The following is a 288,358-nucleotide window of genomic DNA, read 5'->3' as shown; positions in this document are numbered from 1 at the left end:
TGCAATGGAGATCGGCTTTTTAATAAATGGCGCCGGGGCAATTGAGTATACAAATGAGGAAGGAACCAAAAAGCTGGATCTGTACTTCATCTCATACACAGAAATTGGTTCAGAGTTGATTATAAGCCAAAATATAAAAAGTAAGACTATAAAACTTTTAGAAGAATCTAAGGTAGTATCTTCATGAGCTTGGGAGATGGAGTGTGGTGGTGATAAGGAACTTCAGGGAGCTGGCAGGGTTCAATTTCTTAATCTAGGAGATAGCTCTATGGTTGTGCACTTTATAATTAATCTTTAAGCTATAGATGTATGCTTTCTGTCATTTTTTTATGTATGATCTCTCTTTTCTTTCACTTTTCCTAGAGTGTCCATTTTTTTCTATATTCCTTTCCAGCACATCCCACAGCCAGGCCACTTAGAGGACAAATCCTATGTTTAATGGGAAAAATAAATCAAATATAATAAATATTTAAATATGCCAAAATACAAATATTTTATTTTATGCTATGAAATGCCTTAGACCATCTCATTGTGATCTTTCTACAGATTCATTGTTCGCCCTGCAGCACAGAACATATATAAAGGAGCCTGCAAAGGTGTGACTCAGAGTGGGTTGCTCCGTGGCTTGCAGGTGCACCAAGAGGCACGCAGCTGTTTGTCATAACATCCCGTACACTTCAGCATCAACTGCAAAAACCTTAATTTCTAAGTCTTTGGAAACTAATATGGGCAGTGGCATGACTTGATAGCAGACTGAACACCAAAAAGCTTAGTACCTATCCCCTCCCATCTCAAGGCTGAGCTCAGTGTAGTACCTCCAAAATCTGGAGATCAACCAGGATGGTTTCCGGTATGGAGAGAAGATGAAGACAAAGAATAGGGTGAGGGAGCTCTAGTCGGAAGATGGTACAGGAGGACTTCTATTTTTCATTTGTAAATATTTGTAGGATCTGCATACTACAAGTTGTTATTCCGACATTCATTATTATTACTACTTTCATTAAGTGGGCCACAGACAAGTGTTATGCTCTAGGGCACATGTATTGGGACATAGGGTTGTCCTGAATGACCAAGCTGAGCGCCCTGGGCCTCGGCGAGGCTGGCATGGGCACACATGTGAGACTATCCTTCTGGAATGTCAGTTATCTCCCAGGGAAGCACATACAGAAAGTCTATCCTAACTTTAAGAAATTATTTCTTGGAATATTTGTGATGACAAAGTTTTGTGCTATGACTAAACCAGGCCTACCTTCAAGTGTGCTTCAACCTACTAAGGATCAATCTGTCGTGCTTCAATATCTGCAGTGGTGGATTAGAAATCTGAAAGAAAAGTGGACAATCCTGGTGAAAAGCAATTGGAGAATCAGACTCCATTGGAGCTTAGCCACAGTGCTGATTCTGAGAGGGTCAAATAAAGCTGAACCGCTATGGGCTCCCCTGGAGAACTTTCTCTTGCCCAGATCCTCCACTAGGTCATGTGTGAAAATGAAGGACAAATAATGCATTGTAGAGGCTTTCAATTCTACAATGTCACCATTTATACAGAAAAAGAGATAAAGCTATGCCAATGCACTTGTTTTTCTCTTTAGAATTGCCAAGCTAATCTCCCTAAAACATCTTTTGGATCAAGTCACTCTCCAGGTCAAGGTTTTACAGAGGCTCTTCTTACCAAATGAAGGCAAAGTCATTCTTCCTCACTTTCAAAGCCTTGAAGAAGAGGTCTCTGTCCTGCCTTTTTTATTTTGCACTATTCCCAGACAGAAGCAACACAGAAAATTTTATTGAAAACCTACTGTGTACAAAAGACTGTTTGATATTTACATATGTATTTTTATTCAATTGCTGTCATTTTTAAAGATGTATAAATACAGAGGAATGTTCAGAGAGCCACAGAACCAGCAAGAAAAAGCCAGGATTATAGAACCCAAGTATGCTTCAGTCCAAATCTCAGGCTCCTTTACTTATTTATATCTCATAGCTTATGAGCCATACTTTAAAAAGATATATCTATATCTATATCTATATCTATATCTATATCTATATCTATATCTATATCTATATCTATATCTATATCTATATCTATATCTATCATCTATCTATATCTATATATCTACATATATAGATATATATATAGAGAGAGGTAGTAATGAGTGATTGCAGCTCATTACAATATATTCAAGAAATACATTATTGTGTAGGGAAACATGTGAAAGTCCCCATTCACCCACACCTAACTCTCAAATGCCTCCCACGTGCAAACACTGCTAACAATTTGGTACGAATCTTTCTCATTTTGTTTTAGCATTTATAAATATGTATGCACAAATACACCTGGGTGTGTTTTTTTGCATAAATGAAAAACATTTTTTCCAAACTTACTTCTTTTACCTAATATCTTTTCATAATGATATTTCCCTGAAGCGTATATAAATCTATCCCAATATTTACAACAGCTGTATAGTAGTATTTTATAGTTTGAATGTTTAATCTTTATTTTGCCCCTGAGGGGCATTGAGGATTTCCAAATAAGCATCTTTGCAAACACGTGTGAATCCTTTAGGATAGATAATCAGACATAAAGTGCTGGCTAAAAGCAGGTCTGTTTTCTGTTATCACCAGCGGTGTATGCTCTACTAGTTTATCTGACGTCTAATTCCACCTCGCTGATTGTTAGTGAAGTTGATTCTCTTCTTAACTTTTTGGTTTTGTGAATTGCTTATTGATGTGGCTCATTTGAGAGGGGTCCCATCCCTTCATTTTGTTACAGATTTGTAAGCCTTCCCTTCATATTATGGATGCTATTCTTTGCTATGTGGATTCTAAATATCTTCTCTTAAGTTGTCTCCCATCTCTTTACATTATTTATGATGGCTTTGCCAAGTGACTTTAAACTGGTAATGGTAAAGTTGTAATGAATTAAATTTAAATAAGTTCAAATTTGCATGTGCTCAGGTTTATTAATCTTTTTTCTTTATAGCATATAGTTTTATTTCTTGCTTAGGAAAAAAATCCTCCTGCTCTCATCTTGACCACTACCTTTAGGCAGGGTAATTATATAAAAATTCTTTATTTTTCCCCTAACATTATATGTCATTTAGGATTTATGTTTATGGATAAGAGTGCAGGATACTTTATTTTTTTCCCCCAAAAAGTAACAGTTCCAGAGGCTCTATTTCTAGGAATGGCACACTGCATAATTTAGATTAACCTTTCTACTGAAAATAACTAAAAAGCTAAAGGAAAATGTAAAAAAAAAAAAAAAAAAAAGTCTTAAAAGCACCAAACAACTAATGAATGGAGAGGAATATAACTTCCAAACTAACAGAAGAGGGAAAATGGAGTGATAAAACAACATGTAAACCAGCGGACAGGATTTTTCCAATAAAACTTTATTTACAAAAATAGGCAGGCAGCCTAGGAGCCTGCCAGCCCAGGACTGAGGCCTTGCTTCAGAGGGGCACCGACGGGCTGCTGCGGGTCCTGCGCGGGTGGGTGCCCAGCAGCGTGGCCTTAGGGGAGCCCCGGCCCGGCCGGGCGCTGTCTCGGGCGGTGCAACCCCGCAATTGCACTCTACTCTGCCTCCCCTGTTTGGGAGACAGTTAATGTTCCTTAATAAGTTCACTCTTCTGACTACACTAGACAGAGTAAATTCTGGTATTTGAAACTTAAAGTTGGATTTATACACCCTCCTCCTTACATCAGCGATTTTCAGCCGATGTGCCACGAGAGTTGTCTAAACACGCAATACCTGACTGCTTGTCAGGGGCGCTGACCTCTTCTCCCTTAGGCTGTCAAATAAAAAAATGACAACAGCCAACACAACAACAGCCATCTGGTGTGAATGAATCAAAATTAGACCTATTTTCTGTCAGATCAGCAAAACTTACATTTTTTGGTGTGCTGCAGAATTTTAGTAATTAGTTTATGTGTGCCATGAGATGAAAAGGTTGAAAATCGCTGCCTTACATGATTGTACCTCCTCTAAATGTTGTTCTTGTACTAATATAAATTAACTGTATCATTAAAATTGTTTTCCGCCATCCTACACAATGTACTCATTCTCTCACCTGCCTCCCATCACTCAGTCTTGGAGGAATTTTAGACAGTGAGCATTTATTCTCTTGGGCTGTTGCTCAAGCACCTTGCAACTTTGACTCTTGTAGAGTGCATTGGTCAGCCTCCGCCTTCCATGTACCGCTTCACTCATTCACCTGTCTGTGACACTGCAGGTGTTTTCCCTCACCTTGAAAGGCCCGCTTGTATGCAAAACTGAGCTCAAATGTCACCGCCTCCATGAAGCCAACTCTGACTTCCCTAGCCTTCATCAATCTATCTGTGCTCTGGGTTCTCAACATGGATAATATTACACTAATTGCTTCTGAATTAACTTACTTGTTTAAAGTAGTTAATACAATAACAAGATCTAACACTTACCAAACCCTTACTATGGCCAGGACACTTCAAAGTATTCATTCATTTAACCTCGTAACTCCCTGAGGTAGGTGCCACTTTTCTTATTCTAGTTTCACAGATGAGATCACCTAGGCACAGTACAGAGAAAGAAACTTGTCCATGGTTTTACATCTAGTAAGCAGCACAATCAGGGTTTGAATTCTGAGACCCTGGCTCCAGAGCCTTGGCTTTACTCTCTATACTATCTCACCTGCTGTGTGTTTGTTTCGTCTCCCCTATTAAATTGTGAATGTTTCTGCTTTACTCTAGGAGCCTAGTAAGGGTGCTGGACCAGGATGGATATAATTTGGTTCTTGCAGATTAATTATGTCACCATGTGATGGCCGTGTAGTCACCATGATATGATATCAGTCAAAGTTACTCTGATCCACCTGACTCCCCCAAGACTAAGCAAGGAAAATAGCCACTGTCCTCCTGGGAAATGTAGCCATTGTCAGCAGTGGCCCTTGGTCCCAGGTAAAAGACACACCTCACTTTTGACAAGTCCACATTCTAACCAATTAGTGGTCTTTGGTGGAGAAGTGAGCATAAGGTCACAATACTCATTGGGTTACTTTATTTGTTCTCATTTTCAAAAGGCCAAAACTATGAGTGGCTTAAAAGCAGAGAATATAATACTCATTTTTTTCTCTTTCAACTTGCCACTCTCTGGCACAAAAATAACACATAGAAACTATTCAGAAAATATTGATAGAATTGAAAATAATCTCACTTTACCTCATTGACAACAAAAAGATGGCTGGTAGATGGCTTGAAGAACTAGCTAAAGGCCATGTGTGGCAGGAGACAGCCGAGAGCCAGAGGGGTTTGATTCCTGGGACCGATGAATGTAACGAGATTTACCTCTAAGCAAACAAATGTAGACAGAGGGACTTCTGTCAGGAAACATGATCACTCTCGTTTGAAGCGTGCAAGGTTTTTGACACTTCATGAATCATAAATACTACAGACAAAAGACCAAATCTTCCCTGACCCACCTGGGAAATGATTCAATCCTTTGTTGCCACTTATTACTAGACTGCATTCATTTGCGTGTGTGTGTGTGTGTGTGTGTGTGTGTGTGTGTGTGTGTGTGCCCGGCCGAAGGGAGTGAAGAGGTGATTGGGAAAAGGAGTATTCTAGGGAAGAGTGGAAAGGTGGAGATACCCTTTAGATATTGTCTTGTTTCTTTCTAAACAGACTTTTAAATTTCTAAATTGGCCCCTAATTTGTAAATATTTTATTTTTAAGCCACCATGATGCCTTCCCTTTAATTTCTTTCTATGTTAGAGGAAAAAGTTTGCATTTTCTAGGGACATTTTTATTCCTTTGTCTAGACTTTTTTTTGTAGCCACTGATTTCTTATTGCTTTCCCTGGGGTTTTAGAAGGGAAGGGACATGGGTGATAATAGCATGGAGCTAATATTGACACATCTTGTCTTGGGGATGGAAGAAGCCTCATAATACTCAGCTATCAAGGCCAAGTGCAGACCTCAAGAAGAGGGATTCTTCCAGGCTGCAAAACTAGAAGCCTCAAGGGTGTGATACTGAGCATGGGCTTGTACTAAATACAATTTTGTAATTATCTCCCAACCAGTGAAAAAAATCCACCCCTTGTCCAGTCTGAAGGGAGACCTTGAGAAGAAGCACAAGCTACCTCACAAAGGCCCAGATGTAAGCACGCACGCCAATCAGCCTGACGTCCCTGTCATCCATAGGGGCGAAATGTTTGCATTGTTTTCAAGATGGAAAATTGCTGTTAATCTTGTGCCCTGAGGGGGAGGAGAAACAGGAAGCCGCTGGGAACATAAAATAACATGCTGAACTTTGAAATTAAAACAGGAAAATTCATTCCCTGACTTGCCCTCTGAAAGCAGCTTTCACAGTCCCTTGAAGAAAACAAAAGGAACCTGTTTGTGAAAGGCGACTGTACCGCATACGTTTGCTCACAATGTGTGCTGTAACCTGGAGGTCAGGCTTCAAACAGGCGCCCTCAAGTAAGAGGGTCTGGTTTAAAAAGAAGTTTCAAATACCACTTCTTGCTTTTCCTTTTCTTCCATGTTCCTTGTGTTCTTTCAGTCCAAGAACTGTAGCAATGTCTAATAACATCTCATAAATGTCCCCATAAGTAGGAAATGTTGCCTTAACTCACACCATGTCTGTCAGTTCCAGGGGTTTCTCAAACCTTTCCCAACAGCACAGTGGTGCAAAGAGCCCTGGAGTCTAAGACTTAGCATCCATTTTAGCTCAGGGACTAATTATGAGCAAGTCAGATAATCCTTCTGCTCTATGGCTTCATTTTTATTTTTATTTTAAAGAGGGGGGTGGACTTCACAGAAAATATAAAGTCCCTTTAAAATCATCTGATTCCAAAGTTCAAGCTTATTTGTGCTTAAATTATACAACCTTCACTAAAATATAAACCATAAATGCATGGTCTTGGTCTGTTTTGCTCACTACTGTGTTCCCAGAACCTAAAACAGTTCCTGACCCTCAATAACTATTTGTTGAATGAGCAATGAATGAACAAATAAATAGAAGGCAGTGGTTCATTAAGAGCTGTGAAAAAGACAAGTACCATATGATTTCACTTATTTGTGGAATCTAATGAACAAATAAAATATCAAGCAACACAGAGACAGATCCATAGACAGAGAGCAGGCTGACAGTCGTCAGGGGTCAGGTTTGGAGGTCTGGAGGGGTGGAGGAATTGAGAATAAAGAGGAAAAATCTTATGGCCATGAACAACAGTATGGGGGTTACTGGGGGGAAGGAGAAGAAAGAAGAGGGAGGGGAGGGGGGATAAATGGTGAAGGAAGGAGACTTGACTTGAGGTGGTGAACACACAATGCCGTGTACAGAGGATGTGTTGTGTAATTGTACACCTGAAACCTGTATAATTTTGTTAACCAGCGTCACCCCAATAAATTCAGTCAAAAGGGGGGAGGAGAAAAGAACTGTGACCCAAAAAGGATTATAATGTGGAACTTGGGAGCAAGGAGGATTCAGCCTCCCTTGTCTCAAAGAGAAGAGCCCAATGGGAATTGAGAAGTTAAGACAAGATTGAGCCCAGAAGAAGGGTCCCTTCTCCAGCCTCTGCAAATTATGTGTTGGTGCTATGGAGCCACAGTGGAGAAATAAGTAAACAGTCCAAGGTGGGTAAGAAAGATAACCTTAATTTCAGGGGTCAGATTCAAGTATCAGCATGTGGATTGACATGAATAAATATGGAAAACCACAGATAAAAAAGAAAGATTGATCCAACCTACCTAAGTATGAAAGTAAAAAGACTCCAGGGTCAAAATGACTATAGATATAACTAAGAAAGTAATATGTGCTGCTACTATTAAGGTAAATCAGAATGTGCTACTCTTCCTATGGTACTTAACATAAAATCCAAATCCCCTCTCCTAAGAGCCTCACAAGAGGTGACTTCTGCCTCCTTCCCCACTCTCACTTTTACGCACAGGCTTAAGCCATATTGGGCATTTTCTGGTTTTCTTGGGCACAAAACTTGTTTCCACCTTAGGGCCTTTGCATTAACTGTGCCCTCCCCTGGGAGTGCTCTTCTTTCTGGCTCTGTGTGGCTGGATGCTTCCTTCTCCTTAGTCAAGCCTCAGCTTCTCCCTGGCATTGTCAGCCCCATAAGAACAGACTGCTTTATGCTTGGGCTTATCATACAGGAAATGCTCAACAGTATTTGTTGAAAGAATGAATTATGGATTTCTTACTACTCATCTTGAAGAACTGTGATATTTACCTCCTATAACAACCCCCCAGGGCCCCATTTTGTAAATGGAAAAGTAAAGACAAGGCCTGTAAAAGGCGGCATACAGGCCGAGGTGGATTGTGTGCTGTGTGAGGATAATTTGTTGGGAGAGTCATTTAGTGGTTCTACCTGCCTTTTCCCATCTCCCACTCTGCCAAGCGGGTTGTCAGGCTTTGCATTTCCTTGTCTCAGGGATTTCTGCTGGGTTGTTTGAGGGCAGTGGCTTTTCCTGTATTTGTATATGTTTCCTGTATTTCTTTCAGTTGAAGAGCTGATTAGTGTCCTGACGGACGGGGTAAGGGAGGAGGGGAATGCCTTTGAAAGGAACCCGTCTGAAAAGGAAAATTCCAGCAGAATAAGGATGAGACCTGGAGCTATGGAGAAGCACGTCCAGTTCATCACAATGACTTAGTAGATGGCAAGTTTCCACAGGGACATGGTCCCAAGGATGACTCAGAACAGAAGGCCATGGCTTTTCTGTGCCAACACAGTTTCACCTCCCAGGCAGGTTACTGGGACAAATAGTTGAGTAGTAAGATTACTTAAGTTTAGTCTATAATGATGTCAGATTACTTACGTTTAGGCTATAATGATGTCAGTGTGCCCATGATGAACAGAGTTAAGAAAGCCCAGTCCTATAACACTAGGCTGTGTCTCTCCTCCTTGAGGTTACAAAAATCAAGCAAAAATGAAAACAATTCATTTTCCTCAACAACAAAAAAATCAGAAATTTGTTTAAGTATTTGTTAACATATCTACTAGGAATCTAGTTATATTACTCAGGGGAAAACGTACACCTGCTCCAGGACTGAAGGAGGAGAGCTGGAGAAGTGAGGCACCCTGCAGGGCAGGCAGGCAGAGCCTCTCACAGAGAGCACTGAAGGACAGACGGGGGTGCAGTTTTAAACAGAAGGGTCATTTGGTCTTCTTAGCTGCTGGTTCACAGGTGCCAAGCTAAAGATAAAGCATTCCCACTTCCAAACTCCTGAAGGAGTTGGCATGAGTCAGTCAGTGACCTGTCAAGGGTTCAGCCACCCGGGGAGTGCTAGTATTTTAGTGAGGTTCACTAGGCAACTGATGGGTTCTGCTGTAATTGTTTACCTTCCCTTGGCATCTAAGGACAGGCACTGGTCTGGGGAGCCATCCCCTTCCTCTCAGTCGCCACAGCCTGCACAGAAGTGGCCATGTTGTCCTCACCCAGGATTGTATGAAAGGCTTCTACTCACATCACTAGCCCTCCGAGGAGAAGGCAACCAACCTCCTTCACTAAGTGGTGGGGAAACAGGATTCTGACAATGTTTAACTGGTGAAACTGCTTAGGTGAAACCCCATCTAGGGTAACATGAGAGCAGTAAGTGTTTGAGCAAGATTTATGAGGTGGCACATTCCTGAGCAGGCAACGTTGCCTGCAGTCCAGTTATCAGTGCACTTAGAGCTACAGCTTGCCTCAATCACTCAATCCATGAAACTGGAATTTCTATAAAATGGTATTTTCCTGTTCTTCAGGAATCCTGATAAATCCCGAACTTTCTCACCAACATGAAAAAACAAAGAGGTAAACACACTCTCACTCTCCCATTGCTGGGTTAATTGTCTACCCTCCCACTGAGCACTTCTCTAGACACCCCCTGCTTGATCTCCCCCAGCTTGCTGAGCTCCAGACAGCCCTGCCTCTCAGGGGGACACCCATCTAAAGACTTCCTCAACCAAGCTGGATACCCAGCCCACCGAGCATTAGATTGAGGTACAAGTGAGTACATGAGACTGCCCGCCCAATAAGCCTGACTCCTCTGGCTTCTTCAAGGAGCCCTACGGAAAGGCAGATACATAAAATAGTAACCCCTGCCCCTGCCCCAGCATTCTCTATTTCCCTTACTAAATGCTTTCTTTTACCCCACAGCATTCACCACCATCTGAGTTATTATATATTTATTCGATTACTTTGTGGCCCCTCCACTAGAAATGGAAGCTCTAAAACCGTGGTGACTATGTATATTCTTTCTGCGATTTGTTGTTATTATTATTATTATTTTGCAATACTCAGTGCCTAGAACAGTCCCCAGTACATAATACAAACTCAATAAATATCTGCGCTTTCCCCTGAGAGAAACCTCCAAGTGGATGTTTTGAAGACACATTGAATGGAATCCAGCCCCAAACTGGTCTTTGCTCTCTTCCAAAAGGGTCCCCTCTACCAGCACCCATCTTTCTCTTAGTGGCACTAGCATTTCTATTTCCCTACTTAAACACTGTTAAGTCACTTGACTCTCCTTTACCTTCATTGCTAGTATCCATTCTACCATATCTAAGAGGTGCTCATTGTGGACTTCTTTCACACTGTCTCTCCCTTCCCATACTCCTCAATCCAAGAACCTGGGATTCTACCTCAGTTTCCTGGGTGGTTCCATAGCCTGCAGTCTGTGTCCACCTCATTCCTACTAAGGCCACTACCAGCTGACCCTTCCTCATCTATTTCTCCATTTTCATTTATGCAACAAATATTTATTGAGTTTGTACTATGTGCTAGGTACTGTTCTAGGCACTGAGTATTGCAAAATAATAATAATAATAATAATAACAACAAATTGCAAAAAGAATATGCATAGTCACCACGGTTTTAGAGCTTCCATTTCTAGTGGAGGGGCCACAAAGTAATCGAATAAATATATAGTAAATCAGATGGTGGCGAATGCTGTAGGGGTAAAAGAAAGCATTTAGTAAGGGAAATAGAGAATGCTGGGGCAGGGGCAGGGGTTACTATTTTATGTTGGGTGGGGAAGGAAAGACCTTCTGAGAAGGTGACATTTTAACAGAGACCTGATGGAAATGAATGAGTGAGTGCATAAGTCATGGGGCCACCTGGGATAAGAACAGTCTGTGCAGAGAGAAGAACACAGTAGCAAAGTCCTAAGGCAGAAGCAGACTCAGGCTTGGTGTGTTCAAGGAGCAGCGTGGAGGCCAATAGGGCTGGAGCAGAGGGCGCATGGAGAGGAGTAGGCAATGACAGACAGGGAGCAGAGCAGGCAAGGCCAGAGGGTGTAGGGACTTGTAGGCTATTGTAAGGACCTTAGTTTTTATTTTGCGTGAAACTCAGAGCCACTGGGGGAGTTTGAGCAGAGGTCTCATTTGATTTTTAAAAGGATTACTCTAGCTACTTTATTGAAAATAAGGGTGAAATGGTGAAATGAGGGAGCCCAGTTAGGAAGCCATTACATTAATCCTGGTTGAGAGACGGTGGTGGCTTGAACTAAGGCTTAGTGGCAGGGGTCTTAAGAAGTAGTTGGGCCCAGCCAGGAGTGGCTCAGCAGTTGAGCATCAACCTAGGATCCAGGAGATCGTGGTTCAATTTCTGGTCAGGGCACATGACCGGGTTGCGGGCTCACCCTCCAGTAGGGGGCGTGCAGGAGGCAGAAGATCAATGAGTCTCTCATCATTGATGTTTCTCTCTCTCTCTTCCTCTCTCTGAAATCAATACAGACATATTTTTAAAAAAAGTAATTGGATTCTGGAAATATCTTAAAGGTAGAGAGAATAGGATTTGCTGATGAATGTGGGGTGTGAGGGAAAGCAGACTCTGGGATCTTTCTCCAAAGCAGTTAGAAGACTGGAGTATCCATTTATTGAGATGGGGAAGACTCAGAAAGGAGAAAGTTGGTGTGTTGGAGGGTGGGGTTATAAATCTGGAGGTTAGTTTTGGACATGTCAAGTTTGAGATGCATTTTAGGTGCCCATGTGGCAATGTCGAGTACATATTTGGATATGTGAATGTGAAGGTCTGGAGGAGAGGCGGAGTCTGGAGATACACATTTGAGAGGTATCAGCTTGTTGATGGCATTGATGGGATCAGATGAGATCACCAAAGGAGGGGCTGTTGGCAGCGTCATAAAGGGTGTGCAGTGGCACTGGGGATTTCTCACAGTCTATAGAGAACAAAAGTTTTCTGCTCCTTATGCTTCTCCCCAAGCCCAGCTTGACCCTGGCTGTTCAAAAATTAAGTCTTCCCTTTTGTGAATCCTCTACACTGGTGATTACTTTTATCTTCCTCTCACTGAGCCCCAGGAACACCTGGCCCAATTTTTAATTCTAAACCTTAAATGTTACCCCTCTTAAAAAGCTTGGTTCAAATCCCACCATCACTTGTTCATTCACTCCCGAAATATTTTTGTAAATCCACAGTGTTGGGTGCCAAAGATACGGCAATAACAAAGACAACCACTTTACAGAAAGCCTTTTCTGACCCTCTGCCTAACTGCCCTTTTCCTGATCTTCTGTAGTAAACAAACCCAGAAGTTTTAATTGGCAGTGACTCCTTGGTAGACACTGGGGCAAAACTGGAACAAGAGATGGTCACAGTCTACTGCAGAAGCAGCAAGTCAACATGAGATTTAAAAAAAAAGAAAAAAGAAAAAAAAAGTACCTCATTATAGCAGAGGAATGCACTGTGGTAAGCCAAATAATGCCTTATCAGCACCAAAGATGTCCATATCTTAATGCCCAGAAGGTATGAATATGTTAGTTTCCATGGCAAAAGGGGAATTAAGGTTGCAGTAAAATTAAGGTTGCTGATCAGCTTACCTTAAGGTGGGAAGATTACCCTAAGCAACCCAGGAATGCCCGATGTAATCACAAGGGAACTTAAAAGTGGAAGAGAAAGCAGAAGAGTCAGAGAAAGATATGTGATGATGGAAGTTTTGTTGTTGGCTTTGAAAATGGAGAAAGGGAACCACAAACCACAGAATGTAGGTGACCTCTAGAAGCTGAAGAAGGCAGGGAAATGGATTCTCCTCTGGAGCCTCAGAAAGGAATGCAGCCTGTCATGTGCCCATTCTTTGATTTTATCCCCATGAGACCCACGTTGAATTTTTTAACTAAAGAACTGTAAAATAATACATTTGTGTTGTTTTGAAGACTAAGTCTGTGGTAATCTGTTATGGCAGTAACAGAAAACAAATATTGCACTCTAAGGTTATTTAACTCTTTCAAAGAAGTATTTCCCCCAACACAAATTGCCAATTTCCAAAGATCAGAGACAATGAAAATATCTTTTAAAATTCCCTCTTTTAATGCTCATATTAATTAGGGTTCTTCTGGTTGCTGGAAACAGAAAACTTAGCAAATTTTTTCTTAAGCTGGAAAACTGGCTCGATCGATCAGTTCTGAAGGAGATCCTGCTTCAGGCACAGCAGAAACAAGGTGCTCAAGTGATTTTGATGTTATCAGAAACCCATTTTACCTCTGTGGTTTCATTTCTGCCTATTTTATTCTCAGATAGGCTGTTCTTAAACGGTGGCAAAGGTGTCCACACCAAGGGTGTACCATAGTCCCGCCACTGGGCTTGGTCATGTGCCCGTCCCTGGAGAGTAGCACCCCCTACCCCCAAGGTGTGGAATGAGCATGAGCAGAGTCTACAGTGGCCTCCCTTTCTTTGTAAAGCCAGGGCAGGGAGTATTGCCAGAAGCAGGACATTGGGGAAATAAATGAACTTTAAGTCAGATAGGTTCAAATTCCATATCCGTCCTTTACTAACTGGGTGTCTATTGGCAAATCTTATAACCTTTCTGAGCTTCAGGTCTCATATGCAAAGGTATGTAATAGTGTCTGTTTCATTGAGAAGTTCTCAAACCAGATCATCTGTGTAAAACTGCCTGGTACTGGCCCTGGCATGGGCAGGGTACTCAGGGTACTTACCATCTAGTGAAGGTGATTGTCCTGCAGCCAGGCAGCCTCCTGCAGAACACCTCTACCCTTGGCTCATATTTCACTAATCTCCAGAAAGCCTTTCTGGTCTCTACCTTATGCCAATTTGAGTCTACCAGTTCCTCGGGGGAGTTCTTGGCCATCTCAGAATCCTTCATGCTTCTCTAGCTGAAAGGGAATGCTCTTCAGTTACTTATTTAGAAATAGTGAACCCCTGTGCTCCTGCAAGAGCTATATATCCCTTGTAAGCCATCCCTGCTTAGCCTTAATCTGCAGTGGGAGGAAAATGCAAGAGCTAATGGGCACACAGAGCTGCTTTCATTTTCCCCACAACCTAAAGCATCGCACTGCCATCAGGAGAGGAGCTGCTACTTGGACTTAAAAGTGGAGCAGTCAAAACCCAGAAGGCCCACAGAATTTGCTAAATATTCAGTAAATCAATAGCAAAGCTAGGAGTGGATATTTAGAAGTAAATGGAACCAAATTAAATGGAACTAAATAGTTCCAAAGTTCTCAAATTAAGGAAAAAAAATCTATCTGGCACTGTACCCAGAGCTATCCTGTTCATTATCTCACATCTTACCTCACTTTCACTACCCACCTCAAGAGCTAAAACAGGACTGGCAGAGCCCTGCCCAGAATTCCAACAGTGCTAGATCCCTTCCATGAGAGCTCAATACAGAGACAGGGAAGCCTGGCTGGGCGTGGCTCAGCGGTTGAGCATCGATGTAGGATCCAGGAGATTGCAGTCCGATTCCCGGTCTGAGCACATGCCTGGGTTGCGGGCTCCATCCCCAGTGAGGGGCATGCGGGAGGCAGCCGATCAATGACTCCCTCATCATTGATGTTTCTATCTCTCTCCCTCTCCCTTCCTCTCTCTGAAATCAATAAGGAGATATATATATACACACATGCACATAGATAGATGATGATAGATGATAGATAGATAGATGATAGATGATAGATAGATAGATAGATAGATGATAGATAGATAGATAGATAGATAGATAGATAGATAGATAGATAGACAGATAGAGATAGATAGATAGATAGATAGATAGATAGATAGATAGATAGATAGATAGATGATAGATAGATAGATAGATAGATAGATGATAGATAGATAGATAGATAGATAGATAGATAGATAGATAGATAGATAGATAGAGATAGATAGATAGATAGATAGATAGATAGATAGATAGATAGATAGATAGATAGATGATAGATAGATGATAGATAGATATAGATAATTTTTTAAAAAAACAGAAAGACAAGGAAGAGGTAGAGAGAGTTTCTCTAAGTGGTAAAGACCCATTGGCCCATTACCTTGTTTCCTACATTCTTTTAGGCCTGACCTTATTTTACATACTGGTGAAGGCACCTCAGCTCCAGACCTCAACCTTTCCTGGTAGGTAAGTATTATAATACCTTTCGAGTCTTGATGGAGAGAGTTTTCCCCATCCCCCACATGCAGCCAGAAGATAGAAAAACTTGTAAAAATTGCAGTCTACTAGAAACCAAGTGGAAAATCACATTGCAGTCCTGTTTCCAAGCCAATAAAGATGAACAATCCAATAGTGGTGAGGGGAGGGGAGAGGAAGAGAGGAGACAGTTTGAGAGAGAATGAATAGAGAGGAAGAGAAAAGAAAACCCTAAAGCTATCTTCAAATGTCAGGGGACAAAATAAAATTAAGTTGCCCAGATGCACAGAATGAAAACATCAAGCCATTCCCCTAAATCTTTAAGCATAAATAATAGGCTCCATATTAGCCTACCCAAACAAGGCACAAATCCCATTGGCAGGTCTATTAAAAGAAAAAAATTTCTGCAAACATCATTAACTCACCCTAAACCTGCTTCCAAAGGAAAGTGTCAAGTAATGAAACGATATCAATAGGAAGATGTGGGTCACAAACAAGGGAATGCTGTCGAGCAAATGACATCCTTGGGATCCGCAAAGCTTTAAGGTTAGACAGTGAAAATGGCTTGTATTTGCTCTTACGGAGACAAATACTCAGCTTGCTGACTGTGCCAGTCTTCATTTTCTGCATCTTCCTCCTGAGGCAGCGGCAGGATTTGCCATGCCATATTTTGCATACTTAGCTTCACATTAGACAGCAATACGATGAATCCTGGGGGGTGGGGGGATGATAGCAGTCTAAACATTTAAAGTAAAAAATCGAAGTAAAGTATTGCCATGCTGACCTTCCATCAGAAACAGATTTATGTTCAGACTGGTTGATAGTTTGTCAGGGAAGGTCAGAGCCTCACCTCTTTATGAGCCAATGGAGATTTTAATGGCAGCTTTTAACACTACTAACCCCATCTCCCTGGGGGGCATTCTTTCCTATGGGATTTGCAAATACCAGTCTCCTAATATTTTTCCTCAGACCTCTTTGGACATACATCTCCTATGGAGTGACTCTTGTCTTATTTTTTTTAAATATATTTTTATTGACTTTAGAGAGAGGAAGGGAGAGGGAGAGAGAGATAGAAACATCAATGATGAGAGAGAGTCATTGATCGGCTGGGGATCAAGCCCCTATTAGGCATGTGCCCTGACCGGGATAAACACCAGGGGTATAATGCTCTGCAAGTGTAGTAGTGACCTCTAATTCCTATGTGGTGGGTTTAGGAGGGAAGAGTTCAGGTTGAAGTAGTGATTTAGTCTGCATCACAATCACCTACAGAGATTGGAGTTTCTAATTCAGTAAGTGTGGGTTACAGCCTGATTGTTTGCATTGCTAACAGTTTCCCAAATGATGTTAATGATGCTAGTCTAGGGCCCAAACTTTGAAAATCACTGATATTAATGGCTGCTAATTTTAACAGCACATTAGAATGATCTGAAGTGCTTTTAAAAAATACTGATGCTGGCCCATCTGGGCGTGGCTCAGCAGTTGAGCATTGACCTAGGATCCAGGAGATCATGGTCTGATTCCCAGTCAGGGCACATGCCTGAGTTGTGGGCTTGATCTTCAGTTGGGGGTGTGCAGAAGGCAGCCGATCAGTGACTCTCTCATCATTGATGTTTACATCTCTCTCTCCCTCTCCCTTCCTCTCTCAGAAATCAATAAAGGTATATTAAAAAAAAAAAATACTGATGCTGGAGTATTACATCAGACCAATAAAATCAGAATTCCTTGGAACAGGACCAGCCGTATATATTTTTTTAAAGTGTCACCAAGAAAGCAAGATTGAGAACAACTGTTTTAGATAAAGCCCTGGAGAAAGCAAGCAGAGGAATGAGGGGGAGGTAGAAAGAGTAGTATGTGGACATCAGTGAACACTGTCTCTAGATATGTGAGAAGGTGTATAGTGGAACCAAAGTATGGTACATTATGATTATATGGTCCAAGTCCCTCTATAAAAGGTGGACCAGAGAAGGGGAGTGACGTGTCTAAGATTTCACAGCAGACCAATAGCTGATTTAGACTTCACCCTAAGTTATCATGATTCCCAGGTCAGTGATCCCCCCAATCAACTTAAATTTCAGCTCCGATGATCTTCAAAACACTTAAGAGGAAGTCATCCTAAGAAACAGGCAATAAACAGACATGAGAATACAATGTGATAAATTTCATGCTATGGGAACAGGAACAACACAGTTAGTTATTTAGCTCCATATAGTAGGGTGGTGAGGAAGTTTGATTTGAGAAGAGTTAGTCTGTAGGTAGGGGAACATATAAAGTGCTGTTGAAACAGTTCAGGGGAAATATATGAAGAATATATCTTAGGGTAGAGGTCTAGGGATCAGGAAGGAACAATGGATTTGAAAGACTTTGGGTTGGGAATTGAATAACCCAATAGCTTGGAGACTGATTTGAAATGGTATATGAGAAAGGACGGTGGGTCAAGGATGATGCCCGTCACTCACTGGACTGAGCAATGCGGAACAACTGCAATGGGAACATTGAAGGAAAAGCATGTGTGGAGAAGATGGGTTTAATCTGAAGAACACTGAGTATTGAAGGGTCTGTAGATTTCCAAGTGGAGAAGTCTAGTACATGTTGGACAAGAGAAAAATTTGTCCACAATTCCCACTCAGAGTGAAAGAGTTAGAATCACAAGAATAGCTGATAAAAACCAGCAGGCAATGCAACCGAGGAAAATTGGGGGGATGCCAACATTTCAGGGGAAGGCAGAGCAAGAAGGGCCAATTAAATGACGATAATGGAGACAGAGCACTAATGTGTGAGTCATCATTCCTCTACATCACTTTTCCTCCACTCCTCACCCATGCTTTAAGAAGAAACCTGTATTTGGCCCCTCATTTCTTGCTTCTTCCCCTTTCCAAAATAGTAAGGAAAGTGAGAGGCAAGTAGGTCTATACAGTAAAGATGTGGATGGAAACGGGGTGGGGAAGAAAAAAAAAAGTCTCACATCTGGAGCTCCAGAAAAGAATTTTGGAGATCATGGTGTGAGAGTCCAGAGCCAGCTGTGAACTTTAAGAAAACTTGTGGGTGTTATAGGAAGAGTCTTTGATACGTGTGAAATAATTGGATTTTTTTTTTATTCTTTTATGGATATATGGCTAGATTGTTTTTAGGTGTTGCTCTGGACATCTTTTAAAAAGTCCCTGTGTATAGACTGAGTAACATGACATGACAGATTTATCAGGATTATAAGAAGAAATCATCAGAAGAAAGTAATGCCACAGAAAGGCCCACAACATAGAGCGCTGCTGAGAAGTCAGGTAACCACGGTCAACTTTTGCAGATGTAGTTTTGGAAGAAAGGAGTCAGAAGAAGTCAATGGACAAAGAATGGATGGAGGTAAACAAGTGGGACAGTGAGTTCTGTTTACTCTGACAAAAAGCTTGGCTGATAAAGGAAAGAAGTAGGAGTAGCTAATGGGAAATAAGAGACTATTTGAAGTGAGACATCAGTTTATGCATGCACAAAGTCATTGATCCAAGCAAGTGTGTTCAGTTCAAACACTTTGATTCTCTCTTGCTCCTGAGTCAAATGCCAGCTTCTCGTCTCCGATAACGGGATCTCTGCACCACGTACCTCATTGCTGTTGGTCAGCTGCACATTATTCTCACAAAATGCTAAAGGAGGAGCCACAAAGAAGAAAAAATCTGGCTCTTATCCAAGACTATTTGGGAGAGGACTTTCCATGCTTCCCTGTGTGTTTTCTAGAACTGTTTTTTCATTTTTTTCTTTTTAGAGTAGAAAGTTCTCTTATAAAACATTGTTACCAAAAATGTTAAAAATGAAATCAATTCTCTTTTCATTAAAACATTTTAAGTAATGTATATATTTCAACAGTAAATGTGGTGTCACGGCGCAGGCTAGCCTTTGTGCACACTGGAAGTGAAATCTCCCCGGCTTACTCTGAATGAGGCAGTAGCTTCGTTAGAGAGGAAGATTTACTTAGAAGAAAAGTTAAACCCATGACTATCTACACAGTCTTGCTTGCAAATTCAGAACTCCCTTCTTTGGTGATTTCCAGTCGAGATCAGCTTGCCTGTGTGAGGAAGGTGACAAAATATCTCTAAGTTATTGAAATAGAGTTGGTATTCTGCCATTAAACATCCATTTCTTGGGGTTTGATATTGCCCTGCTTGAAGATGCCAGACCAGAGCTACACAAAATTAATCTGTAGAACAGCAACACAGGCAACATCTGCAAGACAGGGAATACGTCAGAAATACTAATTTTCCTACCTCACTCTGATCTACTGAATTGGAACTGCTGGGGAGGAGGGCCCCCAAATAAGTGTTTTTACAAACCCTCCGTGTGATTCTTGTGTCTGCTGAAGTGTGGGAAGCACTGCTGCAGGTTCCTGGAAAGGAACCCTACCTTATCCATCTGTGGGTCAGATATCTTCCTTTACCCCTTCAGATCCATTCTCCTGAATGCTCACACTCCTGTGTTTAAGAAGCTGATCTGTATTGATAATATCAGCAGTATCCTGTGGGGTTTGATTGATAGAAATCACCAGGAGATGGATGTGAGTGGTGAGTTGGAGGTGTTTATTTTTTCCCAATGCCCTTCCTACAAATCAAGGGCTGACAGCTTTCTTTAACTAAAGGTCACAGCTTCCACCAGTTGGCTCTCTCCATACAGCTGTCCCTGACTCAGTTTCCCTCCTCTCAGCTCTTCTTGTGTAGTGGTGGAAATGAATTCTCCACCACTTCTGTTAATAGTCCTTCCAAATTGCACTATCTCTTATCCTTTCCTTGTGATTTAATCCCACCCAACTGATATTATGTAAATAGCCACTCTATGGTACGCTCTTCAAATTACCCAACTTAATTTAGTTCCTTTATTACCCAACAATTCATTTCCTTTCAGGACCCTGACTGACAAAATTCACATATTCCCAATGCCTAACATACTGGTTAATAAAATTTATAGGGGGAATAAATGAAGGAAAAAGTATATATGGAAAGGAGTAACCCTCTCCAAGAGCATTAGTCGTTAGTAGCTTAGTGACTATAGTGTTTTTTAAATTTCCACCCAATAACCTAATTTGAAAATGGGATATGGATTTTAACAGGTATGACGTCCAGAGCACGGGATTTTGGATGCACTAGCTGGAATACAACTCTCATTCATTAAGTGGGAGGTGATTGATCCCAATCAAGGACCATCAAAATTCACTGCCCTGGCCTTTTTGAGTTTGAAAATGAAAATGGGTGAACACAGTCACAAAGGAGGAAAAGACACAGTAGACAACTCAAAAACGACTAATAAAGCTCCAGGAATTAGCAAGGCTATTTGGTGGGAGAAGAGTACCTCACAGCCAAAAATTAAATTCTGCTCTTTTAGGCAGTAAAGGATACCCAACGGTCTCATGCTTAAGATGTGGCAATACTAAGGACAAAGCTCTAGTACTTGGAAAGGTGCCATGTCTGTATTATGACTCAGTAGACATTTAAAGAATGGCTATTTTCTTTTATCACAGAAGAGATCTACAAATATCAATGTCCCATGTTTTAATAGAACCATTATTCTTGTTAACTGATCTATAGTGCACTTCATGGCCTCCACCAGCACTAGAAATCTCTGTGACTATGCATCAAAAGAACTTGGGAGACTGCGGTTTGGGACCTGGTACACAACCACACCCCACACTCCATTACCTTATTATTTTATTTCCCCCAGCTCAAGCTTCCAGGGCCACGGGTAAGTACTTAATCACTGTGTAAACAAGCACAACTAGATGGACAATGGACATTGTTTGTTTAGAGTTATGATATCCTGGCTGGTTTTTTTTTTTAATATCCTTGGTATTTTTAAAATTCTTTTTCTAAGAAGAGCTGAGTTTACCAGTCAGCTTATCAAAACAGGCAATCCTGCAAAGTTTTATTTCAAGTTTCCATCTGCAGCAGGCCTGCTTCTTTCATCACCTCTTTCACCCAAAGTTCCTTCAACATAACTTGATTGAACTCTTCAAATTTCTATTCTGGCTCACCACGTGTCAAATCTTGCTAAGCAAATGGAGAAACAACACTCAACACATCTCTTTCTGTCAACAACAACATCTGTGTTTGAGCCATTAAAGGCTAGAACCTGAATTTCACCCCACTGTTTATTGTCATATCAAACTCTGCAAGGAATGCATACCAGAACTTTCCCTTATCATTATGAGTTGAGGTATGCAAGGGCTCAGCCTGTGCCCTTACGTTTAGCATCTCGTGCCTTGATTGCTCATTAAAATAACTAATCTCCAACTAATTCTTCAACCACAGGATGACTATCTTGACTGAGAGAATGCCAATTTAGCTACCCTGCCAGACAGTATACCTTCTATGAAAGACAGGGAAACTGTAGTCACCAGTATGAATTGTCATGTAATTAAATCATTTTAACTTCAGAATAGTAGTCTCCATATCTACCTAAGTTTTTGTACTTCAGTCCCTTCAAAAATTATTTCTACTTTAGAGCACTGAATGCCAGTAGAGTCTAAGTTCTCAAAGCAGAAAAGAGTTACTAAAGCCAAAATATATTGTGCCCAAGAAATGATACCCAGTCTAGAAAGATATGAAAATGTTTGGGTAGCTAGTAATTTGCAATATTTTAAAACCCATTTGAATAAATTAGGAATGAGGGAACCAGCCTCTCGACCTAATAAACTTGGTAGAACAGTTGTTTTATACAGGGTTGGGCAAAAGTAGGTTTACAGTCTTTTATATGGAAAATAATGCAATAATTAATAAATAATAATACAAGAAATAACTGTATTTTGCATACTCACAACTGTAAACTTATTTTTGCCACATCTTGTATACATTTGAGAGTAAGTGACCAGCTTTTATAAATTCAGTGGGAAAGAAAGATTGGCCACAGTTGGCTACATGTGCAGGTGTCATCTTCCCTCGCTCACTTTCCACCATGTGCTCACCATAAGATGCATCACGTGTCATTCATCTCCGCTGGAGATCCCATGGTCACTTCAAACTCAGCAAGTCGAAGCCGGACCCGACGACTCCTCCCGGCATATTATCCTCCTTCTCTTGACTTTGTCATCACGGTGACAAAGTCACCCAGATGCGCAAAGCTAAACTGAGTAACATTCCCATCTTTAACCAATCGCCATGTCCTCTTTCCTCCTCTTTCTAGGATATTTATCAAATTTTTCCTTTTTTATTCTCTACTGCCAATGTCTTCATTTTGTTCCTCAAAATTTCTTACCTGAATAAGTGAAATAATTTCTAATTAATCTTTCTGACTCCAGACTATTTAACTTTCAATTCATTGTCCGTAGGTCAAAGTGGTTTTCTGAAAACACAAATATGGTCCTTGGCTTAAATATCTTTTAGTAGCTCCTTATACCTTTAAGTGATTTTTTAAAAGTTCAAACCCCATATTATGGCATACAAACTGCTTTATAATATGACCCAGCCTGTACTTCAGCCTGATTTCTTGCCACTTTTCATCTCTTATTCACACTCAAACTGGAGCAAATGACTTGTAGTTTCCTCAGCAAGGCCTGGTTTCTCCAGCCTTCACACACTGGCTTGGATCTCAGCCAGAACATTGTGACCTCCATTAGACTGGCAATATCTGGAGACATTTTTTATTGTCAGGACTTAGAGGGTGCTGTTGACATGTACAAGGCAGCCTCTCACAACAAAGAATTTTTTAGCCCAAAATGCCAATAGTTCTAGGGTTCAGAAACCCTACCCTGGTCTCTCTTCTTCCCTTGTGTGGCATAGCCTACTAAGTATACATCCTTCATCTTTCTTTTACTAATCAAACCTCCCAAGTTTTAGCTGGGCACACAGTCCCCCAGCTTCCGCTGCAGCCAAGTGGAGGCATGTATGCAGTGCAGAGATGACATAAGAGGCTTCAGACTGATGTCCTTAGAAAAGCCTGTTTGCAGGTTGACCCTTGGCTGGCATCTGGGAACTCAGATTCCAGGGTAAGAGTAGATCACCATGCCTAAACTATATAAAAATGCAAAGTTGATGATGAACATCTGCTTTCTTTCTGGGAGTCTGGAAGTTTGGTATATTCTCAGGTAGAAAAGAACAGCATGGCCAGCCCCAACAAAAGCCCTGGGTACTGAGTCTCTAATGAGCTTCCTTGGCAAACAGCATTTCATACATGTTGTCACAATTTGTTGCTGGAAAAACTAAGCACATCCTGTGTGATTCAACTGGGAAAGTACTCTTGGAAGCTTGCAGTTGGTTTCCTCTGTACTTTGCCCCATGTGCCTTTGCCCTTTGATGATTTTTCTTTGTATCCTTGTCTTGCAATAAATCTTGGCCAAAATACGACTATATGTTGATTCCTGTGAGTAGTACATCTAGTGAATCAATAAAACTGGGAGAGGTCTGGGGACTCCAGACAAAACATGTAACAAAGTTGTGGCCAGTGAGAAGTAAACAGAAGTCAGCTCCTGGGTCACCTCCTTTAAACAATTGTTTGGTTCTTCTTCCTCTTTTCCTTCTTCCTGGATGCCGGGTTGTGGGCGTGGTACTTACCAGCCAGCTTCAACCAAGTGGAGGAGGACCATTCCCTAGAGCAGAGGTTGGCAATTTTTTTTCTGTAAAGAGGTTATATGGCCTCCATTGAAACGACTCATCTCTGCCATTGTAGCACTAAAACAGCCATAGACAATACATAAATAAATGTGCATAGCTGTGTGCCAATAAAACTTTATTTACAAAAAGAGAAGGTGGGCCAGATTTTGCCTGAGGGTCATAGTTTGCCAATCTCTGCCCTGGAGGACAGAGGTGAGAAGGTGCAGAGAGGCAGTTCTCCATGGTTTTAACTTTTCTGCTCATCTGGTAAGCAGAGACACTGATCAGCTTTGTTCCAGATGCTTTTCTTTCCAGGGATGTCAGTGTAGCAAACAGCCTTAGAAGATGGAGATAGTCTCCCTCCAAAGGGCAAATTTGTTAACTATCCAAGATAATAAAGACAATGTATTCCTCTGGGACAAAAGTCAGACTGACTTACTGCCAATTATGGAAGATTTTGTTTCCTAAGCATGGGGTTCCTCCCACGGCCAGTGCAGGCGTCTCCTGCCCCTCTAGTGTACTTTATGAAGTTTGGGACTCAGGCAACTAGAGCAAAAGCTGACACTCTATCTGCTGCTATTACCATGAGTTAACACAGTTCTTTGTCTCTGACCCAGGATTCTCATGTCTGTTTCCATAAAACTGTGGCATGCTAAATTGATACTTTACAAGTAAGATAAAATCGCAGGTCCTTCATGGTCCTTGACACAGGAACTTAGGACCCTAAATAATCTAACGGGGCAGAGCTTCCTCCATCCCAGTACTACCTTCCCATGATGGAAGAAAAAAATTAATTTGTAATTTGTTTGAGGCACTGGAGATCAATTTAGCCTATAACTTAATACTCCTAGGCTAATTCTTAATGATCCGGTAACTTCCAAGTTAGAGGACGTCTTCTATGATGTAATCCAACCACCCACACACTATCCATAGTCCCTTCCTAAGTGTTTCCATTTCATTCCATGTATATATCTATCACAACAACTATTTTCCTGAATTGCTGTTTTTCCCCTTCATTATAAGCTCTTGAGAGGAAGGGCCATTTATACCCATATCTTTGATACCTATCACACTGCCTACTATGTAGCAGGACTAAAAACAAATTTGTTGATGTGGTTAATCAAGCACACTTTGCTTCTTATGCTCTTTATTATTCATTCCATGGCAGTCAAATGAATGAACGCAGCATCACTACCTAGTCAGAACTCTACCCTGTAGCATCCCCCTAAGGCCCTCCTACCTTTAGGCCACATCTCAGAAAGAAGTTCACTTTAGGGGTACGCATGTCTCACTTTATGGATCCACATGTATTAGTGCAATAACATAAGATTTAATGCAATAGAACAAAATATACAGTAAAAACATGTTTATATCTCATTCCTAGAATTAGGTCCAGAATTTTAAAATTTTGCCCAATGGACTTTGTGTTAATTTATCACACACATTATCATATTCCCTCCTCTGTGAAAATAACAACACAAGAAATGTCCCAATAATTCAGTTGCTGTCATTTTCAGGAGGATGTTCTAATGTAGCTAAGGGACAGTGACGCACAATGGGACTTGTCATGCTTGTGAGGGACCAAACTAATCACTTTAGGGCAGGAATATCAGGCTCTTGTACACACTCCAATGCCTGCTCCACTGCACACACTCAGTGCTCTCTACAGTGGAATTCCAAACACCTTCCCATCAACCCTCTTCTGTTTCTGAAAACAGCCCTATGGGGCATGCGGAAGCTATAGTTTATTTACATGATTCCTCTTTCTTTCCCCATAACCATGCCTGAGTATTCATCCTCTAGTGGATTCACCCAAAAATTGTGTGAAATAAAGTCTTAATCATAACTGGGAGCCACCAGGTACAGCTCAGAACTTGTCTTTAAGGCAGGCTGTCCAAGTGCAAAGGTTTAGGTGTACTCTCTTCAGGATATCTTTTTGTGTGTGTGTGTGTGACCAACTAGATTGTTCTCTAGAGTTCATATTAAGCACATCTCTACTCCCATGAAGCATTTTCTGGTTATGAATGTTCACATGGTTCCCATTATGGCACCTGACTTTAACAAGGAGGTGGCATTGACCCCTTGGCAGGTCCCTGAGGGAATCAACAGGACCAGCCTGTTTTTGGCCTCAGTATCTCCTGAGGCTGCCAGTATACCTCCTTTGGATGTCAATTATTGACTGCTTATTGCCCCTTAGTTTGAAATAGAACAGTTAATAAAGGGACACCAAGACTTTCTGAAACCCAAGGTGTATAAATGTTTATGTATTGGTTCTTATATGATTTGTCCATTCATAAAGTAGGAAAAGAAAATGTAATATGAAAGTGGTATATCAGGGACTGGGCAAACCCAGCAGTGGAAATGGATCTAATTACAAATATACAATTATCTAGAACAATAACATAAAATTGTTGGCTGAAAGAAAATAGTGATATTGAAGGAGCATGTAGTGTTTTGGTCAAAGTTTATGAGAATCAGGAGTGTCCCCCTTAGACCCAAAGGCAGAAGTAAATAGGTAATTACAGATTACCTGAATTTGTATCAGATAAAAATCAAATTCCTTATCTCACACCATACAAAAAGGTAATACAAGTCCTGCCGGGTGTGGCTCAGCGGTTGAGCGTCGACCTAGGATCCAGGCGATCGGGGTTCGATTCCAGGTCAGGGCACATGCCCAGGTTGCAGGCTAGGCAGCTGATCAATGACTCTCTCATCGTTGATGTTTCTATCTCTCTCTCCCTCTCCTTTCCTCTCTCTGAAATCAATGAAGATATATTTTTTAAAAAACAACAAAAAAACAAAAAGGTAATACAAGACGATGAGACAACACAGTAAGTAAACCTAATCTGAACTGTTGTCCTATGCTTTATTTAGTTCACTATTTCTACCTATCTAAATAAGTTCGGATAATTCTTCTTGCTTAAAAGTTCTTTATTATCCACCCACCATTCAGTTTCTACCCATCCTACAAAGCCTACCATAAAATTTCTCCTCTCAAGCACCCATTGTTCTCCCTTTAAGGATCCATTTTCAGGAAACGTGTCTGCCACTCACAATACAGGTCTTCATGACACGCTTCCTTGTATTACTCAGTGTTCCTTTATACAAATTAGTTTTACCCTCTCATCTCGGGGATAAACTTCCTGAGATCAGAAGCCTTCACTAAAGCAGTTAGATTAGCACATTTATATTGCAGGTACTTACTCAATAAATTCTTGTTGATTAGTGGGCTTTTAAACATTGTAAAAGTGAAGAAAAACAAAAATTATGAGCACCTTGATACAATGAACATGAATGGCATGGAAACCAATTTTATGGTAGCTGAGGTCTTTCAAAGAGCTTCAGTGCTTTCATCTCAAGAAGTTCCCAGGATGCCAGGCCTGCAGTTGGAGATCCCAGGGAAAAGAGCACCATGGCTCTTCCCTTCCCTGAGTTCTGAACTCCAGTATAAAGTCATATTCAAATGCCCCACATGCACTGTCCAGAAAGAAAAACCCCAGTTTGTACTATTGGACAAGTTAGAAGTCTGGCCCCAGACTTCAACAGATGTCTTCAGTAACCCAAGCATGGGTAGGACATCCTGTAGCAGTTCTTGGATCCCAGCTCAAGGCCATGTAGGGTGAGCTACGTGGGGCCTGAGAAAAACCAAATGCTTGGGAAAGAAGTAACAGGCGATACTGGAAATACTGTACGGTCTAGACTGAATGCTTCAGTGGTCTTAAGATAAACAAAGTAGGCCAAGGGTGAAATGTGTGAGCTCAGGCAGCTTTCCCCAGGAGAGTTCCAGCTCCTATCTCCAGGAAACAGCTAAGGCTCGTTTATGCGACCACAGGCAAACTTGGCATGCACTTTACTCGTTTTCTTTCAGCCTGATGGGTGTACTTAATTTTAGAGGATGGCACATTCCCATTACAAGCATTTCCCCAGATCCCAGGGCCTAATATTAGGACATATGGAAAGGAACTCTCACAGGTGTTTCCTTCTTGCAGAAGATGCTAAGGTACTAGCTGTTTGCTCTCCTCAAATGTTACCAGGGGCAGGTCACTGCTGATGGTCAGCACATTGACCATGGATGGCTTTTCAAAGGTTGAGGGAGGACTGGCTGGGTATAGAAGAGGCCTGACTTAGTGCTTTAGGTGTCTTGTCCAGATGGTGTCAGAACATTACCCTTCACACAGACATGAGCCGTCATCAGCACAAACCTCTCATTTGACAGACTAGGAAAACAATGCACCAAAACTAGTGCTTGCAAAATTGTCTCTCAATACTACTCCCTTCCCATCAAATTATGAAGATCTATCTGGGGTCTGATATTGTCAGAACAAGGGCGCTGTCCAGCTGGGCTCGCTGACCTGTGTGTAAGACGTTGCCAGAGCATTGTCTCAGCATTCCCAGGGCAAATTCCTGAGCTGGCTCTGTCTCCAGTCATCCTGTTTCTGACCCTCACTTTGATCCTTTGGCTCCTGTTCAATTCAGCTCCTCCAGCCTGATGAACTTTTTGATTTATGATTCTTTTGGGTTGACTTAACTGGATTTTTAATTAACTTTCTTCCTCCGATAGCTCCATACAAGCCCTGCTGGCTCCCTTCCAGAATCCCCTCCCACGCTTGCAGACTCTTCTCCAGAGCAGCCCAGGTTGGAGATGAACTAACTCCGCCGTCCCACCCTCCACATGACTTTGCCTAGGAAGCTATAGAAAGCAGCTCTGCAAAAACAGACGTATAATCAAATTGTATTAGAAAGCCAGAGTCTTAATACTTAAAAGACCCAAATTTTCCATCGATAGAGTACCATAATTTCAGTCTATCAGTCAAAATAATGTTGAAACCACCAAGCTTAAGGCCCATAGGTGGTAAGTATCAATGAAGGCACCTACAATTGACCTCAATGGGCAAGTACACTTTTAAATCCTTGGGGGGGAAATATCCATGCTTGAGATCCCCGGCTTACAAACAGAATTCAAAATTAAGCTGGTAATCTAGTAACACAGAGGCAGCATGTAGAAGTAATAAAATAAAAAAAGAAGAAATGCAAGTCTTCGAATGAAAATCAGGGAGAAGTATACTTTAAGTCAATGCTCTGAGCACTACTAATGCAATGCCTTTCAGATGTTCTGATTCTGTCGCAGCCTTATTAAAATACCTGAGTCTGCATTCCCAAGATAAATTGAAATTTTCATGCCTCTCAGCCCTAATATGAGAAGTTAAGAACTGTAAGTAATAATGTTTTTCTTTGTTTTGTTTATATATGTATTTATTTATTTGCCCAGCATTGCCTCTGTGATGTTTTAGTCTGCTCAGTGGAGAATCAAGCATCTTATAATATCCTGCCTTTGAACTTGTGGTTCCACTGTGCCTTCTGCCCAGAAAAATTTCCCGTTTCATCTCTTTGTCCAAATCCAACGACCCTTTGAAGGACAGATCATGCTTTACCCCTTCCTTGAAGCTTTCTATGACTGTACCAGCCAACTATATTTTATTTTGTTTTGTTTTACCTTTTGAACTCATATATATATATATATATATATATATATATATATATATATATATATATATATATGGTTCATTATCCTTCCCGTTCTAGCATTGCTTATTTAAACCAAATACAAAAGTTGATGAAAATTTACCTAGGGATACAGATTAACATATAGTATTGTTTTCTGTCAAAATATAGGTCCTTAGTTAGTAATTTGTATCTGTTATTTGAATAGTACCTTAGTTCTAAGATTAAAAATGGTTTCCTTTTAAAATGAGTTGCAAACTGGCGGCTCCTGGACCATATTCAACACAAGAAGGTATTTCTGTCTTTTATTTTGATTTTGCTTTTGTTTTTGCCGTCCAGAATATTGGATTGCCCAGTGTTTTAAAGTCAAATTATTATATATTCAATATTTTAAAATTGGGAGATTTCACCAAAAATACATATCTCTAACTTTTCAACTATCTGAATATTGGGCAGTGCTGGGCCCTCCTGATCATTTGCAGAGAGAGCACTCAATTTAGATAGGGTCAGCACTCGGGGTTGCTCTAGTCCTTATGTCACTCATGTTTCTAGAGCGCTTTGTGCCCGTCACCTTCCAATCATTTCACTTCATTCATTTGCCTTGTCTGTCCTGCCTCCATAAGCACTTGAGTTGGCAAAGTCCCTCTTCCCCAAATTGTTTTGACTACAGTTTGGCTCTTTTCAAATTTTAGTAGCAATTTTTAAACTTCCTCTTATCTTCACTTTAGGTGTCAGAATTCTTCTACTTAGCTCACTGGCTGTTGAGAGTCTTCAGTACTTCAAAGAAACTTAATTTCAAAAGCTCTTAACTTTGTACTTTGAAATAATCTATCTTCTTAACTCTTAATTATTGAAACACTTCTAATGCACTGTTCTCCCTCTGCCTCTTTTTTTGAAGAGAAACTGACTTCTGATCCACAATACCTGCTCCATAAGTTGGTTTGGCATTAGTTAGAAAGAGGAGGATGGTAGCATCACCCCTGCCCATGTCCCTAAACTGTAGAGAGTGGCTGATTTTTCAATTAAAAGTAAGAGACATTTTCCACAAATTTGACAGTCATGCTGGCATTCCACATTATAGGAAGTCAGCTCTAAAAACAAGAATTGATACCTACTTAGACCATACAATTGTCGTGATCTTCCCTTAGAATTGGGCCCAGGGAACCAATCTGGCACTCATGGAAATGGCCTGGAGACTGGCTGTGCAGCTCAGCAAATTCTCTCCCTGATCCGGTCTGTAAATATGTAGTCAAATCTCCTGACACTCTGAGCTAATGGAGTTCAGCTACTAGAAGGTCTTTGGAGGGCAATCAGGTGCTATTAAAAATATGCTAATAGCAGCTTCTGATCTAGCAGCAGGACCCCAGGATTTGGGGTTGGCATGGCAACTGCCAGCAGATAGTTCTGGCAGAATAGGAATAACGGAAAGAATTAGAATGAGCTGCTTAAAAGCCAGTGTTAATGAAAGAAGTGGAGCACAATTGAGGATCAGAGAGAATGTTTGGTGCCCTCAGCAGTGAAAACAAAAACACACACACAAAACCCAAAACCTGAAAGTGAAATTAATGCCTTTCATTCTTTGGTGGCAATAGAAGGAAAGCCAGCCACTGGGGAAAATGTAGCATTTAGCCTGATGGTTTCAGAGAGGACCTATGACTCTGTTGAAATTTGTGTGTTTCATGTGTGGATGACAGAAGTGTCATATGTGTATGTGTCTCCTCGCCAAGGCTGAAAGAAAAGGTCTGACAGAGAACAGCTTTTAGCAATCTACTATATCAAAGGCAGTGCAGATGGCTGTTTTTGCTCTTAGCTTAACTGAATGTCAAAGGAAAAAAAATGGGTTCCCTCGCAAGCACATATCCAACATGCAGAAAGAGGGTGAAATTGGGGCTTGTACCCAGGTGCATATCAATTACTCGGCCAACCTACTGCATGTTTAAATGTGTGTGCACATGTATGCATTCCTGGATTTTAGGCATGGCCGGCACTCTTCCACCTCTTTGCCTGAAGATGGAAGTTCCATAGTAATTCAGCCTCTGCCTCTGTGGGCCTGAGACCACGCAGAACAAGATTCTTCGTTGGTTTTTTTTTTCCATTGCCAAGAGTAAACAACATTGGAAATGATTTCTCATGGTGGGGATGGACAAAAAGCATGCTACATTCACTGTCTTTATTAGTCTTGCTAGCTCATGTGGCTGAGGGGGATGACATAGAATAAAATAATGTGAAAGGGAACTATCTGAGACAGGCAGTGATGGGAACGACTCCAGGGAAACAGAGGTACTATATCTGCAGCCCGCACAGAGACTCTCGCATGCTGAAGATGAAAATAAAGTCAGCAATGCAGAAAGTTGGCATGCACATCTCTGGGGTTAGAGGAAAAAGGAAACAGGGAGTAAGACAGACCATGAATTAAGTGAGTTTGGGAATGTAGAGAGGACACTGGGAAAATCCCTGAACACTCAAAGAACAATCTGTGTGCTGAAGAGTAGGTGCAGAGCAGAGAAGGAATTCAACCGCTCAGAGAGATATATTTCAACCCACATAGTCCTCAGCCTCACCTGAAACCCCTACTTTGGGAAAAAGTTTTAAAGTCATTTGAAAAATACACTTTTAAAATGACTTAGGCATAACTTCCTTTCCTTAGTCACTTCCTTCCTTCTCTTTGGTAACAATAGTCCCTTAAAGAAAAACCAGGGGAGAAAAGCTGGTGGAAATGCACATGATTAGAAACAATTGCCATTGTCCTGGACATGTTCCATCAAGCAGGGACTCACAGGTGTCCTGGTGCTGAGAGCATGGACCTACCTATGGCTTCATAAAAATAACGTCTGTGGAAGTAAGGTATTATAGGAACGGGCTGAAGTTTGTGTCATTTGGAGAGCCCCATTTAAGGAAAAAAAAAAATTATAATACAAAATTGCTAGGCCCCTCCAAGAGCCTCAGAAAGGGCCTGGGCAAGTGAGGGACCATGTCAGGTAATACTCACGATCTGCCGTATGTTAGATATCAACATCTGTGGGGGACAGGGGAGCACCTTTCCAATAGGCTTCCTTAGGCAAGGAAAACCAGGTTTATTTATTATTTTTTATTTAAGCAGGCATCCAACACATAGCCTGGGTTTAAAACACTGAATTGTTGTCTGCTCATTAGACTAAGTTCTTTGCATCCTGTACTGCAGTTAGCACTTCCTAAGGAAATGGGCTGAAATTCCAAGATAATATCACTAAGTAGCCAATGTGACAGGAATATTTCCAGGGGCAAAGGACTGTAGTATTTCACTTAAAACAAGACACAATCTCCTGGTCTTGCAGCAGATCTGGCGGTGATACATGTGGTTTAAAAATGATAGAAGTCAGAAGGTTCATCTAGAATCCTTCTAGGTGCCCCAAACAGGCAGGTCATTGCTTACATGATAAGTACAAATTAAATCAGAACTATCATAGATAGCCCGGCCGGGCGTGGCTCAGCAGTTGAGCATTGACCTAGGATCCAGGAGATCCGGGTTCGATTCCCGGTCAGGGCACATGCCCGAGTTGTAGGCTCGATCCCCAGTCGGGGGTGTGCAGGAGGCAGCCGATCAATGACTCTCTCATCATTGATGTTTCTATCTTTCTCTCTCTCCCTCTCCCTTCCTCTCTGAAATCAATAAAGATATATTAAAAAAAAACACAAAACTATCATAGATAGTGTGGGACTCCTAAAGAATGATATGACTTAGAAAATAGAGCACTAAGGGTTATAATAGGAGTCTTTTGTTTCAAATCACAGAAACAACTGTGATTAAGCTCCACAGGAATTTAAGTAGGCCCATGTCCTTACTGTTATTATCAGAGATGTTTTCTTTTGGGGGCCCCTCTGAGGGTCTTCCTTTTCTCTGAGGTTGCTGGTGTCAGGCAGGAAGGATGTGAATGAATGAATAAGGACTTTCTTCTGCAAGGCTGCCCTCTTGTGGGAATCTCATTAATTATCTTGCAAGGGAAGGGGCCGTATACAGTACACCCCCTTATGGAGTGTGTATGTGGGGGGGATACTTTCCAAACCCCCAGTGGATGCCTAAAAGTGTGGATAGTACCAAACCCTGTATACACCACGTTTTATCCTGTACATACATACCTACGATGAGTTTAATTTATATGCTAGGCACAGTAAGAGATGAACAACAATAACTAATAATAAAACAGAATAAATATAACAACATACTGTAATAAAAGTTGTAAATGTGGTCTCTCTCTCAGAATATCCTATTGTACTGTACTCACCTTCCTTCTGGTGACGATAGGAGATAACACAATGGCTGCTAAATGACTGATGTGTGGGCAGCATGTACAGTGTGAATATGCTGGAGATTTCATCATGCTACTCAGAACACTGCAATTTAAAACTTATAAATTGCTTATTTCTGGAACTTTGCATTTGATATTTTTGGAACATGGTTATCCGAGCGTAATGGAAACCACGGAAAGCACAACCCATGAATAAGGGAAAACTACTGTACCCATCCTGCTGCCTTACACAGGAACATTGGGAGGATTTACAGTGTTTCCTTTAAGCCTTAACCATCAGGTCTCCTCTAGAAATGATCTCTCCTCTCTCGTCTCACTGTGGTTACGCTGGTGTGTTTCTCGAGTCTATTAGATCAGTTCCCTGTCAAGCAAAGTGAGTGCCCTGAACCCAAACTGCTTGCACCCTACTTGGACATTCTGAACTATCCCAAATGCACAGAATTAATCTGTTGTTTACTTGCCTCTTTCCTTGCCTTCACCCTTCATTCCCTCAAAGTCTCTCAACTCACTTTTGTCTCCTTCAGGTCCCATCCTCAAAGTCTGGGGAGGGCCACTCTCCTACTACATGGAGTTGCTTGGTGTGTCTCCTAAGCTCCTGTTACAGCTCTTATTGGGCTCTATTTTGATCCCCCAAGGCAGAAATTCTGTCTGTTTCTACCTATTTTGTTCCTAGCTGTGACACCAGTGCCCAGCCTGTTGTCTGTCACTTAACAGGTGTTAAATAGGTGTTGGGTGATGAATAAATGAGTGAGTGGCACCAGACACCATTCTGACACTACACACACTTGTTAGCCACTAATGCATACACATTAGGCTCAATTCCTAGGCAGACTTTGATTACCGCCAATATATTTACAGAGTAAAAATTACCAGTATCAACTATGTGTCAAACACAGAACTCAGCACAGTAAAGAAGGAATTAATGGAGAAATTAAGGAGAAGTAGGATGGTAAGCAGGGAAGGATGGTGTTTTCAATGCCAAAGGAGGAGACTTTCACCCAGGAGAGGATTGACCAAATAAAAGCTTAACCTACTGACAGCAAAATGCTCAAAGGCTTTACCGGTTAGGTAGTCATGGTTAGAAACATTCTCACAAGAAATTCCACTTAAATGGTGAAAATGGCTAGCTTGCAATGCTATTTTAATCACATTTCAAGGTTTCCATGAAGAGTAAGGAAGCAGTAGGTACTTTTATGTCTATTGCAAGAAAGGTCCCCAAGCCATTGTTAGTTTTTCATTAAATCCTGGCCTTCATGTAGCCTCAGCGAAAGGTTCCGATTTGCCCAGCCCTCTGGTCAGACCCTGGTGGAGCTTCACATCCCCAGATCTCCCTGCCTCCTTTGAACATGTCTCATCTAGCTTCTTTGGCTTCTCACTGGGCTCAAGGAACAATCCAAAATTGTGAGCATGCACTTTGGAGAAAGTAATTGCTGCGAATGACTAAAGAAGGTCTCCTAGCCTTAAAGTGTTGTTACCATGAGCTCTAAAACCTGCAAATCATATGATAATTATTCCTGAAGTGCCTTGGCAGCCCTTAAGTATAATTATCATGTAATCTGTAAGGCATGTAATGTTTTCAAAACAAGCATGGATGAAAAAGAAAGCTAATGAGCTCCTCCTTTTTTTATTAACACAACCCTGTTCTGAGGTCAAAGGGACCAAGATAGGGGCAGCAACAGGTCATGTCCAAGAGCGCCTCCTTCTGGTGGGAGGTGGGTCACTTAGTAATCCATCCTGACAGCCTTGTTTACCTGTTGGCTCTGAACCTCAATTCTGTGCCTTCGTGTTTTGTTTTTCTCAGACACTGCAGATGACTCCTGCATTTCTTACATGAAATATTCAAGAGAGTCCTAAGGGTTTAAACATGAACTCAGAGCGAATTAACTTTGTCAGCTATAGTGGATAGAGGCTTTCCAGTTTGCTTAGACTGCCATGTAGAAAGGGAGAAATAAGGATTCATAGGTCCATAAAGCCTGTAGGGTCTGTTCCTCACCCATGAGGAGGATTTCACCAGTCGTCCTGGAAAACGCAATGATGATTACCTATCTCCTCTGGAGTCATCAGTGCCCTGGTGTGAAATGGGGTGACTATGTTTAAGAAACAAACCTCAACACAATTTTACAGCTCAGGGCAGGAGGCCAAGAAAGGCTAATCATGTGGCTATTTGGGGAGATATTAAGTGAAAGATAATATTGAAAACAGCAGCATATCTCCATCAGAAGAGTGTATTTATCTGCAGTAGGAACCAGTGGCTTATCTCTGTTGGATGGCAGTGAAAGCATTGGATTGTGAGGGCCTACAGGACAGAGGCTGTGCATTAGTCCTCTTAGTGTTACAGGACACAAGTTCTGGCACACAGAGTGACCTCAGCGGTGACCGAGTGAATATGACCCATACAGAAATCTGGACTGTTTCCAGAGCTCTTGGTTTGTAGCAAATTGAGACAGTGGACATGAGAAAGACACAAGAACAGAGTTTGCTGGTGCACAGGCTACAGCCACTGTCCCCATGTGATATAAAATGTACTCGTGCGCTCACACTCCCCCCACACCCCCACCCCAACTCTGGGCGACTCCACCCCAGCCAGGGCAGGAAGATCCCTCTCTTCAAACCTCTATCCCCTGGTCAGTTGGTCAACCCTCCAGGACAGAGCAGAAAGATTCAACACAGAACAGTACTTGGTCTCACACCGGAGAGAAAATGTCAACAGAAGATTATTTTTATAAAAAAAATTTGTTTGTTTTTTAGTTTATTTCATAGACCTATTTAAAGAACATTAGGGAAATATGAAAAAGTAGAAAGTGTAAAAGTTATCCAGAATTACTGCAGCCTATCTTTTAAAAATATTTTTTAGCATATTTCTTTCTTATCTTTTTCTAAGCAGTGCTTACTTATTTTTTCTGTAATTGTAGGCATATAGCACATATCATTTGTATTTTACTTTAACTAAAGTCATAATTGTTTCCCAATGATGTTATTATACACTCTTCATAAATATGTTTAATGGCCATAGGATGACAGGGTCATAATTTATGTACCCATTGCTATATGGTGACAATATGATATTATTTCCAATTTTTCACCATTCGGCAATAGTGCTATAAGAAATGTCCTTATGCATATAGCATTTTCTTTCTTTAAACTTATTTTCTTAGGGAAAAATTTTACAACCATAGGTTAGGCAAAGAGTTCTTTAAAATGACACCAAAATAGGATCTAGGACCTATAAAGAAAAAAAGATAATTTGGACCTCATCAAATTAAAAACTTTTGCTCTGCTTAAGAAATTGCCAAGAAAATGAAAGGACAAGCTACAAACTTGGAGAAAATATTTGTAAATTACATATCTAATGAATGGCATGTATCCAGAATATATTTTTTAAAAACTCAAAACTCAATAAAAAACAAACAACCCAATTAAAAAGGGGCAAAGGACTTGAACAAAATCTTTACCAAAGAGGATACAAGGATGGCAAATAAACACATGAAAAGATGCTCAACACCATTAGCCATTAGATAAATGTAAATACGAAACCACAATCAGATGTCGCTACACAACTATCAGAATGGCTAAAATTAAAAATACTGACAATACCAAGTGCTAATGAGGAACTGGAACTCTCATATATTGCTGGTAGGAATGCAAAAAGATACAGCTGCTCTGGAAAAGAGTTTTGCATAATGTTAAACATAGTTTTACCGCTGACCCAGAAATCCTGCTCTGGGTATTTGCTCTAAAGAAATGAAATTTATGTTCACACGAAAGCCTGTACACATGTATTTATAGTAAATTTGTTTGTAATAGCTAATAACTGGAAATTACCCAATTTCCTTCAATGAGCAAAGACATAAACTGTGGTGCATCCATACAATGGAATATTACTAAGTAATAAAAAGGAACAAACTATTGATACACTCAACCACTTGGATAAATTTTAAAAACATGCTGAGTAAGAAAAACCAGCAAAGCGTTATAAATTGTATTATTTGACATTCTCAAAAAGGCAAAATTATAGTGTTAGAAACCAGATCAGTAGTTGTCAGGGGAGGGGAGTTTGACTGTAAAAGGAGTTTTTTGGGTAATGGGACAGTACAGTTTATTGATTGTGGTGGCTGCAAAAATTTATACATGTGTTAAATCTCATGGAATTCTACTTTAAATGAAAAAAGTCAAATTTACTATTTGATCACTTTTGGAAATTAAGTTAAACTTGAAAATAGAATTATTTTTTTAGGAAAAAACCACCAAAAGTTGAATAAATGAGACAAACAGTCAATCATATGATAAAAGAGACATGAGGAGCTTCTTTAACTCTTCAGCTCAACCTTTGGAAACTAAGATGAGATGAGACTTGCCCAAAGTCATTGGCAAGCCTGGACTAAGAAGGCAAAGTTATACCCACCTGCTTCAGTGCTGCTTCCATAAGTACCCAAGTCTCTTCAACTGAAAGATGTGCTATGTGCAGAGTTATGGAGTCATTTTCTTCCCATTAATCCAGTCCAGAGAGGGTATGGTTGGGACAGGGAGCAGAGGAGAATTGTGTCACTGCCCCTTGGGAAATCAGCCTCATTCTGAAGAAGATCTTGTTTTAATCAGTCTGTGACCATGTGTTATCTTGACCAGTGAGCAAACAGCCATATCTTTGCAGGATTATGGATCCCAGCCCCGTGTCAGAAATAAAAACAGTTTAGAAAGGTGGTCCTTGGTTGGCTGATGAAAGCTCTAAACTTTTTTGTTTCAGGAAAAACTAACAAATTGCAACAAAGAGTAAGAACTGAAAACCTCATAAAATTACATGATCATTCCCCAAAATGAAGATGACAGAAGCAATTTGGTCTTTCATATCGGTAAGTCATTATTGGTTATATGAAATTTATGCACTTATATGTGGAGATTCTTAAGGGAATTTCCCCCTCCATGGATGTGCTATTTCATGATTGTTAAATGTTCCATTCAAGACTGAAGAGAATGTTTAATACATTTTTCTATCTTTTTTTAGGATGATAAATAATTATAAAAGATATGATGGAAAGTTTTAATTCAACCAGCGTCTATATTCACAAATGTTTGTCTCATTTTTCCATAGTTTCTCTAGCTTTTTTTATAGTCTGAAAGTCACTGAAAACCTCAGGGTAATAAAACAACATAGGTATGTTAGTAAATAAAGCAATCGCAATCCTAAGTTGACTGAGAAATCAATTTGTCAGTATATTACCAACTTCTTGCATTTTGCAATAATGGATCATATACACTGAAAAAGTAGAAATCTTAATAAAAAAAATATTATGCGTTTATTAGTTTGTAAACTAGCTCCATACACAGAGGGCAAATAGACACTGAAGAAAGAGACAGACTACTCCAGATTGGTGGGCAGCAGATTCAATAAGCAAGGAACTACGAAGCTTGACTTGGGCGGCCTCACGATGAATACATCTCTGCACTCGCCTGCCAGAATCTTAAAGTTTATATAGAGGCCTTAACTGGATCCAGTCATGTATACCATCCAGATGGTCTCAACAACACATTGCTCTCTCAAGGCTGAGTCCTTGAAAACAGCTCCAGCTGTGGGAATGGTGGGCAGAGTGTACATTCCAAGGACAGGGGAGGAGGGAAGGAGCCTTTTTGATTGTTCCGGGGCCAGCTCGAGGGTAAAGCAGCAGTCACATCCTCTCAATGACCTCCTCCAACAATACCTAATTTGAATTTGTGTCCAAAATCTCTTCTATGACACTAACAATCAAAAAAGGCTAAAATAAGCTTTGTCATACATTGGAATATTGAAAATGTATTTTATTTTTTCCAAATCTATTTGATTTTATTCAAATACGAGTTGAAGATACAGATTTTTAAAGCTATAAGGAACTTTAAAGATCCCTTATTATGGATCGTGGTGATTGTGGCAGAAGGAGCACCACAGCTGCTTGGTGCAGAACTGGTGTCTGCTGGAAGTCAGTGCCTCCCTTCTCTCTCTCTGCTCTTGAGTGGTTCTCCTCACCACCCCTCTAAAAGCATAGTTTCCCTGCCTGGTTGGGGGAGCTTGGGATCCATCAGATAGACCTCTGATAATACTTCCTGCAAACAAACAGAATATATGCTCGTTAAATTTTCAAAGCACTGTGTTTTGGGTGGTAAGTGATCTCCAATTTGTTCATTTTACTCTTTATTGCGTATATTTAGAGTTACAGAAAATCTCTAAGAGAATAGACAGGAACTGTTTTGTCGCCTGCTACCCTCTGGATATGCCTATATTATTACCTCAATATTCGGCTGGGGAAGTAAAAATGTGATAATTACTCAACTGCAAAATTAACCCAGGGAAGCATTTCAGGAGAGACTATTAGAGTTATTGTAGGGAAAGGTTTTCCTGCGAAGTCGAGGGATTGGTGTTGAAAGACAACAATGACGATCGAGTTGTGCATATCTCAAACTCGACTGCACTTGGCTCATGAGTGGGGTCTGCTTGTACGAATGCCAGCTGGCAGCTGGCAATACGCATTCAATGAATGAATAAATGATACTCTTGCCCCACAAAATGTTGTCTATGTCTACAAAAATTTTAAGAAGCATTAAGATGGTGTTTCAGCTCAATATGATGAAGAATTTTGTTTAAAATGGAAGAGAAAAATTAAAAAGAAAAAGAATGGGCTATCTTTAAGAATATTTATTATCCTAATCTGTGTTTCAGGAGGGCCAGAAAAATCACTACTAAGGAACCCAGTGGAGGGCATAAATACAGGATGGGCAAAAGCAGTTACAGTTGTTTGTCTGGAAAATAATACAATAATTAATAAATAATACAGGAATAAATTCTGTGTTTTGCATACTCACAACTTTGTAAACCTACTTTTGCCCTATATAGGAAGGAAATGTAGATGAATACACTTATGATTCCTTCCTACTTTAACATTCAATGATTCTGGGATAAATATTTTGCCCCATATTTAAAATTGTTCAGTGTTATCTTATGCATATTTTTCTTTCTTCAATTTCTGTTTTTCTTAAATCAAAAGATTTGGTTAAAAGATTGATAAAAATTGATGTACTTATAGCTATATGAATATATTCTATCTGTATCTATATCTCTATAAGGTACAAACATAGGTACCCAAGATAGGACATATATTCATATATTTCTATGTATGAAATAATTTTTAAAATTCTGACACCTCATTTATGTAATTTATTTGGGTATCAGCTCGTTTCTTTTATCTATCATGAAATTAATAGTCAAGAGCCAAGGAGTGATGTCTGGTAATTAAGATCAGCAAAATGCCCTAGTCAACTATTTCTATTCCATTACTCCTAAAAGGGATTGGTTATTTGGTGAATCATCTACAACTTGGCAATAATTCTATACACCATTGAAACTGATGAAAATATACAGTTATAAGCCTCAAGTGAGAGTTCATATTTGAATTTTTTCTCACATTAACCTCTCTCTTAAGGAAATAATAATATAATAAATGTTTGTAAGGAATTTATAGTTTTCAAAGAAATTTCACATATTTATTAGATATAGTGCTTTTCACACCTTATTATAGCCTAACAACAATCCTGCTATTATTCTCCAATTATAGATAAGAACACAGGTTCAGAGCAGTTGAGTGACTTGCCCAAAGTTACCCAAATAGTGGGTTATTGAGTTGAGACTGGAAGCCCAGGTTTCCAATTCCTGATTCTATATTCCTTTCCATTATACTAGTAATTGTTAAATGGTCTCAGTAGCTTCTTCAAAGAGGTAATTGAGTTAATAATGGGGTTCTTTGATTTCTCCTTGAATGCTCTTCATTGTAAAATGTAGAAATGTGATAAATATAAGTACTAGAAAATAGGTCCTGCAGAGACAGATTGCTTTATAGAATTTTTCAAAGACCCCTTAAAAAGTAGAACAATGGCATTTAACTTTATAATAAACATCATTGGGAAGCATTTAAATGCTCACAAGTTCTGCTACTATATAATGAAATGACAAACCAAACTGTGGCATATTCCCAAGTAGGCATATAACATGACAGGATCTATATGACTCCAAAAATAACTGGTTTTATTTTTAAATTGCATATTGTAGAGTCTAATTATTTAATTAATCTTTCCATTCTTTGGTCACGTTTTTGACATAGTAGAAGTAAGGCCTCTATCTAAAGAATCATAAATACTCAAATGAAAACTGATGAATTCAGCCCAGTATATCTGAGTTTTCTTACATGAATCTTGCTAGTCTTTTTTTTATATTTGACTTTAGGATCTTCTCTTTGATCTTAAGCTTCTTGAGCATTGAAACTATATCTAGATTATATTTTTGTCCAACATGATGTAAGGAACACATGAGTGGTCTAATGTGTACTGAATTGCATAAAACATAAAACAGATGAGCTCCCACAATATCCTACTCTATGGCCCTTGGTAATTTTCCATAGCTGTTGAAGTTTCTCAACAAAATGAGAACCATGCCTTTCAACATGGATGACCACTGCTTCTTTCCTAAAATCATCCTCATCCCATGTCTTGGGGAAACTTCCCCCTGGTTTCCAGCTCTCTCTCTTGCTTTGCCTTTCCTTTTAATATTGGTGCTTCCCAGGACCCTCTTTTCTATTTCCTCCTGTTCCTTTTCCACATTATCCCCAGGTATTTCATATACGAATAATCCCCAAAGTTATATCTGCAGGTCATAACTTTTAATTGAGTTCTAGACCTATAGATCTAGCTGCCCACTGGAGAGCTTCACATCTCCACTTGACTATTATGCAAACACCTCCTACTGAATTTATTCTTTCTCTCCAACTGGCCCCTTTTATTATATCCACCATTCACTTAGTCTTCCAAGCCAGAAACCCTGGAGTCCTTGACTTCCTCTGCCCCTTATTTCCCACCTCCTGTGAGCCACCATGTCCAGGTGAATCTGTCTCCTTAATATTTCCTTATACTGGTCTCTTTTCTCCAATCCCATTACACAGCTTCTATAGAGGCTCCTATAATTTCTCTTAAATGGTCTGGCCTCCTAACCCATTCTCAATTCTATAGCCTGAGTCCTCATGATAAAATGAAAATGTGATCAGGTTTCTCCTGGCTTAAATTGTACCTCATTGACTCTCCCTTGACCTCAGGATAAAATCCAGCTTCTCAGCAGAAATTTACAGGCCTTCCATGGCCTGATGCTTTCTCCCTCTAGCTTCCTCCCTTATGCCTCAGTGCAAGCCATATTAACCTACTTCCCCCTCACCTCCTACATATGCTACCCTATGTTTATATGCCATTGTAGGTGTCTCATACTTTCAGGCCAGAAATGAAGGAAGGAGTTGGGGAGTCCATACCTGCGCTCTAGCAGATGGAACAAGATATCCAAGGACAATATGGGTAGTGGCAGTTACCTAGAGGAGAGGAAAGCAGGCCAGGGCTTAGAGACCATAAGAAATGGGAGTGGGATTTGGAAGTTGGAATATTTTTGTGAGCTTCTCCAAGAAGAGTAAAGTCAAGGGGAATTTCCAGAGAAGACAGAGGAAATGCCATTACTCACAGCCAACTTGAGAGTGAAGGGAACCATGAATCCTTCTTGATTTCCTGATTCCCATAGTTCTCCATTAGGCATTGGATAGTAACATTTCACTGATCTTTTCATGCCTTCTTCTTTCCTAATTTATAACAAAATGAATACTAGCTAGTATTTACTAAGTATTTAATATGTACCAACTGTTTTTCTCAATGTTTTACATAATGTCTTATTTAATTCTCACATCAACCTTAAGAGGCAGGTGGCCTTATTCCCATTTTATAAATGAGGGCACTGATGAACATGGTCAAATGACCTGAAATAACTTTCCAAGCTTGCACAGCTAGGAGGAGGAATAATTTGCTTACATATCTGTCTAGAATCAGATTTAAAGAAAATTGACATCCCCTAACCAGCCTAGCTCTCTTATCTGTGGGTAAGGACTTTGTTTTCATGGAAGATTTTTTCTTTATTATGAAACAATTATATTATGATTGATATTAAATGTATTCTATTTTGTCAGATTATCTTTGTTAGATTATTATTTTTTTTCCTTTGCAGCAGATACACAAGTTGAGAAATGGTTAATAGTGGCAGTTTGAACTATCTTAACTGAATTAAATTTAATGCAAAGCTAATTCAATCAATTGATTCAATGACCTTGTAGAGACATGACCTTTTTCATGAGAGAACTAGAAATACAATTTATTCATGACTTTTTTCCAAACATCTGTGTGTATAAACAAACATCTTAAACACGAAGGACATCTAAAGATATGAGCGACCATGAACCAGACTTAGTATACTGCATTAGCGGCCATGCTTTACTGGCATCCGAGTTCAATGTCACACCAAGTTAATAATATGTCAGCTGCACAAGCACAGAGGGGATTTTAGCATCTAAATGCACACCCTTTTTTCTTTTATCTATGTCAATGATATTTAGGAGGGAATATTTTTAAAACCAGCACCAATAGCAAGCCTCTCACAAACATTACGCCAGAGTCTCAAAGTTAAAAAGCACTGAAAAACCATCTTAGACATCACAGGAGGCCATCCATCTTCTCCTATATATTTCTCAGAGAACTGATTTTCAACTTAGCATACGTATTACCCCAATCTCCATGTGAACAAATCAGATAATTATATTTAAAATACACTATAATTAAGAGAAATGAGGCAGTGGAGTAAAGGAGAGACATGAAGGAGAGATATCTGCAAAACAGAGGTCCATATTTTAAGAAATAGGGTGTATTTCAAAAGACCCCATTCTCTTTGTATGTAGAAATAATTCTTATGTTTCAGCCAGAGCACAATAAATTTGGATGCACTTTATCATTAGACTTGTTCATAATGTTATTTCACTGTCATCTGGTGGTCTGGACATAATCAACTTTCTGAGAATTAGTAACCAAGAATTTTTAGAAACACATTAACTCTTTCCTGTGAATGAGATCCATTTGCTAACCTACTGGTACTATGTACAAAATGCTACTCTATTGATGAACAGGAACTGTTGTTTCACAATTGCTTAAATTAAGTTTCAAGAGTAGAATGAAGTCCTTGCCTGATGTAAAAACAACAACTATATAATATTCCATATTTTTTATGTGTGTGAGCCAATTAAAACCCAAAGTAATAATAGTTAGGCTGTGTCTGGTCAACAACACAGTAAGAAGAAAGAACATTGGCATACCATTTTTCAGTCATCTGGATAGCTAAATAGGATTACTGCTAAGAGCAGGCTAGAAATTGTCTGGTGGGTATAATCAAACCAGACACTAGTTCTGGATAATTCAGGCCAAAAGAATGATGTTTCCTCTTACTAGAGAGTCATTTGAAAGGGGAATTTAAAATCAATGTAAACCGTGTCTTTAAAGCTTCCCATTACTGCAGGAAGACAAAGTCTCAGCTTACACAGAATCACTGATGGAACTGAGGGGCATTTTTTTAGCTGATTGGAAATTGTGTACCATTTTGTTACTCAAATTCCTTTTCCAGAAGCCACCATCAGAGCACCCATGAAGGTTCTTCTTTGGTTTTACCATTCATGAGTGTTGCTAATAGAGAAAGTGGAAAACTTACTGCCTAAATTTAGAATTTGGCTAAAAATTATCCAGTCTTTGAACTAGGCTCAAACTGAGCAGTAGTGTATCACATTAGAATTCTAGTCACTTAACCTAAGGGCCCATGCAAAATATTCAAATTAACCAAAAACAAAACAAATGAACGAATAAAACAAGTTGTATGTGGTGAATGGATGGGGCAAAAATCAGTGCACTGATCAGTGCACCAGTTTAATAGAAAGGTCAAATCAGTGAAAATAGCCAGAATAGCCTGTGTGAGTAGGTAAGATTTAGTTTGGTTTAACAACTATTTATTCTGCATTCCAAACCATGTAATCATCCTTGTACTAACTGATAGAAGAAGACACCAGGCGTACCTCAGAGGTATTGAGGGTTCCGTTCTAGACCACTGCAATGAAGGAAATATCACAATAAGGCAAGTCATATGAAGTTTTTGGTTTCCCGATGCATAGGAAAGTTATGTAGCCCGGCCGGGCTTGGCTCAGTGGTTGAGCGTCGACCTGGGATCCAGGTGATCAGGGTTCGGTTCCTGGTCAGGGCACATGCCCGGTTGTGGGCTTGATCAATGACTCTCTCATCATTGATGTTTCTGCCTCTCTCTCTCCCCCTCCTTTCCTCTCTCTGAAATCAATAAAGATATATTCTTAAAAAAAAAAAAAGTTATGTTTACACTATGTTGGAATACAGTGATAGACTGTATAGACAACTGTAATATGTAGCCTATTAAGTGTGCATTAGCATTAAAATATGCATACCTTAATTTAAAAATACTTTATTGCTAAAAATGCTGACCATCATCTGAGCCTTCAGTGAACCATAATCTTTTTGCTGGTGAGAGTCCTGCCTTGATGTTAATGACTACTGACAGATCACAAATCACCATAACAAATATAATAATAATGAAAAAGTCTGAAATATTGCAAGAATTACCAAACTGTGACACAGAAACATGAAGTGGGCAAATGCTGTTGAAAATGTGACAAATGTCCTGATTTTCTTTCCTCCATCCCCATTTTTTTTTTTTTATTCCAACATGGATAGAAATTCTGATTCTTGTTCATACATCAAGGAAAATAGCTCCCCTGTTTCCTGTCTCTGTAGGAGGGTGGAATCATACTTCCACGGTCCCAATTAACAAACACGGTGGCCTAATCACAGAGAAAAACATTTACAGGCTAAGGAATAACTCGGTGTGCTGGACACATCCCATTGATTAACCTCCTCTTAATGTCCACCCGTTCTTTTTCACTAGCTCATCTCAGTCTTAAAATCCTCCTGCTCTTTGTTTCAGTGGAGCTGAGGCCAGATTCAGTTCTGGTTTCTCACCCCTACTGCAACAGCCTTGAATAAAGTCTGCCTTGCCTGTTTAACTTTGGTGCACTTTTGCTCCTCCAATAGAAAGTTAACAAGCAAAGAGAAGGGAAACCTTTCCAGAAAACACAGCATTGGTGAAGACCTGGAAGCATCATATTCTACTATGTATTGGGGGATATTTACCTATTTTTGCTACATATGTGAGGCTACAATCCTCTCTGCCTAACTCCACCTTGAGTGCCCTTGTGTCAAAGAGCTTTCTACCTCCACCCCACCAGCAATGCCAACTCGCACTTAGGTGCACTTCTGAGAATCCCACCCATTGTCTTCCACTCTCTCCCCCCAGCCTGGAGGAATCTTATCTAAGACCTACATCCTCAGACCCCTCTTACTACTACTATTTTCTTCTCTTTCATACATACAATCTCCTAGGTGACTAGGCTTGAATACAAACCACCCTGACACAGTCCTCACCTGAGGAAAGGAGGTAAACTTGGCTGTCTGAATAAAGGATAAAAGAAATAGAAAATTTAGGAAGAAAACATAAATTAACAACAACAAAATTTAGCAGACCAAGTCTAACCTCCTCTGTAAAGCAGTCCTGAGTCCCAAGCTGATTTGGAAGCAATCCCAAAACCCCACCCGCCCAGCTCCTGGGGCCTCTGTTCTGGGGCACTCGCACATTGAGTCCAAAGTGCAGAATTCTCTTCAGGCTCTTTCTCTTTAGATTTGTGACAGGAACTCTCCAGTGTCCACTAAAGTATTTTTTATCTTCCTGAAGAAAAATCCTAAGAGGTCTTCTAGTGTATGCCCACCATTTTATAGAAGGAAACTAAGTTCTAGACTTAGCTGTGACTATAAGCACAAACCCAAATGCATGAGGCTGTTCAATTACACAAATGACCAGTGGCTGTCATCTTGGGGAGCCTGTATTCAAAAACTTTAAATACAGGAGACAACCCTGTGTTTGAATCCTGAATATTTAGGACCCAAGGATATAGAGACTAAGACTATTTTGTATTAGCCAATTAGAACACTGACCCGTAGGTAGATAGGCCTTCCCTTGAGCTTACACAGGCTGCTCAGATGAGTCTCTGGTAACATTCCCAGTATTAAATTTCTCTTCTGCCTCCTTCTTGCTGCTGGATGTCCAGGCACCCTATCATGTCAGAAAACAGCACTGCTCTTACCTACAGAACAGTTAGCCAGAGGGAGATTGGAGTTAAAGAATCTCTCCCCTATTGTTAGGTAGCAATAAGGTGGAAAAATGATGATTCCACACATCCAGAGTGCACATGTTAGACAAGCAGGGCCCCTTACAGAACATGAGTTTTGCCAGCTTCTGGGCTGTGCGTGCAGCCAAGCTAAAGAGCTCTCCCAAATACTATCTCCTCTGACCAAGGATCCTGGGCTTTAAGAGAAAATTTTCTGACTCTTAGTTCCGTTTCTCCCCTTCCTCCCCACTGGAGGATGGAGAAGTTAGAAATTACACAAGTAAATGTGGAATATGGAGCATAGCTTAAAATTATGAGTTTCTTGAAGTTGATAAAATCATAGCTAGTGTTTTATCGCCATCTAGTGGCCTACATTGGGCTTTGCAATTGGAAATTTAATTTTCTCTCAAATATTAGCTCTAACTTTGCTGTCTAAATACTCTTATAGTCAGATAATATATGAGAAATCTTAGATTAACTTAAAAAACTAAATATGAGAAAGTCAAATATAGGGGTCGTTTCCATTTCCAATTGTTTGTTGCTAGTACATTGATCTTACATCTTTCAATCTTGTTAAATTTAGTTATTAACTCTACTTTATAGGTATATAGGTTCCATATGATTTTCTATATAAATGATTATGTCATCTGTGAGTAAAAACAGTTTTACTTTTTCATTTCTAATACAGATGTCTTTTATTTCTTTTTCTGGCCTGGTTGGACTAGCTAAAACCTCCAGAGCAATGTTGACTAGAAGTGGTGGGCGTAGACATCCTTGCCTGTTTCCTCATGGTAGGGAAATAATTTTGTCTTTCATCATTAAGTATGACGTTAGTGGTACAGTTTTTATAGTGGCCCTTTATCAGGTTGAGGATGATCCTTCTATTCCTAGTTTGCTGAGTGTTTTTATCAGGATCAGATGTTGGGTATTTGAAAAATGCTTTTTCTTTATCTATTGAGTGATCATATTGTTTTCCTGTTAACATGGTGAGTTACATTCAGAATGTTTAACTGCATTCCTGAAATAAACCCCACTTGGTCATGATGTATGGTCATTTTAATATAGTGTTAGATTTGATCTGTTAAAATTTGGTAAGAATTGTTGTCTCTGTGTTCAGGAGAGAGCTCATTCTGTACTTTCCTCACAGTACCTTTTTCTGGTTTTAGTATCTTGGTAATGTTGGCCTCATAGAATGAGCTGGGAAGTCCTTCATTTTCTGAAAGAGTTTGCCGAAATTATATTTTTTCTTCTTCAACGTTGGTAGGATTCACCAGTGAAGAAATCTGCAAATAGTTTTCTTTGTGGAAAGGTTTAAAACTCCAAATTAAATGTTTTTAATAGATATAAGGCTCTTTAGTTTATCTATTTCTTCTTGAACAAGCCTGGTAGGTTTGAATCTTTTAAGAAACTTTAAAAATGTCTTCTTTCTTAAGGTGGAAGCTGATGTCATTGACTCGAGATCTTTCTTCTCTTTTTTAATATAGATATTCATAGCAAAAACACTCCCTGTAATTACTGCTGTAGCTGTATTCCATAAATTTTCATATGCTATGTTTTAATTATTATTCAGTTAAAATTTTTCCTAATTTCCCTTTGACTTATTTTTTGACCCATGGGTTACATAAACATATGTAATTTAATTTCCAAATATTTGGGCTTTGTCCAGATAACTTCCTGTTATTGATTCTTAATTTAATTCCATTGTGGTCAGAGAACATACTTTGTATGTCCTTTGTTACTCTATCTTGATTGCAAACAGAAATTCAATCTCATATTTCTGGACTTGTAGCTTGTTTTTAATTTTTGTGCTATGAAAAACAATTCTTGGATGAAGATGAACTTGGAATCTTTGCACCCATTCTTTGGTATTTTCTTAAATAAATTCTCAGAAGCAAAATTTTTTGAGTCGAAGGGTATTTACTTCCTTTTATAGAATTTGTACATACTGCTAGGTGGGTTGTTTCATGCTTTCTTTATATTCAATAAGGTGCAAATACTTCCTTCCGATCAATAACTTTTTTTCTATCACATGTTCTTAATGACTGCATAATATTTTATTGATACACCAAATTATATTTAACAGTCCTCTATTGTTGGACATTTCTGCTCTTTCTAATCTGGGACAAGTTTCTACAATGCTTTAACACATCACATTGTGGACCATTAGTATATGGAAGAGGACCGGCCTCATAAAAGCAGTGATTTAGGAAAATTAGTCAGGAACTGGTAGAGAGGGCAGATTTAGGCTGAGAAGGACTGGAAGTAGGAAATCTGTTCCATACTATTAGGATTTTAATATAAATATTACAAACATAAGGCTGAGGTGGAGACAGAGGATGGAGACGTCAGATGGGTGAAAGAAATATTAAAACAAAATAATCTATCACACTTAATAAATGATTTAGTGGCAGTTAACATCAATTTCTATCTTTAAAGTGGTGGCATTTTTAGACAATATTGTGTCTTCACATTTATCCTTAAAATATCTATTGCCTTAGCATTTGTTCTCACTTGTTAAGCAGTGTTTTCTATTCAATAAGCATTTCTTCATAGATTATGAAAATATGGGGGAGATGTTTTTAAATCAATTACATTTAAGGAAAAATGGGATTCATATAACTTTAAGCAACTTTATAAGGAATTCTCTTAGTTTTGAAATGTTTTACCCCTTTGAATTATATCCTTACCATATAAAGAAATAGTGCACTTGAGAACTATTTCTAGTTTTATTATACATTTATTGTTTTCTTGCAGTGTTTAAAAGCAAAACCCATTTGATCACTTGACCTAGAGGAATGGGAAGTACACTATTAATTTCTTTATTGCTCACCTAATGTAAAAAAGCAATATTATGATCATCTAAACATGCTTGAATAAAACCCAGTTTCCATTCATTTTGTGGTCTTCAGGAATTGTCTAGTAGGTCACACAAGAGCCAAGAAGCACTAACTTTAAATGTATCAATTTATGAATTATTTCTCTCACACTTTAAATCCCATCTGCAACTTTGATGGTCTTAAGCTATTTAAACACTTTTATGTTCGTGTATATAATATTGGTCATGACTTCCCATCCAAATTCAACCTAAAGATTTAAAACTGCTATAAACTTCTCCCCTACTGTCTCAACACTCATTAAGTCTCTGAAGTGAAGACACTGAAGGCGTGTTGTGAATTTCTGTTTAGTGCTGCATTGGTAGTCAAAAATTCTCTTGATAAAGTACAATCATTTTTCAGGCAAATTAAGTATCATTCTGTTTTCAATCTTTTGATTAAATACTACTGTCTCGGTACCTTGGGAAATTTACTCAAATCATCTAAGCAGTGGTGTGTTGAAGTAGAAGCCAACTTGTGAGAGCCAATTGTTAAATTTTCAGTTTTTCCTACACGTTGTTGAGCCTTTGAGACATAATACAGCCACGGTAGGAGTATTTACCACAAACGATGATAAATGTTACAAATAGGGGCATTTTTTTTCCCCCTCAGAGAAAACTGGTTTACCAGCTCACTACTGTCTCTAAGCCTTAGGTTCTTCGACCATAAAATAAGAGAAATAATTCCAACCTGTCTTGGACACATTTAGTTTCAATAAACACAATCTCTTTGCTAGTTTAACTAGAAAAGGGGTTTTCTAGACAGTCCTAAGTGCCTACAGAATTGCAGCGGAGACTGAGAAAAATAGGTTATAGTTCGAGCTCTCAAAAACAAATGTGAGGTTCACACCACAAAACTGGGCCACCAAGCCACCTTCTATGTTCAGGAAGATGTCTCCCCACTTGGGAAGCTGCAATGGTTACCCATTCTGAAACTACTTTGCCTGTACCATGATCAGGAAAGCCTCCCTGACCAAGAAGCCACTGTAGGCAAACCAGAAATCTCCACACTGCCTCTCCCTGCCTCTTGCCTCTGGATATTTCAAAGAAGTATTTAATTGGCAGAAACTAATTCACAACCAGAACTGTAGCTGCAGGAGAAGCTTGGAAATACAGTCTTTATTTGGAGTGGTCCTGTTCCAGATAAAAAATCAGGGATTCCATTGCCATAGATTTTTTTAAAAAGGGTGAGACAGGTATTGGAAGACATCTAGCAATCTGCCATAGACCACCCATTTCCATTCCTGAGATCTGTGAGTGCCTCTTTTTTCAGAGAACAATTCATACCCTACCTTAGAGGTATGACCTCAAAGTCCCATCCAGAGACTAACCCAGCTCAAGCACCAAAACATCTGAGTTACATAAAGTCCGCTCCATCAGGTCCAGATGTGAGTACCTGTGTGCAGGTAATCCAGGAAGTGACAGATAAGTTATTCCCCTCTGCCCGACTCACACACACACACACACACACACACACACACACACACAGAGAGAGAGAGAGAGAGAGAGAGAACTTCAATGATGGAGTAGGAACAGCGTAACTGTAATAAAGAGTTCCCTTCAGAAATAATATTGTGCTGGGCAGGAATTTCAGAGACCTCTGTCCTGGCAATAGACTACTATAATTTTCTGGGTTAGCCCATATAACAGTCTCCGGTTCCTCTTTCAACTCCATGACTGCTGTTTTTGTTTTCTTGGAAGTCCTTCCTTGGCCATTAGCCTCGTTGACCACATCTGAATTGGGTATAGATCAGATTAAGGGTGCTGCCCTGCCCTTCTTAGAGCTGCAAAACTTTAAAATCCTGTTTTTTGCTGGTATAAGTTTGGGTACTTAAATTTGCACTGTGCTCAGTCAGGTTTTGGCAGGCCAGATTTATGGTGTCCCCGGTAAAGAATTTCCTCATAAATTTAAGTTTTTCAAGGCTTCCCTCTGGTCATTTTCAGTGTGAGAACTATATCCAAAGAACTCATCTAGACATTTTATATATATATTTAAGTCTGAATATCTGGTTTTAATTATTAGCTGCTATGCTCTTGACAGCCTCTTTTCAACCTAATGGTGGTGTTCACTAGTTGAATTACATCCCCTCAAAAAATATGTTTGAGCCCGGCCAGGCATGGCTCAGCGGTTGAGCATCAACCTAGGATCCAGGCGATCAGGGTTTGATTCCCGGTGAGGGCACATGCCCAGGTTGCAGGCTAGGCAGCTAATCAATGGCTCTCATTATTGATGTTTCTATCGCTCTCTCCCTCTCCTTTCCTCTCTCTGAAACCAATAAAGATATATTTTATACATATATATATGTTTGAAAGATGGTGGCAGACTGAGTGGAAGCTACACTGACACTATCCAGAGACTAAATTGGAATTACAACTAAAATACAGAAAAAACATCCTGAATAATCAACTGAAGAGCAGCTGGGGAGCACCCTCATAATCAAGGAGGAAAAGTGGAGACCACATAGAGACTGGTAGAAAATGCAGAGGCATGAGAGGGTTGACTGGGCTCTCACAAGCAACAACTGAAGGTCCAGAGGGATATCTTAGCTGTGGGGGTTCCCACTGACGATTCTGGGGGCCTAAACCCCAAGCTGGGCTCTCCGGGCAAGAGCACCAGAACTAAGAAAGGTGCCCATATAACATCTGGCTGTGAAAAGCATCAGGGTTTCTGTCTGCGAGGGAAAGATGGATGGAAATGCAGGCACCCTCTTAAAGAGCCAATGCACAAAGTTTTGTGTGCAGCCACTCACCTTGGGCTCCAGCAGAGAGAGGGCAAAGGGAACTAGAGCTGTGTGAAGGGAGTCCAGGGTTGTGGGCTCTGGAGATAGAGTTCAGAGAGCACCCCTCTGGATTCCTATACCGAGTTGTTCCCTCACACTGTAGAGAACATCTTTCTCAGGCAGACATTTTGCTGCTTTTGCCTGGGGGGAGGGGGGGGGACTAATTGCTCCACCCTGCTGGAAAACCTCTCACCCTACCCAGAGGAGTTTCTACATCCTGAGGCTCATTAAGAGAATCAGATTAATCAGCCTGCAGGCAGAGAGAAACTTCAGAGAGCTTTGAGTCTCCCTGATCTGCTTCTGGACCCCGGCCTTGGAAAAGCAGACTTTGGTGTGCATCTTGGTCCTGTCCAAGTGCACCCAGCCTCAGCAGAGGGGACCTCAAGCTGTGGGTTGTTAATAGCTCCAAACAGGATACTCAGGGTCAGTCACAAACTGCATCTACCATTGGCCTGCACCACAGGTGCTTCAAAAAGACTGAGAGTTCTAGCAGATCTACCTAATACATAGAAACAAACCCAAACAGGCAGCCAAAATGGGAGACCAAAAAACAAGTCCCAAATGAAAGAACAAGAAAATCTCCAGAAAAAGAGCTAAATGAAATGGAGATAACATTCCATCAGATATAGAGTTTAGAATACTGATTGCAAGGATGCTCAACAGTATGAAAAAAGATATGGAAACTATGAAGGAAATTAAGAATGACATAGCAGAAATAAAGAATACATTGGAAGGAATAAACAGAAGATTAGAGGAAGCTGAGGATCAGATCAGTGAATTAGAAAATCACTCAATCAGCGATCCAAAAAGAAAAAACAATTAAAAAACAGGAGGACAGTCTAAAGGAGCCATGGGACAACATGAAATGTAACAATATTCGCATCATAGGAGTGCCAGAGGAAGTCGAAGTAAGCAAGGGATAGAGAATTTGTTTGAAGAAATAATGGCAGAAAACTTCCCTAACCTGGTGAAGGAAAAAGTCACACAAGTTCAGGAGGCACAGAGAGTCCCGAGCAAGAAGAATCCAAAGAGGCCCATGCCCAGACACATCACAATTAAAATGCCAAGAACTCAAGACAAAGAGAGAATCTTAAAGGCAGCAAGAGAAAAGCAACTTGTTACCTACAAAGGAGCTCCCATAAGGCTGTCAGCGGACTTCTCATGAGAAATTCTACTGGCCAGAAGGGAATAGTATGAAGTATTCAAGGTAATGCAAAACAAAGATCTGAAACCAAGAATACTCTATCCAGCAAGACTATCATTCAAGATAGATGGTGAAATAAAGAGCTTCCCAGACAAAAAAAAAAAAAGGCTAAAGGAGTTTATTACCACCAAACCAGCATTGCAGGAAATGTTACACAGACTGCTGTAATTGGAAATAGAAATAGAAGCATTGTAAGAAATGTTAAAGGGACTGAGGAAATAGAGAGAGAAATAGAGAGAGAAATAATAAGAGGAAATAGAGAGAGAAAATAGGCATAAAGAATTAAAATGGCGCCCAGCAGGGCGTGGCTCAGCAGTTGAGCGTCAACCTAGGATCCAAGGTGATCAGGGTTCAATTCCCGGTCAGGGCACATGCCCAGGTTGTGGGCTCAATCAATGACTCTCTCATCATTGATGTTTCTATCTCTTTCTCCCTCTCCTTTCCTCTCTCTGAAATCAATAAAGACATATTAAAAAAAAAAAAAAAAAATCCCTCCTGGCTCAAAAAAAAAAAAAGTCAACTCTTAAAAAAAAAAAAAAAGAATTAAAATGGCAATAAATAAGGACCTATCAATAATAACCTTAAGGACTTTAAGGGACAGATTAACAGCAATACAGTCATAGTTGTGGACTTTAACACCCCACTGACTTCACTGGATAGATCTTCCAGACAAAAAGTCAACACAGAAACAGTAACTAAATGGCACACCAGATCAGATAGGTTTAATTGATATTTACAGAACATTTGACCCCAAATCTGCAGAATATACATTCCTCTCAAGTGCATATGGATCATTCTCAAAGATAGGCTGCATGTTAGGACACAAAACCAGTCTCTACAAGTTCGAGAAGATTGAAATCATATCAAGCATTTCAGATCACGAGGGCATGAAATTAGAAATCAACTATAGTAAAAACACTCAAAAACATTCAAACACATGGAGGCTAAATAACATGTTATTAAACAATGAATGGGTTAGCAATAGGATCAAGAAAGAAATCAAAAACCTCCTGGAATCAAATGAAAATGAACACACAACAACCCAAAATTTATGGGACACAGAGAAAGCAATCCTAAGAGTAAAGTTCATAGCACTGCAGACCTACCTCAAAAAGCAAGAAAAATTTTTAGTAAACTATCTAACCCTATAACTTAAAGAATTAGAAAGCTCCCCTGTGAAGCCATCTGGACCAGAGCTTTCGTTTGCTGGGAGGGTTTTTTTCCTGCTTTGATTTCATCAGTTGTTATTAGCCTATTCAGGTTTTCTGATTCTTCCTGATTCAGTTTTACATGATCTCACTCATATGTGGAATCTAATCAACAAAATAGACTGAGGAACAAAATAGATTCAGAGACATAGAAACATGCAACAGACTGATGAATCTCAGTGGGAAGGCTAGGGGGAGTGGGTAAGGAGAGATTAATCTAAGAATTTATATGCATATATGCATAACCTATGAACACAGACAATAGTGTGGTAAAGACCTTGGGTGGGGGAGGGTGGCATATGTGGGGTGGATCAATGGGGAAACAGGGGGGATATCTGTAATACTTTCAACAATAAAGAGCCTTAGATTCTCCTCACACAGCTCCAGTCCACTCTGCTTTCCCTCTGCTGGAGCCCAAGGTGAGCAGCTGCAGAAAAACTTTGTGCATTGGCTCTTTAAGAAGGTACCTGCATTTCCAGCCATCTCTCCCTGGCAGACAGCAACCTGGCTGCTTTTCACAGCCAGATGTTATATAGGCACCTTTCTCAGTTCTGGTGCTCTTGGCCGGGAAGCCAAGCCTGGGGTTTAGGCTCCAGAGTACTCAGTGGAAATCCCCCACAGCTGAGACATCCCTCTGGACCTTCAGCTACTGCCTGTGAGAGCTCAACCAACCCTCTCATGCTTCTGCACTTCCTACCAGTCTCTATGTGGTCTCCACTTTTCCTCCTTGGTAACGAGGGTGCTCCCCAGCTTGTCTTCAGTTGATTATTCAGGATGTTTTTTTCTGTATTTTAGTTGTAATTCCAGTTTAGTCTCTGGAGAGTGTCAGTGTAGCTTCCACTCAGTTAGCTGCTATCTTTAATCTCCTTTACAGGGGTAATTAATTTAAAATGAGGTCATTTGCATGAGCCCTAGTCCAATACGACTAGTGTCCTTATAAGAAGGGGAAATTAGAACATAGGCATGCACAGAGGGAGAATATCCTGTGCAGATGAAGGCAGAGATCTGGTGATGCATCCACAAGCCAAGGAATGCAAAGGTTGCCAACAAACCACCAGATTCTCCCTCACAGGTCTCAGAAGAAACCAACCCTGCCAACTCCTTGATCCTGAATTTCTAGTCTCTACAACTGTAAGACAATACATTTCTGTTTAAACCACCCAGTTTGTGGTATTTTGTTACACCAGCTCTATCACACCCTAAAATAAGGGTCTTCAATGGTAGGGCAACACCCTTAATCTGATCTATGGTGCTGGCTCAATTCTCATTGTCTAGTCCAGAATGCTTTGGAAAGGTACTTATAAATAGTTGGGGCCACCGAGCTCCTTTAGAGCAAACTCTTAACACTACTTCAGTGCGGAGGTACAGACACATTGAATTTTTCAACACCGAGAGGCACAAAATTATTAGACTCACAAATATTTTAAATTCTTTGCAACAGGTTGAAATTCTCTGCAACCATTTTAGATTTCCTTTCCTTGGCAGAGATACATTCTCTTCATTTCTCTTTGCAAATAGAGTAGATCTAGATTTAGTTCATCTTTCTCTTGCAAATCTTTGCTGAAAGTTGCAGAAGCAACCAATCTACACCATCTAAACTTTGCCAATGACTTAACCTATACCTACAGGCTTGATCAGAATGTAATCTCTCTTCCAAGTTATTTTAGACAACCATTTATCAACTGCTTTGTCACTGAATACAAGGGTCTCCAGTTTTCCATACTGCAATACCTGTCCTCATCACCTGCAGTTTGAACTGTCAAGTCAAGGAAACTATACATGCATATCCTTTAGGGCAGCACCCCACTGCTAAATTTTATATTGGTCAGAGTTCACTTGCAGAGAACAGAATCCATTTTAGCTAGCTTCATCAGAAAGGGATTTAGTACAGGTTTTGTTATGGCTTAGAGAATCAGTCGGAGGACTGAGGGATAATGAAGGAATCCTTTGAGAACAGTTCAACAGAGCGCGGCCACCAAATGCTGATGTTCCTCTAGCTACTGGGAAACTACCCAGATCATAAAGCAATCTTGAACTAAGGCGGGGGATTGGGAAACAGAAACCTGTGGTACAATTACAGAAGCAACAAAAGCATGACCTTTACCTTGCAAATCTCTTACAAGTACATCTGATTAGCAGGATCCAAGTCAATTCAGAGCTCTAACTATCTGTCTGTGGGGAATACGTCTGTTATTCTGGACTATGATGTGACTAGCTAAAAATTGGGGTTCTATTTCTGTGAGAGAAAAAGGGGGAAGGAGATACAGAACAACAAGTAGTTAGATTGTGAAGGTAAATATATTTGGATTATTCCTGACATAGAGCAGGACCTTAATTGGCACATTTATGGAAACATAATATAAATTTCCTAATTTAAGGGAGAAAATAGGAAATCAGAAATATAAGATCAGGCTTGTAAAAGGCAAACTATATCACAATCACTTTGTGCTTTTGCTTATTCAAGTACAATACAGTGTTCTCTGAGCTGGAATAATTATAAATGCAACCTTCTGATTAACAAAGTTCATTCTCTGGAGGTGTAATTGACTTTAAAAATTAAAGGTCCTGATCTAACTGAATTCTCTTACATTTTGTTCTCATTCAAGTGGTTTTTCCTCCCATATCCTCTGATACCCATGATCCAAGGAAATAAGGGCTCTCAGATGTGTAATCAAATCTGATTTTATCTCATTACACTTTTCAGTCTTAGACCTAGATTTGTAAAGTGTGCTTTAGAGCAGAGGTCACAGTGTGTGCAGTTTCTTACTCATGACATTATAATGTGAAAGCAGCCATTGACAGTCCATAGACTGATGAGTGTGCCTATATTCCAAAAAAACTTCAATTACAGAAAAGGTGGGGGACCCAATTTGGAATGTGAGTTATCATTTGCCAACCCTTGTTCTATTTTATTTTATTTTTTAAAAAATATATCTTTACTGATTTCAGAGAGAGGCAGGGAGAGGGAGATAGAAACATCAATGATGAGAGAGTCATCACTGATTGGCTGCCTCCTGCGCACCCCCTGATGGGGATCAAGTCCACAACTTGGGCATGTGGCCTGACCAGGAATCAGACTGGGAATCGAACCTCGATTTCCTGGATCCTAGGTCGATGCTCAACTGCTGAGTCATGCCCGGCCAGGCATGCCAACCCTTGTTTTAGATAATTTCATGAAATAAATTAAAAAAACAAACAAATCCTTTGTCAGAGGTACCTTGCTGATCACTGAAGATGTGGGCTCTAGATGGCCTATTCTCTTTTCTTTGCGTGTGTAGAGTCCTTTCTTTCACACAGTACACTCAAGCTAACTTCTGGTGTTTGAGACACTTTGCAGTCATGTACCACTGTTCTGAATATTTGTGAACCTAAACACAACATGAAATTTCCTTAAGTTCAATAACCATCCTCATAATGGAGACAGCAAGTTGCTACCAATTGTGCTCAGCCATACCTGAAGCAACATATGTGTTCTGTCAACCTAGACTGTGAGCTGGACTCACTTACAGGTTCCTGATATCCTTTACATACCATGAGTACCTGTGAGCTAGCATGGCCTCCCACACAGGACAGAAATTCTATTGCCCCTGACAGAGCATTAGCTTTACACTGAAAGGGACAATACCATAAAGACCAAGAGCACAGGGTTCACATCTGACCTCTGCCATTCATTAGCTTTGTGGTCTTAGGATAATTACCTAACCTTTCTATGCTTCAGTTTGCTAGTATGCAGGATGGGGGATCATGGTAATACTTACTTAGAGCAGTGCCTGGACTATATCACACATTCCATAGGTGCTATCTACAATGGAGAATTTGGTATAAGCTATTTATATCATTTATGATGATTATAATTTTGTTAATTGACATCCATTTTCATCTGAATATTTTGATATATGTACAATAGGTAAAAGTTGAGTTTTGTTTGCTTGTTTTAATTATGGTCTCCTAACATGAATATTTTGTATACATTGGTACAACATGTTTTACTAAAACATGTCTTAAATCGTCTTAAAAATGTATATATTTTTAAATGAATGAGCATAAGCTTTAAACAGTAGGGCAGACAGCACAAAAGAGTAAAGCACAAGAAGCAAATAACAGAAACAAATACCATGGGCAATTCAGTACTATACCCACTGATTCTTAGCAGTTGTCTGTTTCTCTGGCCTCTCTCCTCACACAAATCTTCTGTCCCTGTCTTTTCTGGGTGTTCTTACACACTAGTCAGACTGGTCTTGATGAGCTAGGCGGCACAGTCCAGGGAGGCTTGTTAGAAGTCACTTTCCTATACTCGCACCCCTGAAGATTCTGATTTAGTAGTTTTAGAATAGGGCTTGAAATCTTTATTTTTAAAATGCCTCCCATGATGCAGATGAATGGGAGATTTGGGGACCTTCGCTCCACACCCTCTCTCCTGTTCTCAGTCAAGTTTTCCTCCCTAACTCCCACTACCATTGTCTGTGTGCGCATGCGGTGCCAAAAGCTGTGCCAGCCTCTGCAGCCACAGTCTTGAATAATTATAACAACCCTGCAAAGGAGATATTCTTAATCAAGTACTACAGGTAAGGAAACTAAGGTTCAGTTATGCTTAATAAGTTATGCAAACCCTTCTAACTCTTGCGTTGGCAAGAGCATGTAGCTAATACCTTAGTTGATATTAGTTCATTAGTTTAAGCGTGTAAAAAAACCTCCTTGAGGGATGGGTCAAGCATTGTACTTCTGTGAGTCAGGGGTCAATTACAAGGAACAAAAACCCATTTAAGACATGAAGGTTTACTGAAATGATATAGGAGAATTTCATGGAACCCGAATGTAGAAAATACAATTTGGCCTTAAGGAAACTCATTTAAACACAGCCTTGGGTGTTTGTGATATTTGTAACAACAACAAAATTACATAATTTTTATATATGTATTCTCCTGACATATGCATAAATGGCCTCACCCAGTAAGTTGCTCAGGCTAGGTACAGAAGCTGCCTAGGAATGCAGGAACTCCCCCTCTCTCCCAGTAGCCAAAGCTGAAAATTTTCAGGTCCTCCTTCCTTAGAGTTAAGTCTAGGGCATCCTTTCTCAACACCCCACGCTTTCCTTGGCTCCAGGACCAATGCTGGATAAAACAAATGAAGAAACTGTGGCAAGGGAAAGGGGGCCCTCTACTTCGTAAAGTCTCTTTCATCCTAAATGAGAAAAAAAATCAACTCAAATTGACTTTAAAAAAAGAGAAGAAACTTATTGGGTTATATAAATAAAAGGTTCAGAATTAAACTCTGGAATTAGCTGGAGGTCACTTTATCAACTGTCCCAGCTTCAAAAGTTTTCCCACAGCAAGTATTTCATATATATTTGCTGAATTAAATTAAGGCTATGAATTTTCCTGAGTCAAATTCTCTAAGTATTAAATTAGTCATATTCCCTGTTTTTGATACATAGGGGTTTTATTTTAAACTTATTTTTATTAATGTTAATATCTATTGATATTTTAAATATTTTAATTAATATTTTTCAGTACATAATATTTGATTTTCTTTTTGATCAAAGAGTTTGGGGACAGATTTTTTTTGTTTCCAAGTAGTTGGGGGATGTTCGTGCATGCCTGTTTTTAATATGCTTTTATTTCTAGATTTATTGCCTCCTGGTGAGAAATTGTGGATATTATTTCTGTGCTTTGAAATGTTTTTCTTCTGTTTTGCTTGGAAATTCTCTTTTTTTTTTAAATTTTTAAATTTTATTTTTGTTTAAAATATTACAGATGTCAGCAAGAGGAAGACAAACAACCCAATTAAGAAATGGGCAAAGGACTTGAATAGACACTTCTCCAAAGAAGACATAAAGATGGCCAAGAGACACATGAGGAAATGCTCAACATCACTAATCATCAGAGAGATGCAAATTAAAACCACACCTGTCAGAATGGCTGCCATCAACAAATCAACAAACGACAGGTACTGGTGAGGGTGTGGACAAAGGGGAGCCCTAGTACACTGCTGGGGGGAATGCAGACTGGGCAACCACTATGGAAAACAGTATGGAGGTTCCTCAAAAAATTAAAAATGGAGCTGCCTTTTGACCCAGTGATTCCACTCTTAGGAATGTATCCTAAGTATCCTGAAACATTAATCAGCATAGCAGCACAGTTTACAATAGCTAAGATCTGGAAACAGCCCAAGTGCCCATCAGGAGATGAGTGGATAAAAAAGCTGTGGGACATTTACACCATGGAATACTACGCAGCTGTAAAGAAGACTCTCCTACCCTTTGGGGCAGTATGGATAGACCTGGAGAAAATTATGCTAAGGAAATTCTTTTTTTAGATTTCTTAATATATTCAGTCTGATTACAGTGAGAGCTTGTTAGGGAAGCTGTTTGTTTCTTTAGGGTGATTTTCCATACAGCTGGTCAAATACATTACATGTCTATTTATACTTGAACTCTAGGTGAAAGGTTATTTTCTCATATTCAAATTATTGTCTGTTGTCTTATACACTACAGTTACCCCATGAGTATAATAATAAATAGTGCAAACCTCATGGGGTTGTTTTCAGGATTAAATGAGTCAATATGTGTAAAATGCTCAGCACTGTGCCTGGTCCATAGTAAGCCCTCATTAAAAGCTCCAGATGAGCCCTAGCCATTTTTGCTCAGTGGTTAGAGCATCAGCCCGCAGACTGAAGGGTTCTGGTGTTCGATTCCAGCTAAGGGGACATACCTCAGTTGCAGGCTCAATCTCTGGCCCTGTCAGAAGCAACCCATCAATGTGTCTCTCTCACATCGATGTTTCTCTCTCTGTTTCTGTCTCTCTCTCCCCCCCTCTTTCACTCTCTCTGAAAAGCAATGGAAAAAATACCCTCGGGTGAGGATTAAAAATAAATAAAAAAAATATTATATTAAAAAAAAAAAAAGCTCCAGATGATATATATTTTTTCTGATCTGAGGTTTTGCTTTTAGTATTCCAGTTTGATATACATAGGGTGGTTCTTAATTAACTCAACTTGTAACCAAGAAAAACATGACAACGGATGAAAAACAAAAAGCAAAGAAACAAAAACCACCCTACTGGACACAAGTGTGATGTAATGACCTTATGCAGCACCCCCTTACACAAAAAGAAAAGCCATTAATTTTGTCTGAAACACACGTTCTACTGGGTTCTGTGAAAAAATATGCAGAACTGCTGAGCAATGTTCTCACATCTGAATCCTAATAATAAGAGATACTAATTTTCCACTTTTCTGAAAAGAGTATAGAACTATTCTTCTCCTCCATTAAACGGTATAAACCTTCTGGGCTGGGATTAGGCCTTTTATTTCTTGTCCCCACTGCTGTGTACATGTGTCTGACAGAGAGCTGTGAAATGCATTGAGTTTTGTGGGGGTTAAGAGCCCCAGTTGTATTATTTATTTATTTTTAAATTTATCTTTATTGTTGTATTACAGGTGTCCCATTTTTCCCCCCATTGGCCCCCTCCACCTCGCTCCCACCCCCTCCCCAGGCCTTCACCCCATTATTTTCTGTGCCTATGGGTTATGCATATATGCATATAATTCTTTGGTTAATCCTTCCCACCTCCCCCAAGCCCCTTCTCTCTTCCCTCTGAGATATGACGGTCTGTTGGCTGCGTCAATGTCTCTGGGTCTATTCTGTTTCTCAGATTCTTTTGTTTATTAGATTCTTCTCAAAGATGACCCTTCAACATTTCCTGTAATACTGGTTTGGTGGTAATGAACTCCTTTAGCTTTTTCCTTTCTGTGAAGCTCTTTATCTGACCTTCAGTTCTAAATGACCTTTCTAAACCTTTAGGGAGCACCCATTTGCCTGTAAGCTGATGCCTCAACAGAAACTTTGCAGGCCAGCAGGGAGAGGTAAGAAAAATATTCAAAGTGATGAAAAGCAAGAACCTACAACCAAGATTGCTCTACCCAGCTAAGCTATCATTTAGAACTGAAGGTCAGATAAAGAGCTTCGTAGATAAGAAAAAGCTAAAGGGCTTCATCGCCTCCAAACCAGTATTATGAGCCCCAGTTATAGAATCCAGCGGAGTTGGATCAGGTTCCTGTCCGGCTACTCAAAAACGACTCTACCTAAGGTAACTCGCTAGTTATTATTGGCCAATTTTTGTGGTCCTCGTTTGCACATAAACGAGTAATACTTTGAGACGGTTGTGGGAAGGTGCTTTGTATAAAGTTTTACACACTTTATATTTCATTGAATCCACTTAACAGCCCCCCCAAGGTAGGTGTGTCTTACATGTGAGATGATGATGGAAAAGTAATCACCAAACAAATTAGTATTCCTTTTATAGATAAACACCGAGGTCAGATTTTTTAAAAATCTGCCAATAAAAGCTAGCAAGTGGTGTGTGGTGATTCTTTTCGTGATGCTAATTTTAAAATTTATAAAGTATTATTTATTCTCATGGCAAGTCTGTCCATAATGACTAATAATGGAGCACCGCATTCCTTTCTACTCTTGGTTTTCAGACTACATATGCTAGTAAGTATAATCTGCAAACATTTATTTTTAGAATTCAGATCCGTCAAATATTCTGTCAGATGGGTGACTTCACAGCCACGGGATGAAAAGTTACCTTCGAATAGATGAAAACCTGGACACTTTGCGAGGCTGCTCAAGCCCCCGGCCACTTCCCTTCCCTAGTTTCGAGGTAGCTTGTCCTCTAATCTCCCTGACCTGAAGCAAAGATCCTCACGGCGGCTGGGCCCGTTCGTTCGCGCTCCCTCGGCGCGCCCGGGCCGCGGCCCCCGCGCCGGCGCCTCGCCCTCTTAGACTTTCGGTCCTGGGGCGCCGCACAGCCGCGCGGGACGGGATCTTAAAGGCGGAGGCGAGCTGAGGCCCGCCCATCCCTGCCTGCCCCCGTTCCCGCCCTCTTCGCGTTTGTATTTCTCGCAGCTGCAGCTGGCCCGACGACGCCACGCCGGCGCCAAACCCGCAGGAAACCCCACAACCGCCGGGAACCCCGGCCGCCGCCCGCCTCCTCACACCACCGCGGAATCGGTCCATTTCCCGGCGACCAATCAGCACTCCGCACGCCGCCGGCCAGCTAATCCGAGCAGCCCGCGGCGCTCCGCCCAACTTCTGCTTCCCAGACCTCGGGGCACGGGGTTCGAGCCGGGGCGTGGCTGGGGGTTCGGCCCACCTTCCCCCCCCCACGACGAGCTTCGCGCCTTCCAATTGGCTGCGACCTGCAGTGGCTTGACGCCTATTGGCTGCCGCCGCCCGCGGCCTCGAGGGGCGGGGAAGCTTAGAGAGCTTTAACGCGTCTAGGTGGCGAGAGCCGGGCGTCTGGTACCGGCCTGAGGCTTCTGAGCCCGGGACCCCTCCTCGCTCCTTCTCAGGTAGCCGTGAGTCAGTGCGCGGGGCGGCGGGGCGGCGGGGCGGCGGGGCGGCGGGGAGGGCGGGGCGGCGGGGAGGGCGGGCGGCCGGTGGCCATCCCCGGCGCCCAGCCCCGGCGCCCAGCCCGGTGCGTTTTCCCGGAGCCTTGCGGGGGGTGGCGTGAGGGAGGCGGCGGTGGAGGGCGGGGACGACGCCCCCCGGTGCCGGGGCGGGTGTGGACCTCGCGGGCGAGAGGGGAAGGGGAAGGGGAGCCCCAGGGAGGGAGGGGACGCTCCGGAAGTAACCCGGGGCTTGCACCCGGGCTCTCCGCGCTGCTCAGCGGCTTAAGGATTTGGACACCGATTGGGCCTCAGTTTCTTTATCTGTTAAATGGGGAAGGGGCGGTAATGCGCTGGCTTGTAGGGCGGTGCTGGAGAGTCCCTGAGGCCTCGGCCTGTGAAAGGCGCCGCGCTTCTTGGCTTTGAGCAGACGCACAGACAGCACGCGCCCGTCCCCGCCCAGTGAGCGCTAGGACGATGTTGATGATGAGACAACTTCTTCCAGCGCTCACTGTACGTGTCGTCCAAGTTCGCTGCTAAGTGTATAAATTCATGTAATTCCTCGATAATTGACTGTTACTGCTATCCTGAATTTACCATTAAGAAAGATTACCTGAGCTATTTTGGGTTCAAAAGACAGGACGAAATATGACAAATTCAATATGTCAGATTTTTTTTTTTAAAGAGTAGATTTAAAGATATATATATGTTTTTATTTATTTTTTAGAGAAAGAGGAAGGTAGAGGGGGAGAAGGGCGAGAATCATCAGTAGATCGATCCGTGGCCTCCCTTAAGTACCCCCACCGGGGATTGAACCCGAAACCTCTGCACGTGCCCTGACCGGGAAGCAAACAGGTGTGACCCTTTGGTGCCTGGGCGGACGTGCAGCCCACTGGACCACACTGGCCAAGGCTGATGTCAGATTTTTTAACGTAAAGTGTCTTCTAGCCAGTGATCAGCGTTCAGCGTTTTACAAAATAGACCTTTAGCCCCTGAAGGCGGAAGCCTTGGGTTGGATGGAATTCTGGCTCCATCACTGACTAGCTCTATGATCTTGGACAAGTGACCTAACTTCCCTAATTGCTCCTTTCCCTTTCTGTAAAATATTGATAATTATAGGGTCCACTCTTAAGGTTCTTTATGAGGATTAAATGAAAAAAGACAACAACAATATAAAGTGGCCAGAAAATGGATCACATAGTAAATGATCAAAAAATGTTAACTATTACTATTTTAAATAAAGGATTAGAGAATTAGGAGCTTGAATTAACTTGGACGTAAACTTAAAGTTGTGGTATAATTAGAATTTAATATGGCTTTAAGTGTGGTAAAAAGTCTCAGCATTGTTGTAAAGCTTATACTTAAAGCAGCCAAAGTGAGCACTAAAACAGGAACATTAGCCACATTGCAGAAGTAGGCTTCCCTGTTGCATACCTGCTACGGCCACTCTCAAAAATGAGAAACTCTGTACTTGACTGAGTTGGAAAAGCTGAATTACCAATTCATGATTGTTTGGAAATAATGCATATCCTGAAATTTTTATGTTAGGAAGAAAATATAATGTACAGAGCCTTGGTTAGCACAGCATCTTGGGGGTAAATCTATGGCATGTTAAATTGAAGCTATTCACATAAATGAGACTCATATCTATTGGTTAATAGAACGTCGATTTTGATAAGAGCTTCTTTGACAAGTGAATTCAGACTTAATCAGACTACATAAGTAAATACAGATTTTTATGGCATTCATTTTTTTTAGAGGTTGAGATGTTTATTATGTTCTAATAAAATGCAACCTGTGACCATTTCACAGTGACATATATTTGTCAAAAATTGGGGTTGTATTGATCAAAGATTATGGTGATTATAGAAAAATTTTAACTGGGAAAGGCTGCCCACTCTGATGCGCCCCCTCCCCCATCTATACCAGTGATCACTTCAAAAACATGGATATAGAAAACATGAACAAAAAGGGTAAAGTAAGGAAAAAATGAAGATGGGCTCTACTCAGCACTGTGGAATAAAACTGTCAAGAGCATATAATCTTTTATATGGAGCTGTTAGATTCTGATAAGGTTAAGTGGTACTTGTTCTCTCTGAAATGTAAGTGGTAGAGTTGGAGAGTTTCCTGATATAAGGTCAAGAAAGGGAAAAAAAGAATTAGTAAGAAGGAGTTCAGAATGGTATTTAAAACATTTTCCTGACATTCTCTGCAGATGGAGATTGCAGTAGGGCATATGGTATGCTTTCCTTTCAAGTAACATGAATTCCCTGTAATATTAGGAGAACGCCAAGACCTTGATTACCCCATTACTGCCCCTCCTTGGTTCTGGAATATATTTCCAGAGATCCTCTGTCATGCCTACCCACACACAGATAGTTTAGACAGTAACCATTATTCTCTTTTGGACTTACTCTTGATGAACAAAAATTCATGCAAGAATTCACTCTCTGGTTAAATAGTTCATTGGCTAAAAGAGAGCTCTCCAAGTTTATAGTCTGTTCTCTCCCTTTCCTACCTCCTACTCCACCACCCTTAAAGTGGCTCATTAACAGTTTTTAATGTTTTAGTTTTTGTTATCGTTGCAGTAAAAGTTTACTTGAAGGGTGTAATAATGGAAGTTTTAGTCATTCAGAAGCTCAAGGATGATTAGTATAAACGGGCCTGCCTCAGATATCTTGAGGTCTCCCATAAGTGAGGCTAGTAGCTCACTGTCCACCCGTTTTTTTCTGTTTTATTTGCTGGGTTCCTGCTGCATACTAAACTTCACATTTTCTGTCCCAAAAGATTTACAGTGAAATGGGAGATGACAAGTGAATAATCATATTACAGAGTTACTGTGAGAAAACATTGGAGGGGAGCTAACCTAATCTTTAGGGGAATCCAGGAAAGAAAAGTAGAAATTAGGCAGTGAAGCTTGGCCAGTTCACAGAAGAGCCCATAAGCCACATTAAGGAGTTTGGACTTTACTCTGATCAGTAGGAATGAATGATTACTAAGGTAAGCACCATAAAAATTCAGGTCCTCATCTTTATAGGTAGTTTTTATTGTTTACATTTTGTGTCCTGGATTTGTACAGAGATAATGTTGTTTATATAATAGTCACTTTCCATTTCATCTTTGATTTCTATCAAATATTTTATAAAAACTTACCTTACCTGTCAACCACAGGAACCTGGCAGGCAACCTTTGGGTTTAAAGAATTTTGTTTCATTATAATGATCCCAGTAATAGATAAATGAAATTTATTTTACAAGTCCTCTCTCAGAACTTATGCTTGTTTATAACGTATTCTTGAATAAAGTCATTGTACTAGCTATCAGGTTGGCAATCTCTTGTGTGGAAATGGGATATATTCCTGACTGACAGACTTTTTGAATGAGCTCATTCACTTTTTTTAGTCTGTGAGTAGGATCTGTACTTGTTAATACACTTGGCACCACTTGCATAGATCCTAAATTTTCTATTATTGAATTTTCTATATATACTTTTCCAAGTTTCTGAAGGGATATGCCACCCCAAAATATGCCACTTGGGATAAGATTATTTTGAGCTGAAGACAATTAATCAGCGGCAAATGAAAAAAAGAGCTCTTTTTCCTCCCACTATCTGCCTAAAAGTAGGACATAAATTTCCCTTTGTGAAGGTCTTCTCTGTCCCCTCTGCTATACCAGAAGGCGGACAACTCTTGTCACTGGAGACAGAAAGTTGGCATCAAGATGGGCTGCATAAACTTTACTAAAATAACCCTGTCTTCTGTTATTTTTTTCCATATAATTACTTCCCATAATTTATCATCCCTAGAAGCCCAAACCCTTTTTCTCTGTCTTGTCACTTCTCCACAAATTGTGACCCTTTGTTAAAATGCTGTATAAGCCCCTGAGTCTAACTACTTTGGGTCTCTACTTCTTTTTTTTTCTTGCAATATTGATTAAACTTTGGGGTAAATAGAATATTTTTAGCCCGGCCGGGTGTGGCTCAGCAGTTGAGCGTCGACCTGGGATCCAGGCGATCGGGGTTTGATTCCCGGTCAGGGCACATGCCCGGGTTGCGGGCTCGATTAATGACTCTCTCATCATTGATGTTTCTGTCTCTCTCTCTCCCTCTCCTTTCCTTTCTCTGAAAGCAATAAAGATATAAAATAAAAATAAATAAAAATTTTAAAAAAGAAAAAGAATATTTTAGTGATTATCTCATGTGATATTGTTACACTTTCAATATTTTCTTTCTATGAGTGTTAGGATACTTTTTTTTTAAACATTACATTTTAATTTTTAGTTAGAAATTTTATTTCAAACTTAAATAAAGTTGCCAGAATAGAGGAAAGAACTCTTGCTTTTCTTTCCACCAGATTTACCAACTGTTAACCTTTGCCCCATTGCTTTCTCTAATCTATAGTCCTTATTTCAAATCTTGCTACTTGTCCCAATAATATCCTCCGTAACAGTTTTTATTCTGGTCTGAGATCCCAAACAGGATCATGCGTTGCATTGTTTTCATGTCTCTCTCTCTTTTTAAAATTTTTATTGTTGACAGTATTACAGATGTTCCCCATTTTACCCTCTTTTGCCCCCTCCACCCAGCCCCCACTCCTCTCCAGGCCTTTACCACACTTCTTTTTTACGAAGGTCTCTGTGCAGAAAAAATTTAAATGTTAACATCAAATAAGATGTGTGTACCTTTTCTCCTGTTAACTTATCTTTTGTCAGTTTAATTCACACATTCTGGAGACAGAACCTTAAGAGTAGAGAAAAAGTTTTTTTCCTCCCCTACAGTTCTAAATTATTTCAGAGTTTATAGTTTTTAATGACATGTTTGTTCTGTGTTGTGCTATTTAAATATTGACTACAACATTGATTTATTTCTCTCGACCTTTAGCTTTTTGATCAGTGGTTTTCAACCCTGGCTGGATAACAGAATGATCAGTGAGTCTTTTTCAAGGACCTAGATTTCTAGGGCCTACCCCAGAACAGACCCACTGAATCACACTGTCTAGCAGTGGGCCCTGAAATCTAACATCTAAAAACAGTGTCAAAGACAACTTGAGGCAGGCAGAAGTTAAAGTGGTAACAGCAAATCTTACTCAAGAACTATTGCAATCAGAAAAAGAAACCTCAGTATAGAACTGTGCTTCCTTCTGACTACAACAAGGATAAGAGATTTTATAGCCAAAGAGCAGGGTAGGTGTCCCTGGATGGAAAATTACTAAGAGGAAACATTAGGGGTAAGAGGGGCTCTGGCTAAATCAACTTGATAGGATTCTTGCTGAAGGCAGGCCAGAGTGGTAAGATTGAGGGTGGGATGAGGACTTTTTGAGGGTGGCAAATTTTTACTAAACTGACCTAGGAAGATTCTTGCTAAAACTGAACCGGGGGGGTTAAGGGCAAGCCAGGGAGCTAGGCCTAGTCAAAAAGCGGACTCAGAGGAGACTAAGGAGGGAGTCTTTGTCAACAGCAGCAGCTACTTCAAAATATAACAAAGGTGATCCTGATGTCTGCATCCTTTGAAGCAAACACACTTCCAACAAAGATAGGGGCCTGATGTGTTCCAGGCAGTGTTCTTGGTGGTGGGGATGTGGTGGTGAATGAAAGGGCCCCTGCTGTTAGTTGGGGCTGTGATGGTCAGAGTAGAATACAGTATACCAATAAATGAACAATCAAATTTCAGATAGTGATAAGCACTATGAAGAAAACAAAAGAAGGCTATAATAGTGACTTCATAGAAGACTATATAAGGACGGGGTGCAAACCAGAAAATTGTTATTACAGGTTGTTGTTGGTCATGCTCAGGTTTGGGATCTAGTAATCCAGGCAGAGAAATAGCAGATCCAAAGCCCAAAGTCAGTGACAAGCTTGGCCTATTTGAGGAACAGGAAGGAAAGCTGGTAGGACACGACCATTGTAGGTAAATGGGATGAGGGGGGTATGGATAAGGAATCTCTTAATTCCTATTAAGGGTGATTTCAAGGTTTGGACTTAGAGCAGCTGGCTCAGTTACCCTTTTAATAGCAAATTGTTAGGAAAGACTAAGGCAGATTGAGGGAAGCAAGAGATGTCCATTAGGCATGAAGCTCTAAGTAGGCTTCTGGATCTGGGACTGAGGAGTGGTGTCTTTCCCTGGGTCTTTCCACATGCCATCTTCAGGATAGCTAGATTTTTGCATGCTTGCATGTTGATCAAAGGCTCCCAAAGCAACCATTCTAAAAGAAACCTGCATTTTAAAAAATGTATTTTTATTGTTGAGGGTATTACAGATGCCCCCATTTTCCCTCTCTTTGCCCCGCTCCTCCTGGCTCTCACCCCACCCCTTGCCTTCACTACAGAAGCTGCATGGACTGTTCTAACCTAGCTTGGGAACTTGTGCAGTCACAGACTTGATGGGAAGTGTGTCAAAGAGTTTGCAGCAGTGTTTTAAAACCATCACATTACGGAATCCCTTATGTTAAGTTTGTTATCTTCAGGATTAATAATCATTTCCCTTTAAAAATAATGGTGAATAGTACCTTGTCTTTGGGATTATTAATGATATAGTACTTTTCTACTCTATATAATTAATATTGTTACCTTAAAATTATGAAGCATCTATTGATGCTGTACTTGGTGGTTCTAAAAGTCTTCATAGTACCTCCTTCCTTACACAGGTACCTAACTGAATCTTGTAACACTTCATCAAAAACAATATGATATTGAAAACAGTGGAGCTCTTAAAAAATTTGAAATTGGTTGAAGTTCTGTAGCCCTACCTTTAATGGATATAAGTAAAAAGAGGTTTCCAGTTCTGGTTCTCATTTGTTTGCTAGAATAAGTCTAAATCTGTTGTATAGTAAAATAGAAATTTCCAGTGGCTAATATTAAAGGAATTTTTAAAGAGCTTATGACTTGTGTATTATTTTTGTATTTTGGAAACAGTTTTTTTTTTTCCCCTTAAGTGATCTGGAATTTTATAATTTATTCCTTTTTATTAGACTCTATTAGAAAGGGAAAACAGGATGAGTGATTTTAATAACTTAAAATGTGTGATTCTTGTCCCTGAATATGTGTTACTCACCTTAGGAGCATTTAGGAAAAAAACCTATGCCCATTTCCTACTCTCAAAGATTCTGACTAGTTGATTTAGGGTGGGGTTCAGGTATAGGTATCTTTTATAACTCCCCAGGTGATTCTATTATGAAGCTACATTTAAAACCCACAGCCCTACTGCATCAAATTGTGCTGTTTGCTGATGCTGATCTTGGTCTCTGTAACAGGGAAAAAATAAAAAATGGAAGGCCTGCCTGATGCTGCTGCTTTTGCAACTAAACTTAAAAACACTCTCATCCAGTACCATAGCACTGAAGATGATAAGTGGCGTGTTGCAAAGAAAACGGTAAATGAATTTAATTACTTATTTGGGGTGTATCTTCTGTCTAATGAATTGGTTAATGACTTTCAGATGGATGTGCTGGATAGATAATTTTGCTAATAAAGTGGGTGGTTTAACAGGTTATAGAGGAACATAGTAATCCTGCACTGCTTTCATTAGTTCTTTAGATGTTGAACATGAGAATAGACTCATGGCAACAAGAGCCTAAAGAATAGCTCTTAAGTCAACAAATAAAATGTATCATTGTCAATTTTAGGAAGTATAATAATTGATAGTTTGGAATAATTTCAGATATTTCAACAAACCTGTGAGGGTGGCCAGTTAGTATTCTTTTTTTACCAGTATGACTCGCCCAATCTATCTCATGGCCAAGTGTTGACAGAGCCAACCTAGAACCCAGGACTCTTCTGGTTAAGTGCTTTAGCTATTCTGATATTCAGAATTTCTTGGGAAATAATCAGAAAAAAATGTAGGGACTAATTCAAGGTAGCTCTGTTGTAATAGATGTGAATTGTTTAATATTTAAAAAGATATGAGCAAGTTCAGAATGAAATATTTAGCATTTCTAACATCTTAGTCTGAATGTGTCAGTGAATACGATTGGAATAAGGGAAATGGTAATGGCCAATGAGATGGTGCCATCACTGAGTCTTCAGTGTCTGGGTCACATTAAGCTACTGAAAAATCTCTTTTGGAGGTCTATGATTTAAGTAAAATGTGAAGAACTTTAGGATAAAGAAGAAATTCAAATGTGGATCATTTATAAATTTTATGCATCTCTGAATATTTACTTAAGTTTTAATGCAAAGTCTAAATTATCAGTTTTATATCCAGAGTTCCTCTTGGGCAGTTATCACCATATACTGTTTTTTTTTTCTAGAGAGATGTCACAATTTGGAGAAAACCTTCAGAAGAATTTAATGGATATCTGTAAGTAAATTCTCAGTTTTGTGTAGCTCTTAAGACATTGCTAAACGTTTTATACACACATACACACGCACATTAATGATCACCAAATGATCATTGCCAATAAAATTAGGCCGTTGCTTTTAAGATTTAAACTTTCTGAAAAGCAAATCACCTTATAAAGTCAAAGCCTATGTTCATATCCCTTGTGCACTTGAGTTGGTAGTGAGGGGATCATAAATAATATTGTCAAGTGACTGATAAGATCTTAATTTCTTAGCATCATCTGTAAGATTATTCTAATACTCGTCTACGTTTGCTCAGTGCTGTAGCATACTTTATGCTATAAATCATCAGAAAGATAGTAGTTAAATACTTTGTCTCTACCATCACAGCATTGCTTATAATATTAAAAATTATAAACAACTTGAACAATCAGCAGCTGAAGAATTATTAAGTCATGGAAATATGTGATATTTTACAGTTTTTAAAAAGCACATTTTAAAACATTATTTAAAAACATCAGAAAATGCTCCCCATATAATCTAAAGAGAATAAAGCAAGTATTCAGCTGTGTGTAGCACAGTCGTGAGTTGACTATATATTTTTACATATTGAAATGTTTTTATTTAATGCTAAATGTTTACCTCTAGGTGGTGATTTTATAGGTGCTTTTTATTTCCACTTCTTGGTACTTGCATGTAGTTGAACATGAATTATCCCTTTAACTAGAAAAAAAAAAAGAAGCATTGCTTTCCAAAGCCAGTAGGGATAATTGCCTTGTGTAATTGGGGTGGAATGTTCACATCCTTGGGACTCAGCCCTTTTTCAAATGGAACCGGGGTCTGGCCCTACTTACTATATACAGAATATTCTGAAGTGTAATACTGGAGATAGTGTTTCCAGAAAGATGAGTCATACAGTATTTATGATGAGGACAGGGAAACTGGAGTGGATTAAGCATTGTAAGCAAGGGTGGAAAGTTAATCCTTTAGATCAGTAATTCCCAATGGGGGTTGAAAAGTGTAAAAAGCGATAAGGGAGCATTATGCTTGGTGATCTGAAAGGACTTCATACAGGAGCCAATATTTAAACTGAGTCTAAAAGGAAGAATTGGTATTTTTTAGGGAATAGGGGACCGATTCATATTCCAGGCAGAGGGAATTGCATCTACTACATAAACGCAGATGGGAAACACTTCAAGAAGTTTGTTTAGGGGGGTAGAAGTGTTTGTATACCTGGAACATAAAGTATGAGGGTGGTGAGAACATATGTGTGTAGGAGTTTTGAACGATAAACTAAGGAATTCAGTAATTGCACTTACTCTCTGTTCAACCCCCACCCCCACATCTCTGGTCCTCAAAGGATTTTAAATTTACTCTAATAGCATTGTGAAATGAGCATGCAGAGTTCAGAGAAGAGGTTTTACCCTGGGAGTCCATGGCTAGCTTCTTGAGGTTCCCCTAAAACTTTGTATACAAAGTTTTGTATCGCCCGGCCGGGCGTGGCTCAGCGGTTGAGCATCGAACTAGGATCTGGGAGATCGGGGTTCGATTCCCGGTCAGGGCACATGCCCGGGTTGTGGGCTAGGCAGCGATCAATGACTCTCCCATCATTGATGTTTCTCACTCTCTCTCTCTCCCTCTCCTTTCCTCTCTCTGAAATCAATAAAGACATATTTAAAAAATAAGTTTTGTATCAATGTGTATATTCCTGGGAAGACATTTGTGGTTTTTTTCAGATTTTTAAAGAGATGTGATCAAAAGAGCTAGAGACTAAATCAATGTCGAGTTGGACACAGAGTGCACAAACTAAAGACAAAACATGGGAGTTGAAAAGGGCAAATGAACATGAAAGAGATTTAGTGATGGTGATGGTAGATGATAATGATAGTGATGACAGCATTTATTGAGAAACATATTGTTCTAAGCACTTTACATGTAGGAAATCATCTTGTTAAGATATGGTGACTTCTTGCCTGGCCGGGCGTGGATCGGCGGTTGAGCATCGATCCAGGAGATCATGGTTCGATTCCCGGTCAGGGCGCGTGCCCGGGTTGCAGGCTCATCCCCAGTCGGGGGCGTGCAGGAGTCAGCAGATCAGTGACTCTCTCATCATTGATGTTTCTATCTCTCTGTCTCCCTCTGCCTCTCCCTTCCTCTCTCTCAAATCAGTAAACATATATTAAAAGTAAAAAATATATATAAAAGAATTTAAAAAAAAACCTTTAAAAAAAAAAGACATGGTGATGACTTAATTCTGACTGTTGGAATGAAAAAGTCAAAGTTGAATCCCAGATTTCTGATTTGGCTGACTAGATTGATTTGTGTTACCCTCAGCCCCCTTCCTTCACTCCAAGTTAGAGAGCACAGGAGGGAAGAACAGATTTAGGATGGGGGAGATACTATGTTAGAACTTGAAATCTGTAAAGTGATAAAACAGCTTCAGATGTTTTAAAAAAACAAAAAACACCCCCCAAAGTGTTGCTGATAGAGTTAAAGTCAGCCTGTCTCTCATTTCTTCTCTTGTCTTTTCTCCCCAGAGGTAAATGTTATCTTGGAGGCTGTGTGTGTTATTTCTGTTTCATACTTTGGCCACATGTGTGTATGTGTTTCCTTTAGTAACTTGCTTTTAATTTTATCCATTTAATATTTTGTTTTCAGGATTTAGCCAGATAGATCTATTCTTTCACTTCTATATATATATACCACAATGTGTTTATCTGTTTGCAAATTTGCCTACTGATAACTCTTTAGGTTGTTGTCAATTCTTCCCTATAAAATACAATGCTATAGTAAACTTCTCCGATGTCGCCTGCACACGTGTGATTTCCTTTGGGGATGGGCCTGGGTCTTAGGGATATGCGTCATTCAACTTTACTAGACAGTGTCCAATTGCTGAGGTGGTGGTAGCAGTTTGAGAGTTCTCATTCACTTCCACTCAGTATCTCTTATTAAGTTTCTAATTTCTGCCAATCTCAGGGATATGAGATGGTATCTTGTTAGTATTTAGTTGATTATGAGTGTTGAGCATCTTTCTAAATTTATCATCATTTCCGGTCAGTCATAACATGTCCTTTGCCCATCTTTTCTTTGGATTGTCTATCTTTTTTTCATTGGTTTATAGGAGTTAATTATACATCCTGTATAATAATTATATATCTGTTTATATGTGTTGCACATATCTTCTAACAGTATATGAGCTAGTTTTTAAAGAAATTACTTATTTTGTTATTTGTGGTTTGCAAGTTTTAAATTTTAACCACCTTGTATTTGTGTTTTTGTGTATTTAAAAAATCCCCCTGTATCCTGAGGTCACAAAGATGGTCACTTGTATATTTTTTGCAGAGTTTAGTAGTTTTTGCATTTTACCTAGCGGTCTTGACTCTATCTAGAATTAATTGTTTTCAGTGATGTGAAGTAGAGATTTAGCTTTTATTTTCTCCATTAGTATAACTAGTGAATCCAAGCATTATTTACGGAATAATATGTCTTTCCCACCAATATGTAATACCGCCTTTCAAATATGTTGTTTCAATATTATTCATGAATCAATCCTGGGTGTTCTATTCCTAGGTGACCTGTTTTTCTGTTCCTAATAAAACATTTTTAAAAGTCAGGGTAACAATATGTATATATTAATAACATGTTAGAGCATAACTGAGAAAAGAGTAGCATGTGAAACAAATGGAATCATTACGTGTTCTGCAGACTGTTTTTGGCCATGTCATATCATGACGGTACTTGACTGTGTTCATGATAACATAGGCTTCAGATCTCTTATGAGAATTGAGGACAAAGAGTACATATTGATAAAATAATTGATAGAACTTAATTTATCAGAAAAGTTGTTGGGATTTACTCCCTTTGATAAATCTTCATTAAATCTACTCTTTTTAAAGTTAGTTCTAAACTACTAGGGCATGCTGAAATTTTTCATTCTAACAGTATTTGACTTTAATATTTTTTTCTCCAGTTTCAAAGCCCAAGGTGTTATAGATGACAGTGTCAATGGTATAATGGACCATATATGCCCAGGTCCCTGTCGCTTGGATTGGGACAGCTTAATGACTTCTTTGGACATTTTGAAGCAATTTGAAGAGGTATTTGTTTAGAAATGTTACTTCAGATTGTGTGTGTGTGTGTGTGAGAGAGAGAGAGAGAAAGAGAGAGAGAGAGAGTGCCCATGTAGGTATGGGCATGTACACACTGCATTCATTGCTTTGAGAATAAATAGTTGTGGCAAAGATCTCACAGGGGAATCCTTGCTGCCTTTTAAAAAGCTTGAGTTAAACACCTATGGTCTACTACCTACTTCCAAATTGAAGATCGTACAGATACAAAGTGACTGTATTGAATTAGAGATTAGATACAGGGTAACATCTCTCTATATTTTGATTATATATCTTTTTCATGTATATATAGCAGCGAGATTTAGAACAGAGATCTGAACCTGTCAGAATCACTGTAAGAATTATTACTACTAATTATAATACATTTTAAATGAGTAATAGTTTCTTACTGAAGATGAGCTTATGATATATGAGTCTGTGTATGTGTTCCTATAGTAGTAACACTTGTTACCTTTTCTCCTTAGAATTGCTGTGTGATGCGTTACACTACTGCTGGTCAGCTTTGGAATATCATTTCTCCAAGAGAGTTTGTAGATTTCTCCTACACTGTGGACTATAAAGAAGGGCTTTTATCCTGTGGTAATGATTTCAAAACCTTATACTGTCTTTCAATTTGTTTTAAATATTTGAATTTTCTAGGCTGGATGTTTCTTTCTATGCAAGATATATTTTCGTAATTATTTTATAATCACTAGGCTTTGTTGCAAATACTGAGCCCTAGGAACTAAAATAATAATATCAAGAAGGGTTCTGAAATCTTTCTAAGTTTTTAATTTATAGTTGCGTGGTATCCTCCAGGTCACAGCTAACAAACATGGGTCACATGACTGCCTCTAAGAAGCAGATCCAGTAAATGAAAAACAGCTTCTTAATCATATATGTAGAAAAATAGACTTGGTATGTATTAGAATATTTTCCTTCCCTGAGTTGTATAATATTCTTCTTTTCAAAATTAAAAATACTGCTTTTAGAAGGCTCCTGCTTTCTAAGATATAGGTAAGTTAATAAATTTTCTGTATATACTTGTGGCAAAGATCGTTATAGTTATAGTTAACCACCTACTTGTTTATTCTTAACCAGCTAGTACCAAAGTTGGATATGGGAATGCCTTTGGGGACTGGTGGTACCATAGGTGTGATAATTGGCACCTTGAGGCCTGGATGCAACATCCAAGATTCTTAGTGTCCAAGGAGTTACCAAGATGACATGATTTCATCCATTCTGAAGGGATTAGAACTTTCCCCATTACCTATCTAGCCCCCTGTCAGAATTCTACTTGGTAATTATTATTTTTTCATTCTTTCATGGTCACTCTTAGGGCTGAATTTTCATCTACAGGGATAACAAGAAAAATGTTCAAACAAGAATCTAACAATACTTTTTAGTGAGCATTTTAGACTTATGTCAGTTATTACTATTAATGGTGTTATGTTAAAATTGCCTTGTAGGTGTAAGTCTTGACTGGAGTGAAAAGAGAGCAGACTTTGTTCGTGGATATAACCATCCCTGCGGTTGGTTTTGTGTCCCACTTAAAGACAATGCCAACCAGAGTCTTTTGACAGGCTATATTCAGACGGACCTGCGTGGGATGATTCCTCAGTCTGCAGTGGATACAGCCATGGCAAGCACTTTAATCAACTTCTATGGTGATTTACGAAAAGCCTTACAGAAGGCATAATACATTCAAACTTGTAGTACTGTGGTCCTCTGAATCAACTCCTCCTCTTAGCTCCATGGCCTGTAAAAATCATCACCCTTTCCTCTCTTTATAGCCTGTAGAAATTTGAGATATTTTGGGGTTATTCTGTTCCTAAAGTAAATAGCTGTCTAAGAGAGGGCATTGTAGTTTCCTGAAATAATTATTTGCACATTGTTTGGTATGGTAGTGTGTCTAGGAATGGAGAGTATGACAGAAATCCCTCAGGAAGTAGATAACAGTTCTTTGAGCCAAACTCTTAAGAAAATGAATAGTGCCTCAGTATGGATTTCTTGGCTGCTTGGAAGTTAGAGAGAGCACAAGCTTCATGCTCTTAGGTTAAAATCATCTATTTTAGAGCTTTATGAAAATTTTGTAAAAGTTTTGATTTTTTTTTTTTTTGATGTTAAATATTAGTACTTTACTTTTGCTATGCTCTGTGAGTTTGCCAGTCTCTCTCTAATCTTATAGACATTAACTTCATTATGAATTGACTTGCACTTTAAGTATTGAAAAGATCAGAAATAGGAAAAGGATCAATATGATAGTAAGTATAGGTTCAAATCAAATGCAATTCAATTTTGATACCTAGATAGCATTATTTTGTGGATATCTTTAAAAATATAATTGTATCTTTATGTGCATTTATTTTGGTAATCTGAAAACATTTATGCATGAATAAAACAGTACAAAAACTGCCAACTGTGTGCTGGGGGCACCACATTGATTGGCCAGTAGTCCGAGTTGTGTAAAGTGGCTGGTGGTACCTGTATTTAGCAACAAAAAATCATCTCTCCAGAAGGTCAAATGCAATGAATGTTCTATACATGTTTCAGTTTTAAAAGTATCACTCAACTCATAAAGTATTACTAATTACTTCATAAACATTCACAATTGTGATGTAACTTTTGTCTGGAACTATAACAAATGCATTCAGAGATTTATTCAAATGCTAGATGAGTCATTTTGTAACTACAGTGGACTATAATAGGTCCCCTGATTCTGCGGCTGCCTTATGGGAACATTCCTACACGATTTTAACATTCCAGGTGACTCGTTAACATTCCAGATGGCTCTTTAACATTCCAGATGAATTTGGTGTTTAAACTGTTTACCTGGTTTACTTTTAAAATGAGAACCTGAGGTAACTCAATGTGTCCAGGCAAAGTTTTGTATGCATCTGTTTCTGTTCACGTACACGTTTGGAAATCTGGTTCATTGTTCAATGTGAGTTCTTTCTGTGTTATTTCTACTATTTCATTTCTTTTTTTTCTTTTCTTTTCTTGGTTAATATGGGGTAAAGTGAGCTCTGGAAATGCATGTCAGATAGGCCACAAAAAGCACAAGAGCATATAGTGGTTCAAGGGCATGAAGATTTGATCTGTGTTTTACTTTGTTGTGTTTTCCCAAGAGAACATAAGTCATAGTTCCTCAGACACATTTTGATAAAGTGGAAAAAGTTGAGCTGGTTTTCATCTTTATTTTTGTATTTTTGCTGTTAGCAATGATGTTCAAGATAAATAAAAGGTTGCAGCACTACAGTATCCATGGTGAATAATCTCACAGTTTTTAGATTGAAAGTAATTTGTTTCAAGATTTGACAGAAATAATGCATAAGTGATCCTATTTCCCCAACTTGAAATTTATTAATGTTTTTTCTAAACTGACTGTAACTTTGAGTTGCTGGGTTTTTTCTTCTACTTTTTTTCTTCTTGTAATAGGAAAAGAAAACTCAGCAGTTTAGTTTTCAGTTTCCCATGGAAATTGTTAAATGTTAATTTTGACTATGTATTTTTTTTTATTTGGTTTTATTAGTGTAGAGTAGGGAGTTTATGTTCCAGATTCTAAGATGGTGAAATACTAACTGATACTCAATTACCAGGTACCCAGATTGGGTAAAGGGTTTGCAACAATACTGTGCGTAAGGGCTACAATTGCCTGACCTGGGTGCGCCTACATGCAGATGAACTGACCATGCTCAGTTCCTTTAATGTTCCCTTTGTCGTATTCAACTTATACCTCCAGTTAGTGATTACACAATCCACTGTTTACTGTGGGCCCACTGCAGATAGAAAGATACTCATGGGAAAATTTTCATTGTAATATTGAGTTATATGGGTTGAAAAATTGTATTTGAATTACCTGAAGTTTATATGCAGTTTCTAAATGGCATTTTAGATCTGCTGGGCTCTAGCTGTGTACTTAAAAACAAACAGCTTTACTGAGGTATAATTTACATGCTATGCAATTTACCGGTTGTAGGTATACAGTCCAGTGATTGTTTAATACATTTATAGTTGTGTAGCCATCACCACAGCCCAGTTTTAGAATATTTTCATCTCCCCAAAAGACTCCTTTGCCTGTCTGCAGACTCATACCTAACCAAAGTGTAGCACAGTTGTCGGTATACAGAAGGTGATGAAAGAGAGTAGAGTAGGGTTTTTCTGTTTGTTTTTAAGAGTAGAACTGTATTTTAATCTAAGCTCAGGAACCTTGTGTTAATGTATTAAAATGTATCTCAAGTACCATAATGATACAAAAATTTAATATGTGAGTTGGAACTAATGAGTCTGCTGTTTCTATAGCAGTGCTGTAGAATAGAAAAATAATATGAAACCATATGTCCTTTTGTTTTCCAGCAGCAACATTAAAATAAAAATAAACAGCTGGAGTTTAATTTTAATAATAGAGCTCATTTAATAGACCCAAAATGTTACCATTTCAACATGTAATCAATATTAGAAATCACTAAGATATTTTCTAATCTTTTATGCTAATTCTTTGAAATCTGGTATGTGCTTTACTAATTTGAACTAGCCACATTTTAAGTGCTCATTACCCACATGAGGCCAGTGGCCTGTACTGAATAGCACAGTTCTGTAGTCTATGTATTAATTTGTCATTCTGTAATATGAAGTAGAGAATTTCATGGAATTACTCTTAAATACAAAATCTTTGATTTTCGGAGCCTTCAGCACTTGCTAAATGGGGAATTCTGAACATTAGAAATGAATCACTTAGTAGTTGTCAATAAAACAAAAATTGTAGCTTCCGAAAATTTCCTTTAAAGATTACTTTTCATAAGGCAGTTAATGAAAGAATATAATCTGCATTGTTGTTATGTAGTTGATTGTTTTCTCTAGCTTATAGCTAGTTTGTATTAGAAACATGGATGCAGGAAGACTACTTGGCATAGTACTGTTTTCAGTACATGGTACCTGTTTTTTTAAGGAAATTAATTTCATACAAGAAAAAATAATTGATCATAAATGATACTTTTGCATGAAATATTAGTTCTCTTGATAACTCTTTATCAACTCTTAAAGTTTGACACAATAAACAGCAAAAATAATTATGAGAATTTAGTGTTCTGCAGTTATGTATAATAGAAACTTCTAGAGTACTAAAGAGATTGTAAATGTTAAAAATCTCATTTCACTGTTCATTGAAGTTGAATATATTTGAAATTATAGATTTTTATGTCTGATATCATCTCCCAGTAATAAAAAAAAAAAGCTTTTGGGTATGAGTTATTCCCTTTGATATAAAGTTTTACCTGTTTACTCAAGAACACACTAGCATCCTTAAAGTATGTTGTTAAAGTCCAGTGTCTTTTAATTTAGTGGGTGCTGTAGCTATCCCAACCCTCTGGATAACTGAACAGAACCCAGGGAAGGTTAGGGAATTGACCAGACTTCCATTAGAACTTGTGCTGTATAATTGTCTGACATATCTCCCCTGCCTTTCTTATTCAGCTTCTAAAGGTAGGGGGTGATGGAGTCTGAGCATAGAAGAAAAATTAAATTAATCTCAGAGAACAGGAAATTGGAATTATAATTTCCTCATTACTTTGTTGTTTCTAAAGATTTTTACATGTATAATTAAATAAAAATTCATCTCTGGCAGTCCAGATAGAGCTATACTATATATTTTAAGACATTTATATTCTTTATGAGCCAATCTGTAAAACTAGAACCTTTATTGTACTAAGAGCATATGTTAATATAAATAAAATGTGTATATATTTTTAAATTGCTATGAAATATTTCAGAATAAAATTTCTAGACTCTTGTAATTTATTTACCATTGATACTGTCTGTATAAGTTGCTTTAATCTTAAGTACTGACAAGTAGTTTCATATATCTGAACTTAAAGTATGGAATTTAACTTCCTAAACTCTTCTAAAAGTATACATATAAACTGGAAAATAAAGATTAGTAACACATATGCTAACCTCCTGTCAATGTCTCATGTAATATTAGCTACAATACTTCTGAATCCTGACTTGCTGTTATGTAGCCAGGATGATGATGACTTATTCTGCCTTTATTACTGTAACATATGGACACATGTACTGTAATATTTGTCATACATATGCTTAAATAATTGTGTTAACTTGATTAGGAATCATGGTGATAATTTTATTTGGAGTTGAAAAAGCTGGAAGTAATTACAAAGGAACACTTGATCTATGTTATAAGAAAGCAGTTATGGATACCTTGGACAGTATGCAATAGAAAATATGACTATTGAATGATTTAAACAAATAAGGAGTTACTTTTTCTCATAAAAAATCTGGATATAGATCATTGTTAGTGTTTATCAGCTCAAGAAGTCAGGGGCAGTGGCTCTCAGTTCCTCCTCACCTTTCCCTCATAGTGGTGAGGTGACTGACTAGGGGTGGACATTATATGTGCACTCAAGTCAGGAAGTAGGGGAAGGCATGATACCACTCCTCTGTCTCTTATCAAGAAGGCAAAAGCTTTCCCAGAGGCCTCTGATAGCTTTCGGTTCCAGTAGTCTGGGTCTTATGACTGGAAAGGCAAGCATAAGGATTTCCAGCCTTTTGGAGCTGGGGTTGGTAATAAGTCTTTGGGTCACCAACCAGAGCATATCTCAGTGGATCAGCTCTGGGAAATCAGTTTTTATATGATTGTTGCACTTACCTTGTACCTAATGAACCGACTTTCCAGTGGTGACAACACTGAGCTAGCAGTTGCGCAACCCAGATTTATTATCTTGCCCACTAAGACCTCAGATAAGTCATTACCTTTCTGGGCATCACGTCTCTAACAAAATGACTGTGTTGGATTAAATAATTACTACTAAGCTCCCCTTTTAACTTTAATGCTGTTATGACTTTAATGACATCACTGTATGTATGGTGTTTAAAAGTGCTATGAAACAAAGTACGATTTTTATCCAAGGGAATGGGAAAACACTCGAGAGATTCAACTCCATGTTTCAAATGTAAGGAGAATGTCCATGGTGTCTTTCTTGAGTGGTAACATTTCAAAGCACAGGATGCAAAGCTTTGGTGGGCTCTTAGGTGATTTATTATCATACTGTACATGCAGATTGCTTTACAGAATTCCCAGCAGCAAGATATATGCTTCTCCTGATACATCTGGTGACTCACACAAAGTAACACAGGCCCTCCCTAAGGTCAGTGCCAGCAGTTTACCAACATCCATTTTCCCTCATGTCGCACATTCTCCCTTTGTGTTCCTGGGAAACACCCAAAAATGACCCTGTTTAGTCATTTAATCAGATTATTCAACCTGAGTCCAAGGAGCCACAGCTGTGTGTCACTCATGCTGCCTGCCCTGGCTTTGGGCGGCAGAGAGCCAATGTGCGTGCTGTGTCCCCTCTGTGGGAAGTTGGGACTCAGTGCCATCCCCACTATTGAAGACTGTGGGAGCTCAATCAAAGGCAAATGGATGTGATTTTGATGAGTTCTCTACAAACATTTACTATATATACATTTATGGCCAGGTTAGACTTAAAGGTTTACCTAAAAAATTTTCAATACAATCTTTGTATTAAGGAGTCGATAGCACCATTTTGACAAGTTTTAAAAATGTTCATAGCTCCTTTTTCAGTACTTTTCAACCAGAAGTTGGGAAGGTAACCTATAATCTTGGGTATGTAAGCTAATATATATATATAAGTATATTTTCCAAATCCTACATGCACTTGTTTTTGGCTAATGACTTGCAATCTAAACTACTAGAGCTGTAGGTCTCTTGTATATAATGGTGCCCAGTCATCTAATCCTCCATGCTGCGATTGAGCCACTTATGTCCCTCTAGTTCAGTAAACTTTTGACAACCCAGGAATACAAATTTCCCCTTGAAAAACTAGAAGAGACATACAGATAATGCCACATAGGCCTGAAAAACCCTAGTAGAAAGGACTCCTTTCTCCGTGCCTGCTGAGTTGTGCTTCCTGAACCCTCCCTGTACATATGTCTTAGCGCCTCTTCCATCACTCAGGCGATAGTCAATCTTTGTTCCTTCTTTCATTTGCCCTGAGGAATGCAGCCCTTCACAATCACAGACGTGATCTGAACAAGCAAAGTGGCAAGACAACTAAAGTATATACATGCTGTAATCTGATCCTAGCTGATAAGTGTGAAAAAGTACATTTTTTGAAGACATGTGAAATACTGCCTGCAATGAATGATAAAAAAAACGGGGCTTACAGGAGAGTGTAAAGGAGCAAAAGAAGAAAGGACTTGACCAGCTTGATGTTTGAGGAACGCAGTTGTGAACATTTTAAATTTCATCATCTGAGACTTAGCTTTTTCTGTACAGGTTATCTTTGGAAGAGTAAACGTGCAGGTATGATTCTATCAGCTCCTTCAGGGATTGCCTTCTCAGGCCAGATCATTTGTAAAGGGTTAAAACATCCATAGCAGAAGTAACCTTGATGTGGGCCGCCACTGACAAAGCTTTGGCAAGTCCTTAGGTGATTTCTAGAGTCACAGAGTTATTCAGATATTGGAGTTTTGCAAAATGGACTCAGATAATCACTGTCATTATTTACTCTGCTTTGTCAGTGGAGGTCTGGCCAATGCAGTCTTTGCATCCACTGATGACTTGCAAAAATGTTTTTGATGTCTTGGGTGATTTTTATTCCACTTAGGGATGCCCAATTAGCAAAGTGCGTAGATCACAGAGGGCTAGGTACTCTGAGGTATTGCTGCACATGTGTCTACCCAGAATAGGAAAAGAGAGGTCTGTTGGATTCAACTTTGCCCAAGATCTGAGACTTGTGCAGACAGCAACACTTCCCTTAGAGTTCAGTCTTTCAACCCCGAGCTGTTCCTTCACCACTTTGGCATTTCTTCACTAGATTTCTCTGCTAGATGCGTGCCCCCTTCCTCCCTATCTGCAGGCACTCCCCACCCTTCACATCCAACCTGAGTTCCCCACGAAGCTTTCCTTGATCATTTCAGGCAGAAGGGAGCTTCTTTCCCTCCCTAGAGGGCTTGCTGCCTGTCTCCATGTGGCACAGGCTACAGATAAGTACTTGTCTCCAACTACAAAGCTCACTCCTAGAGGAGGTGAATTCATCTCTGACTCCTTTGAACATAACTGTTTCTCAGTGAAAGTTTACTGAGACAATGGTTCCTGGGATGGGCTACTCTTGGAAACTTCAAAATTAGCAAATAATTTCCTTAAAAGCGTGCTTGCAATAGAGGCCTAATAGCCCCTAAACGCCACTGTTTAAAATGGTTGTAAAGGAAACTTAGCTATTCATTTCTAAGGGAAGCATGTGACCTAGATATTGAGAGAAATGTAGAAATGTTAATTTAAGCCCATTAACAACTGCCTTCGAACTGAGCATTTAAGAAAAATAGGCAGGTAGGAATGTAGAACCCTAATCTACATTTTACCTTTTCCCTCTTCCATTCTAATTGTCTCCCTCCTACACACACCAACCTTGAGGAGCTGGCAGACAAGTTATCTCTTTTTTTCCTGAGTTCTATAGTGTGTCCCAGTGGTTACATCATATTATTAACTGCGGCAACAGTTTAAAGAAAACAGTATATTATTTAATTAGAGTCATGATATATTTTAGGTGTTCCTAATACCAAGCTGATAATAAGGTTTCTACTCAGTATCTCATTTGTAACCTTTGGCTACAGATGTTCAAAGTCAAACACAAAGGTCGCGCATGTCTACATTTCTCAATAGCAGGGGTGCCCTGCTTCCTCTAAGGCAGATACTATGGAATGAATAATTTCTCTGTGGCAGAAATAGACTAAGAGAAGGGCCCTTCTAGGATTTCTAAATGTGGAAGAGCAATAAAGGAAAGCATTTACTCAAGGCCCCTCTTTTTCAAAGATATTAATTATGTAACAGAAAAACATGGGGCTTGAAAAGTAGCTTTTTTACATAAAGGAATTGGCCATTTGCCCTGCTCCCTGAGCTATTGATGAGCAAGTCATTGTCATGAAATGTCACATAATAGAGCACATTATTTCCTAAAAACGATTAAGTGAAGATCCAATTGATAGGAACTACTTGAGAATATTCTGAAGGACTCAGAACCAAAGGGCTCTCTTTATTTCTTAGCTCACTAAGTAACAGCTCCAGATTGACTTAAATGTGAACAAATGCCAGTGTAAGATATCATTACATGATTTTAAATATAAAAGGGGACATTTGTAATACTTTCAACAATAAAGATAAATTAAAAAAAATAATAAATATAAAGATCAACTTTCTACAACATGCTCAAAGTGCCAAAAAGCTTTTTCATTCCTCTCTCACCCAGGTCAGTCCATACTCTTAAGTTTTCTTTTTCAGGAATGATGCAATTTTGAATTTTTAGTTCTGTAGGGAAAGTTTACTGTTAGTAGTACTTTCAGCAGTTACTGTGGTAAGACCATCTGCAACAGAAATAATGCTCTGTGAACTTCCTATGAAGCAAATGGGAATAAGAACCTTAGGCTAAGGAGAAGAAATACGATGACTGGGAATCTGTATTCCTGGATGTCACCAAAAGGCATGGGGAGCCATGAAAAGCCAGGAGTTTTTAGCTTGTTTTCATCATTTTTTTCTGTAAAGGGCCAGATAAGCATTTTAGGCTTTTTTGGGCCACATGGTCTCTGTTGAAACTACTCTATACTAGTAGCATGAAAACAACCACAGACAATATATAAATACATGAGAATGGTCATGTTCTAATAAAACTTTATTTAAAAAAACAAAAAAACAGGGCTCTGGTGGATTTGGTCTGTGAACCATGGTTTGCCTAACTCCTCAAAACTGTTGTTTGGAGATTTAATTTTTTTTGTTGGGTAATTATGTGAAAATTACTTTTTAAAAAATGCACATACGTTTTATATGTATATCACAAAGACCATAGATAAAGGAATGATTGGCATTCAAATAAGAAAGAGTCTAAACATTAGCCCCTAACTCCTTTACTAATAATCCCTTTTCCCTGATTCCCACAGTTCATCCGACATAAGGAATCACTTAAACCCCTGTCTGCTGTTCCTGCTCAGAGAACTCAGGAAATGTTAAAATTTCAAGGGAAACACAGTAACATCTGTTACACATCGAGTGCAGTGGTATTATTATGTTATTTGGGCCTAACTACTTAATCAATGGCCATGTTAGGTAATTCTTTTGGCTTTAGGGGGACCATGAAAATATTACTGAGACCAGGTACATGAACAGAATCACCTTAGGAACTTCCAACAAAAAGAATAACCTTGACAATAAAAATGAAATTGTCACTCATGAATATGCTATCGGTACCCTATGCTGCTGCATTTTAGCTGCATGATGGGCTATAAAACAGCTCAGGTTAGAGCAGGCAGTTAGGAGATGACAGTTTTCAATTTATAGTCATACTTGCTTGTATCCTTTACAAACCAGATTAACTTCTATACGTGTACCAAGGAAAAAACGAAGAACAAATCCAGTTAATTTTTATCCACAACTGACTGTCAGAGCTAGAGTACTTAGGGAAAACAACTGTCAAAAACTTTAACATGAATCCTATTGCATTTGAGTAACTCGAAATAATCTTTTAAATGGACAATAAAGATTATTGTTTAATCTGAATGAAACAAACTGTCATTTTTTTAATACAATGAATCATAGCAAAGATTCCATGGATATAAATATTCCATATCCATGGGTTTTTCCAAGTTGAGATGTCCATATCGAAATTTCTTCAAAATATGCTGGAAACAATTATTAAGAAGAACAGTGTGATCCTGCAGTCTTGGCACTGCTGTTTAGTTTCAAACTAAATTCCGGGCTACCTAGGGCCCCGCAGTTCTGCAGCCAGTGTGGGATGCTCTTGTCAGGGTTTTAGAGAGGATCTCACAGTCCTAGAGGACAGCCTGATGGCCAGACACATGGAACACAACAAAGATCTGGGACAAGTGGTAGCAAACCAAGACACTGGGAAGAGCAAAGGATTGGTGGAATCCCATTTTCCATTACTGAGTAATGGCAATATACCAATATTCAAACAGTATCGCTTTCAATCAGAGCATGGCAAGAGATCTCCTTCCATTTGGCTCATTTGAGCTCAACCAGGTCAGATGCCTGGAGTCTTCTCTAGAGCAATGTCTGATTCCTGCGAAGGAGTCAGATGGCCCGCTGTCATGGGAAGACTTGCATCCTGCCCTAAGTGGACCTCGGGACCAGGTGACAGAGGAAAAGCTGAGTGTAGAAGGAAGTTAAAAATCAAGCAGTCAAATCCTCAAGTACATCACACACATTTATGAAAATTGGAATTTTAAACAAGGAAGCATAGATTAGTCAAGCTTGTTATTGCTCTCCAAGGTAAGATTATAAATGGTTGGACTTTGTGAGCTGAGATGATCTGATCTCAGGTGACTTCTGAAAGGTGTAATAATGACAAAACCTAGTCCTTAATAGATCAGAATATAGGGAGAGAAAATGCTGAACTTGGTTACTATGGGTGGGTAGCTGATATCTCTCCTATGGTCATTTTTATTTTTTCTATTTGTCATGGAAGCAGAAAATTCCCCTGAGTTGTGCCAAGGGAGGAATAGGACTTTGAACAAAATGACAGAAAATTATTGGGTACATTTCTGCTTATCATGTGGTTATGAATATAATACCAACACTGAGATTTTATGTGCATAAGTGTTTAAAAAACACTGAAGACACGAACACAGAGTCTAACCATTGCACAGTATTTAACCAGTAAGTGAGTAGATGTTAACCATGACCCTGATCAGGAACATACCAGTGATGAGCATTCAGAAAATGAGAATATGACCTAATATGCAGTAATTACAAGGATATTACAAATCCTATTATATAGGTAAATGTCTGGAAACTTTGCACCATCTAAAATAGTATACTGAATACTCTGCAATGACAAGTAAATTACATAATGGCATTGTAATTATGTAATTGACTCTGCTCAGTGTATTTATGTCAATTATATGTGGAGTTAACCATCAAGAAAATCCTAGTGCTGATTCACTTCATTTGCTTTTTTCTTTTTTGCATTTGCTTTGCAAGAACAATCTTAAAACAGAATAAATGGTTTACTAATTTTATTCTTTGCCTTTTCTGGCATTTACTTTTTTTTCTTTCTTTCTTATGAATTTGAAATGCAACCAGATGCTTCTGCGAAAAAAATACTGAATTATGAAACAAAATGGCTCTCTCTAGATCTTCAGTGTGTGGGCAACCCAGACGGTTACCTTGCATGTGAAACTGGAATAGGGAATGCTAGACATTCTAAGTTACAAAATGTGTTTAAAATGTTATGTAATTGAGGTCACAGTATAAGGCAAACTGCTCTTTCTTTTTAAGTCTGCCACTAAAAATGGCTATAGAACCTTGAGGATTATTCTAAAATAGCAGTATGTAAGAAATATCCAAAAGTCTTTTGAATCAATGTGTAATGGCAGTGTTGATTAAACCCTTCGAAGAAAATCTGAAAAATGCCAGCCGATGGTCATATGCACACTTGGGGGCTGATCGTCCTCGCCGTGGACTCTTCCTCATGCAAATTTCGTATGTTTTCATAGATTTTTAGAAAGGGCTCTTGTCTGCAACACGAGGATGGTGCCAGCCTGGCCCAGGCCTACAAAATCCTATTAAGATTCTGTGTGCGGTCCTTCCTGACTGCGGACACCCACGGTAAATACGGGTGCAGGAGAATACTAAGAGCTTCGCGGCAGTGCTCAGGAGAGACCAGCCTGTAGTCAAGATTCCAGGGCCAGAGCGATCGGAGGGACTGTGGCCAACAACTAACAATGTCCAGAAGAGTGCTGTTCTCTCAGAGTCATGCTGGGAAACACTCCTCTGAAGCGTGTGCCTAAGCGGACGTGGCCAGGAGAACTTTTACTTATTTCAGTCTATGAGTATCTGACACATTTCCCTTTTGGCCTCCTACCAACTCATCAGCGTGGGAAACTGAGGCAGCTCTAATCTAAGCACAGAAATTCAGGTGTCATTTTGCTTAGAAAATACTCTAGAAGGGCAGTGTTTCAATTTTGTAGCCACTAGTCACGTGACTACTGAGCATTTGATTTACTAAAGGGGTTAGTAACATATACTGCTTTTCAAAACAGTATAAAAATAAAAAAAAATATTTTTTCATATTGATGATATGCTAGAATAATAGTTTGGATTAAAATATACAGTTAATGTTGCCTAATATTTTTTGTGTGTTTTTAATGTGGTTAAGAGAAAATTTTAAATTACACGTGTGGCTTGCATCATATTTATATTAGACAGCACTTGTTCTAGATAACTTCTTCAACCATATAATTCTAACTTCTACATTATTTATGCATTCATGAAACGAATCAATGCTTACAGTCTGAGAAAAATCACTGGGGTTCCAATTAGGTTTTCAAATGGGGGAGATCAAGATTGTCCTTCATGGTAAATAGTCTAAGTTATGCTATGCATCTGAACGTACCTGAAAACAAAAATCAGTGATGGACTATGATAATTATCAGCTCTAAAGTGCAAAACATAATTTATTGTTCTTTGCTGAAATTCCCGTAATTCTTTTGCTTTAAATATAATTTGACTATATTGTTAAATAGGGGTAACATTATGAAGTAGTTCGTCAGAGTAAAGCTCTATCTGCCATTATTTAGCTAAGTAATCTTTGAGAGAGATAATATATCCCATTTCAACAAGTAATATCAATGTTTGCTATTCTTTCAAAATGTTAACCCAGTTACCCCAACTTAGGTTGTATTTCTATGAACTCTTAGATTGAATCTCTTGGCTGAATGAACACATTTTTATGAAAGCTTGACTTGTTTTCCACTGAAATAACTAAATCAGCCACTATTTAGGCATTATCAGGACTTAATCTTTAACATACAAGTCAAAATGTACAACTCCCATTGATTTTTAGAGAGTGCAATTTACCGATTAAAAAAAAAAAGTAAATTACCTTCACACCCTCAAGTATTCATCAAGGAATAGGTACGTGCACTCATTTTAATGGGTCAAACCCTTACACACACGCTGGCCCGGGCATTTCCAGTGCTGTTCCTGCCGCCTGTAGGGCCAACCACCGAAGTCAGCCCTGCGTGTTGGGTGATATATCGGCCCTTGAGCAATATGGGCGGACTGGGAGCGATGATATATTCTGATCTTCTGACTCATGCCACTGTCTAATAAAATCCCTTTCCCTCTCTTCTTCCCATCTGTAATACATGGGACATTTACTGTATATACCTGTTAAGTCTCACTGAGAAAAGTACATTAGGCAATTGATCTTTTACAATGGAAATCTTAATGCTTAGTAAAAAAGGCATCCTTAAAGATTAAAAACAGTGAGCCCTTTATCATAGCTGAAATGGGAATTTTGAGAGAGAATAAAGCAGAAAGAGAAGAAATAGAGAGGAGGAGGAGAAGTACTCTCTACTAGTTAATAAAAACGAAATAAAACAAAAAGTAGTCTTTCTCTGAGCCCTCACTTAAGGGCTATTTCCTCCATGCCAGTGACCTGTCAGGCCCCTAAGCTATGGAAGTCGAGAAATCCTACCTTGTTTTCTTCTCAGGAGAAGAGCACTGAAGGAAGATCTGTGCTTGGAAAGCCAAATGTCTACCAAGGTCCGATCACCCCAGAAACTAGACCTTTCATTTCATTGTTCAATTTAATGGTTTTGAGGGAGCGCCAAAATAATTTTTTAAGATCTCTTTTTTTCAATGAGGATTTTTATGTGATACTCATTTTTATTGTCTACCATTTTGTACTTTGAATAGAATTCTTCTTTGAAATTAAGAAAATGTACTAGAAATGTGATACATAATTAATTTCATAAAAATGTTCATTTTAAACTAGAAATAAATCTGAGGTACTTGTAATTTAAGTGTGATTTCTATACAGGGAAAGTGTTCATATGAAAATCAAAGAAATATACTTTGGAATAAAATCCTAGTAAAGTCTAATGTTACACCTTCTCAAGTCTGATTTAAAATCAATGTTCTTCCTTTGTTTTTTTTTTTTGTTTTTGTGTATTAAGAGAAATAAAAAGTTGCACTGTCCTAAACTGACATGAACACTTTCAAAACTACATTGCAAAATGTGGGCACTTCATTCCAAGTGTGAGAAAAAGATATACTAGCTTTTCAGAAATATCTCTAGTTTATAAACAGTATATCTAAATAACCATCAGTTGAAGGGGGGAGGGGGAGACTTTATAAACAAAAATGTTTCCTTATTCTAGTAAAGTCAATAATGAATGATCTTTTAATGGAATACTATTCCCACTCTATTCAGTTTGGCACCACCTGTAGGGTAGATATTTCTAAATATTTGAAACTTGGTAATTATGAAGTTTATCCATAACAATGCTCCTACCTTGAAAGTTGTACACACTCATTTAATAAACCCAGCTTTACCTGAAAAATAACAAGGAGCCAACCTTTGTTATTCTAAGTCCTGGTCTTATCTCCCTTTCTTCCCTAAAATTCTTTACTGCCCCCTAAGTGTTGTCCATCCAAAGGACATCTCAATAGAGAACAGGTGAAGAAACAATTTGTAAAATACTTTCCCCAGGATTGTAAAATGGCAGAATTTTATGACAGAACATGTTCGGTTATTAGTAATATAGTAAGGGCAAAATAAAAAAGCATTCTCCACAAAAGCTTTGGAGCATGTAGTTTCATGGCCCTTAAAGTGTGCTTCAATTTCTTGCCACTGCGGATCTGTGGAGGTTTTTTTGCACATACCATACAACTATAACATATAACCATCTCCTTGTAAACAATTTGAACACATTGGTGATAATTAAAATGCAAATGTCATAGGAACACATCTGAGAGCACTACTTAGTACTAGCTGAGGAACAGTCCAAAGGGATGAGATGATAAATTTCCAAAGGGTATAGGATGGTTAGGTTTTCAAAGCAAAAACCATTTGTTAATATTTACTTCAAATGTGTGCTACTGGTCCCTGAAAAATGCATGTTTTTAAATGTTGTGTTTACTTGTAATTTTAAATTTAACTCATCGGTATTAGGTATCCATTAATACCATAGAAGACACTATTTTTCATAAAGCAGTCACATGCATGGAAGTTAGGATTACCAACTGATATACATGTATTTTTTGCACCTCAAAAACAATCACTATAGCGCATCTCATGCTTCCACACCTTCCTGGCTGACGACCGAATGCGTCCAGGGTCCGGCTTCCAAAGCGGACGGGAGCCCGCTTAGTTCTCTGGCAGGACCCCGTCATTCTGCTGAGCCCCAAAGCCCAGAGCAGGGTCGTCTTGCCCTTTCTGGGGGGCCGCTGCTTCCGTCACAGTCTTCAGCTCCTCCTCCTCCTCCCCCTCCTCCTCCTCTCCTTCTGGGGCTGCCACCTCTGTCCCGTCCTCCGGCGCCTCGGCAGCATTCGCATCGGCCTCTTGGACTCGCTCCGAGGACGGCGCCTCCGTGGGCCCGGCCTCCGGCCTCTCGCCGGCCATCTGCGCCCCGTCCCCTGGAACTCCCTTCTCTGGAGCGGCGCCGACAGCTTCGCCGCCGCCTTGGACGGGGCATGGCTCTTGGCCGGCCTTGTGGCCCTCCTGGAGGCCGCTATGGCTACTGCTGGCACTGCCCAGCCGCGACGAGGCCACCACGGCCTTCACCGCCGCCTGGTCGGAAACAGAAAAGGGTCAGGTGTCACCTCCACTGAGCATCCCAGGTCAGAGCCCAGTCCCAGCTCTGCATTTAGGCAGTTTGCCTTATACGTCAGTGCTCGGTCTTTCAAAGTAGTATTATACCAAGATGGTCCTATGAAAACTCATTTGGAGAATAAAGAAAAATCTCTTTAATCTTGAACAGGTCTGTGTATTTAATTTTCTTAATTGAAAGCCTGAGTAAATAAATGTGTTTGTCCAAGGATTACCAGTTTTCAAAAATTTTAGACTGTGTTTCCCAAAGTATTTGTTTCATGAAACACTGGTTCCATAGATGTATTATAGGAGGTGCTATAGGGATAAAAGAGTTCCAAGGCTATTTAATCCAGGGTATTTCGAATTAGTTTAACCCTGAAGCCCTTCCTTCAGGTGTGTTTAGTATCAGCCTGTAATTGGTGGCTGCGTAGAGCACTATTTTTGACCCCGAGCTGTTCTCTGGGATCCCTGTATATACGGCCGGTCCTAAACAATATGTAAGAGAAAAGCACCTAGTCTCTATTCCACATATACTGTATAAAAATAGATATATTTTTCTGGATAATTTTCTATGTCATTTTAATTTTTTAATTTTTACCAAATATGGTAATTACCTGTATTATGAAATATACTTTTAAAAGATTGTTTCCCGATGTTCACATAGTCAGAAGACAACTTTCTGAATATCAGTTTCCTGAATAATGCTATTTAAGCAGCTCAGCCTTAAGCAAATGAGAAGCAGTGAGAATGTATTTGGTGAGTAAATCTCAACACACAACACATTTTCCATTGTTAACGATAAATTCTTATGAGAGGATAACACAAGACTATGTGGCTTTATACCAGCATGGTTGGGATTTCAAAGTAGGATTTTGCATTACCAGAAGAGATGAATAATAGTATTAGATAAAGAATGATGGAAATATCTTTGATAGTTCAAGATAAGAGAGATACCTTTATTTAAAGAAACAAGTCAAATGCCATCTTACCTTAAGCTTGCGCCGGGCGTTGAATTCTTGGAGCTTCTTTTGAGCAGTATCCATGTGTACAAAATTGGCTGCTTTACCTGTGACCCATGGGTGCTGGAGAGCTTGGAAGGTAGTCAGACGTTTCTTAGGATCCAAGACAATTAATTTTCTGACCTGGAGTGATAAAGAGCCATAGGGAGATTTTTATGGTGACTTAGGCTTGCCCCTCTGCTTGGGAACTTCTGGGTCCTTTTCTGTTTCCCTAGAAGTACCACTGAAAGTACTTAAAAAAAAATTTTTTTTAACCCCTCAGAGATCACTTGGGTAAGAATGGCTTCAGCCAGTGGTAGCTGAGGGAGTCTGAAAAAATAGTGGTGTGGGCCACCTGAGAGCCCAACTGTCAGATGACTTTCCAATAAGGTCAAAGAACCAGGTCCTGGCTGGCCTGGGGACTGAAAGCTCTTTCAAGGAGAACCAGCGACTGAATGATTCTAGGCTGCACTTCGCATCGCTTAGGATTCAGAACTTCTAATACATCTCTGCGGGGATGAAATCATTCGCTCATCATCATTCTTTCCGTGGGGATTAAATGACAAATGGGGCTAGTATCACAGCCTTTATGACTATGCCGCAATTCATACATTTACGGTTCTCCCTAATCCTTTGAGGTCTTGGAGGAATAAGCAGAGTGCTGGGATAAAAGCCTATTTAGAAGTAAAGGTGTCAGTGGCTTGTGGGCATAATTTGTTTAAAGGACTGAATTCAACCGATGGCAGCCCATTCTGGCCTGCTTGTGAGAATGAGCAGACAATAGGTTGCCAGGAAGATCAACAACCCAAATAATTCCTGGTCATGGGCTAAGAAGGGGGTATCTGGAATGAGTCAGAGACTCTGAAATCAGAAGGCATGTTCAGACCCTACTTATGTCTCTAACAACTTTTGTGGCCCTAGACAAAGACCCACATCTGGACTGAGTGCCGGTGGACACTCTCCTGGGCCCTTTCCAGAGCTTCCTGCCTGCTCTCTATCTGTGAGTCTGTCTCTCTTTTGCTCGGGAGTTCAGTTTGTTCATTAAATTCCACATATGAGTGAAATCATATGGCACTTGTCTTTCTCTGGCTTATTTCACTTAGCATATAACCGTTTCCATAACCTTATCAATTCATAAAGGAGAGATGGAAGGAAGCTCAGGAAGATTCAGTGACTTGTCTAAGGTCAAACAGCTTGTAACTGGTGGAAGCTGTATTCAAACTCAGGTCTGTGCTACCTCAGAGCTCATCTTGTGGTCACTACACCGTAGTGGTTCCCAGGCAGTTGGTTTCTCCGGCCTTTGCTCATGTGTAAAAGGAGGAACTTTGAATGATTTAAGGCCTAAGGTCTTTTCTAACTCCAATTATCTAAGAAGAACTGAACACAGGCTAACAAAATCTGGCAGCGTGTCAAATGAAGAATAAATATTTGGTTCTCCTTTTGCTGCTTTTCTGTAAATTATGCAAAGAATGTGTCTTTGGGGTAGAGACACTGCTCAGGCTTAAAGTCTGAGAAGAGGTGGAGGGAGGCATAGATAACTAAGAAAACACACACACAGCAGTAAATGAAAATCTGACAGTAGTCATAGCTATCATGGGTTGAACAGGTGAACTAATACTTTTATGGCAATGATGCCTAATCGTTAACATCCTTCACAATTACTTCCTTCCCTCCCATTCCCCAATCATCCTTTTTCTCCTCCCCATCATCACTGTCCTCTTTCTCATGAAAATGCAAAGAATTTATTGAAAGCCAATAGGTACTACAAATTTACATATACCAGCATCAATCTTTACATTTGAAGATACTGAAGCACTGAACTGTTAAGAAGCTTGCTGAAGGTCAGAGAGATCCAGGACCCAACTCCTACAGCGCCCCCTCCAACCTGAGCCCCCCACTCATGGGCACTGTCGCCTCTGTTGAAAACAGAATAGGCGCGGGTTCTGCTCACAAGTACATATTTACGGGCTCGCGGATTCCTTTAGTTGTGAAGTTTTATAAATGTATTGACCAGCAGGATTTAGTTACATGAAGAAACATCATTGCTAACCCTTTTACCCATTTAATTTTGAGATAGGTACCAGTGTCATCCCAGATAAGAAAACTAAAGCACAGAGAGGTTAGATAACAAGCCCAAGGTTATACCTTTAGGTTATGAGGGGGAGGGGGGGTGGACTTGGATCCAGCTGTGTCAAATTTTAAAAGCCCATGGTCTCTGTCTTGATTGATTGTTTCATTCCGTAAACATTCACTGAGTCTGTATCACGCGCCCCTATGGCACTAAGATCTGGGCAAACATACTTCATCCTCTTTGGAAGTTTACAATATAACTAAGGAAGGCTTTTGCACAGGTAAATATAAGTGATGAGTGTCATGAAAGAGGGAGGAAGCCCAGGGACCAAGGAACAATGTGGCAAAAAGAAGGAACCAGTTGTAGGAGGAGGAACTGCCAAAGGGGGGCAGACTAAGCCTCCCAGAGGATGTCCAATGGCAGCTATGGCTTGAAGGTAAGAATCACCCCTGCAAGAAGGGTGTGTGTGTGTGTGTGTGTGTGATGGTGGGGAGGAAGAGGGAGGAAGAATGGAGGAAAGAACAGTTATAAAGTAGAAGAGAGGGCAATGGCCCATATCCAGGGCTACACAGATGAGGGATTGGAAGTCTGGTGCACTGGAGTGCAGAGTCCAGAGGAGAGTGATGTGACCTAAGTGGCACAGGAAAGAGTAACAGGCTCCAGACTGGGCAGTGTGTGTAGAGCTTGTTATAGATCTTAGATTTTACCCTAAGAGCCTTAAAGCAGGAGAGTGATTTATTTATAAGACCATTCTTCTGGATCCTGTGTAGAGAAGGGCCTGAGAAGAGGCGGGAAGGCCAGATAGGAGGTTGTGGCAATGGCCCAGTGGAGCTTGGATTGGACAGTGGTGGTGGAAAGAACAGGATGGAGTCAAGAGGCGTTTAGGAGTGTGAGGCCTGACCTGAGGGCAAAGCTGGGAGGACACATCTACATGTCACATATACTGCCTCTCTTCGGCTTCTGCTTCTAAGGCACGCTGGAAAAGTCGTGCCTACAGGGGATCTGCCTCATGAAAGAGCATGGATGGTAAGGAGGAAATGTGTGGAGGGGGAAAAGCTTTGGATAAGGGGTCTGGACACCTGGATCATTAGTTCCCGACACTGACTTTCTACTGGGAAGCTATGTGACCTTCGGGCAGTCATTTTGCTTCTCTGGGCTTTAGCACATTCATCTTAGAAATGGGGGGAAGTCATCTTAAATGACTCCTAAAATTCCTTGGAGATCTAATCTTTGTGATCCAAAAGTCAGCTTTTAGTAGTTTCTGGAGAGGATTGATGGTAAATGTTTTAATCCCATCCTAGTATCCTCTTTATTTCAGAACAGGTGGGCCATCTCCCCACTCATTTCCTAAATGCAAACAAACTTCAATATAAGCTTGAGTGACAAGCCAAGTAAAACAAACCAACAACAACAAGAACAAAAAACAAACAAAATGTACTGTTAGTATAGTGTCACTTGTTTACAATGCCCATGATGCATGATGGGACTTGTGTTAGTATCAGGATATTTTAATAAGTTGAAACATTTCAAGAAAAAATGTTTTATTTGAAATACAACCAAATCTAGGTAATAGCAAGCCATGTTAAAACGATTATTCTATGGAAGTGATATTTGGATTCGCCCAGCACATCTGTCTTGTCTTCCTTAATAAGGCTCTACACTGACAAGGTGGAAAATAATCATTAATTAATACTGCAGTAATTTGTAATTTTTGCTAATTCAGCTAACGAGTCAAACATATCTATTTTTCATTATCTGTAAGGAAAATATATTTGCATTGTTTTATTAAAAACACAATTATAAAGAAATAAAGTATTAAGAAGGGCACATTTTAAAAAGGATACTGCCCATTAATCAGATAAAAATGGATGTGAGGGATTTTATTTTATTTTGTTTTGGTCACACTTACCAAGTCCTTGGCATTTAGAGATACTTCATCCCACCAGGGGGAGATAAAGTAATATTCACAATTCAGAATCCTCCTGAACATGAACTGATCGCCTCTTTCGTCGTAGAACGGTTCAAATCCACAAAGTCTAGAGGGACAAGAGATGGGGAATAAAATGTCCTTAAAAGTCTACATGTATTTCACATTTCTGTAGACATTCAAGGCTGTTCTTTCTCACAGCTTCCTGTTACGAATGCAAGTCTATTCAGCACAAGTATGAAATCGCCTTGTTACCATTCACTTTTGAGAGTGTAAACACACAATCATGTCTTCAGGGGGCAGAAACAGATACAAAACCAACTTAGGGTTTTTAAAAAAGCAGTTCTAATAATATTAATAATCATGACACAAAACAACAATGATGATAGCTAACATCATTACAGGCATCATGCTCATGACTCTCCATAAACTTTTTCACCAGGAATCGAGACTTCACCCTCTCCCACTGCAGCGTCCGCACAGAGGATCGGGCTCCAGCATAGGAGAGAAAGGAGCACGTGTCCACACCTTCACAAGGAGGCAGCTCAGCCTTACCTGGCCTCCGGTGCCCCCTCCACAACACTAGAAAAATATAGCCTGTTGTTGGTTAGTTATGGAGACGTTAGCCAGCTTTCCAGGTTTAGTTTAGGGAACTCTTGTGTTTCCCCTTTTGGAAATCTAGAGAGAAGTGATAGTTCTGAAGGCATAGTACGCAAATGCCTTCCTTTCATCACAATCACGTTGGCAAATCTGTGCGTTGGTGACAGGTGAAAAGTTTGTCGTGTCAGCCTGAAGTGCCAAAAACGAAAGAAATGTGACACACAGCAGTGTACACACACATTACACACACACACATACACACACACACGGAGTACAGAAACCCTTCAGAAACGGAAATATTCGAATGCTGACAAGGGCAGTTTAAGAGGGTATTAGGGTCACACAGGCCTGAAGTGTGAATGTACAATACAAGGTAGGGCCAGGCCATTGGGCAGAACTGCAGTGTTGAAAGCCGAAGGACAGTTTGAATCCTTGACATTATCTGATTCTGACTGTGACTTCAGCATTACCGAAGTTGCTTTTGTCTGTGGGGACAAAGGGTTTAGGTATAAAGGGGAGAGGGATGAGCATTCCTGTGAGAAACAGCAAAACGGCCTTCATCTCCAGTCTACTGTCGTCCTTAGAAACAGCAGAGTCACAACCCAAAATGGCCTGGTGGAACTTTCAATAATAAAGGAGATGCACAGGTCCAAGGACACAGTCCACTGGAGAAAATGTTCCAGTGAACCTTGCCTGGTAGACTTCATCAATTATTAATGAACTACAGATTAAATAAAAAGTCCCCAGACCCCCTGGCAACCGGCAAGGAGACACCTGATTGGTGGTGTCAGGAGCAAAGCAGACGTGCAGTCCTTGGTTCATCCTAGCTCCATGCCCGTGTGGGTGGCAGAGCTGACAGAAGTTAGACCAGAATTAAGGGATATTAGTTGTAAACGGCAATCTTATTTTCATTCTGGGTGTTCCAACTGCTTGCTTTCAACCAACACCTATTAATTAATGACCTTAAGTAAACTAGGAGAAAGGACCTTGACAGACTTTTAAAATTATTTTCAGGGCTATAATAAGACGTGTCTCCAATGATCACACATTTTTCTCTTCATTTTTCCATGTCAGTGGCAATACATGGAGTTTAACTCATTCCATATTTTAGTTTTTCAAGGCGAATGTAACTTAATTTCCTACCTTCATCTGTCCGAGTTCCTATTCAGCCTTAATGCTTTAAACTCCTCCCATAACATTTCAACATGAAATTGTAACTGGTTGGGTATATTTACATTTTAGGCGCAAACCTGACTCATTATTTGTGTAGTTCAGTTTTTCACTTAATCTCCAGAACTGTGAAAATAAATTTCTGTGTTTAAGCCACCTGGTCTGTGGTATTTTGTTATGGCAGCCTGATCTGACAATACACTTTCTTTTACACCCTCTAAAATCTCTTTACAGACTTGAATATACAGGTTCCAACAATTAACCCTGCAGTATCCTCGAAATGACAACCAAATCTACTTGATTTGAATTAAATTCTGGAACTCATTGATATCTTGCTTTTTAGCTGTTCTAGACATCTTCCTCACCAGGCATTCTTCCATCATTTTTTCTTAGTTCCCTTGTGTTCGTCTGCAATTCCATCATCTCTTTGGCAGATTTCTTGAAACCCCTTGTTTATTAGTAGACAGGAGCTCAGGAATGGAATTGGGGATAACAGAGAGTGAGACATTTAGCCCATTTTTTTCTACCGGAGAAAATGTTTCTCTGAGTTTAGGGTATTAAACTCGAGATCCTTGAGAATCTAACATATAGGAAACAAAATTGATAGCCAAAACACATTTAAACCATTTCTGATAAGAAATGTACCAGTTTGGGATTGCTTAAGAGATTAAACAGCTATTTTTCCCTTTAAAAAGAACCAATACCCTAATTATTTTGACCAGATGCAAGTAAGTAAAATAAGAGCTTTTGAAATAGGTGAACATGAGTTTCACATTCATTATTATCACCAAATAATGAACTGTTCCCCAAATCTGCTATGCATTGCACAGCAGAATGAAACATAAAAAGCCCTGGACAGAAGTTTTAGGCCCAAGAAAATTACAAAAAAAAAAGCAATGCTCATTTTCAGAAAATTCTATCATTAACTATATTTAGTGTGTCATAGAAAATCTCAAAAAGTCAAAACTTAATCTTGCTTTTAATGAGGACTGTGAGTACCTAGCAAATATCATAGCAAAGGCAGACAGTTTGCATAAAGATTGCTTTTCTTCACTTACAGGATGTAGGTGATTATCCCTACAGACCACATGTCCACCTCAGGTCCGTAGGCACAGCCTCTAAGAATTTCAGGTGCTGCAGGAAGAGCAAAAATTGTGTTAAACTGGAGCTAAAATCAACACCTACATTTGAATAACAGGCAATGGGGAAGAAATGAATTCATCAACATAAACTTCAGAACAGTTTCTAACCAATCTTCTCTCCCCAAACCAAAGTAGGAGGCTACAAATTCTTATGTCTATGTTAGTGGGAGAAATTATAGTCTCTCTGTGTTCAGAGTGCATAAAAAGAAAGCTATTAGCTTTAATATTCTACATCATGTAGAGCTCTGTCTCTGCTACAAAAGACCCCTTACTTCAAAGGGAGCTTTGTACATGGAAAAGAAAGGAAGGAAAGTTTAGCATAGTAAGAAAAACAGGTACAAGTATGCTGCCTTGAGAACTCGGTCTGCTTGGAGCACAGGGTGTCCATGTATGTGTGTGTGACAGTGTACAGGCCAGAGACCAGGGCAGATGGTGGGAAGGACTGGAAAGTCACTTGTGCTGAAAGGTTGGACCAGGAGCCAGGAGGCACCCTGGCATATGCCCCTCTACGGTATTGAGAACTACACATAGGTCCCCCGAGAGCAGCTGTCCCCATGAGTCTGAGATTGTGAACTGAGAAAGAAGGGTTTCCCTGGGTATAATGAGGCTCCTCCAATCAGCCCTGCCCACACTGTGAAGGAAGAAGGGATCTCAACTACAAAACAGCCCTGTAGTATGGAACTGTGAAGAGGTCTTTCATGTTTTTACTTTTGCAGCTGTGAAAATGTAGTTAACTGAGCCTAATCATTTGCCCCAAGGATCCGTAGTAAGGCGCTGTTGGTTTGCCTTACTAACAAAGGAAGCACAGAAGTGAGGGCTCTAACATCTATGCAGAAATAGGGCTCAGGACGACAGCCCAGAGGGTCCTGTTTCTATTTTGAACAAAAGTGCTGTAGGTGTCAGTGGGGTCTCTGAGGAAGGAGCTGATTGATGAATAATCAAGGCTGGAGGCCTTGGGGACGGGGGCACCACACCACATGCCTCCTTCCCACTGGGGATGGGAGAGCAAGGGAACTGGATCTCTGTCCACCCAGGTAGGCTGAAAGTGCCATATTGCCAAAGTGAGCTCTAGAAGGAAGCTGTCCTCATGGGACTCTGGATTTAACTTATAGGAAGAAACACAGTGGATTTTCCCCTGACATATTCCCATCGGCTCCCTTCTCCCCATCCTTTCCAATCAGGATAGTCTCATTCTTGTAGAACTTGTGTTCCATTAGCTACAGGAGATGGAGAGCCTGCGTGGTGAAATGGGAGTGGGCCTTACAGAGCTCTAAGCTGCAAGTTAGCAAGTTCACCCTTGACAGAATCATATCTGGGGCCAAGGAGTTTTTCTCATCCATAGGCAATTTATTCCTAGAAAATTTCCCTTTTAAGATGTAATTAACATAATTAAGAAAAATGCATGCTCCATGCCAACACCATGCACTCTGTCAGGTTAGTTTTCATTTCCCAGAGCAATCTGTACCCCACAGACGGTTCCTCAGGGCCCCAGCAGCCCCGACACTGAACTCCCACTCACAAATGCTTTGTTCGTCATAGTGCGTTGGAAGCTCAAGTTAGCCTGCCACTCTCACGAGAGATCCTATGCCTGTCTGTGTCTCAGAGCTGTTCAGTCTGGGAGCTGAAATGCATGCACAGAAAGTGCTCTCCCTGCTCAGTTCTTCACAGCAGTGAAGTGCTACCAAGTCCCACACTGCCATTTAAACATAAATACAGAAGTATGCTGGGGAGAGTCTTACATTTTCTGGGTCTTGGTTTCTACCTCTAAAATATGAATGAACTGGACTGGCTGTTTCCAAGTTTACTTTGAGTTTTAACCTGCAGGCTACTGGGATGTCGGTAAAGGGAGAGTCACTGACAGTTTAAGCAAGAGGAGACGACAAGCGCTCTACCTGCGGAGCCTGCCAGAGTGCCTTCTGTGGCTGCTGCTCCGTGGGCTCATCTGTCGGCTCCTGTGAAATCAACCCTCCCAGCCTCTGCTGTCTAGAGGTCAGCACGTTGTCTCAAAGGTCAGGTGCTTCCTCTGGCCATTCTTCATAGCTCCCAGGCGAACAGCCCCGGATAAAGTGAATCCCGTGGAACAAACTTCCTTTGAACCCACTTTATAGAGCATCTAGATTTCTTACTGGGCATGGCAATATCTGCTCCCCCTTCACAGCACTGGGTGCAGCCTTACTTTCCAGAGGCAATGTATTTCCTCGTAAGGCACGTGCTGCAATGTGAGTACACTCGTGGTGTGAAAAGCTAAACTTTCCACCATGAGGCTCACTGAGGCAAAAGGAATATAGAATGTTTTTGTCCCCCAGAACAAATTTCTCTTAAAAATATTTTAATAAAGGAATTTATAATATTTATTAATCGTAAAATAAAATTTGGGTGAAACAAACTCTAAACACCTAGACACAATTAGATACCATTCCTACTATCCTTTAAATATTTTCCATTACTAGTTAATGTGACCTTGACTTCAGAGCCAGCAAAACATACAATTGTGATCTATCCCTTTCCAAGAGCCAAAGGTTTTCAAGAATGAATTTCAGGCTTTGGCACACCAGGGCTTCAAGTCTCCTAGGTATCAAATGTCCTTGCAGGTGAGTCTACAAATCCATGATTTTCTTAGAGTGAGAAATAGTTAACTACTTCCAATTTAGTTCAAGAAAAGACATCAGCTAGTCCACCTTTCAATGCTATAAGCACATCTTGCTATCCTTCATATCTTTTCTCACCTCATTGCCAAAACAAAAACCAACAAAGTGGAGGAAGGAGAAAATCATTTCAGGTGTAATAGAGTCTTTCAGAATGAATTTAAAATAATTTAGAGTCATCTTTTCTGAAATAGTCAATAATCATTTATTGATTTTCCTGGCTATCTTCTAAGTGGATCTAAGTTTTCTGCCCATTCTTAAAATTGCCTTATCATTAATGCTATTGCCCATAGAACACTCAATTCTACAGAGCTCCTAGGAGAAGACATACTGCAACCTCCAATACAGGATGATTTTGGAACTGCCAAGATACCAGACATACCTTTTTAAAAAGCAATTTTAACTGAATATAAAATTATATTAAAACCCCAACTCTAATTATAACATTTATTCACCAGTATGCCACTTAGACCTCACAGTCCTGTTGTTTGTTTTTTAATAAGATCATGGTACCGTTAAAATATCTAGAGATTGATTTCTATCTAGAGATAGGAGTGAATGCTGATTTACTAAATAAACCCACTGTACCCCAGTTCTGGACATGGTTTTACATAAAAGACATCAGGTGTGACCTACGACACGCAGGGACCCTCCGTGCTAGGTTTTCCCTCTTTTCCTAAAGCCCTAGGAGGAAAAGAGAGGATGATTTTCATCCTCGATTGCACCTTCATTTTGTCAATGCCTAGATGAGCTTTATGATCCCTTCCTACCTGTTGAGTGAAAACTACAGCGTGGCATTCTTTATCAGAAGGCTTTTTCAAACTCCTGTTAACTGTTTGGAGAAAGACAAATCCAACAGAGACTGAGGTGAATGAAATCAACAGGTTCACTCATTCACTCATTAAAGAAATTGTGAGCGATCTATTAAGCACCTGCTGTATGACAGGCAGTGTGCTAGGTGGTGCTAGGGGAAGAATAATGGGAAGTTAAAGAGAACAAGCCTCTGCCATCATGGAGCCTACAGTTTGGTGGGGGAGGTAGATATTAATCAAGAAAACCATGTGAAGAAACACAAAGTGGTTGCTGGAAGTGCTTACAGGGACAGCGTCTCTGAGAGAGGGCTGACCTGGTCAGAATGAGCAAGCAGTTTAGCCTGAGATGTAAAGGACCTGGAGAAGCTAACTAGGCAAAGGGAGAGAGGGTGGTGATTGGGGAAAGAGAGAGAAGAGGGTTCCTGGTGGAGAAAGCACATATGAAGGGACCTCGAGGCAGGAAGGAGCAAGGGGCAGTCAGGAGCTGGGAGAAGTCAGTGTGGCTGGAGCACCGCCCTGCGTGTGCAGCGAGGCTCAGCTGTGATGAGCACAGGGCAGGCAGGTCACAGCCAGGCTGCAGATTCCAGGTCAGGGCTGCTGTTTGTTTTTAAATTCTCTCCTATGATTTCATTTTAGCAATTCAAAACCTATGGGGGGGGGGGGGAATCTATTTTCATCTTAAAGCCTGAATCTGTCTTTGCTCCTATCGTACAGCATAGGGCAGTTTTCACTGTAGAGGCTTGTCTTGAATTCAGTTTCTTGGGGCCACAAAAATCCACTGGCATCACCAGCACAGCCTCCAGAAGTCTCTCTAAACTTGGCCTCTGGGGAGTGAGCAGTGAGAAAGGAGGAGAGTTATTTATCTGTCAGAACCAGAAGAGCAGTGTCTGGAAATAGTCTCTGCTTTTTCTCTGTTCCCAACTTGACCCAGAAACCCATCAGAGAGGATGCACTTGGGCAGCCTCTGACAAGTGGCAGAGGGCCCACGCTGGGTGGACTCCTATGTTACTGTGTTGCATACATTTGGCAAGTACAGGGCACAACCTTTTTAACTCTGTCATGTGCAATTTTTGCTCTGACAGCAGAGAAGAAAGGCAATGTCCCAGTGCCCTGCGCTGAGTGTTAGAGTAAAGCTGCGGATCAGACTGGGAGGCCGCAGGAGCAGCCCTGTCTGTCGGTTTCCTGCAGCGCCTCCTGGAATCCTACCAATTCTCTGCCTGCAGTGCTGCGAAGGGTGGGAAGCACTGAGGAGGCCCTGAGGCCTCTGTCACTTTCGTTATCTATGACTTGTTAGCGAGGAGAAAATAGTTTGAATGATGTTTTAAAACACAAATGATATGTTTTATGTTCTAAATCGTCCTTTCCATTTTCCTGGGCTCTCGGTCTTTTACACTAGAAGTATCAGTCAATCCACCCCTCTCTAAATAATTTTCATTTAAGTTGTTCAAAAAGTCTTTGTCGTGCGAACTGTGTAATATTTCTCTCTAAATCTTATAAATGGGTGAAGAAAGCTAGCCTGTTTCCTTTTTTCCCCCCCCAATATTTTTACTGATTTCAGACAGAGGAAGAAGGAGAGAGATAGAAACCTCAATGATAAGAGAGTCCTTGATCAGCTGCCTCCTGCCTGCCCCCTACTGGGGATCAAGCCTGCAACCTGGGCATGTGCCCTGACCGGGAATTGAACAGCAATCTTCTGGATCATATGTCGCCGCTCGACCGCTGAGCCACACCGGCCGGGCTAGCCTGTTTCTTTTCCTCACCTTACTTTTCATGAATACCTTGAAGAGGAAATAAAATATTTTGAGAACACCTAGTACTTTCCAGAAGAGAAAAAAATAAACAGAGCTTCCTCTTATTACCATTGAAAGTTTCATTCCTATGAAATCCCCTTTTCTGTGATTCCATGGGAGGGCTCCTCCCACCTTGGAGTGCTCACTGTTTGTCCCGAATCTTAATCAGACTGGATCTCCTGGTCACTTTATAGTTGTGACGGCTTCTGGCCCAGGACAGCAAAGGAAGATTAGCTGTTGAAAAGCTGCCTTTCCACTTGTGTGGGGTGAGGTGGGGTATAAATAAAGAAACCTAATAAATACGCCCAACTCATCCTAATACTGAAACGATTTAAGAATCTCTTTTGTATATGGAGATGCAAATGTAAAGTAATGGACTTAGAATTCAAACTCTGACTCATGTTAAGTCTGGAAAATACTGGGTTTTGCTTTAGAGGTGCTATAAATCTTACTGATAACTATCAATAATGATTCTTTTGAAACTTTTTATTTTATTTTATGCATATCTCTTTAGCAGCAACATTCTAAAATGGAACATTCTGCAGGGTGTTCAGGGCCCAAGTAACATATTTTAAGCAAGTCTTCTACCCACTTGCCATCAATCACCTCTTCCTTCTGACTCTTTGCCTCGCATCATTCCACCCTCAGATGTGTAATAACGGAGCTGAGCCTCACAGCACTGTGAATTCTCTGACACGGCTGGTTCTGTTCCTAAAGTAGTCACTTAGAGTTACAAAGAAGTGGGTGCAGAAAGTGATTTACAGTATGGAGAGCCAGAAGTTAAGGATTACCAGGACCTGAAAAAGCTGTCTCTAAACCAAAGAGAACAGGAAAAGTGAGGATATGATGTTGGTAAGAATCTCTTTAGACTCAATTTTATCAGCCATCTCAGGCAAATTATATTTGGTTAACTTTGATTTAACTAGGTAGTTGCCATACTCCTCAACTTAGTTGATATATATGTATATATACACATACACACACACACAAAGCTTTAGTGGTAATATTTAAAAACCATGTACCGTATACCTTCTGGGTTATACAAAAATTAGCAGGACTCTTCCTCCCTTCCCTTGTTGATAGCCCTGAACCCTGAGAGATGAGTCAATGAGCTTTTGTGACCATTTTCCAACCCAGGGAGGCAGCCCCTTCTACTCCCATAGCTTTAGATGTTAAAATATTGTTTTGTATATTGAGCCCCAAATCTGTCCCTTACAGGATTCATTCACAATTCCTAATTCTGTCCTGTGGAGCTCCCTCTGCTATTTGATATCTTTGAATGATAAATGTGGTTCCTTCTCCTCTCTCTGGCCTCTTAATGGTATTGCCCAGGGATCAATCTGGGTCATTTCCTTTTCTATCTGGATAGTCTCATGACTTTAAATAGCACCTATATGCTGATAATGCCCACGTTTGTATCAACAGCCATGTCCTTGCTCCTGGACTTCGAACAAATACATTCTTCTCCCACATGTCATCTCCTCTTGCATAGCTAACAGGCATCTCAAAATCAACAAGCTTACCTGTTGCTCCAAAAGTCTTCCAGTAAATGCCAGCTCTATTCCTCCAGTTGGAGCTCTCTGATCCCCTCTCACCTACTGTTTCCCGCCTCGTCACTGCTCTCCAACCAACCAGCCTCCTTGCTGGACCTTAAAGGCACCCAGGCGTGTTCCTGCCTCAGGGTTGGTGTGCTCTGTCCTCTCTACCTGGAACGTTCTTTCCCTAGACATCATGGGCTTGTTCTCTCCCTCACCTCATTCAAGTCTTTGCTCTTATGTTCCCCCTGAGAGGTCTTCCCTGGTCACCCTGTTTAAACTGCAGACTGGGCTCCCAGCACTTCCTATTCTTTTTCCCAACTCTATATTCTTCCACAGAAACCATCACCCCTTTTCATCTAATTTGCACATTCAGTTTGTTTATTATATGTCTTTGCCCACTAAAATGTACCATCCTTAAAGAGAAGAGGTTTTGTCTGTTTGTTTTTTCACTGCTGTATTTCTAGCACCTAGAACACTGCCTGGCGTACAACAGGAGTTCAGTAAATATTTATTAAATAAAAAAAGGAGCAAACATCTACAAAATTGAAGTTCTACAGAATACACATTGTTTAGGTCAGTACCAGACTAATGCAGAGACCCCAAGAGATGCATTTCCTCTAGAAGTCAAACTCCCAAGGCAGCTTACAATAAGCTCGCATTCAACCCGCAGAGTCTTGTCCTCTGCAAGGTCAGGAACAAAGGAGCTATGGACTTTGCTCACCACTTTTTCCTTTACCTGGCACTTGTTCATTTGGATCAGGCATCGAAAGCATGCCTCTGGGACAGTCATATGATGGCGTGGGGACACAGTCTGTCTTGGGGACAAAGGGCTGTCCCCAAGACAGGAACAGGAGCAGGAGCTGGATCTGGGCCCCTTCGCCCACCCGCTTAGCACTCTCTCTCCTCTCACCTTCCCAACTCCCTTCCTATTGTCGACAAGCCCCGTGGGAACCCTCGTGTACACACGCTCGCCTGTCAAGCAGAATATTACAGAACGCGCAGTTGACATTTTACTGGGGATTTAATTCTTCTAGTTTTTAAAAAGTTCACAGTAGAAAGAAAGTCATCATTGGGGGTGTTTAATTAATTCTCAGATGAGATCATCCCTGACGTGACTCGATTACCAATGTCATTTGATACTCTTATTATTTCAGCTCAGCTCTTTAGTCCTCTGCATGGAACAAAAACACATCTTTTAAGAAACTCTTCTGAAGGCCTGTGTTTTATACTTACTTCTTTTATTTCATATAAATATTCCTACATTTTTCACATTTGTCTATGAGTTCTTAGGGCAGAAATCTCTTCTGACTGTAGGTTGCTGAAAAATTGTCTTTGATTTTGGTATAGTGACCATAACAGGTTATTTCTTTAAAACATTGTAATGTGTCAACAAACATGGGATTATCACTGTAACAATGACACCCTGGAAAATGCCAAGAGATATTAAATTCTTAATAGCTCTGGACACTGAAAATAAAACCTGAATAAATAGACAAGTAGAAATATGAAATATAAACATACACAGTTTACTTAAACTTATGAGTGAATTAGATAGTTGGTATTAGAAATATTTTTTTATCAACCCATCACCGTCTTAGCTTCTTTTTTACTCTAACAGTTTGTAGAGTAGGCCCTTGAAGAATGTGGGCATGAACTGCACAGGTTCACGTACACACAGATTTTTTTCAATAAATACATGTAGTACTGTAAATGTATTTTCTTTTCCTCATGATTTTCTTAATAACATTTTCTTTTCTCTAGCCTTATTTTAAGAATACGGCACATAGTACATATATAAAATATGTGTTAATCGACTTTAGTGATTGGTAAGGCTCCCCCTCAATAAAAGATTATTGATAGTTAAGTTTTGGGGAAGTCAGAAGTTATATACAGATTTTTTACTGAAGGGGGGTGGTGCCCCTAAACCCCAAGTTGTTCAAGGGTCAACTATCCTTCTTTTTTGTAATTGGCATGGGTAGGTTTGAACACCCGAAGACTTTAAGTCTTAAATATCTAAACCAGTTAAGACATTTTGGTAGTAATATTGCATAGTCACGTTGTAGCACATTTGTCAGGAGTCATGGCCCAATGGATTTTTTTTTGGAAACCTATTTCTTTTCCTAAGAACAAGTTGTCGAGCATTTCTTTAATGTTGAACTCTTCATGGACTATTTCAGAGAACTAGTCATTGATTTCATTTAGCTGGGTCACAAATTTTAATTTTCTGGCCTGGAGTTTTGTTTCAACTGGGCACATTTCCCAGGAAATAATATTTGCTTAAACACGCAGCATCTGCGATTTTTATTTTGAGATTCACTTTTAGAAGAACGCTCCAGGATAAAGGGTCTATGAATGAGACCGAATATGTGGCTTTTCCTTTTTTTATTTCTTGACAAATGACAAATGACATAACATAAACACCCACTTTCCAGTGTACATAGCGATAATTGACCCAGGATGCAATTATAAGCAAGGAAACAAGCTCACACCTTCCCTCTCCATCAATTATAGGGGCCTCAAACACTTCAAGTTAAATGTAAAGTCTGTGTAAAGTCACATTTTCAGGAGCATGACAGTGATTCTCACCAGTCTTGTACTTGGATCTCACTTCTAATTCATTCTATAAATGGACAGTTTCCTCCCCACCTAAGTATCTCAGAAGGACACACACCAAACTGATGACAGTACTTATATGTGATGAGGGGAGAAGGGGCTAGAACTGAGGGTGAACCTCACAGGGGACTTTAGCCTTGTCCACGGACGGCCTAATTGTAAGACAGATAAACAAAAATAGTCATTATTATATTAAATTTTAAAAAATTCAGAACTCTGCATCTTTCCTCTGTTCTAGGCCACCCACTTCCTCTGCCCTGATGTTACTGTGACTTCTGTTTTTCCTTAACTCAGCTTTTCCATTTTTTTTTAGTGTTACTATACACAGGTGTGTTTTTTAAATCCTACCCCCTCATTTACTCCCACTTTGAGGCAACACTTTAGTGTATTTCCTTTTGGGTTAAGAGAATGTATAAATAAATGTGTTTATTTATAGATAATTTAGACCATACTCTTGTAATTAAACACACTGAACTTGTTTTTAACTTCCAAGCCTGCCTCAGACTATAAAAGTGCTTCCATACATTTATTTAGTACTTCACAGTCGACAAAGCACATTAATTTTCTGTCCCAATTCTCTCCCCTCCTCGCACCGCACTTTTCTTGCTTCTTTCCCCTCCTTTTCTTTTCATATAGCTAAGGACTCCTTCCTGGTGAGCCTCTACCAGGACAGCCGAGTGGAAGGATTATCCTGATCACACTCAGCCACCCAATCCCCTCTTTCCCCATTATACAGAACCCTAGGGCAATATGGATATTTGCAGGGGGAAGAATAGTAAATGGAAAATAAGCCTTCATTATAAGGTGTCATTATCTGTAAGACAGGCTTATTTATGGCAAGGCCAAGCATCTGATATGGTATTTTTACAATCATTTTACATCTAAAAAATAAATGATTGGATTTAGGAGTAGGTGAAATACATTATCTGCCAAGAAGCTGTTTATGGAGTGACAATAAACTGTGTGTAGATTTCTGACATGAGAAGGACAAGAGAGAGCATTTACAACAGCTTTCTAATTTGTCTTTTTTTTTGCCTCTTTTCTCCTCAAATCCATCTGTCATAATGTCACCGTCAGGATATTTATAAAATACAGATTTGATTTAAATACATGATGGTTCTGATTAAGAACCTTTGATAGATTACTATTATCTATCAAAGCAATTTGGAATTGTTTAGGCTGATGTACAAACTCTTTGAAAATACGGTCCGTCTGACCTTTCCAAGTCCATCTGTATCCTCTCTACCAAGGAGTCTATGTTCCAGTCTTGCAAAGTGATGAAGTAACAAACAGTCCCTGAACTTGCCAGATGCTACCACTCCTCTGTGACTTTTTCTGTGCCTGCTGACAAAGAATACCTTGTGGCCGCCTCTTCACTTGTTAAACCCCTATTCATCCTTCAGTGCCCAGCTGAAATGCTCCTCTCTCTGTACCCTTGAGCCTTTGGCTCAGATAAATATAAAACGTACCATAATAAACTCTGATTAATTGAGTACAGGTCTTTCTGTTATAGTCCACAAAATCCTTGAAGGGCAAAACCATATTGTATTTATTTATAGAGTCTCAGTGTTTAAGATGGAGTCTATAAGACAACCAATGTTCATTTTATCAATGAATGAATCATTCATTCATAGAATGGCCATTCTGTAATGCTGCAAAAGAGAACTGCACTTACCACTATTATGAAAGCCCCTGAAAGGCTGCTGCTCTCTCTCTGTCACAGAAGGGGCTCTGAGAGATCACTAATGCAATCGCTTCCTGATCTTCCCATTCCAGGGCTGTTCGATCCTCAGGAATTGCTCCAGCCTGCCTACCTCCTTGGAATACTTAGTGTTTGATATTAGATAACAATTACTAAATTACTCATCAGCTTTCTTGGGGGAAATCCTTAATTTGCTTTATTATTTTTTTTCTCAGTTCTCTTTCAATGCTCCTATCAATTGGTTGGCAATTAGTGATCATAAATGGGCAACCCCATTTGGCACATGGTACTAAATTCAGCCCCCCCCCACCCCCCACCCGCCCCAGTCTTGGAGATCTGGAGGCACGAGAGAAATCCAGGAGGAGAGCTAATAAAGATGCATGAGGTAGAGAAAGGGGAAGCGCGCATGGCGCCATTAGAAGAGAAGGGTCATGGCAGGCTGTCAGCTGACGGTGCTGAGGAAAATAAAACATACAAAAATGAAACAAGAAGATGCCCATAGGGAACTTGGTGTAGTGCAATAATTTTCACTTGTTTTCTCTCGGAATGGGAATCTTACTCCTGAGCTCGTGGTAGAGACAGCCAGTTGTCTAATGCAATACTCACCTTGAGTAACAGAGCCCTGAACTCAGCTGGGGTAGCAACATGCCAGCTCCTGAGGCAGTGTGAAGGCTGTAACTAAGTACTGGCCAAAAGGATCTAAGTGGAAGTGGGGGGCTTCAGTAAGTCTACTTAACAGTGTAAAGGTACACCCTTTTTTAGTATTTTCTCCTTCCTGTTGTGTAGAATGCAGATGCAATGACTGATTTCCAGCAGCCATTCTGGACCACGAGGCAGCATACTGAGAAATGGTAGAGCAAGACAGAAAAAGCCTAGATCCTTGGCACTAAGAGCCATCACACCTGCCGAGCCATAGCTATAGCACCCACCAGGGTTGCCTATCTTTAGGTTTCTAACATGAGAGAAATCAACTACTATCTTGCTGAAGCCACAGTTATTTTGATTTTTAAAAATTCACTCCTAATTGATAAACTACTGTTGTCCACAAAGAGCTTAAGATCCAGAACAAGAATATTTGACACAGGGTAAAATGCTAAAAGAAATATAAGTACACTTAGTTCTGTGTAATTAATGAATTCATGAACAACTGAGCAGCAATTTAGATTTACCAGGAAAACTAACTAGTTAACGGCAAAATTATAAAATGTTTATGTGAACATGAAACCTGAGGAAATGGGAGAAATCATGCATGAAGCTACTAATATTGACTACAGATATTTAGATTTTTACTTCTTACAATAACCAAGTAATAACTTTTGACATTTAAAAAATTAAAATAGAAAACATTTTAAACTAAAAGCAATAACTGAAAAATATTTCTATAAAGGAAAACTATATTGATTTATCTATATTGCTTTTTTAAAGAGGAAATTCTACAATTCTGTTTATAGGCTCTTGGATACCTGGATTCCCATCTCTGATCCATTAACTACTAGAATCTTGGGAAAATCATACTCATCGGACCCTAATAAAGTGAGAATGTTAGTAAATAAACTTTACAGTTTCTTCCAGCATTTACATCCTATGAATTTAATTGTACATTTGTTTCGGGGGATGTCATACTGCACTTTTCCAGTCTGATTGCTATGAATTCAGTAGTTAAAATGAGTTAGTTATGTAGCTTTTATGTGTCTATTTCTTTTTTTTAAAGGTATTTTATTGATTTTTTAAAATATTCTTAAAATTGATTTTTAGAGAGAGAGGAAGGGAGAGGAGAGAGAAACACTGATGAGAGAGAAACACAGATCAGCTGCCTCCTGATCGCCCCCTACTGGGGCTGAATCTGCAACCCAGGCATGTGCCCTGAGAGGGAATTGAACCGGTAACCTTTCAGTGCACTGGATGACACCAACCATAGGAGCCATACTGGCCAGGGAATAATGTGTCTATTTCTGATGCCATGGAACAGTAAGACAGGTAACTCCAAATACCACCCTTTTCCTACAGTTCCATAATGGCTTTTCCATGCACATAACATGGTATATCTTAACGTGCTATACTTTTTTGGATTACATGTCGTCCCCACATAGATTGTGAGCAGGCGGGGCTGGGAGCTAGAAATGTGTCTCCCTAGTGCAAGCCCTGGCTTGGGTTTACAACAGGTGGTTTTGTTGAAGAGATGAGCGAGTGAAGGAAGACTTGTGTAAAAAGGTGACGATCTTTAGCTGGTTTGGCTCAGTGGTTAGAGAGTCGGCCTACTGACTGAAGGGTCCAGGGTTCGATTTTGGTCAAGGGCACATACCTTGGTTGCAGGTTCGATTCTCTTTCTCTCTCCCCCTCCCACTCTCTCTGAAAAGCAATGGAAAAAAATATCCTCAGGTGAGGATTAAAAAAAAAAAAAAAAGATGATTCTAAAAGAAACTGATGGCTAATCTTGTGACTGATCATTTGTAATCTTGTCTCTTTTCTAGATTAGGATTTTAATTGACTTGTGACATATTCATGAGTCACAATATATTTAGAAATTTTTGATAACTTTTGCAAGCTTTGGGTTGTGGCCAGATGAATTTAGCCATCAAGAAAAAAAGAATGAATCTCATCCTGGCATGGATTAACAGCTATTGTTTTGTCTCTCTATTGTCTCTCTATTGTTTTGGACTGTACGTGGGGTGACTTCAGGCCATCCTGGGAGATTGGGCAAGAGGATGTGAGGACGGTTGCACTGTCCATCTCCAGAAACCGGGGAACTCTGGCGAGGAAACCCCACCTGAGGCCCTTCTGTAAATGAGGCTAGGCCAGTGCCATCAGTGTGAACTAGGGACTACCCCATTCTCTCTGTTGTTCTATATATCACCTGAATTAATGACACACACTTCCTCACACACCTTCCCAAGTAAAAGCAGAAAAGGAAAGTGACAAAGCTCATGGCTTTAGTTTCAAACACAAAGCTGTTTCCCTGTCTTCTTCCCTAGTGATGATCTTTCTACTCCTGAGTGGGCCCAAAAGGCAGATGCAGAGCACCCAGTCCTTCCTCCCTGCGCCCCTGCCACCCCTTCTGTTCTAGAAGGGGTGCCTTACAACTGGCATTATAGAACCTCTCATGAAGAAAAAGTGGTGTATCGTCGATATATGCCTTCCTGCGGGTATTTGCATCAAATTGTAAACATTTTAAATAGAGATATTAGGAGTTAAAATATCAGAAAATTGAATAAAAATAGGTTTCAAATGACAATAAAGGTGAAATATCAGTACTAAAGAGCGTACCACAATACCCTGGCGTTCCACACACCGTCTTCATGAGCACTTGATGTTCCACAATTTTGGAGAGTCCAAAATCAGCTAACAACACAAGGAAAAAAAATTAATAAAGCTAGTTTTTTCTCAGCTTTTATAAGATGACACAATACTTCTGTTATTCAAAATAAAACTAGCTCATTTGTTTGCCTGTTTTTTTGTATTTGATGATGGGTAGATGTAGGTGGGGACCTGTCACCAGGGAGAGAAAACTAAAAAAAGGGATAATAATAATTTAAGTCTTGCTTTAAACTGGAGAGAAATATGAGTCCTAAATACATTTTATACTTTAATCTGTAATTCCCAGCTTTTAGCAAATAGGCTATTTTTTCTTGAATAGTTGCAATAGGTATATTTTGTTAAATATTAATTCTGAGATTTATGAAACGAACTCTAAAGGACAATGCAGAATTAGTGATATAATTCAGAACTGTTAACCCATTGGAAGAAATCTAAATAAAAAATTAGACTTTCATATGTGTCAAAGAAATTAACAGAAACATCAAAATGTTTACTCTACTTCAAAATAATGTCACTCCCTAGTGTGCTTGAATGGATAAGAATTTACTCTTGTATGAGGAATGTGACTCTTTTTTCCCCCTGCAAAAATCTTATTTATTCCTCAGAATATTACCTAGATAAAACATCATCAAAAGTTGCTATCATTATGGTCTGCTTGCTGGGCTACATCGGTCTCACTCAGGAAACACCAGGAACCCTTTTAAGGCCATTCTCAAGAGAGGCAGGTGCAGGATTGATGCCATTTTAGACTTCAAAGGTAAACCCACTTTTCCACGGAGGCGCCGATCCTTATCAGAGAAAGCAGCAGGAAGTCCTTCAGAAAGAGAGGCGCTCCGGCCTAAATTAGTATCTATCCATCCATTTAAAGAAATTTCTTTAAGGACAGAGTCTGTGAAAGCGACGTGAAAGGAACCGGGACCCCCCTGCGGCCGGCGGCCTTTCAGGAGTGATTATGCCAGCACGTGGCTGCCCGCGGGCTGCAGCATCTTTCCTTCAGTTCTCGCATTCGCGAGGCACCTGATGTCCTTTGGGCTCCTCGGTGGGAAGTATGACTTAGTTTCAAAGGTGTTAACACTTACCAATGCAGGGAACTCGTCAGATTAGCATGATAAAGGAGAGCACCTAGGGAGCCAAGTCCTTCAGAGGTTTCAATTTTAAAAAAGTTAAATCCTGTACAGGCCAGACAAAACAGATTCTGCAAAGAGAATCCATCTAAAATAAATTTTACTTTTTTTTTTTTTCAAATGAAGATTTGTTTTGGAAGGCACATGGAAAGTGATTTTTATATACCTTTTTCTAAAATGCTGACTGAGAAACCTCTTTGGGTAGATCAGAATTTCCCAAAGTTCATCTTTGTAGTTCTTCAAAAATGAGTACTGGAGGAAAACAAGGTTTCCAGAGTCAAAGAAGGTTTGGGGAAAGCCTCACAGGCCACTTTATGAGATGTCAGTGTACACGTTAGTAGTTTTAAGGTCTGGGGGAAGTCATGTACAAATAAAAATCTTGTTTAAGTTGGCATTTTCTAACATATTCTAACTTATCACCTCCACAAATCACTTCCACCTTCCCCCAAAGGGACTGATTCATCCTTGGTCACTCAGCTGTGGAACCAGCTTCCTGTGGGGTGCACTTTGGGAAACACGTCTCAGTTTCTCTCTGTTCATAGAAACAAGTGACCTAGAGCCTAAATTCACTGGTAGGTACCAAACATTTTGTGTCAAAGTTCTTGATTATCTAAAATTAAGCTCCTTCTAATTTGTGGAATAAAAGTTAATAACCAGGAAAGAAGTGTTATGCTATCTGTGATTTTCTTCTACATAAACATATCTACAAAATACAGTCACCTCCAGAAGTTCCTGTTATTTCCAAGAGTTGTGATTCCTTTGTGTGTCTGGTAACGCAGCACTAACTTCAGGAACTAATTCCAGATTAATATTCCAGGATAGTGCACAGACGTCCAACACTGTGCATTATTCCTTTACAGATAGCAAATATCCAAGGAAATTGAATGGAGGTGAAATTGGATGGAGCCATATTTAAAACTTCCACAGAATAAATTTCTTCTGCTCTGGGAAAAGGGGTCATAAGACATCAGGATATGTCCTCACCAATTTTGAGTGGTGCATCTGGGGCTGGAGTTGCATAGAGAAGATTCTCTGGTTTGAGATCACGATGGACAATCCCATTTTCATGGAGGTACTAAACAGGGAATATAATAAAATAACATTCATTTAATTATATTTATGGTTCCAACATTTATATTTATTATTTTCAGAATTGTAACAATCTTTACTAAGTTATGTGATTCAACAACACACACATATTATAATTTAAAAATAAGCACCATAAAGAAAAATGCTTTAAACTATACATCATTCTAGAATAGCATTTATATACATATATATATATATTTACCTAGAAGTGAAATGCAATTTAAATGATATACAACCAATTGCCAGAAATAAAATATTTACCCCTCAGAGAATATTAGTTGCAGTTCCCTTTATGCATATCAGCTCAGACTGGCTAATTATTATTATAATAAGGTTAAGGTGTTGTGTCTTGAAATTTGTCTGGTTTATTATGTGAAAAGCATAATTGTATGTTTTATCTTACAAATTCACAACCATGACAAAGACTTCAAATTATTGTTTGAACAGACATTTAGATGTGAGTAATTATCATAGAGAACACATCCAATCCATGACCGTGGTAGCGTAAAAGAATGAAAGAAGTTGGAAGAGTGTGAAAGAAGAGGGAGGCATTGGGAAGTCCTAGGGGCAGCTGTGGGGCAAAGGCGACAGGTTCGGCCAGTTGCTGTCAGGCAGGAATGCAGGCCCTGGTTGCTGGCCCTTGTGACTTTTCAAGGCAAGATGGAAATTCATACTTTTTTATGTAAAATATTCCAAATTTTAAATGTTGGCAGTGAAGTTTAAACCCTGTATGGGCCAGACAAAAACACTCTGCAGTCTCTGATTCTTGCTCTGGAATTTAAAACAGTCCTTGACACTCAGTAGATGCTCAATAGAAAATTAAGTACATGAATACACCTTTTTTCTGACTCTGCTTCTTAAACCCTTTTTGAGGTTGTGCTGCTAGGCTTCCCTTTTGCTGTTAACTCCCCTTAACTGTTTGTCTACCCCTTCCCTATACTTTTCATAGCCCCCAAAATGTACAGGTGTGTAAAAAAGTTGTGTGGTATGGGACTGTAACTACTTTTAATGTTATATTATTTAAGTTTTAACTATAAAATTATATATTACTTGGGCGATACATTTTTAAAAGTAAGTTTTATGTAACTGGCAGGCATTTCGGGTTTGCTTATCCTGAATACCACCCATCTGCTACATACGATGTGTTCTGAATATGAATAAATACATTTAGTCGGTGACTATGTCTGGTCTCAAATTAACTAAACGAACTATGTAATGACATTGCTAGCAGTTTAAGAATGTTCTAGTTCAAACCTGTTCCTTAAGCTCCAGCACGATTTCTCCACCTGCCTCTGTCTCATCTCCAGCTGGCTGTCTCACATGTACCTTCAGCTCTACGTGTCCCGAACGGAACAACTGACCTTCTCCAAGCCGGGTTCTTCCAGCTTTTCCCACCGCAAAAGGTGGTCTCTCCCTCCACTCAAGGGTTCAAGCCAGAGACGGATTCCCTCCCCCTCCCTCTGGCCTCCAGCAGAGTCACAACAGTGACATAGATTCTAATTCCCAAATCTCTGGAGCCGCCCCGCCTCTCTCCGCATCATTGATGATCACAGCAGTCCCTTAACTACCCCTTTGATTTTCAGGGTGTCCCCTTCAACCAGCTCTCCACAGGGCAGCACAGGGAACCAGGGCATTTCTCCTCCTTGGGAAACTCTCCACGGGGTTCCCATTACTTTATTCAGCTTTCAAGGCCTTGGCCATCTGGCTCCTGCATCCCCTCCAGTCTCACATTCTTCCACTTTCGCCTCTATTGCTCGGCTCTGCCCACACTGACTTTCTTGCAGTTCCTCAAGGGCCCTAATCTCTTTGCGACCTCAGCACCCCTGTCCCACTGCCCTTTCCTTGGGAATGTGTTTTTACCCTTCCCACCCGGCCAGCTCTCCTCGCCCTCAGGACACAGCGACAATGTCAGTTTCTCAGGGGGGCTGCACCTGTCCTTCCAGACTAACGTATGTGCCCACTCTTCTATGCTCTCATCAGTTCCTCTTGTTTTCCTTTACAGCATGCCTGCTTCTTTGCAAGCTTCATGTTCAGGATGTCTACCTCTCTAGACTGAAACCCTGTGAAGACTTGGAAATTTTTATCTGCTTTCCCAGATCCTGGTGCTTGGCACTAAATATGCACTCAATAAATACTTTTCAATGATTAATACATCTCTCAATTTTCCTATTGAGGAAATGAAATTCCTTTGGTATAATCTGCATTTTAAATTTATTTACCATTGTTAATTTGTAACAGAAGTTAGAGTTTTTGTGCTTACACTCTAGCAGTAATCTCCACAGCCACATCACTTTGATACGTTTAGCTGTATTAGCTGTAATAGGCTCAGCATCCGTGCGCATATGGAACATACCATACTTATTGTTTACAAATACTTAGTTACCTCAAAGATGCTCACTGAGTATCCGTTAGATGAATTAGATTTACAGCACCATTTTGAGAAAAGCCCAAACTCAGTAAGAACATTTTAACTGAAGATAAGGCAAAAGGGTTTCATCTTTCAAATGACATTTTGAATAATTACATAATCAGCTTTTGTTCAGTTGTAGCATTCAGTTGATAGTTACGGTTGGACTAATTTCTTCACATCCTTTGAAGTTGATCTGAATATCTAATACAGAATATGCCTCAGGGAGTTTGGGGAATGACAGCTGAAAATTTATCTCTTGGTTTTCTCTTCAGTTTCCTTCGTGTCTGAAACATTCGTAAATTGTACTGGCCAGTGTAGTAAAATGGAACTGAGCAGTGACTCGGCCAGCTATGCCAACATGTTAGTGCAAGTGGGCAAGCCAGAGGGCTCTGCTAGAAAACGAGGGCTCCCTGCTGGATCCAGTGGTGAGCCTGCTGCTCTCCCTGCAGTAAGGTTCACAGGAGCTTTAGGTTTTGGGTGTGGCCTAGAAGTGTCTGGATAAAGCAAAGCATTGCTGAAAAATGCTTGCTGGCATAGCAGTATCATGGGGAAAGTGAGCAGGATGTTAACAGAGAAGATAACTGAATGCCACTCAATGGGGAAACCTGGGGTGTCACATTAGGGTAGATGTTGGGGGAGAGGTCGGGAGGAACAGAGAGACTTCAGTTGTTTCTGATTTTGGTACGAGTCTCCTGGCGTACAAAGTCAGAATGGGAAAATATGGAGAGTTCCAACAGGTTGCAAATTCATTTTCTCTATTTATATATGTGCATGTCAGAAAACTCTCTTAAGTACATGTTTCCAAGAGTGGTCTATATAGCACTGGTGGAAAACGCCATTTACCTGTACTATTTTCCTTAGCTTCAACTCAAAACCTAAAACATTCACTCAACTAAGACTTCAGTGAAACACTTATTGCTTTTAATAAGCAATTATTAAGTGAATGGTTATTATTTTTAAATTGGGTATTATGCAAAAAATAAATGGAGAAAAGCAATGTGCTTTGATTTAAACATAAATCATTTAAAAATAAGTCTCACACTGAAAGAATACAAAAATATAGGGTATCCCAAAAATGTATACACACACTTTGAATAATTATAAAGGCAGTGTTTATTAAAATACATTTCATTTTCAAAACTGAGCTTATCAGCTGTTAAAGTGTGTATGCATTTTGAGGGGGGGGCACCCTGTATAAAGAAAACTGAAGTAATGTACCTGTAATCAACAAATGAACCAATATATAAAATGTATTTGTATATAAGATCATAACAAGTGCATGCTGTGAGGCAATTGTCCCAGGGGCTGTTGAGAATGTCTAGAGAGGATAAGCATGTGATAATTTCATCTTCTTATATCCAATGCATGTGTCCAGATTTGACAAAAGGTGAGATTTTAGGACTGGAGGCTATAAAAAGTTTTTACCAATTTAATGGAGTCGGTAACCAGGAGATAATGCATAGCTTGAAATGAGGTCCAAAAATAATCTGCAGTTACAGAGAAAGAAGCAGCAAACATTTTTATAAAATGAGAAAGAGGAAATCAGGTTGGAGAGCAAGAAAATCAAAGGAGCTCCTGAGTCTGCATGCTCTGGTCAAGCAGAGTCTACAGTAGACAGAGAGGCTGACCTCTCTGTTCTGTCTGGAGAAGCTGATTGCGCAGGATTGAGGATGAATGTAGAAAGCACTCTATCCTCAGGCAAAGAGGTGAGTTTCTTCACGAGGAAGAAGAAGCTGGAAGAAACATTATGAGAGATGACTGCGATTCGGACTACAGTCCATGCTTCACACCATTAATAAGTTAAGAGTGCATATTTGGGATGCATTAGAGAAAGTTCCTAGATACGAGTGAAAATTTTATCAACTATGACAGAGTGAAAATCAGTGCATTTTTCTTGGAAAACATTTATATCCACAGATGTAGAAATGGTTCTTAAATCAAATATGTATCAAAATAGAAAGTGGGATTTAAAAAAATGACCCAAACATACTTTACCATTTGGTCTTTCGAAAGTATGCAATCACCCAAAGCCCAAACTCTCATTTAAGCAGACAAAGATAATACCGATGCTCTGAATTCAGGGGTGTCTAGACATGTAATTAAACTCTCTCTATGGTCTTAACAAAAACTGTGTTATTGTGTAGTGAAAGCCAGTGCATAGTAATTTAGTTTAATTACAGCTATGCTATGTTTGATGGGCTGTGTGAGGCTAATTCATAATGTCTCAAGAGTTAGTAGGGGGAAGTTTGAATCTCTTTAAGAATCTAACAGGACAAAGAATCAGTTATTTAAAAAAAGGGAAACAATGTTCTGACTATACTTCTTCTATTGGGAAGAAAAATTAAACTGCATGAATGAGCTCTTCTCTACTCCTCAGAAAATTTAGAACCAAGATACATCAGTTTAAGTAAGAACTTCATAGTGAACATTCTACTTTTGGGTTGTATCTTCTTTGGAGAGCTGCCATTACCTTTGTCTTTACTCTAGAACTCTATGATGCCTTTAGCATTGTCAACAGAATATATGAGAATAGTAGTAGGTGATTATCTCCTATGACCTGATCAACGGGCAAGGTTAGGTCTGACTGGCTGTGAGATCTGTGCTAGGCCTTGATCTGTAGAGAATCATACGACTGGAGAAATCCACAGTAGGCAAAGCAGACAGTTCTGGGGTCCCTTAGGCATTCTCATTATTTCAGTCGTTTTTGATGCCTCCTTTCCTCTCACTAGTTTTGGCCAGTCATAATTCCAACTCCAAAATACATCTCACATTTACTCTTTTCATTTCCATGGTCGCTGCTCAATACAGTCCTTCATATCCTATGCAGGTACTATTACCATTTGTCTCCTAGCCATCCCCATACATCCCTACACCTAAGTCCTCTTTCTAAAACACATTTGTTACAATTGATGCACCTACACTGACACATCATCATCACCCAAAATCTGTAGTTTACATTACAGTTCTCTCTTAGTGTTTTACGTTCTATGGGTTTGGAAAAATGTACAATGACATGTATCCATCATATGGTATCATACAGAGTATTTTCACGGCCCTAAAAATCTACTGTGTTCCACTTATCCCTCTCTCCTGCCCACCCCAACCTCTGGCAACCACTGATCTTCTTATTGTCTCCATGCTTTTGCCTTTTCCACAATGTCATATAATTGGAATGATACAGTATGTAACCTTTTCAGATTGGATTCTTCCACTTAGTAATATGTACTTAAGGTTCTTCCAAGTCTTTTCATGGCTTGATGGCTCATTTCTTTTCAGTGGTTAATAATATTCCATTGTCTTTATGTACCACAGTTTATCCATTCACCTACTGAAGGACATCTTGATCACTTCCAAGTTTTGACAATTATACATGAAGCTGCTGTAAACATTCATATGCAGGGTTGTGTGTGGACATAAGTTTTCAACCCCTGCTGGGTCTTATGGTTAAGAGTATATTTAGTTTTGTAAGAAACTGTCTTCCAAAGTGGCTATCCCATTTTGCATTACATGGGAGTTCTTGCTGCTTTACATCGTAACCAGCAGTGCTCTGGATTTTGGTCTTTCCAATAGTTGTGTAGTGGTATCTCATTGTTGTTTTAATTTGCATGTCCCTGATGACACATGATGTGGAGCATCTTTTCATATGCTTATTCACCATGTGTACATTTTCTCTGGAGAGATATCTATTAAGGTCTTTGGCCCATTTTTAACTCGGGTTGTATGTTTCTTATTGCCGAATTTTAGGAGTCTTTTATATTTTGGGTAACAGTCCTTTATCAGATGTGCCTTTTATAAATACTTTTCCCAGTCTGTGGCTTGTATTCAAATTCTCTTGACATTGTCTTTCACGGAGAAGTTTTAAACTTTAATGAAGTCCAGTTTATCAACTATTCCTTTCATGGTTATACTGTCATAACAAATCATGCTAATTCCCTTTAGCCTGTATTTATCATCATTTCTGATACTTAAAAGAAAGTCAGATGAATACATGAAGTCCTGAACTCTTACAAGCTGAGTTCTCTAAGTCTCTCTCTATGTTGCTGGACTTAACACTGAGGAACAAAAAAGATCCGTTCCACAAGATGCTGAAGGAGGAGCTGGCAGGGGCTTGCACTGTGAAGCACAGGGGGCTGCTGCTTGAGAGTTACCCTGGCCATCAGCAGACTCTGCAGCCAAGCACGCCGGGTATGATACATCTGGATAATCAGCCCCTGAGAGCTGCACTATATTTTAGTGCCCACAAAACTGCCATAAAAGGGCAACTGCTTGTGAAGAAATACAATAATTGAATGGAAGTTGAATTTGACTGCACAGAATTGAGTAAGTCTTCTACCCAATTTGTTGCTGCTGTACCATATTGGGCACGTCAACTTTTGATGCTACCGTCACTCTGGATATTGACAAAGTTACAGAGCTGATTGCACCTGAGGGAGTCGCATCTGTGGAGCTATTATTATTCCCACCCACTCTTGTCCTAAAAAGGATTGAATATGTACTTGCACACATCTTTAACTTATCTGAGACAGATTTTTAAATCTAACATATACAGTGTTTCTCTTTCGTTACGTCAAGTAAGTAGTTTTCAAGAATTAAATCCAAGAGTAAAAAAGCAGAGGGAAACATAAACAGGCACACCTGCTCCAATGCACCTGTGTTTTAAAAAAGATGTGTGGCTTTTTTTTTCCTTTAAAATGGATGTATCTCACTGGTCCTGTTTCAGTGTTGGCCCTTGAATTCCGGCACTTGGCGCTTAGGTCTGCTCGTCTGGGCCTCTGGCCTCGGCCCCACCTAGTCTATAGCGGGGTACAGGACAGGGAGGCAGGCAGCTGAGGGATTAGTACCATGAACTCTGCAGTCATCTTTTACTTGCATTCTAATCCTGATTCTGCCACGGCAGCTGTGTGACCTTGAAAAAGTTACCTCACCTTTCTGAGTCTCAGTTTCCTCATTTGTGAAATGAATATAATGAGACACATAGCCTGATAGGTGTGAAGATTAAGTGAAATAATGTACATAAAGCTTTTAGCTAAAGCTGGTCCACAGTCAATGCTTAATAACACACAGTAGTGATGGCTGGTATTATTGAGATAGTTATTATTAGGTTTTAGTCACATTTAGTCCAATTACATATTCCTTTTAAGACTGTATCTTCTTTCGGTTTTCTGGTAAAATACAGCATAAGCATTTAGCTCCTTTACTAAATGGCTCATTACACGGATAAACCGAAGGTATGACCATTGCGAATCAGTGTGTAACAAGGCTCCCAGTGATACGAACTTACAATAAGATGGCATTTCCAGAATTCTGCAGGATTCAGAGCCAATAAGCCTTCAGTGTGGCTAAGTTTCTGTAACAGCAATTTCACAGGCAAAAGTCAAGAAAATAATTTAAAAGTTAGATACTGTGGTTTTGGATCAGCTGCAACATTCAAAGGAACATTTTAAAGGATAAATCACACAGATGGTCAGAACCTACGGCACGTTCTACATATTATTCATAGAAGTGCAAGTCATTCAAGGTTAGATCTTGAGAAGTAGAAACCAAGAATGGAATGCAAAATATACATATGACAAATTACATTTCTCAACGTGGATTTCCCCCAGCATCTATCATCATGTGAAGGTCTATGAAATTGCATATCTTTTCCAAAACACAGAGAAATATGTCCTGTATATTTATTTAGATATTACAACCATATGTTCCCTGAAAAGTGCTCTCGTGCAGAGTTGGATTAGCATTATCATTTTTTAAAGTAATGCGATTTTGTAAAGTAATGTGATGTAACAGTTTCTTGAATTATTAAATGTATTTGAAGTCCTGTTGTATTGTAGACACCATGAACATAAAGCCAGTTCCAAAATATTCCTAGCATTTAAAATGCTGAGATACTAAACAAAACGTGCAAATAATTGGATTCAACTCAATGAGTATATTTGTATCTGTTATGTGCTATGAATACAGAAAAGTATATGGAGTGTGTGTGTGTGAGGGGGGAAGAGGGCAGATGAGAAGAATGACAGACATAGATGAATAAGTCACTTTTTCTAGTCTAGAGATACCTGCCTACTTTAGAAGACAGGCCCCTGTACAACTAACCATAACACAGCAGTGGTAGAAAACGCCATGGGAGTAAAGAGAAGAAAGTACATTTGTTGAAATTCTGAACTTACATCTCTCAGGAATAGTAAAAGTAAAAATGAAAACAAATGTATGTAGATAGCTTCAGAATGTATTAGAGGTGAATGAAGGAGTGGGTAGAACCTTAGATTAGGGCTCAGAAGTTCTCTAAGAAACGGGCCAGAAAGTCAGCAAAACCAAAATAGACGAAATGTTTCATCTGCTTTGAGTTAAAGAGATAGTGAAGAAAATTATCAAAATCCTACAAGACTGCTTAAATGAATGAACTTTTGAACAGACTGAAACTGAAAATACCCAGAATCCCAAAGGCCAACGAGGAAGACTTGTAAACTACCTGGCAAAGTCGTGAGGCCTAGATTAGGAGCTTTAACAGCTTTGGTTCCCGTTTGTGCAATCCCTGAGACTGTGAACATGCTATAGACTTTGGGGATGTAGTCAGGGTTACTAATCACTTCGGCCTTAAAATACAGAGATTATGCTGGATTATCCACATGGGCCCAATGTAAATAAATATGTGAGCCTTTCAAAGCAGAAGAGGAAGGCAGAAGAGTCAGTCAAACAGATTCAAAGCATGAAAAGGACTGGAGGAGCCGTTGTAGGTTTGGAGGTGGAGGGCGTCAAGTGTCAAGGCAATAAAAAGAAACTGAATTCTGCCAACAAATGGCATGAGCTTGAAAGCATTTCCTTCTCAAAGCCTCCAGAGAAAAAAGCAGCCCTGCTGACACCTCGATTTTGAAGTTTTGAGACTCCAGTCATTTATGTCATGCCTCACTTCTGACCTACAGAACTGTAAGATAATAAATGGGTGGGGTTTTTTTTAAGCTTTTAAGCTTGTGGTAATTGGTTATGCAGCAATAAAAACTAAATACATAAATGGAAAGATTACCAAGGCATATTGTAAGGGGAAATACATAAATGGAAAGATTACCAAGGAATATATATAAGTCAGACAGGAACATGAAAAAACAAATGTATATAAGTATATTGCATACTTATATTTTTATGTGCCAAGAGGCCACACACAGCCTCAGCCACAACCATCATTCCTTCTTTTTGATCACGGACCTGTGTTTGAGCTTCATACATAACATATGGCAAATAACTTTGAAAATGTTTGAAAATACTGTGGTTAATACTCTAAAGTACCAGAATTGATTCCTAACATGCAAAAAAGGAGAAAAAACAAGAGAAAAGAATAGGAAAAAGAGCATGAGAACACAGAGTATCTTCTACATATTGAGAAACAAGCAAACAAACCAAAACACTTATGAGTGAATGAACCTCTGAAAGGCCTGAAAACAAATGACATTCAAGTTTATCCGGTGTCTGGGTGTTTGGGCTTGATTAGATTAAATACATTATGTTAGGTAACGAATGCACCACGCCCTTATTATAGAGAGTAGGTTGGTCTGCATGTAATAGGTAGAGCTTTAAGAATGACCCCTCTGTGGAATTTGCCCTCATATTTAACACCTTTGAGTGTGGATGGTATCTATAAATATGATGAGGTAACATTCCTACGACTATATTAACTTAAATGACGAAGAAGAGATTATTCAGGTAGGCCTAATCAAATAACATGTGCCCTTGAAAAGCAGAGAGTTTTCTTTGGCTGGCAGCAGAAAAACAAGTCGGGAACTGAAAGCACTTTAGCTGCCTTTGACGTGGAGGGAGGCATGTGCCAAGGCACGCAGACAGCCTTCAGGAGCGGAGGAGCCCCTCGCCGACAGGCAGTGAGGAAGCAGGGGCCTTGGTCATACAGTCTCATGGGAATGAATCTGCCCAACAACCTGCATGTGCTATGAAGTGGATTCTTCACCAGAGCCGCCAGTTAGGAGCCCGGCTGACCAACACCTTGGTTTCTACCTTGCGGGCCTCTAAGCAGAGAACCCCATAGAGCTCTCTGAACTTCAGACCCACAGACCTGTGAGATGATGAGTCCTTTGAAGTTGATAAATTTGTGGTAATTTGTTATTCAGAAATAGAAAACTAGTATACAGGGTATTTTGCAGTTAGCAAATGGTGTACTAAAGAACATAAAAACTTAATATACAAGTGCCATATATCTTTTAGTGACTCCAGGTAGTAGGGACTAAAGATGTGCTCAACAAATATTTGCCATTTGTTTGGTGAATGAGTGCATGAATGAATAGATGATTTAAGCAATGAACCACCTTTGGTTAGTCAAGTTACCCAACAAATATTTCTGAAATGCCCAATATGTATCAGGAACATTCTGGATATTGGACATAGTACACTGAGGTCCATGACCTCAGGAAATTTATATTTTAGTTTCAAACAAGAGTTCAATTCCAGAGACTAGAGTTTCTCATGTTGGAGAGCCATTGGAGCGCCATGGATGAAGTGGAGTGCTATTAATAAAGGCCCGTGGACAAAGAGAATCACAAGGTCAGCAAGGGAGGTTTTCAAGAAGGACCTTGAAGCCACACAAAGAGGGTAAATGTGATTGCAGACACTGGAGGGTTAAGTGGGGAAATGCTGTGATATGATACATCCTTTTATCTTACAAAGCAAGAAGGATCCCAAATGTCCAAACAAAGTCTTTTAAATATCACAAAATAAACGTGGGGCAAACTGATAACTACAGAGATGCCAATGTAATAACCTCCAACTTGCAGGTGTGCTGTGCCAAATTTCCAGGTAAGAGTTATACTTTTGCTGCCACATCAAGAAAACAAAGGACAGCCTATCCGGGCGTGGCTCAGCGGTTGAGCATCGACCTAGGATCCAGGCAACTGCAGTTCGATTCCCGGTCAGGGCACATGCCCGGGTTGTGGGCTCGATCCCCAGTCGGGGGCGTGCAGGAGGCAGCCGATCAATGACTCTCGAATCATTGATGTTTCCATCTCTCTCTCTTTCCCTTTCCTTTCCTCTCTCTGAAATCAATAAAGATATATTAAAAAAAGAAAGAAAGAAAACAAAGGATAGTTAAATGTGACTCACCTTTGTCCACCTTCCAAGCTTTGTATGTAAACTACTCATTTTCTTATATTTGCCAATATAACCAGACAACTTATATATAACTTTTAAAACAATTGGAATGTTTTATTAATGAAATCTGAGTTTTGATTATTTTTAAGTGTCCAGAGCATAGATAAGTTGCTCTTAATTTAATCCACCAATTGCTTATAACTTAGTAGGGAGAGACCTGATATTCCAGCAAAATGTTATGGATTTATGATATTTAGAAAAGTATTTCCTTAATGAAAATGATCAGAGCAGACTCTGTAAACTTTAAGCAAAATTAATATGGAGAAAATACTGAGGTCAGGAATCATAAAAGGTTGATATTAAATATATGACATATAATACGACATGTAAAATGCATTAGAAGTATGTCATACTTCTTTTATGGGCTAAAAATAAAGAAGATAGTGCACAGAGGAGACTTAAGTTACAACAGGCAGAATTACAAAGTAGACACTAGGACACTGGGATGAGGAAGGGTAGTCTTGTCTTACTTAGGTCAAGAAAAATTTTGAAACCTCTAGTGGTTACTGACATCTTTCTTTAAAGTAGGCAAAAAAGTTAACAAGAATTGTTAGGCTGTCTAGCACTGCATACATTGTAATGGTGTTTACATTACTTTGGATCCTTGGATAGTGATCATTCTCCGGAGTTTACAAAGTAAAGATTGGTGGGGACAGAGATAAGATAAGGAAGAGAGTTTGGGAGTGAGAGAGACAACTGACAAACCGATTAAGGAAAAGGTTCCACTTAGATGCATTGGAAATTTTGTGAAAGTGTTCTTTTTATTTGTTTTTGTTTTTGTTTTTGTAGTCACAATATCTGGGCCTCCTACTGGCATCTAGTATATTGGGGTTAGAGTTATGGACTGAATGTTTTTGTTCCTCCAGAATTAATATACTGAAGCCCTAATCCCCAATGTGATTTATGTGGAGGGGAAGTCTTTGGAGGTAATTAGATTTAGATGAGGTCATGATGGTGACACCCTCATGATGGGATTGGTGCCCTTATAAGAAGAGGAAGAGATCAGAGGTGACTGTGTCCCCCATGTGAGAACACAGCAAGAAGGCAGTAGTCAGTAAACCAGGAATAGAGCCCTCACCAAGAATCTGACCATGCTGGCATCCTGATCTGGGACTTCCAGCTGCTAGAATTGTGATAAATATGTGTTTCTTGTTTAAGCCACCCAGTCTATGGTATTCTGTTATAGCAGCCTAAATAGGTTAAGACAGTCAGGGATGCTATGCAGCTACAAAGAACTGCCCTGCCCAAGTGAAACTAGCATTCTCATTGTCCCCATTGAGAAACTCTTTGTCTTAGTAAAAATGAGTACACTGGATTTTGTGAGCATTCTTTATTTAGGAGCTCACTTGAGGTGGGACTGAAAACAGTGACTAGAACAAGAAAAAAGAGCTAACCTTCTGTTTTCATGACTGGTGCAAAGCACATAGGCTATGACCGAAGCCTATGTCTATTTATTAATTTGACACCTTCATTAAGATATATATTTCTCATTTATGAGGCAGGCAAAATATTTTGTAAAACTTTTTGGTCCTGAATTATTTAATAATAATAAACTCTAAATTCCATGTTTGAGGAGTGAAGTTAACAGAATATTATTAGAACATTGTCTGAATGCTCTTCTTCTGACCCAGAAATAAAATTTAAAAAAATATTCTACCTGACTATTGAGAAAAATGGTCATTTTTCAGCACTATTTCTGAATTAGCCATTCCCCAAATAAAAGTCCTTTTCTTAATGGGTCACAGACATCATAAGTAGTAGGTTCATGTTGCTCCAAATAATACAAAATAGGATTTCATTCCCTCAAGACAAGAAATACATCAGCTTTTGGGCAGACAACTACTATCAAAGAGCAAGGAAATAATTTCATGGTCCCACCCCCATCCTCCAATAAATAATCAATGAAAGAACAACATGGAAATTGTTAACTGGAGTCTAACCTTAGTCACTCTGCCATCTTTGGAGAGAAGCACACATACAAAGGAAGGATCACTGTTCATCTCCTAACCACAATATTTTCATAATTCCCACAAAGCTTTCTTAAAAGGGGATCATCATCAAAGGAATCCTTCCAGCTGAGAGCTCTTCCCTTGTGCCAAATAGGTAGAGGCTGTGGCACAAAAACCATATCAATATGAAACTAGGGAGCCCATTGTGGGAGGTAAAATTCTTTGCTCGGCTTTTTCTGAATTTTAGCTTTTCAGAGCATTCGATGTCAGAGGAACAGAATATATATGTGTGTGCAACACTGTGTCAGAGGAATGGGAAATAGGTCAAATTACCAATTAGAATAAGATTCACTTAAAATTTAAAAAGGTATTGCGATAAAATGGTAATATCCTTCCCTTCATCGTCTAAAACACCTGCTTGGAATAAACATTTTTTAAACATAATTAAGACTTGCTACATTACTTAAAACTCTATTCCCTTATAGCTTAAACCCTCATCTTTTTTCTTTTTCTTTATTCACATTAATCTCTGCAGGTCATCTACAGCAACAGAAACAAGGCATGCCTTCCCTGACCTCATAAGGACACTGTGAGCATTTCTATATTATTACATTTTGTTCCCTTTTTTGTGCTTTTCCTTCATGTTGTTACCATTAACTAGACAATATTTCTTACCCTTACTTAAGTATTTCCAGTTCTCCTGCTCCAAGTCAGTGGCTGTGAATCCCATACCTTAATCAACTGAAACCTGAAAGAACGGCTGTGAATGAACTTTTAAAGACCATAATCCAAGGACATCAGATAAGAATCAGTAACCTCATATCTAAGGCACTTCAATGGGTTGTTGCTAAAACAAAGACAACCTCAAGGCATTTCCTTTTCAGAAAGATAACTCAGACGTTAGTTTTATAGCCTGTTTTTTCTTGTTAAATTCTTGCTCATTTGGATTGTGTCCCGTGGTTTTTTTCTATGGCTCTCCCTAGGGTCCTACAGTGTGTGCTGTGCACAGTCATCTTGGACTGGAGGCTTTGGTTGGTCTCTTAAAATGTTTGCCATTTTTGTTGTTGTTGTTTTATTCATCATTAAGTCTCAAGTAGAGCAGAGAGAAAACGAGATCATAGAAAGAAAAGATGTAGGTGAAGGAAACAGGACATGAAGAGAAAGTGGAAACTAGAGGAACTGTGACTCTGGGGGGAAGAGAATGGAATAAAACCTCAGAGAGCAAGTGGACAGAGAGGTGCGGAGCAGAGAATGTCTTGCTATGTGTTAAAGGTGAGACAGTTGGATGAGTTCTTAGCAATCCTCTAAATCCCCTGTCTGCATGTTCCCTGCTCTAATTATTTTTCATAATCTCTAAGTCTCTGCACATGTAACGTTCATAAATACTGACAGTGAAGATCCAAGGGGAAGTCTGCGCTTAGTTGGTTAGAGTTTTTCACTCACAGAATCACAAACCATGTCCTTTCAGATGCTTTTGATTTTTTGACTGGACATTTTCATATCCTTTTTTTTCTTCCAAGTAAGATTGCTTATGTCTCATTCTAACCAGGTTCTGGAGCTGGTGGTCTACAGATAGTTTTGGCTCCATAGCTGTGGGAGCCTAGGTCCCTCCAGTTCTCAGTTGGTGCTTAGAGTTGATCAGTAGCCTCATGGCCCCACAATGGCCTACTTGAGCTCAACCATCACTCCCATGTTCCTAGTCAAGCATAAAGAATGTCCCAGAGACTTCCTGAAAGTCCCACAGGGCACTTCCACTTATGTTTCATGATCTAGAACTTAGTCACATGACTGCCTCTAGCTGCAAGGGAGGCTGGGAAATGGAGGCAGCTAGGACCTCTATACTAGAGAACTCACTGGCCTGTCTGAAAAGGCAGGCTTGGGTAGAGGTTGCCGGTTCTTAGTCTCAGCACAAGACTCTGCCTTATCCCTTACCTCTCCAAATGGGGCTCCCTGAATATAGGACCCTGTTGCTCCACAGACTTCACCTTTAGAATAGTCTACTCACTTTGAATGAGGTCTTGGTGTCTGCTCTACTTCCCAGCTTATAAGCTCCTATTCAGGACAGGGGTGGCCGGGGGTCCAGTCTAGGGTGCTGGCCTCAGGGTGACCACCTGCCACCCAGATGGGTAGCAGTTCCCAAGGTCAGGGTCAACAGGGGAGACCTGGGGCCAGTGTGGGTTGCCTGGGAAGTGAATGGGGAATGATGGTCCCCAGGTCCTTCACTTTTTTCCTGGACCCTCTGCCGCAGTCTGGCCTTGGGGTCATCTCCAGGACACAGCCATGGCAGCCTCTGCTCTCTGGACTCCTGACAAATTTTCTTTATTAACAAGTATGCCCATCCTCATCTTCCAGGATAACACTAGGGTGTTGTTCAAGTGGCTGTTCAGAGTTCCCATTGCTCCACACTCCCCCAACACATGACGGTGTCAGACGTATTGAATTCACGAGCCTGGTGGGTGTGAGTGGTGCCCGAATGAGGCTGATTGTAAAGGATGCTGAGTGTCTGTCAGTCCTGCGGGCCTCCTCACTGGCTTCACTGCTTTTGGACTTCATGCTGCCATCAGGACAACGGTCCTGCAGCAGAAGTCGCTCAGGGTCTCCTCATCTTCAGAATCTCATGAGTCTCTTTCACCAGTCATGTAAGCCCCTCAGAACAGGTCCCTGCCTCTCTCAAGCCTCAGTTCTCACCATGTGTACTTCACTTTCTATCAATATCAATGCCTTTGTACCTTTATGCTATTATGTTCCCTAAAAATTTGTGGGAGAAATTAAGTATTTCCTGGGGATTCCTGTTCTTTCATATTGACTGCCTATTAAATAATTTTTATTTTTAAACCCTACTCAGATATAACATCCTCAGATTTTTCTGACATACTGAATATTTTTCACCCTCTCTAATGCCTTTGAATCTGCAAAATGTATCAACTGGTTCACATACGTGATCTTATAGCCATGGGCTTATATGTGTTTCTCTGCCCTAAACTTTGGTGAGCTTCTTGATTTCTGTATCCAAGATTCTGGCACATACCAGAGAATCAGTTAATGGTTGAACTGAAGGGTTACAGAACCCTAAAGCAACAGAAATCATTTGGAATGTAATAACTGACATGATATTTTTTGTATAGTAATTGGAAAATTCCTAGACCTAGGCTCAAGAATTTATTGTGCTTCTATTGGGAATCAAAAGAGAGAATGCCACTTAGACAAAATTTCATTTGATCATAGCCAAAACGCTGAGAAGTGGTAGAATTTGATAAACTTTTGATATCATCATTATTGAAAATAATGATGTACAGAAACACTTAATGAGAAAGATATCCCCTTCTCAAGAATTATTTTTAGATCTCCAGTTTTGTACGGTTAAGTTATAATTTTCAGAATGTAGATTTTCTTTGTTCCAAACTTCTTTCTGATAAAATATCTGTTTTGACTGAGCCACTAGTCTACTTTATTCTGTTTGAAAATTAAAATATTATAACATTAACAGAACGGTTTGTTATTTCTTCTTTGATAACTGTGATCTCTCAATTCTCAATAAAAATACATAACCACTTTTACTTTTTATTGGTAAAATTGTCCTTGTAGTGTTTCAATGCTCTGGGCCTTGCATTAATATCCATCCTCCAGAAATCCGTGTTCATGTGAGTAACAAGAGACAGAGTTCTCCCAGAAAGAAATGCAAATACCATAGTAATTGACAAACTTAAAACAAAAACAAAAATCCCTAATTTCTGTTCTAGCCTCTTATTACTTAATTGAACTCTCAGAATCTTGTTATTGACAACAAGTGGACCCAAGCAGGAACAATATTCACAAAAACAAAGAACAAGTGTCAAAAGCAAGCTTACTGCTAATAACCTTCAACCTCATTGTGCCTTCAAATCACACTTAATCCTCACTTATCAGTGTGTGCATGTGCCTTTGATAGTCAGTAAAATTCAGTTTTAGAAATTTGTGGTCCCAGAATCTTTTTATCTAGGAGTATGACCTTGATGTTATGTTTAGGTGGATAGGAAATTATACAACTTGCTCTGAACCACAGAATCATTATTAGCATATACTCAAAAGTTTATTCAGGAGCAAGTTCAGTATCTTAGTGCTTCAAGTCACAGAATTTACAATTTAAAGTGGTAGAAACATTGAGAAATTTATATCTTCTATGACATCAGGAGGAGAATTCTAATCATATCAATTTTTCTCTGCCTTCTTCAACACAGTTATGTTTCTCTTCATAACTAGGAGAGAAAGGGAAATGGCCTTTCCTCCCTTGTGCTTCCTTTTATTAAGGGAGGAAATTTTTCCCAGAACTCACAAGCAGACTGCCCATTAGAACTCATCGGTGAGGATCAGGCCACGTGCCTTTGCCCAGTTGCAAGGGAGGCTAGGAAAAGGAGTTCTGGCATTTTCCCTCCTTGTAAAGGTAGATTGGTTCTGCCAATAAGGAATGAGAGGACAAGTGAAAGACGACTTAAATGTGTCAAATAATGTGAAGTTTAATAATGTGTGTGTGTGTATGTGTGTGTGTGTGTATACACAAAATTTGTTAAATCTCTAAGTGTTATCAAGCATAGTACTCAGTACTAAATATGGAGAGTGATTTATTTTAATGCCACTGCACTTGTTTTGATTTCATTAACCTCTAGAACCATTCCGTGTACATCAGTAAAGACTGTGGACATTTTAGAAAGCTCTATAAATAGAAACAGAAACTTTAAGATTTTGGTTTTCAAATAACTTCTTGTACTATTTATTAAGCTACTGTCTCTAAAATTTAAATCCACCGTTCTGTAATCCGCTTTGTGAATCTGGGACTTGAATTACAAGCCACAGTCTGCTGGCTCCAGGTTTGGCTCTGCCAAGAGAGGGGTCCTAGTGGGAGGCTGGAAGAGCACGAAGGGCCTGCTCCATCCTGTCTGAGCCTGTCTTTCTGCTTGCTCTCCCCATGAACCCTAGAAACAATTTCTCCTGCTGCAGAAGCAGATCATTCTGGTAGCAGACTTGATGCGTTTTTACTTACTCCAATGCTCCCAGGGTCCCTCCTCAGCCGCGTCAGCACTGGTTGGCTAGAACATTCTCAAAGGTCTGAGTGCACTTACAGGTTTTCACCATCTCCCTCTTCGCTGTTTCCCCAGGCTGAGCGGAGGCTGCTTCCTGAAGTTCCTACTTCCACAAAACCTTAGTGTTCCCCTTTTGCTTCCAGTTCTTCAATATCTAGCGATCAATTCTTTATCAGTTGATTCTCTAATAGGCTAAATCTGTTCTTTTAGAGAGGGTGCTTACAAATTTTTAAAAATTTTTACCAAAAGGAGGCTATACTGCTTCATCTTTTTCTGCCTCCCTCTAGTCATGTTCACCTACTGTTTTTCTTCACCGTTCACATACCATATCGGTGGCCATAACTTTAAAGGATTAGATGCTGTCGTCTGCACTTCTTCACCCACATCATTACAATCTTTAAAACAATTCTAACCAGAAATCTCTGTATGGGCTATTTAATCGTTTTCAACTGTTTCCTTGTATTGTATTAAATTCAGCATATACTCCATATGTGCAAAGTTCTCTAAGCTCTGAAGTCCCGGCTTTGAAGTTAAGACAGACCCAAGAGAACTGTAGCTAGAACAAGAGGGAAAGTGGCACCAGGGGTGGGAAAAAGAGGGAGATGGCGATTTTTTTTTTTTTTTAAATAGAGAAGCAATAGGATATCAGTGGTGACAAGGAAAGAACAGGTGGTGGTGACAGTAAGAGATGTCAGATGATATGAAATATTCCTTGGTTATCTTTTTAAGTAAATGGAAAAGGAGGGCTTTAAGGTTTGGCATTGAGCTTTATGACCGATGAGGACACAATGACCCTTCCACAATGTCTAGACTGACCTCGACACTTGAACTTGGGACTACCTGGAATTCATTGCAAGAAGACAGAATACTCAAGAAGGCTCAGGGACCTTTCCTCAAAGACTAACTGAATGAATTCAAACCCAAAGGGGGAAACATCTTCCAAGTTCACTTTAAAAACTTTCAAAAATGCTACTTAAAGCTAAAAGGCTGAGGGAGCAAGAACACAGTCCGTGAAATATTTGGGGCAAGAGCTGGGATGAAGTGGGGAGGAATAGAAGGAATTGTAAGGTTTGTTACCTAAGGGGTATAATTATACCTGCAACATATTTCCCAAGAATGTTTCAATCTTTTAAGTTTTCTGCTTCTGTGCTTTCAAAAACCAGTCCAGATATAGTCTTGTAAGTGTGGGATCCAGAGGAAATGTGAGATGTTTTACTGATTACTTTGAGTTCCCAACTGTCCTATTTTTTATAGCTATCTATAGTTATGTAGTTGACAATAAACTATTTTATAAATGTCAGCCACTTCTCACAAGTTTTAAATTGCTTACTTTCTACCTGTGAAACACTTGGAGAAATGACTTTAATTTTTTCTCTAAGTTAACCCTTAGTTGCAGCAATCAGAGAAAATTTGATTTGTTACAAGGCTTCTTTCAAAGAATGTTTTACTTGAATGTGGTAACTTACTTCTTAAACTGGGGCTTGGTAGAGCTTCGTAGGTAGGTAGGTAGGTAAAATAATAATTTTTTGTTTTAAATTTATAAATAACAGTAGAGTACTCAATCCATCTTTGCAGACCTGAAATAGAGTTCTGGGAACTCTAGTCCCTCTGTTCTATATAGGGCACCCCTCTGGAGCATGCCAGTTGGGGACATTTTATTTATTAATTGTTATAACTCCAATAAATGGAAAACTTCGATGCTCAAAGCATCCATTTCTCATTTATTGAATGGGAATAGAGTTCTCCCAGTCAGCTACCCAAGGTATCACTAAATTGAAACATGTCCACTGTGATAAGCCAAAAGAACAAAAAGCTGACCTAAATGGATGGAGGCAACCAGAAGGAACATACTGAAAAAGGTGAGTTTAGAAAGACAGGAAGAGAAATAAATGATCATAAGGGAGCAGAAAAGACTCTGATGAATGGAAGCAAGACATATACCTTTGTTTCATATGAGGTGCTTAGAAAAATGATAGTAAGGATGTTTCAGTGAATGTGCCATCCTCTGGAGAGACAAAATATAGAATAGTGCCTATTTCTATTTGGAAAATTTTTCATTTATTTATTCAGTAAATATTTGTTGAGCACCTACTACTGTCATTTGTTTTTGTTCTTAGTATTGGCTGGGGAGTAGGTATGTATATATAGAATAACAACATCTAATACATTTTTAGATGAATGTACTGAGTTTGAAGTTGCTTTTCTTTTCCCTCTCTTTCGAACATTGCTGACTTCCATACCTATCTCCTTAGTTTTTCCACAACCGTTAGGTTGAATGTTATGTCTGTTTTACATGAGGGAACTGAAGCACAGAGGTGTATAGAGATGGGCCCAAGCTCGCATATCTAGAAACTGAACCCAGCTCTATTTGAATCTCAAAGGATCCTTAACTGCTACACCAGCTGCCTGCCTGATTTTGGTAAAGGGATAGTGGGCCACTGCCAGCAAGTTTACTTGAACAAATAATCTATTGTATATAGCAATGAAAAATGAAGTTTTAAAATGGGTATTTAATAAAGGCATAAGACTGCCATTATTAAATTCAGAAGTGACAAAATAAAAACAACGATTGCAAAAGAGGATTCTAGACTTCCTTAATTAAAGACAGCAATTGGAAGCAAGTAGAAGTGTTTTCGTTCGTTTGTTTGTTTTTTAAAAGGTATGCCAGTAATAGTCATAGCATGATACAGAGCAGGATTAGGTTCATGGACATTTGAAGGAAGATTCAACCAAAGTTGGGAAGGTGACTGAGAAGACAAGGTAATGGAAGAGTTAAAGACCATTCCTTAGCTGGAAAGCTTAGGAAACCAGGGATGGTAAGTATACTGTTATTAATTTTTTGAATGGAATGAAGCGGTTCTTTTGGGTATGGTGAGAAGATGAACCTGATAGTCAATAGTCACATAATCAGGAGCTGCATTGTGTATTTAGCGTAAAAGTTTATGGCATCCTCCCCAGCTTTTATCCACCCCAAGTTCAAACTTCTTATCCCCCACCAGGGCAAAAGACCAAAACAAGTTTATAGGAAGGGATACTTTGGAAAGACTGGGCTATAAAGCCAACTGAACTTGTTGATAGCTCAATAATGGATTTGGTCAGACCCGAGATCTAGTTCCAGCAGCACTTTGCAAAGATTGTGAAGGCTGTTAGTTAGATACCAGGGTCTTTCTGTCTTTCCTCCTTCCCTTTCCTCCTCCCCCTTTCAATTTTGGTTGTGGGTAAAATACGTAGGACATGTGCTTGTGTCACTCTGGCTGATTTCTCGATACTGAATAATGAGTTCCGATAACTGACTCTGAAAAACAGAACAGATCTTAATTTGGGGTATATTTTATATAGATTTGTCTCTAACTGATCCTGATAAATATCTCCCCATGAGCCCCACCTTGTTTGTTCAGAGAATAATTTGTTCTAGTTTTATATTCAATAAATGAGTCACCAAAATGTCTCAGCACATATTAGACACCATTTAACATAAGAGGTTTTTTTTATCAGCGGAGCCTGTTTTATCTAGGCAAATATTTCCTTATTAATTCAATCCAAACAAGCTTCTCGAAATTATGTATTTTTTTATTCCACTTTAAAATATTAACTTCTATTTCTTCCTTCAAAAAATTAGAATTTTTGCTTCTAATTCACTCATTTCTTGTGTCGAAAGAAAAATCAATAATCTCTATACTCCAGCTATATTTATTACATTCAACCTTCTTCCACTTTGCTAACAAACAGCAAAAATAATAAAGGAACAAACTCAAGAAACAAACAAAAACAAAAAGAGAGAGAAAAATAAAATAACAACTATAGGAACCAAAGTCTGATGCAATTTCATAATAATAGAATAGAAAATACCTTAACAAAGTTATGGCATTACATGGACAGGCCTGCATCTTTAAGAATTTGAGTAACCAACAGAAAATATGAATTTATTTAACATATTTTCTCACAAATATCTCGTGGTTTTGCTGTAAATTTTATGGCTTTTCACAGATGCATACTTCCTAAGTGAGATTCTATAAAAGGAAGGAAGATATTACCAGGAGGTACACTACAGCTGTCACTCCATACTTACAGCAACAGCCTCCAGGATTTGTTTAACAGCATCTGCAGCATCTCGTTCACTGTAATACCCCTTTTCCACAATCCTAAAAACACAAACACATGGAATGCTTCTCAGACACCTGCATTCAATTGAGTGGATGCTAAATGAAGTTAATTAAATTAACATTAAAGAGGGCGCATCCAAATAATTGCAACAGGCTACCCTAACACCAGGAAAAAGATTTCCATAAACTGGCACTCTAGAAATATTTGGGTTTATTTATGAAAATTAAAAACATGTATTTCCTATTAACATTATATAAAGCAATGAAAGTGAATAAACTTCAATTATTCATAACAAATAAAAGGAAAAATAAAAATAATTTATTTTGCTAGGCTTGAACTGTCCATTCTGTTATAGGACAAATTCTTTCTTTTTAAACTTTGTATTGTGAATCATTTTAAATGTATACCAAGTCGACGGTATGCCATAAACCATCTCCTATAATTGTCACATAGCTTCAAAAGTTATTAATTCATAACCAATATTTTATCTACCTAGTTAATTAATTCCCTTCTTTCTTTATTATTTTGAAGCAAGTATTGGATATCATATAATTTCATTTATAACTATGTAAGGAGATATCTCTAAGTGATAAAGGGCCTTTTAAAAATCACAACTACAATGCCATTATCATGCCTATAAATTACAATTATTCTTTAATATAAATATGCAGTGTTTCAAATTTCCAATTGTCTTGGACATGTTAAAATTTGTTGTTTGTTTGAATCAGTATCCAAACAAGCTCTCTCTCCCTCTCTGCCCTTCTCCTTACTCCCTCTTTCCTCCATTTGGTTTTCTTTTCCAAATAAGTGACTTGCTCTTTTTGCATGGGTGACGGCAAGTAATTTCTCTTTTAAGTTAAGGTCTTTTCTTTTTTACTTTCAGGAATGTTTTGTATTTATTTTCTTCCATTACTTTGTTTTTCTTCTTTGGGTTGTGCAACTATACACATATAAGAGTTTTTCAAATTTTGATTTACATTGTTCTTCTCTGATTTTCTTAATTTTAGTTTATTTTGCAATAGTAAGTTATAGTTTTATCAATATTGTGGGCACATCCTCCTGGCATGTTTTCACTGCCCACAGAAAACTTATTCTGCTTTTTATTTTCTGTGCTCTTATGATCATTTTATATTGGAATTAACTGAGACACCTCTCTGTTGCTGTTTAAGCCAAATTAGTTTTATTTTTTTAAAAATTAAATTATAGCTAACATACAATATTATATTCGTTTCAGGTGTACCATAGTGGTTTGACATTTATATTCCTTATGATGTGATCACCACAATAAGTCTAATAACCGCCTGTCACTGTGCAAAGTTATTAATGATAATACTGACTATTGTCCCTATGCTATATATTACATCCCCATGACTTACTTCATTTTTTGTAATTGGAGGTTTGTACATCCTATTCCCTCCTTCACACTTTTGACAGAGTGATAGGCCAGGCTATCTTTTCTAGTTTCATGGCTCTCGACCTTCTTTTTTGTGTGTGTGTGTTTTTTCCATGAAGCATTAAAAATATGACCTCATAGTTTCTGAGATCTCCTCCATCTGGAACTTCATGCTCTTGCTTCCATCAGCTCTACTCTGGTTATTGGAGTTTCTCCCTAGCAGTTTCTCCTAAATATGGGGCTTTTTCCCTAAAGGGCTTCTGGTTTTAATTTCAGGAGTTCACAGAGCCTTGACCGCATTAGTCGCTTTAGTCCTTCCTGTGGGTGTAACCTTTGCACTTCTCAGAAATGTGGGTGGCAAACCTGAATTCAGCTGTTTTGTTTGTATTGGCCCATCCTGCCTCCCAATAGTTTGGAGATTTTAGAGATTTGAATGTTAACCTTTGCTTCCTCTTACATAGATGCAGCTCTTGGAATTGTCATTAGTTTGCCCTCCTTCACTTGTATTTTAGGTTTCATAAGGATACCTTGTCACTTGGTTTTATTATATTGTCTGAATTTTTGGTCTTTCTGTCCTAATTTCTCTGTCTCTTCTTAAAAGCATACTAAGAAAAAATAAAAAACTACTTTTTTGCTGTTTCTATCTTACCAGAATTTCCAGAGAAAACACATTTTGGATGGCACCGTAGATTACCATCTTGCATAAAATGTTTTTAGCTAATAAAAAGTTGTGGTAAAGACGTGTGAAAACAGTCAATTCAAAACATTAAAGTGACAAAACAACAATTTTTGTAATTTTGCATTGAAATTGTTTTAGACTGTTAATTCCTCAAATATCAGTTATTTTCAGAAAGTATCCTTTTTGTAAAAGAAAAATATTTTTAGCAAGAAGTTTTAAGTTCTCAAAGTAGCTGGTGTTAAAAATTGAACTTAAAACCTATAAAATGTTTTCACAATAGGGGACAAAGGGTGAGAAATGAAGAACACAACAGATATAAAAGAAGACACTTCAATAATCATAATTTTCAAGATTCAGAAAAACTATATTGATGCAAAAAATTCAATTATTTTATTTTCTCCATTCAATTATTTAGAACATTGCCAAGAAACACAAAAAACTTCTTTTCAAAAGATATAAGATGGGGGAAGATTTGACTTTGGGTGGTAGGAACACTGTAATATACAGATCTTATAACATAGAAACTGACACCTGAAACCTATATGATCATATTAACCAATGCCACCCCAATAAATTTAATAATGAAATAAATAAAAACAACTGTAATCAACAAAACATAAACATGCTTATTGCTATACTTCTCTTCAGATTTAATAAACTAATTTCCTTTTCATGCTTCGTAAAATAGTAAGAAGGCAGTTACAGTGCTACCAGCATCTTGAGATCACTTTCAAAGGCCCAGCCAGAGCCATGTAGTTTGTTGCTATGACACACAATTTCTCCTAGTTCCACGTGGGCTGGGCTAGAAGACTCAGTGGTAAAAACAAAATCTCTCCTAGGATTTTAACCACAACATTGACCCAAAAGGCTGCCTGGGATCCCAGCTCCAAGAGGTCCCTGAGTCGCTAAGCTGTCTGGCTCACGTCTGGAGATCTGGGACGGCAGCACAGCAAGGCGTGTTTCCCTGGGCTCCCGGGCTGTGGCTCCGTGGCCCCCTCAGGCCTGCTACTCCAGGCTGTGCCCTTTCCTCCCACTGTGCTGCATCGCCCCGCATGTTCCTCCTTCCCACAGTTGGAACTGTTCTCCTTCTCACCATTTTAAAATTGTAGGATGAAAAAACACAGGCAATGCCTATTTCTCTCCATGGATCTGCTTTAAAATATGACTTTTGTGCATTAGCTTCTGTCACCTTAATTGCTGCAAATTGAATTGAGCGCATCTCCAGCCGGGCAGTTAGTGCAGGCAGTGCAGCTGGAGGGCTCTAATCCGATCATAGCCAGAGGCCCTCAGACTTCCTGGCACGTACGCTGGGAGCCTCACTGTTCCCTCCACCAATGGCAGTTTTTCTCAAAGGGAGATGTTACTGTTATTAGATCACTGTAGGTTTATGTGAGAAAGACGTTGGTCTTATGAAAATGTGTGCTATCAGACTGAATGACACAGGGTAAAATCCCCAAACAATATGAGTTTCAGGAACTAAGTCTTAAAGACTGCTAGTACATTATTATGCTGGTACAGAAAAAAATACATTAAAATGAATTCCGCTGTTTCCTTTTAAATCCACCGCTCCTTTATAAGCTTCACTCACTGCCTTTTCTCATTTCATCGATGGCCCCTTGGTCTGTATTGATGCTTTTTCTAAGAACATTCCCAAAGAGTATTAAATTCATATACTTAAAAAAATAGTTTCAAAGGTACTATTACCACCTGTTAAATTTGAAAGCTGGAGAGAGAGTGAGGAGATTGTGGACCGATGTGGGTGCTGGCCAGGGAGTTGACAGTGCAGGAGAAAGGGGAGGCCAGATTCAAATTGCAGGCCTGGGAACACAGCCTAGGGATTCCTAGTTCGGTTCTCTCCTACTATAAATGAAAAGCCCAACCCAAGGATGTCACAGAAACTGCTCAAGAGCACATTATTTATTCAATCTCTCACTTGACAAATATCTAGCAACTGCTTGCTTCCTGTCCAGAACAGCTTCTGAAAGGTAGACTAAGACATTTCCATCTAAGACACTCAGGACTAAGACGCCAGCCCCGACCCGTGTGGCCTGCTTTTGGACATCACTTTGTTCTCCCCTCTGCCCTTTGCCTGCTGACCCATGATTTCTCCCTTAAGATTCAGCGCAAAAGACTCTATTCCCCCCTGAATCCATTTCTGACTTAGAAGACTCCTGCATTTTGTGCCCCATGTACTGTGTTCATGCCCCAACTAGGGCACTTATCACTCCCGCATGAATACTTATAGCCAAATCTGCGGCCAACCTCTAGCAAACACAAAGCATCATATGATAGGGCGTTTGTGTACTGATTCTTATCTATCTATATATTTTTTGTCCCTTCTCATTTATTTATTTTTTTATCTTGTTGATCATGTTCAATAAATTTCTAAGAATCATGACAAGATTGAGCAGGATGGAAGAGAAAAACCTCTGCAGCTTTCTTTTTCACATTATATCATAATTTTGTAGAGTTTTTTTGGGGGGGATTTTCTTGGATACACACACAGAAATCACTGATTTTATTCCAAAAATTTTAATCAATCATCCTATGCAATTTACTGTTTATATTCTACATGAAATGGCAAATTCCACTTGGATTTTTACTATGCTTAGTTTTTTAGAAGCACCACAGAATATATGCTTTAGTGCTAATAAAAGATAAGCATTTTGCCTATAATGTACTAACATGATTATCTTTTCTTCAATTGCTCCTTTAGTTCATTCATTAAATACTGTTAAAGCCATCATTAGACAGACCAGGGATGAATTTTTATCATCACAATTAAATAGATTTGGTTTTTTACCTAAGTACAGGAATATGAAAGTATATTACGATTTTTAACTCTCAAGAAAGAAAACAATGCAAAGATAATAATGAAGGATATATTTTCAGCTTGATGCAATTTTGAAGATAACTGTGGAGTTAAGAAATTTAATGAAGAAACCAAGTTCATCTCAGATATGGCAACAGACATGTAGACAACAACATTAACGGGGGAAAGTAATCTATTGCCTGAGACCACTAAGAGTTTATAGAGTAGTTGAGTGCTTTACTGGCTGCCTGCCATTCTTTAAACATGTTCTGTTAATTCTGAATATTTTATCCATTTTCTCTTTAAATGAAATTTATCAACAGCATTTAGTTTTTCGTTTTTGTTTAAAGCTGAATTAACTCTACTTTATCAAAATCAACTCAACTGCAAGATGAGAGAACCAGAATTCTTCCGTGAAAGAAAGTTTTGGAAAAAGGGAAGGAAAGAAACTTGATTCCAAGATAATTTGAACAAATAGAGGTAGGTAGGTAAATAGTGTTATTGGTAGACAATAGCTTCAGTGTGACATCCCCATCCTACAATTATTTACAATTAAAGAGCATGAGATTTCTCTCTGATAGGCCGTAACCAGCACAGAAATATCTTGAGTTCTCCTTCGAGACACCTCATGGCTACAAAGCCATCAGGATCTAACTATAAATTGACTCTAAATGTTCCTAAAGAAGGAACATGAAAGAGTCAGCTAAAGAGGTGTTGAAAAAGGAGCCACAGTCTGCAAATTTTGGCGACATTCAAATAAGCTAGTCCAGAAGAGTCTTCACTAAGCATGGGAACATGATGGTTTTAGAACAGGACTATTCTTATATAATCAGAGTGATCAGACTGTTTCAGATGAGAGACAGAGTGGATCGGAGTGCCTCAGCTGCCTTGGCATCATAGGACTGCCTCAAATTTGTTCTGAGGTTCAAAAAAGTTAAGCAAACCACTCTAGGTTAGTTATTTGTCCCTTAAGTCAGCATCTGGAACCTTTAGTGTAACTGACTATCAGCCAACTGCCACAAGAAATACATGTTTAAAAACTGATGCCCACTTCCCTCAGTTGATTCATTTATTTGCAATGAACGTAGTTAAAATGTGACAACTGTTAAAGTCTGATCATTCATAAAACTTATTCTAAGGAAACTTCAACATATGTATGAATGGGAGAAGTGCTCCTTTCCTAGCACAGTCTAAATCTATCCCTTTTAGATATCTTCCTTCTCAGAGTCCACTCATCTTAGTGGCTGCTCATTCATTCATTCAGCAAATATTTATTGAGAATTTACTGTGCTCTATGCACATAGAATATATCAGCAGTTACCTCAATCTCTCCTCTGTCTTCCATCTGCAACCCACATCTTTCTTAACCAATTTATTTTTTAACCAACAAGACGTTTACATTTGTGCATAACTTCTTATCATTTCTAACATATACCTACTTAGTCCTTTGACTTCTTCCAATTTTATTATTTTTTTATTAACCCAATGAGTACAGCAAAGGGGTCCCAAGAGATCATCAGGTTAAACAGGGAATTATCCTGAGAAGACAAGGAAGGTGGGAAAGCTATGGAGGCTTAAAGCTTGTGCCTCTTACACAAGCAGTTTGCTTATATTATACTCTACTGGTTTTGCGGGCACACTCCTTGCCTACTTCAAACCTCTGCCTTGAATGATGAAGATATGTATGAAACGTCAACAAAAATTGGTCATTATTGGATAGTGCAGAACACGTTGTACCCTGCAGTTTGAAACTCTTTACGCAGCCTAATAGAGAAAGTAGGCTTCCAAATAATCATTCGAAGAATATTGATTTTTAAGAGCTTTTGGGTCATAATAAAGAATACAATTATAACACATTTAACATTCTATAATTTTCATCTAATATTTTCTCACAAAATATTGTCATAAATATTAGTGTTTAGTTTAGATTTAGTATGACTTTAGAAATCCTGTTTTTTATTGGGGCAGCAAATGTTTGTAAAAGTAAATAGATAGAGTGTTTCCCTTTTTAGTCACTAAGAATCCCAACTTTTCATCCAGTCACATCTTACCAGATATCACTCTTCTTTTGTTCTACACTCCTCTAAGATTTACTTTAGTAGAATTTATTAACTGGTATGATGTGTCGTTATGAAAAATTTCAGAAGAAATTTCCCTTTGATTCTTTTTTGATGACTAGAAGCAAATCCTTTCGGTGGTTGGATTTCCAGGATCAACTCACCTGTCAAACAGCTCTCCTCCTGTGACGAGTTCTAGGACCAGACTGATTTCTGTGGGAGTTTCAAATATCTCTTTAAGTTTTATCTAGAGAAAGATATAAAAAAAAAAATCACAGGTTGCTTACTGTTACCTTTCTGAGAAATAGCTAAAGCTATTGCTAAAACAAAACTCTGTAATAGTAACATGTTGGATCATTGTCAATAAAGGGTCCTAGTGCTAGTATCAGGGAGCCATTTGTCACTCTCTGATTGTTTTTATCAGTGACTTCATTTCTTCAAGGCTCCTTTTGATTTTTTATATTATTCTTTTGACAGATGAAAGATACCTGCTTTAGAAACACTTTCTAATTTTTATCAAAATATATCAATTTCTGAATTGATGTAGAATTTAAAAATAAAAGCAAGCAAACAAAACTTCCGAAACCATTTGAAAGCATCACGGTTACTGGGAATGCAAATGCCTCTTCTCCTGGGAAGGAACTTGGAATCTGGAGTCTGAGACAGAACAGGACCAGGTGAAAGTATGTCTTTATGGAAAGGATATCCCTCAACTGCAAAAGAGCTGCTGGTGGGTGAAGGGATCCTCAGAAAAGTAGAATGGCAATGACTTGATTGGTCATAACAGGGCTTTCATCACATTCAGATAATCCATCCGATTTTGGATATTTTCTTTAATACATCTGAAAATCTAATGACAGATCTGATCTACATTTGAAGAAAATGATTTGAGGAAAATTCCACACTGACTTCTCTTTGAAAGATGGACAATGTAAAGGTGATGATTGTATGTGGCCAATGTTATTAAACTGCTTATCCAAAGCCCTTCGTCCCCTACTTTACTGCAAACAGAACTCTGAATTGGTTTCTGGAAGAAAGGTGCCTGGCCTCAGATTATGGATCGTAACTTCCCTGAGCCACTTATGATTACCCTGCTCCCCAACTTTCCCGGTCTCTGTGAAGTTAAGGTTGCTCTTGTGACCAGCTCTGACCAATACGGTCTGGAGAGAACTGTGCCACAGCTGGAAATTCTGGAAAAACTTTTACTCTTCTCATCAGATTCTGCTGTGGGGCCTTTTTCTCTTCATTCTGTCTTGAATATAGACCTGAGGGCTTGCAGAGGGTGTGGAGAGGCCATTTTAGGCCTTGAGGGGAAAGCATGAGGGTGAAGGTGAATCCACTGAGGATGGTAGAACCCATACGTGGCAGGTGTCTTGGTGCTGGGTGACATACACTAAGGAGCTGAACCTATGCTAGGAACTGCCTGCCTTCTGGTTCCTTATAACCTAAAGAAAATGACTGTTCAGACGACTGTATTCAAGTTTTCTGTTATTTAAAGCTGAGTGCATTGGTAGCTCATACATTAAGTTCTAAGCACTTTGCCTTGAGCCTACACATTTCAGGTCACCCTCCTGAACACAACTTTCTCAGAGAAATGAGTAAAATGTTTTCTTTCAGTAGTTGGCTCAATTCATAAAAACAAGAGATGGCCTGGAAACTGACTTTGTTCTTTGCACTTCACTGGCTCAAGAAAGCTTTTCAAAAATCAGACCTTGCCCCCCATGCCTTTGGACATAGCCTAGAGCAGAGCTTCCGAAGACCTTTTATTTTCCCCACTCAGGCACGGCGTTTATTTGATGCTCTGCATTGTCTCTGAAACAGATGCTCTTTCAGAGGAGGCTGACATGATTTTGGAAAGCAATGCATTTTCTTCACAGGCCTTTTCAGGAATGGTATGTGAATGAGATAGACACCCAAGAGAAAAAGCCAGGGTTTTATTAGAGCGAAACAAAGCTGTCCAAATTTCAGCTATCATTTTATGAACAGAAGTAAAGCTGGTATATATTGCTGATCTGTCCATTTTCAAACTCTTTGAAAAGGTACTGTATTTAAGATTCATTCACCTTAAGAACTGAAATATGTGATCAGATGAGGACAGCAGCCCGTGGCTGCTTACTGCTGGTGGAAGAATCCTTTTTCCATGATCAGAATGGACAGCAAAAAACAAAAATCCCATTCTATAACTTTAGAGGTTATTTGAAACAAAAATCCCATTCTATAACTTTAGAGGTTATTTGAAATAATAGTTTAAAAACCACTTACAATGTTCGGATGTGAGAGGCGAAGTAGAACTCCTATCTCAGTTCTCACGATTTTTTTGTCCACCTAAAAGGCAAAATGAAGAGAGAAACTGAGACTCCCACTTTAAAAATGTCTTATAGCAGAGAATCAGAAACAGCAATAACCACCTGGGTGAATCAGGTAATTGGTGAATGAACAGGAAAAAAAGGAGAGGGGCTCTAATAGCAAATTTCTATTAAGACTTGAGCCGCTTGGCTATCTTAGATGTGGCCTAGATCTTGACTCTGGAACTTCAAATCAAATACTCTTGGGAAGTGGGGGTGACCTTTATAAGTAGAGGCTACTGCTCTACTTCTATGATTCAGCCAAGTACAGCAGTATTTCCACTAAAATGCTCAGCCTCATCTCATTTTTTTTGCAGGCTTTGAGACTATAAGTGTTTTGTCTCTCTATCCTTCCTCTAGGCTCATTTATAGTCTTCAAAATGACCAGAGATCATTATGCAAAGTATAGAACTGTGCTCCTCAAATCCTTTGTGGGAAAAGGCAACATATAAATTATTAATGGTAAGTAAATAGACAAATGTCTATAAATTTTCACGAGCATTTCCTTCTGCAGAGCTTCTGTTTAATTTAGCATCCTGTTTTCTGGCATATCAACAAGTACATGTTGTCATGAACATATCTGTTGAAAAGACTTGACAATTGGGACTTTGTTAAAGTCAAAAATGATAGTTTTAGCCTACAAGGATTTGAAAGTAAAAAACTTTCAACATGAAAAAACTTGTTATAACATGCAAAAATCAAAAGTGGGACACATAAAAAAGATCAAGGTTTTCCTACCTGAGGATAGTCTCTCTAATAACTATAGAATTTTAGCCAAATCTGATTATTCCCTTTATCTGCTTGATCTAACAGAAACCTGGGCATCTCATGACTAGCTTATGTTTTTCATTGTCTTCTCAAATAGTGACTTGTTTTTACCTCAATGGACAACATACCACAGGGCCTGAAGGGAAGTACCCTCCTCTTCATTGCTAGGTCCAAACTATTTCTCCTCCCTTGTCCCTCAAAAATCCCAGCTGCTTTGAAATGTCTGCCATCAGCCAAGACAACCTGCAACTTCTCCTTGTAGTCATCTTCCCATCTCCTTATCACTTATCCTATACTAAAGATTTTAGCATATTTTAGGGACTTTATCTCAGTCATTGAGCTTATCATTTTAACAACTTCAACTTTCATGTGGACGACCCATTCAACATATCCTTGTCTATCAGTAACAATCTCTTCTTCCACTCCTCTTAGCCACCCATTCCCATGGTCACATCCTAGGCTTTATCATTATCACCAACTGAACCACTTCAAAAACATTGATTTCTAACTCCACACTCTCTGCTTTCCACCTCCTATACTTTTAGCTCTTAGCTTAGATTTCATGGCCCATTAGTATAAGCAATGATCTGCACATCCCCCCAACTCCTTTGCTCTTACCTTTCTCTGTTCTACTTGCCAAGAAAAAACCCTAATGTGGTTAACTCCAATCTTCTCTTACTCCATATCTGTGCCTGAACTAAAGTGGTTGGAAGAAAACACACCATCATATTGATTGGTCCCACTTTTAACTTATGACCACAGTCTCAAGAGGCCTACAGCTCCCTCGCTCTGCAGCAGAACATTTTAACTTTCTCCCTCACGCCTCCAATACTAACTCCTTCTTTCACTCTCCTTTCACAATCTTGCTTCTAATTCAATGAGAACGTATAAACAACCCAAAAAGAACATAGTCTTCTCACCACCCAACCTACCAATCTATATGCAATTTGTATCCAATGAACTTCATCGATTAATTCCACAAATATTTTTGTGCATCTTCTATATAAAGATGCTATTCTGGGCATGAGGATACAACAGTGAACAAAATAGATAAACTTCCTAAGAAATTTGTGTTCCAAGAAACTTATGTTCTAGTGAAGACAGAAAATAACAAATAAATAAAGGTCCAGAGTTGATAAGTACTAAAGAAGTGAAAAAAAAACAAGGTAAGGGCCGGCGGCCGTGGCTCAGCGGTTGTCGACCCTTCCCAGGAACCCCCCAGCGCCTCTGCATTCTTGCTCTGCTCCCTCCCCTTGTCCGGCAGTCAAGCTGGCGTCATCCAAGCACTCCTCCAAACAGCTCTTACAGAAGAAATTCGTGGCCTCCATGGAAGAGCCGCTTGGAGCCAAACTACTAGCTACTTTTCTGATAGAACCTTATCCGGTCGGTAGCATTTGACCTGCTATTTGATCACTCCCTTCTTAAAATAAAGTGGACTGTTCCATGTCATCATTCTGGTCCGATGATTCTGCTACTTAAAAGGCTGCATTGGCTCTGTGACACTTCTTAACTGGTCCCCCTGCTTTGATGCTTACCCTTTATAATCATTCTGTCTGCACACAGCAGCCAGAGTGGTGTCTTTACACTGTAAATCTGATCCTGCCACTCTCCAACTTCAGTGCCATTGTTGTCACCCCACTGGGCTTAGAATAAACACCCCTTCAGATCCGACAGGCTTTTCAATGCCCGGACCAGGCTCCGAGGCCTTTGCACTTGCTGCCTTCATTCCCACTGGACCTCGCGTCGCTCAGAGAGTAACTTCGAGGCCTTCCCTGGTCATTCCAGCAAAAGCAGGCTACACACATATACACAGACAAACACCATAAATCATTTAGAAACATCTATTATCATTTAATTACTAGCTCATCCCTTGATTCTTCCACCAGAACGTAAATTCTGTGACAGCAAGGGTGTTGCCCATTTTCTACACAGCAGTACCTCCAGCATTATTTACTGACACCTGGGATACAGTAATTTGTTGAATGAATGAATGAATGAATGAATGAATGAATGAATGAATGAGGATTGAAGCTAGTGTTTGTATACCAAAGGTTGGTAGTTCAAAGAAAAAAAAATCCCTGGTTTAACAGTTTTGGTTAGATGAGATTAGAATTGTTTACACAGTTTTCCTCCTGCCATTCAAGGCTATATGACATTTTTTGTCACGTTATCTATACCAGCGGAATGCAGAATGCCTGCCTCACAGGCAGAGCTAACTACCCAGATCTTTTAGTGCCTGCACAGGTTATAGCTTGTGATTTCCAAACTGTGAATCACAAAGAGTTACTGAACCATTTATTTAATATTGCATTTCCCCAAGATGAATTAAGAATGTTCCAAGAAATGTCATTAATAAAAGCTCCACTGCAGCAGGTACTGGTTGCATGTCCTCTCCTCTCCTCTCCACATCATAGGCTACAGAGCTTTCACAGAGGCCAAACAGGAGTCCTGCTCCTCACCTTCAAAGAGCACACCTTGCCTCTAACTTGTATGATCCATGTTTTATGGATCAAACACAACCACAGAAGAAATTAAATGAGAATGAAATGATGAACATTAAAAAATGATAACAGTGAGAATTGGAGTGCACTATGCATTCCCAGGGAAGGAGCTGTGAGACCCTTAGCAATCAGAGGACTCTAGGGATGCAACTGGAAATCCATTGCTTTGTCTCTGTGCCCACCAGGGGACAGTTAAAGAGAAAAGCCATGCTGAGCCCCTACTCCCATATTCCCCAATGAGGTGACCTCGACACCAATGTGGTTGGATTCTTGCAAAAAAGAAATTGATATCCTGTGATAAAAAAATGAATATAATGTAAGCCTCCTAAATTATCTTGTCAGGCCCATGTTTCCACGGCTGGAAGAAAATAAGCACTTTTATAAAATATACTTTGGAGAAAAAATAAATACTTTTATAGAAGTATCATGGCCACATTTTTAAAAAATGTGAGATTAAAAAAAATAAGAGTGCGGAACAGATCCACCATTATAACACAACTATCATTAGTATTTTGGTTTATTTCCTCTCAGCTTTTTAAATTGTGCATGTTTCTTTACATATTTCAAATATAATTTTTTCTTACAATGTTCACTAAAGATATCCTAAAATTTTAAGGATACCTAATGTTCATAAGCAGAATGTAAAACAGCTTCCTAGTGGCCTTGTGTCATCAACCACTATCCTATGGTTAGACACTCAAGATTTTTACAATTTGTTACTGATATAAATTATTCTGTAATAAACACCCTTGATTGTACATTATTTTTAAAAATGCAATTTGAATCCTGGTTCTTTCATTTAGAGTCCTTTACCAACTCACTTACCTTTAATGAGAATTATTTCAATTTCTTCATGCATAAAATGGGCATGATAATTGCTACCTCGCAGTATTATTGTTGTTAGGATTAAATCAGAATATATGTGAAATCTCCTGATCCATGGTAGATGTTCAGTAATGTTAGTTCATTTTCTGAAATAATTTGTAAAAGTAAAGTAAACTTTCCTGGTCTTCTATTTGCAATTTTCTAAGCCTTCCCAAAAAACCTACTGCAATTGAAACAAACTACTAAATGTAGAACTACTGGGATTCATGAGAGCATTCCAGCCTTAGTAAAAAATAATGTCTAATAAACATAAAACATTATTTTATTTCTCTTTTTCCTAAAAGTGGAAGACAACGTCATCAAAATTTTAAACTCTATCTAATATAATCTTTTTGCTTGGTGGTATTCAAAGAGAGAAATGATGCCTGTTGGCATTTGAATTGAAACACCTTCCTCCACCTTTTTTGAAGACTGGGATAAGAGCTGTGCTACTTTGGTTAAACTTCAGGGAGGTTATAAGACCGTTTCTTATGCTTATTAATTACTCTTGACCACCTAGGTCACACCTGAGTTATTAAAGACCTGGGCATCAGCCATGTCCTGCAGACAATCAGGTTCTGATAGAAATACGGCAAACGGCATCACTTCTTTCTAGTGCCCTTAGTAATTTTTACATGGTCAACATAGTACTTTTCAAAATGCTTTTTAAATTACCAAGAAGGCATGAAAACAAGAACACTGACTTTTAATTTTGTATTTCTTTACATTGGACAGCAGTTACTCAGCTGCACAATTCCCAAACTGTCTGAAGTGAGGGACAGAAAAATGCATGCTTTTAGAGGCCCTGAGATACCCTTTTGATCTTAGAACTAAGTGATTATCTATTAGCTATAAAACTGAGCAATTAGATATTCAAGAAGCTCATGATTTTGTAATTTGTAGATCAACAAATACAAAAAATACTCTGGGAAACATTAGCATCTTAAGCTTCATCAATTACAGCTTGGGTTGAATCACTTACTGAGGGCACCTTTGAATAGGGGAAAACCTGGACACTCTTAGAAGCTTTAGTTCCTTGCCTGATTTTTTCTAAGATAATTAAGACCTTCAAATACCCTGGTTAATATTGCTCAACTCCCTCAAAAACCCCCCAAAACATGCTTTTAAATGACTTCAAAAGTAATATAATCATTCTGTGGGGCTGGAATTGAAAAGAAAGAGATCTCAATGATTTAAGGTTTGAAAGAAAATTCCATTATCAATTTTGCTCCACGGCAATAATTCCTCGATGTGGAAGCATGGATTTGACTCCCTTGTGGAGGAAGCATGTTAACATGAGTGAACCCAGAGCTTCACTTTTCTGAAGATGCCAGATCCTTCCAAAATCAGAAACTAAAATTTCAGCTCAATCCTTCTCAACATCTTTCTTTTTATTTTCTTTTTTAAAGATAGGCCATCTTTGAGTTTTTAAAATTTTAAAATGTCTTTTTTATTGTTCAAAATATTACATATGCCCCCCTTTTTCTCCATTGCCCCCTTCCACCCCACACCCACTCCCCGCCCCAGGCCTTCACCACACTATTGTCTGTGTCCACGGGTTATGCCTATATGCATGTAAATTCTTTGGTTAATCTCTCTCCACCCACCCCCACCTGGCAACATCTCTTTCTTTATGAGAATGTGCACATCCTCAACGCACTCCCACCAGCATGGCCTTAAACCTCTTCTGAGTGAAAGCACTCAGAGTTTAAAAGCTCCACGTTGCGTAATTGGGGAGCTATGTACACATTCCATGCTAATGTCTTAGCATTGCTCCCTCTCCGATACTTCCCAAGACTGTTTTAAATTCAAAGAGACTCAAGCTGGAAAATATATATATATGTATCTTTGACTAAAAATTTTAAGAAATTTTACTCCCGGATATCCAGTGGTATCTAAGGAGGAATTTTAACTGTCATAGGAAATAGAGAATACTTTTAAACTAGTTTTCTGCTTTGATTTTTCAGTAAAAGAAATCATTCACAGCCTATAGCACATTTATTATGTATTTCACACCTTGAAGCTCATCACAACACCTACATATGTCCTGATGCCATGATGGGAAAACAGTTCCAGAGTATTCTGATCTCAAAATCTCAAAGAAAAATCCTCCTAGTGACAGCTTGATCTGTCGGGGTGGGGGAGCATTATAGATATAACCATTCCTTTGATATATTTTTCAGGCCTCTCTGATAGAGATAAATATGAGCAGCTTGAACTGAATTTATCCTGTGACACTGACACTTGCAGCAGAAAGGACATTGGAACTCGATATACACAACTGCACCTGGGCCATCACTACGCTGTATCTACCACTGAGACAAAGAGCGGCAAGAGCCGCAGCAAGCGAGGCATGGACTTTGTATTTTATACACCGCCAGTCATGTTTCTTTCATCTGTTAGTGGCTGTGTATGCTGAGACTCCTTAAACTAACAGCGCTGGTAAAGAAATATGTTGCTTGTATTCTCTGCACATAGGGAATATTATGTATCCTTGTTTCCCAGTGTGGCTTGGAACTGCACTCGGCTGCTCTGTGTCTGCGTGTCAGTGAGGGCTTTTTCATCTTGTATGTGCTTAGCAACACGCAACATCTAGTGCCCATCCTAAATATGGGCCATGAACACTCCTGACCTCTCATGTGTCTTTTTCTCTTTCAGACCTAGATGGTGTAAGTAGGAAGGGCCCAGATTTGGAACTCAAAAGCCCTGGATTCAAATTCTACATGCCACTGTGTACTTTGGACATGTCACTTCTCTAAAACTCCTATAAGCAATGCACTCCCATGGGGCACTTGAAGTTAACATGAGACGGGGCTAAGCATAGTGCTTAAGGATTGAATACGGGCTCCATTCGCATTATGCTCCTTTACTGTTAAAACTACTGGAGTGGCATATGGTGACTTGAGTGCTTACTTAATAAAAAAAGATAGTCGAAAGCTAATTTAATACTGAAAATTATTTGGATCTCTTCTAATTAATATCCTCTGCACATAGCCTTTAGCTTCCTCTCTTTTAGCAAACAAATGGTTTTGGAGTTTGATGACTTGATCTTTTTTAAGTTTTGTTTCTCTCCTCTCTTCTTCCCACGTTGGATGGATGGGTGCAGCTTTGACAACTATTCAACTTTGTACCATGAAGAAATATAAAAATAAAAATGGATTTAAAATGTTTCCCTGTTAACACTAACATTACAGCTTTTGTCCCTCTCACTAAGGTATGAGTCCTAAGTTTGCTCTGAAGCTGATAGGCTGTGTTCCTTTGGGTACCAGTCCCCAGCTCCAATCTCCTGACCTTGGGCTCCTCTCAACTTTCCTGCTGCCCAGCACCTCTCCTTTGTTACACGACCTTTCTCATTCAGCATTCTGAGAAATTTCTAGTCTTTTTCTTCTACTAGGGTACAGTAATGTAAGCTCTCCCCCTAAGAGTTCCTCAGTTTGGGGCTAGTTATGCATCTCCTTTTTCTGCTCCACAGACGCCATATAAAGGGTAAAGATCACTTTAGCTCCAATTACCCACTACTTATAAAAGTAGTAGAGGGTTAAATGTGATAACGTGAGAGGATGATTTAACTGCAAAGTGTGTTTTGTTTTGGGCAACAGAACACAGGCATATGCCTATATTGCTTATATTCATATTCTCTCTCTCTCTCTCTCTCTCTCTCTGTCTGTCTCACTGCCCCACTCTTTGCTTCAGCTTGCCTCTGAATTGTAGTGTTTATTTTAAAAATAACAAACATTACAAAATACCTATGAGAGTTTAATATAATGACATGTTGTATAAACAAGCTGAACTAGTTCAGATTCTAGCAGTATTTCTATCAAAAAAGAAAACAAATCAAACTGCAACAACTAATTCTCTACAAGAATGTTGAGACTTCCAGGTGGCTCTTGGAATGGTGAGGCATACCACTCAGGCCAAGCTTTTAACATTCCACCCGCTACCTTTCTTTTCTGGTAGACATATAATTGTCACAAACTGAATAGAAATATCCCTGTTCCTATTCCAGAGAACCTGGTTTAATAGTCCCTATGAAAATCAATAGGTTCCAACTGGCAGAATGCTTGCAGAAGTTTCGCTTCACTTGATGCGGCTTGTTATCTGCAAAGTACTTTCCTTAATGTGTTCTGAGACCTCAACTGGACCCAAAAAGTCTATTTCAGCCAGTGATTTATTACTCTCCTCTCCATCACTGACCAAAGGTGACCTTGTCTGCACTTCTAGAGCATACCAGTGAGTGGTTAGAAGTGGCCACAGCAGTGTTTAATAGATGCATATCTTTAACCCAAATTGACCTAGCCATCTCTCTTATATGCATCATAGCACCTGGAAAATGAATGGTCCATGGCTAGTTTCTTATGTTCTCACAGGTTAGATAGAAAGAAATCAGGTAATCCCTCAATTTACCCAGTGGTATAAATGGTATTATTTCTAGTTTAGAATTGAGGAACCTGAAAATCTCCTCTAATGGAGACGTCCTGGGGATTCACCTACTAAGAATTTGGGAGGGGGCCTGTGTATATTCTATAATTTAACCTAGAGCAACCTTTCAAATTCTCCTGCATCATAGTTGTATATACTCCAATGTTAACTCATAAGAATATAAAGGCTAATTACTAGAAGTTAAAAACTAACTCATAGGATGACTAGTAAGTCACAGCGTGTGGCTCTTCAACTTACGGAGAAGAAAATGAAAGGCCAAACTAGCACCCGCCAAAAATTTTATAACAGTCATGAGCATTTACTAGGTGAATGTTAATTAAATTATTCAAGAAAAACATTTCCAGAAATTTATGGGTAACTTTATATTATGATGACTAAAATATGACAAAATACCTGGAGCAGCTTCTACACTGGGATCCAGTCACACTGCTCCAATGGTAAGAATCAGAACAGAGCCATAGGGTTGAAAGTGTTCCAAATCTAGGAATTACAGGCATCCAGGATTTGTTTAAGTGGGAGGCAATATGATCAGAAATCTTTATTTAGTGCCACATTAAATTTATTGATTCAGACGGGCCAGGCGTAGCTCAGCAGTTGAGCATCGACCTAGGATCCAGGAGATAGTGGTTCGATTCCCAGTCAGGGCACATGCCAGGGTTGTGGGCTTGATCCCCAGTCAGGGGCACGTAGGAAGCAGCCGATCAATGACGACTCTCTTATCATTGATGTTTTAACTCTCTCTCCCTCTCCTTTCCTCTCTCTGAAATCAATAAAGATATATTTTTTAAAAGAATTTATTGATTCAATGGCAAAATATATTTCCATTTTTAGCAGAAATTTTAAAAGCACTCCAAAAACAATGTAGTTAATTTTATTCATACAGAAATACAATATGTCTGGTGCTGCTAACTGTGCAGTTTTAAATCAAGCTAATGAGAACATTAGAATTGCATAGAATAAACTGGTACTACTACAATATAAAGAATCTGTGTGGACCCATTACAATTAATAATAAGAATAATGTTCACCACTTATTACATGCTTTCTCAGTGATAAGATATATTTTACATAAATTATCTCATTTTTATCTTTGCTAGAACACTGTGAGCTAGATGTCCTTAAACCCATTTTACAGAGGAAGAAAGTGAGATTGAGAGATTTACATAATCTGCTGTAAAGTCACACAGGTCGTAAGTGGCAGAAGTGATCCCAAACTCAATGTGTCTGGCTCCAGAGCCCATGATGTCACCCCACAACTGCACAGCCATAGAATCAGAATACCTACACGTTCTGAATTTACACACCGAAAGTGGCTCTCAGACTCAGAAATTCTGAATTTACACACTGAGATTAATTCTCAGATTCAATACTGGGTATTTCGTGAAAGGGTTTCTGCAGTAAACTGAATGCAATCTTTTCCAAGAATTGATCCACATAGTTAGAAATTTCATCTGAATTCCAGAATTCAAGTATTTGTCTCCAAAATCCCAGGGACACTGTAAGTAAGTAACTGGTGAGTATAATTTTCTTACATCTCAATCAGTTCTTGAAAATGAGCTTTACTGATAGGACCGAAGTGTGTGATTATTTAAATACACGCAGAGGTATGTACTCCCAAGGAAGGTAAAGCCGTAAATCGTTTCCTGAAATAGTGACTCCATTATCACCATGTCAGTCTTCAAAGGCTGTGATTCCATTTTACTCAGCGAAATTCGGTCTAGGCTGAAGGTTCCATCTGATTAATCTCTTCAAATTTTGACACCCTCCCCACCTTTTGTGCAGCTTTAAGATCAGCATATTCAAAGTCATGCAACATCAGTTAAAAGGTTACATCTTGTAAATCACTGGCTGTCCCACTAGCTGTGTCTGTCAGAATCCTTTAATGCCACAAAGTCATTAACCTGAGGAAGTAGCTTAATAAATCTTTCTACTCTAATTCAATTTCTTCTAAATATCACATCAAATGGAGATGACAAAACGCTCATGCATAAAGGAAAAAAATAGCCTTCTTTCCTTCGCACTTGATTTTTGTTTTACAAAGCTTGTAGTAAAAGTTCCACTATGCCTGCAAGCCAATTAGTTCTTAATGTGCAAAGTAATGAGGTATTTGGGTGTAAATGGTAGTGCCTCTGAACCTGTAGTCTTTTCAAAATAAGTTACGAAATAGGCCACCTTTTCCCAGGAGGAGAGTATGGATGCCACTCCTAGAGATCTGACTTCTTCAGTACGAGAATCACTGATATGTACGAAGTGGGAAAAGTTAATAAATACACAACTAAAACAGCCTTTCAAGTCATTTTTCTCTCTTGTTTATTTTTACTACCCTCAAAGCCTTATCCTCTATTAATGATGCAATGAGACAAATGGATATCGTTTCTGGACACATCTAGGTTTTTTCAGTACAGTAAAAAGTTGATACCACTGTCATTTTCTACTTTCTTGCACTAAAATACATCTATAATAGAGGATCACCAATGCTTATCATAACATTTAGAAACTGCAAGATCTTGAAATGCTTTCTGAATGGCTAAAAGTAATGTCAAGTTATATAGAACAGGATCTCAATGCTGAAGTTATGTCTTTCCCCAAACTTTTGTTTCTGAGAATTTTCATATGTACTGAAATACTGAAATACCATCATTGACACCAGTATACTGTCCTAAATTCAATAATTGTTGGTTTTTGTCATATTTTCTCTCTCCCTCATATTCATTCTCTCTCTCTTTCTTTTTTGGTTGATATATTTTTTAATGTATTCTAATTTACTGAAGTATAATTTTTTATATATAAAGTATATGGTATTATATCCATTTATAAAACATATGGTAATAAAAATATTTGTATTATAATTACATATTAATTTTCTACTGGGATATTTTATTAACTAAAATACCGAATTGTCTGAACATGAAAATTCATATTCATTATCAGTATTAATTCTGTCCTGTACCTGACCAACAATGGGATATGGATTTCTCCATAAGAGCTGGTGCTTTAGTCTGTCTTCCTAGGGATAAATTAGAGTATTTGTCTATCACCCAGACATATGCCCAATGGATTCTCAATGATAACCAGGGTATTTTATGGGGGAATAAGTCTCTTGTTACCAATGTAAACTGAATTCTTTCTAAAACATTAAGCTATGAGAAAGGTATTTAATACTACCACAAAATAAAATTTGGGTAAACTGTCTTGAAAAAGTATTTAAATAAATCCTGGGAAGAGGATTACTGTTATCAAGTAATTAACTGTGAAAGAGATAGGAAACCTTTACTGGGCTTCTTATCAATAGTATCATGGGAAGAATTGTGTCCCCCAAAAAGATTTGTTGAAGTCCTAACCACCCAGTATTTAACAATGTGACCTTATTTTGAAATTGGGTTCTTGTAGATATAGTTAATTTAAGATGAGGTAGTATTGGAGTAGGGTGGGCCCTTAATCCAATAGGACTGGTGTCCTTATAAAGAAGCAGGAAATTTGGATAGAAACATGCACGGAGGAAAGCTGATGTGCAGACATGTAGGGAGGAGACGACCATCTGACAAGGGAGGCAGCGAGGAGAGTGATGCCGCTACAAAAAGGAACACCAAGCAAGAGCTAGCTGGCTGTCACCAGAAGCAATGAGAGAGGCATGGGACAGATTCCTCAGAGCCCGTAGAAGAAATCAATCATGCCGACACCTTGATTTCAGACTTCTAGCCTTCACTACTGTAAGAGAATAAATTTATGTTGTTTTAAGTCTGTTTATGGTAGTTTATTATGGCAGCCCTAGGAAACTCTCACAGGTAGGTAATAGGTAGATAGGTAGATTGATAGAAAATCTTTCAGATTTCTTAGGTTTAGGTCTAGTTATAAAATGAGGACCTGATGAACTATCCAGTGAAATAGTATAGTGGTCCCAAAGTTGTAAAATTGAACAATATGTATCTATTATATTGAGACACATAAAATTGCCATTTTTGTAGAAAAAAATGACTTCATAGAGGTAATTTTACGTGGCTCAGTATAATAGATTACATAAACGATTCAAGTTTTCTGAAACTCCCTTTTCTCCTCAAGAGCAGATCCTTGGCTGAATTTGCTAGGAAAATACTTTGTTTTCCCTGCATCACTTTCCCTCTCTAAATAGATTCTTGGGCTTCCTTCACTTCACTTAGATAAGGAAGTTTGGGTCTTCATGACCTATGAGGAATTAAACACTGGGGGCAATTGCCTTTTGAAGTTGTGCCTGCTATTTCTCTCATCTCTATGCATGGCTTATTCTAGGAGACAATGCTGGGGCTTCTATCTAATTTGTGTCCAAAGCTGAGGCTTCTCCAGGGGATTTTCTCTCGTTCCATTTGGCACAGCAGTGACTGTTTGACAGCACCTGCCTTACAGCCCCGCTCTGCAGCGCCCCCGACTCCTGGTTCCCATCCACGTTCTCTCCCTGCCTGTCTTCTGAGGAAGATGCTTTCACAACAGAGGTGGAGAAGAGAGTACAGTGAGGGCAAACAAGTGCTCTGCTTTCCAACGAGAACGAATTCTGAAGCCACCAAGTGTCTTCACCCATCTCTTACTCCAATTCATGCAAAGACACTCACTAAGACAGCTCTTTGTCCTTTGGGACTCTGAGCACTCACAAGTCATTTCTGAATGTTTATTTTCTATACTTTCCTGTGTCTAGTCCCTTTTACAGTTTCCTCAAATATGAAAAGAGAAATAACCATTCACAAATTTTACTGACAATTTTTTTAACTAGAAGATTCCTCCGCATTCTTAAGTCATTGCCTGTACCAAACAGCAAATCCAGAATATGGAGTTGATTAGCAGCAATTGCCATTAAATTACTCACTTCAATTAAACTGTCACTGTTAGTTTGCTATGGCTTTAAATTCTAAGAGATTGTTTCCCACTGTCATTCTACTTCTACTTGACCAAAAACCCTGTCATTATATGAGATTCTAAAGTTTCCCTGCGCCAGACAATGCATAAACGGCTGGTGATGTTAAGCTGCCTTTAGAAAAAAAAGTCCACTGGCCTAACGCAGGTATTATCTGACTTCAAAATTTATGATACTTCTCAACAGACTTTATAACGGGGTTTCCAGAAGTATATATATTTCACGTATTTGTTCACATAAAGTTTGAGAAAGGAAGAATGTGCTATAAAAGAAAATATTGTCTTTTTGTGGTTTTATAAGGAGAAACCACCTAAGAACAGAAAATGCATACAGGAAAAGACAAATACCCTCTGGGGCACAGGGAATATTACATCCTGCTGGCATCTGTGTTTTGAACTCTCACCTGCTGCATTTCACACTCATTGGAGATGAGACAAAGTAATGTTTGCCTCCTTGGCTCTCCTACAAGTATAGAGCAAAAAGAAACCCCCAAACAAAATTTTTCCTTATTGTTCAAATACAAACTCCTTAGATGATCCAGTCCAGTCCCGGAGACATCAGCATTTGTCCAGTTGTACTTTACTGAAGCAAACTCAACATTTGAAAACTTAGGCAAATATGTATACCTAAAATCATGGCTGATACACAGAGCAAGGTTCACCTGCCAGCTCTGAATTTTTTCCTTTCCACACTTCTCCTCCCCCCAGCCACATCCAATCTGAGATCCAGTTGCTCTCAGAGTATCGCAGTTTCCATCAGACAACCAACAACCCATTTGGTTGCACTCTCATAATCAAGATTTAAATGAGTTAACTGCACATAGCGGCTCTCCGGCCCCTTGATCCTTAGAATCAGGGCTTCTGGCTTCTCCAATAACAGATCCCTTAGAGATGCTATTATATATAATGAAATAAACTTACTGTTTTCTTTAACACTTTGAGAGCATAAGGCTTCTGAGTCCCCTTCTGTTTGCATCTGTACACAACGGATGTAGCACCCCTTGAGGGGGAAAAAGACAAAAAGAAAATGTTACGCTCTGGACATGCAATAAAGGGGAAACCTTGAAAATAAGTACCTCTTGCAGTTACCCTCATAACCGACTAGTGTTTATAAGGCCCCACTGTTGAAAGTGTTTTTTCTCTTGCAACTGAGAATAGTTTGCTTGGAAAAATTCCAGGTTTTCCAGTCTGCTCTTTTCCTTTGCCTCATCCCTATACAAGTAACAACATACCTATGGCTGTTGCAGTCAGTGGCTCTGGAATAAGCCAGGCCCTCAGGTGAGCACAGCTTGTAAGCACATCCACCCAACTTCAGAATCCCCAACTTTCCTCAAAGTATGTGTCTGGAGTAAAATAAGGCACGATGCTTTCAGTGAGAGGGTTTAGTTTAGCACTTGTCTGTAAGGATCAGGTCAGTCTCCACTACTCAGAAAGCAAGCTGGGGACCCTTGAGAATTTACACCATTTGGTGCCCTGGCATTTTCCCAGAGCCAATGTTAGCCCTGGGGAGACTCTGGCTCCTTCCTCTTGGTGAATACTGCTTATTTCACATGCCCTAACAAAAAGAACTGTGTGAAATGTTTAGAAGAAAATACTATAAATATGGTTGAAGATATACAGGGAAAAAGTAGATCTATCTCTCTACAAAAAGCTTGAAAAAGTACAGAATATTTTTTTACCTGTAAAGGAAAATGGTAAAAAGGGGCTCTACCTAACTTCATGTATGTGCAAGGTTACTAAAAGGAAAATATTAAAAAGCAGAACAGTGTGTCCTGACTGGTGTGGCTCAGTTGGCTGGGCGTCATCCTGTGCACCGAAGTGTTGCCGGTTCAATTCCCCAGTCAGGACACATGCCCAGGTTGTGGGCTCGATCCCTAGATGGGGGTGTGCAAGAGGCAGCCAACTGATGCTTCTCTCTCCTTCTCTCTTCTTATCTCTCTAAAAATCAATTAAAAAATTTTTTTTAAAGCAGGACAGTGTTTCCCTGATGTGTTCTCTGCACACATGAGAGCAACACAAGACAGATAAAAAGAGATCCACGGACCAAGAAGGCTTAAGTCTCAACTTCAAAAGGAGACTTCAGACAAATCTTAAAATAAGATGAGTTGAAGTAAATCTGTCAGACTTTGAAGATTAAGCCAAAAGACCTCTTATGATCTATTCAGTCCTATGGTTTCGAAATATTAAGCACAAAACAATTTAAACAAGTGAAACATATTCCCGGATGCCTACGTACAACACATTTTAAACAGAGCCAGGAGGACTCAGGAACTGGTGTTGTACATGTTAATAGGTTTTACAAATTTCAACACATTTTTAAAAACTTTGGAAGGATATAACATATACATAAAGAAATAAAGTATTGTAGAAATGGAATAAATGAAGGTAAATATATAATTCATCTTTCCTTATTTTTTTAATTGCTCTAAAAGACAACTATCTAAAGCCAAAATATTAACAATGCATTGTTTATAGCATATATAATAGTAAAATGTGTGACAACAATAGTATAAAGAATGGGGGAAAGAAATAGAGAAAATGCTATTAAGTTCTTACACTATGTATTAAGTAGTATGATATTATTTAAAAATAGACTGATTAATTAAAGATGTATATCCTTTAACCTAAGGCAACCAACGAAATTATTTTTAAAGAAAAATTAATAATATCAGTAATGGAACTAAAATAGAAAATCAGAAATGAAGTGCAATGTAAGGAAACAAATTAAGATATTAAAATTATAAAAGCTAACAATGTGGTGGATTCTAATCCAATCATATTAATAATTACATTAAATGTAAACCTTAGAAACACATCAATTAAAAAGAAAGATGGTTAGATTGGAATGAAAAATCAAGACCAAACTATATGTTGTGTACAGAAACCCATGTGGAATCTAATGAACAAAATAAACTGACAAACAAAACAGAAACAGAGGCATGGATACATGGAACAGTCTGACAGCTGTCAGAGGGAAGGGGAGCGGAGGGGACTGGGTGAGAGAAGGTGAAAGGATTAGCCAAAGAACATATATGCATAACCCACAGACAGACAACAGTGTGGTGATGGCCAGAGGGAAGGGGGGTGCAGGTGGGCAAATGGGGGGAAATGGGGACATCTGTAATAGTGCCAACAATAAAAATAAAGTTAAACCATGAACACAGACAATAGTGTGGAGAAGGCCTTCGGGGGAGGGCTGAATGTGGGTGGAGGGGATCAATAGGGAGAAAAAGGAGGACATCTGTAATACTTCCAACAGTAAAGACCAATTTTTAAAAAATAAATAAATTATGCAATTAAAAAAACCAATTAGTTTGCACACAAAAAATTTGGCCTTTTATAATTATTATTAAAAATTATCTGGCAAATTAAAAAAATAAAGTTAAAATAAATAAATAAGTATAGAGGTATAAATATGTTAACAATAAAATGATAGGAAAGAGATACTATGCAAACACTACTAGAACGAAAGCAGGAATAGCTATATTAATACTACGTTAACTAGACTTCAGACCAAGGATAAAGAGAAGAGAGGCATTATTTAATTTTAAAGACGTCAATTCCCCAGAAAGACATAACAAATAGAATTATGTATGCACCTAACAACAGCACTTCAAAATACATGAAGCAAAAACCGATAGAACCGAAAGGAGAAATAAATCCACAAATATAGTTGGAGTCTCCCAAATACCCTGTTAACGATTAAAAAAAAAGTAGACAAATTGTCACTCAGGATGTACAAGACACGAACAGCTCTTTCAACTAAATTAACCTAATTCACAATTTGAGAAAACTCCACACAAAAACAGCAGAATACACATTTTCATCAAAGTTGGAGGATTCACATACTTGATTTCTAGATTTACTCTAAAGCTACAGTAATCAAAAGAGTGGTGTTGGAGAAATAATAAACATGGAGACAAATGGAACAGAAAAAAGAATCCAGAAATCATCTTACACATATATATGGCCAATTGGTTTCTGACAAAAGTAAAAAGGTAATTCTGTGAAGATAGTCCTTCCAACTATAAATAGTGCTGGAACAACTAGACATATACACATATGCAAAACCCCCCAAATCTTTATATACACCTCACACTATACAAAAAATTACTTAAAATGGTTCATAAATATAAAAGTAAAACCTAGAACTCTAAAACTTTCTTAAAAATCTAGGAGAAAATTTTGTAACCTTTAATTATGCAATGCTTTCTTATACACAAAACCAAAAGCACAGTGAATGAAAGACTGAACAACTAGGACTTTATTTAAATTAAAAATATTTGTTCTTTGAAAATCACAGACAGATAGAAAATATATACAAATCATATACCTAATAAAGGACTTGTATTTAGAATTATAAAAAACCTTGAAGCCCAATAGTAAGAAAACAAAAAATGCATTTAAGAAATAGGAAAAAGATTTAAACATATATTTCACCAAAGAAAATGTATGGAAAATAAGCACAAGGAAAGATGCTCAGTATCATTAATCATGAGGGAAATGCAAATTAAAACCACAATGAGATACAACTACACACTTATTTGACACTGTATTAAAAGAGAGACAATACCATGGGCTGGCAAGGATGCAGAGCGATGAAACGCTCAGACATGGCTGGTGGAAATGCAAAAGGATAGAGCCACTTTGGAAAACAGCTTCGTAGTTTCTTATAAAATTAAGAATGCTATATGATCCACCCATCTCACTCCCGGGTATTTACCCAAATGAGATGAAAGCTACGTTCACTCACAAACTTGAACATGAATCAGCAGCTTAGTAGTAATCCCCCCAAATTACAAACAACTCCAATATCCCTTAACTGAGAAATGGACTGACAATCTGTGACATATCCATATAATGAAAGAAATAAAAAGAAATGAACTAGAGTACACATAACAACTTGGGTAATTCTCTAATATAATATCCTAAGTGAAAGAAGAGAGGTTCAAAAGGCTTTAAACTGTATAAGTCCATTTATATAATATTCTTGCAAGGACAAAATTACAGGCACAGAAAATAGATCAGTCGTTGCTGGGGGCTCAAAGATGGGGGGGACTTGACTACCAATGAATATGAGAAAAAGTTTTAGTATAATGGAATTGTTCTGTATCTTGATTGTGGTTGTGTTTACACAACTTAAAACATCTGTCAAAATAGGTAGAACTGTACAATAAAATAGACTAAATTTACTGTATGTGTGTGTGTGTGTGTGTGTGTGTGTATATAACTTAACAAAAATACAGTAAAAAAACCTTTCCAAGGAAACCATATTGTTCAAAGGCAAGATTAAAAATGATCTTAGCCAAAGTAGCCTATTACACAATTCATTCTATTTTTTATTTCATGGAAACCAGTAAAATATTTTTATAAGAATAAAAAATGAAAAGAGAAAATAAATTGGAAACACTAAAAAAAAACCTAAAAATCTAATTTGGCATTTTATATCAATTCAAAATTTAATATTATTTAAGAATTCATATATTAAATACCATCCACTCCTTAATTTCTGCATCACATTAACTTATCAGTAATTTTAGTATACAAAGAATTATTTTAGCAAAGCTTTAAAAAATATATTTTTAACAGAATACTCTCTTGACTGATCAACCTCAGGACACAAGTATGTTAGAATTGACTTTTTATTTTTTGTATATGAAGAATCTATTAAGAAAGTCCAATTTTATTTTGCTAAGTAATGGACTTATTAATGTTACAGGCCTTTTAATTTTTTCCACCAGCTTTATTGAGATATAATGAACATACAACTTTGTGAAAGTTTAAACTGTACAACATAAGGACTTGATGCATGTATACTGCAAAATGATTATTACAATAGTAATAATGTTAGTTAACACCTCCCATAGTTAAAATTTTAGAAATAACTTTTTAAAGGATGGAAAGATTAAGTTTAAAGAGTGGAACAGCCCAAATAAATTTATATAAAAATAATATTTTAGTAATTTTTCAAAAACATAATCTATATTCTTTGCTAAAATTAAATGATCATAATGTGTGTAAATTTAATTTAAGAACCATATTTTTAGTATGCTTACATAAAAATTAAAATCCTTGTGCACACTAACAGTTAATTTTTAATATAGAAAGAACATTTTGTTACAGTGTTGAAATGTTCTCATTTCAAAAATAGATGATATAAGGAGAGAATCAACATAAAATTTCCTGAGGTCCAAAGGAAGAAAGGAGATCATAGAATAGAGGATATTACATTCAAAGAGTTATTCAACTGGGAAAAAATGCTTCACTACTCAAGTCTATTCATTTATAACATATTCTTTAACAAAAAGGCCAAGCAATATAGAAACTAGAATTTTTTTGCTCTGATTTGATGAGAAAGAAAATCAATACTGCTTGGGAGTCAAAGCCTGACTTCTACTTTCACATTGCTTTTCTTTAACAGAAATCCTGGAAAAATCATTTTTTAGCTCTAGCTTTGTCTAATATGGTTGTTCATTAAAAATAAAGGTTAAAGGCAAAAAGCTCTAAGTGTAGGCTGCCATGTTTCATATCAGAGAAAGAAGAAAATGTAGTCAAACCTATAACGTGTTTGAAAAATCATGAGTACATGATAACCGTAATATGATGTATATGCTATTTTATATGTATATAGTATATGCACACACATTATAGCCCCGATAAAGCTATTAAGCAGCACTTGATGTTGGTACTTGGCCAAACTTATGGATGTGTGGAAAAAGCTCCATATATATTTATTTGCCTAAAGACATTTCAAGTATAGAGTCCTTTGCTACCCATTTAGGGCTACTTAGTACCAAAAAAAAGGGCTTTTTACCCTACAGTTTATCTTTACATGTTCCTCCTGCCCAACATTTAAGGAACTATCAACACAGATTTTATTTCTTTTCTTTTTTCATAATCTCACTCCTTTATTCTCCCCTTTGCTCTCCTTTCTTGTTTTAAGGAAACAGAGATTGGTTCAATTTTATTTTTTCCCTCCAAAAGAAATCCAAGTGCATTGACCTGTCTACCCACCAGCTGACAGATAGATATCTGAAGGCATTCAGAGGGCCAGGGAGACATCAATTCTGATTCGAAATGGAAGCAGGAAGTCAGAAGTCTGAATTCACGTCAATGTTTCAGGGAATCAGGATGAGATTGCACAATGTTAAGACAACTTAGGATCATGGGCATTCTCCCATTTAGGGAGATTATAAATCAGAGACTGATTTTCTGGGGGGAGAACCTGGTGGGACGTTTGTGATTGGGCTGAAGCAATAGAGCTTGGATTCCCTTGTCATCAAACCTACAACTATGCTCTTTGTAAATTCAAGAGAACTTCAGATACAGAATCTCTTAAAAGACAGAAGTCTGGAGGCACTGTTGACCACTGTTTCTTTGCTCCCTCTGTGTCTCTGCAATGATATGCTCCATAGCCGTGTAAAACTGCATTTGCTAAGGGTATCAGGCAGTATAAGTTATTGAAGAGTTTCACTTTTTTTTGAATGGGAGAGGTCTTGAAATGGGCCCAAAGAATCATGTTGTCTTTTCCTAATGTTGAAGGTGCTTGGTGAAAGAATATAGTTATATCAAAATATTAATCACTTTAATACATTTTAATGCATTTATTACTTGCTCTGTTTGTTTTTGCATTTTATTTTACTTTTAATGTGTGGATGTGCTTGCAGGAAAGAGCCTCCTAATGCTCATTATGAAAAGGTTGAAAAGCAAAGCTGTGATTTGTAAGAACTGTCAATCATCCGCTGAAAACATAATGTGTGCAATTTTACATATCACTCTATTGCTTCTACATGATTGACTTGCTATTATTTAACAAGCCTACTCTTTTCATTGATTTTTTAAAATTATATGAATTATTAAAGAAGACTGGTTATAACCTCAAAATTGATTCTTCTTGGGGGTGAAGGTAGAGTCACATTCAGGAACAGGAGCCTGAACAAGTCAGTCTCAAGTGTTCAATGTCAGCATACAATTCTCCCCCATTCCAGTGACAGTTTTTCATTGTTTCATCGTCGATCTCTGTCAGCCTGCAACTCCTCAATGCTCTTCAATACTTGCTTCAAACTGTTCTTTGGTCACCAAAGACAAAAGAAATTAGAACCTTAAACCAACAAAGAACAGGAGGAAAAACTGCTGAAATGACTTCATTACTGATTTGGCATTTTCAATCTACAACTTGAAGAATGGCTAACCTTTAGAATTTAAAAAGTTGTTATTAGACCTGGAGGTTTTCCAAGTCAGTTAAATATTGCAGTCTCAAAGTAAATCTCAAAAATATCATGCTGAGGAATGATGCTGAACCCCAGATCTTAAGAAGTGTTCAAGCCCAAGGTTTTAATAAGCTTGGGTTCAGAGTCTGTCCATAACTACCCGCCCCTTCTCCTGCTCATTTACTTGCTAAATCCTGCAGGGGGCAAGGGCAAGCGCCCTATTTCAGTGTCAGGGTTACATCATATCCTCCTATTTGGAGTTGTCTTATTTATTATTTACTTATTTATTTTAAATTTATCTTTATTGTTGAAAGTATTACAGATGTCTCCCCCGCCTTTTTCCCCCTTAAAAATGTCTTTATTTTACTCTCAATTTGAAACATATTTTCACTAGATATAAAATTCTGGCTGGCAGTTTTCCCCCCCAACTTTAAAGGTATTATTCCACTGTCTCTGGCCTCCATTTTTTTCCAGTGAGGTAAATCTGCCATCATTCATACCATTGTATCCTGTACATATCGTATCTTCTTTGGTTGCTGTAAATATGTTTTCTTTACCTTCAGTTTTTGTCTTTTGACTATATCCATAGGTTTTGTTTTCTTTTTATTTTTTATGATTTCTGCTCTATGAGCTTCCTGGATCTGCAATATTCTTTACCAAGTTTTGAAAATGTTTGCCTATTATTTCTTTAAACTATTTTTCAGTCTAATTCTTTCTCTCCTCTCCCTCTGGGACACACATTACATGTATAGTAGCCTTCTCGGCATTTTCCCACAAGTTTTTGAGGTTATTTTTCGTTTTTACCCATTGTTTTTCTTTCTGTTCTTCAAAGTAGATGATTTCTATTGACTTGTCTTCAAGTTCACTGACCTTTTCTTCTGCAGCCTCCAATCCGGTGTTAAGCTTATTAATTTTTAATTTCACGTCATGTATTTTTCCATTCTAAAATTTCCATTAGGCTCTTCTTCACAGTTCCTGTTTCTGTGCTGAGGTACTCCATGTTTGCTCATTATGCCCATATTTTGCTTCATGTTCGTGAATTAATTTATCATATTTGTTTCAAACTCTTCATCTGTTCATTCCAACATCTGGGTTATCTCCAAGTCTATTTTATTGACTCTTGTTTTCTTCCTCTTGATGACGGATCCAATTTCCTGCTTCTTTGAATGTCTCTGGTACCTTTTTCTTTTTTTATTGGGTGATCAACATTTTTAAATGACACACACTAGGGAGTCTGGATTATATTATCTTCTTTTAAACAGAGCTGACTTTTAGTGGCAGTCAGTTAAATTGTTGATACAGCCCAGCCGGGCTTGGCTCAGAGGTTGAGCATCGACCTAGGATCCAGGAGATCAGGTTTTGATTCCCAGTCAGGGCACATGCCCGGGTTGTGGGCTCGATCAATGACTCTCTCATCATTGATGTTTCTATCTCCCTCTCTCCCTCTCCCTTCCTCTGTCTAAAATCAATAAAGATATATTTTAAAAGAAATTGTTGATACATCTATTTGATCATGTCCAGTTTGTTTTTATTTGTTGTCACAGCAGATCTATTTGAGTTATGTTCTTGGTTCTGTGCCATGGTCCTTCTCTAGGGTATGATTTTTACCCTTAAGGTGTGACCTTTCTGAGATCTCAACTAAATATCTGAGATGCAAAGTGAAGTCTCTCAACCATTAGCCATAGATCTAGTGTCTTATAGAGTACACGCCTATCCCCTCTCTGATATATTTGTTAGCTCACAGCCCCTTCCCAACTGCTCCTGCTTAGCCTTATAAAGTCCCATACTTGTCCCAGGTAGAAAGCCAAGGTGAATGTGGTACTCACCTTGTTTCCCTTCTCTGAGAGATCACAGCCCTCTACTGCCCATTGCTCTGTAACTGAAGACAACTGTCTCATGTAGTATGTCCACGTCATTTATGGAAGAAGGTTAAGTTCAGTACCTGTCACTCCATCATTGCCAGTACAGAACTCCTTCCTTACAGTCTTAATTTTTATCACCTTGTTGAGTTTGAATCAGACATTAACGTTGCAAAAGAGAAATACAATATATTTATTCTTTATGCATTTATCAACTGTACATTACAAATGTTGACAACGCTTGTGATTGCAGGAGATTAACAAATGATAAATCTATAAGAGCTGGATTAAGAAATCCCCCTTTGGCCTTTCAGGCAGCCTTTTAAATCAACAGCTTTTGTTATTGTTTCTGGAGAAGAAAGGAATTTTGAGGCATGAGGTATAATTTTATTATGTTAAAACACTGTGCCCAAGAATTGTTTCTGTTGAGTAGATGATCAAACAGACATATTTTAGGACAAAATAACATTTCCATTTTAGATCACAGGCCTTGAGATTACCTTGACTGCTGCTTCTAAAGGATTCATGTGGCTGAGAGCTGTACCAGATGGCTGATACAGATGAGGAAGAGGTTTCATCTCTCCCAGATGCGACTTAGTCTAGTCACTGGCATTCAGCGGCATTTAGCATTTAATATTATGAAACTGAAAGGGTTAGAAATCAGTATGATCACTCCTTCAACAAGAGGCTTTGCAGAGAGGCAAGGCTGGTAGCTTGTTGAGCACACAGATATGCTTTTCTTGGCCTGCACAGGGTTATTTAAAATGTTGAATGTGCCAACATTTAAATATTGAGACATTTCATTAAAAATTTCAGATTTCCAGCTTCTCTTGAATCCGGCAACACTAATTTTTAATTCATGTCCAGCAGCAGTTGGCACAACCTGAGTAGCAGCTGTCTTTTAGAGAGGGCCTGTGGTCCCCTTCCCAGCTCTACCCATTCACACCACCTCTCAGCTCCTGTGGCATACACAGATGCCTCCCCTGACCTAATGAATGTATCGGAAGTGGGGATAGCCGGTAACCAAAGCAGAGAAATGTCTTAAAGGCTCCCTTCCATAGATGTAGATGGGATTATCATTTGTAGAAATCATTCCATTTATCTGCTTTCAAATTCAGTTTAGTGGTTAAAAATCCATCGTTATTATTCTATTTCACTGTATCAAAGACACTATCAGTTTGAAGAGGCATCATTATGCCACGATCACTGAAAAAAAGAAAACCTGCCACCATTTAACAATCATATCCCCTAGACTGAAGGATGCACCCTAATTGCAGAGATGTTAAAATGTGGAAGATTTCTCATTTTAATATCAAATAAAAATGGTAATATAGTATATAAATAGTACCACGCATTAATAGAATGCTTTCCCAGTTACATACTAATTTCAACCTCTCCATAATTTCCAGTCCCACTGCCACAGCCTCTCAAATAAGTTCACTCCCCTGCAGTCGTCCTCCATCCTACTGGTAAAGCAGTGTTTCTAGAATAGAAATCTGACCGTGTGTTTCCCCTGTGGTCATTATCCCCATGACAGTGAGAAGGACCCAGGTTCCTTGGCTTGTCATGTGAGACCATTTACCATCTTGCCCTTGTCTTTTCTGGCCTCACCTCCTCTTGTGCCTAGCAATACCGAATTCACCCGCATCCTGCGCTTTTGGTTTGAATCGCCTCCTCCACTTTCCTGGTTAACACGATTTTAGTCATTCTTTAATTCAGCGTGATCATCACGTCTTATCCGATACCTCCCACGGCACACAAACCACAGCTTTTTTCTTCCATTCTGGAGTCACCTGAAGCGAGCTTGGTCCGCTGCTGCACCTCACACCTGCCTTGTGATTTGTTCACATGCATGCCTGTTTAGACCAGAGCTAATGACATTGAGATTATGGCACTTCGTACGTTGATTTCACCCTTCACAGACATATTTTGCCGACAAAATGTTTAGACAGTTTTTGTAATTAGATGTCAACATTAAAAACAGAGACATTTTACATTTTAAGAAAACTAAGTCTAGAAACATTGGACTAGCATCCTGGATAATCACAACCAGCTAAAACTATGGCAAAGGCTGCCCCATCAAGATTAGATATATTTTCTACAGGTGTTACCTATCTTATTGTCATATTTATTTTCAGATATTTGTATTTGTTTCCACTAGCTCACAGCCACCTCTCTCTTTAATGGTATCATATTTTTTTTTCATTAATGATGGATTATTTGTTCCTTTGGTGACATTTCATCACAGTTTAAGAATCAATCTTATAATGAGAAGTGACGCTGCTCTATGGGACAGTGATGTATGAATTAAATTGTTTCTGACTAATAGCAGAACTTGGTATTTTGAGTCTGTTGGTCCTTCCCTCCCCCAACATAATAATGTCTTCTTTTCCCTTCCCCTTAGGTAATCCAGTTCAGGTGGGAATAAAATAACTGCTCTTCATGGTTATGTTAAGACCATCAATCCAATACAGTCTTATACTCTATACACAGTACTCAATAAGCCTCATTTAATCATTCCAGAAAACAGGAACCATATTTGGGGTTTTACTATCTGACAAGTTCTAGGCGTGGTGCAAGCATGCTGCCCAGCAATGTGGGTGATAGGAATTATGAATTCAGCTAGCCATACACTTTGCCAATTTTAAATTCAAATATGGAAATCTTGATCACTTTTTTGTGGCTATTACTAACTAAGCCATTTTGTATAGTAAATAAATAACATACTTCCTCCTAATGCAATTACTAAATTAAGTAATATACTTATAAACCACCCATTACTATTTATAATTATCATCTGGCCATAATGAAAAGCTGGGGTTTGAAGGGACTAGGTAACTTGTGTAACTTGAATCAGTGCTTCAGTTCTCCTGGCATATAATACAAATCTGCCTTTCTCTCTCAGCAACCTGTCTTCATGCACTCTACTATAAGATATCCTTTCAATATTTTTTATGCTTTTCTACATATTACTCCACTGGTTTTAGGATTCTGGATCTATCTGAAAAACAATGTAATTTTGTATTCAGATAAAAATTATTGATAATTTCAAAATGACAATGACAAAGCATTAAATCAAGTGTCAGGCTCTTCTGAGCACAGGAACATGTGTGATGACAGGTCACTTGTCCCTGAAGCTGCTGCTAACCAGAGGCAAATCATTTGACCTCCTTGACCCTCAAATTGCTCATCTACAAAAGTGAACTAATCACACCTACCTTAACCGCTTTATGCCTCTCATGGTCATTTTAAGGATCGCATAAGTTCAAATGCTTTGTAGACTCCAAAGCATTAAAAATATATGTTTGTGTTATAAACTTATTAGTTGATGCTCATAATTTTTTTTTTCATTTATTTAACAAATACTATAAAACACCCCCTAAAGACCAAACCTGAAACAAGTGAGTATTGCTTATTTCCCTATAAAGACCCAAATTCTTTGTTAAAACAAAAGGCTTTACCATGATTTCACACTAATTGTGGACTTCAGAGAGTTAGCAATAACATACCCCTTGAAACAAGGGTCCATTAAATAGATATATTTAAGTAAGATGGATGACTTGAAAATAATCTAAACTGCTTCAAATCACTATGCAATATAACTCTAAAATTTTATGTTCATTTTCTGGCACAAGTCCTGCGTCAGTCTGCCCCCAGTTTCACAAGCCTCCGTAGTTTCTGGGTAAAAATTCTCCTAGCATATTATCTTATCAAATGCATTAAAAGGCACTTCTTATTCCCGGTTACTGATATCAGAGTTTATGAAGAAGGAAGCCGAGGTTTCCTCCCTTCTGAGCTCTCATATCTTTTTGGCAGAATTTCCTATTCTGTGGTAAGTGAGTTTTTTTTTTAATGTCAGCAATTTTCTTACATTTTGCTTTTGAGTCAAAAACAAAGGAAACAAACTTAAATCAGCTAGAAATTTCATAACATTTTCCTGTATGTCCTTGATTCTCCAACCACAGAACATGTCAGGATGCAATTACAAAAACAATTCAATTTTTACTACGGAGAAAAAAATGTCTCCACTTTTTGTTCTGATATTTGTTCTCACTCAGCCTTCCGAGGAACATTTAAATAGCTGTGAAACAGATTAGAATATTTCTATTCTTATCCCTGAAAATGCAATATTAATTAAAATTATAGATTCCTTTTCCCCATGATTTATCAATGCCAGCAAAGGATCAAGACACTACAGGCTCTGAACGCTTTTTTTTGTAATAATATAACCATAATGTAGTCTAAGAAAACTACCTTTTAAAACAAGCAATTTAAACAAAGAGTAGAGTTCTCCAGCTGAACATGGCCCTACGACTACACAAGAGCTTTCTCTGCACCGTCACGCTCCCACCTCGGCATCCATCTAGCCCTCCAAGCTGGAGGGAAATCAGTCACTCAGCCTCTATCAGAGGCTCTGAGTTAAAAGAAAAAGCCAAATCCGTGCCCTAATCTTCAAAGAAAAAGCGAAGGGAAAGGAGGTAACAAGCGATGTGTGTTTCCAAATGTCAGGTTGGGCTCCCTGCGAAAATGTCTGTGAGGTGGGACTGAATGGCTGAGAACCGTTAAGTGGGACAGTAGCGATCACAAAGAGCCCCAACCTGAAACCAAAAAGGGCCTGGTCACAGAAAAGGAACTGAGAGGGTGCTGTATCTTCCCTTAGGGACTGGTGACATCTCCTGCCTCATCCCTATGAAGTGGGAATGGCCAAGGGAGGTTGGGAAAAAGATTTAGAGCATTAGGCCACAAACTAGGGTGCTGATGTGATGAGAAATAATGGGAAGTCCCTTGGGAGAATGACAATCTCTCCTTTATTATTGGTAATGTTTAATGAGGATCATGAAATAATTTGAGTTAGCCTAAAATGCAATCTTAATGGCTAAAATGTAGTGGTCTATTCTGCTTCCTACATTAATTAGAAATGACATCCAATTATTGCCGAATGAGCCAAGCCAAATGATAAGCTCCTCCGAGCCCTCTTTAACTTTAATCCCAGACCACGGGTCTGCTTCCTGAGGAAAGCAGTAAAGCATGTGTAACTTACACAGACAAAAGGGATGTGGCAACCCAGATTATTTAGCAGAAGAAGCCGCCACTGGCCGCAGACTGGGGAAAAACTGAGAAAGAGCCTTTTCAACTAAATATGTTAGAATTTGTCTAAACAATGCCAAACAGAAAATCATTTCTTCCCAAGCTAATATTTATGTAGGTCTTCCTCTGTACCTTGCGGGGAAAGGATTGGTGAATTTGGGACTAGCAGGAAAAGAGATAAAAATGAGGTTTAGAGTTTCTTTATATGTCAAAAGTGGAGATAACACTCCTCAACAACTGGGGTGGTCACGAGGATTAAATGAGATATTTTATGAGAAAGGCCCTAGCACAATGTCAGACACATGAATAGAGCTAAATGAATTTTAGTTTCTTCCCTCCCCCCCCCCCCCCACTGTATCTGATTTCGGAATTCCAACTGAAGACTAAACTAGTCAAATACACACAAACACTTTAATATATGAGTGTCCTTGTTCTGTTCACCACCTACAACGTTAATATTTCAAATTAATCTGAACAAGTTAAATTGCACAAGACAAATAGTACATAAAATTAAAGTCACTCACGATTTCTCTCCCTAACCAACTGAAAAGCTAATGCTAGCAAAAGTTTCTAATTATATGTGCAAACAGTGACCTTTCCCTCTGACTACCAATTTTAAGGACGAAATAAAACCTTTCAATTAACAGTTTTCTTCTTGAAGAACTATAACCGAAAGGTCACCCAAATGCATATTCATTTCAAATAAAGTATAGAAGAATTTCCCAGCTGACCCAGCAATAAACGAGATAAACTGTTTATCAGGAACAGAGGGTGTTAGAAATCGCCCTGTGGAACCCCATATGTTATCTGTTTGTCTTGTCATTCCATTATTGTGTTCTCTTATCTTTGATACAAATACTTTTTTGATATCAAATCCATCTATTTCACAAATGACACTTTGTCATCTAAATTGATATTGCCTCATCAAAATGTCAAGGTTGAGAAACCTCACTCAGTTGTGTGTAGTTGTTTCTGGCTCATTGTAGACACAATAATACCTCACAGACTAGTAAATGTCAACTTTCCTCATTTTTATATTGTTAATTGTGAAGGTGGAAATAGCAATTTAAGCATATTATCAAGATACTTATCTGATGATCTTAATGGTTTTAAATGTTTATGAAGAGAAATGAAACCAAATTAGAATATATCATTATAGTATTGATAAAAACGAATTAATGAATCCATTAGCTTCCATAGATTTTTAACTATAGCTTTTGAAAGTTCTCAAAATACAAAAGTATTCTGGAAAAATGATGAGAAATTTGTTCCTTTTCTGAATTAAAGGCACTATTAAATTTATTAGTCAATAATAAAGCAATGTTTTGAAATGTAAAATGTGTATTATGGGGCAAATGAGCAGTACTTTATATTCACCAGAAAAATATAAAGCAATTTACATTCTTGTAATTACACTGAGCAGTAGTTTCTAATCACTAATAGGCTTCACTGTTATAAAATTGGATATAAAATAGTGTATGCTATTTACTAATAAATAGATTCACAGATTCATGATTACAAAAGTGTTAGAACCACATTAAAACATGACTCTGTTATATGGACCTTGACGTGCTATTGGTCAAATCTTATCCGTATGTGGACAAAGATGGTGAAGGTTAGTCTTCATGAGTATTAGGGCAGGGGGTACAGAAGGCACTCCATGGAAGGAACAGGGCAGGGGGACAGGGGACATGGAGAGGGAGCCGGGCAGGGGGGACCCGTGGAGGGTCTTCTGTTTCCCTGCCCTGTCCCCTCTGAGGGGCCTGTGCTCTGGTCCCTGGTCTTCATCTCTCCTGCCTCCAGGCCACGTGCCCACTCTCTATACCTGAAGCACATTTCTCACCCTCTTCATCTGTCTAAATCCTACCTGTGCTCTCAAGACACATCCCAAGCCATAAGAAAAGATGAAATACTGCCATTTGCAAAAATATGGATGAACCTTGGGAACATTATGCTGAGCCAAATAAGTCAGTCAGAAAAAGTCAAGAACCATGGGATTTCACTCATATGTGGGATATAAAACCGAAATTCATAGACACTGGGTATGCCTGGTGGGGTCAGCCTGTATATGCCAATGGTCCACCAATCCTCCCGGTTCAGATGGGAAGTGTGGACATACTGAAACCAAATCCACACCCCAGAAATACACTCAAGGCTGGCACCCTGCTTTAGTCACATGAGCTTCACTTAACTTGTCCAACCAGCTGATGAATAAAGGGAGAAATTGCATCCCAGTCTCATTAGGGGGAGGGGATAGGTATGGGTAACAAGCCTCCACAAGGAAATGTCCCAACAGTCCCCCCAAATGTGTCACCTCACAGGACCTGTGGGACACCATTTAGCGCCAAAGTACACTCTTGGCTAGGATGTGGGAACTAGCGCCTGAGCATTCATACAGTCCCTTTTCAGCCGTTACTCCCAGCCACCCTATTGTGTGTTGTGACTTGTTCTACAGGCCACCTCACATGCCTGGAGGTGGCAGGAATAAAAAGAGAAAGAGAGAAATGGGGAGGTCTTTGCCTTCCCTGGGAGCTCAGATTAACAGAATTTGCTGGGGGAGAGAACAGAACTTTTCACCAGTTTCTACTGTATTTGAAGCACTTACAGAGTGTGGCATACTTAACTGGCTCACAGAAGCCTTCAACTCCTCTGCGGTGTGCTCGCTTACCTCTGCTTCCCTCCTCGAGATCCCCACTCTATGCATTAGGTCACTTTGTGAATAAAATCATTAATGACCTCAAATTAAAAGAAAAATAATATCCACCCTCACAGATTTGTGTTGGAAGTTAGCCCACCTCTGACTACACACAGGTCTCACTTGAGAACATTTTAACATTACTTCTTGATAGCAATTCCTTTGACTTTATCACCTTTAACCCCCTTCTGCTGTCAAACAGGCAGAGAAATACAAACTGTCTCCAACTTGGGGCCCCGTTCTGATGATACTAGAGTGGGAGCTGGAACAAGATGAACTGCAAGGACAGGCAGGAGGCACCCCTTTTTTATTCATAATTGACAAACTGATCAGCATTACGGTGATATGGTATGGGTCATCTGTTGCATTTGCCCTACTAGGCTTCCCTACTAAGGAAGATAACATGCTTAGGTGTTGTGTTATTTGGCTCCGTCATGGCTAAGGTGAATAAACAGGAAGTTGATTGCCTGTCAAATATACTTGGGCAGGTAATGAAGAATAATTTGTCGTGCCTTAAAATAGCCTATGTGGAAGGTTATGAATGTTACATCTGTAAAATAACTCAGATTGTAGAAGGTCTTGAATGTTATTTAAAGAATTTGGGCTTCTAGATACAATGTGGAGCCTTGAAGAGTTCTTGAAAAGAGAAATAATATAATCTCACCTATCATACAATTATATTGTATAACTATGTCATTCGTTATATAACTTTGTGGGCAACATGAAGGATACATTAGAGAGATAAGGGCTGAGGTATAGAATTAGTTAAGAGCAATATAATATTTACAACCAAAGTGGAAGAGCATGAGCACATAATGGAAATTGATGGGGTATACAAATAAAAGTATAATAGAATTCTAAAGACTTCTAGATTAAATCCTCTTAATTTCCCATTAAAGGGCAAAGAATGTTATTAATTGGTATGAAGAAATGATACACTCTCAAAATTTTGTTTCATAATTACATGAAAAAATTATCATTGACTTTTGTGAAATGGCAACAGAGTCATGTGATAAATGTGGCACGCAAAAAGGTTGCAGCTCACCATATACAGGTAATAAATGAGAAGGGTTGAAAGTTTGGAGGTTGAGGGAAAAGAAAGGCAAGACAGACCATTAGCTAAGGCTTGTTGAGTGTTTTTGATGATGTATGACCCTGAAGACAAAGAGCAGGCTGATTTCCCCATTAATCGTTTCTTAAAGTGCTAGTGAGCTTCTGGTCAAAATGGCAGTGTAAGTAAACACGGTAGTGGAATCTTCCCACACCACATCAAAATTAACTCTAGAACAACCATCATTCAGAACCACCTGAAATCTAGCTGAACAGAAGTCCTACAACTAAGGATACAAAGAGGAAGCCACATCGAGACTGGTAGGTGGGGCAGAGATGCAGAATGGGCTGGTGCGGAAGATAAAAATCAGGAGAAATATCTTGGCTGTGGAGTTCCCCCCTGAGGAGCAAGGAGTCCCAGCTCCACACCAGGCCCCCAGCCCAGGGTTTCAGTGCCAGGAAGAGAAGTCCCCATAACTTCCGGCTATAAAAACCAGCGAGGATTATGCCTGAGTCAGACAGAGGGCTGCTAGAGACTCAGGCAGCTCCTCTTAAAGAGTCTATGCACAGACTTACTCAGACTCACGCCCTCTGAGTTCCAGCTCTGGGGCAGCAGCTGGAAAGGTACCAGGGACAAACAGGAGGAGCTAAACTGTCTGATGTCGAGGCAAGAGCTGGAGGGGCAACTTTCTCCATAACAGAAGTGCTGGCAGAGGCCATGGTTCCTTTTCTGGGATCTTCCCCTACAGAGCTGGTAAGGGGGCACCATATCTGAGTCTCCATCAACCTGGCTCACAGGTTGATGGGGTCTCCATCAACCCCACCCCACTCAACTTGCCAGCCCACCTAAGCTATTTCTAGTGGCTTTCCCATACAAATGGCTTGTCTTGGCTCATGCTTCAGACCTTCCTAAATTCTCTCAAACAAGCAGCATCTGGCCTCGGTGGACCCAATACCTCTCACTAAGTAGCCCCAGGCCCGGCATTAGTGGCAGCTGGCCTTGGTTCACAGCTTGGCCTCTCCTGGGCACCTCTAACGCCAACACTAGTAGTGGCCATCTGCAGATTACTTTGTAGCTCATGCTGGTGGCCCTAGGTAGAACACAAGCAGCAGCTGATCTTGGCCTGCACCTAACCTGGTGAAGGAAATAGACATACAAATACAGGAATCGCAGGGAGTCCCAAACAAGATGAACCCAAAGAGACCCACACCAAGACACATCATAATTAAAATGGCAAAAGTTAATGACAAGGAGAGAATCTGAAAAGCAGCAAGAGAAAAGAAGTTAGTTACCTACAAGGGAGCTCCCATAAGTTGGTCAGCTTATTTCCCAACAGAAAGTTTGCATGCCAAAAAGGATTGGCATTAATATTCCAAGTGATGGAAAGCAAGGATCTACAACCAAGATTACTCTACCCAACAAAGCTATCATTTAGAATTGAAGGGCATAAAAAGAGCTTCCCATACAAGAAAAAGCTGAAGGAGCTCATCACCACCAAACCAGTATTACATAAAATGTTAAAGGGCCTTCCTAAAGCAGAAGAAAAAGAAGGTAAAAGATAAAAAATATGAACAATAAAATGGCAATAGATACACATCTATCAATGATTGAATCTAAAAAACAAAATAAATGAACAAGCAGAACAGAAAGAGACTCATAGATACAGAAAACATTTTGATGGTTGCCAGATGGCAGGAGGGTTGGGGGGTTGGGTAAAAAAAGTGAAGAGATTAAGAAGTACAAATTGGTTGTCACAGAATAGTCATGGGGATATAAAATACAGCATACGGAATAGAGTCAATAATACCATGTATGGTGTCAGATGGGTACAACGTTTATGATCACTTAGTAAGTTATATAATGTTTAATCACTGGGGTGTACAGTGAAACTAATATAATATTGTATGTCAACTGTAATTGAAGAAAAAGATTTAAAAAACACACAAAACAAATAAAGGTATTAAGCACACACTTGTATGCTAGATAAAATAGTCAAGCATGAACCTGATTATACATCTTTCTATCAGAGCTGCCCAGTAGTAGAAACCAAACAGTCCTATATTTGCCTTGTCCCTTGACCCTCTTTGGAGAAAAAAATGCAATGAAGAAAACATGCAATAAATCTGGACTTCATTGCCCTAATTCCAGAAAATGTCTTGTTAATTTCAGATAACAACTCTATGTGAGGAGCAGCCGCTCTTTCTTCTTCTACCTTAATGCATGTAAGTTGTAAATATGCCTTTAAACCCCTAGGAACTTGACTTCTCAAAGTACTTTGGTTTCTCTGAGTTATTTAATAAGCTCAACCCCTTTCTCCTGAAATGGTATTCTCCTCTTCCTTCTGGAGAAAGATGAATGAGGTAAAGATGTGTAATTTTACAAGTCAGCATGGAAACAGTACTTACGAAAGACTCAGCAGAGATTTGGGGGAGGGGAATGCAGCTGGAAGAGCTGTATTTTTTTATACGTGTACTCTATCAGGCTTGGGTTGCAGTAAAAAAATTATTCTGTATCTTTTAAGCTAAAAAGCTAATACAGGAAAGCAGGAGTCTGCAAAATTACTGGCAGGACTGGAGTAGCAGGCTTTAGACTAGGTCACCAGAAGTGAGTCCCAGAAAAGGCCACAGAACTGCACCCCATGCCACCCTCAGGAATTTTTGGATTTCCAGATCGATGGGTCTGGAAGTCACAGATGCCTCTACCAGAATTATCTCCTGACACCTGCCAAACTAGCACCTTGGCCGTAGAATGCTGTTATAGAAAAAAACAAAATACTTCTCTACAGCTTTACTTGCCAACGTTAACACCACAGCAGAGACACTGCCTCCATGTGACTTTCTTCTTCTAGATCTTATTTGAGTACATATAAATGGCAAGGCCAAATCACTCCAGAAACTTAGTAATATCTAAAGAGGATTCTAAAAACTCCCTAGTCCTCCCAACTATTGGTATCATAGCAACGATACAGCCAATACTGATACTCCATTACTATTCTGAAGAAGTATATCCAAGCACTCTGAATTTTTTCTGTTTTAGTTAAAATGCTCAGAGGTCCACAGTGATATAATGTTTCCTCTCTAGCTTGCTTCCTTTCTGGTTTTGGTCTCTGCCAATTTGCATGTAGAGCTCACCGTGTCACAGTTACCATCTGTTTGAATAACCCACATCTAAGAGATTTACACGGCTGCACGTGTCTCAGCAAACCTTCAGTTTGAAGATCTAGGTCAGTCAGCCTGGGCTTTTAACAGAATAGCTGGCTTTCCTAGAGAAATCATTGTATTTAGATTTTGGAGTGCTCAATTTCTCTGCCACGTTCTTGGTCATCTGCATACATTTTAATTATTATAAGACAGCAGGATAGAGGGAAAGAAACATGGGTATTAAAGACAGGGCCTTTGGCGGGGTGGCTGAAAACCTGGTTTATAACTAGGTTATGCAACTGGCAGGCTTATTTTGGATCTCAAAAAACAAAACAAAACAAAACACACCCAGTAAAGGAATTTTAACTATTGCATTCTTTTCTGCCTTTTCAGTTACAATAATGCTGTCTAGTGGCTTCAGAATGTTTCTTCATATCAAGTCTGTGATTTTCTGGAGCTGATCACTATTACCTGATAAACTATCAGAAAAATCATTTAAAAGCTTGTTCTGTTTTAAAATGGGCCCTCCTACTGTGATGTCTGGGAAGTGTTCTTACTCCATTAGTAAACCACAATCAGATATATGAAAACACACATTTTGAGAGACTTTCTTGTGTTCTTTATGAAAAGTGTCTTCTAATGTTTTTGTTTACAAGCTGCACGCAGAAAACTGACAATTTTCTTTCAATACTGTCTAACATCAGTACTCGTCTGAATAGTTGCTCTGTAATACTCCCTCTTCTGTATGACCACCTCCAGTCTACTGGCCAATTAAATTTAGCCATGAGTGGCTCCATTGTTCACGAAACTTAGTCATTCCTAATGACATTCAACAATTAAATAGCATTTATGGAGTCCCTAATTAAGTGCCAGACACTGTAGTAGGTACAAAGGACACAGGATAACACCATGTAATTCTCATCCTCAGAGCACTCAAAATTACTAGAGAAGAGATACACACACACAATTCACATACACATATGCACTTTGCATGTGCACTACAAATGAAAATACAATAATAATGAGTGACATTCTTACAATATAAAAAAGAATGTTCTTTAAGAGCTCTTAAAGATAAGCAATTAATAAGCAATGGAAGTCAGGATTTGCTGAAGTTACTGTACTTTCACACAAAGTAAAACAGTTGTATTTGATAATCATTAATTTTTTTATTAGATAAAAAAAATCACCCTCAGAGAAAATTTTACTCCCTCCCTCCCTCTCTCTCATCTATGCTTGGTTTGTTCATCCTTCAGTATGTAGCATCTGGCTTTATCCTGAATTTGATGGCTCAGGGCCGGAGCTGATTGGCAGGCTCAGCTAAGATCTGCAGAAGTGGTCCCTAGTGTTGCTATGGTGACAGAGCTCATGCTTCCACGTGGCTCAGCCAGGGTGTGTAGTGCTGAACCACAGTCACTGGGCCAAGAACCCAGGTCCCGCTGAACTCTAGCCTGGCCTCACTCCTTTTTCCCAGTAGTATCCATGATTCTTCCTTGACTTCTTGGGTCAATATACATAATCATTTCAAGCCTAAAACTAAATTTGCTTCAGACAAAGGGAATTTAGGGTTCCAACTGGACTCATTTCATCTCTCTGAGTAAGCCCCTATGTTGCAAAACTCCAGAGGTGCAATTCATACTAAAGTAAGGCTGTGCTCCAGGGGGGTACCATTCAGGCTGTACTGAGATTTCTTACTGCCATTGAGTTAGCATCTTAAGGCACTTGACAACCCTTTCTAGAACTTTCTAAGGTCACTTTTTTCCTATGGAAATAGGTCTGAGATATATATGTATATATACATATGTGTGTGTGTGTGCGCATGTGTGCGTGTTTTATTTCCTGTAATCACTTTGATACCATCACTTTTTCTCTCACTTTTTTGAGTGTTTTTTTGCAGGAAGTAGAAACCCAGTTTAAGGATGCATGGTAAGCCTTGCTAAGAAAATAAACCATTATAAGTGCATAGGCAATAAATATTTGTATATTAGTTTTCTTAACTATTCATTTACATAGACATCACAGGATCTCTGTTCATAAAACTACGATGCAATTTGATATATAACATGTATATGTATTTGAATGTTACAAAAGCACTTTCCTTTTAACTTTTCATTGAGTTAAAGGTTTTAGTAATTGTAAATGGCCTTTCCCAAATTATTCTAAGCTACTTAAGCTTCACTGTGGGGGGAAAAAACTCACAACAATAAAAATGAGCTCAATTCTCCAAATTTCATACTGAAACTCATTATTCCACAAATCTGGGAAATGCAAAGGCTGGCACTCCCATGTCCAGGGCTGTGCAGGTGACTCCAAAGCTCCTAAGCATCCTCTTTAGTGAACAGAGTGTAAAGTGCTGAAATTATTCATACGGAAGGGAAGCAAAAGCAAAACTCCTGCCCTCAGGGACACTACCATCTCAGTTGGGAGAAATAAGGCATACAAAGGAATAAACATATTATTACAGCCGCTGAAAAACCCAGTAACAGAGCAAGTTGATTCTCAAAGTTCTAAGATGCAGTTTCACCACATACTAGCTTTTCCTCTTCCTCCGAGTTAGACCGCATCCTGAAATTAAGTAATTGTTATTCATAATGATCAAGCATTATCTTTGACAGTACTGAATTTTAAAATTTTCCAGGTTCACAGTTTTATACATATGTACACACACTTCTAAATTCTAACCACTCAGAAAAGTTAATAATCATTTGGTCCTCTAAGCACTGATAAAAGCTGTAGTAACATTATAAAATGTATGAAATGGTACATGCAGTGTAGAAGTGAGCTGAGAGACACAAAACGTTGGGTAAATAAACTTAGAGAAGAAAAATGTGACGGTTTTATGACCAGTGTTTAAAAATTCATTTGTGGTTTTATTTAAACATCTAAAAAGTATATTGATTTCAAGTTAATGCCGACTCTTCACCCTTTTGGAGCTGCTGAGATTTATGATACTGTACCAAAAGTGAAGCCACTGTAAACCTTATTCCAGGAAACTCTGAGAAGAAGGTAAAAAGGAAAATAAAAGATAAAATGGATTCAAGTTTTTTGAAATTGCAACAAGCAACTGGCTATGTGAAACATTCGTTACCTTTAATCTCAGAAAATCGGGTGCAGGGAGTCTCTGTGATGTATGATGCTGCTAATGCTTTATGACACAGCATACCCACATGTCACTGTTTCGTTCCATGGATATTTTTCAGCCAGTTGCTACAAGAATAAGCCAAGGACTTATTCCAGCTTCTACTAGATTCCAGTTCAAGTAGTTGAAAGCCTGTGGCCTCCACAACCACAGCCAACATCTCTAGGATTTAAATACCTCATTATTCATGGAGCTTCATGTGTTGTATTTACAAATCTAGTTTCTCAAAGTTTATTATCCATGTGTTAAAATCTTAATGAAAATTAAGTAGATAAGAGATAACTTTCCAATAGTATATTTTGGGCTATGTGAACACGACGCCTGGGAGATGAAAACGCAGTCAAGTGGAGATTTTCATTTAAACAGCTAATTTCAGTCCAGCTAAAGATTGTCTGTGGCAAAGAAATAGAAATGTGCCTGCTTAATTTTAAGGTCAAATTGCTTGTAGCCTTGGAAAGTTAAAAGGAGCCAAACTTTTGCGATTGGGAAGGACAAGTAAATGTAACAGAAAGATGGCCAAGAATCCTATTATTTTAGAAATTTCAGTAACGACTCTTTAGTCTTAACATCTCTAATGCTTAACTATGTTTACGACAGAGAAGTTACTGCTATGATCTAACTCATCAAGGAAAGGGTGGGAGCAAGGTGGCAGAACAACTCATTCGAGCTCCCATCCCACTCCAAATCCAGACAAGTGACAGAAACATATTTGAAAAACCAAATATTCACAAAGCTGATAGAAAACAAGGTGTGACCTAAGTGAACAAGAAATATTTAAATGACAGAATTCAGGTTGCTTTAAAAAAGAGAGAGATGGAGGACAGCCAGCTCCAAGTGGCCCAGCCATGGGCCTCCCCATCACACCGGCCTCTCCATAACCCCCAAGCCTCAGTTGTGCCCAGGGGGAGGAAGCAGTGGCGTCTGACTCCGGGGTGACACGAGCAGGTGTGGCCAGGCAGAGTCCTCAGAGCTGGCCTCCAGCAGCCCAGAAATATGGCCACCTCATCCCCAAGTATCTCCTGTCACTTTCTCACAATCACAAATAGGAAAGCAGCAGTTGCTGTAAACAGGTCCAACACTCACAAAGGTGAAAACACAACATAAAATTACCATATGAAAGAGAGGCCCAAACAGAACACACAGAAGTAACCCAACACACAGAAGACAGAAAAATCACCCTTCCTGTGAGTTAGAAGTACACTATGCCACACACAAAGTCAACGAGAGATCTTAAAAATAAACAATTAAAAAGATGTTTTAAAAATTAAAAACTGGCCCGGCCAGGCGTGGCTCAGCGGTTAAGCGTCGACCTAGGATCCAGGCGATCAGGGTTCAATTCCCGGTCAGGGCACATGCCCTGGTTGCGGGCTGCAGCTGATCAATGACTCTCTCATCATTGATGTTTCTATCTCTCTCTCCCTCTCCTTTCCTCTCTCTGAAATCAATAAAGATATATTTAAAAATAAAAAAAACAAACCTTAAAAAAAAAATTAAAAACTGAATAGATAAGCTAAGAAACAAGAGATATAACTGAAGAGTGAATTAGTTCCAAGAGAAATAAGTGCATATGTCCATAAAATACTTACACAAGAATGTTTAGAGTAGCTTCTTTCATAATAATCCAAATGTTCATCAACAAAAGTCTGGATTAAAGAATCATATTATATTCATATGATGACATACTTCTCAGAAAGAAACAAACTACTGAGACAGACATCATCAGGAAAAAAATCTCAAAGGCATACTGAGTGAAGGAAACCAGACACAAAAGAGTATACGCTATATAATTTCACTTATATTAAGTTCAAAATAGACAAAACGATCTTATGGCTCTAAAGTTATCAAAATAGTGATTGTCTCTGGTGGAGGGTGGGATTGCCTGGGAAGGGTCCCAATAAGACTTTCTGGAATCATGGAACTGCTCGTATCTTTTTTTTTTTTTTAAATAGTGTTATTTTAAGTATGTAAGTTACAACTCAGTGAAAAAAGAGTAAGGACATGAGCTGAAAACCTGAGCAAAGAAAGTATAACAAATGCATTTTTTTAAAAAGAAAAAAAAGTGAGGGCTTGAAAGAAAAACACAGAAACCTACTGGATGGATAGAAATCTCTAAACACTTATGTAATAGTGTCTCCTGAAACAGAGAATAGATACAGCTCACTGGAGAAAATGCTTCAATAAATTATATATTGAAATGCTTCAAAAATGAGAACAACTCTCAAACCTAAACAAACGTGTTAACCCTCACAAACCAAGGGTTGAGAGAATTCGGAGGAAGCTAAGCAGACACCGATCGCAGTCAGTCTGGGAAAGCTAAGAAGAAAGAAAAGAAATACTAAATTTCCAGGATAAACATTGAAGGGAACAAAATTAACATTAGGTCTAAACAGAATTCTCAATAATATTTGGTACAAGAAGACAGTGAGACTATATCTTAAAAGTTATGAAATATATTAGTTTGAACTTAAAATTCCACACTCCTGAGCTAGAATTCAGATGTGAAAGCAAAATAAAGACATTATCAGGTATGTGAAACTCAGAAATTTATCACTCTCAGATGCTCTCTGAAAGAGTTACTACAGGGGGTACTAAAGTAAAATGAAAAATCAAAATAAGAGAAAAACTGACTACATAAGTCATGGTGAACAAAGAAAATAGTAAAATGTATGGTCAAGTGCAAATAAGCCTAAGCCTAAATTATAAATTTTAAAAATTGCAGTAACAGTTTGGAATTTTAATCCCACATGTTATCAATATGAGAAGAAAAGAAAGGGAAAGAAAATGAAAAGGCTTTCAGATCTTGTTTTGTTCAGGGAAGAATGTAGCTACTGCATAGTAAGCCATTGAAAGTGAAATGAGTTTTAAATGTTTGGAAAAAATGAAGATGTTCTACTAGCAGTCTAGAAAGAGGAAATGTAATTTTCAATCATTACCAGCTCCAGTTTGACCAGTGCCAGTGTTTTGCCTAGCCAATTCAGTATTTTTTTAAAAATCAAATTAGTTGCCAACATTTAAAAATAGGACTACTTACATAAAATCCAGATGGTCTGCCAAGTCCATTTGAAAGGAAAGGTGGGGGAGAGAAAAAAATAAGGAATAAAAAAAAGGGGGGGGGCATTAAAAATAGTAAGAGATTTATAAAAAATTATAAAACATTGAGCCCAGCCAGGCATGGCTCAGTGGTTGAGCCTCGACCTAGGACCCAGGCGATCAGGGTTCAATTCCCGGTCAGGGCACATGCCCAGGTTGAGGCCTGCAGCCGATCAATGACCCTCTCATCATTGATATTTCTATCTCTCTCCCCCTCCTTTCCTCTCTCTGAAATCAATAAAGACATATTTAAAAAAAAGAGTTGAACTCTCTAAAAAAAAAAAAAAAAAATTATAAAACATTGAGAAGCTTAACACAATAAATTTAAAAATCTAGGCAAAGAGTCTCTTTAGGAAAACATACAGGGTGGGGCAAAAGTGGGTTTACAGCTGTGAGTACACAAAACACAGAGTTTATTTTTGTATTATTATTTATTAATTATTCTATTATTTTTCATATGAACCACCGTAAACCTGCTTTCACCCCACTTTGCGTCAAAGTTGGCACAAATAAATCAGAAAATTAGAGTTCAAAAACAAGAGAAGAGATAGAAAATATCTACCCCCCAAAATTAGCTGTTAAAATAGTTTAATGAGTGAATTTCTATATCCTTTCAAGGAGGTGAAAATTTCCAGTTTAGAGAGACTATTCTGTAGTATGGAAAATGAAAAAGCTATTTTAATCATTTATAATGGTAAAATAACTCCTATGCCAAAGCCAGACAGGGTGGTGTGAAAACAAAAGTCAGTCTTACTTACAAATATGTAGTTATCATTGTAAATAAAAATAACAGCAAATCAATTCCATCATGACCAAGTAGGTCATTTAATTCCAGGAATGCAATGATCTTTCAATACTAAAAATATAGTATATCAATGCAATTCACTACATCTGTGTACCAAATTTTTTCATCAACGTGGCTTATAAATCAAGAAAAAAGGGATTGATATAACATTTAAAAGACTGCCTTTTTCTGGACAACTCTGTAAGAAACAGACATGGCATTTGTATATCTTACTGCAAAGACAATCCTTTAGGTGGATACTGATGGTTATGTTGATGATTAACTGGTCCCCTAAATGGCACCGGAGTGTATCAGAGTGAGGAAAGGTGATGTACATAATCTAATGATTGAGTATGGATGGCTCTCGCAAATTAATTTTCTTATTGCCAAGTACTTCATAAACACTGTGTAGAGACAAAGATTATACAGACAAATGACTTAAAACCTTTTTAAAACACTGGCTTCTCTAACAGTTTTCTATAAACTCTGTAGAAATACCTGTGACTCCTTTCTAACAAAGCCACTTTTTCCATTAGAGGAATTGATTTTAATTCCTTCCTTCAACCCGGCACTCAGACATTTTGCAACTTTGTTGAAACACTTGAATAATTTTATTTACAACACTTCCAAGTAATTAATTATCTTAATTACAAAAAGTCAAATATGTAACATCACCTAATGTCTAATTTGCAATCACTGGCATAGCACATAATATGAATATGTTAAGTGTAAGTTCTAAGTGAATTTATGTAAGCTGCAGTCTCTCAAAATTATGGTTCCAAAACATATTTTTCAAATCTAAATCCAAGTGTAGGTTCTTGCAACTTAACAGCTGTATATCCTTGGGAAAGTTATTTAACCTCTTTGTATTTAAGTTTTCTCACCTACAAATTGGGGAGGTAAAAATCAACCTCTTGGGTAATTATTGTGGAAATCACAATTTTCTGTGGAAATTACAATACATTAAGCAATCACATAACATATATGAAAATGCTTAACACCATCACTGGTACTTATATGTTGGTTCCCTTTTTTATAGCATAATATAGATGAAAGACCAAGAAAAAAGGAAAGGAAGGAGCATGGAAGGAAGAAAGCAACAGTGGTCCATAATATACTTTTAAAAGACTCAGTGAAGAATTTGATTAGTGAACTCTTTGGCAGAAGCAAGGCAAAGCAATCCAGACATCATGAATTGGAACAAAAATTCTCATCACACATCTCTGGATATCTGACCTTTATGGCAAATTATCCACCTTTTATGGTTTTAAGTTTATTCAGCAGCAACAACAACACACACACACACTCAACTAGGGCTTCTTATGGGCCAGACCAGATGATTAGCACTAGTATCGCAGGTCAGAAAAGATATATGCCCTCTCAAGGGTTTGTGAATTGGAGATACTCATAGAAGACTGCCCAGGATACTTAAAAAGACTACCGAAGAAGGCGGGATAAGAGGGGATGCTCCATTAAATTAGCAGTAAGGAAACCTCAAAGACAAATTGATGAAGCCTGTTTTGTTCTGAATCTCTTCCACAGCAGCAAATACAGGGCATATATGAACTTTTATGGCTCATTCAGAGAGCCAGTGTCCTGGTAAGAAGACATAGAAACTGAACAAGAGAGGGGGAAATGAAGCTCTCTGCTCCCATCTCCTCCCACCAGCCAGTCCTATCACAGCTGCCTGCATTACTGCGGGAATGTGGCAGAGGGACAAATAAACCATGTGCAGATGCAGGCGACGGGTCCATTCTGCTTCAACGCGACCCAGGGCAAGGTGCCGGGCAGGGCGCCGCGCCCGCCCCTCGCCGCGCGGTTTCCCTGCATCGTGCCTAGGAATCCGCGGGTATGGGGAGCACTGTTATCATCGTTATCTTAATAGTGAAGAAACTGAAACACAGAGAGCTTTATTAATATGCCTGAGATCCTACAGTTTAAAATGTGGTGCTTATGATTTACCCAAATTCTTCCCTGGGATAGAAAGTGACATGGCCCGGGACGCGGCGGCGAGACGGGGAGGGAGGACGGGCTGCCAGGCGTGCCCGCTGCCGGCCGGCGGAGAGCAGGCCGGAGGCAAGGGGCAGGCGCCAGTCCTTTACCTCCTGTCTGGGGAGGCGGGCAGTGTGCAAACGCCCCGGGGGGCTGGGGGGCTCAGGACCCCGGAAGGCCTGGTAGGTGGCACACAGCCACGCTCGCGGCCACGCTCAGCACGGTACAGTATCCAGCAGGCACAAGTAGAAGAAAGTGGCTCAATGGGTGAGCTGAGATAGAGCTCCAAGCCCCCCAAACAAGGAATCCAGAGCTTTCCATATGCTCCCAGCAGAAGATAAAGAGGTGCTAATAGGACTGGAGGTGGGACCAAATAAGCACAGTGCAGGGACTTGGTGAGCAAAGGCAAACAGCTGGGACCAGGGATGTCAGCTGTGCCTCCATGGTACCCATATGGGAAGTCGTGGCCACACAGACGTCAGCAGCCATCAGTCTCAAAAGTGAACCAAACCAGCCACTGCACAGCAAGGACCCAGGAAGGCCCAGAGGATATGGATTGGCTGTGTGGCCCTCATTGGTCCCACTGTGATGATATAAGCCCCATCACCCCCACAAACAGATGCCACTTTGGAGAGAAAAAAAGGGGAGAGGAAGATTGAAAGTAAATATTCACTGGGAAAAGAATAAGCTATCCAAACTAGGCTACTTAATTCAGAAGATAATGTGACACAATGAAATGGTGAAATTTCAGGTTTGCCTTCTCAGTCGTCCCCAGTCAAACCCTTCGCAGTCCTCACTACTCACTGCAGATCAGCTCCCCTAGAGGACACGCACAGGGGCCTCCACTTTCTTGGCAAATATGCACACAGCGTGCACATTTACTGTTTCAGTGTACACAAACATAGAAAAGTATCCTCTCAAGTTAGCATTACTAAAATACTTTTAAACTAAATTTCCCATACCTTAATTTCATTTTACTCCTCCTCACCATATACTTCTACATTGTCAAATAAATGTTCCCTGCGTTTAGATTTTCTTCTTTGCTGCTTTTCATTGTTTTTAGGTTACATCCTTTCTTAAACTGATGTAACTCAAGTTGTATGTATTTAGCTTCTGTAATCTTTCCTTTTAAATGAATACCCATGTTTTCTTTCCTATTTCCTGCTCTACATGTCGCTTCTTTATTTTTAAGATCTTTCAGGTTCAGAAGTAGCTAGAAAGAAATGCTTTGTTTGTGATGTCTCATTAAAATAGAAGCATAAATTATCCTTGACATGCATATACAGGAAATCTGTACCTTCCTCTCAATCTTGCTTTGAATCTAAAGCTACTCTAAAAAATAAAATCTTAAAAAACAAAATCTCAGTGGAGATCATTTGTGGGCTGGAAACTCCAGGGACACTGCCAGGGTGAAAACTCCAGCCTTCTCATTAATCCCACTGAAGTCGGCTTCAGCTTTGTTTTTCCTCCAAAAGGGGGAATACTTATACATGTCATCCCTAGAGTACAAGCACACCCCCATCCTCATCTGAAAAAGAATTAAGGTCCTCTCAAAGTGGCTTTCGAGGGATTAGCCATTAAAATATCTTAGCAGGAACAGAAAATCAGTACCATATATTCATTGGAAGTAAAACACATAAAAGGAGTATTGCTGATGCCAAGGAATCTAATATTTCACAAGTCTGGAAGTTATTTTTACTGCAAGAGAAGTAAAAATAATGAGAGTTAGAGGCCTATTTCTAGACTCCTCCAGCAGGCACCTCCTCGCAGTGAAATACACTGGGCCTAATTATACTAACCTGCCGGTTGAGTGTGGAATTCCCACTAGGCTTCTCTTGGAAACCACTGACAACCTCAAGTATAGAGAAGGGAATACTGAGGAAAAGTTATTCCTACTAATCAGTACCATCTGCTACACAAATAAATAATACAGAGGTCTGTAACTTTCTAATTTGTTTAGAACATGCATACAACATATTCATCAGCATTCTCCCTGATGTTTCCTAAATCAAAAGCAGCATATAAATCATACTGGCATTGACAGTGTTAGAATTGTTATTCTGACGCTGTTAGGTTTGTAATGTGGGCTATTCTAATTTATCAGCCCCTGTGTCCTTCAGAACCAAGATTCTCAATGTGGAAGAAAGGAAACATAGATATAATATGCAAGAGATGAAGAACCATGTAGCCTTGAATTTGAATGATAAGCATTAGTATTAATTCATGTATATATAACACAAAAAGCCTAGAAACAATGTCAAATCCTATCACAACAAGCACTTCTAAGCCCCAAATTATGGTCTTAAAATACCATTTCCCACTATAAGAAACCAGGACTTCTTAGAGAAATCGCAGATCCCAGGACTAGGGCAGGAGATGTATAAGGAAAGACTAAAATATCTTAACAAACTAGATAATAAGAAAGCTATCAGAGACTAGCAGGATCATGTGAAAAGGATTCAGGAGCCAACTTGAAGAGGATCCTACTGGTGGGAATGAAGGTAACAGCTGGAAGACATGCAGAATTAGAAGAGAAGTGGACCCAGCCTTTGGGAAATGTCAACATTTAATGACCATGTAGAGAATATTCCAGTAGAAAAAAGATAGACTACTAAAAGGCAAGGAGAAAAGAAAACAGAGAGAATATTATATCATGGAAGCCAATAGAAAACAATGTTTCAAGGTCAGAATAGCCATCAGCATCAAATATTCTAAGAATTCAAATAAGGTGAGGATTGAAGCACATACAGTAGGTTTAGCACTTTGGCACCATTCGCTGGCATATGGCTCAACCAAAATATAAGAAAGAGATATATAAACAAAGTGTCCTAGGGCTAGACATGTGATTTGTATAGCAAGAGATCTCTGAAACAAGTATGATTCAATCTGATGTGTGTGTGTGTGTCTTGGTGAGGGTGGGTAGGTGTGAAAGACTTAGAGAAAACTAGGCCATCTATGTTAATCTGTTGAGAAAACCTAATAAATAGCAAGAGAGTAATGCATAAAAATAAAGAGCACTGATGGCCAAACTCTAGCCTGGATGTTTCACCTATGGCAGAAATGTGAAATATTTTGAGAATGCCAGAGATCTTAAACATGCTTTTAAATACCTGAGAATAGTAAAACGGGCTCAAAAAATTTATTCCAAAAAATGTAACGTACAGTCAGAGATAGTTCATGAGTGTGAAGGTAAAAAGACTTGGGTTTGAAGAACAGAGTAACAGCATCTTAGGATAAATGTAGTAAAAGAAAAGTTCCTTGTGGGTGCATGATTGTGTGTGTGTGTGTGTGTGTGTGTGTGTGTGTGTGTACTGAATACATTTCTTTAGGAAAACTACTATCCTTCTATTAAACCCTATTCTGTCATCTCTGGATGATCGTACCACAAAAGATTGCTAATCGATTGGCCTTCCTGCCTCCACTTGTCATCACTCCAATCTATTCTGCCAAAAGATGTCTAATTTACAGTTGCAAAGCATGGCTGTGCCAGTGTCAGTCCTGCTAACAAATCTCCAGTGGCTCCCACCACCTACCAAAGACATTTCAAAGCCTTCCAGGAAGAGGTCCATTCCAAAACTTCATGCTGATGATGTTGCTGCTCAACCAAAAAACCCCTATTCTTCCATTGCCATTCCCTCTACTTGTGCCACTTCCTCCATCTGTTGAAATCTTAATGCTTATTAAAACTCAACGTGAAACTAATCTATTAATAAAGCACTTCCTGTTCATCTCCTCTCTGTGTGATCACTCTCTTTTCTAGATTCTTCTAGTATTTGTTCTGCCTCTTTATGGAATTTACAAGACATAGCTCATGTTGGAATAGAAAGTTTATCTCTTCCTACTAAATTTTATATTCCTTGAAGACAGGGTAAAGATACACCTTCCTGTGTATATCTCATAATAAGCAGTAAAAAGCCCTGAGTCTGAAACCTGCTGGATAAAGCCTATATAATAAGAGAAGCTAAATTTTCAGAGTCTCCTAGGCAGTAGATATAGATTTTTACTTAGAGAACCAAAAGTGTCTGACTATCCATGAATATTATCAATTCATCTGTATTCCCCAAACAAAAGTTAAATGTAAACCCTACAAAATAGTTTAGGAATCAGATGCCCAGATAAAGATAACAGCCAGCGAGCAAGCTGCGTGAGGTATGAGCCACTCAATATTCATTTCTGATTTCTAAGGGAATGTTGCATTGGACCTGACAGACGGTCAGACATTAATAAATGATACTTCCCTAGTAAATGTATTAATTTATTCACTCAAATATTTACTGAGCATATCAGTGTTCCAGGAGTTTTTTGGTGTTTAGGTCATAGAAGCATATAAGACAGGTAAGAGCCTTACCTTCACAGGACTTATATTCTCATAGCAGTGAACAAATAAAACAAAAAAAACAAGAAAATTTCAGGTAATTTTAAGTATTAAAATGTGGTAAGAGGTTAGGTGGATGAGGTAGGCAGAGTCTAGAGTCTGCTGGGTTTTGAGTAGCACCATCAGGAGGTGGAAATTTCTTTTGAGTACACTGGGAAGCAATGGGAGAGTTTTACAGGTATTAAGAACAATTTGGTCCAGTTCATATTTTTTAAAGCTACTCTGAATAGAAAGTTGATTGTAGAGAGGCAATAAAAATTGAATAAGGGTACTACTGCAGTAGTCCAGCTGGGATGTGGGAAGCTGGCCTGGATTAGGGTGGAGATAGAAGGAGATGTCGATGGTCATAGGGTTTGGAGAAGCAGACTAGCGTGGGGGCCATGCGGCAGGAAAGAAATGGAGCAGTGAACAAATATAGAGGAATAAACAATGGTACTTCCTAAAGAGCTCAAGGCGCTGATTGTCCCCACAGGGCCTTAACTGACCACTCATTCAGTACCTAGCCCAGCTCCTATCTTTCCTTTTCTTCCCCATTTCATTCAACTTTATCTAAAAGGTCAGGTCACAATCAAAACTATCTGAATGTAGCATAATTAAGAATCAGTACTGCCGTGGGGTCACCAGCTGTATTTATGAAACTGATTTCGTATAAGAGGCATGGGGAAACTAAGTCAAACACCATTTCCACCAAGTGAAAAAAGTAAAGTTATCTGATATAATCATGATTCACCCTTGACAATGTGCCCTTCAGAAAGATGATGGCACTGAATTACGATCTCTTTTTGTTGCCTTGCTGACTGCTACCCTTTCTCTTTAACTCACCTGCCTTCTGGCCTCGTATGAGTCACTTACATTAGGAACTGCCTAGCCAGGGCACTAAATTGTTGTTTTCTGTGTTGCAGAAAGACTTACACTAATGGGTACTCCTACAGTAAAGAGAAAAATAATACAAATCAATCAAACCACAAGTATTTGCCTGTGCAATAAATGCATTCACCTTTAATAAACAGTGAGTCAGAAGGAAAAAAAGTGATACTTGCAAAGCATTTATTTTGAAGTGTCTTTCATTTCTCTTCAAAAGGACATAACCTAACAGGGAAATTATTCACAATTGAGTCACATTATTAGAATAAAGTAGATAAAAATTTCATTAATAATGGCACCTGCCCTATTGCATGACCCATTTTATTGTTACTGGTGAAATATGAAAAGCCACATGAAAGCAAGTGGGTCATTATTTACCTTTTATTGTATGCTTAGTCACCTGACCAAGATGGACTTAAAACTGCCTGATTAAACCTTAAACAGGTTTCTTCTGACTATACACCTCTGACCTCCTACTTCCTAGAGCATTTACTTTAGAAAAGTTGTGATTATACTTTTCCTCTGCCTCTTTGAGATGCAAACTTTCTATAACCCAGGAATGTCTTTCTACAGGATATGGAAGCTATCTTTGAAATGTAACCACCAAGAAAGAGAGCATCTCTATCTCCCCGTCTCATTGGGAGGGTGGGAGCCTGACTTGCACAAGGGCTGGTTCCTAATACAGATGGTTCAGTCACACTGACCATCCTCCCGACTAGCCCATCCCAGCACTTAAAGACTCTCCTGCCTTTTGTTTCAGTATAGTTGAGTTCAAGCTCTCTCTCTTTGATTATAATAGTCTCTCTCCCTTATTGAAATTGTCTTGAATAAACTCTTCCTTGCCTGTTTAACTGGTTTTGGTGCAATTTGTCTTTTACACATCAAAGTTGCAGTTGCAAGACAAGATGGGTCTCCACAGCCCATGAAGATATATTGGTGGAGTGAGGGCCCTGGGAATCCATGGAAGGTGCTAATGAATGAACACAAGGGTGAGTTCGCAGATCTAAGACTCCTAAACTGTTAAATTATCACAGATAGGGGCCTCTCTTTAATGCCCCAGGCTGTACACTGGAAAAAAGGAGAGGATACACTGTACAAGTTTTGTCTCTGGACAATGGTTAAGCATGTGAAGGGAAGAAATGCTTTTCAGAAAAGCACAGTGACAGTCACTCAAATTGGCACATATTTCAGTCCCAAGGAACTTAAGCTGGTTCACAAGAGGGAGAATCTGTAAGGAACAGTAGGTAAGGGATAGGGCCTTATTCCTGAAGGGGTAGGAGGCAAATTCTGCTTATGATCAATGCATAAGCTGGGAGAGAATAGAAGCGGAGGAGGAGAGCATTCCTCCCAACTTCTGCATGGTAAATGTGGGCACCAAATAGAAAGAGTAACTATCTCACAATATTGGAAGCACAAAAAAGACCTCACTCTGGTGACATGAAGGCAGTTGTCAGAGGCAGAGTGTGAAACCCCAAGGATGATGAGGTGAAGCACATGAAGACAATTACTGACGTGACTGTTTGTGAAAAACAGTTGTAGACTTTGGAAGAGTCAGAGAAAACTTCACCATGTATGACAACCAAACTCTATCACAGGGAATGAACAGAAGTTCACCAGTGGATGAGGTCTGACACAGGGCATTCTAGAAAGAGTAACAATGGATTTTAGCATGAGGTGTTAAAAATTAAGCTGAATATTGGAATGGCAGCCAATTTATGTATCTAGAAATGTAAGGAGAGATCAGATTATAAATGTCTTAAGAACTATGACTGAGATGATTAGATTTTAATTAGAAACATATTTCTGACTTTATCAGGAGGGTGGGTGATAAGGGGAAGGAATTAGGGATCAGGATACATGTTAGGGAACCACTGAAATAACCCAAATGAGAAAGGTTGAGGGTTTCTACAACATAGTGGCAGTAAAGATATAGAGAAGTTTCTGGATTTGAGGGATCTTAGGGTTGGAATATGAGGGAGTGAACTGAGAAATATGGAGTGAACAGAGCTAAAGAAAAGATTAAAACTACACACTTGGGAGCTTGGTAGTGTAAGAGCAGGTATGCAGGAGAGAAACAGGGTTTTTTAAAAGAAAATAAAGTATCCAGATTGGAAAATCAGGTCCACAGCTCAGAAGAAAATTAGGTGCTATTGTGAGACAAGAATATTGTGTTATAACTAAAAATGTTGGCACTTTCAAGATCACCCAGCAAGAGCTGTAGAGAAAGTCAAAGAGGCTAGGAGTGGAGCTGTGGAGCCCTAGGGGAAGCCCAAACTCAGGAGCAAACCAAAAAAGAAAAGCCAGTGAAGAAAGCAGAGGAGAGCCAGACAGGCAACAAGGGGACTTTCCCAGAAGACAAGGTATAAGTGGAACCAAAGGAAAATGTTTCCAAAGTTTTGTATGATTGAAGCTATCAAATGCCAGAAAGAAGTCAATTAGTGCAAGGATGAAAACATTCCTGTTGAATTTGGCTAACAGAGAGAGACATTAGTGTTTCAGTTTTAGTGAGCTGGTAGGACAGAATCAAGATTGAACTGGATAGAGAGGGGAATGAAAGACAAAGACGAGGAGAGTGGAAGTGGACCGACTTCTCCTACAATAATGTTACCCACAGAGGAAAGAAGAGATATAGTGTACAAGTGTATATAATTGATATGATCTTGCAAAATGGCATGCAAGTTATTTTCTGCTTAATTCATCTAAGGTTTCAGGAATACTCTGTCACTTTTGATTGATCTGCAACTTCCACTGCTTTCTAACACATCAGTTTTATCTTTTTCTACCCCCAGAACCTGTCAGGTTGTTAATGATCTATAAAAATCCACTTTCACACCCTTAAGAAGTTTGCTCTTAAATGAACGTCACAGAAAATCCTTTGTTAATGTGAAATCTTTTTGAAATAATTTCATTTAGCTTTGTACAGTGGACACTATGTAAATCACATTCTCTTAATGCAAACCAAAACAATTAGGAGATCACACCTATGGCTATGGTGTTTTTAAAATATTACAATATGTTCTCATGACTTGGAACAATCTATGCACGTGGGTCACTGTTACTAAACGCTGAAGAGAATTCAGAGCAGTGCACACTTACCACACCCCATACTTCAGAGATGGCAGGTCCCTGTCGTTTACACTGGACTATGGAAACTTGCCCTTATCTCCTCTAATATTCTTCCCATGTATATTATGAGTTCAGCAAGAAAGTCTGTTAGGGTACTTGGGTTAAAAACATTTTTCTTTCTTTTTTATACTTCAAATGAAATTAAACTAAAAGAATCCATTAGGTTTGTATCATTGCTTTTCCTTTGACGACACTCAGTTTTAAAAGAACAGTTCAGCTCCCATTTATTTAAGAACAATTAAGTGTCAGTAGTTAAATATTCAACTCTATGGCAAATGCTGAAATATGGAAGTGAGAGACAGAGTTAATAATATAAAATGCATTACCCTCCAAGAAGTATACACAGTACTCTGGATATCTAAGGGAAGCAAGGAAGATACACCCTTTTTGCCCTTTCCTGTGGATTCTTGTTCGATAATTGTTTTATTTCACTGGGAGAAGGAAGACTGGAGAACATACATATAGCATCTTCCCAAAATGACGTGCCACTTAACAAATTAGGAAAAGCACGAAAATCTAAATTCCTTCTCTTTCCTTCCCTGGATTTGAGGCTGCCAGTTTTACATAAATTTCATACCATATGTCGAGCTTCACTTCCTTATGCTTCTCCAGGTTCCCTTTGCCATGCCTTGAAATGCTTGCTTTTCTGAGCCAACTTGAAGGCCTGAATGTGGATTTTTGGATTTTTTTTTCAGCATTAAATGGAAAGTAAACAAGTTCCACCACATTAACAAAATTTTACAATAAAAAGGCTAGGATTGGCACATTATTCTGGTATTTGAGTATGAATATTATATAAAGTCTTTTCTAGCTCTGAGAGTCCATCACTGTACTTATTACCAACATAAGGAAAGCCTTGTTTTCCTTAGGGCTCCTTATAACTACTGGCTCATTTGAAAAAAAAGTTGTTTTTAAAGAATTATAGGTCCACAGGAAGTCAGAAAAATACTATAGAGAGGCCCTGCTTTCCCTTCACTCAGTTTCCCCCAGTTGTTATATTTTACCTAATTATACTGCAAAACTAAAACCAGGAAATTGACATTGGTACAAGGTGTGTTGTACGGTTCTATGCCATTTCATCATAGGTGTCGATTCATCTAATCACCACAATGAAAATAAAAATTATTTCATCACCATAAAGTTCTTACTCATGTTCCCCTTGTAGTCACAACCAACCCCACCCCTTCCTGACTCCATACCAAACTCCTGGCAAACATTAATCTCTTCTCTACCTCTGCAATTTTGTTATTTCAAGACTGTTATGTAAATGGAGTCAAACAGTATATAACCTTATGAGATTGGCTTTTTTCACTTAGTATATGGCCCTTGATGTCCTTCCAAGTAGTTTCATGCATCAGTAGTTTGTTATTTTTATTGCTGAGTACTAGCCAATGTATGGATGTAAGATTGGCTCATTTTTGTAAGACATGTGAATAAATTTTGTTATCAATTAGTCAATATGAAAATATATACAGCTATATATGGTGTGTGTTTGTGTATGTTCTAAAGACAAGGACACATATATTGGAGAAATATTTTAAATCTTTAAATCATTAGCTTTAAAATCATTTATTTCCTGCAATAATGTTGATTCCAACCCATTACAGACATATCCAATAATAACACTGGGTGAGGTTGGTATTTTAGGCAGTGTAAAACAGTGTTGTGGTAAATAGGAAATTAGAATTTAATTAGAATACCATCAGAGACTCCAAATTATCATAAGATGATGATACAATGAATTCATAAATGCAAAGCTTCAGAGACTACATAAATAATGGAGACTCTGCACGTACAGTTTGGGGCTTTGAGGATGCAAATACACAACTCAGCTCTTGGTTCCATTCCCAAGACAGGCTGAGCTAAGGTGCTGCAGAAATTGTTATTCTGAAAGTCGGCAATGAAGACCATAGGGAACTTTAAATAATGACTTTTTAAAAAAATTATGTCTTTATTGATTTCAGAAAGAGAAGGGAGAGGGAGAGAGAGAGAGAGAAACATTAATGATGAGTCATTGATCAGCTGCCTCCTGCACACCCCCTACTGGGGATCAAGCCTGCAACAGGGGGATGTGACCAGGAATCAAACCTCAATCTCCTGGATCATAGGTCGATGCTCAACCACTGAGCAGCGCTGGCCGGGCTAGATAATGGCATTTTAAAGGTTCCAGTGCACTTACTCAAACCCTGACCTTGCCGAAGCTGTCAGTAAAGATATAGAATTTGGCAAACTCTACCAGGAAATATACAAAAATTTAGACAATCAGCCCACTACACACAAATATTAACTTGCTGGGCATGCATCCAACAAAACCCACTCCGATTATGATAAATACTGTTGCGCACATTTTCTGTTTGTAAAGAGAAATATAATTGCTTGGTACTTGGAAAGAAGTTTTCTATGTATGCTCACCAGAGTGAGTACACCCAATGGGGACAATGACAATAGGAGGGGCAGATCAAGTCATTGGTAAGACACAAGCTATCACAGCAGTGCAGATAAAATTTGACTATGATACTAGACCTTCAATAAAGCCAGTGAAAAATGTATTTCAATCAAATCAGGGAATTCTAGTAATCAGCCCCAGTTTAAGAGACACAAAAAGCTACTGTTATTTTTTAAGTTCTTAGTAGAAGTTGGACAAAGTTTGCTTCAAGAATATTGGAATTTTGTTGGATTATTTTGCAGTCATTGAGCTCACTGCATTGTCAATGCCACAAAGTGCTTCCTGCTTCCCCCCAGCACTTGATGGGGGCCCATCAAGGTCAACACAAGTAATTGCATGGGGTATAAAAACAGCCACCAAGAACCCCAACAATCCCCAGAGAAAACCAAGGGAATTGAGAGCCATAGGTACCAATATTAGATGCAGTGCCAAGGGATTAGCAAAGACCAACCTCTTGCCCGGTAGATGCTGGCAATCCTAGGAGAAAAATTGATGCACTCAAGGACAGATGGGATGAGAAGGTGTATTATGTGTGAATCTTGAGAGAAACTGGCCTCTTGGCTCTTCGGTTTCTTTCTCAACATGTTAATTTCTTCACATCTTACATGAACATCACCTCTGCCACACTTTAAAAATCTATATTTTGGTATTAATGTCAGTTCATGTCATCACAGAGCAGGGAGGAGTTAAATGAGGTTAACAGGTCTGTTTCCTGCATTTTATCAAGGGTGTCAACCCAGCTCTAAGCAAGAAGTCTGAGCAGGGACCTGGGGTCATCTGACAGCCCACACTGCAATGGCCACACTGCAGCAACCTCGGCCAGTCTCCTGGAGGGTCTGCCCACAATGACCTCCCTGTGGGCCTGACATGCCTCCCACTCTAACCCCATTTCCCGTCAGCTTCTCTCTTTGTACTGAACTCACAGAATGAGTTAATATGAAGCAGCAACAAAGCTAGGTATACCCAAGGAGGCAGAACTAAGGCCCTTGCCCTCAACTTCCAAAACAGACCTTGACCACACCTGAGAACAAAATTTGAGTCACGGTCACCTCATGTGCAGCAGTAATCTAGAGGAAGATTATTTATTCTGAGCTTTTATTTTTCATAAGCCAGATGCAATGTTCAGATCTTAAATGATGATAGTTTTACCAGAGTGCTATATCTGAGTACCATAAGGCTTCTGAAATGCTTTCTAACTGAAAAGAAAAAGATTTATATATAACATAACAAGCAATTTTTTATTTAAATAACTGAAATTTATTTGGAAGTTATTTAAATTATGAATTGATCTGTCATTATGCAGCTAAATGGAGCTGATAATGACAAAAGCCTTGTCTGAGATGAAGAAATATCAGTGCGCATATATAAATATCAAATTAGAAAATTAAAATGGAAATTTCTGGCACACTTATTTTGAAAAATAAAAAAAAATCTACTCAATAACTCCTCAGTCGCTAAATCTTGTTAATCTACTATAAAATGGAATAAATAAAATGAAGATTATGGAATTTTAGTTAAGCATTTTAGCACATGTGCCAAGTTCATTTCTGTTTCTTTTTCTTTTTAATATCATGCTTCACTCTTGTCAACATTAAAGCTGTTGGCTATTTTGACATGCACTGTGTCCCTCTTTTCTGCTTCTTTTTTATGAAAAGTAAATAACAGAATGTAAACCAGTATTGGAGTTCACCAGGTGACAGGACTGAGAAAACCAAATGCTGACCATCTGCTGGGGCAGAGCAGCCCGACCCCGTCCGGAACGGAGACTCTCTCCTCCAGGCTCCAGGGCAAGGGGGCGGCCAGCACCTGCTGTCGGTTTGAGAGGTCTGCTTAGAAGAGCAGCCGCAGCACATGGCTCCGGGCTACACCACATGCAGCTGCCAAAACCCAAAGGTGCTTTTCCAGAAAGATGAAAGGCAGGGATGGTGGGGAGGAGAGGCACACTGAGGCATTACCTATGCGGAAACGAGTACCCATCTCCACATCTGGGACTAAGACATTACCAGTGTGAGTGTGAATGTGAATGTGGGTGTGCATGGGCCTGTCTTATTCTAAACTAGTTATTTAATCAGCAGAGGCCAAATGCCCTAAAAGAAATCAATCTCTTTAGACAAGAAATCAGGCTTGACAAAAATAAAAAGCTAATACATAAGCAAATGCAATTTGCAGTCTGAGCCCTATATCTCTTTATGTATAATCCATGCAGAGCTCACACCAGTACAAGTAGCACCACTTGCTATTGCTAAGTAACTGACAGACTGACAATGCTACATCAATATCGGTCATTACGTTAGCGACAAATTTCTTATCCAGTCCTTATTTTGAAAATCAGTAGAATCAGAAAATAAAAATATGTAGTGAATCACACAAAAATTTAGTCAAAGTTTTTCTAATAAGTTCTTTTGGTTATAATTATCACATTATAATTAACTTACTATTGCAACATTATTACTGCATTAGTTCCTAATTGCTAAGAATGCCATTATAATTTTTTTAAATGTTTTTAATGATTTGAGAGAGAGAATAAGGAAGGGGGATAGAGAGATAGACACATCAATGAGAGAGAGACAGCAATTGGCTACCTTCTGCACACACACACACACACACACACACACACACCCCCGCCCCGACTGGGGATTGAGCCTGCAACCTGAGCATGTGCCCTGACCGCAAATCAAACCAGGGACCTCTTTTTCATGGGTCAAAGCTCAACCACTGACCCACATCAGCCAGGTGCCATTATAAATTTTTTAAATTAAGTATTATGTATAAGTCCTAATTGAGACCTACAAGTAAGGCTTATAGGATTCTGTTATACTAACTCCTCCAGTAACCACCAGTTCCCCAGAAGTGTGTTTTCAATTTAAAGCTAGGAGGTACAGAAAAAAATATATAAGAAAACGTCGGTCTTGAATGTATCATGGAGGCCCAAATAAAAAAGCAGTCTTATTTGTGTTCTTCCACCACACTTCTCCATTCTAAACAAAAACATATAAGGAGGCATTCACTCTTTCTTGGCTTACATACTATTCATATGTCATACTGTTTACAGCATGAGTCCTATATCTCTACGTACAGATTGCACTTCAGCAGCCAACGATCAGAGACTCCACATAAATCAACTGAAGAAGCTGAGACAGATGACTTTGACAAGGTTTAAAATACATCTCCAAAAGGATCCATTCTTGGAAAGTATATGACTACAGACTTGGGGAGTAATTCCCAGAGCTGCCGTAAATACGCTGGTGCTTTGGCATTCCATAATTATAACTATGACTTGGCATCGCATAGCTGTGCCCTAGCCCAGATGCTTCTGTTACGCTAGCACGACTCAAGAAGTAATGTAAGCATAAAGAAAAAGACAATGTACAAAACTGATGAGTTTGGACTCGTAATTATTCCTTGCCCTCTCCCTTCAAATCTGAGTTCATTAGCAGCAAGGGGACATCGACACTGAAGACCTGGGAAGGAACAAGTTGGGGAATCCCAAACTCAGTACCACAAAGTCACATACTTAACACCACACAATGCAAACTGGAAAAGTACAAGCTTCTTCAACGTACCTAAGTACCAGAAACCTTCATGAGGGAATATACATTTGAATTTCCCTTCCATCACAGCTACATATCATATTCTTACTTATTTACATTTGTTATTACAAACATTTAAAGGGAGGAAAAGACTAGGCAGAAAGAAGAAAAATAAAGAGTGAAGGGGAAGATTTAATGAAAATCATAGACATCAGAAAAATCACAGAAAGAATAAAGTCCTTTCAAACTGAATTTGCATAGTTGTATTTTTTATTTTAAAAAGAAGCTAAATGAAGCTAAGGCTGTAATTAACTCAGTCCTGCCTTCCTTCCAGCTTTGTGATGTAGCGGGCATGGCAAACACACTGAATGTGCCTTGTTAGGTAGTTTTCTTCTGATATAGTCTTGGTGTATATTTCCAAGATCCAGCTGGACACCCATGCAGACAAAACCTCTGCTTGAGTAAAAAACCCTGGAGAAGAATTAAAACTAGACACCTGTTCCTCAGGAACGGAGTGGCTTGGTCAATGAAAATAAACTGGATGTCATTCTTCTTTTTCTTAATATATCTTTATTGATTTTAGAGAGAGGAAGAGGGAGAGAGAGAGTTGACACATCAATGATGAGACAGTCGTCATTGATCGGCTGCCTCCTGCACGCCCCCGACTGGGGATCGAACCTGCAACCCCAGGAATGTGCCCTGACCGGGAATTGAACCATGACCTTCTGGATCCCAGGTCGATGCTCAACCGCTGAGCCAACCCTGGCCAGGCCTGGATGTCATTCTTTTGGTCAAAAGCCTTGGTGCAGAATACAATAGATCGTTGAAGAATAAAATAGAATTCGGTTACTCATAACACAAGAGTCTTTTCACCTTATGAAAGTGCAGCTAACAGGAAAGGGAAATATAAAATGCAGCTACCCACATTATATTTCTTAAAGACACAAAGATGCCCTCCACTGACTGAACCTTGAGGTGTGAGCATTCTTCTAGAAATACAGTTGGCACATAATGAGCCCATAGACATTGATAATGGATGGCAAAATATAATGTGTTATCAGCTAGCCTCAATCTCCAATTTGGGTCCTCTAATGCTATTTTAAGGCCATTATCAGAAACAAACTTTATTTTCAAGAAAAAGTCTGTGGAGAAAACCTTCCCTCTCTAAGGAAGTAGATCGTGTCTTCGATCAGGTAGGACCAGGCAAAGGACTCTTCCCCTTGACGTAGTCCTATTGTTCCTCTGGAATGTGAACACTCCGAACTGCTCTGGTCAAGTCCGAAATATCAAATCTGTATGCATCGCAATGTGTTCATAATTCCACTCCATTACATTTGAGATATTTTCTCGGGAACTTAGTAAATTCAACATGGAATTCACTTCAGAAGGAGCAATGTAATAATTTTAAGAGTATAGTTTTTGGAGTTAGACAGATAACCAGGCAGACCTGGGTCATGTCTCTTACTACCTGTGTGACATAGACAGGTTATTGCTGACCCCAGGCCTCTGCTTCCTCAGGTTAATAATGTCTGCCTAGCAGGTTACTATAAGAGTTGAAGACAACAAAGATAATATGCCAACCTCACAGTATACACCTGTTAAAGGTTAGCTGCCATTACATTACATGACTTTCTATACTCAATGAAAAGAACACATTACATATGATTTTATATGAATCATATAAAGCACATTAAAATCAATCAACAATAAATATATTTTTAAATTTATAAAACAACCTTTTTTTTAAAAAACAAACAAACATATCTTTATTGATTTCAGAGAGAGGAAGGGAGAGGGAGGGAGAGAGATAGAAACATCAATGATGAGAGAGTCAATGACTGGCTGCCTCCTGCACACCCCCAACTGGGGATTGAACCCGTAACCCGGGCATGTGCCCTGACCAGAAATCCAACCTCAATCTCCTGGATTCTAGGTCAATGCTCAACCGCTGAGGGCCACGCCTGGTCAGGCTAAAACATTAACCTTAATAAAATAATTGTTTGGGGAGATAAATAGGTAGAAACAATTACATATATATATTTACGAATACAAAAAAGAACTGAGCATGTGAAGTGGTCATTTCTGGATGATGGGATAAAATGTAATTTTTACTGTCTTCCTTTTGTTTATCTATCATTTCCAAAATTTCTACCTTTTCAGTTTTCAGGCTATTGTCTCAAGCACAGCAGGTGATTTCAGGTTCATCACTGTCCTTGGGAGGAAGAAACCTTTTAAGTTTTACAACTTCCTTTAAGTTTTATAGCAATTCCTTGACCAAGGGCAGCTTTAAAGCCTCTTTTTCTTTTGTACAATGAAGAAAGGAACAAGAAACTAACATGCCCACTTTCCATGCCTACACACACAAATGGCTTTTAAACTCTGAGGTTGAATTCAATCAAGCTAACTATTTTAAAACAACAATCTCTTCAGATTCAACTAGTACCTTTGTAATTAAATCACATTTAAACTTTGATTTGTTTTCCAAAAATATTTTTACTTGTTCACAACATCCATGCAGACAGATCAGGGTGGCCCCTGTAGAGGAAGCAGCTCAGAGGATTTGGCAGGGATCCAAGACACAGTTCATATGCTCAGGACATTCAGGTGACAATCAAACCTGCCTTTCATGCTCATCTCTCTTCCAAGAAGATGGGTCTACCCACAACATGATTTGATTACCGGCCAAAGTCTTTTGCCAGGACTTTAAGCCACATCTAGACTCTAGGCCACACGACATGACTGATAAGTTATAGGAGAGCAAATCTCATCTTTGTTTGATCTAATAATATGTCATCACAATAAAAAGGGATTTAGCAGAGTTATGAGAAAATATTTTCTCTCCTAAGAGCCAGGCACAGCATACACCAAGCACCACTGAGAGTATAGCAATGTGCTCGATGTTGTAAAAGGATGGTAAAACAAAACTAAGACGAACTCATTTTCAGGACCTTAATCTGTCCAATTCTTTTGTTCTATTCATTTTCTATGGACTTAAATAATCTCTTAAGTGGAACAAAGTTATAGCTTGTCACATTAAAGAGCAAAAGTGATAAGATGGGGTTTATAATGTAGAGGACATGGAACCTGCTCCATCTTACTGGCTTCCCACTTTGATAAAATCTCCAAAGGGCAGCAAACATTTTAAAGCTATTAAAACTTAATGTCTGCCAAGGGTAAGTGATGGCTCTGAGAGGATATAAAGATCATTAACCCAAGACTTAATAACTATTCATTTATCTATGAATATTTCTCAGTCAATATTATTGAATTTCCACTTTGTGAAGACACAAAGTATGATCCCAACGGGAAACAGAAAAATGTTCTTGATCAAATAAGCTTGAGAAATGGTTAAAAACCACAATCTACTGGAGCACATTACATTAAAGAATGGAATGTTTTAGAGCAAAGTTTAATGTAACATTTCTCGACTTTATTTAACCACAGAACCCTTCTTTGGTCTTACACTTAATATCCATGATGGTGGGTTGTATGTGTCCACTTAGCTAGACTATAGTAGCCCATCATTCAATTAAACACTAGTCTTGATTTGTTGTGAATGTATTTTGTAGATCTCGTTAACATCTACAATTGTATAGTATTAAGTATAGGAAATTAATCCTCAGTAATGTGGGTGGGTTTCATCCAGTCAGTTGAAAGGCTTTAAAAGCAAAACAGGTTTCCCTGAGGAAGAAGAAATTCAGCCTCAAGGCTAGAGAATCAGCTCCTGTCCAAAAGTTTTCAGGCTGCTTTCCTGCCCCACGGATTTCAGGCTGACCAGCCTCCAAACCATATAAGTCAATTCTTTGGAATAAATAAATAGGTTTTATTGATTGATAGATATAAATAAATGTGTGTGTGTGTATTTACTGGTTCTGTTTCTCTGGTAGAACTGACTGACAAAACATCCCAAGAAACTAACATTTCATATAACTTTCTTTAGGGAACATAATAAATTCCTATCTTCTACAGCAGTAAAAATCTGATCTTCTGCAGCATAACTATAATCAGATACCAGGAGCTATAGGCCAGAACCCCACTTAATTTAGGGATATAATAAATATTAGTTGCTGTTCAACATCATTCCTACCAGCACTCAACCCACACCCACACACAGGTTGGAATTCCTAAGTCCTAAAAAGCAGACCCTGGCTGGCATAAACAAAACATTGCACTCTCTGTCTCCATTACTCGTTCAGGTATAGTGGTAATATGGAAATCCTGGTCTAAGTAAGTTAGTACACAGACATACCTCTGACCACACTGATTGGCTCTGCTTTATGAAATGATAAAAGGAAAGTGAAGATCCCTCTTGGATGATGACGGTTGGTTGCCAACATCAGGACTCAAACTGCTGCATACTTGCAACCATGAAGGAAGTTGGCATGAGGACAAAGCCAAAGGGCTTTGAGGGCAAACTGAAAGAAATGCAGAGAAATACATGGGTAGTCCAAGTCAAACCACATGTAAAACCTGAACAACCTCTGCACTTCAGTTACTTGAGCCAATAGATCCATTCCATTGTTTAAGGCCATCTGAGTTGAGTTTCTTCCGATGCAATATATATTTGTGGAACTGCACTTGCATGTAATAGCATCCTAACTGATAAAATGGAACACAGAAAAGGTAAAAACTAGGAACATAAGAATACAGAAAGCCCTGCTTGTGAACAGGTGGACTGGGTAAGGCAGCAGCAGAAGGGAAAAAAGACGTTTGCTAAATGATTAGGTCAGTCCAAGTTTCGTGCTATTCAACAGTCCTGAGCATATGTAAGAAAATGAGTGTGTGGAAGAACCTCAAACATCAGGGCTCTTTAAACATCTTTGAAAATCTGATGAAACTATAATCACTTTCCTAAAGAAAATTCTTACACACATAAAATTTAGCGTTCAGTTTCAGGAGCTTCCTGTATTTCTAAAACACAGGCACAAAAGTATACAGATCGAAGTTAGGAATCCCTGCTTTATGTGATTATTTAATTTTCCAGTGAAGAATGCATTATCCTGAGTAAAAAACTAATAAATCTAGGACAAAACATAAACTTTAACACAAACAAAATCTCAAAGCTACAAAATGATTAATATTTTCTCATTTTAACACCCTTCTTTATAAGCAAAGCAAACTGTAAAAATTGTACAGAAAGACCTACCTACAGCAGTTATTTTAACTACCCCAACTGTTCTTTTGTCTGCAGATATGGAAAACCTAAGGTTATATCACACACTCTTTTTAGAATGCAAAATATGAAGAACAGTAGTCAAATATTTACAAATATTAAGATCTCTTTTCTTGAGTCACCTCATGCTCATGTGGAGTCATGCAGCAAGGATATGTCTCAGTGCAGTGTGTTAGCTACTCATTAACCTGAGAAACATGAGCCTTATTCTTGAGAATCTGCCATTTGAGATATGAAACTGACTAAAGAAACACTGAACAGGTTAATAAATTCAGTAAGACCAAGTAGAGTCTTGGTAGACTTGCCCTCAACTGATCATAAGCACCCCAGGTTTTTTGAGGCTGGAAACTGCATTTGGAAAAAGCAAGTGAAAATATGGCCAGCAACCCAGAAGAATATGGGCTCTCAGTCCTGAGAGAGGTGCCCAAGTGATAGTGTGAGTTGTGCCAGAATGCAGATCCGAATCCTGATGGAAACATGATACTCAAGATGGGCCAAGTTTTATTTTTTAATATATCAGCGTCCAGTTGGCAACAAAAAATCTTGTGCCAGCTGCTGAGGAAATAATGTGCCTGGAGCTGGCAGGCACTGCCACTTGGGGAGCCAACAGGTACGGATGCACAGTGGATACCGAGGTGCTAGAGCCTAGAAGGCATAGGAGTGGGAGGGGACTGTGACCACAGAGCTGTCCCAGCCGAGGGTGCAGCAGGGCGGCACAGTGCTAGGAAGCCTTCTTGTAGTTAATTCATTAGAGTCAGCTCCAGCCATCTTGGATGAAGCAAATGTAGGGGCAGTGCTCCCCATGAAGTGGGTCTCTGGACTACCTTCCCCAACATCAGGTGGTAGAACCATGGTGGACATCTGGGAAATGAGAAGCACATCACTGTCTTTAAACTCTGCTGGCCACGTTAGCATAGACTAACTCAGGTTAGCTTCTGAAACACAGCAGGCAGATTCCAAAGTTATGACTGAAATCAGGCAGATAGCAAAGTGGAAAAGAAGAGGAAATGGATGTCTTAGCTCGGGCTGCCATCGCAAAATATCATAGACCGGGTGGCTTAAACAATGAAAATTTATTTTCTCACAGTTCTGGAAAATGGAAGCTCACCATCAGGGGTCAGCGTGGTTGGGTTCTGGTGAGAGCTCTCTTCCTGGCTTGCAGACATCTACCCCACTGCTGCTTTCTCACGAGACACAGAGAGAGAACAAACCTTTTGTTGTTTCTTCTTGTAAGGTCATGGATTCGGTCACAAGGCCCCTCTTTCATGACCTCATCCAGCCCTAATTCGCCCCCAAAGGCCCATCTTGAAATACCATCACACTAGGGGCAGGGGTAGGACTTCAAAATAAGATTTTGGGGGGACAAACATTTAGGCCGTAACAAGGGGAGATACAAGGAAAGTGGGAAAGATCTTGGTTCTGGTGGGACAAGAAGAACAGGGGGAGCTCAGGCAGGGACAGAGAGACACTTGTGGGTTGAGGTACAACAGGCCTCAGAAAACAAGCAGACCTGGGTGCAGAATGGCCTTCCTTCTGCCCTTCAGTCTGTCTCTGTCCCTCTTCTTCCTACACACAGTTTTTCTTTCACCATACTTCCCTGAAATTTGTTGTCAAAAGAGAGATAGGGACATATAAATATTCCAGAATAATTATTTTGACAGTGCATAAAAAGTAAAAACATAAAGTTAATGACTCTTCTTGGATGTTAAGAAGTGATTTATTTATTTTATTTATTTATTTTGATCAAAGAATTAGATATCTCAATGGATGGTTTTTAAATAGCATCCCTGAATAAACATAATACAGAGCAGACCATCTATGTTCTCATCTCCTTCATGATCGTCTCCTGAGTTCTCCCCTCCTGTGGTGAACAAGGAATGTCTTACAGGACTATGTTACAAGATACTGCTAATCAACTGCATAGTCACAAACAGGTCACAAGTCCAGCTTTTAAAAAAGAATGATCATTTTCAAAAACAAAACTAGAAGACTGGGGAAAACTAGGAAACATCCCTTCTTGCTAAATCCTGTCCTAGATATGCCAGCATTTGTATGGTACACAAAAGGAAGTAAAAATTGAGCAAATATGACAATGAGTACATGTTTCTAAAAAGAGGTAAGGCATTTAAAAATAAGAATAAAATTTATTTTTTTAAAAACAATAAAAATTATTTTGAGGGTCTTTCCATAACTTTGCGAAGCCTTTGGAGCTTAGAGTCCCACTTACTCTAAAAGCTGCTCTGTCACCTGAACACATAGTAAAAAACTAAGGTGATCATCCAGAAAATTCAAATGGAGGAAAACACAGGTGCACAGATGCTTGTGGCTAGAAGGGACCTTAAAGGTAAGTGATTTAGCCCGGCCGGGCATGGCTCAGCGGTTGAGCGTCAACCCAGGATCCAGGCGATCGGGGTTCGATTCCCAGTCAGGGGCGTGCAGGAGGCAGCCGATCAATGACTCTCTCATCATTGATGTTTCTCCCTCTCTCTCCCTCTCCTTTTCTCTCTCTGAAATCAATAAAGATATATATATATATATATATTTTTTTTTTTAAAGTAAGTGATTTAATCACAGAAGATCATACTATTCCCAATCATTCAGAGATGGGAGCTCTTTAAGAGAGAGTAGACTGATGCAAGAGCCCCATGGGCTCCAAAGGACTTTCAATTGCAGCAGCCCTGCTGGTACAACCGACTCACACAACAAATGTTTACAGAGTGCTCACTGCATAGCAGGCATTGCTCTAGGTGCTGAAAACAGAGCACTGAACAAGGGGACAGAGGCTTGGACCCTAACAGCTTTGATTCCAAAGAGAGGACCACAGGCATTGAATAAATAATTTCACAGTGAGCTGGTTTAGCACAGGGCTGTGGAGGGAAAACACCCTGAAGAAAGAGATTTAAGTCCTCTTCATTGTCCCGCAGCTGTTCACCTAACATTTATTCATTCACTTGCTAATACACAAACATTTATTAAGCACTTTTGGGGGGCAGGCAGTAGGCTGAAGAATAGACTCAGCAGTAGGGACTAAAGATGGTTGAGACATGAGGTTCCTCTGCCTGAGGAGCAGATGCCCTGGTGGTAAAAACCACAAAGCATTTACCTGTAAGACAATAAACATGAAATGGTATGAGAGCAGGGAGGTGGGTATAAAATGACTGTGGGATTTAGGACAAAGACATTTCAGACCAAGAGAGTTTCATGCACAACACCATAGAGTATGAGGATCCGTGAGGGGTCCTTGAGGCCAAAGCAGGTAGAGTGGAAAGAGAACAAGCGCTGGAGTCTGACAAACTAGGACATGAATCCCAGCTCCGCTCCCCTCCCCTGCAGTTTGAGCTTGGACAAGCTGCTTGGCCACTCTGACCCTCAAGTTTCTCCTCTGAAAAATGGTGCTGGTGATGGTCACCTTGTTATAGTATTGAAATTATTTTCAATACACATGCAGCAGTAAAACCACTACACCAAGCTCCTAGTGAACACTACATGCTAGTAATTAGAAATGGTGGGGAGTGGGCCTGGCAGCCAAGTTGGGGTCAGACTGCTAAAAGGGCCATGTCAACTGGACCTAGTATTCCCCTTATCAATAACCAATTTGAAATCATTACCCCCCCTTCCCCCCACCTTGTACCCTCTATGGGGCATATTAAGCATCTGTGCCAGCTATGGAGCTAAGTGTTTTTACAAACATAAGTGATCTCATCTTATGGTCATGGCAACCTTGGGGAGGACATGCTACAATGATCTTCATTTTATAAATGAGGCTCAGTGAAGCTCAGTGTTATGCCCAAAGGGATACAGTTATCAAGTAGCAATTTTATCCTACCACCTCGCTCAGTTCTTGTCTTAGCCCCTGCCTTACTAATCAGTCTTCCTTCACCCACACCGACTCAACTCTACGCAATGGTGTACTTGCTGCCCCAGCCTTGAAACCATTCTGAGTAGCTAAAGGCCTTGCCCACCTCTCCCCTTGAGCTGGGGCGTCCTGAAGATCACCACTCTCCATTACTGCCAGCTCAAGCAGGCACTGGTGCTCTGCTGCCCCCTCCTGGCCAGGGTCAGAACCTCAACTGCTCCCCAGGGCCTCAGCTCAGTCCTGACATTCTATTTGCTCAATATCTCAAGACACAAAAGAACTGTATTGATTTGCTATGGATTATCCTGATAGTTCCCTCAGATTTCCAGTTCACTAATGTGTCATACACACACATGAAAATCTCTGTTTATTATGTTTTTAGTGTGCTTCTAATTATAGGTTACACTCAGGAGAACTTTTCAAGTTTACTTCATTAAACATTAGTTTATGTGTTCATGTTGAGGGAGAAAGAAGAAAAACACAGGGTCCTGTAGGAGCCACTAAAAATGCTTCCACTTACACAAGAAATCTTCAGAGGCCTACCATGACTGAGCAATCTGGGCCACGCTAATTTATTGAATTATGTATTTTGAACTTAGTCACATTTAATAATAGTTTTGTCCTAACATGGAGCTTTTAAATATATATATAAGGTACCCTTGAATGAACAGGCAGCAGTGCATTTACATCCTGCAATGACTAAACTTGGAACTGACAAGCTGTCACAACTAAAGAATAATCCTCTACGCCTGTTAGAGTCCCAAATGGATGGTTGTCACGTCCTAAATTAAAGTAGCCACTAACTACCTGTCCCTTCAAGGCAGTACAAGTAAGTCAGGCCACAATAAAAAGTGTAATGGAAGGTAAAAGGCAACCAAAGTTCCCTATTAAATAGTCCACAAAGACTTAAAGCAGGGAGAAATCATTCAAACACTGCATTGTAGGTAACAATAAATGTGTGAACTTAATTACAGGTTTTCCATTCACTACTCCTCTTCTTCTAGTTTGTATATTAGTCAAGTTCTGTCTATAATTATGACAAATAAAAAAAGTGCACATTCAATATGGAATGCTACTGCAAACAGAGAGACACCCGTTAATAACGTGCCATGTCCATTACCTTTGTAGCAGACCATTCCAATCAAAGGGTGAGCCAGGTCTAGCCTTTTTTAATTTTTTTAAAAATTAAAAAATTAATTTTTTTAACCAGGTCTAGCCTGGTTAATTTTTCACCATATCACCCTGAAGCACGACTTGAGAAGCAATTAAGTGATGACAATGCATTTGTGAACAAGGTGAAGCTCAACATCCTGGTGCCAATGCCCACAGCTCTTCAAGCACTGCCCACCAAACACTTCAGGCAGAAGCAGTCACCTGCCACCTAAAACAGCAGGTGGCAAAATTCACCATGAAGTAAATTAGATATGTTAAAATTGAGGTTATTGCAAAATAATATGAAATTTGAGTTCAACAACAAAGAAATAAATTTATTTAACCCTCTGCTTAATGAGCAAGCTGTATTCCTTTTCTCTTTTTCTGTTTTTGTTTTGTGACTTTTTTGGTTACAATGACAGTAAGTTCTTATCAAAATCTTTCATCAGGTAGTCTTAAAATGCATAACAAGTGCACATATGTGCCCACATCCCCTTTCTGCACAAAAACACACCTTGCAATATGATTTCTTTTTTGTTTGCATTCTGATCTTTATATCTGCATTTAAATAGTTTTCATAAAGTAAAATGTTGTTTAAATAAAAGCAAAGAAGCTTATTCAGGATCCACTTATAACTACCATTCTTTGATGTGATAATCATCCAACAAGATGTTTTGAGCACATGCTCCTTCCGTTATATATACTTATGTACCTATTAAATGCCATACATGTGCTACTGAACCAGTGTGCTTTTTTAAACATCCAAAAACAAAAATTAAAAGCAAAAATTAGGAAAAAATGATTCTCTAATACTTTCTTATAGCATTCCACTATATAACACAAGCTCTGGATGTGGACATGCCATTTTTGGAGAGCTCTGCTTTAGTCAAAATATAAGTGACCCATCTAGTTTAGCAGTGACGTCTATTCAAAATAAAAAAGAGTAATGCTATTTTTTTTTCAAGAGATTCCTTAATTTAAACAGAGTCCCAATTTAAGTAGTATAACTAGTCCATCTGAGATATATGCATGGCATATAGAAGGATCACTCAATGTGCAGATAATATATTAATAAATAGAAAAATGGATTAAACTTTACTAGAGACATCTTTTACCAATAGTTTATTCAGGATATTATTTTGTAATTAATTAACACTTCAAATATAACAGAACAATCAGCTTGAAACCTACTTAATTATTATATACAAAATAAATCACCCTCCAATGAGGGTGTGAACGCTGATCGTGGTATGGAAATTTAACTTAAACACACTTCTTATAAAGCTTCTTCATTTTCAAAACCATGAATGATGAATGGAGCTAGCTAACATGCTGCACAGGTAAGAACTGTAACTGTTACAGTTTCAATAGACTTAAAAAAAGGATGAGTAGGCAGGCATTTAAAGGTTGTGCCCACCTTAAAAACTAATATCTGGTTGACATTTTCAAAGTGTAATAGAGATGCAAGGCGGTTCCTTGAATAAATGAAGTCTTGATATCATTTTAACCTGAAAGTCTCATGTAACTGGAGAGGAGTAGAATTTTACCTTGATAGTTCTTGGTCAGGGTTTGGCAAACCGTGGCTAAGGGCTGCTTATCTTTGTATAGTCTGCAACCTAAGGATAGTTTTTACAGTTTTAAATGCTTTTTAAAATAAAAAGAATAAGTAGAAAAGGTGAAAATATAGTATTTTGTGATGTAAAAATTATACGAAATTCAAATTTCACTGTTATAAATAAAGCTTTACTGGAACACAACCGTGTGCATTTGTTTCTGTGTTGTCTATGGCTGTTTTCACAGAGCATATGGCCCACAAAGCCTAAAATATTAACTGTCTGTCACTTCACGGGCTCTTTACCAGGTCTAGGTAGCTGACGTCAGTGCCCTCAATCCCAAACTTCCCCTTTCTTTGGGAGGTGTTTCTTTCTTTCTCTTTTTAACAAACACGATAAATTCTCTCGTACCCACCCCCCTGATTTATAGGTAAGTGGCAAGTTCTGAGTGCCACAACTTAAGCCCAAGATGCAGCTGCTTTTATATAATCACCTTTTGATCTCATAATTGTCACTTTCTTGTGCTTTCAGTTGATACACACACAGTCTTTTTTTTTTACATGCTATCTTTGGTTTGACGTCAACTTATTCTCCCAACCTTATCTACCATGACGATGTTCATGTTTTATTGTTTGCAAAATAAAATATATAGCCTGCATTCTTCTGCCAATTTTTGCCTTTTCTTAGAATGTACTTTCCATCTGGTATGCCTTTCACTAAAGCTCTACTTTTTAAAATTCTGCCAAATTTCAAGGCCCACCCCTCCATAAAGACACCTCAACCCTCCCAGTCAGAATTATCACTGTGTCATAAAGTGGTTCTACTATCTCTATCTCTTATTAATTTTATTTATTTATCTCATATTAAAATTATTGTTGACGCATAGAGTGTACATTCAGCGGCCAAATAGTGTTATATAAATCATATCGTTTCATACTCTAGCCCCTCACCCCACCACACACACACACTACCAACATATATTTCCTTGTTCATAGTAATTCAAAAGGTCAAACCAATAACAAGACTTTTAGGTGGCACAAAGGCATAGAATTTAATAACAAGGAATCAAAATATGAGAACTTCATTCCCTTTTCAATTATTTTTCAATGGTTCTGATTACATTAAGAAGCAAACTTGGATTTGAGCTACTGAGCTTTTTACCCTGCTAACTTTAATGATCCTCCCTTTTTAACAAAGAGAGAACAATCCTCAGGCTTGGAGCCTTTTGCAGGCAAATATTTCTAGCTATAATTTAATAAAAATGTTTTGTTTTTATTGCAATTTATTTTTACAATTTGCTTCTAGTTATAACATGAATACTGATTTTCAACTTACTAAAAATAAGTATTCTTGATAAGTAAATTTAGGTTAACAGAAATGAGGTGATTTAAACAATAATAGTAAGCAAATTATAGCACAGGTAGTATGTGCATATGACAGATCTTAATGGTATTACATAAAAATGGGAGAAACATTTGGTCATAGCAGATACTCAATAAAGTCAAGTAATTTTAATCCATCACCCTCCCTGTTGTTAACCATCTACGTAACTAAAAGAAAATCATGTCAAAGCCTAGCTTCAAGCTTCTGAGACGGTGGTTTTCAACAGGAAAGGGGGGGTGGGGGGAGACATTTGACAATGTCTGGAGACATTTCTGGATGTCACACTTGGGGGTGAAGGAGGATCTAGTGGGTAGAGGCCGGAGATATTGCTACACATCCTAAGTGCACAGGACAGCCCCACAACACAGAATTATCTGGCCCCAAATGTCTATAGTGCCAAGGTTGAGAAACCAAGCTCTAAGAGAAAAGAGAAAGCTCTGCATGGACTACTTGTTGCCCAGCACTGCTCCAGTCCTTATTTGGCCTTTGCCACCGGTAAGATTACTGAGGAAAATCCCGCACCCAAGCCTTTCACTATGTGACTTCCCCACTCGACCACTGCCCTCCATTAGGATTAGAATTTTTTTAAAAGAATCCGCATTGAGGAGTCCATGTCCTTTATGTGCTAATACTATGTTATCAATATTTAAATCTAACTTCCTAATTAAACCACTGTACTTATGAAGTTTTCAGATGCCCCTGCATTATCAAATAAGGGAAAACAATTAGGGTAAAGATTAATATAATTCGAGTAAAACTTTGAATCTGCTATTGATTTCATGTAAAGTTATTCCTCAGCCTGAAGTATATGGTTCATTGACTCAATTAAATATATTTTACATAATAAACCTGACCTTGATATTTTAAGAATTCTTTTTTTTTAATCAGATATGTTAGCTTCCCCAAAAGGTAGTCTAAAGAGAACTACTTTTTAATCTAGTCCCTCCCCCCACCTATTCCCCCCAAAATTCATTAACATAAAAAACAACTAGTAGTTGAAACAGTTTACTTGGCTATCACTCAGTACTTTATTCTCAAACATATTGCAAGCACATAATCCACACATATGTATCTGAGGGTAAACTGTTTACAAGAAAGTTCTTTGAAGCTATTTTGTGGTTAGTGCTTCTTTCTCTTTCTCTCTTTTTTTTTCCAAGTAGAGTTCTTCAGAACAGTTTCGAAGCAGATGGCACCTGTCTCTTTTTTTTTCCAGATTAGGAGTTATTTTTACCCTTGCAACAGTATTTAAATATGAAAAAAAATAGTGTGTTCTTACAGTCATAATTCTATCATAGTTCTTCACTTGATGCTGAGGCGCTTTACAATGTGCATATTTCCAAATGTAGCAGCTAATATGCATTAACTTTAGTTGTCAGTATAACTGAGAGGCATTCCATGCCTTCAAGTTCAAGCTGATTTAACTCTTAATTCTGACCTGTCTGTGGTAAAATGATAGCGAAGGTGAAACTGAATCCCTTTCTTTTCAGAGACACAAAGCACTCTGCCATCAGAAAGGCCTACAAGCTACAGAGGGAGCAGTTAGCGGCACCCCCACTGTGAACAAAGGAAACCAACTGCTGATTGGCATCAGGGTCTTGGCACCACAAGTCTTAGGGGGAGAACAAATAAGTCACAGCACTTCCCTTTCCCTGGGGTCCCTAAGACTGAGATCATCACCTCAGGACCAACAGAGGCCACATGTCAAAGAGGCAGGGAGCATGTCCACTGTGCCTGGTCCATTTTGTTACCATTCATTCACTCTCTAAACTCATTTGCTTGCTGAGGACTGAGCGCTGAGCTAGGGGAGGAGCACGCAACAGCGAACCAGGCAAATCCACCGACTGCCTTCTGGGAGCTTCCAGTCAGTGTTGCTTCAAAGAGCCTGTGCGGCCCTGGTTTCTATTCTCCCACTTGCAGTCCCACCTTGCTCCTGAGTCAACAGCCTGAGAAAAGGGTTGGGTGCACAGAGAACAAGAGAGGGACCAAATATTTATATTTTTAATTCCCAGTCCAATAAAAGAAAACAGGCCATGCCCAAAAGAGCTTAGATACTAAGTGTTGTTTGGGTGGCAGGAGATCCAGAGCCAGTAGTACACGCCCAGGATAGGCTCTGAGGCCCTAATGGACAGTGTGGGGGGAAATCAAGGGCATGAGAAGTGCTGGCTAAGGGAAAGAGGAAAGGGAAAAGAGAGGGTCTGATTCCTCCCCAGCCAGGAGCACTGGTTGGAGCCCTTCGGGTAGAAAGTGCACATTTTTCTGTTTCTTTGCAGGAAGCATTTGCTGGCCATCACTTGGGGCCAGAACTCTGCGTTACCAAGTGGAATACACCACTGCTCAGACTTCTGAATTCCTCTCCTATACAGTAAAGGTGTCTGGCCCACCCTCCTGGCCCCTCAGCCATTCCAGAGTACAGTGCACCCAGCAAATCTTGGGGATACACCAGAGATTTTCAAAAATATTTAAAAAAAGAAACCCAATAACTTGGAGGCAAAGCTAGGAGAACTTTTCTCTATAGAGCTGTGCAAATGGAGATCAGTCAATGTTACCAACTGGTCTGCAGGGCAGTTTTCAAAAGGACCCTGCTTCAGACTTTAATCTGCCTACACTGATTTAGAGCCTAAAACAGCACTTTTCAAAAGGAGTCACAAACCATTAATGGGATGTGAAATCACACGGATTCAGCTGATTTTTTTAATGGAACAGAATGAACAGCATAAAACAGGAAATACTAGAGTACATTTTTGATAATAAGACTAAACATTATTTTATGAAACTAGTTTCCATTTATACACACCTATGTCTCACTATCTAAATCTATTTGGTTCCTAAGCAATCACACATATAACAAGAGATTCTATACGATTATGCTTCAAGTGGGTTGCCATATAAATGTATTTTTTTTAATTGCAGATCAGGTTGTGGAGGAGGTAGGGATTGAAAGTCACTAGCCTAAAGAAACTACAATTAAGTGGAATGAAAATTTTTTTAAAAATTTGATTCCAAAATAATTTAACACTCTTCTTCTTTTCTCTAATTACCTTTTATTTGGTTTCCCTGAATGTGTGTGTGTGTGTGTGTGTGTGTGTGTGTGTGTGTGTGTGTGTGTGTGAATACATCTAGTTTTATCACAAACATTTTTAAATTTCGAACAACAGACAGGATCAAAGGTAGGAAGTAACTGAAAACAAGACAAGACATGGGTTTGGGTTCCCAGGGCCAAATCTCCACCACAGATCAGGGCAGGCCGAATCCTGCCCTCCTTGTGCCAAACCACTGGACAGAGTCTGGACCAGACGCAGACTCCCTTCTCCCTTGACAGAGCCATTAAAATGCCAATTTCTCAAATCACTGGGCAAAGGACCAACCGCTCTCTAAGATATGGAGCCCTGAATGGGATCATGGCCAACTCATATTTTTAAATAGAATTGAATTTGTTGGTGTACCATGACTTTTGTAAACTTTTTGACAAACTGTATAAATGAAGCAACATTTTCAAGTGTAAGTTTTGAAAAATTGAATCAGTTGCCCTGATACTCATAAATAATCCTCCTCACCCCTACCCCTCACCTTCATCCTGAAAGAAAGAGTTATCACATCTGCTCTGCTCTAAATGGCTACATGTAGACCATTGCTGCCATCACCACCCAGGGGCTTCCTGAAATTTCCAAACACATCTTCAGGGTGCGTTGCCCTAATGGTTACATGTCCAATCTTCTTGAATTCAGGAGATCCCTGAACTTACAACAGGTATTTATAATAGAAGAAGGCCTACTCACAAATTCACTTAATCTAGTGGGGATTGTCTGTACCCTGGAACTAACAGCACTGGCACTACACAACATCTGGGGCATTGTTCTCTCAGCATCTTAATGATGACTGTGCTATTAATGAATTAAATGTTTCTGCCTTCCAGTCAGGCAGATTTGGCCCAAGACAGAGTCAAGAGAGTAAAGACTTGAAACCAGTTGTTTCAACTTTATCACTAGTGCCGGAAGGAAGAGGGCTTCTGTCACTCAGTCAGTACCTACGATTATCACTGTGTTGCACTCTCTGGCTTCATAGATTCTTAGTAATTGTACCTGTAACACAAGTTGCTTTATGTGTAGGTTTATTTTTTTAAAATAACTTTGATTGTGAAGTGATAATATTTATCAAAGTCTCAACCAAATGGAGTAAGCATGCATCTCGCCAACACTGCCATCTACAGAGAACTTACCTAATGCACGAGTACCGAAAAACAGCAAAAGTAAGAATTTTTCATTTTTCTCAAAATGTTTCAATTCTGTGATTGTCAAGGTATCCAAACAACTAGGTAGCTAAGCGCATGAGAGTCTTAGCAATATAGAACTGATTTAATCTGTCCTCCAAAATATAACACCCATCTTTTTTGGAAAAAAATCAGAATTCCTTAGGTTTTCCCTATGAACTCTACCATCCCATATATATGTACAACTGGTAGTTTACTTTCTTTGTAACCACTTTCCCATTCCTCAAATTAAGTAATGTTTTTATGTTTCCTGATGGCGAAGCTTATTCATAAAAATTAGCATGTGCTGATGATAAGTCAGAGCCAATTAAAGGCATGCTGGGTAAAGGTTACTCAGAAAGCAGTTAGATCTGGTGGTGGGACAGTCCCTGCAGCACCATCATCCACTTCCTCTACTAGGTGGCAGTTTCTAAAATGCCAAGTAGACAATTTTAGGATTACCTCTTTAATCAGAAGTTTACACTGCTCCACTTGCAGCTCAACATAAAATTTGATAGGTTTAAGCCTAAGAAGGAGGCATTTCGTTTTCAACTGACTAGTGAATGCACACAGCAGCAGATATTCAGAGGAACACTGAAAAATGTCACATCAGGGTGCTTATAAATACATTATCCAACGCTCGAATATTTGGAACATTTTTAAACAGTAACAAACTACTAAATTTGCATTCAGTTCTGCCTTTCTTATACACCTCCACCTCATGAGTCATTAATAGTAGTGACAAGTTGGGGGGAAAGGGTGATCCTTACACCTTTCCACTAAGTACTGACATCCAGAATGCTGTGGTCTCCGGTGGCATAAAAAAAGAAATAGGCTGTTAGCTAAACTCTTTACAGCAAAAAGAGAATGAGAAATGAAACTGCAAAGAAGCAGTAAGGACAGACGCTTCCACTGCCAACAGTTGAAACTGCTCCTTCAGATTCCCTGTCATAAAAGGCCTGGGTCTAAAGCGAGGGTTGACAAGAACTCTCCTCAGTTAGGGATAACAGGAAGGAAAGGAGGTGAAGGGAAGGAAGGGCAATGGGTGAGAATATGAGGACCTAGGGCATCATCCACATGGCAGTACTCCTACCTGTTTGGATCTTCAGAGGAGGGAGGAGGGACATTCCTGCGAGCCCAGGGAGGTGGCTTTTTCATACATAATTTAAATAAATCACTCCAGGACCTGGCCCTGGGAAGCGCAGCAGAACTCTGCTAATTGCCACTCACTGCCTAGACCCCAAGTGCCGCTCGTCTCTAAAGCGACGCTGGTCCATTCTTCTGCCGTCAACTCTTTTAAAGGACTCATGCCCCCCTCTTCGTTCGGAACAGACTTTGCAGGGAAGCTAGTGTTTGAGTTTAATTTCTAGTGCCGCTTGCTTTGGAAAGCTCCCTGAGGGGAAGGGGGGGCCGAGTCTAAGTTAATAATTCCGTCATGATTTGGAGGAGCACCCACCGCTCCCACCCCCACCCCCCAAAAATAACTAGACAAACAGGACCCCCTGGCAAGCTATAATCCCGAGCAAAGACACCCACTGGGAAAGCCGGGCCCACGTGCGGTGGGAGCTGCTACCCGAGGCAAGAGGCAGCCGGCGAGGGGGAGGCAGGGGGCGGGGAGCCGGGCTGCTGCTCGCGGCTGCACCGGCCTGAGCGCTCTGGGGGAGACCCGACTCCCACCCGCACGGCGCTTAGTTTTCTCCCAGACACTGGGCAGGGAGGCATCGAAGGGCAGGGAGGCCGGGTTCCACGTCCCCGCGAAAGGGGACAGCCCCGTGCGCGCGGCGGGCTTCCCCCGCAGCCGGAGCCCGCGCGCGGGGCGCGGGGCGCGGGGCGCAGGGCGCGGGGCTCCACCAGGTCCGGGGCGCCCACCGCGCGCCCCAGCCCGCCGCCCCCAGTCTTACCGTCCCAGCTCCGACTCCACCTCGAAGAAATCGCTCAGGGCATCCCTGTTGGAGCCGTCGATCCAGTAATCCGGGACGAGGCTGCCGGCCCCCGGGGCCACGCTGGCGGTGACCGAACTGCAGGACGAGGCCGAGCACGAGGGCGCCGTGACTTTGAGCATCTTCGCCGCGGGACTCCGGAAGCCGCCACCGCCGCCGCCGCCGCCGGAGCCAGAAGCCCCGCCGCCCTCGCCGGCGCCTGAAACGCGGAGCGGGAGGCGGTGTCCTTCAGCCGCGCGCACGCCCACCGCCGCGCGTCCCCCCGCGCCCTCGCCGCTCCGGCGGCGGCTGCCTCTCCGCACGCTCGGGGGGAGGGAGGGAAGGCGGAGAGGCGGCGAGGAGCTCGGGAGGGTGTGGAGGGGGAACCCGAGTCGTGGCTCCGGGAGAGCGCAGAGGCGGATGCGCCGCCGGGGGAGAGGTTCCCTCCCCCTTTGCGCCTTCCCTCCCCTCTCCCCCCGCCCGCCGCCGAGCCTTTCCAGCCCCCTCCCTCTTTCCCTTCTCCCTCTGGCGGCCGCCGAGGCGCTGGCTAGGGCGGCTCCGATGCGGGAGCCCGGGGGAGTGTGAGGACCGGAGCAGCATCCCACGCGCCCTCCTGCGGGAGCGGGAGCCTGGGAGGGACCGCGCGCGGGGACGCTGGCTGCGGGAGCGGCGGCCCCCACGCGCTCTGGGAGCACTTGGATCTGGAGGCTCTGCAGGGTGGTGAGAAGGGGACCTGGCTGTCGGCGCCACTCGCCCCTCCTGGAGCGTGTCTCGGGGGCCAGCCCCTCCCACCCCCACCCCAGCTCACCAGCCGTCCCTAGTTCTTCCCTCCATCAAAGCCGATACCGGTGGCCTGTGTCCACGCTGCCCTGACTCACCTTTGAGGGAAGTCTTTTGTTGGAATGGATTCTGCGGTGCTGCTGCTGGCGCTGCCTCCCTTGGCACTGTCGAAGCTCTTGAAAAGGCAGGTATTTGCTGTCTTCACTCGCAGGCTCTGAAGACTAGCAACAGAAGTGACCCAGAGAATTACAGGTCTGGAAGGGCCCCGTGGAAGCCAACTGGTCCAGCCCTCTGCCTTAAGGCGAGGCCTGTCATCGTTCGTGTCAGGGGAGGCTGCTGCGTTTCAAAGCTCTGTTCTCCTCCCGAGAGATCCGTCCCATCACACACATTCTGATGTATGTCCATCAGCCACCAGGCTGTTATTCTCAGTATTGGTTAAATATATATCATTTATATTTCTATCCTGGAACATTCTCCTTTCAGATTTCAGCAGAGATGAACAGCAGTTAGTCATTATATTTTGCAATAAGTCTTTCTTTACATATAAAAACAGTTATTACATCACATCTCATTTCTGACTCAGATAACTCCAGGCCCCTTTTTTAAGCTTTCTTCACAGGTATTACTTTTAGCCTTTTTTTTTTTCCTGACTTTCCTCCAACATGCATTAAACTCTTGCCAGTGTGACCCCATTCTTAATAACACCAGTGAGCAAGGTCCCATAGTTTTCTCTCATTTATTGATGTATTGCTTACACTTAGAGCTTCCATGCTCTATTGATGAACTACCAACAAAAAAAAAATTAACCAATTAGTGATAGAAATGTAATCTTTAGTTGATTAGAAATGAAAAGTAAATATAAAAACTGTCCCACACAAGTAATTTTATGAGGATGATCACATGCTCAATTTGCAAATGGCCTAACAGAAAGCAAGTGTACGTAGATTTGTAAAAAGTCAGTTATAGACTGAATTATTTGGTGGAAGACTAAAAATGCTCACAACTTGCTACTTTTCAGAGAAGGAATTCACTAATCTCCATGTTAGAAAATCAAGTTCATAAACAAAGCAAGCTAATAAAGCACTGTGAAGTAAGTTCCAGTTCTCACTAGGTACTTTCCCTGGCTTGCACTGACCAGTGGAGGGATGGGCATGAGTGTAGCTAGGCCATTCTTATTCACATCTCTTTGAGGCTAGTCCTGAAGGGGCAGCACTGCATGTAGATACTTGTCTGTTGTGAGCAATTCTTTTACAACATAAGTCCAAAGCAAGAATATCACATTGAAAGATGTGATAAGCCTTTTTTCTCTCCTGCCATTTTAAGGAACAATAGCTAGAGAAACACCATTTCATGGTACAGGGTTGACTGTAGAGGTGATATTTACTTTCAACATTAGTTTGGTCATTTGACACTTAGGCTTTGTAAAAGTGCTATTAACTGAAGTTTTAAAAGAGGGTATTTGGTAATGAATGCAGTTTGTTTTTATTTAAAAATATAAGATGAAAGTAAACATTATTTTAAAACAGGAGGAACAGGAATTAAGTCCTTGCAACTTATCTTCACTCTTTATGAAATATCATCTAAACTGACCAGAAAAGGAACAAAGGAGAAAGGGAGAAATAATATCAAATAAATCTTAGGATCTAGGAACAGATGGACAAATGGTAACTGACTTAGAAGACTGGGTAGACTTGAAACACAGATTTGCAATGGAAGAAGACAATAAGAAGAAAAACAATTCTTACCACAGAATTCCAGAAATGTTCAGGAATTAGAGTACCAAATCCTTCTAATGCAGAGCAGAGAAGAAGACATTGGTTGAACGTTTTTATAAGAAGCTCTTAGGTCCCTGCATTTCCTCTTTTACCATTCACAGCAAAAAACACTTTTCTAAACTCTTGGGAAAGAGGGTATACTTAATCTTTGGAAATGTCAAACAAAAAATGATGTCTTAGATCACATGGTACAGCTGACACCATATTAAAACAGGGCATTCATGAACCTCTATGTAATAAATAATGAGACTTCATGTCTGTTAGGCTCCTAGAATGTTGGAAAACATGCTTATATCTATCACATTCCTATCCATACAGGAAATTGGAGGGTTAATCATTGAAAAAAACAACTCAAAAGGAGGGGGACCTATGGATACTATTAGAATACCCCCCAATAAAACAGTCTGATTTTTGTCAACACATTACAGTGAAGCCCGCCATTGAACAGGCTCAGGGACCCAGTTTCTAATGAGCTTTTTTGCGTCTCACTCAAGCATGAATGGACAAGGTTGCATTCTGGTATGGCAGAGTAGCTGGTATGATTAACCTTCTTGCACCTAACAATTATAATCTGTGGATCAAGTATAAAAAGTTATTTAAAAATGCAGAAGAACCACCAAAATCAGAAAACTGGAAATGATGTAATTCATAAAAGAAAAGAACTCTTCTGAATAAAAATGCACATTTATATGGCCTTTCCTAGAGGGCTTTGCAGGCAGCACAACTCTAAGTAGCTTGAGGTATCAGAAAACAGAATTCAGGGCTGGCAGAGAGGCTAGAAACAGAGGAGGAAATTTCAAGAAGAAGGAATTACATTTACACTATGGAATACTATGCAGCTATAACAAAAGAAGGATCACTACACTTTGGGACAGTATGGATGGACCTGTAGAGTATTATGCTAAGTGAAATAAGACAGTCAGAGAAAGACAAGTATCACATAATCTCACTCATATGTGGAATCTAATGAACAAAATAAACTGATGGACAAAATAGATCCAGAGACATAGAAGCATGGAACAGACTGACAAATTTCAGAGGGAAGGTGTGTGTAAGGGAGAGGGTGGGGAGAGGTTAATCAAGGAACTTATATGCATATATGTATAACCCATGGACACAGACAATAGTGTGGAGAAGGCCTGGGGGGGAGGGTGGGGCAGGGGCAGATGCTGGTGGAGGGGATCAGTGGGGGAAAAAAGGGGGACATCTATAACACTTTCAACAATAAAGATTAATTAAAAAAAAAAAAGACTACAGTGGAGGAATCAAAAATTTACAAATAAACTGTGCTCAAATACTTGAATAACTTTTGAGCTACACATATGTGTGGGAGACTCCAAGGAACACTGCTGAAAGCACAAAGCAATAACTAGAAGGTTGAAAAAGCTGAGAAGAAATTTTAGCTGTTTCTTACTATATGGAGACAAGGACTGGAGAATAAGTCCTGCCAAGTTTAATGGTATGTTACAAGAAAAAACAAAACTCTTCAGGAAGATAACGAAATTTGGAATCTCAGCAAGGAATCATTGGCAATCCAGTATACAAAACAGAACAGAACAAAAAACATCACCAACATCAAATGTGAATCATGGTTAAAAAAAAATTTGATCAATGTAACCAACCCCAAAATGATTCATAAGTTGTATTCCCTGACAGAGGATTTAAAACAGTTATCATAAATATATCCAAATAATTAAAGGAAAAAAAACTATCATTATAAGTGTACAGATGGGTAATCTTACCAGAGAAATAAAAACTATTCAAAAGAAACAATTGGAAATTTTAAAAATGAACAAGCAAACTATCTGAAATTTTCCAAAAAAAATCATTTAATGAGCTTACAGAAGAGTGCAGACTCCAGAAAAAAAGATGGGTGAACTTGAAGATGGAATATGGTATTCCAACCTCCAAGATAGTCTCTACTGAGCTTCACCTCCTGGTATTCATGCCCTTCTGAGTTCACCTACCCCACTGAATTAGGATTGACCTATGTGACAATAGAATATGGTAGAAGCAAAGGTGTGTGACTTCCAAAGTCATAAAAGCATAGCAGATTCAGCCTTGACCTCTTGGGTTGCTAATTCTGAGGAAAGCCAACTTCCACGATATGAGGATACTCAATAGCCCCATGGTGATGCTGATGTGAAGAGGAACCAGCTTGCTAACCATGTGAGTGAGCCATCATGGATGTAGGTTCCCCAGCCCCAATCAAGCCATCAAATGACTACAACCCAGACCACATCTGCTTACAACCTCATGAGAGACCTGAGCTGAAATCACTAATAATTCAAAATTTCAGATGATTCAGAATTCTGAATGCACAGACTGTATGGGAAATTAATTCTTGCTTCTATAAGTCACTAAATTTTGGAGTAGTTTTTTATGTAGCAATAAAGAACTAATAAAAGCATAGCTATAGAAATTGTCCAATCTAGAGAACAAAAATAAACAATATTGAAAAAAAGAGAACATGTCTCAGTGAATTGTAAGACAATCTCAAGCTATCCTACATGTAACTGGAGTTCCAGGAGTAAAGAAGAAAGAATTGGGGCCAAAAATTTATTTGAAAAATAATGGCTGAAATTTGCCCAAATTTAGTTAAACATCAACTTATATATTAAAAAATCTCAACAACTCAAACAAAAAAAGTAGATTTACAACCACACTTAGCTCCATCTAAGTCAAATGCTTGAAAACATTAAAGTTTTGAAAGCATTCCCTACTGAGAAAGATAGGGAAGTATATTAAAGTAATTATACAAACAACAGATGATTCCTCATCACAACTAATATAGGTCAAAAACAATGGAAAGAATAGGTCAATGGACCAGAATAGAGTTCAGAAATAGAACCATATACATGTGATCAATTAATTTTTGAAAGAAGTATCAAAGCAATTTAATGGGAAAGCAAAGTCTTTTCAATAAATTCTTAACTTACCTTTTGAAACCAGAATAAGTTGGTTTATAATACAGACATTACAAAGAAAAACTTTTTCAGGCCAATATTACTCATAAATTAATTTTTAAAAACTTAAGCAATATATTAAAAGTACAGTATATCATGATCCCATTGGATTACTCATGGAATTCAAGCTTGGTTTAACATTCTAAAATCAACCATATATTTCACCTACATTACAGATAAAGGAAGAAGAATCATACACCATCTAAGTGAATGCAGAAAAAAGTGATAAAAGTCAAGTCCATTAATGATAAAAACCAAAAAGACATTTAACAAACTAGAAATAGAATCTGCAGCAAAAATCACACTTAATGGTAAAATGCTGAGAAATTTCCCTTTGAGATCAGGAATGATGAAAGCAGGATCTCTACTGCCACTCCACTCGTACTCGGTAATGCACAGGAGGGCTTAGCCAGTGCAATAAGGGAAGAAACTAAAAGGAACAAGTAGTAAAAAGAAAAAAATCTGTCATTATTTACAGATAAGAGGATTGTGATGTTGAAAATCCAAAAGAATCTATAAATGAATATTTAGAATTAATGAGTTTATATCACTGAATACAAAGTCAATATGAAAAATTCAAACTAAAAATTTTATTTCTCTATATTAACAACACACAACTGGAAAAGAAAAAAATTAAACTTTACTACACAGCAATGAAAAGAATAAACTACCAATACACACAGAAACATGGGTGAGTTCCAAAAGCATTAAGCTAAATGAAAGAAGTCAGAGCTAAAAAGGGTATGTATTGTGTGATTCTATTTCTTTAAAAATTTTGGGGGAGGGAATGAAGCTAAAACAACCTACATGGAGATATATCTTGGTACTATTTAAGAACACTAAAATTTCGTAAAAAAATAACAAGATTACCTATAAACAATAGAATTTCATCACACTTCTCATCAGTATCACTGGATCCTGGAGCAATCACTTCAAAGTTCAAAGGAAAAACTAATTTTAAACCTATGTCCAAGCTAACTAGCCTTTCAAGTGAAGCAAAATAACAGACGTTTTCAAATATTCAAGGGCTCAGAAAATGTGTCACCCATTTATCTTCTCAAAAGTAATCACTAGCCCAGCTGGGCGTGGCTCAGCAGTTGAGCATCAGCCTAGGATCTAGGCGATCGGGGTTCGATTCCTGGTCAGGGCACATGCCCGGGTTGTAGGCTCGATCAATGACCCTCTCATCATTGATGTTTCTATCTCTCTCTTTCCCTCTCCTTTCCTCTCTCTGAAATCAATAAAGATATATTTTTTAAAAATTAAAAAAAAAGAAGTAATCACTATAGGATAAACTGCAATAAAACCAAGTGTGTGCATAAGAAAGTGACAGATTACAAGAGTGCTAAATGAAGAAAAAACTAAAGTTTTAAAAATTATTAGTGCCCAATATACTAATACAAATTTGTATAACATATCAGTAAAGTGTGGAAGGCAGCAGAGGAGAGAGGTAGAGGTTAGGGGCAGAAAACGTGAAAGAATGCTACAAATTCCATCACTTCCAGGCAAAGAAGAGACATTCTGATTAAATACGGATGTTGATTGAAAGTTATAAGGTTAACATACATTCAAAAATGTAAAGATAAAAGTGATAAGAATAGAAAGTGTTTATAGCTCTCAAACAACACAGTGGGGAGAGAAAACAGGAAAAAGAGAGTTTGATAGACAGAAGGCAGAGGGGGAAAAAGAAAACAAAACAGCATTATAAAATATTTGACGTGGCAGTAGAGGGGATGCTGGGGTGCACTGTCAGGAATGCCTCACTCAAAGTTAGCCCCCTCCCTGGGAGCCGTTTACATCCACTTACTCATCCAGGACTCCTTGCCCCAGTTCAGGACAACTCTGAAGGTCCAGCCCATCTCCAGAGCTCTCTGTGGAACTGGCTGAGACTTCTGGGGCAAATGTATCACCGTTCACCCTTTCCTTCTGCCAACCCTTCCCTTATTCCCTCTTGTTCCTGATTATTCCCCAATAAACTTTGTGCATGCATATGTCTGTCTCCTTTATCTAATAAATGTTTCTAAGGGAACCTGACTTCAAATAGTTGGTGCCAAGTGGTCCAAAGGAAGCAGATTTTTAAAATGGAATTTTGGAGCCAAATCACTCACCGGCTGCCTAACAATGAAGATCCCATTATTGTTTGTGGATGAAGTATGGTAGCTCATGGCCTACTGTGGCAACATATTCTGATTATATGTTGTTGCCTAACAAATAATTCCAAAGCACTGTGGCTTAAAATAACTATTTCATCATTGCTCATGATCCTGTGGGCTCAGTTGGGCAGTTCTCCAGCTTCAATGAGGCTGAGGTTACAGTCATCTACGAGCTTAATTGGGCTCATTCACAGGGTTGGAAGCTAATACTGGCTTCAACTGTGAGATCACCTGGGACTGGCGACCGAGTGCCTACACGTGGGCTTTTCACAGCATGGCAGCTGGGATCCAAAAGGGAACATCCCAAGAACAAGAATTCCAAAGGAGAAGGTGTAGGAAATGCATCACTTAAGGGCTGGGAAAAGAACATCACTCATAAAGCAGTTTAAAACTGATCAAAGTGATCACAGGCATAGGCCAGATTCAAGGAGAGAGGAAACAGCATGTGTGACATATACGTGTAGGATGTGGTCGACTTGGGACCATCTTAGGAGACTAGCTACTGAGCAGCATAATTGTTAAAATTTCATTAGGGGTGAACTAAGATGGGAAGAAAAAGCACTGATGGGTACAATGTCTCAAATCTTTGAAAGCCTGGGGAAAAGTCATAGTTATAAGAATAATGGAATCAGAGAGATTTTGTTGAGTGCAGCCAGGCACTGGAAAAAGAACATAAAAGGCCAAGGGTAGTTAATCACCAATTTAAGGCCAAGTGAGAAAGCTAGATGGCCTCCTTGGCAGCTTTTGAAGAGACTCGCACCTCCTGCGGCAGGACAGCAAAAAGAATTCCGCATCAGTTACAGAACTTAATTATAAAGACAGCTACTTGCAGAAAAAGCTGAATTCTCAGTCCTGGAACGTCTGCTATACCAAGGTCAGGGTCTTTATTGGAAGGAGCGGGACCCTGAGTCTTGGGATGAAACACCTTGGTTGAAATGCATTGGAGAAATTCGAAACCCCAGATTTCCCTGAACCACCTGAGCTATAGAAGTGGCCCATCTCTCCTTATTCGTATTGGCAGTTGCTACAGAGGCCTCTGTCTTGTAAGACAGTGTGCCTCCCCCTCAGCACCTATTCCCCCACTTGCTATCCTGGGCTCCAGGCCAATAACTAGGGTTAAGTAACAACAATACGTAACACATCAGGAAGTGCTGGGCCTGCTCTAGGGGGAAAGGAACCATGCGCCAAAGGAGCGGCAGGGCCAGCCAACGTGCGCTGGCATGAATTTGCATTCTGAGGTTTCTGAATCAAGGAAGGCAGAACACAAAATGGCATAAGGTAGATGGTATGGGTATGGGAACTGCTCCCTTAATACTGGGCTTAAGCCCCTAGACAGAAAGCTGTGTGTTGAGCCACAAAACAATTTTTAATTATTTAAAACTAGCAAACATACAGGACAACTTTTCTTACCAAATTGCAGTAAAACTAGAAATGAACAACAAAAAATAGCAAAAGAAGTCAGGCACTTGGAAATTTTTAAACCAAGGCACATGTCATTTGTCGGAATCAAACCCAAAACCCTTCAGTCTGCAGGCCGACCCTCTAGCCACTGAACCGAACTGGCTAGGGCTTCCAGTCACTTTTTTTATTTTTTTATTGTTGAGAGTATTACAGATGTCCCCCATTACCCACCCCCCCACTGCCCTTCACCTGTCTCCCACCCCACCCCAGGTTCCCACATGTCCATTGTCTGTGTCCATGGGCTCTTCATACATGCTTATAAGTTCCTTGGTTAATCTCTTCCCACCCTCCTTCCCACCTTCCCTCTGAGATCTGTCACTCTGTTCCAGGCTGTTCCATCTTGTTCGTCAATCTATTCTGTTCCTTAGATTGCACATATGAGTGAGGTCATGTGATACTTGTCTTTCTCTAACTGGCTTATTTCACTTAGCATAATACTCTGCAGGCCTATCACTTTTAATAATAATTATGGTCTTATTTAGATAATTAAAATGTCCATTTTAGTGAAATAGTCTATATTGGGATTTTATTTAATGGTTCACTTCTCCCCTTCCGGGCTCAGGTGAGTTTCAGGGCAGGCAGTGGGGAGGGTGTGTGTGGAGACTTCGGTCCTTGCTTTGTCAGCTCCTCCTCCCCCACACCCACACTTTCAGCTGTGACAATGGGATTCTCCAGGGTTGCAGTTAGGCAGTGTCAGAGGCCGGATAAGGGGGTAAGAGGTAAGAAAAGTCTAACTTGACAGGGTGGGGGTTTGTGATATGGTGATAGTGCCCCTGGGATGGTTGAATCTTCATTGCTGACCTCATGAGGTATTTTTGTGGGTTTTGTAGCAATTTTTTTTACCAGGAACATTGAAGTATAGGTCCCTTGACGTGGGCAGAGCTCTGTCTTAGACCTGGTCACTTCAGATTTTGCCCTCAGGTTCAGTGTCTAATGGTTGCCTCCAGGCTCTTTTTGGTCCATTCAAGCCAAATAGCTGCCCTTTTTATGACTCAACTGGCCTAGGGAACCGCATGCTTCTGCTCGGCTGTCAGTGCAAGTAGCTACCTCTCTCGGCTCTTCCGCAAGCAGGCAGACAACTCTAATCACATACTTTCTGCCGTTCATTTTCTAAAATGCAGACCAAAAACTGTCCCTTTGCCTCATCAAACCCCAGGGGGAAAAGGAAGGTGGGGATATGAATTTCTGCAAGGGGGCCTCTTAAAGGTCCTCTTACTTTTCCTGAGGTCAGAGGAACATGCCCCCACCCACTCACCCCACACCTTGAGTAGAGAAGTGGGGATGGAAAATGCCACAAAGTGACAACATTCCTCCAAGTATCTTCTCTTCCTGGCTCTCCAACCTCAACCCTTTTAGCCCCTCAACCTGGATGTGGGGCCGAGGTCAGCCACCTGCCTGCCACTTGTACGTGGGGGAGCTAGCGCTGCATTTGAAATGGAGGGTCCTTGTCACCTATTATTTTGCTTTGGGCCTTTGGGCTTCAGGTCAAACTGAGACAATAAGTAGCTGATTTACTCATCCCGCTTCACACATAACTTAAGAAACCAGGGAAGATTGACAAAATCGACCAAAAGGAAGCTAAAGAAAAGAATTAATAAATATACAAGCAGAAAAATGATTAAATAAATAAAAACATTAAGCACAATCAGTAAAATCAAGTTTGTTTTTGAAAATCTCCTTTAAATTGAGCATCTGGCAATTATAATGAAAATAAAATTAGAAAATACAGGTAAACAACATTATAAGTAGTAAGAGAAAATAAAATTACATTCAACAAGATAAGAATTATAAGAAAATGTTGTGGTTATCTTTATGCCACAAAGTTAGAAAATTAGATGAAGTGTATCACTTCATTAAAAAAGTATATAATATTACAATTAATACAAGACATAGAAAAAAGGAACAGAAGTATTAATGAAGAAGTAAACAAGGCAATTAAAATTTATTTTTTAAAAGATTTTAGGTCCAGGTAATTTCATAGAAGAATTCTATCAAACTAACTTCAAATTGCAGATATTTTCCACATTATATATAAGTTGTTTCAGAACAGAAAAAAAATATGAAAAATTCCATAATTCTATGAGAATAGTAAAACTCTTCTTTCAACAAAGGACAAAAGGTATACGAAAAGGAGAAATATAATCCAGCCTCTTCTCATGGGCATGAATATCATAATCCTCAAGTAAATATTAACATTCTGCACCCAGCAGAAAACTAAAGAATGCATTCTAATTAAGCAGAAGTTATCCCTGCCCTAGACATTCTAAAAAATCAGAGAAAACTTGCTTCTCTGATAAATAAATATGATAAAGAGGCAGAAATTTCAGTGCATTAAGAGATTTAGAAAATAGAGTATTATTCCATTGGCCATTTATTCTATAGCCAATACTGTGTTACACACGATTCAAACATTGTCATACTGTTTTCAACTTTTTGTTTATGAGGTTTGGTCTCTTTTTTCATGTATCTGAACTAGCACTGACCCCCTTCCTCCCCACTTTGAGACACATCTCTGTCAAGCCGCTCCTAGCGTGGCTGTGATTAGCAGTGCTCCTAACCAGCTAGTCCTCAATTGTTTTATTCACACTGGTTAAATGGTCAAGTTTCTCTCTGTTCTCTGGTAGGAAAGGGAGAAGGAAAATCTTAAAATGTACACTTATAAAGAAGATTCTAACCAAGGTTTTCCCAGAACCTCTGGTTAAATATTTGAAATTAATGTATATATCATTATTAGTAGACTAAAGAAGAAAATGTATTTGATTCTATTAAATTATCTTTAATGATTCAAAAATTAGCAAGTAGAAACTAAAGGGAAACATCCTTAATCTAAAAAAGTGTGCTTATGTGAAATCTAAAGAAAATACCATAGTTCATGATAAAATATAAGAAACATTCTGACTGAAGACACAAGAAAAAGATAGCTGCCATGGCAATATTCAGTGTAATGAAAGCAAAAGAGAAAGAAATAAAAGGCATCAATACGAGAAACAGAGATAAATCTAGCACATTTTTTTTATAAGCAATATCTAGTAAGAAAAGAGATCTCATTAAAAAATACAAAGCACTTGGAAAATAAATTCCAAAAGACTATACATATCTACTTGTCTATCTATCTATCTAGTCTACTCTTTCATTAGAAAGAAAAGATGCCCCAGCAGAGCCAAAAACATCTGAAAAAGACTATCTATGAGCAGGACTTCTAAATAGTTATGAATACATGTTATGAGGCCTATACTAATTAAATCTGGAGAGTTTATGAGAAAGAAAATAAGTCAATAAAATTGAATGAGGTACATAAGCAGACTCGTGTGTATGTAAACATTTAATTCATGATTAACTTGGCCTTTTAATCAGTGGGAAGAGATTGTGTGTTTATTAAATTGTAGGAAAGTAGCTATCACGTGAAAAAGTAAAGCAAAATACTACCCAGGCTTCTTATTATTTACTAAAACAAATTCCAGATGGTTTCAAGCACTAAACAGTAAGCAAAAGTATAAATATGTTAGAGGAAAACACAGAATACTTTTAAAGCCTTGGGTAGCAGAGGTTCTCTCAAGTGAGACTCCCAGCCCAGAAACCATCAAGAATACATGGCAGGCTTCCCCCACGAAGCTTTCAACCGTTTGAACAATGGGGCAGGGGTGCAAAAGGGTAAAACCCACATGGCAGAGAGAAATTACTGCCATACATTTAGCAGACAAGGTATTAATAACCAGAATGTATGAAGACTGCTAGAAATAATTTAGGAAAAGGCAAACAACTCAACACTAAAATGAGTAAAGGATGCCAGATGGCAATTCTCAAAAAGAGAAACAAAATAGTCATTCTCACTGGCAATTCTGTGTGTGTGTGTGTTTCCTCTCACTTATAAGATGGCATATATTGTCAAATTTGGGGAAAATAAGGGGAAACTGGCATATTCTTATGCAGTAGATAGAGGCTTTTTTGAGGTCTTTTGGAAAGGTAATTATATATTTTCAGTCTTAAATTTCTTTGGGCTAGAAATTCTGCTTCTATCAATATATTTTCAAGAAATACTTTCTCAAATGTCCCATGATATATTCAAGGCTACTCATAACTTTATTGTATGTGTTAGTGTAAACCCGGAAACACTGAAATGACCATCAATAGGAAGGGAGTGAATGGAATACAATGTATGGCATGTAAAAAGAGTAATTTTATATATACATATAAAATTTTATGTTGTATAACATGAAAAAAGTTTCAACTATATTATTTTTACATGATACCCTTTGTGTTAAAAATTAGAAAGCAAATACATATTCATATACATAACACAAGCTATATGGAGAGAGTGTAAGAGAAAGAGAGGGAGAGAGAATGAGAGAGGAAAGAGACATGTAAATGTATGGGAAGAGACAGAAGAATGCCTACCAGACTCTTAACAGTGGTACCAACTGGGAAAGGAAAGTAAGGAGGAGCATACTGTAGGGGTCATTTCAGGATTTGCTCTTAATACTTCTGTATTTTAAAAATCTTTTACAATAAGAAAAGATTCATGCATTAGTAGGGTAATCAAAAAGACAATTAGAGCAAGGCAGTAGCAAACAATTTTTCTTTTTGGTTCATTGCCTTATCTGTTTGTAATGAACAAACTGGCCCCTAGCTTGTCCACTCCATTTATTTTGGCCACTTACTAGCCATGCTTTGAGACAGGGCCAAATATTCAATGGATACAGAGGAAGAGAAGCAACCTATTTCTCAAAACATTATTTTTTAAAAAAACAATTATCTCAAAAGCCTTCACTTTAGATACATATTTACCTACTTTCCACACTTTCCACCCCTGGAATCTAGAATTTTCCTTCCTGAAAATTCTAGTTGCTAAGCAACATTCCTTCCTTCTTCTCGGTGGAGCTTGGCTGCCACATAAACTTTTCATCAGTTTGATCTCTTTCCTCCTAATCATCACACACACACACACACACACACACACACACACGGTTTTCTAGGGCTCCTTCATGCACATGGTGTTTATTCATACAGTTGCTCTGTAAGAAATGAACGTCTTACGTTTTTTTTATTGTTGCACACTCATAGCCAAAAGAGTGAAGAGAGGGACAGCCACCACAAAGATGGCTTTCCAAAAGCTGAGCAAAGGATTGGTCTGAGGGTTTGAGCCTGGGGATGGAATCCTAGGTCTTACTCATTACTTTAGGGCGATGGCGTTCAGATGGTTAAGGCCTATTATCATTTCATTCCATAAATAACATGCTCCGTATAATGCACTGGATATTGAGAATGCAGTGGTCAATGGAAACAGTTTCCACCCGCAAGCAGATTACATTCAAAGACGGTAAAATATGAATTCATGTGTGCCTCTAGCTTATTCAACCTCTGCTCCAGCTCCCAACTCACCTACCCATAAGCTCGACCATGGCTGTCAAGGAGGAAGAATTTATAGGGGGTGGTGCCCAGCCTTCTGCCCCACCTGGGTTCTGAAGTAGTGACGGGGTACACATTTTCCTCCATGGGCTAACAGAGTCTGATAACTAGCTGTGGAAAGGCCTCGAGCAAGGATCTGAGTCCTGGAATTCCTGCTGAGAGTTTGGCCTCTGAAGATCCTTGGTCTCTCTGGAGGACCTACTGGCCTCCTTGGCTTTGCGATCGCTATTAGGGATACAGACTGATACAGGCAGAACAGCACATTCCCTTGCTATTGACAAAGGCTGCCTGGATTTAAGTCCTGGCTCCATTGCTTCCTAGTAGTGAGAGCTTGGGCAAGTTCTCCACTCCTCTTTCATAAACTGGCAATGATAGTATGTAGATCAATGGGTCATTATAACAGGAATCTCTTAATTTTAATAAATTGCTTAGAACAGGACCTGAAAATAGGTCAACCTGAGCCCTGAAGGCGGTAGAAGCCAGTTCCCAAAGGAGCCCATCACCTGATAGAGGAAGGGCAAGCAGTGAAAAGGTAGCTCCCAGGGATAAGAGCTTCTGATGGACACAGGCCCCACATTTAATATCATCAACAACAACAAAATAAGAGCACTTATGGACATTTAGTCACAGCATTAAGGCACACTTTCTGGAAATGAAAGATGTGGTTTTTAATTTTTAAAAAAATGCAATGCATTAGATGAAATGAAGAACTGAATGAGCAGTGCTAAGAATTAAATTATTTTCTTGGAAAATCAAAGTATAGAAATGTTTTAAAAATGTAGCAAAAAATGAAGAGGTAGAAATACTGAGGGAAGAGAGAAGTGATTTGGAGAACACATGAGAGTCCAAATAAGCAAATGAGAGAGGATCCAGGAAAGAAGCAAAGGAAGAAAGACAATAATTAAGTAGCAGGAAAAATCCCATGACTTCAAGAAAGACTGGATTCTGCAGGTTAAAAGTGCTTACTGAACTTGAGCAAGATTTACTTGTAAAAGACAACAACTATGCATTTTATGAGAAAATGCTTGAATCCTGAAGATTAGAAATAAATCATTGTAAGCTTCCAGACAGAAAGAATTTGTTATAAAGGAAAAGAGAACAGACTGATATCAGATTTCTTGTCTGTGATCCTAGAAGCTAGATGGCATTTAAATTATATCTACAGGCCAGTGAGACTTCTCTGAGGATAATACTAAAAAACAAAACAAAACAAACAAACAAAAACAAAAAATTTTAATCAGATGAGTGATTCAGAACAGAAATCTTGACATAAGCAAAGGTGGAAAAGAAAACGGTGATAAGAAATGAACTTTGCAATATGTGGGAAAGTAACTTGAAATAAATAAGTGCTTTGAAATAGAATGCCATTCTCTAAAATGATAGTTTAGAACAGCGATTTTCAACCGGTGTGCCCCAAGAAGTTTTAAAGTGTGCATATCTGACCATTTAGTCAGGGGCACTGACCTCTCTTCCCTTAGGTTGTCAAATTAAAAAATGACAACAGCCAACATAATAGCTGTCCACTGTGAATGAATCACAATTATACCTATTTTTTTTGTCTGATGGGCAAAAAGTACATTTTTTGGTGCACGACAGAATTTTAGTAATCAGTTTACATGTGCCATGAGGTGGGAAATGTTGAAAATGGCTGGTTTAGAATTAAAACACAAAATAATTTCACCAAAACTTTTGTGTTGAGAATGAGGAGGAAGGGGGAGAAGTAAAAGAATTCTAGCCCTGGCTCGGGGAGAGTGGGGAACTGGAGCATTCATCCGACCCGTCTGATGCTAGGCGCAGCGGGGTGTAAGTGTGCCTTGGTCAGGCAGGGGCACTGTCTCCAGCTCCACGAAACAAGAAATCTGACTTGACGGGGCTGTGCTGCTCACAGGACAGAAGTCAGGAGCGGGCAGTGCAGCTCAGGGCCACACAGCCAGCCAGGCCCTAAACGCAGTGTCTGCATTTCCACTCAGCCCCCTTCCTTGGGGCTTTGTCATCACGGCCCACGAGGGCTGCTCCAGCTGCCGACACACCTGCACTGGAGGCAGGAGGGAGGAAAGGCGAAGGTCAGACGGGACACACCAGGGGGCATAAATATCACCCATCTCCCGCACGCCCACCCAGTAAATTTCTGTTCTTATTTTCTTAGCCAGAGAGCGGTCCCCTGGCTGCTCCCAGTCAAAAGGGAGCTGGCAAACCAAGTTTCCAACACCCGTCCCCCAAGGAAACCTGCATCCTGATGCGTGCAGAAGGGGCAGAAGGCATCGGTTGGGGCACGAGCAGCGTCAGCAACGGAAACTGTTCATGTTTTACTTTAATGTCACAAGTGAGAATTTGTGTTAATAGGAAGGTGATCCTTAGGACAATGGAAATGTAAAATTGAACTTTCAAATTAACATGAGGAAAAAAGAGAATAAAGTGTAGCTGGGTCTTACCAAAGAAAACAAAGACAAAGAGGAAAGAATGAAATAAAACAGTAAACATTACTATGCCAGGAAGTAAAGAGTTCTCATTTCAAGCAGAAAAGGGCCAAACTGTTCCAATTTTGTTTAAAAAACAAAACTCTGAGCTTGAAGACATTATGCCAAGTGAAATAAGTTAGAGAGAGACAAATACCATTAGATCTCATGTGTGAAACTAACAACAGCAACAACAACAACAAAACCCCCACTCCCAGCTGAACTCATAGATACAGAGAACAAACTGGTGGGTGCCAGAGGTGGGGGGGGGGGGGGGACGGGCAAAGGGTGAAAGTGGTGGAAAGGTACAAACTTCCAATTATAAAATAAGTCCTGGAGATATATTGTACAGCATGGTGACTATAGTTAATAATCATGTATCATATATTTGAAAGTTGCTAAGAGAGTAGATCTTAAAAGTTCTCAACACAAGAAAAAAATTGTAACTATGTGTGATGGTGGATGTTAACTAGACATTTTCCAATGTATACAAAATATCATTATGTTGTACACCTGAAACTAAACAATGTTGTATGTCCATTATATCTCAATAAAAATATAACAAAAAATAAACAAAACTATATGTTATTTGTAAGAAATATACCTATAGCGATAAATTTAAAAATTATAGTAAAAACATGAGAAATAATTACCAGGAAAATGTAAATAGAAAGAATCAGGGTGAAATATATATTGGACAAGGTACAACTTAAAAACACAATCACTACTCAGCCAAAAGGGCCAATATACAATGACAAAAGTTACGATTTTTAAAGATAGTCATATTCAAGTCATAATCATCAAACAACACAGTGACTAAAACCACATAGTGATGTAACTATAAAACTGGAAAAATATAGAGGGAGATCTTGAATTAGGCCAATCTAGTAGAAAATACTCTAATTTTCTAGTAGAGTTATTGGGAATGACTATAATTTGCCAGTAGGCAATTATAACAGGGAAATAACTGCTATAATAGAAGTGAACACAGGGTGTCCCTAACCCAATTTCTTTTAGAGTAGATAGTACACACACAAAGTAGATTAAACAAGAATGGTTTCTGCCTTCTAGGAGTTCACAATTAGAGCAGTAATTCCATTTTGTGACACACTTTCAGGTCACCTCTTTTTGTTTCTAAAGCATTTCCTGGTATAAAAGTGAAAATTTAACAAGTACATTATCAAAATAAGCTGCTATAAACACATGGCTATATTAAACAGAAATATTTTTCTCCCCAAAATTTTCTTTTTTAGATCATTGATATAATTCATTAAATAATTTTAATGAAGTAAAAGTCTGGGGAATACTCATCTAATTAATCATTTTTTTCTCATTTGTGGCATATGAGTGTAGGCCCTGGCTGGGTAGCTCAGTTGGTAAGAGCATCATCCCGATATGTCAAGGTTGCAGGTTCAATCCCCAATCAGGGCACATAAAACAATCAACTAATGAATGCAGAACAACTCTCTCTCTCCCCCCCCTCCTTTCTCTCTCTCTAAAAAAAAAAATAATAAAATCAAGAAACAAAAACCCCAGTGTATGAGTGTATAAGAACAGGTGTTCACAGGTCCTTTAAAACAATCACTGTTCCAGGATGAGAATGTTGATAAGTTACGTTTGCTGTTGTAATGATCTGTTTGACTGAGGTTCTGAGGGGCTCCCAAGATTGTGACTTCATCACCCACTGTTCCTTTATCTTCTCAGGACAGATGGCATCTCCCCTAACATGTACTTCAAATGCTCATTTTTTCCTCTGAATTTAACCACTTTCAGTTGTTGTTTATTTTAACTTTCTCTGATATATTTACTGTTACAGTTCTGAAGTGTACTGAATCATGATTTGAATATGTAAGTATTACTGGAGCATATTCAGACCTTGAATTTTACAGAAAACAGTGAATTACATAATTCCCTTTTTAAAAAAGCAGTGCCTCAGTAAAATGCCAACATAGAAAAATGCTTATGAGATATATACACAAAACTACTTATGAAAACCTGTAAGCACAGCAATTAGACACAAACTTAAAAATATGATGTTCCTTACATAAGACTTATAATTTCCTCTCTGAATTTTAGATCTTGCATTTATTCCCTCCTGATTGCCTCACTTCTTGCAGTTTAGTGAATGCTGAGCATTAAAAATCACTTAGCCACCTTTTAAACCGTTGCTAAAAGTTTTCATTCTTTGAGTCTGACCCAGGCAAGCTGGTAATTGAGATCTACAACTCTGATTTTCAGTGAAGGGTGTATCACACCTAAGGGAAAATTCTCTAGATCTATGGGGCCATTTTGGGTCATCACAGTGACGGGGGAGTGCTCAGGGGAGAGATGTTAGGGGGTCTGCAATGCAAGGAACAGTCACACGCACTGAAGGGCTGCTTCACATGAGCACAACTTCCAATATCCAGCCAGATTACTATGCAACTGAAAGACCAGTTTGTAATTAGCTGAGCATAAAGTATGTGGCACACAAACACATTTAAAATCTTTAAAATGTAATCACAAAGTGTCTCTTCATGGTTTTAATATTTTTCAAAAATTCATCTAGAATGTTGAGCTTCGTTTCAAGGAATCATTTTACAGGGAGCATGCTGTTTGTGGGTTTGAGCTGGTCTACATTCTCATTCTTTGTCCACATGCAATACACGGCGGAGAAGGAGGCTCCTTTTCACAGGCTTAGAGACAAATATTTTAAATTAGCAGAGACAAGTGTCATATAGGAATCTCACTTGAATTTATTAATAAAAAGGTTTTTTTAATTTTTATATTAATGACTTCCTCTGCAATTTATAATTGTAGCACAGGATCCATCTAGCTTATAAAACTACAAATTAAAATGATTTCTTAGAGGGTTACCTGCGTCTCTTAGTTTTCTCCTGTCCCCCGAGTCTACAACACAGCCGCTGTATGGCCCTAGGGTTTCTGTTTGTTTTAGCCCATCCTCTGTCCCTGGCCTCCTAGTGTCAGAGACTGAAGGTAACTGCCTACGTGGTCCCCACATCAACTGAAGTTTGTTTACTTTTATTGTATACAAATAACCCTTGTCTGTTATCACTGATTCCAATCCTAGTTTTCTTTTTTATGGCCTTGGACCTCTGCTCTATGCTTTTCCTGCTTTCTTATACTGAAAGTGTCATGTCAACTTCTCTGAAGTCCAAGTTTATTCATGATGACAAAGTGCAGATAGTTGGCCTTTTCATTATGTTTTTCTCTTTTGGTCATATTCAATTTTTACATATTGAAATATATAAATTGTTTTATTAACTATTTCCATTTTAATATAGTTAAAACATTATATTGATTTTTTAAAGTATATATTTTTAGATTTTCATATCTCTGAATTTAATTAAAGGACAGTGAATGGGGTGTCAGAAGGAATAAAACTGAAAGCCACAGATCTAGTGATTTCCCACAGATTTCGTGGATATGGGTATGAGTGTGATTATGATCAGTCAGGTTAACAGCTACAGTCGTGGTATTATTACCTTAGGGTTAGTTACCTACATGAAGCCAGAAAAGCAGCTAAATATTAATCCATACCACTTGAGCAAAAAAATTTTGTAAATTTACTTTTATTTGCACTTTCTCCATCCTCTGTCTCTAACCATCCTTGCCAGCATATTTTCTCCCTTCTCCGGTCTAAAATGTTTCCTCTTTCCAGCCTCCTCCCATGCCTCTTCCCCAGTGCTCTTCATTTTCCCTGGAATGTGCTTCCCCATATTTACTCTTCCAAGATTAAATCAAACACCAGACTAAGAGAAAGTCTTCCCTCATCACCTTTATTGGAAGTAAATATCTTTAGACCTTGAATTTGCAAAGCATTATTTTAAAGCAAATATATTTCTCTTTGTCATAATCTTTCTACTTTGTATTATGGCTATATATGTGACTTAATTTGTCATAGGAGCTTATAAGCAACTTGGGGGCAGGATCTTTGCTTTACTATCCCTCCACTATGTGCTTTGTGTGACCAAATGCCTAAATAATCTGTAACCCACCAGGAACCTGAATTCCTGGGAATTTTGGACATTCAATAATTGTTATTTTCAATATTACAATTAATATGTTTTAAATTTAATTGTGCATCAACTTGACATGCACAATATATAAAATATTCAATGTAAAAAGGTGTAAACGAAGTCAAGAAGGAAAAATATCAGTGTTTCACGTACAAACATTTCAATCTTCTGATAACATTTTTACTGAAACTTAACTACAGTTCAAATTTCTGAAGGCTGTTTCCAATAACAAAACAGGGAATGATCCTATTAATATCCCTGTGGGAAGAACACATGGTTTAACAGGCAGAATGGATATTTCACAAAGGAAGATGTTATTTGGATTAATGGGTAGGTGGAAACATCGAGTCTAGTTCTTTCTTTAGCAGAATGTGGTAACAAATTGCACTCAAACGCAGAGGCATCTGTTAGAGTGAGCTCTCTTTGCAGAAAGTCAATGATTTTGTGTACTTCTAATTCCTCTCTGTCGTGAACTTCTGAGCCTCATAAAATTAAAATTACGTATTAGGAGAAAAAGCAATAAAATCCAACCCTTAGGTTATGTTTCACAAGTGTATAATGGGTCAGCCTTGGGAGAGTACAACCAGTGAGCCAGTGCATGGGGGGCCTTCAGAGACGGCCACTTCAGTGACAGCCTGGGACCTTGCATAGCCCACCCTGAGGGACACAAACAAGATTCTGCAAGGAAAGGCATAGTCCGTACTAACAATCAAGAAGATCTTCCCAAAACTTTTAACACAGAACAAGGATAGCTTGCCAGAAAGGATGAAAAACAAAGTTTCAGTAACTAGGCCTTTATGTCTTAATGAAACTTCATACAGAAAAAAGGTAATAATTTCATGTTTTAAACTTGTATTATGTTTACATGATTTAAAATGGAAGTTTCCCTCCCAAACTTAGAAAATTAGAATTGCAATTCAAAAGTATATTTTCTATTTGGATATTTTACCGCCATCTACATTAATAAACTTATAAAATTTGCGTACCTTTTCTTTGCCTTATAAAAATAATGGATGTACCAGTCAGTGTCCGGTTGTGAAAACAGAAACCAGCACAGTTATTTTAACAGAGTAAATTTAATTTAAGGAATTGGTTGAAGAGTTATTGGAAGATTGAAAGGTAAAAGGAAACACAAATCTATAGAAAGCAGCTCCTACCTCTAGGGCTGGAGGAACCAAGGTTGAGGTTATTGAAACTGACCTGCTGGCGCAGGTATTTTAGGAGCTCAGAAGAGGGATCTTCATAGCTGGGCTCAGAGGTCTGAGGAAGGGCCACTGAAAGGACAAATGAGAGGGGTCTGCAAGTGCGGGAAATAAACTGCCGCTGCCAGGATGGAAAACGATTGCTATGGTGACACTGACATTAGCGGGAAGTGGAACTGGAAGGAGCATATTTCCTTTCCTCCCTCTTGTTTTGCCGGCTGTCTCTTATGCCCCATTTTAGCAGGGAGCCAGATGGCAATGAAGAAAAGCAGTTTGCAAAGTTCCAGCCCCTAGGATCATAGAGAAGAGTAGAGAAGGGTGGGTTTGAAGCCAAGAGGTAAAACCTAATAAATAGAAAGAATCAGTAATTATACTTTTACATTTTAATGGGCCTGCATAGTAAAAATTTAAGTATGAGTTAACGTTTTAATTCTTCATTATTTTTGTGCTATACCAAATGCAATCCCCCCAAAAGATTAAAATTGCAATTAAACTTTTTCATTAATATCACGAATGAATTCATAAATGTGATGCTTTTTCTTTGCCTTGTAACAAATAATGGATTATTTAGGCCATAATTTTATTCAAGCTGCCGATGATATCCTAAACTGTATTAAATTTTGGTTTATAACACTGTGTCAGAATTCCTTGATTGAATTGGTCTTACAATTTGTCTGTATGTGTCAATCAGTCTGTAAGATTTTTCTTCAAATATGATTTTCTTCAAATATTAATATTATGTATAAAATATTATAAATATTATAATATGAAATAACATAATTTTGGATCAATTAGGAAATGGTCTTTATAAATAGAAATATGTAAGTTTTTTATTTCCAATTTTGGCTCTAAAATATATTCATACATTTTTGTCTGTCAAGCCTAACATTTTGGAATAATTAAAAATAATAATATTTATGGAATAACTACTTTGTACCAAATGCTGTCACAACCAATACATCAATAATCTTCATTACAAATGCTTGAGGGAGATACTATATTAGTATTTTATAATTAAAGGAACTGAGGATCTAAAAGCATATGTAATTTCATTAAGATCACATGATTAATTAATGGTTAAAAATAAGCTTTGTTATAGTGCCATTAATATTAATTGCACTGCAATTGATATTAGCTACCTATATGGGTAAGAGCCACACCTGATTTCCTTTTTTCTGGAATGCCATAATGCTTCTTTCGAGAAAGGGTGTGGCCTACCATCCAATCCCCTCTCCACATATAACTTTGTTCTTAGTTGTGTTTTGTGCTATGTACTGCTGGAAAAGTAACATATATAAGGAGGATAGCCTAATCCATAAGTGATGCAATACTAGAGTCTCAGAGTTGGAAGGGACCTTAATAACCATCATCTAAGCTAATTTACAAATCTCTCATAGTACACTAAAAAAATTTATTGAGCACTTGCTTTTCCTAAACATGATGCTATATGGTTTATAGGCATTATCTCATTTAATCCTTACCACACTAGAACTAGTAAGTGAATATAGGGAGATTGCTAGGTAAAAGATCAATGCCCAAAATTTATTTATTGTGCTGTATATCTGCAACAAAAAAGTAGAAAATAAAATAGCATCTTTTACAATATTATCAAAACTCACTGACTACTTAGAAATAGATTTAACAGACAGCAGGTGACATTTCTGTACTCAAAATCATAAAACATTGTTGAAAGAAATTAAAGAAGAGATAACATTAAGAGGAGTAATAAACAATGCATATGAATTGAGAAACTCCAGAATAAAAACATGTCCTTGTCAATACTATAATAAAGGATACAGGTCATTACACATTATCCAAAGCCATAGAATGTGCAATGGGAACTCTAATGTAAACCAGGGACTTTGAGTGGTAATGATGTATCTATGTAGGTTCATCACTTATAACAAAGGTACCGCTTTGGTGGGAGATGTTGGTAGTGAGGGGGGCTGTGCCTGTGTGGGGGCAGGGAATATATGAAACTCTGTACTTTCTGCTTAATTTTCCTGTGAACCTAAAACTGATCTAAAAATAAAGCTTATTAATTTAAAAAAATAATCATTGTCAATTCTCCTCAAATTAATGGATAACGTCAGTTCAATTTCAATAAAAAACTCAACAGGTTGTCTTTTATTGCAAAAAAAAAAAAAATGATAAGCTGATTTCAAAATCTATATAGAATTACAAAGAGCTAAAAATAATCAAAGTAACTTTAAATATAAAGCTGGAAAATTGTAAAAAGCGATATTAATATTAAAAAGTATATTACTTTAAAAATGTGGTATTGGCACAATGATAAGTGAACTGACCAGCAAAATATAATAGAGAGTGAAAAAATACTTAATTTCTCGAAAAGACGACACTGCAGTTTTTTCAATAAATAACCCTTAGTCAATTAGATATCTGCATGAAAATTTATTGTAATATCACTTTTAGCTTCAAGAAAACTGGAAGCAACTTGATATATCTTGACCCTACCTTACATCATATACAAGAATCAATATCAAATGGATTTCACATTTAAAAGTAAAACTTTTAGAGAAGGACATAGGGAAATAAGCTGTGAAATAAGCAAATGTTTCTCAAAGTGAGACAAAAGGCCCCCATAATGGGCAGATTGGACTATATTACATTATATGATCTCTTGATGACTTCTGTGCATCACGATACTATCAAGAGATTCAACAGACAAACTATAGAATAGAGGCAACATATATACACAACAGCTCATATCTAGGAACATAAACAACTCCTACAAATCAATAATAATGGGGTCCATCAAATGAAATACGGACAAAAGGCAGGCAGACAGTTCCCCAAAGAGGATTTCAAAATGGCCAATAAACATATAAAAATGGACTCAACTTCATTAATTACCAGAGGAATACAAATTAAAATTTAAACCACAATGCAGCACCACTGTACACCCACCAGACAGTGTAGATGGACCTGGAGACTATTATGCTAAGCGAAATAAGCTAGGCAGAGAAAGGCAATTATCACGTGATCTCACTCATATGCGGAATCTAAAGAATATAATAAACTGATGAACAAAATAGATTCAGTGATATAGAAGCATGGATTAGACTGATGAATCTCAGAGGGAGGGTGTGGGGGGGAGATTAACCAAAGAATATATATGCTTATATGCATAACCCACGAACACAGGCAATAGTGTGGTGAAGGCCTGGGGTGGGGAGTGGGTGCGGGGTGAAAGGGGTCAATAGAGGAAAAGGGGGACATCTGTATTATTTTCAACAATAAAGATAAATTTAAAAAATTAATTAATTAATTAAAAGGCAGAACTTAGCAAATGTCTGTGAGGATGTGGGAAATCAGATTGCTCAGTCACTGCCAGTGAAAAACAGCACCACCATGTTGTAAAACTGTTTAGCGGTATTTCTAAACATAAGCATATTCTATATGGCCTACAATTTCAACCTTAATACAAAACAGAAATGCATATATATCTTCACCAAATACAACCAGAAGAATGTTTATGGAAGCATTTATTAAAGTCCAAAACTACCCAAATGTCAGAAATAGTTACAGAAAAAGTCAATAAACGAAGTGTGGTATTTTATCCAAATTGAAGAGTGTATGCAATGAGAATAAATTATTTACAATCACATGCAACAATATAACTAAGTCACACAAGCATAATGTTGAGTAGCAAAGACACAAGAGAACACGCACTATGATTTTACGTATACAAAAGGAACAGTAAATGGCCTCTGCGGTTAGAAATGAAGCAAGAGTTTTCCTTGTGGGGGTTGTGCTTGGAATGGATCATAAGGGGAGTTTCTAGGGTGTTAGTAAACTTCTATTCTTTGAATTAAACACCTTTGCACAAGTGTGTAAAATTTGTGAAAATTCAGTGACCTGTACACTTATAATGTTTTCATGATATAATTATATTTTAATTAAATGTTTAAAATGCACATACCCTCAGACCTAACAACTCCTTTAATTTCATAGAAATCAAATGACTAGTAAGTATGGGTTATGTACAAAATGTTTATTGTAATATCACTCTAAGCTTCAAGAAAAGTGGAAGTACTTGAATTTTCTTTTTTAAAATATCTTTATTGATTTCAGAAAGAGAGGAAGGGAGGAGAGAGAGATAAAAACATCAATGATGAGAGAGTCATTGATTGGTTACCTCCTGCACGCCCCCTGCTGGGGACCGAGCCCGAAACCCGGCATGTGCCCTGACCAGGAATCGAACAGCAATCTCCTGGATCCTAGATCGATACCCAACCGCTGAGCCACGCCAGCAGGGCTTGAATTTTAATTAATAGCTGAAGGATTAAATGTTGTGTGCTTCATTCACACCACAGAGTAATACAGCAATTAAAAGAATATTACTGAATTTTTACCAGCTGACTCAGAAGGATCTGCAGTATGTTATTAAGTGAGAAAATCCACAGAGAAGTATATAAATGATGATTTCATATTTATAAAATGATCTATCTGTGTGTGTGTTTGTGTGCATGTGAGTATGTGTGGATAACATTGCTTACTTGGGGTGGATGCCAGAGTGGAGTAGAGAAGAGGAGAGGAGAGGACAGTCTCACACGCACATACACATATTCACAAAACTACATTTTGAAAAAGTGGTTCAATATTAAAGAAGAAAAAAGTCATATATGTCCCACCCTCATTCATGTGCAGTTAGTTGAACATTGACATAAAGAGGTAAATAAAAGATTGGTCTTTTAAATGTTAATTGGTTTCTCTCAGGCTTGTGGGATTTCACGTGTATTTTTAAACTTTATTTCTCATACCTACATGTATTGTTTGAATTTTTACAATGTATATGTGTTCATTAGATGACCATATCTAAAATAAGCTATTTTCATTATAAAAGTAAACCTGTGATAGGTGAAGAAATTGGTATTTATGAGAAATTTTAACTAAACATTGATTAAAAGGCTACTGAGTAATTTGAGAGGATATTTTTTAAAAGATGTTACTAAAATGCAGAAGCACAGGAACATGGAAGATTATAGAGTAATGATTAGACTTAAAATGTTTTGGCCCTGCCGGGCATGGCTCAGCGGTTGAACATTGACCTAGGATCCAAGAGATCGTGGTACGATTCTGGTGCGGGCTCCATCCCCAGTCGGGGGAGTGCGGGAGGCAGCCGATCAGTGACTCTCTCATCATTGATGTTTCTATCTCTCTCTCTCTCTCTAAAATCAATAAAAATATAAAATTAAATTAAATTAAAAATCTGTTCCCATGACTTTAAAATAATAAAAAATAAATAAAATGTTTTGTATTGATAAAAAGGAAGATTCAAAAAGTATGTACGATATTCAAACATTCGAGAGAAATTTACAATTTAATAACTGCGTATATACACTTGTATGGGATAGAACATACTTGGAATGGTTCACAGTAAATCATCTGAGCCCCAAAGGGGCCTAGGGAGGGGAACAGGAGGTGGGTGATGGACATAGACTTACTTTGACTGTATACCTATGTGGTTTTTTTTGTTTTTTGTTTTTTGTTTTTTTACTTTATATTAAGTATTACTCCTTCAAAGGAGTAGGGAGGGGAAAAAAGAAGGACGAGAGGGAAGGAGTGCTAACTTCAGTGCTTTATCAAGAGTCAACATTAAGATCTGTTTCATTTTTCTGACAATATCGTTGCTCACAATATTGTTTTTGGTTGAGTGGTAAAACGAAAACACATTCAGCTCTTTTATTCTTAAGGTCAAATGGGACTCTCTCCCGTGAGTCAATAAATGTAAGCATAAATGCCTATGAGAATGCTCCATTTATGATCAGTTTGGTTGTCTTGTTTTCTGTGTTGAATGCAGACGAATGTACAGCCCATTGTAATGAATGAACAAAGGACTTCTAGATAGAAAGTGCATCGATTCAGTGATTCTGAGGGAAGGATAAGCTAATCATTTCACGAACAGCATTTTGTGAGTAGAAAGTAGTTCCTGGAATGGAATGTTTACTTTTTTTTCTGGAAAATAGGCAGTGAGTGTGCTGGGAATTTATTAGACTGTGCCACATGTTATTATGAAATGAGATTTATTTTCCTTGGCATAAAATGACTGCAATTTTTTTCTGTTGCCATATTCTGATTTTTTTTCCTATATAAGATTTAATCTTATTTCAAATCTCAGTGAATTGCTTATATTGAGAATAAAAGCATTAAAGTAGATAATGAAAACTAAATAGAAAAACTTGCACCTCCTGTCACACCCAAACTGCTCTACTGGAGCACAACACAGTCTGATGGAAGATTCTCTGTTAGTGAAGCCTTAAAAGAGTTCTTTCTCTTAGTTGTGCATTTTTTTTTAATGTAATACAAATTAATTAAAATAATAATGATCCCGTGAGAACTGGTGATGGTTTACCATGGGCTGGAGCTCTGATTATACAAAAACGAATAAGCCATAGATAGTCTCTTAGTGGATATTCAAATTAGTCAAAGAGATAGATGAGTAAAATAATGACTACAATATTATAGGAAAGTTTCTAGTTAAAGGTGTCAGAACATGTGTGTTTATCTTCACTCCCATTGGAAACTCCACTAAAATGACAGTTCAAGGAAAACATAAAATTGAATTTAAAAATTTAAAGGTGTAAACCTACATGGAAAATGTAGAACAGAAGAAGAAATTATGACAAATAAAATTTATAAAGATGAAATCCAGATAGATGAATAACAAATAGCTTCACAAACCTGGAATATCATAAACTTAAAATGACTCCAAAGTCCCACGTTGTCCTACAGTGTCAGAACTCTGCTCAGCCTGTCAGGACTGCAGCGCTGAAATGCTCACAAGACACAGCAACTCACATCCCCCATTAGAAGCATTTCTTTTGGCATTTAGCTTAAGCTTTTTTCAAGTGAGAAGTATTGATTCCATTAAAATATTTTAATGATTGTACACACCTTTTCAGGCTGGGTAGGTACATATTTATGTGCAGACTAGCATGATCATTGGCAGCAAGAGACATTTTTCATGGCTTAATTACTAGATTTGTAATATCCTTGCCTGTTAAGAGAATCAGAGCATATATTTTATAAACTGTATTTAAAAGAATACAGTTTATAAAGATGAACCCTAAAAATTCAGCAGTGCCTTACCTGCCAACAGCACTCAGAACCAGTGGGGAAATAGGTTAAAATAGAATTGTGAAAAATTAACTCACCAAGATTTGTGCAGAAATCAGACCTACTACCCATGGCTCATGTGAGTATAAAATTGTCTCCCTCACAAAATGTTCATGAAAAGGCCCATGAGACTTCTGGTTATATAAAATGACGGGCCTGGTTGGAATTAGCATATGGCATGAATAAATGGACAGAAAATGGAACAGAGAAAAAAAAGTTCCTACATTCCAAGTTTGACTGTTCTTTGTTGGTTGTCTTAGCTGTAAATAAGTAACCCCAAAATTGGTTTAAAGGAGCTGCAATCTCCCGGCCGGGCATGGCTCAGCACTTGAGCATCGACCTAGGATCCAGGAGATTGTGGTTTGATTCCATCAGGGCACATGCCCGGGTTGCGGGCTCGATCCCCAGTTAGGGGTGTGCAGGAGGCAGCCGATCAATGACTCTCTCATCATTGATGTTTCTATCTCTCTCTCCCTCTCCCTTCCTCTCTCTGAAATCAATAAAGCTATATTTTTTTTAAAAGAGGAGCTGCAATCAATCAATAAATCACTGCTTTAGCTCAGTATCCCCACTCTGAAAGTTAGCCAATCCCTAAACTTCATGATAAACATCAGCCAGTTTATACAAGAAGAAGAAAACATCTGTAAGGATATAAATTATTTGAGAAACATCATGATGCAATATCAGCTAATCGAAACAACACGACATCTAACATAAAGAGTGGAACAAAGACATTTTCAGACTTTCATAGTCTCACATGTGTATCTCCATACTCACTCTTTCTTAACAAGCTTCTAAAGGAGGCGCTTCCTTATAAGATAATAAACTAAGAAAGCAGAAAATATGGGGTACATAACACAGAAAATCCGATGCATGAGAGGCAATGGGAATTCACAGAATGCTGGTGAGCCCCAAGTGACAGCTGAGCTACTGGCTTACAGAGAACTCATTTCAGATTTTGGCAAGAGCATAGTGGGGTCCCGGAGAAGGGAACACAAGGAGATGCAGTTCTTAGAAATATCTATTAGTTTGAATTGCTGACAGAAACTTTTATATAAGGTAAAGGGTGTACTGATGATTTAATGACAGCTGTGTAGAAAACTTGAGAGAAGAAAATAAGATGTATTCTCTTTGAGGAACACAAAACGTTATGCAAGAAAAAAAAATGTGATCATAGTGTATTTATATTGCTCTTCTCGATTCTTATTAAAAATAATTGTACTGCTCCCACCAGCCCTCCAACACTTGTGATTACTTGTCGTGTTGATAGTAGCCATTCAAACAGGTGTGAGGTGGTATCTCATTGTAGTTTTGTGTGTTTTAAAAAATATATATCTTTATTGATTTCAGAGAGAGGAAGGGAGAGGGAGAGAGAGAAACATCAATGATGAGAAAGTCATTGATCGGCTGCCTCCTGCACACCCCTGACTGGGGATGGAGCCCGAAACCCAGGCATGTGCCCTGACTGGGAATTGAACCCAGATCGCCTGGATCCTAGGTCGATGCTCAACCGCTGAGCCACGCCTGGCCCGGCTCATTGTAGTTTTGATTTGCACTTCCCCAGCAGCCAGTGAAGTTGTTGGTGGTTACCACAGGAAAAAGGGGCTTGGGGGGTAATAAAGGGTAAAATGGGGTCAAATATATGGTGACAGAAGGAGATGTGACTTTGGGTGGTAAACACACAATGCAATATATAGATGATGTATCATAGAATTGTACACTTGAAACCTATACAATTTTATTAACCAATGTCACCCCAATAAAATTAATTTTTAACAAAGTTAGAGGCCAGTATATCAGGAAATGATTTTAGAGAGTTATATTTTACTTTGGATTTCTATCTCTTTTAAGTCTGAATCTGGGTTAGTTTGGTCTACTTTGTTCTTTGAAAACAAATCCTGAACCCAGATGAGTATTAAAATGTATTTAAATTTAGATACAACCAAATATACATTCAAACCCTCCAAAGAAAAGGGTATTTTGTTGAAATTTCATAAACTATAAATGCAACTAGTTAGTCCTATGAAAGGACTTTGCATATAGCAGTAAGGTCCATGTAAAAAATGTAAGTGGATTTAGAATGGTTTACTATACTTCCTTTTAACATCTGATTTTCATTCTTACCTTGTAATAATCTATGCAAACAACCATGAGCAAATTAAAATAAATTCAATATTTTAAAATAAAAATTATTATTATTATTATACTATATGGTGTTTTAATGACATTAAATTATGATCCTGAATGTCATCAGCATATTGTCAGCAGTGACTCAGTCAAGAACAAAAAACGAGATCATCAGTCTTATTTCGAGATTCTAGCACTGAGGTAGGAGGGAGGCTCAAAGTCCCGTTGGCATCAACCTATTTCTCTAGTTTATCCACTTGTATTTGAGTATTTTTAAGAAGTTCACATTGTTATAACTTTTTTTGTCTGTTGTGTTGATAAGTTTTACAGAGTCTACACTGATTTTGCCAGAAAATTTATTAGAAAAACTCAATAAGTTCTTTAGCAGGATGGAAACAAATTGCTAGGAGCCTGTTTCTATGCTCAAAAACCCTTCCTACCTATCTTTAGGTAGTGAAAATAAACCTTAGAAATAACTGGGAAGCCAATGGAGTGTTAGGGATGGTCAAGAGTAAGAAACAAGTTTTCAGTAAAGCATCAAGACACAGAAAGGTTTAGGCAAAGAAAAGAATTGAAATGTGAACTGAAGAGAATCAAAAAAGCAATATAGTTTTAGGTCCTATCCAGGAAGACCACCATATGGTCTGACCCCACTCCAAGGCTTAGAAAACAAAACTAATGGGGTCAATGAGGGTGGGGCACATCAAAAGCTGTGTGACAGGTGTGCAATGAGAGCTCTCTCCTAGGTTGTTCTGTGGACTAAAGCTTCACCCCCACCTGATAGGACAAGGAGCAGCCTAAATTATAACAACGGCTATGAATTCAGGTCCCTGGGGCATAAGACCAGCTCTCCTCTTAAGCATTACATCCTAAAAATAATATTCTCACTTCCATATCAAACAAGCTATGATTGGGTAATTTCAGCCCAGAAATTCATAGACATAGGATAACAATAGCTGGAATTAAAGATTTTTTTTTTTCAATTATCCCTCGTTAGGGAAGATTACCTAGTTGGACCTCATCCATGTGCTACAGTTTGTTCATTCATTCATTCATTCATTCATTCATTCATTCATTCATTCAAACCCAAAATTTGTTAAGGACCCTTATCTTCACAGGTAAGACTGCCTACTAGAGCAAATAAGCATATACATAACCCTCCAAAATAATTCTTTTTTAAGTAAAATATGAAGAGGATCATTGGATAACTTAGAAAGGACCAATGATGGGAAAGAGAAATAGCGAAGTCGATGTCCACTTAGGAAGCTCTTGGTAAAAGGAGGTAAAAAAGAAAGAGAGAATTAGAAGGTAAGGGGTGGGAAGCATAAGGAATACATTTTTAAAAAAATCATAATGCCACAATAGTGCTAAAGGACTTCTGATTTGGATGGAATAATCAGCTATCTTCTATCTCTATTTAAATCTGTGTCTTACTAATCAAGAAAAAGTGCTTATCTTAACAGCTAAGTCCAGAGATGGATAAAGATATAATAAATCTGAAATTATAGAATATATTACTTATTCTCATGGGGCTAGGTTAACTTATGAACCATTAACTGATCTGGAAAATAAATTTTAAATCATGTTTGAAATTTATAGCTTTAGGTAATTGGTAGCATCAACAGATCAGTGTTTCTTCTGCACTTCCCATTACTCAATCTCTGCTGAAAGGACATGTCCAGCTTCTCTTGTGTACTAGATCATTGTTTGTGCATTTTTACAAAACCTCCAGACTTGTTTGAATGAAAACAAAACTAGGCATTTTCTAAATTACAATGATTTCTGGGTTTGCCTGCCTGAACATGGCAAGGGTTTTTGTAACCAACCACAACCTACATCTCATGACCTACATTATGCACATGCATATTTTTCTAGAGAAATTTAGATGCCCCAAAATTTTCTGGAAAAAATACTTTCCTTCTTAGATAATATTCTAAAATATATTCATTCACCTTGCTTTTAAAAAAGGAAGGACAAATCATAAATTTGCATTTTTAGAAAAAAGTGTATGGCCACAGCTCTTAATTGTAAGCAAAACAGATGATTTTTTTTTAAGACAAAAAAGGAATTATTGTAATGATATTAAATTGATCTAAGACTCTCAGAAGGAGATGGAGAAGGTGGCTCATAAGCTATGCACATAGGAGCAATACTTAAAATAATCTAGTAGAAGTAACATGCTTGAGACACCAACGCCACTCTTACCGCCACAAGCACCAAGTACTTGAGCTTGGACAGCCAACATCACCAGCACTGGACGCTGGGCACTGCCCTAGCACCGCTGCAGGGCTGCCCTGGGCACTCCCTCCCACTGCAACCATCACTGCTGCCAGATGGTCCTCCACGGCTCCCCAGGCTCTGTCTTACTAGCTTGCAACTTAGAGATTGGTTGGGCGCGTACGACGGGCAGAGCTAGGTCACATGCTCTTACTCTTGATACAAGGAAGGCCGGAAAAGAAGAACCTGGCATCTTCAACCTCTGTGTTTGGAGGTGGTTTTCCTCCTTCCAAAATTCACGAGGTGATAAATTCCTCAAACATAGGAAGAAGGCCTAGATGATTGGTAGGCTAAAAGAATGATAAATGTCTACTCAAAAAGATATGGATGCGTTCCTATACTTGTGTCCATTTCTTGATTCCTTCACGGGCCCCTCTTCCAACTGTGGTGTGTCCTTCTTTGTATTATTTCTCTTCTGCACACATTCTCTTGATATTTCATCCATTCCCACAGTTTAATGGCTCCAAAATATCTATCTTTAGCCACCTTTACATCCTTACTCTGGCAGAAACTGCTCACTGTCTTCCAAATCTATTACCCTTTTCTTCTGTGGAAATAGAATTTTAGCTTGGCATGGAGCTTCCCAGACAAACAAAATTTCTTCCTTGAAGTTAGTTGTGACTACACTGCTAATTTTCCCTCAAGGGAATGTGAACAAATATGGTGTGGGCCACTTCTAGGTCTGAGACTTAGGACATCCAGCTCTGTTTCCTCCACATTTCTTTTCTTTCCCCTTCGCCACAGCTGCAACCTGCGGCCTCTTCACCTCAACCATGCAGATGATAAGGCTTTAAGGAATGGAGAAGCAGCCTAGGGACCCGCCAACCTGAAGTGCTGATCTTGGACTAATGTGTGAAAGGAAAATAAAGGTTTATCTTTTGAAAAGCTTGGAATTATTGTTGGGTGTCTTTTTGATAGTTTCTTAGCCATAAGCTAACTAATACACACACACACTCACAAGTTTACCAACTCTTTTAATAAAATCAATGTCTACCCAAATACCAATGTTGGAAATCTTGGGGTTGGCCTAGACTCCTTCTCTCTTATTCCCCAAATTCAACAGATAAGTAAATCCTGTTATTTATACTTTATTATAATCTATCTCTTTCTCTAAAACTAAACATACCACCTCAGTCTAGGTTCTCAGTTTATTTCTCCTGATATGAGTTCATTGCTATATTAGTCTGCCCAGGCTGCTGTAACAAAATACCACAAACTGGGTAGCTTACACAACAAAAGTTGGTTTTCTCACAGTTATGGAGACTTGAGGTCCCACTCGCTCATTCCCACCACTTCCTCACCTAAACCTCTTCAGTTAAAGACCACACAAGTTTCAGTAAAAACCATCACTTTAAAAGTCAGAACAACTTCATTTCCTTGAGTACTGAAGCCAGTCCTCTGAGAAACACTGATGGGAAAGATAATTACAGAATCCTAAAGCATTAGGTTTCCTTTCCTGATTACAACACAGAGATCCGTGGACTTTCCGTGAGGCAGCCTCTTCTGGAAATGATCCTGTAATTGGGGTAAAAAGCAAGAGGAAAATGAAATTCAGATCAATCCCTTTGGGTTCACTTATTTTAAATTTGTCACATACCCAGATTGAAGTAAGACTTCAGTGTGCTATTCAAAGATTCACTGCTTTCTTCCTTTTCATACACAAGTTTAAAAGCCCTGACATAGCGTACAGAAACAATACAAAATTCTCATACCATGCTTCTGATTGGGTGGATCATCTTATGTAAATACCAAGTAACATAGCTCCCAGGGAACCAAATGACTTCTCTGATCTTGAAGGGTCACCACCATTGACCATGATGGTTAGCACATTATAAATATGGAAAACAACTGATAATGACATGCTGTGATCCTACTGATGCAAGTCTCATTTGATTTAAAAAAAATTTTAAAAATAAATTACTTCTCTGATATTTTTATATATTCAACAATGGGAACTTCATAGACTCCAAGCTAATTCAAATTTTAAAAAACATACTTCCCCAAACTCACCCAGTTTAGTTGGACAGTGGCAGGACCCTTATGAGAATCTGGTCTTCACTTGCCAATGCCTGAGCTGATTCTCTTTAGTCTCTGCTACATCTTACCACTGACCAACATTTTAATGAGGCTAGATAGAAAGAACAGAAAATTTTGAGCTCAGAATACAGTGTTCCAAGTCATTAAGCTCAGTGAGCCATTGATTCCTTACCTACAGTTTAAGAATAGTAAATCCAGATTCATAAGGAGGCTGTGTATAAAGCATCTGGTTTGCAGTAGTTGTTAAATAAATATTAATTATATTTACAGGAATAATAAAAAAAAGCTACGTTTTCTATTTTTCCAACAATGTAATAGCCAACTTGTATTCAACTATTGTTGGAGTAATGGGTAGGGAGCTTCAAAAGTTCTGACCTTTCCTTTCTATTTCCTCTCTCCCAATATGAACACACACACACACACACACACACACACACGCACACGCACACGCACACACACCAATACATATCCCTTCTCCTGGAAAAACTTATGAAACAACTCTCCGGGCACACAGATATGATTATTCATGCAGAGCCTATGTGTAGGTGGGGTGAGAGCTGCAGAAGTAGACTATTCTTTGGCATCCAAGAAGAAATTCCCAAAATGTACTGTTAAGCACCCTCTAGCCCATATCTTCTATCACCCCATCCTGGGAGGACCTTATTTGGTTACTTTGGGGGATGTAAAGCATTGTATATTGAGATCTCCTATTTGTTAAAACATTTTCTTACTTAGGAGTGGTGTTGCATCTGACCCTTTATTTCGTTTAGTTGATTGGGTCAGCCAGCTATCTCACTCCGAAAGTCCATCCAATTCTACTGCAGTCCTGAAGTCCCGAAGGGAAAATCATAGATCTATATAAGTGATATAGATCAGTCATAGCGTTCAAATAATGGAGAAATTAAGTACAACTGAAGATATCAAGGAAGCCTTCATGGATAAAAGCATGTGAACAAAGTTTTAAAAAATAGCAACAGGCCATGCAAATATGCAAATCCAAAACCAGGTATAATGCAGTAAGACTCCAGAGGAAAAGCATCTCAAGATCCTTGCTTTGCAAGTAACAAAAAACATCTCTGGTTACTTAAGCAAAAAGGGAATACATTAAAGGGATAACAAGCAGCTTCTGGAACAAACAAGAAGCTGGAGAACCAAGTTCAAATGCAAGAAGGGAATCAGGTCTGGTGTAAGAGCAGCTCTAGCTACACAGACAGCATTTCTTTCTTTTATCTGTGTACTTCTGTACATCTGTAATTAATTGGGAAGACAATGAAAGATTTCAAACAGGATAAAGACATGATCCCACTTATGCCTAGGCCCCTTTCACACAAAGAGCACTTATTGAAAACAACTAGCAAAACTGATGAAAAAAAATAAAGATTCCTTATTCAATGCCTCAAACGTAGGGGACTCTAGTCAGAAATCTTCTCGTGCTAGATGCTGTTGCCATCTACTGGCAAAATGTGATATTGCACCTCTGCACCTCGGCCTTGCATCGAGGAGACGCACTCTGACAAAGAGCCAGTGCAGAGGGACAACGCCTCCTCCCAGAGAGGGCTCGTGATTTATTTGAGGGAACACACTTTTCTTCTGGTTCCAAAACATAGATTCAGCCACCCTCCAAATTCTTTTAAGTAGAGACTAGTACTAGCAACTAAAATCTGATGATGGGCCTGAATATAAAAGTTGGTGGTAGATCAAACTGTGTTTTAATACAGAAAAAATATTCATAGAGAATAGTACAGAAAAATATATTGATGGAGGAAACTTTAGAATTTTTCTGTGGATTAAACCAAAATATCAAAAACTTATAAATCCAGAATATGTTATATTGGGACCCCTCCTGATTTTTTTATTGAATTATGTTGATGTTATTATCAGCCTATCTAGAGGGATATTGGAACGAACACTGAGTGTTGCCTTTTCTATGTCTGTTCACCCCTCTTCCTCACTAACAGAATTCCAACGTTGTTCTAAGCAAAATTACCCCAAGCTATAGAAGTCGATGTCTAGCACTCCACCCCCTCAGTTAGGGTCTCCATATGACACAGTTCCTGCCAGTGGGATGTAAGCAACAGTCTGCTGGGAACTTCTGGAGAAAAAAAAATTGCTTCCTGGTAACATATGACCCTGCTTTTTCATCTTTTCTACCACCAAAGTGAGGAGATATGAAGTAGGCATCTGTGACCAATGGAACAGAAGCCACATGCTAAGGGCAGCAAGGCAGGGAAACAGATGGAGCCTGAGAAAGTGGTAACATCATGAAGCTGCTACATCAACCCTGGATTTCATTCCACCAGAATTTTATATTAAAAACAGAAACCTAGCTATGAACTGAATTGTGACCCCCTCACCAATTTGCATGTTGAAGTCCTAATCCCCAACGTGACTATATTCGAAGATGGTGCTTTTAGAAGGTATTTAAGATTGAATGAGGTAATATGGGTGGGGCCCTAGTCAGATAGGATTGCCAACCTTATAAAAAGAGGAAGAGAGATCTTTCTGTGAATAAAAGAAAATGTTTAATTGAATTTACAGAAAGAGAGAAAGATTTCTCTCCCTCTCTCTTCCTTCCCCCCCCCCCCCGCCTACCCCTTCCTTGTGAGAACACAGTGAGAAGACAGTCGTCCACAATCCAGTAAGAAAACTCTTAACCAGAAAGCTAATGTCAGAATTCTGGCCTCAAGAACCATGAGAAATAAATTTCTGTTGTTTAGCCACTTCGTCTGTGGTATTTTTGTTAAAGCAGCCTGAGCAGGCTCATACACATCCCTATTTAGTTAAGCCAGTGTAATAAATTTTCCGTTACTTGAATATGCATTCTTCATGTAAAAAAAAAAAGCAGAAAATGTGGATTTCCCCGGTAAAGAAGGTTGAAAGATAGATAACTACGCCCCACTGTTTCAAGCTGGGTATTTTATCTTTTTTTTATATGGCAACGAAACATTTAGTTTCATGCACAGACTTTGAGCTTAGAAGAAATGATTAAAAACACCTCAAAATATGTGGGTTACTTACTGCTGATTTGTGCGAAGTCCTATCTGAGAACGATGAGCTCAGGTAAGAGCTGGTCAGTGTGGCAGCTAAGAGAGCAGGCCCCGCCTGTAGCCTGCAACCTGAGTTGCCTGAGAAACCTATAACATGAGTGTTCCAGCCTTGAGAGGGAAGGCTGCTTTCCTACCCCAAACGGAAGCCTTTCTTACCAGAGCTGAAGCAGCGCCTTCCCAGGGTCTGGTTTTGGGTTTCCAGTTGTTTCTTCATGTTCTCTGCAAGACAAGGAGGTAAACCTGCTGGTAAGGAAGGCTGAAAGAGTTGCCCTAGCCAGTTTGGCTCAGTGGTTAGAGCTTTGGCTTGCAGACTGAAGGGTCTGGGGTTTGATTCCAGCCAAAGGCACATGCTTTGGTTGCAGGCTCCATCCCCAGCCCGGGTCGGGGCACGTGTGGGAGGCAACCAATAGATGTGTCTCTTTCTCTTGGCTGCTTCTCTCTCTCTCCCTCCCCCTTCCACTCTCTCTGAAAAGCAATGGAAAAAATATCCTTGAATGAGGATTTAAAAAAAAAAAAGGCTACAAGATGTTTCTTTTCCATCAAATGTATGATTGCACATTGCCAATGGCAATTAAGTTAAAGTGAGGGCAGGAAGTATGGAATATGAAAACCTATTGCTAGGAAACAATATTTCCCAGGCCTTAACATCATAACTCCATACGACCTCTGGCTGTGGCTGTCACATGTAGAATTGACTGGAAGAGCCCCGCCGGGTGTGGCTCAGCGGTTGAGCATTGACCCAGGATCCAGGAGATCAGGGTTTGATTCCTGGTCAGGGCACATGCCAGGGTTGCGGGCTCCATCCCTAGTCGGCGGCCTGCAGGAGGCAGCCGATCAATGACTCTCTCATCATGGATGTTTCTCTCTCTCTCTCTCCCTCTCCCTTCCTCTCTCTGAAATCAATAAAGATGTATTTTTTAAAAAGAATTGACTGGAAGAGACTGAGAGCCAACTAAATTTTAGAGGAAACTATATTTCTAAAGAAATATTAAACATTGCATGATTGACCAACTTACACAGGAATCCCAGAACCCTCCAAATCGCACCCATAGGAAATGAGTTGTGGAAGCTGAGCAGCCCCCCAAAAGATGTCCTCTCCAAGCCTTCCTTGAATGATGTCTTGGAAAGTAATAAACAAGAGGACCCTCCCAAGTTCAGCTAACCAAGGAATTTAGCTGTCTGCCGGAGTAGCGAGTGCTCATTGCTCCCGCCCAACAAGGACGGGTATGTTCTACGTGGAAGCTTCTAGCTTCTGTTTAAGTGTTGTTCTCCAGACTATGAGGGGCCAGCTCAACACCTGATGAAATGGGCAGCACATCACACAGGAATCTGGCCTTTACACTGAATGAAATAACTGATAGGACAGTGGTGTGGTAATTACTTGGGAAGGGTCTGGGAAGAAATCCTATTTATAGGAGGAAGAGTGTGCATGAACATTACCATACCAGGTGGTAGGAACTGCTAGTTTTCTACCCAACAACTGTTTATTCCTTACTAAGGGAACTTTAATTTTGTTCTAAACAGCAACGTGTCCAAGAGTTGGGAACACAGTGACTGATCAGTTTCCCCACTTTGCGTTAACTTCTAGAAGGTTTAGCTTCAAGTGTGTGGCTCAAGGAAAGCTCTGGGGTCTGGAGTGTTGTAACAGCCTCATTTCTAGCATCGCCATATATCTCCAACAAAGATTTTAAATTTTCTTTTTCACCTATTTTCATAAATAATCTTTTTCTACACTCAGTTGTTCCATTAAACCACCTTGAAACATTCCTACAATAACTGTAAGAAGCAGCCAGGATGGCCAAAAGAAATAAGAGAGAGAGGGAAAGAAAGGAAAATGGGAGGAAGGGTGCCGCGGTCCAGCCGCAGGGGGAGTCAGGGGTCCCGAAGGTGAGCAAGGCGTCGGCGCTGGGAGACAGCGGACTACACGCCTCGGAGGTGGCGTGACACTGTTCCACTTTATTGAGAATCAACATAATCTTTTATACTTTCTTTTTTGGCTACGATTACATTTTTTCAGTTAGCAAGCAAGAAATATTATTCACAGGTTAAACAATACAAGTTTCGATTTCATCAGAACGGAACCATTTTGACTTATTTTTTAGAATAGAGGAGAAAGGAAAAATCAGTGACCTACAGAGTGATAGATGCAGCTTTGTTTGCAGCAGTAATATATTAGCCTGTGAGGCAAATATTTTATATAATATTTGCCTGTGGTTACTACTTCTTGTGGTTATATTTTAACTATGGACCTATTCATAAGCTATTATATTCTTCTTGCCATTTTCTTCTAAGAAAAGAGTGCCTTTTGCCATAGCTGTTGATTACCTGCTTGAGAATGCTTTGCTTTTGTTCCTTGGGGAGCGAGCGCCGGCGTGGCCACTGCCTCGCCAAGCGTTTCATGAAGGGCAGGTTCTCATACTGAGCTTGCCTCCCACTTACATTAACTGTTTTGATACTGTTCCCATTGGAAGCACCTGTGTAAGGCAGAGGAGGGCCTGGTGGCCTTTCCATACTGTTAGCCCCTTTTAGGGGGATGCCACAATCTGCCATTTATTCTGCGTGCTACCCAGGGTGGTCCTTGTGCAGTAGGCGAGGGGCGATGGCCTTTTTCCTGTCCTCGACTAATCCTGCAGTCACAGGCCGGGCACTGGAACGTAGGCGGCTGCGTGAGCTCAGCTTCCTCTGGTTCCTCCGTAAATTCCTCACTGGGGGCGCCAGGGGGAGTTTTCCTGGCTTCTTCTAATAACAATTTGTTAAAGCATCCGGCACATGTGGTAGTGACTGGACCTGGGGAAATCAGGATTTCTTCAGAAGTGATTTTTAGGGACACATCATTATTTGCCATTCCCAGGTTAGTTATTGACTTTACGACCCAAAATCCCCCTCCAAGGAGGAAAAGAGATATTCCCACTAAGCCAATTACTCCCACCCACATGCCACGTCCTCTCCCCAGAAGACGCCTTCCGTGAAGCTTCCTCTCCACTCTGGATCTTGTCAGATGACATGGTTGGGAGGGGACGTGGCAGAAGGGAGGGAGGGACAGAGAGAAGGAGAGTTCCAAAGGGAGAGAGGGAAGAAGGGAAAAGACAAAGGGTACAGGGCGAGGGAGAGAAAGAAATATAAAATGTGCCATCAGGTGAAGGAAGCCTTGCAGCTCCAAATCTATGAAGGGACAATAGATGCTATTACTATCAGTGACTCATTGTAGGAACGAAGCAGTATGGTTTATAGGGAAAAAGGTGATAAAAGATGCGGGAAACTCTAAAGGGATACAAACACAAACCTAATTGCCTGAGGTCCAGGATTGTAGTTCCAAGCTTTTGAAATACACTTTCTCTCAATTCCTGTTGTAGGATAAGAAATCACATTGAAGCAACGGTTTCCTGTAACTTCCCCACCAGGCCAGCTGTTCTAGGGCCAAGTGCCCGTGGTCACAAAGCAGCTCGCAATTAGCCCGATGGGCTGCTATGCTTTTTCATATGGCAGAGAATAGGTAGGACCAGAATGGGCTTCACTAACGGAGGCTGATGTAAGATCTCACTAATATTGAGTGATTCTTCTAGAGTGATTATATTATAAAAACTTAGTGTCTACTTGTTCCTTCCATCACTTTCTGCATTCACACACATGTTCTCCATTTCCTTTATTTGTCTAACACACCTCATGGCTTACCAACTTACCCATCTCTGCTTAACAAAGATAAGGTTCTTCCATCTATTTGTTTGTGATCTCACGCTATATGGCAAACTTTAATATCCTCAAATAAAAAGGAAAACTCTCCTAGCCAGTATGGCTCCGAGGTTGAGCATATAGATATGAGATCCAGGAGATCACGGTTCGATTCCCAGTCAGGGCACATGCCTGGGATGCAGGGCTCGACCCCCAGTGAGGGGCATGCAGGAGCCGGCTGATGAATGACTCTCTCATCATTGATGTTTCTATCTCTCTGTCCCCCTCTCCCTTCCACTCTCTGAAATCAATAAAGAGATATTTTTTTTAAAAAAGGGAAACTTGCATTACACAGGGCATCTTCCACTTTTGCAATGCTTTTTTCTTTCTTCAGTCTTCCATAAGCAGAGGGAAATGCCAAGCTTTGATTTTAGCTTAAGGCATCTCACTAAAATATGTATATAAAACAATTTCAACAAAAGCCTAGAATTAGAATATATACTAATATCTATTTATATCTTAGCTTGGCTTCCCAGACATATTTCACTAATTCTCTTATTTTCAAAAGTTTCTTTAGGTATTTCCTGGTACCTCTATACCAGTTTTATACATAATATGCTGTAGTCCAACATCTTCAATTGAATATTCTAATAAGTGTACAAGAAGACCTTGGATGAAATATTATATTATTGAGCTATTACAATTTAGTAAATTGTTGAGAATTACTTAAAGACTTTCTTCACTGTTTTGAATAATAATACAATTTCTGATTGTATTCCCGCTATCAATTCCTGATACCATGAAAGGAAACAATTGAAGAGCCAGGCTATTTCATATTTAAATAGATACCAGGCTATTATTGCTCCTTCAGAATCTTCTTCCTAAAAATAATTGTGACTCTCAGAATTATGAGGAATAGGTAGTTGATGGAACAAATTCCATTACGAAATGGCATAAAACAGTTTTGTGCCCTAGTTCCAATTATCTTTAGTTAAAATGACTAGATATACTTTTTAGATGAACTAGCTCCATGGTTTCCAGCCACTGCGAAGAGATAGACAAATGCTCTGTTCTATGTTTATGGCACAGAACCAAATGTAGTAACAAGAGCAAATGGAAACTTCTGGTCAATTGTTGCTGGAAGAGCTAAATATTAATGATTCACAATAAACCATGGTTTAAAGCAGATACTCCTTAGTATTCATAAGGCAATAAAAGGAGAGCCTAAGGCCTAAGTAAACACACGCTGTAAATAACTTCATTAAAAAGGTCGATTAATTTAGCAATCTGGAGGCATCTTTTTCATCTTACTTATCTGAAAGGTAAATATGTCTATCATAAATCAATCATTATGTAGATGTTGCCTTAGTCAGCTTTGGCTGATATAACTGAATACCATAGACTGGGTGACTTAACAAGAGAAGTCTATTTCTTGTGATTCTGGAGGCTGGGAAGTCTAAGATCAAGGTGCCCGCAGGTCTGGTATCTGTTGAAGGCCTTCCCCCTGCTGTGCAGATGGCTGTCTTATTACGTCCTCACATGGCAGGAAAAGCAGGAAGCCAGAGCTGTCTCTTCTTGTAAGGGCACTCATTGCATCATGAGGGTTCCACTCTCACGACCTAATCATCTTTCAAAGCCTCTCCTTGCTAATACTATCACATTTGGGGCGGGGGTAGGATTTGAACATATGAAGTTGGGGGAGGGGGACAGAAACCTTCAGTCCCTAACAGATGCTATAAGTATGGGTTAGTTTTAGGGGTGTTGTTTGTGGTGGTTAAGGTGCCCCGTTAGTGACAGCTGCCTTCCATTGGCCATAGTCCAAGCAGGGGTGTTTTTTCATTGAATGAGTGTTTGTCTTTCAGAAGTTTTGGTGTCCTGATAAAGAAAACTGCTGAGAAAAAGTATCTAGACTTGAAAATAAAGCAAAGATATTACTTCACGCCTTTCAGAAGCCAAACTACAGCATTGTTTAAGAAGCCACACTGTCTCACAAGAGTCACCTGATGATCTAAGGGAAGATGACTTTAACTTATTATTTACTTTTAATTAAGGCCCTGTTTCTGTAAAGTTATGTGTGTACTTAGAAAAGATTGATAACTTGCAAATTTGTTTTTTCCAGTGTGGATGCAAGTAATTTTTGTTTTCCTTCGGAAGAAAAAGTATCCTAAAGTTTGAAGTTTATTTCTCCATAGAATGTTAGCTATTTTTACATCCAACTTGAGAATTGATTTTAGCAGTCTTTCTTTTTACTTTCAGTGTCTTGTATCATCTTCTTACTTTCCTAACATTTCCCCCATTAAAGAATGAAATATATTTGTCTGAGAGCTACATTTTCATTTTTTTAAAGTTACATGTTATCAGACCCCTCTCTCCCACCCTAGTGCAAATTAAATTAGGAATTAGAAAAGTAGGAAAGATGACATACTTCAAGATAGCATACTCAAAGTGTCTACTGGAAAGTTTGACTGGAGAATGTGGCATTAAAACTGGAGCCAAATGGTCTAGACAATACTTCACTCTTGAATTCAACTCGACCACCCAGTTCTTGGCAGAACTGGAAGGTTCACCCACACACTGTCTCCACTGGGCAGAGGCAGACCACTAGGACCATGTGGCAGAGTGTAGACGCATTCACTAGGCGGAGAAGGAGGGAGGAGTTGAGCTGAGCTTGCGCAATGCCCTCTCCCAGCCTGTCAGCTGGGTTAGTCATTGTCCCTCCCTGGGGAGCAGGAGTTCAGGAGGAGCAGGGGAGAGGCCAGGAGTGATGATTAAATGTCAGGATGTGCTGCCAGCATGATCTGAATATTCTACCCCGTGTGGCACGACCCTCCAGTCTGGAGACAAGTGCAAGCCAGGACTTTGCCATAATAAATGTCATGACTGCTGCCTCCATGTTCAACACCGTAACTCCATGCCTAGCCAGAAAAGGAAATACTTTTATATTGGGCCCTTACTTTTCCAGTAAAGTAGATATTATGAGTATGTTATCATTAAGTATGTTGTCTTTCCTAAACTTTAATCTATTTCCTAATTTAATTCCTCATTCTATTCATATAGTGTCAAAAGAAGTAATTTTTATTCAACTTGAACACAGCTCAGAGCTGGCACTGGGGCACGCGGGCAACGAGGCAGTGGCTGGGCGGCCACACGGACGGGCCGCGGGGTGGGGTTTCGCAGATGAGGGGGACTGAACTTTTTCTCCAAGCGAACTGGAGAGTCGGGCCAGGCAGCAGAGCCTGTCTCCGCCCCGGCAGGTAATGGAGGGGTTTCTAGGGTGGCTTAGGACTTGAAATGACACCTGGGGTATACCGGCTTGGCCCTTCCTCCTGCCTCTGAATTTCACCCAGATCGTCCCACATCGGCCAGGGCGCATGCCATTCAAGCCCTTCAGTGACGGCGATGCCATTCGCACCCTTGGAAGAGAGTCCCGCGTTCCTCACGCCTTAGCGCTGAGGATTTCTGAAGTTCATTTGAAATCCTCTCTGCCCCCAAAGAAACTCAATCTTATTTTCTCTTCAACAAAGGAATGAACCTTTTATTAAGGAAACATTCTCTTTGCAAAATATATGCCCTCTTTTCACAGTTTTGCATGGTCTACTCCAGGTTAAAGAATCCTAATTCTTTAAAAAAGGAAATTCAAACAGCCCCAAACTAGAAACAATGAAAATGTCTATAAAATGGAAAAATAAATAAATTGTAACCATGAAAAGGAAAAACTACAGATATATACAAAAAATATAAATGAATCTCAAGGTATTACGTGGAGTGAAAGAAACTGGACACAAGAAGCACACACTGTATTATTCTATGTATATAAAATGCAAGAACAGGCAACATTAATTTAGGGTTATAAAAATCAAGAGTAGTTGTTTCACCTGGCCAGCGTGGGTCAGCAGTTGAGCATTGACCTAGGATCCAGGCAATCGGGGTTCGATTCCCGGTCAGGGCACATGCCCGGGTTGCGGGCTCGATCCCCAGTAAGGGGTGTGCAGGAGGCAGCCGATCAATGACTCTCTCATCATTGATGTTTCTCTCTCTCTCTCCCTCTCCCTTCTTCTCTCTGAAATCAGTAAAGGTATAGTAAAAACAAAAAAAAATGTAGTTGTTTCTGTGATGTGTGTGTGGAGAAGAGCATTGACCAGAAAGTGTCAAGAGGTAACATTCTGGGGTGATAGAAATGTTCTATATCTTGTTTGGTTTAATAGTTTCATTAATATATACAATTGTAAAATTTTATTGAACTGAGCACTAAATATCTGTACATTTAAGTATATGTAAATTAAACTCCAAGAAGAAAACTTAGAAAAGAAATACAGGACTGCCACAGACATTGCCCACAACCTTGCCAGCATGTTCCATCAATCAAGGACCCATAAGTTTCAATTGCCTTTTTGAAAGCTGAGATAATCCTAGGTAAACAATCAGTCTCTGGCTGGCTGGAATTTTCCTCCTCTGGAAGTACTGAAGTTGGCCAGAAGAATATGTGAGTCAGGAAGTCAGTTTCCAAATAATTTCCTGTTCCTGAGGTGCTGGGATTTGAAGGGGATCAAAGCCAGGAATTGATAAGACCTGTCCTCTATTAGCCAGGTTATTTTTCTGATGTATACTTTCCAAACAAACAGGTCTAGAAGGTAATTGGGTGTGCACTTTTCAGAGCTATTCCCATCAAGGCTCCAGATCCGTGAAAGAGTTCATTGGTAGGTCATTTTTTTTTCATCTGCACAAGTACAGATCTTTTCCCCAAGGTGAAGAGGAGTTTACCAGTACTAATTAATCCCAGCCAGGACACTGCAGAATTTATGAAATATTCAAAAATATCCTTGTTCAATATTAATGACATTGCACCAGTTCCCTTAAGTGTATAGGCTCTGGAGACAGAAAGACTGTCCTATGAGCTAGAGAATGATCTTAGCCAAACTACTTCAAATCACTTCACTTCTCAGAGGTAATGGGAAGATTAAATAAAGTGTATTTGGAGTGACTAAGTGAGGTCAATAAATGTAAACCCTGAGATGAGATCCTTTCTTAATGTTTCCTTCAGAAATCTGCAAGCCCACATATGTGGAAGGATGACTTTGATTTTCGTCTGCGGAAAACATTTTTCAGAAACATAATTGAGGCTCAGGAAGCTATTCTACCATTCTATCAGGCTCCTTGCTTCTGTCCCATAATTACTATAGGAAATAGCAAAATGTTCGTAAGCACTAGTGAAGAATTAGGGAGCCAATCATCTGAACGATTCTCAATTGATACTTAGTGCCCCCCCCCCCGCCCCTTAACTTTAGAATGGCACTGCTGGACTATGGCTCTACTGAAGTGTGGCCGGAGAGGATAGGGCGAGGTGCGGAGGGGCTGCTTGCCTAGCCGGTCCTTGGTGCTACAGAAGGGCAGAGAAAATATATCATCATGTTAAATGACTGTCAGAGGAGAAAGTGGGACATGGTACCAGATTTGAGATACCTTTAACATGATGGATTTACATGATGAATTATCTACTAGCTCCGATCAGGTTTTCTGCGTGTGAGAACTTGAGGTCTCTGACAGAACATGATGATCATAGCATCCTTCACTCTGGTATCAGTAGGTAAATGCCATGAATATTATGTATGCGTCACCCCTGATGAATTAAATAGCCAAAGTAATGCTCAAGGGCTCCTGCATCTACACCCAGATAACTTCCCTGGGCTTAATCCATTTGGCTAATTAGTATGCCGAGCATCTTATCCAGACAACATATGTAGATTTTGATGAGTTCCACAACTTTTGAGCAATGCCTCTCAGGATGGATAAAGGTGAAGGTGTTTGTGTCCCGTGTGAATATCGCCAAAAGACTCCACTGCAGAGGAAGCTTTCAAAAATCAAGTGGACAAGAAGATACATTCTGTGACTGCCGGTTGGCCTCTGTTTCCAGCTCCCTGGTGCATGGTAACAGCGATGGAGGCATGGCCTTAAGGCAGTGCATAGGCTCATCTGGCTACTGCTACTGCTCAATACTGTGCTTGTGCACAGCAGAGATGAATGCTGAGGCTCCGATACACCAGTACTTCCTGGCTGAGAGGGCCAACCTGGTGGCAGGTTGATTACATTGAACCTGTTCAATCACAGTGTGACAAATTTTTTTTTTTGCTTGGTTAGTTTTTTTTTATTTTTATTGTTGACACTATTACAGATGTCCCCATTCGACACCCTTTTTCCCCCCTTCGCTCAGCCTCTGCCCCCCTTCCCTCTGGCCATCACGACACTCCTGTGTGTGTCCATGGGTTATGCGTATATGTTCTTTGGCTAATTCCTTCACTACTTATCCTCACTAGAATAGACTCATATTTCAGATATGCATTTGTGTTCTTTGCTTTTAATACTTCTGGCAGGACCACTATGTATGAACTTATGGAGTGCTTTATTTACCACCATACTATACCCATAATATTACTTCAGATCAAGAAACTCACGTCATGCCCAGCTGGCATAGCTCAGCAGTTGAGCATCAACCTATGATCTAGGAGATTGAGGTTCAATTCCCAATCAGGGCACATGCCCGGGTTGCAGGCTTGATCCCCAGTCGGGGGTGTGCAGGAGGCAGCCGATCACTGACTCTCTCTCATCATTGATGTTTCTATCTCTTTCTCTCCCTCTCCCTTCCTCTCTCTGAAATCAATAAAGATATATTTAAAAAAGAAAAGAAAACAAAAGAAAAGAAAACTCATGTCATGGCAAAAGTACATCAGTGGGTCCATGCTTATGGAGCTCTCTGGTTTTGCCATAACCCTGAACCTACAGAAGATGCACTGGTAGAATAGCTTACTGAAGACTCAGTTATGATGTTAGTTGAGCTTAGCATTAATTGTGATGCTACCCTGAAAGGATGGGTATTATCTTCCAGAAGCTGTATATGTTTTGATTCAGCAACCAATATACGGTGCTGTTTCTCCCGTAACCAGAATATCTGAATCCGAAAATTACGCGGTGAAAGTGGGAGTGACTGGCATTTAATCACCCTCTCTGAGTTCTTGCTGCCCTTCCTCTCAACTTTGAGCTCCCCTGGTTTGGAAGTCTTGGCTCCTAAGGGAGGAATGCTTCCACCTGGGAACAAATCAAAGGGTCCATTGAATTGGAAATATGATTATATTGTGGAATACAAAGAAATAGGCCAAGCATTGTGCTGTATTCTGGGTTTGAGCAGCGGAACGGGGGTTTGTACTCAGTCCATTGGCAACACAGGGGCTGGAATGGGGGCCGGGTGGGGGCAGGGAGTTACCGCCAGCGCCCACGCCCAAGCAGTGCGGGTGCTCGGCCAGGGCGATGCCCTTCTTCACGGTCTCCTTCCCCCCTTCCCTGCTATCCCTTCACTTCTTCACTTTATGTACATCTTGCAGAATAAGTGGCCGAGGAGGTGATAGTTAAGGGGGTCAGGTATGAAACGAGCTGAAGCCACCACCACTCATTCCTGCGCAGTGTGTCCATGGCCTGGGAGCAGGTTAAATCCTTAAACTTGGGGAACTTCTGGAGCACAAACAACTTTTTACAGGATACTAACCATAATAAATTTTCCACAGCCAACAACTTTCTGACCACTGAAAAAGTGCCAAATAGTAAGGTTTTAAAGAGGCAGTTTGGTGGTTACTATTTTTGAAGAAAGGGGTGTGTTTTAAAGTTGCTATAAGTTTAAGGAGAAAAACAAAGTACTCTATGTTTTTTACGTTTGTTTTCTTCAGGATTCATTTAAAACGTAGCAGCAGTAGTTCCTGGAAAGTGATGGGACATGCTTTCTCTCCTTAAAATGATATCATTTCCCTGCCTGTCACTTCTTTAACAGAAAGTAAATTTTATAGATGTGGCTTTATTTTTAAAAGTAAACATTCTTTTTTTTTTTTTTTTTTTTTTTTAATGTAGCATGCTTTAATGCTATTGACATTGGATGGCTTTTTACTCAATATAAATCTTTGGGAAATGTGCTGAAACCTTTCCTAGAATCTTCTTTTTAATATTAGATCATTTAACATGTTTAGATGAAAGAACAAGATGGAACCAGCTCCGTTTGCCAGCCCGTAGTTGAAATGCACTTTCAATACTTAACTTTAACAGGGTGTTGCTAACAGAGGAGATGCTGATAAGACTGACTCATCAGCACTTTGCCCACATGCCTTGGGCTTGACCTGAGATTGCCTTTACTTCTTCTGGCAGAATGAGCGAGCACTGGACTCCAGGAATCAGCAGAGGGCATTCTGACCCAGCCATGGTGTGGTGGTGCCACCCAGGTCTGTGCGTGTGTCCAAACTCACCAAGAAGTATACATGTGAAACTTCTAATATACCAATTATAGCCTCAATAAGGCTTAAACACACACCCTTGAGGAGTTACTAGGCTCATACTGAAACAGCAGAGTGAGGACCTGAGGGCAGCGGGGTAGGTGAGAGCAATGAGACCATCTGGTACCAGCTCTCAAGTTGGAGGAAGCCTGGAATTTAGGCTGGTATTAAAAAGCAAATTTATACAGGGAAGGAGGGTCACATTTTCTCACAAATGTTACCTTTGTCTTTAAACCTTACCTTCTAGATTCTTTCCTAAGAGGCATATTGCTATCAATTCCAGAAGTGTTGTGTTCATAATTCAGAGTGTTGTATATCACTTTTTTCATGGACCATTTTTTCATTCCTTTAAATCCATGCGCTTTCATTTCATACTGAAATAGTTTGCTATTGTTGAATTACACACCAAATGTCTTTCATTTAAATCATATTTAACCCATAACTCAATAAAAACAATCTCTAGTAGACAATGAATGGTGTAAGAGGGTTTTTTTGGTTAGTTACTACTATGAACCAAAAGACCGTGTCTATTGCCAGTGTAACAGTGCTGTCTGCCATTTCTTCTCTTTAACAGCATCATGGTTATAGTGCCCATTCTCTCTCCCCATACCCGGGGGGGAATTATGTTTAGTCTAAATTAACCATCTCTCTTTATCAGTGATTGGTCAAATGTTAAGTCACAAGAGCCAGCTCTGCCCAGTGAGACTTAGGAGAAGTCTGTTTGGGGGATAGTTGGGAGGGGGGGTCTTTCCAATTCAAAGAACAAAACTTCAAACGAAGAAATAATTTTGCCCCTCTCCCTCCTTCCCTGCTGGGGAAGGTTTGGTGAGGTCTGATGTGTGCAGTCGTTGGCAGCCATGTTGAGACCACAAAACAACAGACATGGGGAACTTTGTCCCAGTCATAAAAACGAAGCAGAGAAAGTAGGGGGAAGACCCCTATGTCCTTCACAACAGCACTGAATACCTGAGCCATTGTCAAAAACTGCCCACCTCTGGACTTACTTTTTCATGTATGAACAAAATTAGTTCCAACCATTTGTCAAAACTATGATTAGTTGGGATTTTCTGTTACTTAATCCTAAAATCATTTTTAACTGATAAAAGATTGATTCTTTCGGGTAAGAGGGAAGAGGGTGAGTGTGTTTTTATTTGTATGAAAGATAATATTTTATTATTGTTGCTGCTGTTATTGCTGCTGGGAAGTTTAAGTACAGAAGGGTGCATGTGGGAAGCAAGGAGAGGGCTATGTCTGTCCTACTTTTTTTTTTTTTACTCCAAATACCTTGTGAACGTTCTATTTTTGGAGAATTTCCCTCTCAAAGTCCCTGCATCACAGAACCCAGAAAACTTCACTCTCTTGGCCTCCCTTGTGACTTGGGTTCAAGCATGAGCCTTAGACTGTTCCAACTGGATGCACCCACATGACAATATGATCGTAAGGCATTGATGTGGAGGAGATGCTGTGGAGAGTCTGTTCCAATGTGCTCAAGATGCCCAGCCTTCAGAAGCACCAGGACATCCAGTACCAGGGCCACTATCAGCCATGCAAGTGCCTTGGTATAATCTAGATGTGGTTCTCAGCCACACATCCCACAAACGATTTGGAAACAGTCCCTAATGCCCTTTAATAAATTTGTTTTCTGCTGAAAATAGGTGAAACAGATTCCAAACACCCACACTGATACATTTCATTGTATTAACAATTGAAACATTCTTGATTTATCACTTCGTTGTCTTAAGCCCAAATTTGCCATCAAGCCCAAACTGAACTCAGTAGACCACTGATCCCAACTAAATCTGAGGTCGAATGGGATCTCTAAACCTGAGAGCTGCTCTGGCCCCACTGGCCCTCAGAGGACCTGAGAGTAGTATTGATACATATCCCACGTCTTGGAACATCAGGTTTTAAGGCATTTTTGGAGATGAGCATTGGGTATTGCATAGTAAATGCTGGCACCTCTTAACCAATCAGGTAGGGTAGTAATTTAATTCTCCGCATTTTTGGTCTCAAGACTTTTTCACAAAAATTATCAATGACCCTACCAAGCTTTGGTTATACAGATAATACCTATTGATATTTCCTACATTTGAAGTCCTGAGATCAAAGAGTCAAATAACTTCTTAGCCTTACTACAAAAATGATTTTTCATAATATTCTGCTGATCCCTGAAAGGATTTCAGGGACCCCCCGGGGAACACTGGATCACTCTGTGAAAACCATAGAATTGGATTTTATTGAACAGTTGTGTGCACAAAATTTAGCCTCTATTGTAAATTTGGAAGTTCGGGTGAGATCAACAGCACAAGCAGAGGCAGAGCTGTGGAAAGAGACTATGTTGACAGAAGAGGAAACCAACCAGGCTGAGCCCTTTCAAGGTCTGGGAAACAGTGAGAGACACTGGCCCATAGAATCAAAATCCACTGGAAGTGCTTCTGGGCAATAATATTGTTCAGGGGTTTTGCTACTTAAGAACTATAAGAAAAAAGGTCTTTTGTTTCAAAAAGTATATTTTTGAAGAATTTGTATTTTTTACAGATAAAATTGGTTTCAAGCGATACAAGGTGTGGTATACTTGGTAAGTGACTGTCATTTCCCAGCAAAAAGAGGAATGGTAATTTCCTCCTTTGGGCTCTGGTAAAGGGTAAAGAGATAAACTAATTGAGACTGTCTCTGTCCTTCACATTTAGTTCATGTGGAACCAAGAGGATTGTTTCCGTTTATTGTTAAAAGAAAGTGAAACTCTCCACCTCAGTGTTTCTCATGCTTCCCGGAAACCTCAGGTATGCACCGCATCGTTTAGGCGAGGATCTCTTCTGCCAAGAGCTGCCCTCCCACTTCTTGCGGGAGCTCCAGGCTGAGACAAGCACCAGGTGACTCATGCCACTTCCATGGGTCTCCTGCCTCCCAGTTCGTCAGCATAGTGCAAAGAGGAGACAAGACCTGGGCACCATCCTCTCCTCTCAAATAGCAAATGCTTAGGACTCACATCCAAGGGTATGTTATCAGGTCAAGTGGTACCTAGAGGTTGCTGGGGTCAGTGATCTGGACAATAAACCGTGGTAATTTTCAGGGGTCACCTTCCAGGAGAAGTGAAATTCTGGCCAGCAACATAGGATACATGTACATAATGGGATGTATGTACATATGGATGATTTATATATGAATTTATATATAAATGAATGTATATATACATTTTATTTTAAAAACTAATGAAGAGTAAAAAATAAAATAGGGTGAAAAAACAACTCGATACAAAGCATATTGGAATGCATATACATCAATGTCCAGAATCAAGTTAATATTTTATCCTATTTTGTCTAAAAAAAAATTACCAGCACGGCTGGGCGTGGCTCAGCGGTTGAGCGTCGACCTGGGATCCAGGTAATCGGGGTTCAATTCCCGGTCAGGGCACATGCCCGGGTTGCAGGCTCGATCAATGACTCTCATCATTCATATTTCTCTCTCTCTCTCCCTCTCCTTTCCTCTCTCCGAAATCAATAAAGATATATTTAAAAAAAAAAAATTACCATGAAATAATGCAGAAAAGTTTATTTCCTTTGTACTCAGCTCATGGACATTGGCCCCACAAATCGCCAGGCGTAACAACTAGCCTGCACTTAGCCACCCCTGACTTCCCACTGCCTTTTTCATTTCCCCCTGGTTTCTGAATTGTCTCTCTGTGAACCACCCCACCCCCCCTTTCAAGACCCATGGTGGCTGTCCTCTTCTCCAGGCTGCTCTGCCTTTCCTCCTGCATGGCTTGTCTCCTGGAGGTGGGTGTCAGGCCCCTTGTCTCATTTGCATTAGTATCTCCAACATCCTGAGGAGCCTCACACAGGTACTGAATGAAGCGCTGAGGAACGGGAATGGGTGGGTGGAGAGACGCACAAGGGTCTCCACATACATCGTATTTCCTCACCTAATCCAGTCCCGACTTGTGTGCTGCCCTTCACTTCACCTCATCACCACAGCACAGGCATAAACAACTCATCATGTCCCATGCCGCCACTTTCCCACTGGACCAGGCTGTGTACACTGTGCCAACAGCTAACACGGGCACCCAGCCCCCTGGGGAGTGGCCCTCGGCTCCCTAAGCCATATGGAACAAACACGGCAAGGCCAATTTCTCGCCTTTGCTTCTCCAAATCTGGCCATCTACCACCAGCCCGTTTCCTCCAGAATATGGGAGGGCTGGTGCCTTCAGAAAGAAAGAGTAGGGCTTTTTTCCTCATTTTATCTCTTCCTATGAATTGCTTTTCTACACTATAATCAAATCCTTTGTTAAAACAAGAACAGCAGCAAAACAACATGCAAGCGTTCTGTCATACTGTACTTTCTCCCACCAGGTATACATGTACATTTAGAAGCTACTTGCGGCCTTCTGCCCGCATGCACATGCATGCACACACTCACACATGCATGCACATGCGTTCCACACTGAAAAACAAGGACAGAAACACCTGGCAACCCCTCTTTTTGCAGTGTGAAAGTTTAGAAACAATTTCTCTTTCATCTTTGTCTAAAGAAGAGCAAAGGCAAAGAGGCCAGGCAAAAAAAATATGAGAATGATTTACTAAAATTAAGCTCCACAAAGACCAGAAACCCTTGCCCGTTTTGTTTTCTGATGTATTGCTTAAGAGCATAAAACAGCATCTGAGACCGAGTAGGTGCCTAGTATTTGATGAGACAAAATGGGAAGTCAACGACAAATAAGTGCAATACTGCGCTGAACGGGAAGGCTGTCACCTTTTGGCAGATTATACTTCTTAGGGACTCAATCTACATGGTGAGGCGAGTCCAGGCTGCGCAGCCTACCCACTGCCTCTGCTTCGCCCACTGGCCTTGTATAAGGCGAACTCCAGAGGGCAGGGTGTGCTCAGGAAACAGGAACCAGAGTTATGGGACAGACGCGAGACTGGAAAGTTCAGATGGAGAAAAAGCCAAAATAAAGAAGATGTAAAGACTAGAATTTAGTCAGATAGTGGGAAAATTTAAATGGTAACAAAAAATGCTGATTTGAAATATACATTCCTGGTCCTAATAACAAACAAATGGTATTGCTAAGAATTGTTAGGATTTCTGCCATTTTTACTTTTGCAGTGAACCTTAAATCATTGTTATCTACATGTCTATGTAGATAACACATGGACATTTTTTAAAATGGGAGATGAAAAGTACTGTAAACTTTATATACCTCTTTAGGGACATTTAGTAGAATTCAGCTAGAATTGGAAATTAGCATAATTGGAAGTGAAAATTCAGCATACAGTAGTAGACAAAAGAAAATCCCTATAGAATTTGTTACTTTATATAACTGATTACATTTCTTCATAAGCCTTCTTACCACTGGATTTCAGGGGAGGGGTGCAAAATTACCAAATAAAGTTTCTCTGTCTCTTTCACATTAGTTTAGATTCTTTTGAATGTTAGTGAAAATTTATGTTCAAATTTTGGACTAAGCCTGTTTCTTTCCTCTCAGCAGTTCAATCCACTCCCTTTTTTTCTAAGATGTCACGTGGGTAAAGGGAAGAAAGCCTTCTGGGTTACCAGATGTTCCCTTCCCCCTTCTTCCACCCACCAACACATTCCAGTGCCTTAAGTCTCAGCCAGCTTTCCAGCTGGGCCCTGGGCTAGGGTGCCGCCGCCACTCTGCTATGGGGTCGTAGCTCATTCTGCCACAGCGGCTCCACAGCCAGCTTGTTGGCACTGTAGCTCTCCCTTCTTGCCCTGAGGAAGCAGGTGGAAACTTCCAGAGCTCTCCAAACAACATCCAGTCATGGAAAACTGAGCTGTCACAGGCCTCTCCCTCTGTCTAAATATTTTACCACACAGTCACCCTTCCACTATGGTTCAAAGTTTAAGTAGCCTCATTAAGATTCTATTTCAGGGTTTTAAAAAAGATAATCACTTTCTAATTAGTTTAGGGAGGAAATATGTAAATTCAGAGCTGCTGGAAGCTGAACTGTCTCAAGTTTTGATCAAGTATATCCCAGGACAAATAAAATTCGGGCACACAGTAGGTCCTCAATAAGTATCTGAAGAATCAAGGAATGAGGTGAGATCTTGCCAGAACATTTAGTCAATAACAAGGACAGCAAAACGGGGAGATGGAGAAACTGATTCCTAAGTAAGCCCTGGATCTAGCAGTAGGTAAAGCCAATTTTTGTCCCTGGACTTTACAGACACTCATGTGTTTGAGTTACGCGTCTGTCATTTGCTACTGAGTGATTAATAAAAAGGCATAACCATAATAACTTAACACTAATAAATGTGAAATATGTATTAAAGTCATGATTTGTAAGGAAAATATAATTTCTTGAGACAGAAAACCCAATTGGTTTAGTAACCATAGGAAAAATTAAATAACCAAAAATAATCATATAATAAAGATTTTATGCAAAACTTTTTTCACATTTGATTTGGCAAATTAGAAAAAATATATCAAAAATAGGTAAAAATGTATCAAGGATAGGAAACAGACAAATGCACCAGTCTCACCTTACCTATAAATAGTTCTATCCCAGGAATGAAAATATGATTCAATAATTAAAGTCTTTGACTAAAATTCACTGAATTGCACCAATTAAAGAAAATATTGATCTTTCGATATATGCTGAAAAATCTGATAAACTTTATACTTATCTCTAGTTTAAAAAGTAGTAAATTACTAATAAAATAGAACTTAACAAAGGGTATCTACCAGAAATTCAGACCATACATTATCCTTAGAAGTGGAACATTCAAAGCATTTCCATTGAAGTCAGTCAAAAAGTTCTGCTAAGTAAGGCTAGTATCCAACATACTGTGCCAGATCACAGCTGAAGCAATCCTAACAAAACAATTAAATGAAATATGAATACTGAACAGAAAATGAAGTCTTACAATTGCAGAAGGTAGGATCCTCTTGGACTTTCTAAGAATATATTGAAACTTCCGCTTATAATTTTAGTGCAACCAAAATAAAAACTTCAAGATATGCTTGCCAACAGCCAAGAAATATATGAAAATCATTAGGCTTTACCCCTACCAAATCTATAAACATACAAGAAAACTATAATCAACACATTATTTATTAGATATTAAATACCTCATACAATTTAGCACATATTAAAACATTTTAAATTCAGTGAGTAAAGAATGAACTTTGGTACACAGTTTTTGGACTTTTGAATAAAAGTAACTCTGTATCTTACACTCTTCACAAAAATCAATTCCAGATGAAGATTCTAAATGCATACATAATTAATGTCTTAAAAGAAAAGACAGAATATGCTTTATATTTTGAAATGTCATAAAAATTATTTAGCAATTTGACTATATGTAAATATAAAACATCTATAAAAAAGACACCAGAAGTAAAGTTAAAGACAAGTGACCAACTGAGACCAACATTAATAGATGTTGAAGACTAATATCTAAACTATGTGAAAAACTCCTAACCCATGAGATAAAAAGACAAATCATTCAATAGAAAAATCAGCAATGCACAAGTTAATTCACATGAGAAATATAAAAATGTTCTAAAATAAACACATGTAAAGATGCCCATTCTCATTTCACTAGAAATTTTAAAATTAAAACAGTAAGTTTTTACCCAATAGATTAATAAAAAATTTAAAAATCTAGTATCAAATGTCCTTAATGATATG

The 288,358-nt window shown here is 39.2% G+C and overlaps 2 protein-coding genes across 5 annotated transcripts; one reads left to right on the top strand and one right to left on the bottom strand.

Moving 5' to 3' along the window:
* Positions 1-65,159: 65,159 nt before the first annotated feature.
* Positions 65,160-83,574, top strand: STARD4 (StAR related lipid transfer domain containing 4). Of its 3 annotated transcripts, XM_087815490.1 has the most exons (7): positions 65,160-65,208; positions 65,972-66,099; positions 72,491-72,609; positions 73,487-73,536; positions 77,488-77,614; positions 78,109-78,223; positions 79,093-83,574. In XM_087815490.1, the coding sequence occupies exons 3-7, from the start codon at positions 72,505-72,507 to the stop codon at positions 79,320-79,322; spliced, it is 627 nt and encodes a 208-aa protein (XP_087671616.1). In that variant the 5' UTR covers positions 65,160-65,208; positions 65,972-66,099; positions 72,491-72,504; the 3' UTR covers positions 79,323-83,574. The 3 variants fall into 3 exon arrangements, with proteins under 3 accessions (XP_087671616.1, XP_087671617.1, XP_016080411.1); XM_087815491.1 differs by lacking the exon at positions 65,972-66,099; XM_016224925.2 differs by lacking the exons at positions 65,160-65,208; positions 65,972-66,099 and having other exon boundaries at positions 70,698-72,609.
* Positions 83,575-91,910: 8,336 nt separating this feature from the next.
* On the bottom strand, positions 91,911-230,092 carry CAMK4 (calcium/calmodulin dependent protein kinase IV). 2 transcript variants are annotated; one of them, XM_087815488.1, is made up of 12 exons: positions 229,868-230,092; positions 166,136-166,214; positions 151,678-151,740; positions 149,580-149,662; positions 142,440-142,512; positions 127,496-127,561; positions 119,700-119,790; positions 117,541-117,615; positions 103,093-103,168; positions 100,247-100,373; positions 96,258-96,410; positions 91,911-95,247 (listed from the first exon to the last, which is right to left on the bottom strand). In XM_087815488.1, the coding sequence occupies exons 1-12, from the start codon at positions 230,026-230,028 to the stop codon at positions 94,825-94,827; spliced, it is 1,470 nt and encodes a 489-aa protein (XP_087671614.1). In that variant the 5' UTR covers positions 230,029-230,092; the 3' UTR covers positions 91,911-94,824. The 2 variants fall into 2 exon arrangements, with proteins under 2 accessions (XP_087671614.1, XP_087671615.1); XM_087815489.1 differs by lacking the exon at positions 127,496-127,561.
* Positions 230,093-288,358: the final 58,266 nt, after the last annotated feature.

Source organism: Miniopterus natalensis, chromosome 3 (genome assembly GCF_054644295.1).
Source record: "Miniopterus natalensis isolate mMinNat1 chromosome 3, mMinNat1.hap1, whole genome shotgun sequence".
NCBI classification, from domain to species: Eukaryota; Metazoa; Chordata; class Mammalia; order Chiroptera; family Miniopteridae; genus Miniopterus; species Miniopterus natalensis.
This window is presented reverse-complemented; position numbering and strand designations above follow the sequence as displayed.

Excerpts from the sequence above, each read along its gene's own strand:
- CAMK4 (XM_087815488.1), bottom strand. The coding sequence starts at position 230,028 with ATGCTCAAAGTCACGGCGCCCTCGTGCTCGGCCTCGTCCTGCAGTTCG. Across the intron at positions 127,562-142,439 it reads AAATCCTGGAGGCTGTTGCT|AAACTTAGCCACACTGAAGG; the intron begins GTAAGTATGGAG and ends TTGCTGTTACAG. Across the intron at positions 95,248-96,257 it reads ACGCCCGGCGCAAGCTTAAG|GCGGCGGTGAAGGCCGTGGT; the intron begins GTAAGATGGCAT and ends GTTTCCGACCAG.
- STARD4 (XM_087815491.1), top strand. The coding sequence starts at position 72,505 with ATGGAAGGCCTGCCTGATGCTGCTGCTTTTGCAACTAAACTTAAAAAC. Across the intron at positions 72,610-73,486 it reads GGCGTGTTGCAAAGAAAACG|AGAGATGTCACAATTTGGAG; the intron begins GTAAATGAATTT and ends TTTTTTTTCTAG. Across the intron at positions 73,537-77,487 it reads GAAGAATTTAATGGATATCT|TTTCAAAGCCCAAGGTGTTA; the intron begins GTAAGTAAATTC and ends TTTTTTCTCCAG.